At 53.1% G+C, this 227,516-nt stretch overlaps 19 protein-coding genes across 26 annotated transcripts; 10 read left to right on the top strand and 9 right to left on the bottom strand.

Moving 5' to 3' along the window:
- Positions 1–7,785: 7,785 nt before the first annotated feature.
- PLEKHO1 (pleckstrin homology domain containing O1) lies at positions 7,786–18,292 on the bottom strand. Its single transcript, XM_030965491.1, has 6 exons — positions 17,997–18,292; positions 17,092–17,238; positions 10,608–10,748; positions 10,264–10,368; positions 9,406–9,507; positions 7,786–8,764 (listed from the first exon to the last, which is right to left on the bottom strand). Exons 1-6 carry the CDS (start codon positions 18,024–18,026, stop codon positions 7,994–7,996), a joined length of 1,296 nt encoding a protein of 431 aa, XP_030821351.1. The 5' UTR covers positions 18,027–18,292; the 3' UTR covers positions 7,786–7,993.
- Positions 18,293–20,459: 2,167 nt separating this feature from the next.
- Positions 20,460–35,898, bottom strand: VPS45 (vacuolar protein sorting 45 homolog). The gene is made up of 15 exons (XM_030965468.1): positions 35,683–35,898; positions 35,453–35,587; positions 34,836–34,896; positions 34,305–34,384; positions 33,599–33,667; positions 32,615–32,752; positions 31,696–31,806; positions 30,385–30,519; positions 29,986–30,099; positions 29,590–29,757; positions 27,169–27,327; positions 25,011–25,118; positions 24,679–24,800; positions 23,306–23,437; positions 20,460–20,943 (listed from the first exon to the last, which is right to left on the bottom strand). Exons 1-15 carry the CDS (start codon positions 35,773–35,775, stop codon positions 20,859–20,861), a joined length of 1,710 nt encoding a protein of 569 aa, XP_030821328.1. The 5' UTR covers positions 35,776–35,898; the 3' UTR covers positions 20,460–20,858.
- Positions 35,899–39,573: 3,675 nt separating this feature from the next.
- OTUD7B (OTU deubiquitinase 7B) lies at positions 39,574–58,986 on the top strand. The gene is made up of 12 exons (XM_030965441.1): positions 39,574–39,680; positions 45,503–45,625; positions 46,460–46,630; positions 47,373–47,591; positions 52,071–52,172; positions 52,557–52,684; positions 53,461–53,573; positions 54,829–54,956; positions 55,580–55,729; positions 56,155–56,269; positions 56,890–56,974; positions 57,537–58,986. The coding sequence occupies exons 2-12, from the start codon at positions 45,553–45,555 to the stop codon at positions 58,827–58,829; spliced, it is 2,577 nt and encodes an 858-aa protein (XP_030821301.1). The 5' UTR covers positions 39,574–39,680; positions 45,503–45,552; the 3' UTR covers positions 58,830–58,986.
- A 3,721-nt stretch (positions 58,987–62,707) lies between these two features.
- MTMR11 (myotubularin related protein 11) lies at positions 62,708–68,413 on the top strand. Its single transcript, XM_030965442.1, has 15 exons — positions 62,708–62,786; positions 62,867–62,982; positions 63,448–63,520; positions 63,619–63,761; positions 63,872–64,125; positions 64,210–64,297; positions 64,373–64,461; positions 64,710–64,831; positions 64,923–64,986; positions 65,186–65,256; positions 65,324–65,499; positions 65,722–65,918; positions 66,391–66,572; positions 66,891–67,144; positions 68,169–68,413. Exons 1-15 carry the CDS (start codon positions 62,738–62,740, stop codon positions 68,262–68,264), a joined length of 1,974 nt encoding a protein of 657 aa, XP_030821302.1. The 5' UTR covers positions 62,708–62,737; the 3' UTR covers positions 68,265–68,413.
- A 310-nt stretch (positions 68,414–68,723) lies between these two features.
- On the top strand, positions 68,724–76,052 carry SF3B4 (splicing factor 3b subunit 4). The gene is made up of 6 exons (XM_030965320.1): positions 68,724–68,826; positions 69,214–69,342; positions 70,306–70,842; positions 72,898–73,092; positions 74,552–74,722; positions 75,599–76,052. Exons 1-6 carry the CDS (start codon positions 68,793–68,795, stop codon positions 75,781–75,783), a joined length of 1,251 nt encoding a protein of 416 aa, XP_030821180.1. The 5' UTR covers positions 68,724–68,792; the 3' UTR covers positions 75,784–76,052.
- A 1,921-nt stretch (positions 76,053–77,973) lies between these two features.
- Positions 77,974–88,265, top strand: SV2A (synaptic vesicle glycoprotein 2A). The gene is made up of 13 exons (XM_030965321.1): positions 77,974–78,371; positions 80,654–81,388; positions 82,027–82,207; positions 83,064–83,215; positions 83,294–83,427; positions 83,844–83,933; positions 84,248–84,358; positions 84,438–84,526; positions 85,066–85,230; positions 85,325–85,458; positions 86,104–86,307; positions 86,727–86,886; positions 87,913–88,265. The coding sequence occupies exons 2-13, from the start codon at positions 80,809–80,811 to the stop codon at positions 88,094–88,096; spliced, it is 2,184 nt and encodes a 727-aa protein (XP_030821181.1). The 5' UTR covers positions 77,974–78,371; positions 80,654–80,808; the 3' UTR covers positions 88,097–88,265.
- Positions 88,266–89,747: 1,482 nt separating this feature from the next.
- BOLA1 (bolA family member 1) lies at positions 89,748–91,282 on the bottom strand. Its single transcript, XM_030965370.1, has 2 exons — positions 91,238–91,282; positions 89,748–90,303 (listed from the first exon to the last, which is right to left on the bottom strand). The coding sequence occupies exon 2, from the start codon at positions 90,291–90,293 to the stop codon at positions 89,883–89,885; it is 411 nt and encodes a 136-aa protein (XP_030821230.1). The 5' UTR covers positions 90,294–90,303; positions 91,238–91,282; the 3' UTR covers positions 89,748–89,882.
- A 4,697-nt stretch (positions 91,283–95,979) lies between these two features.
- Positions 95,980–98,757, top strand: HJV (hemojuvelin BMP co-receptor). Its single transcript, XM_030965141.1, has 3 exons — positions 95,980–96,130; positions 97,222–97,727; positions 98,131–98,757. Exons 1-3 carry the CDS (start codon positions 96,031–96,033, stop codon positions 98,755–98,757), a joined length of 1,233 nt encoding a protein of 410 aa, XP_030821001.1. The 5' UTR covers positions 95,980–96,030.
- A 9,699-nt stretch (positions 98,758–108,456) lies between these two features.
- On the top strand, positions 108,457–111,604 carry TXNIP (thioredoxin interacting protein). Of its 2 annotated transcripts, XM_030965490.1 has the most exons (8): positions 108,457–108,880; positions 109,440–109,512; positions 109,614–109,761; positions 110,033–110,135; positions 110,225–110,481; positions 110,581–110,737; positions 110,842–110,990; positions 111,075–111,604. In XM_030965490.1, exons 1-8 carry the CDS (start codon positions 108,631–108,633, stop codon positions 111,120–111,122), a joined length of 1,185 nt encoding a protein of 394 aa, XP_030821350.1. In that variant the 5' UTR covers positions 108,457–108,630; the 3' UTR covers positions 111,123–111,604. The 2 variants fall into 2 exon arrangements, with proteins under 2 accessions (XP_030821350.1, XP_030821349.1); XM_030965489.1 differs by having other exon boundaries at positions 110,842–111,604.
- A 3,463-nt stretch (positions 111,605–115,067) lies between these two features.
- On the bottom strand, positions 115,068–120,212 carry POLR3GL (RNA polymerase III subunit G like). 2 transcript variants are annotated; one of them, XM_030965387.1, is made up of 8 exons: positions 120,112–120,212; positions 119,339–119,473; positions 118,194–118,323; positions 117,230–117,298; positions 117,077–117,133; positions 116,928–116,998; positions 115,797–115,910; positions 115,071–115,717 (listed from the first exon to the last, which is right to left on the bottom strand). In XM_030965387.1, exons 2-8 carry the CDS (start codon positions 119,456–119,458, stop codon positions 115,631–115,633), a joined length of 648 nt encoding a protein of 215 aa, XP_030821247.1. In that variant the 5' UTR covers positions 119,459–119,473; positions 120,112–120,212; the 3' UTR covers positions 115,071–115,630. The 2 variants fall into 2 exon arrangements, with proteins under 2 accessions (XP_030821248.1, XP_030821247.1); XM_030965388.1 differs by lacking the exon at positions 117,077–117,133 and having other exon boundaries at positions 115,068–115,717.
- A 601-nt stretch (positions 120,213–120,813) lies between these two features.
- On the top strand, positions 120,814–123,118 carry ANKRD34A (ankyrin repeat domain 34A). Its single transcript, XM_030965139.1, has 3 exons — positions 120,814–121,005; positions 121,543–122,822; positions 123,078–123,118. The coding sequence occupies exons 2-3, from the start codon at positions 121,580–121,582 to the stop codon at positions 123,116–123,118; spliced, it is 1,284 nt and encodes a 427-aa protein (XP_030820999.1). The 5' UTR covers positions 120,814–121,005; positions 121,543–121,579.
- A 199-nt stretch (positions 123,119–123,317) lies between these two features.
- RBM8A (RNA binding motif protein 8A) lies at positions 123,318–128,467 on the bottom strand. The gene is made up of 6 exons (XM_030965429.1): positions 128,358–128,467; positions 127,302–127,361; positions 127,128–127,205; positions 125,484–125,674; positions 124,533–124,615; positions 123,318–123,719 (listed from the first exon to the last, which is right to left on the bottom strand). Exons 1-6 carry the CDS (start codon positions 128,422–128,424, stop codon positions 123,674–123,676), a joined length of 525 nt encoding a protein of 174 aa, XP_030821289.1. The 5' UTR covers positions 128,425–128,467; the 3' UTR covers positions 123,318–123,673.
- Positions 128,468–128,858: 391 nt separating this feature from the next.
- On the bottom strand, positions 128,859–137,243 carry LIX1L (limb and CNS expressed 1 like). 3 transcript variants are annotated; one of them, XR_004061385.1, is made up of 7 exons: positions 136,949–137,243; positions 136,657–136,820; positions 135,119–135,259; positions 134,279–134,374; positions 132,761–132,838; positions 130,885–131,498; positions 128,859–130,512 (listed from the first exon to the last, which is right to left on the bottom strand). XR_004061385.1 is itself a non-coding variant. In XM_030965428.1 (6 exons), exons 1-6 carry the CDS (start codon positions 137,235–137,237, stop codon positions 131,256–131,258), a joined length of 1,011 nt encoding a protein of 336 aa, XP_030821288.1. In that variant the 5' UTR covers positions 137,238–137,243; the 3' UTR covers positions 130,788–131,255. The 3 variants fall into 3 exon arrangements, 1 of the variants encoding a protein (XP_030821288.1); XR_004061386.1 differs by lacking the exon at positions 128,859–130,512 and adding an exon at positions 130,789–130,884 and having other exon boundaries at positions 131,077–131,498; XM_030965428.1 differs by lacking the exon at positions 128,859–130,512 and having other exon boundaries at positions 130,788–131,498.
- A 337-nt stretch (positions 137,244–137,580) lies between these two features.
- Positions 137,581–142,944, top strand: PEX11B (peroxisomal biogenesis factor 11 beta). Its single transcript, XM_030965303.1, is given in 5 exon segments — positions 137,581–137,829; positions 137,962–138,101; positions 138,842–139,043; positions 140,127–140,192; positions 140,194–142,944. Coding segments are annotated over 5 exon segments (753 nt in total). The 5' UTR covers positions 137,581–137,773; the 3' UTR covers positions 140,483–142,944.
- Positions 142,945–145,302: 2,358 nt separating this feature from the next.
- On the top strand, positions 145,303–168,358 carry ITGA10 (integrin subunit alpha 10). Its single transcript, XM_030965297.1, has 30 exons — positions 145,303–145,432; positions 146,586–146,697; positions 148,257–148,354; positions 148,839–148,918; positions 149,580–149,694; positions 149,766–149,893; positions 150,870–151,018; positions 152,186–152,336; positions 152,409–152,574; positions 152,655–152,728; positions 153,782–153,926; positions 154,441–154,589; positions 154,703–154,846; positions 155,400–155,600; positions 156,586–156,716; positions 157,293–157,462; positions 157,935–158,077; positions 158,161–158,268; positions 159,020–159,105; positions 159,184–159,325; positions 160,248–160,340; positions 161,208–161,284; positions 161,396–161,479; positions 161,591–161,669; positions 162,503–162,616; positions 162,699–162,782; positions 163,977–164,090; positions 165,154–165,246; positions 166,921–167,034; positions 168,167–168,358. Exons 1-30 carry the CDS (start codon positions 145,390–145,392, stop codon positions 168,242–168,244), a joined length of 3,465 nt encoding a protein of 1,154 aa, XP_030821157.1. The 5' UTR covers positions 145,303–145,389; the 3' UTR covers positions 168,245–168,358.
- Positions 168,359–169,770: 1,412 nt separating this feature from the next.
- Positions 169,771–180,148, bottom strand: RNF115 (ring finger protein 115). The gene is given in 11 exon segments (XM_030965302.1): positions 169,771–170,032; positions 171,050–171,165; positions 172,719–172,812; positions 173,550–173,622; positions 173,705–173,776; positions 175,366–175,571; positions 176,874–176,925; positions 177,824–177,882; positions 179,810–179,898; positions 179,901–180,088; positions 180,090–180,148. Coding segments are annotated over 11 exon segments (1,119 nt in total). The 3' UTR covers positions 169,771–169,921.
- Positions 180,131–192,956, top strand: POLR3C (RNA polymerase III subunit C). Of its 2 annotated transcripts, XM_030965301.1 has the most exons (15): positions 180,131–180,183; positions 180,355–180,555; positions 181,445–181,700; positions 182,756–182,935; positions 183,559–183,647; positions 184,379–184,483; positions 185,549–185,641; positions 186,898–186,978; positions 187,848–187,899; positions 188,971–189,031; positions 189,119–189,269; positions 190,415–190,516; positions 191,406–191,455; positions 191,531–191,680; positions 192,792–192,956. In XM_030965301.1, the coding sequence occupies exons 2-15, from the start codon at positions 180,409–180,411 to the stop codon at positions 192,871–192,873; spliced, it is 1,599 nt and encodes a 532-aa protein (XP_030821161.1). In that variant the 5' UTR covers positions 180,131–180,183; positions 180,355–180,408; the 3' UTR covers positions 192,874–192,956. The 2 variants fall into 2 exon arrangements, with proteins under 2 accessions (XP_030821161.1, XP_030821160.1); XM_030965300.1 differs by having other exon boundaries at positions 180,137–180,555.
- A 3,833-nt stretch (positions 192,957–196,789) lies between these two features.
- Positions 196,790–199,778, bottom strand: LOC115913397 (MAGE-like protein 2). Of its 3 annotated transcripts, XM_030965414.1 has the most exons (3): positions 199,269–199,778; positions 199,084–199,226; positions 196,790–199,012 (listed from the first exon to the last, which is right to left on the bottom strand). In XM_030965414.1, the coding sequence occupies exons 1-3, from the start codon at positions 199,386–199,388 to the stop codon at positions 198,169–198,171; spliced, it is 1,107 nt and encodes a 368-aa protein (XP_030821274.1). In that variant the 5' UTR covers positions 199,389–199,778; the 3' UTR covers positions 196,790–198,168. The 3 variants fall into 3 exon arrangements, with proteins under 3 accessions (XP_030821274.1, XP_030821273.1, XP_030821272.1); XM_030965413.1 differs by having other exon boundaries at positions 196,790–199,009; positions 199,081–199,778; XM_030965412.1 differs by having other exon boundaries at positions 199,084–199,778.
- A 16-nt stretch (positions 199,779–199,794) lies between these two features.
- GATAD2B (GATA zinc finger domain containing 2B) lies at positions 199,795–218,101 on the bottom strand. The gene is made up of 12 exons (XM_030965138.1): positions 217,917–218,101; positions 211,476–211,805; positions 209,489–209,618; positions 208,618–208,749; positions 208,367–208,498; positions 207,280–207,450; positions 204,878–204,970; positions 202,951–203,196; positions 202,051–202,077; positions 201,538–201,621; positions 201,023–201,140; positions 199,795–200,287 (listed from the first exon to the last, which is right to left on the bottom strand). The coding sequence occupies exons 2-12, from the start codon at positions 211,802–211,804 to the stop codon at positions 200,154–200,156; spliced, it is 1,596 nt and encodes a 531-aa protein (XP_030820998.1). The 5' UTR covers position 211,805; positions 217,917–218,101; the 3' UTR covers positions 199,795–200,153.
- Positions 218,102–227,516: the final 9,415 nt, after the last annotated feature.

Genomic DNA, 227,516 nt, shown 5'->3' with positions numbered 1-227,516 from the left:
GCTGTGGTGTTTCTTCTATGCCCCGTGTGTTTTGAGTGAGCTCCCATGTCACAGCAAAACCCAGTTGGAGTGAATGGGGTAATTTGTGTTCCTGGAAACCAAGAACATCTTCAGTCTGTTCTTTCATCAGCATCACTGTCGGGGGATCCACACCAAAAGCTGGAGGATCAGCCTTGGGAATTCAAGTCTTGCCCTGTTTTGTGTAAGTCAGAAATGTATTTAAGGATGTAATTGAGTGCTGACTTTTTAATGCCAAACACTGGCTGTGCTCACACCCACCCCGTACTCCTGCTGCAGTCGTGCAGCTCCAAAAGCTTCTGCTGTTCAGTTCTGGGTTTGAGGTGTGCTTTGAAGCACAGACTTGTGGAGATGAAAATGTTTTCTCTGATGATCTGCTGAGGGCTATTTCCATCTCAGTCATGCAGAGCTGGGGGGGTGGAAGGCTGCTTGTTGATGGAATCTCTTCCATTAACATACTACACAAATTAATGAGGTTATTCCTGAGAGAGCCCTTTATTTCCCACAATCATCCAGAGTTCCTCCTCATTCACATCCCTGCACAGACCACATCACTCTGCAAGCAACAGGAGGAATGGAAAGAGGAAGAATATTCACCTCTCTCTGCTCTGAGCTTCTGGAAGCTTCAATTGCTGCAGAATTTTTATATGGATATTAAGTATTCTCACTACAAAGAAAACTCCCAGATCAAAAAGTATTTCCTAGAACAAAGTGAGGAATCCCAGAGAAAACAGGAACAATCAAATGCCCACAAACTAGTTAAATTTGGGAATTCTCATGTGCATCCCAATGCAAGTTTTTGAAGTGCTTTAGTAAACTTCCCAAATCACTCTTTCTCCAACACACGTGGATTTCTAAAAATGTGCTTCCAGTGTGAATCAAACAGGTCTGGACCAAAGTTAGGGCTGCCTGGTTGGGGTGGCACTCGGGTTTGCTGTTCTTGGATGTGTTTTCCTGTCAATCCGTGCTCCTCCTTCCCACGAGAGAAGGGAAACACTTCAATAATTGCAGTTCCACGGTTGGCTGCTCCGTAGGAACACATTCCCGGATCCTCCCGGTGAGCTCGGGATTGCAGGAGCCCTGGAGCGGGAGAACGAGCACTAGAGGGCACAGCGCGACCAGCAACGAGGGGGAGGCAGAGCGCGGCTGTCTCTGAGCTGCCTTCCACCCCTGAGAGCCCGAGTGACTCCTTAAAATGGCATCTTTGAGAAGGTGCTGGGAGGCAAAGCCCTGCAGAAGTTGTGGTGCACTGGGATTATCAAGAACATGCAGGTAGAAGAGTGAAAAGAATTTTGTTAAGCACAGGAAGGAGTCAAAGACAGAAAATACAGAAAATCCGTGGTTGGAATTGACTGAACTTGGTGGGTTTGTGCTGTTCTTTGCACTGGGTACCGTGGAAGTTTGGTGATGACAAACTTTCGTGATTCATATCTGATCCCTCTTGCTGCCTCCCAAGAAACCAAGATTTCCTGATATGATTTGATTTCTAGAAACCTGGAAGGAAAAATGCCAGGAGGAGTAGCTCTTCCATTTCCTTCTGATTTCATTTCCCTACATCTCCAGTAACAGAAATAATTTTATAAGTGATATAAAACATTTCCAGAAAGCATGAAGCCCTCAGGATTCTCTGCCCAAACAAACTCCTTCCTTCCCTCTCTGTGTTTCAGTGAGGCTGCTCAAGCAGCCTCATTGTTTGGATAATTCAGGGTGCCAGATGGCTGTAAATATGTTCACAATCCTCCTTACCCTGCTCCCTCCTCCCTGGCACCCTCACTGCTCTACCCAGTACTGAGCACCTGGTCTGTTCCCATTTGGAGTCTCCCTTCTCCCCTCTGGAGCTAAATTGGCACTGCTGCTTTGTATTTTCCCTTGAAATGAAAATCTTAGGGAATGTTTTGTGCCAGGGAATATTGAATATTTCCTTCACTGTCACTTGCACCATCAGTTAATTGAAAAGGTGGCATCAACTTCCTTCCTGCAGGAATTCTGTCTCTGAGCTGAAGGTGCAGCTCACCTGCTGGGAACTGCAAGGGAGGAGCAGCTTCTTCCTATTTTGAGCACTTGCTCACCCTTGGCATGGGGTGAGGGCACACAGAACAGGGTGATTCATCCCAAATCATGCCCCAAGGACCTGGCAGAGCATTTGAGCAACCAGCCCTGTTCTTCCTGTCTCACAGGCTCTGGATTCATTGTTACACTCTGATCCTGTTATTCCATAACTCAGGAGGGCTCAAATCCTGGGGGCTGAGCCCCTGAGATAACTTTTCCGTGTAATGAAACATTCCCAAACTGCTGAGCAGTAACAAAATGACAGGAAAGTGTTTCAATGGCACTGTAAAAAGGGAAGGTGGTTTTAAACCATCTGAAAATGCAGGCAGTGACGTTTTGGGAAGTCAGGAACAACTGAGGTCACGAGCTGCCTGAGGAACGCTGCAGCAGCAGCACAGACTCAGGTCACGGGAAGGATGAGCTGTGCCCGTGAAGAAACAAAAATTCAGCCAGATTCGTCTGTGGTTTTGCTCTCACTGATGAGCTGGTGGGTAAACTCTTCCCTGGAAGGCAGGAGGGAGCAGATGGCAGCAAATATTTGACTTGAGCAAGGAGAGAGAAACGGATTTTCCAAAGGATCTATTTGACATACAGAGGACACATGTTATTTTTATGAGCCAGGCCTCTGATTTATTGAACTTTACCAGTTTGTGTCCTGCCAGCAGACCTAACTTGAGTGACCCTGTGACCTATAAAGGACAAGAGAGGCAGGAGGAATTCTGAGCAGGCTTTTCCAGGAGCTGTCAGTGTTCTGAATGCCACCTCACGATTTCTGGGAAGCATGACTCCCAGCTAGCTCTGCAGAAAGGTAGACAGTGCTCAGATTAAATATAGCAGCAAGTGGGCTGGGAGGAGAAACACTGGGCTGCACAGAGAGGGAGGCTGCTCTGGAGAAAGCCAGGAGTGTCTGATGGTGCAGCACAAACCACAGAGGCCCTGGCAAGTGGAGCTGGGCCTGGGGGCAGCTGGCAGGAGAGCCCTGGGCAGTGCCAGGGACAGGCTGGGTGCACACAGGTTGCTCTCAGCTTTTCTTCATCCTCTTCCATCCTCCCACCTCCCACAAGCCCCATCCAACCTGGCCTTGGGCACTTCCAGGGATCCAGGGGCAGCCACAGCTTCTCAGGACACCCTGTGCCAGGGCCTCCCCACCCTCCCAGGGCACAATTCCTTCCCAAAATCCCATCCAAACCTCCTCTCTTTCAGTTTAAAGTCATTCATGACTCAGCCCATTTGTTGAGAGTCCTTTAAATAATGATGTCCACATCTCCACTGGCTCATTGCAGTCCGTGCCAGACCTTTGCCTGCTGTCCAGTATCAGCCTGTGAGGCACAGATTCCTCCAGCCTCTGAATGGTTCCCTCTGTGCTTCTGTCCTACATGTATGGGCTCTTTATTCCAACCCTCAGCCCCAGGGCAGGGGTTTGGAAGGAGAAATCACCATTTCAGTGCAGAACTCCCAAACCACTGGTGTCAGGAGGGGGCTGAGCTCTGCCCTTTGAACTCTGGCTGGTCTGGCCTCTCCCAAGCATTTCCAAATGTTAAAAAGATTTTTAAAATCCTCTCTTGCCTCTGAGCTGTGTTGATTTGTATCAAAACAGAGCAATAAATTTTTTAACACATTACAAATTAAGGAAGTGGAAGAATCACTGTAGTTTTCAGTCCCTCAGGACACTTTATAGATTCAAACAAATCAACAGAGTGTGAAAGCAGAGATTTGATATTCCTGGGCCAGGCTCAGGAAACATTTCCAACAGGAAGGAATTCACCTTTTCTGTGGTGTCACTTTACCAGGTGTTGTGTCAAACCAGCCCCTCTGGGCACTCAGGGAGAGGAGTGTGGGGATCTCTGAGCCTGATGAGGAACTCTGACAGCTCAAATTAGATTTAGGGAAAAAAAATCCAAGGCACTGTACTGTGTATCTCAAAGAATTCCTTCCTAAAGAGAGGGAAGACACACAAATCTCCACATGTGCTTATTCCAGGGATCCATTTTGCACACAGGTATATCTGGCATACAAAACCACTGAATTTTCCCCTTTTCCTTCTTTTTTTTTAGGGAAGTGGGTCTGTTCTTGCTGAGCTTTAATTTGAAAACCCAGTTGGAACTTTTAAGTCAATAATTATTCTGGTAAATGTGGGTCAAACTATTTTATGTCTCTTCCTCTCTAGGGACTTGGAAGAAGATTTAATCCTGCAGCACTCCAAGGTAGGAAGCACCACATTTCCCATTTTATTTCAAAAGTCCAAACTGATTGTCCCATGGGGGTAAAAGCTGATGAGGGACAGGGTCAGGGTGTGAGTGAGTGACATTTCTGGAGCTCCAGGTGTTCACCTACAGCTGCTGACACAGATGTCTAGGAAAGAATGCCCCCAGCTCTGATAACATATCAGAGTGCCTTGGGATCCCAAAGAATTTTATTTATTTATTTATTTACTTATTTATTTATTTATTTATTTATTTATTTACATTTACTTATACTTATTTACTTACTTATTTATTTACTTATTTATTTATTATTATAAAGATATGCTGAATTATTATTCAGTTGGATATTGGAGGGTCTATGGCTTCCCACCTTCCACCTCTGGACACAAATCCTACTTTCACTTTTTAAAGCATTTGCCTTATTGCAGAATAACAAATTAAGCAACCATTTCTGCAGTTTTCTCCATCGGTAACTCCAAGAAATCCTTCTGCACAGCAGGATAAATTGTATTTATCCACCCCCTCCTCAGCCTGAGAGCCCTCTGCCATGAGTTCAGTGCTCCTGCTCCACTTGGGAAGTTAGGGGCTTTTTCCAACGTTGGAAACTGCTGGCAAAACTGGACTTTATGCACCCCAATTTTACTGCTGTGAACTGCTTTGTTAGGTGCAATTCCAGCCTGCAGAATAGCCCACTGCTACTGGAACAACATGAACCCATTTCTGCTTTACACCCGAGTTTTGCCACCCATCAGCAGCGTGAAAGTTTCCTCCAAGTGTAAATTCTATTTAAAGCCACCAAAAGCCTCTTAATCAGTTCCTCCTGCTTTCCAGAGGCCTCTCAGCACTGCAGAGACACTGCAGCTGCTCCTTTTGTCCCCAGAGCTGCACTGGGTGAAACTCAGGGCAGCCATGGGGCTGATCTGTGGGGCTGCACCCCAAAATGTTCTCCATGAGCAGGAATTCTCTGGGGTGGGGTCAGCTCTGTCTGAGCTTGTGGGGGTTTCTTGGATTTTCAGCCCTGTCCTCCCAGGGTGTTGGGTGCTTCATAGAATAATTTAAGTGTTTCATAGAATAATTTAATTACACAATGTTTGGGACTTGGGAGGGACTTTACATCTCATCCAGGTCCATCCCTGCCACGGGCAGGGACACCTTCACTATCCCAGACTGCTCCAGGCCCTGTCCAACCTGCCCTTGGACACTCAGAACTGCTCCAAGCCCTGTCCAACCTGCCCTTGGACATTCCCAGGGACAGAGCCACCCCAGCTTCTCTGTGCACGCTGTTCCAGGGCTTCCCCACCCTCCTAGGGAGGAATTCCTTCCCAAGAATTCCATCCTAAGGTGTCTCTCTGTTAATTCCCTTAGAAAGGCAGAGGATGGAGGAAGAGAGGGAGGGAGGGAGGAGGGGGTTTGCTTAAAGCTTGCGAAGCAGTGAGGGAGAAAATAATCCAAAAAAGGCGCTTTGGCTGGGAGGGTGGGTGGGCTCCTGAGCGCCGCGTGCAGCCGGGGATCCTCGGCCCGCGGTCCTTATTTGGCTGCGAGCGGGAGGACTCCGGGGATTGGCTGTGCTGGGAAGCCGGCAGGGAGTGCAGGAACCGAGTGCCAGCTGACGAGCGCAGCACACGTTTGCCCACTCCTCAGCATGTGTTGAGCAAATTGCAGCTATTTTTATAGGAGACGCTTTGCCTACATCTTAAGAATCCAGTCCCAATCCCGTCTCCCTGGAGTGTAATGGGAAATCCCCTTCCCAGCCCCCTTTTTTCCCCCGTTCGTGTTTTCAAGGCACAGTTGGGCAGAACCCAGAATTCTTGGCCATTATCAGGCTTCAGACTTGTCTGCTGTGCGCTGCCCGGCCAGGGCACTCTGTATTCCTGTAACGATCCAATGTTTTGTCTCCAGACCCTACATAATTGCCACGGTGGACAATTTCTGGGCACGGCAGACGGCTGCTGCGCTGCTGGGCCAGCGCGGCCCCTTTGTGCAGTGTTATTCCCGCATGGATAGAGCCACCGGCCAGGGGGCGATGCACAAAGCCACCTCTGTGCTGCCCTTGGCTTTGCAGCTCCCCGGGGCTCCCTGCACCGTGCCAGAGGCTTTGGGAGGGCAGGGGGCAGCAGGGGAATAGAGGGGGGAAAACTGAGGGGTGAGCAGAGAGGCAAGATCCCCAAAATTGCCTGTAAGAGCTTCAGGGTCTCCCTGGAGAGAGCAGGGCAGGGCTGCTCAGGTGTGCACCAGCTCCTTTCAGCCCTTCCCACAGTGTGTGCTGGCTTTTCCAGAGGTCTCTGCATGGCAATGAGCATTCCAAAAATCAAAGGAGAGTTGCTGGTGTGAGACTGGCACTACCTGGATTCAGGACACAAGGGAGGTTCAATGGTTCTCTGCAAAAAACTTTTTGAAGCAATCCAGTTCATCAACGTGAAAAGTTATCCCTGGAAGTATCATTGGAGTCTGGTTAACCCAAACTCATTGAGAAAAGTTTGGGGTTTGGTTTTATTTATTCTTTAATTTAGAAAAATCTTGTCATCACAGGCAGGAAAGAGAAAACACTAACTATGACCAGGAAGTAACTCTGTGGGTTTAATATTTTTGTGGACTATTTGCCATGTAGGTAAAAGAATTAGGTTTCCTTTTAAAAAACAAGGAACAGTTGGATGTTACCAGGAGTGAACTTGTGAGCCACAGCCATGTCCTGCTGGTGGGTGGGAAAGCTGAGCCAGCCTGTGAGGCGATGATCTGAGCTCTGCTCTGGGCTCAGCTTTCCTTCCAGCAGGGCTGATTCACATCTTGGGCAGCCCAAGCAGAGCCTGCTGCTGTCTGACTATGACACCTGAGAGAGCAAAGCAAACCTACCAAAACTGCCATTGGCTTGTGGTGTCTGGCTCCCACACACACCCCCTGACTTTTCAGCTCAAAGAAAAGGTAAAAAAAAAAGAGAAATTAGAATGGAAAAGCCTAAACCCCTCCCGGCTGCCTGTGTGGGCTGTCAAATCCAAGGCTTTGATCCTGTGGTTGCACAGAAGGGAAGACACATCACTGCTACCTCCCACTGCTCAGGGCCAAGGGGGTCTGTGAAGGGTGGATATGGATTGTGTCACTGCTGCCCTTCTGGAGGGCTCTGTGTGCACCCCAAAATAACAGCAGCCAGCCCCAGGTTTTCCAGGAGATTGTGCCAGGACAGAGCTCTGAGAGCTGCACCCAGCAAATGCCTTAGTGATCAGAAGTTCCCACATCTTCAGGAGAGTTCCTGGGTAATGGGGACTTCAAGCAGTGGTGGGGATGGACACCTTTTTTGACCTTTTAATGTCATTTATTTCTGAGAGGGAACAGGGCAAATGTCCTGGTGAAAGAGAGTTTGGGGCACAGCCCAGACATGAGAGCAGCAATTCCAGGGCTCATCCAGCTCTACCCCACAGGATGCTCCAGGCAGACATGGGCAGTTCCAGGAACCAGAACTTGCTCCTGTCCTTGGAGCGTGACAGGAGCTGCAGTGCAAAGGGAGCTCTTACAAAGGAGGTATAAACTGCAACTGATTTATTGGAACACTGGGTTGATTCATCAGGGGATGCGATGGAGGAAAGGAAGGGTCCAAGCTTTGAGAAGCAAATTTGGGTGAGAGCAGGCACCTTTTCACTCTTTTGAACACTGTAAATAATAGTAATAATTAAAAAAAAGACCAGATGGCCGCCCTTCCCAGTCCCTCCCTCCCATCCCAAGGCTTGCCTTCACATCATGCTCTTCCTAAACTGCGACTGTGAGCTCTGTTTGGGCTTCGAGTCTGACTGCTGCAGCTCAAACTGTTTGTACAGGTCCCTCAGCTCTTTGATCTCCTGCAGCACCCTCTTGGCTTGGCTCCAGGTGGAGGAAGCCTCCCCCAGCAGCCTCTCAGATTCCTGCAGGATCCTTTCAGAGTCCGACTTGGAAGAAGACGATGAGGAAGAAGAGGTGGTGGTGATGGTGGTGCTGGTGTTGGAGTCCTTGGTCTTTTTCTTGCCTTCCCCGTAGCCCTTCACCTCTGTCAGCAGTTCCTGAGTTTTTTCCAGTTTCAGTGCAACCAGTTCCTGTATCCGGGTCAGCTGCTCCGGCTCTGCCGAGGCAAACTGAGCCTCCAGCCCCTTCCTCAGCACCGCCCGATGTGTGGAAGAGTCCCGTCGGGACAGGATTTCTTCCATGGAGGCACATTTATTCTTTTCTGAGTGTGAGAGCTTTTTGGGGACCTGCGGTGTGTACATGGTCCCTCTGTCAAAGGAGTCATTGCGCTGCCCGGCTCTGTCCCACGGGGTCGCCTCCTGTCGGGGGAGGCTCCCTGTCCGCCCTTTCTCCGATGATTTGGTGTTCTCCGAGTCCGAGCGGCGCCGCCCCGCGGTCAGGTGTGCCACGGATTTGTCCAGATCCACCCGGAAACTCTCCTCGCAGGTGCCGTGATCCTCCGGAGAGGCGTCTTCCTCCTGGATCAGGTCGAGGGTCAGCATTCCGTCAGAGGTTGAGGTAGATGCCTGGAGGAGCAGAAAGCAGAGCTGAGTTGGCACCAGAATGGTTGTCCCTAATTCCAGGGGTGTCTGCACTGCAGGGAGGGAGGGGGAATGCTCCCTCACTCAGAGACAGAGCTCAGGGGTAGATTTACAGTGCAGTGGTCCACGAGAACAGAGGATGAGAGCTGACCCAGAGCTGTCCTTAGAGCAACTCTCAGCTTAGGATGGAGCCAACAACTCCACTTACAAATGGAACAATTTCAGGGGAATTTCACCCAAGCAGGAGTCTGGGATTGGTTGTACCTACCAACAACTCCACTTACAAATGGAACACTTCCAGGGGAATTTCACCCAACCTGATGACCCTGAGCTGTCCTTATGGCAACTCTCAGTTCAGGATGGAGCCAACAACTCCACTTAAAAATGGAACACTTCCAGGGGAATTTCACCCCAGTTGATGACCCTGAGCTGTCCTCATGGCAACTCTCAGTTCAGGATGGAGCCAACAACTCCACTTAAAAATGGAACACTTCCAGGGGAATTTCACCTGAGCTGTCCTCATGGCAACTCTCAGTTCAGGATGGAGCTCCAACAACTCCACTCACAAATGGAACGTTTCCAGGGGAATTTGACCTAAGCAGGTGTCTGGGATTGGTTGTACCTACCACAGCCATGAGGTGACCCCGCGTGGGAGGGCGCCGGGAGTGCTGGATCTTGGCTCTGTCACGTGTAGGGTGGGCAAGGAAACTGTCCTCTTCCACGGTGACCTGCAGGGTGACACAGGCTGTGAGCAGGGAACAGGAGCCATTCCCAGCTCCTGGGGCTGTAAGAGAAGAGGCTGGCAGGGAATGGGGTGTGCAGTCCAGCTCTGGAAGTGACCCAGTGTTTCTCCCCTCTGTGCCGTGATGGGATTACATCTGCTCGAGTCATTCCTGACAAGTGAACCTGTTTGCAAAGATTCTTGTGACAGGCTCTCCTGGAATCCATCTCTCTGGTGTTTGCTGTGCTGCCTCCTGCTCTAAAACCTCTCCCATAGCCTGACCTTGGTTTTCCTTCACTTCAGGCTCTGTGCTGCCATCCAGGAGAGCAAAGAGCCTCCTGGCAGTGCCATGGTGCTGTAGGAAGCTGAGTGTGAATGGGAGATCTGAAACAGGTCTGAGCTGAGGAAGAGTTGCCATGAAACATTAATGTGAGAGTCAGCCCTGGAGCGAGGGCTCAGCTTGTTCCAGGCAGATTCTCCTTCCCACTGAAGGAAACTGTGTGGGAATGCTCACCCTGACCTGCCTGTGCCAGCCCACCTGGGGCTCTGAGTACACCCCGAGTCCCCAGGAGGAGGCTGAACTGGAGCTGCCCTGTTATTTTCCCTGGCAGAAGCTGCTTTGTGTAACTGGGACTTTCACACTCCCCTTGAGAAGGGGGCTGAGCTCTGCTGGAGACATTTTGTGTGGATGTATCCCCAAGACAGGGCTGTTCCAGGAATCTCAGACCTTCACCCAGGCTGAGTCAGGGTCAATCCCACTCACCTCGTCCAAGATCCGGTTTTTAGCACGTGTGATTGCAGAGTTGAGGGCGTTAATCCAGGACTCTTTCTCTTCTGGACTCACAGCCAGGAAGATCAGATTTGGTGCCTACAAAAGAAGGAAGTCAGGTCAGTGCTGGAACACACACAGAGACGAGCCCTGGTCAGTGTGAAGCCTTCACAGAGAAGGCAAAGCAGAGCTGAGCCTCCAGCCCTGATTTTCCCACACAGCAAACCCCAGGACCACCCACATCCCTCCCTTCCCTGCATCCCCCAGGACCATCCACATCCCTGCCCACCCCTGGAGCCACCTCTTGGGCTGGCTGCATCTGGGCAAGCCCCACATACCGTGTTTCCAGGCTGCCTGGAGTGGGCAAGGGTAAATTTACTGTGGTTCTTTTTGCTTCTGCTTTTGGACTTCCTGAGCTCTTCACATTTCTCGTAGTCACTCAGATCAAACGTTTCCTGTATGTTTTTTTCATCTTTTACCTGCAAAACAGCAAGAAAATTAGAGCTTTGCAGATGTCAGACAGAGACTCTGCTGCTCCAGGCAGCAGGATTTCAACATGAGGGTTTTGACTTGTCTCTTCTGGAATGAGGGGCCATATTTAGAAGGATAGCAAGAAAATCACACTTTGCCAGGTTAATTCCTGCCTCTTCTACCCACAAAGGCAGGGGCTGCCAGGCTCAGTGTCCTTTAAAGAGTCCTTTTGAGTGACCACTTTACAAGATCTCCCATTTTCCAGGTCTGTTCCCCAACACACTCTGCACTGGCACAGTGTGACAGGGACATGGGGTGGATCAGTGTCACAGAGGCTCAGATGAAAGATGGAGCTTGCACAGGGTCACTGAGGCTGCAGCTCAGGGATCTAGGGGCACGTAGGGGTCTGGATGCTGACCCCTGACAGTGCCATCCCTCAGGGACACTTGGAGCAAAGGGGATGTGGCAAAGCTGTCTGTACCCTTCCTCTTCATTGTTCTCCCTCAATCCTACTCCTACAGCAGGGAAGCTCTGCTCTTCCATGGTAAACACAAGGAATTAGGGTTTGCATGTCCATTACAGGCACTGCAGCAGGCTCAAATCTACATCCATCTGCTTAATCCCACTCCAGCCAGTCATCCCAGGCTGCCTCAGTGGTGCAGGGTGTGTACCTTGGGTGCTGGGAAGGCAGATGGTGCTGAGGTCTGAGCCCTTGGATTTCCTGAAGGGACTCCACCCCATTTCATACATTTCCTCCACAGTTTTGGGAAGCACTGAAGGAACTCCCTATGATTCCTCCATAGAATTTAATCAAAGAGGGTGACTAAACCAGCTTCCTAACCAGGGGCATGGATAAACTGACCATCTGGCCCTGCCTGATGACAACAGCTCCCCTCTATCCTTCATCCTGACTGTGTCCCCAGGATCCACAGGACAATCACCGGCGCTGCCATCCCGGAGCTGGTTCCTGCTTGTGACACATCCCCTGTGTCTGGGTGTGATAACAGAGACTGTCTGGCTGCACATCCTCCCCATGCTGCTAATCTGCTTTGATCTCTTCCCACTCCCATCCTCCAATCCACCTCTTTCCAAGAATCTCGGCTGAATTCTGCCCGACTCATTTGCAGCAGGAAAAGCTGATCCCCCTCCCAGCCCCCAGCTGTGAGCAGAGCCTCCGCTCCAGATGTTTGCTCATGTGGGTCACTGGGGCTTCCCCAGCCCTGCCCTTCCTCCTCAGAGCTCACACAGCTGGAACTCAACCTCCTGCCTGCAGGAGCATCCCCGGGAGGCTGCAGGACAGAGCAGGTGGCTTTGGTTCAGACAAACACCCTGCAGGTGCAGCTCGTCCTTTGAATGACACCAGGGCTCTGACACTGCACTGGGACACGCTGAGGGGATCCTGCTCCTGTGTGTGACCCCTTATAAAATGCTTAAAATTGGGAATAAGCAACATCCACAGTGGGATTCCTGGGGGAAGAGGGTCAGCAGCAGCCTGGGCTGTGGTGGCACAGAAATCCCAGGGGGCACAGGAAGAACAGTGGGTGTCTCACTCATGTAACAGAGCATCCAGTGTGCAGAGAGAGAAACTGGACAAGGAAGGTGAAAGGCAACTCCAGAGGCACTTGGAAACCTGGACAAGGAAGGTGAAAGGCAACTCTAGATGCACTTGCCAGCCCTTTTGTCCTTTGTGGGAGGCTCCTGAGGCCAAAAGGAGGGAGGTGGTGGCATGAGAGGCAGCTCAGAGCAGCCTCAGAGGTAGGAGAGGCTGAGGACAGTCCTGCAGCCCATTCTCTGTGAGAACAGGACAAAAGCAGCCCCTGAGGAGCCATGTGGGCAACAAAGCTGAGATCCCAGTCACTGTGTCAGTCACAGGGGGGTGACAAACCTGCAGGGTGTCACCTCCTCTATGTTCTCAGTGAGATAGGGGCCATCCAAATCAAACCTTCCAGGCTCCTTCAAAGAGGATCTGGCTGGATGTGTCCCAGCACCCAGGCAGTGCCCAGGAGGAGGAAGCAGCCTCTGCTATTAGCTCTCAGTAGGAAGGGGTGAAGCAAGAGGTTGGTGGTTGATTTTGGCAAAACCATTCCCTGCTGGGAGGTTTCCAGCAGGTCTTTCTTTCCCCACAGCTGCCAAGGGTTTAAGAATTGAGGGATCTCAGAGCCTCACCAGCAGGTGGGTTCTGCTCTCTGTGCCCTGCGGGGAGCTCAGGATTGGAAGGATTAAGGTGAATCAATCCCAGCAGGTGCTGCCCTGGCTGTCTGAGCTGGCATTGCTGAGTTGTACCCATTTGAGGCAGGCAAAACCACCTTGCCCTGCAGTTCCACCTGCCTCCTACCTGTGGCCAGGTGAGGGAAGGGAAACTGAGGCATGGAAAAGGAATCAGAAGCATCTCTCATCCCTAGAGCAGGGAACATTTCTGTGCAGCCATGAGATCTCACACCCCTGGCAGCTGCCCCTGCCTGTGCCAAGGCTGACAGTGCTGACTCTGCTGGGATCCAAGGAGGGAGCTGCATTCCTTGCACTCCTTCCCCCGCAGCTGCTGCCTGCCCAGGCTGGCCCCAGGGGCACCCAGCACTCCCTGGGCCCTGAGATGTGGGCATGTAATGGGTCAGAACACCAACCATGGCACCCAAATCCCTTCTCCAGAGGGTCACAGCTGTTTGTGCTTCCAAAGGGCTGCTCCAGGCTCGTGGCAGTGCACTGGCAGCAGGAGGGTCTCTGGCCTGGGTTAATTAACCACCCTTGGGTCTCTCACTGATGAGAGTTTAGATTTCCTCATCAAGCCGTGACCTGCAGTCACTCCAAACCTCCTGGACCCAGCTCAGGGCTGTGTTTTGTGGCCAAACCATGCACAGGTGCTCAGTCACACCAGCCTGGGATGTTTGGTGAGGATTTGAGCAGTTTGAGCTGCAATGGGACACAGAAAAATGAGGAAGGTACAAAAAATCACAAGACACCCATGGGACACTTGTAGGGGGTGGGTCAAGTGTGGCTCAGGATGTAACCAGAAACCTCCAGACTCTCTGTACAGCCAAATACCCAAACATGGGCAGTTTTGGGACAGACAGTTCCCCTTGTAGCGTACAACCAAAGTTTCAGTTCCGCCAGCTGAGCGGCTCTACTTCAGCAGGGGATTGAGGCTCCTGCAGACCTGGCTGCAGCCAGGCTGTCACTGGGACAGGGGTGCACACAGGGACTGTCCAGTGCTTGTCACAGCCAGGACACTGCCCTTAGCTGATCAGGGGGTGGTGACAGCTTCAATCCCTTCTCCAAAGAGTCACCACCAAGGCTACCAGGGACACAGGTCCCCCAGAATCGCTGAATTATGGTTTTGGAGGGACAGGGACGCCTTCCACTAGCCCAGATTGCTCCAAGCCCCATCCAGCCTGGCTTTGGACACTTCCAGGGATGGAGCAGCCTGTGCCAGGGAGGAATTTATTCCCAAAATCCCTTTGTGCTGTGTTCAGCAGCACTCACTGAGGGCAAACACCCCACGGAGCATTAGAGAACCGAGTATGCAAACACACCCCCAGCCCCAGCGGCACCTCCTCGAGTGCTCTCGTGCTAATTGAGCCGATGCCTTTGGTAGCAAACAAACGAAAGCTCGAGAGAAGCGTTTCCTCACGCCCCTCGCAGCCGGGCTCGGCTGTCTGGCAGCCCGCGGCTTCCTGCGAGGAAATGCCGAGCCCGGCTGGGTCAGCTCGGCCGCTGCTCCCCGGCACAGGCAGCGACAAAGCTGGGCCAGGAACAGGGAACAATTCCCAGAAATGTGCCGGGGGGGAGGGAGCGAGGGGAAAGAATGCAAGAGTGAGTTAAGGAGGTGGTGGTGGTGTGCTCAGCAGAGCTCGGCTCGCTGCAGCTCATCTCTACAGAGCTGGGTTTGGCTGATGACCAAACGCTGAATAACCAAGGATTTTGGTGTGAGTTCACGGAGTTCAGCAGCCGTGGGGGAGCAGAGTGAGCACGGCCAGAGCCTCAAGCTCCACTTTCGGGAGGTGTCAGACAAGTCCCACAGCTTTCAAAGGGCAGCACTCAAACACCCCGTTAGCATTTTCCATCAGCTGGGCTGAAAAATTAAATTTCTTCTCCTTACACACTCGGCTCTGCCAGGGAGAAGCCCAGGCTCCTATCAGGCATTCCCAAATTCTCCTGACAAAATGGAATAATCAGGGCTGGTCTCTGACCTGCAAGCCCAGGTCTGTCCTAGACAGAGAACTGGAAAAGCACCCAGATTCCCAGGAGGAATCAGCGTGGATATTGATGGGATTTTTGAAGTCTGAATTTTGGAAATCTCCCCATTCCAGACCTCAGCCCGTGCTCAGCTCTGAGCAGTTCATCAACACCTGCCCCTAGCCAAGGGGGATCTACTTCCCAAGGGATCCTGGTGTGGAACACAATTCTCTGGGGAGATCGGATTCACTGTCCTGCTTCCCAGGTGGAGAAATTCAGGCAGAAGTAAATAAATGTCTGGTTTGAATTCATTTAACAGAGCCGGGGAGCTTCCAGGAGCCTTGGGATTTAACCCTTTCTGCTCTGAGATGGTGGGGAGGGCTGGGAATGTGGCTTCACCTGCAGAACCACCTCTGGAACAGGAGATGAGCTGCCAGGAAACAGCAGGTGCTGTGGGAGCAGAGCCTGGAGCCACATGTTGGCCTTCCCTGGGGCCCAGGAGGGCTCCTGGCTTTGCTGAGTTGGCATCAAACCCTGCAGCACCTTCTGAGACCCCCCAGGAACCCCTGGGGACTCCCCACAATGAGACCCCCAGGATGCCAGAGCCCCTGCCACAGGCACAGAGTGACCTCAGGGCACACCAGCAGCACGTTGTCACCTCCATGGCCAGCACAGAGTGACCTCAGGGCACACCAGCAGCACGTTGTCACCTCCATGCCACACAATACCTCAGCAACCCACAGCACGTTGTCACCTCCATGGCCAGCACAGAGTGACCTCAGGGCACACCAGCAGCAGATGTCACCTCCATGGCCAGCACAGAGTCACCTCAGGGCACACCAGCAGCACGTTGTCACCTCCATGGCCAGCACAGAGTCACCTCAGGGCACACCAGCAGCACGTTGTCACCTCCATGGCCAGCACAGAGTCACCTCAGCACACTCCAGCAGCAGATGTCATCTCTGCTGGCCACACATTCTTCCATATAAAGCCTCAGCAGAGGTTGCTGCAGGTTATTTATGGTCCCTCACACACATGGGGCTGCCTCAACCTCAAAACCTGTGAGGTTTTCCCTCTCTGAAACACAAACAAGAGCTTCTTGTTCAGAGCAGGCTCTGCATGGCCCCTCCAGCCTCATCCTGTCTTGGGCTCACAGCACACCTGGATTTGATCTGTAGCTACCTGGACATCTGTTGGCTTTTCTGTGTTTCCCTCTGGCTCTGGAGCAGCCAGGAGGTTGATGGGAGCAAGCTCAGCAAGCAGCTCAGCACCACCTGGGCATTCAATCCACTTTTTAAAGCCATTTCTCTGTTGTAAGTAGCCCTGGCCCTCTGCCTGTGCCACATCCTTCGCTCAACTAGCCCTAAATCAAATTATCCCTTCCTCTCTCCAGGTAGAGCCAGGCCAGGCATCCAACTACCAGGAAATTAGCTCCATGGAGGGGGGAAACCCAGAGAGACCAGGATTTTATCCCAAATTCCCTGAGTTGGAGCAACCCCCCAGCCTGCTGTGGGCACCACCATCCCAGTGCAGCCCTGGGATGTCAGAGATGATGGGAAGGAGGAAGGCTCTGGCCTGGGGAGTTCTCCCTGATGGATTTATGGAGACAAAAAGCACAGGGGGGGCGTGCAAGGACAGCCAGGTGCTGCCTCAGCCTGCCAGTCACATCCGATTACCTCCAATGTCAACAGCACGTTAAACCCCAAAGCCCAGCAAGGAGACCAGGGCCAGGGCACGTGTTACACCAGGATGTCGATCCGGGCTGAAATTTCATGAAAAACCCAAGAGATCGACCTGTAAATGGCTCGGTTCCAGTCGGGAGAGTGGAGTTATTTCCAAACAGAGAGCGAGCAGCTGGGAACAAGGCAGTGTTGGGCTCAAGGACAGGCACAGAAAGGAAGGAGCCGGCATTGCTGTAAAGAGGTTGGAGGGGTTTAACTCTCGCTAAGTGAATCCTTTCGTGTCTCCACGCTGGGAAAATGTCTCCCAGCAGAGCTGTCTGTGGAATCGCTGTCAGAGCCGACCCCGACCCCGACCCCGGCCGGCGCCAGCCCCGGGGAGAAGAAGAAGCCCCCTCGGAACCCCCTCGGCCCGGCTGGCGCTGGGAAGGGCCGGGGCTGCGCCTTTCATATGCAAAGAGAGGAAGGGGGGGATGGGAAAGGAAACTGAAACCGATCCTACCTCCTTCTCCGAGATGTAAAGCTGATCTCCCTTCAGAACCACATAACGGTTTTTCCAGATTTCCCTAAAAATGCCTTTCCCGCAAAATTTCCGCACCCAGCCGACCTTCTCCGGCTGCGCAGGTTGCTGGTTTCCATCCTGGTTCCCCTAACACAAAGGGGAGAGGGAAGAAAATGGGGGGAAAACCGCGATTATTCTTGGTTTTACACTCCTTTTCTCCCCCCACCCCACTTCCCTCTTTGCCCAACTTTTGTCTCCCCCTCCCTCCGGCCCCTCTCTCCGCCGACGCCGGGACCGAGTCCTTCCCCGGGGTCACTCCACGGGGATTTTTGTGCAGGAGCAGCATCGGGAGGACGCTGCGAGGAGCGGGCAGGGTTCTCTCCGTGGTTATATAAGCCAGGCCGGCTTCTCTATCGCCTCATCCAACGGGCATTTACCCGTGGAAAGGGGAACAGGAGGGGGATGGGCGGAATTTAAACCAGCTGGGGTTTTATATTGCGGTGAAAATGGCATTTTGGAGCTTTTTTTTATCAGCAATTAATCCAAGAGGTGAAATCTATGGGTGGTTTATATCAGAGGTATCTCCGTAGGCAGCGATGGGTGCAGCACACACACAACACGGCAAAGAGCGAGGGATTGATGGTGCCTCCGGATTTTATCGTTTCCTTGTGTTCCAAGATGAAAACTGCCTGCCTACATCACCCAGTGGCTGAGGCGGCTGCGGGAGGCAGGAGGGGCACAGCAGGGCCTGGAGCAGGGCTTGGGTCTCTTTGGGGGTCTGTGCGCTTTCCGCGGGGGGAGCAGAGGCGAAGCGAAGCGAAGATCCAACCCCCCCCTCCCCAAAACATCCAGGAGCCTCCCTCACCCTCCCTCCCCCCCCGGCCAAGAAGCGATTCTCTACTCACCCTTTTTGCAGAATTATTATTTTTTTTCATCGTTCCTCGGTGCGCTCCGAGGCGATTTTGGGGCGGGGGTCGCAGAGGGGTTCCCGCGACCTCCTGGCACGGGGGAATACCCGGGATCCGCGCTGCCTTCGCCGCGCGTGGCTCAGGGCCCCTCTCCCGTTACACGGAGCCCGGTCCGGTGCTCTGAGCCATCGCCGCCGCCGCGTCCCCCCCCGCCGCCACCATCCCGCAGCTCGGGGGGCTGCGCTGGGCTGCGCCGGGCTCCCGAGCTCCATCTATAGCCGCACGCCCGTGACGTCGGGGTTCGCGGCACGGGGCGAATCGCAGCCCACGAGGGTTTTGCTTCTTTGTCTCTGACTCAAGCGGGGACACGGGGCCGTGGGGAAGCGGGAGAGGGGCGGGCGGTGCCTCGGATGGTGTTCCCCATCGGGGCATAGCCGCGTTCCCGGCGGTGTCGTGGGTCACCGGGAAACTTTGTAGGAGAGGGAAAAGCAGCCGGGTGGTACTGGGAGGGTTTTGTGCCCTAAAGGTGTTTGGAAGTGGGAAAAAATCCCTCTGGGAGATTTCCTGGGGAGGGGTCGCTTCTAGCACGGAGGGTCTGACAGCCAGGATTTAGTTGGATTCACAGCGTGGCTTCCAAAAATGAGGAGACACTCAGTGTCCTAAAAAATGCCCTTATTTGGCTTATTTTGTCTGTCGCCTTCATGTCCTGCGAGGAACAGATTGATGCATCGTCCATCAGGGGATCAGCTTTCCAATGACAGCGTCCATCCCGTCCCTGGACATCCCCCACCCCTGATTTCAAGTTGTAGTTTCACCCCAGTACTCTGGAATTAATGCACCCAGAGTCCTAGGGATGTACTTGGAGCATTTCCAGAGCTCCTGTGAGTGTTTGTATCCCATTCTGAGCATTGGCATTTTTGCCACGAGCTGGGGACTCACTGCATACCTGACAATACCTGGGACAGAGACACAAATCACTCTCTGCACCAAATCCAGGGGTTGCCTTTTCCTCCTGTGCCTTTGCAATCCTGAACTCCACGGGGCCAGGGACCAGGATTTGCCACCTGTGTGCCTCAGTTTCCCCTTTTACCCCAAAGCTTGCTCCAGGCAGGGCTGGTGGCAGAGGGGCAGATGAACCATGCTGGCTGCCCAGAGCCCCCAGCGTATCCCCAGGACATCACACAACCTGCCAGTTGATTTAATGACATTTTCCCTTCCAACTGCACTTGTCCATCCTCACATCCTGTTTTTTGGTGGCCAGGGCCTGCAGAGCACCGGCTGGTGGCCAAGAGCAGATGGCACAGAGCTGGTGGCAGTGGGACAGCTCTGCTGTGCCCGTTGCATGCAGGGCCCACGCTCTTGCCAAATGTCCTCTGGTGCCAGGGAAGTTGCCCTGAAGCCACAGCAGGTAACAACACACCTGCACACATCCCTGGGAGCGGGAATTCAGCTGCACTTGGAATCCTCAGGCTGTTCTGCCAGTGAGTCACGCTGTGAAGGATGTGACCAATGATTCAGTGCTGGAAACATCAACAATCTACATGGAAGGAAGGAGATAGGAGGGAACCCATCTCCCATTTCTGTACCAGGAACAGGAGGCTGCACTTCCAGCAGCGAGGCTGCTCCCCAGTGGCACAGGTGACATGGGCAGTGCAGCTTTTCATCCCCAAAAGCCTCTCCAAGGTGTGTTTGTGTCTCTCCCTGTATCCACATGTCCCCTTTGCTACCCCTGGCAGCTGTAGCTGCTCCTTGTGCTGCTCCGTAACAAACAGTTGCCAAAATCGCCTCTTCTTGCAGAGCAGATCAGCAAACTCTTGGTTTATTTATGTATTTAACACCCCCCACACAGCATTTTGCCTCTGGATATCAAGTGTGAAGCTGCTGCCTGGAAGTTTAATTAGGACACATGCTTTTCTGTGGCTCTGACAACAGTTACATCACTGGTGTCTGGGGAAGGGGCTGGGGGCTGCCCAATATCCTCTGACAGCTCCCCTCTCTTGGGGTCTCAGGCTGTCAGACACCTGAGGCACCTGTAAGGGGCGATTCTTACAGCTCTGCCTGTCCCAACAACCCAAAATTCACTAAAAATTTGGTGCCCACCCAGTTCCACCCCTGGCTGTGGGCAGAGAACACCCCCAACACAGGCTGTGCCCCCTCCTCCCTTCCCAGAAGAGCTGCCCAGGTCCCCTCCTCCCTGCAGGGCTTTGCTCTCTCCCACATCAACAGGACTTAGTTGTGATGCCAAGATAATTCCCAGGGATTTAGGAGCTCATTTCATTTGATCTGGCTTGTTAATTCCCAATCAAGTGCTGATTAGAGGCCAGGGAGCAGAGCTGGAAACACACTTGCAGGTTCCTTGGTGTGGTCCTGGAGGGGAGCAAAAGCTCCTGTGGAGGCTCAGGCTGTAACTGCACCTTGTGGCCTTGGGAAAGGGAAAGTGGGAATCATCTAGCAGACAGATTTGGCCAAAGTGGGGGATTTAATAGGATTCAACATATACAGACAACAGCAAAGGGCTCCTGTGCCCACCAGCCACAACCCCACAGCTGCTCCCCCTGCCTGGGGCTCCTCATGGGACTCATCCAGTGTGTCCTGTGAAGAGCCAGGAGCTGCAGGGATTCAGGGGCTTTCCCAGGCTCTCCTCAAGGTGACCATGCCACTCCTGGAGCTGTTTGTGAGGGGACAATGAGGAGCTGCAATGGGGGCACATCCTGGGTGTTGGGTTAGCGCCAGTTCCAGCATTCGCTGCCATTCTGGGTGTGGAGGGGAAGCTCCAGCGGCAGGGCAGGAACATCCTGCTCTGCTCTGCTCTGGGAAAGCTCTGAATGTGCAAAAAAACACCCCTCATTTCTTCAGGATTCACCGTCTGCTGGACCTTGGTGGGACTTGGGAGCTCTCAGTGCTTCGACCGCGGAATCCTGCGGCTGTGACCTCCTCCAGGAAGCTGCTGGGAAAGCTTCAGGTCAGTGGAACAAGGGCCAGAGGGGCTCATGGCACCCTGACACTTGTCCCAGAGGTGTCCAAGGCCTGAGGGGCTGTGATTGTCCCCAGCACAAGGCTCAGACCTGCTGGCATCACCCACCCATGGCTGGGAGCAGCTCCCAAAGGCAGGAATGCTCCCAGCTGGAAGGATCCTGCCCGAGGATGGTTCCTCTGGCAATGAGACACCACGGCCATTCCCAGGCTGACTCATCCCTCAGTGTGCTGATCAGGTGATCTCAACAGCAATGCTTCAAAAAATACCCCAAAAGATAAAGAAATACAAACCAAGATATGCCACAAAAATCCTACAGAAATGAGATTCCCCTAAACTGGGGCTGGAGCAGCTCTTCCTGCTCAGGGTTGTGAATCTTGAGGGGTTTGAAAAATAGGAAAACCCTCAAATCTCCTGCAAAACCCTGCAGCAACACCCAGCTGTGAGTGCCATCAGACACAGCTGGGAGAGGGCACGGCCAGGGCACTGCCCACGGTGGCACCAGCTCTGGCACAGGCTCTGGCACCTGGCTTTGTGTTCCAGCCTGAGCTCTCCCTCCTCCAGGTTATTTTTAGGCACTAGAACCAGGCAGAACTGAGCTCTGGCAGGGAATGACTGGTGCTTTTAGGGTCTCTGGTTCTGTGCTGTCTGGAGCAGGTTGTGCCTGTGACCAGTGACACCTCGGGGTCCCTCAGCACGGCCTCTCTGAGCACATTCCCAGTCTGGAGTGACTGAAGGAACGAGCCAAACTCCCACCTACCCTCCAAAAATGAGCTGCACCACAGCACAACCCCCCACTGCTGAGGCTGCTGCTCCAAGGACCCTGCAGATCCTGCAGGAACAGCTGAGGACCCAGCACAGGCATCTGCAGGAGCCTCCACAGCTGCTCCACCCAAGCAGGGCCTGCAGATGGAAGTCCCAGGAGAAATGAGCCTTGTGCAGTCACAGGAGGGTCCCCAGGAGCATCCAGTGCCACCAGTGTGGCTCTAACTGGGTAACTGGGTCAGGCCCCACATCCTGGGATTAGTCCCAGCAGGTTTGTCTCAACCTGCCCAGGATGAGTCAGCCCCAGCACCAGATGTTCCTGGCAACTCTTCTGATCCGATTATCGATCCTTTGTAACCCTTTCTCCTCCAAACCCTGTGGAATTGCTCTGGAATCCCTGGGAGCAGAGCAGATTCTCCATCCTTTGGGCCACCCCTCTGGGCCCACAGATGTTGGTCCCAGTTCCAGCAGGGAGGAGGAACAATGGGAGCAGGATTTAGGTGCTTACACGGCTGCTCTGTGCATTAACACCCAAATCCCCTTGTTTCTGGTGACATATCTGCCCTAATCCCACAGGAATCAGCAAGGCCATGGATTATGTGAGGGGTTGGGACACACTAAAACCTGGCTTTCCTTGTATGGATGTGCTGAGATATCCCTGATCCTAGAGCACTGTGCTGGAATCGTGGATAACAGTGGACAGGAGACAGCTTTATTGTCCTTCCATGCTCAGGGAAACCTTACCCAAGAGAAAATGGATCATTTGGGACAGGGCTGTTTCAGAACAGGCCCCTTGCTGTCCTCCCCAGGCAGGACCAGGCCACATCCAGCCCTTCCTTTTATTTTCTTTTTTTTTCCCCCCACTTCATTCTTTGAAATGCAAATTTGGATACAGAATCCCAGCTTTTCTGTAAATAATTCAGGGACTGCACAGCAGCAGAGCCCAAACCAGCCAGGGTGGCTCCTAGCAGCACCAATCCAAGCAGATCCAATGATGGAGCTGCAGATCCTGAGCTTCAGCAGCAGCTCAGGATTTTCCCACCATCCCACACTGAGCATTGGGAATCTGGAAAGAATTCCTGCTCTCCTGCCTGGCCAGCAGCAAGCTGTGCTGATGGGAAGCAATTCTCACCTTGGCCTGAATTCTTTCCTGGGTCCAAAGTGAGTAATTTGGGTTCAGGAAAAGTTATTTGTATTTATAAACTAGGAAAAGTTATTTGTATTTATAAATCAGGTATTTCCCACTGGGAATTCCATACTTACAGGGATCTTTGCCCACCTTCAGCAAAGCAGCTGCAGGTTCATTCAGTGCTGAATTCCCATGTGCTGCCCTGGCTTCCCAGTGTTATAACCTAGAAAAACTCTGTGGAAAACTCTCCTTGCCTGCCCTTGAACTCATGGAAATTCAAATTAAACCTCCAGCTCAGCGATCTGTCCCTGAGCCACCACGAGCAGAGCTGGCTCCAGAGCACTGACACCCATTTGCACGTGGGGATCTCCCAGGTATCCCAAACTCCTGCTGTGCCAGCAGTTCCACGGGCAGGCTCTGCACAGGGGTGGATTTTACCTCCTGGTGTTGTGGATGGTGGTGCCCCCCAGGACGATGCGGACGCCGGGGTTGGAGCGGTTCAGGTTGAACACAGCCAGAGCCTCCTCGTAGGTGGCCCCTCCAATGAGGAACACAATGATGTCCTGAGGTCTGGGATAAAAGCACAAATCATGGGATGGTTTGGCTTGAAGGGACCTAAAAGCTCTCAGGGACACCCAGCAGAGCAGGTGGATCCAAGCCCTGACAAACCTGGCTTTGGACAATTTCTGGGATGGAGCAGCCACAAATATTGAGTTGGGATTAGACAAAGCCAAGGATAAATCCTGCACCTTGGAGGCAGAGATCCATGATCCTGAGGGTGCCTCCTCTAGACCCTCCCTCATCCCTGTGATGTGGAGCTGAAAACAACCCACTAAATTCCCCAAAACCTCTCCTGAGCTTTCACTCCAGCAGCACCACCCCGATCCCCGTGGATCCATGTGCCATGTTTAATGCATGATCTGCTGGGGCTGGGAAATCAGGATCGATTCTGGAGTCAGGCAAGGACACAGAGCTGCCTTGGAGCTCCCAGGCTGATGAGGAACTGCCAGGATTTGTGCCTCAGTTCACCTGAGGGGACATTTCCCAGCCAGCAGGGAGATGTGGGATGGTCGAGAGAAGCCAAGCAAGAGGAAGGAGGAAAGGATGGAGCCTTCCTCCATCCCAACACAAACTCAGTGTGCTGGGCACATTCTGCTTTCAAGTGAGAAGCTCCTTCCCTCTCCTGTAACCACCCTCCCAATCCCTTGGAAGGACCAACACCAGGGATTTCCTTCTTGGATCACTGCATGGACAGCACGACCTGGAGCAAAGCTGCTCCTGCCTGGCTGGGACACAGGCACAGAGGGACAATGTTGGCCACTAGATCTCCATGGATCCCCACACCACTTCCACCCTGCCCAGGGGGATGTGGGAAAGCAGGGAAAACTCTCAAAAAGGTGAGATCAGTCATTTCCCAATGTGATCTGTATCAGCACTAAGCACCCAAAGCCTGTCTCCTCAGAGTCTGGGTTAGGTCTGCATGGCCTTCTCCAGCAGGATCCCACTTCCAGTGGGAACAGTTCTGGCTCAGGCAGTCCCCAAACATCACAGAGCCACCTCTGCTGAGTGAGGGCTTCATCCTTCACCTGAGCCACCCATCAGGAATGGCACATCCGAGCCAGGATGAGACACACCCCAGTCCTGGGAACATTCCTGGGGATACAAGACCTCTACAATCAAGAGATTTCTGCACCAAGCCCCAGCTCTGTTCACCATCAGTCCCACCCTGCTGTGGGGACAGTGTTGGGGACAGCAGGGACGTCCCAGCTGCTGTGTCCCAGTGCAGGCTCTGCCCCAAAGGCCCCACGTACCTGTCCCGGAGTGTGTTGGGGCCCAGGTAGGGATATTGGCTGTCCTTGAGCTTCCCCTTGATGAGCTGGTCCAGGGTTTCCTGGAGCAGGGGCTGGTGCTGGGTGTACACATTCTCAATGCCCTGTGGCCAGAGAGAAGCTCCTTAGGAAGTGGCCCAGCTTAGGAAGGAGGATCAGCAGGTTCTACCCCTGAATTTAGGATTGAGGAGCTCACTCCTGTTGTTCTCAGTGCAATCAGGCCCTGAAGCCACTGAGTGCATTCCTGCTAGCCCTGCTCCTCCTCTGGGCTGCAGTTTTGAGTCTGTCCCCATTTCCTCAAGGAATTTTGGTACCTTCAGGCCTTTGAGGAACTGCTTGGTGATGGCCACGGCGTCCTTGGGGCTGAACAGGTCACTGCCTCGCACCCGCTTCCCTCCATACTCCACCACGGCAGACACCAGCTGTGCAGGGACAGGGCACAGCCCCATCAGCCTGGCACCCCCTCCAGGCTGTGGTGAGGTGCAGACACCTCATGGGGACAAGGAGCCATGGAGATGATCCCAATGGAACCACACATGGAGGTGAGGGGGCAGAGCAGCAGCACCCCCACGCCCCCCAGCCCACCCCGACCCTCCTGCTTGAGGAGAAGCTTCATCTCCATCTCCATCGCCTGCAGCAGCTCCTCCACACGAGGTGACATCATCCCTCTCCTCCACCTCCTCCCCAGCTGCTCCTGGCACTGCTGCCTGTTCCCTCCCTGCCAGCTCCTCTCCATCCCCAGCCCCTCACTGCAGCCACTGCCTGGTGCTGCAGGAGCTGGGGAAAGTGGGGGAGGAAAAGAAGAGAGGAAGCACAGCCCAGGCCCATGGAGGTGCCACATTCCCCTCCCAGCAGGCTCCTGCCATCCCTTCTTTATTAAATCCTTCATAATATCACAGAAATCACAGACTGGTCAGGAGTGGAAGGGACCCCTGGAGTCCAACCCCCACTCACTAATTCCTGGGCTGCAGGATTGGACTTCAACCCCAAACCAGCTGGAGTCATTCTGCCTCATTTGCACTGATTTAGGGAACGGAAATCGAGTCACTTACTTAAAACACCTTTTAAAGCCACCCCCACAGGTCCCAGGCGAGCTCAGAGCTCTGTGCAACAAGACAGCCCTGGGCTGACCTGGAGCAGGCAGGTTTCACCCCAAACAGCAGAGACTCCCCCATCCTGTGGGACATTTGGGGTACCTGCCCCACTCCGGGGTTACCTGGTGGTACCTGCCTCCCATCCTGTGGGACATTTGGGTACCTCCCCCCATCTTGCCCCACCCCAGGGTTACCTGGTGGTACCTGCCCCTGTCCTGCCCCACCCCAGGGTTACCTGGTGGTATCTGCCCCCGTCCTGCCCCACTCTGGGGTTACCTGGTGGTATCTGGCCCCGTCCTGCCCCACTCTGGGGTTACCTGGTGGTATCTGCCCCCGTCCTGCCCCACTCCGGGGTTACCCTGGTACCTGCCCTGCCCCGGGGTTATTTGTCCTGTCCTGCCCCGCCCCGGGGTTACCTGGTGGTACCTGCCCCTGTCCTGCCCCACCCCGGGGTTACCCCGGTACCTGCCCCACCCCAGGGTTACCCCGCGGTACCTGCCCCGCCCCAGGGTTACCCTCGTACCTGCCCTTGCCCCCCGGGGTTACCCTTGCGGTACCTGCCCCCCCGGGGTTACCTTGCGGTACCTTCCCCACCCCGGGGTTATTTGTCCCGTCCTGCCCCACCCCGGGGTTACCTTGCGGTACCTGCCCCGCCCCGGGGTTACCTTGCGGTACCTTCCCCACCCCGGGGTTATTTGTCCCATCCTGCCCCACCCCGGGGTTACCTTGCGGTACCTGCCCCGCCCCGGGGTTACCTTGCAGTACCTTCCCCACCCCGGGGTTATTTGTCCCGTCCTGCCCGCCCGGGGTTACCTTTGCGTACCTCCCACCCCGGGGTATTGTCCCCGCCCTGCCCCCCGGGGTTACTTGTCCGTACCTGCCCCGCCCGGGGTTACCTTGCGGTACCTTCCCCACCCGGGGTTATTTGTCCCATCCTGCCCCACCCCGGGGTTACCTTGCGGTACCTGCCCGCCCGGGGTTACCTTGCAGTACCTTCCCCACCCCGGGGTTATTTGTCCCGTCCTGCCCCGCCCCGGGGTTACCTTGCGGTACCTGCCCCGCCCCGGGGTTACCTTGCGGTACCTGCCCCGCCCCGGGGTTATGTCCGTCCTGCCCCACCCGGGGTTACCTTGCGGTACCTGCCCCGCCCCGGGGTTACCTTGCAGTACCTTCCCCACCCCGGGGTTATTTGTCCCGTCCTGCCCCGGCCCGGGGTTACCTTGCGGTACCTGCCCGCCCCGGGGTTACCCTGCGGTACCTGCCCCTGTCCTGCCCCAGCCCGGGGTTACCTTGCGGTACCTGCCCCGCCCCGGGGTTACCCTGCGGTACCTGCCCGCCCCGGGGTTATTTGTCCCGTCCTGCCCCGCCCCGGGGTTACCTTGCGGTACCTGTCGCTGCCGCCGCGGCCGCGCAGCTCCTCCAGCAGTGCCGGCAGGCCGCTGCTGGCGTGGCGCTCGAAGCGCAGCGCGTAGAGCATCACCAACCGCGCCGCGTCCAGCTCCGACAGCCGCGGGCTCTGCAGCAGCCGCCGCACACTCTGCGGGACACACGGCACTGCTCAGCCTGGGGGACGGGGTGACAGACACCTTCAGCGCCGTCACTGCCTTATCAGTCATTTATCGGTCACTTATCACTTCTCAGGCCGGTTTCACTGCCCAGCAACTGCCACGGGCAATGCAGGAGGATGCAGTTGTGGTACAAACCCCACAGCCTGGCTCCTCAGGTGTTTCACAGGAGGATTTACTGGAGTACAAGTTGGTTTTGGGTCTTTCCGTGGAACTGGGAATTCACAACCCACCTCTGATGGGTCCTGAGCCCCTTGTGGTGCTGCAGGAGGGGGAAGTTGTGCACAGGGACTTAGAGACACCTCCAAGCTCTACCTGGGTGTTTCCAGCTCCACCCCAAAGGTTCCACCACTATACTGGCTGCAAAAAAATACCCCAGGCAATCCCTCCAACTCCATTTCCTTTTTGGAAGGTGCAAGGCAGAGGCATCAAAGTCTCAGCAAACCTTTGGATGTGAGATGTGGAGGAATAAACTGCACATTTGGAAGAAAAGGAGGGAAGGAGTTAAAGCATGGAAAGAGAGATCTCAGCTACAGGAAAAAACAGGGATCTGTTATCACTCCTGATCTGCTGCTGGATTCACCACCCTGGCCCAGATGTTTGTTGGCATCTATTTAACTGATTCTGACTAAAAACAGCATAAAATCCTGGCTGTGAGGAGGATCAAGAGGAATTTCACCATTCAAGGTCAGGAATTCACCTGTGAAGGGAGAGCCAGAGCCCCAGGGAGGTTCCTGTGCTGGCAGTGCCAGGAGCAGCAGGAAGCAGAGAACAGAAAACCCATTGTCCATGGGAGGAGCTGGGATTCCAACCCTCCATTCATGCTCTGGGTCAGGGTTAATGAGAGCCCAGGGCAGGAAGAACCCAAATGTCCCAGACTGGGGAGGGGCTAAGGCCACCAGAGATCCAACAATCCCTGAAATGACATCAGGGGAGAACAATTCCACCCTTATTCCAGGCTCTGGCTGCTGCTTCTTGTGCCGTGGCCTTGCCCTTCTTGCTGCCATTGGGAGCTGCAGCAGGGAGAGCCCAGGGTGGCTGCAGGGACAAAGATCCCACCCACAGGGGTTTCCATTTACTTCCAAGCTGCTGCAAATCTCCCAGTGGCTCTTCAGGCACACGGCTGGAAGGAAACTGAGGCAGCATTTCTGCTCTAAAACTGCAGAAATGGTGTTTGTGTAGAGCAGGAGCAAGGTGACCCCAGAAACACCAGGATTCACCTGGCACCAGCTCTGTGCTGTGTATATTCCATCAAAAATCACAGCTCACAGCACAGGGAGGGAGCAGACTGGGAATATTTGACTTTTAAACCACAACAACCTGAGCTGGAGACAGTGATACAGCATGAGGACCTCAGAGGCTGCTTCCAGCAAACACATTCCTGGCTGCATTCCCAGTTCCATACTCAGCCATGTAAATCCTGCCAGACACCAGCTATGGAATCCCATCCCTACCCTCCCTGCTCCAGAGGGATGGGAGCACATTCCATCTCTGGGGACGGGCCAGCGTTACCCCCTCAGCCCCCACCTCTGCAGTTCAGAGCCACAGAGGAGGGCAAAAAACTGATCTCAAAGCTGCTGGAGACGCTTTTCCTCATTTCCCAGTCCCTCTGCTTCCCCAGTGCCATGCAAGGGTCTGTTACATGTTGGGAATCCCCCTCCACTACTGGAAATCAAGGAATCATTTCTCAGAAGTGAGAATTGAGACTCTCCAACCCTGCTCTGAGCTGCTGTTGAACACCAGCCCAAATCCATCACCACTGACTCTGCCAGACCCTGCTCTGCTCACAGCACAAGGGGCCACACTCAGCTGTCACAGAGCCTCCCTCCAGCTTTTCCAGGCCTCTCTGCCAAAAGAAATCTTGGATTTAGGGGTCTTTCTAGTGGCTTTTCTTAAAAAAAATAGGTAAAGGCAATTCCATGGATTCCAGCTCTTCTCCTGCCCAGCAAACACATCAGCTCCTGCAGAGCATCTGAGGTTGTTTTATCCTGGTGCCTGCCAGAAACCAACTGGCTGAATATAAAGAAAGGATGTTGGATTGTGGGATGCAAGGACAGGATTTGCAAAGATGCTTCTCAAGCCAGTTATTAACCATGACTCATTCCCATCTGAGCAGCAATTCCACACGCAGTGTCCCTCCCCACAGGGAGCTCCCACTGCCTCCCAGCATCAAATCCCCCCTCCCCAGGCAGAGATGGGATGAAATCCCCCTGATCCAGAGGCAGGATGGGTACCTGGAGGGCACTGGAGTGGTCACTCTGGCAGGCCAGCTCCTGCTCCACCTCGGACACCTCCAGCAGGTTCCGCTCGGCCACGAGCCGGGACAGCTCCCCCACCACTGTCACGTGCTTGGACACTGTGCCTGACATCTTCTTGAACTGAGGGTAGTTCTCCACAAAGGCCTGTGAGGGGAAACTGAGGCAGTGGGTGCTTCCAGGGAAAAGCAGGAGAAGGCAGAAGATGGGTGCAGCCAGCCATAAATTGTACAAATTCACAGCAATTCTCTGCAGGTGTGCAGAGGATCAGACCTTGATCCCAGGAGCCCACAGGAGATTTCTGGGAGGGATGTGCTTTTTATTTACTCCTAACATTAAAGGATGGGACACAGCTGGGATGGACTTTGTCTGTACCTTCATATCTGCTATGGACTCCAGCTTCTGCTGCTCCTTTGGCTTCCTCCTCTGGAAATCCTCCATCAGGTTCTTGATGTTGGTGCCAATCTCAGCGAAGTTCAGGTACATGTTCTGTGTGGAACAAGATGGGAAGCACAGGGAAACTCATTTGACCAAGGAAGAGCCTTGAGCAGCTCGGAGAAGGTGACTCCATCCCCCAAAATGCAGCAGGCTTTGAAACCAAATGACAAACACATTTTCTAGGACGTTATCTCGCATCAGATGACACTGCTGACAGTCACAAACGGCACATCCTCACCCTGAAGGGTGCCAAAATCCTCCAAAATCATGGGGAGGCTCCTTTCCTGTGGCAAACCCCCAGATGTGAGTGCTGGTGAAGCCCCCCTGGACACCTACATTGGCATAGAACTCATCGTTCTCAGCTGACAGGACGACCTCGCGCAGGTCCTTGCTGATCCCCGGCACGCGGGACAGGTCGATGCGGTTGTTGTTGATGCCCAGCAGCTCGTGGACCATGGCCTGGTACGTCCACTGCCAGGGGAAAGGGAGGCAAAGGGATGACCTTGGTGAGACACAGCACTGGGAAATCAATGGAGTTCAGCTGAAGCCAGCCAGAGCTGCTCCTGCTACCCCAGGACACGCAGCAGAGTTTGGGAGTGCGTCCCTCAGAGCAGCCAGGGCATTCTGATCAAAATAAACATTACTGGTAAATAATCAGATGGGGAGACACTGCCCCCCTCCAGGGCCATTCCAGAATCATGGGATGGTTTGGGTTGGAAGGGACACTAAACCCACGGCAGGGACACCTCCCACCAGATCAGGAATTCCTGCAGGAACCTTCAAAAGAGACTGAAGAGGGATGGGGATTAACATTCCTGTTCCATCACCTCTGTTGGCCACCAAACCCCCAACTTTCTGCCCAGGCAGGGAGAGGTCCCACAGTTCCACTGCAGAATTCCCTACATGCTCCACTGGCAGGAGCATTTCTGCACATCAGGAGTTTCTATTTTTATCCTGAGAAGTCTAAAAATAACCCAGAGAGAACAGAGACAGCTGATCAGAGCCCTGCCCTGGCCAACACTCCATTTACATCCCCGGGAATCTCTTTGGGATAGGAAATCCTGAAACAGCAGATAATGCCTGATGCTGAGCACAATCCTAAACACCACAAACCAGGTGTGGGCTGGGCTGTGACAGCCACACCCCTCTGTGACACAGATGTCACCTCCAGCTCCTGCAGAACTGGCGTTACAGCTGATCCCAGAGCTGCTGGGAACCCCACGGAAATGAAGGGAGACCAACAGATCCTGCCACAATCTGCAGCACAGCATGGAACAAATAAATCCAACAGCTCCCAGCAAATCCAGCAGCCATCAATAACAGAGGGAGACTCAGCAGGGCAGGGTCACTCAACAGCCCCACAAACAACCCTTGGGAAAGGCCCTGCCAAGCACTGGGGCTCCAGAAACCACATGGAAGTGCTGGTGGCCCCATTTCCCAGTGTGCTGGGTCCATCTGCCACTGAAGTCAGCACAAACAACCCCCACTCAGGTCTGGAAAACCTAGCCAGGGGATAAAAGAGGGATTTTGCAGCGATTGGAGGTGGGAAGCAACACTTTCCTCTACTACATCCAACCATGACCTGCCAGGGGTTGAAGTGCAGCTGCTGCAGGGCTCCCCAGCCTGGCACACCTGGGTGTGACTCACCTGGTTCAGCAGGGGGGTGATGGCATCGTCCGAGCGGTCCAGGATGACGAGCAGGGGAGGGACCTCGGTGCGCCGGAAATCAAACAGCTCGTACTCCTTCGTGATCACTTGCTGTGGAGAAATGGGGGAAAAAAATTGGGAAAAATCCCACTTGAACACCAGGAAAAGGCTCCATCTTAGAGTGGATTTAGGCACAGAGGGATGGGAGGGTGAAAGCCCAATTCTGCTGCTTGGTCTGCACTGCCAGGGAAGGAGCTGAAGGCTCCAGGAAACTGGGATACTGCTCCCAGGAATGTACAGGGAGCAGAGTGGGACATGACCAGTGCTGGAGTAACTGATGGAATTCACAGGAGTTGACTGAAAACAGGTGTGGGATTTTTGGGGTCCCCAGATGAGGTGAGGAATGAGGCATCTGACTCCATGTTCTTAGAAGGCTTATATTATATATTACATTATATATATTACATTGTATTATATATTTTATATTATATAATAGATAATATATAATATACTAAATATATTATATTATATATTGTATTATAGAATGCTGTAGTAAACTATACTAAAGAATAGAGAAAGGATACAGACAAAAGGCTACAAAAAATGATAATGAAAACTTGTGACCTCTTCCAGAGTCCTGACACAACCTGACTGTGATTGGTCATGAAGTTAAAACAATTCACATGAAACCAACCAAACAGCCACCTGTTGGATAAACAATCTCCATACCACATTCCAAAACACAAGAGAGGCAAATGAGATAATATTGTTTTCCTTTTTCTCTGAGGCTTCTCAGCTTCCCAGGAGAAGAGACTTTTCCAGAAAACATGACAGCGACAAACAGGTGTTTCCCTCCTCATGTAAAAAACTAAGCAAGACTGAATTCATCCTAAAGGGACAAGCTGTGGGTTGCTCTCACCTTCACACACTCGGCCAAGCGCTTTGCTGGCTCTGAGGAGAGCTGGTAGCGGATCATGGGGCACTTCTTCAGGGACAGGAGCAGAGCAGTGAGCCCCTGGGTTGTCCTGGTGAGCTGAGCCGGGTCCCAGCTGCGGCCCTGGAAGGAAAAGCTGCACCTCACATGGATGCACTGGTCCCAAACTTTCCCACATCCTTGTTTCTAAATCCTGAAGTCTCACAGGAAAGCACAGCTGTGCTGGAGCAGCAGGTACCCAGGGGCTGAACACAAAATCTCCTTGCCAAGGCCCATTCCTCTCTGGCAGCCCCCCCATCACCCCAGGTTATGAGAGCTACACATTGTCAGGTTTGTTGCTGAAATGGCTCCTGAGGTATTAAAAGTCTTTTTTCCCAGCCCCGTGCTCGAGGAAGTGGGGATTCCTTGGTTCTGCTTTTCAAGGTCGTTTATTTTCTCTTATCTATTCCATTCTTTCTCTGACCTGCTGAGGTCTGTCCAGCAGGTCAGTTTGTGGCACACTGACTGCCCTTGGGGCAGTGTTATCTTTTTATACTAAAAACTATGTGTACTTTATTTATTATTTTCCAATACCTATCACCTATGTTAGACAGTCTATCCTACACCAATCCAAAAGTGCCACCATCACAGCAGAAGATAGAGGCCAAGAAGAAGAAGAAGGAGAAAGACAGGACACACCCAGATTCCTCCATCCTGCCTCCTGAACCCCCATTCTGAAAACCCCAAAATTCTACTTTTTCACCCAGTGATAAATTCACTATCATTCTACCGAAACCCTTGTGGCTTGTAACTCCTCACACAAAGTTTTGTAATTGTTTCCATGGGTTAAAATGGAAGGCAAAGGTGTTTTTAACTCTGTGCCAAAGGTGTTTTTAACTCTGAGCCCCCTGCCAGGGTCTGGAGTCCTCCAGGGGAATGTCAGAGGAACAACATATTACCCAAAGCAAGAACAACTCGCCGTGTTCCTACCCGACAGCAGCCCAGCAGGTTCAGGGAGAAGACGTGTGGGTTTACTGCAATGTAGTCACCATAGAACTCCTGGAGAGAGGAACAGGACAATTCTGTGTCTCTGACCAAGCTCCCACCACCCCCTGGACACACTGAGCATCCTTCCTTCCTCCACCCCAAACCCTGCTGACAACTCCCCTCCACCACAGACCCCTGTCCCCAAGTGCCACGTCTGCATGGATCTGAACAATTCCGGCAACTGTGGTTCCACCACTGCCCTGTGCCAGGGCTGAACAACCCTTTCCATGAAGGAATTCTCCTGAATATCCAACCTAAACCTCCCCAGCATTGCTGCAGTGCCCAGCTCTTCATCAGCACCACAAACATGGAATTGCTGACTTTGGAAAAGCCCTTTGAGACCACCGAGTCCAACTGTCCCTCCAGCACTGCCAAGGCCACCACTAACCCATGTCCCCAGGTGCCACATCCACATGGATTTGAACCGGGCAGCACCTTGTGAGACCCCAAAAACAGCAGCAGCTGTGAGAGCCCAGGGCACAGAGAAATGGAAAAGACATTTTCTGTCTTTTACCTCTTCATCCCACATTTGTGTCCATCCCTCCTCCCAGCCAGGCCTGGCATGCACCAGTTGGGAACTGCTCCCAGTGTCTGGCAGCCTGGACCTTTCCCTTTGTTTTTGGATCTCCCTAAAACATCCAAACTTCACCTGGACTTCAGCCACGACCTCCTGCTCATCAGCCTCAGCCAAGGCCTTCACATCGCTCTTGCTGATGACGTTGCTGAAATCTGGGAGGAAACAGGGAAGGGACAGTGGGGCTCCGTGCAGACCCTGTGGGGTGGCAGTCTGACCCCCTCTGGAGCAGGAGAGATCCCACAGAGCCCCTCTAACCCTGCAGGTGTTGGAATCCTGAGCCACCTCTCAGGGATGCTCCCAGCTCCTTCCCTGCCCATCTCCCCAGCGTCCTGCAGAGCCACAATGACATCTAGAGGCCACTTCACCCAGCTCCTGCCATCCTAGGGACTCATTCCTGGCCTGCAGGACTGCACTCCAACCCCAAAGCAGCTGGAGTCATTCTGCCTCATTCCCAAACCCATGGAACATTCAGGACACGTGGGAAGCCCCTGCCTGATACAGCTGGCACAGGAAGGTGCGCTGAGGTGTGGAGCCTGTCCCATCCACACTGGGATTTCCAATTTTATGGAGCTCCAGGACCCCTCCAGGGCTCTTCATACTCACAGATGAAGTAGACGCTGTACTTGGGCCTTCTCAGCTCCTGCACCAGGAGCTCCACGTTCTCCTGGATGGAAACAGCACCAGGGAGAGCAGAGATAAGGAATACGGAATCATGGAATCCTTAGGGTTGGAAAAACCTCTGAGATCTTGGTGTCCAGCCATTCCCCCCAGCACTGCCAAGGCCACCATGGACCCATGTCCCCAAGTGCCATATCCACATGGATCTAAACAATTCCAGCGACTGCGGCTCCACCACTGCCCTGTGCCAGGGCTGAACAACCCTTTCCATGAAGGAATTCTCCTGAAAATCCAACCTAAACCTCCCCAGCATTGCTGCAGTGCCCAGCTCTTCATCAGCACCACAAACATGGAATTAGGGACTTTGGAAAAGCCCTTTGAGACCACTGAGTCCAACTGTCCCTCCAGCACTGCCAAGGCCACCACAGACTCCTGTCCCCAAGTGCCACATCCACATGGATTGGAACAGTTCCCGGGATGGTGGCTCCACCACTGCCCTCTGCCAGGGCTGAACAACCCTTTCCATGAAGGAAATTTTCTGAATATCATCTTAAACCTCCCCAGCACGATTTGAGGCCGCTTCCCCCTGCTCTGCTCCGTACCTTGGTGGGCCTCAGGAAGCAGATGGCCTTGAGGTGCTTCATGGGCTCCCTGTTGGGCGAGTCGAGGCGCTCGAAGAGATAAACCTCTCTCTGCAGGATCTCGGACTGGGTGTACACCACGCTCACGGCGCCGGTCTGCGGGCGGCACGGGGGCAGCGCCCGTCACGGCGGCGCTGGGCCCGGCTCCCGGCCCCGCCGCCCTCCGCGCTCCCGGCCCGGCCGCTCCTCACCGTCTCCCGGTCCATCAGCAACACCTTCATACCGGGACCGCTGTCCTCGATCATTTTGGACACGTACTGCCGGACCGCCAGCACCGCGTTCATCTTGGCGGGGATGCTCCTCTACCGGGCTGCCCCTCACCCGCTTCGGCCTCGCTTCGGCTCTCTCCGGCGCCTCTTCGGGAGTTTCCGGTCTCGCTTCGGCCAGCCTCGGCCCCGCTTCGGCTCCGCCCCGCCCGGCCCCGCTGCCTGCTGGGAGTTGTAGTCCGGCAGCGGGAGCGGTCCCGCAGCCCCCGGTCCTTTCCCTCCCGAGGGGACCCGAGCAGTTGAAGTGGCTCGGGAAGGCGGAGCAGTTTGATACTAAACCCAAACACACTTAAACTCACGCAAATTTACATTAAAACCACACAAACCCGCTCTAACCCGCGCTAAATCCACCCTAAACCAAACCAAATCCACCTAAACCCACCCCAAACACTCACAAACCCCCTCCAGGTCTACCCAAACCACCCCAAATCCTCGCAGACCCACCCAAGCCCCCAGGAGGGCTCGGCACACCGAGGGTCCCCTGGGGTCCCCAAGGACAAAGGACGTGACCCGGTTCCACCGAACCGGGGATGGATCAGAGCTCCGGGAGCAGCCCGGCCCCGCTAATCCCGGAGCAGGACGCTGGGATTAGGAGCTATTCCCGGCGGGACAGAGCTGACCCGGGCCGGGCACTCCCCCGCTGCCAAAGCCCTATTTATAGCAGGGATAACAATTAATTAATGAGTATGTCCTGCCTTTCACTTCCAATTAAGCGGCTCCCCCGTTCCTCTCAGAGTGAGGGACACTTTTGGCGTCTTTAATCCTTCAATTTCCTGCCGAGATTTTAGTTTTCACTTCCAAACGCTTCGAGTCTTCTTTTCTAGAGGCTGGAAATGTACAAACCCCAAAGATTTGAGTGTTTTAAATAGGGATTTACCTAAAAAAAATACAATTCCGGTATTTTCTTTCTTATATTTTTTTATTTCTTGCCAGATTTTGTTTCTCGTATCCAAACTGATGCCTTGAGTGTGTTGGTAGTCCTGGCCAAAGGATACACACAATAATAGTAAATGGTATAAAAAATTGGGATTTAATTGCATCTGATTGATTTCTGGCCTTATTGTTAAATGATTCAGTGTCTGGAAAGTGCTGGTTTAGTTATTGTCCAGTTTCCTTGGAAATGCTTTTGGATTTTATTTGTGAACTAACCAAAGCCAGGGTGTCATCTCTTCTTTAAATGCATCTTTGTCCTTGCTCTCAGGGAAGACAAACCCCTTCTTGTTCCATTTTAATGAAATGAATCACAAACCAAACCTCTGAGGCTTCCTGGCAGGATGTTTATCCCCGGTTTGCAGGTAAAACATTTTAAGCAACTTTTATTCTTCAGAAATTTTACACTTTTCATTCCCCACAGGCTGATTGGTGGGGTGGGAGTGGTTGGAATCATGGAATTGTTTAGGCTGGAAAAGACCTCTGCATTTGCTGTCATTTTTAATTTAAGCCTTATAATTATTTTAAACCTTAATAATTTTAATAACCTCTTTTTAACGTTAATAATTTCAACCTTCTAATTCTTGAATAAGAATCGATTCAAGTATAATTTGTGTAAATAACTCTGATTTAACCTCCCCAGTCACTGCCCCGGGCCTGTCACCACTGCCCAGGCACGAGGACAGACGTTGGTGCCTAAATTGAGGCAATAGGATTGTCTGGGATTATGGCACTGCTATTTTAAGGGGTTGAATTTGGTGTTGATTATTTCAAAAGGGTTCTGCACTCCTGATTCCAAGGAGAAACGGCCAGGGCAGGCTGTGTGGGGCATTGTCCCTGTCCCCATGGCCTTGTCCTGCGTGTGGCTCCGGAGGGAGCAGCAGCACCAAGGCCTCCCCCGGCTCCTCAGGGGTAAACTCACCACAAAATCCTTTAGCTCAGCCTGGGAATGTTTCTAACTGGAGCTGTCGGGAATGAGATGGGATTTTATGATTATTTAACATTGTGCTGACCCCTGGCCATGGCTCCTGCTGGAGCAGGTGGGGAACAGGGGGAGAGGGAATGGGCAGGGATCACTGAGGAGAGCAGGAACATTGCAGAGCACAGGGATCACTGTGGAGAGCAGGAACATTGCAGAGCACAGGGATCACTGGAGAGCAGGAACATTGCAGAGCACAGGGATCACTGAGGAGAGCAGGATCACTGAGGAGAGCAGGAACATTGCAGAGCACAGGGATCACTGAGGAGAGCTGGGATCACTGTGGAGAACTGGGATCATTGTGGGGCACAGGGACCACTCCAGAGCACAGGGAATCACTTTGGAGCACAGGGAACATTCCAGAGCACAGGGATCGCTGTGGAGAACTGGGATCACTGTGGAGAGCAGGGATCACTGAGGAAAACTAGGATCACTGTGGAGGACAAGGACATTCTGGGGCACAGGGACCATTCCAGAGCACAAGGAATCACTCTGGAGCACAGGGATCATTCCGGAGCACAGGGAACACTGTGGAGAACTGGGATCACTCTGGAGAAGAAGGATCACTGTGGAGCACAGGAACATTCCAGAGCACAGGAACACTCCAGAGCACAGGGATCACTGTGGAAAACAAGAATCACTCAGGAGCACAGGGATCATCCAGAGCACAGGGATCACTCAGGAGCACAGGGACCCTCCAGCCCCTTGCTGGCCACCAGAGACACGAGGCAGGATCCGCTGTGAGGACAAACTGTGCAGCCAGCAGGGACAAACCCCAGGCCTGTCCTTTCTGTGCTGGACATTTCCCTGCCCGGCCACACAAACAATCCCTTTGTGCAGGACACAAACAAGGGCAGGTTCCTGGCAGGACACAAAGAATGGATTCAGAATCGGGATCAGCTGAGCTGGGGGCATGACGTGGCCTGTTTGTCACCAGCCCCTGCAGCCCCCGGCCCCCGCTGCCCCAGAACAGGGCCTGGCCCACCTGTGGCACAGGGAATGGCACGGGGAATGTGGGGCCCGGGGAACAGGGAATGGCACAGGGAATGTCATAGGAAATGGCACAGGGAATGGCACAGGGAATGTCACAGGGAATGGCACGGGGAATGTGGGGCCCTGGGAACAGGGAATGTCCCAGGGAATGTGGGGCCCTTGGCACAGGGAGCGGATCCTGACCCCTCACTCTCCAGGCTCAGCATTCCAGCCCCGCTCTGGGGGTGCTCACCCCACAGAAGGGGACACCTCTCAAAGTCTCAGGCCCCATGGTGGCAGGGATTACCGACCCCTTAAATGGCGTCATGGGCCCCCCACAGAGGTCTCAGCCTCCTCATGGGGGTCTCAGACCCCTCACGGGGGTCCCAGGCCCCTCACAGGCGTCTCAGGCCACATACAGAGGCTCTCAGGCCCCTCACGGGGATCCTGGGCACCTCATGGGGGTCCTGGGCCCCTCACAGAAGTCACAGGCTTCTCCCGGGGGACACAGGCCCCTCTCGGGGGTCTCAGGCCCCTCATGGGGGTCTGAGGCCCCTCTCGGGGGTCTCAGGCCCCTCAGGGGGTCCTGAGGCCCCTCTCGGGGGTCTCAGGCCCCTCAGGGGGTCCTGAGGCCCCTCTCGGGGGTCTCAGGCCCCTCTCGGAGGTCTCAGGCCCCTCACGGGGGTCTCAGGCCCCTCCCGGTGGTCCCGGGCGGATCTCGGTGCCGCGCTCCCCGTCCCGCCGCCAGGGGTCGCTCTGCTCCCCCCCGCTCCCGAGGTGGGCGTGGCCTGGCCCTGCCCTGCGCCGCCATTGGCCTCTGCCGGCACGGCCGCGTGCGCCCGCCAAAGCGTTCCGGGCGGGAACGGGGGTGGCGACGCGTTCCGGGTGGCGCGTTCCGTTCCGCCTTCCCCCCCCGGCCCCCCTCCCCGCTCTGCCCCCCCCGCCCCGGGAGCGGCCTCAGCGGCGGCGGCGACGACGGCGGGAGGGCCCGGGGGCCGCTCCGGGCCGGGCCGCTCCGGGCCACCCATGGAGCCTCTCGGAGGTAACGGCGGGGCCCCGCTCGGCCTCAGGAAAGTTTTGGCGGGGCCGGGCCTCGGGGCGGCGTCGGCGGCGCCCGCGGGGTCACGGCGCGGCCTGAGGGGGCGGCGGGGGCGGCTCCCGGGGTCGCTGCCGGGGTGCGGCTCCCGGGGCCGGTCGCGGAGGTTGTCCCGGGGTACCGGGGTGGGCGGCGGGGTGCGGGTGCCGGCTGCGGGTCCCTGCTCAGCCCGGGGGCCTGCGGGGCCGCTCCGGGGCCGCTCCGGGGCCGCTGCCGGTGCGGAGCCCCCCGGGCTTCACCCCCGCGCCTCGGGGCTCCTCGGGGAGGGACATTTTCCTGCTCCTGTGCCAAATAATTTTCCTCTTGGTAGTTGTTTTCTCCTCGGGAACACCGGCATTTCCGCGCGGCTGCCCGGTCCAGGCTGGGGTCGCTCCGTCGTGGAGCGAAAGAAGAGCTCCGAAACAAACCTGGAGTGAGGAGAGGGAGTTTGGGAGTTTCTTTCTCCCGGCCACAGCCCCGCACCATCCCCAGCTCCAGGGAACCTCACTCCCGGTAGGGGACGGAGCCTCCCGGGAGTTGTGTTGGATCCCGGTGCACCGGGAATGCTGCGGGGCTTTCCTGGCTGCTCAGTGGGCACTCGGGACCAGGCATCTCCCGCTTCCTAAAAGTCACAGAGCTGGAAAGTCCAAATTTCCAGCCGGGATTCTTTGCTCTGAATCGCTGACGCCGCTGGGTTTTATCTTCCTGATCCAGCACACATCCATGCTGAGTTGGTTGGTTGTTTTTTTTTTTGGGGGGGGGAAATGGGATTTTTAAGCTACTTAAAGATGCTTTTGTGCTAAAGGAACTTCTGGAGTGGCCACCTGTGGATGCAGTGTTGGATGTGGCTGGATCCAGGCATCTCCTGTGCCTGCTTCAGGTGGGAGAGCCTTGGCAGCCCCTGGTGTGGGCAGGAGCATCCAAATCCCACTGGGATGGAGCCCAGCTGGGGATGGGGAAAGGAGCTGTGTGCCCAAACTGCTTAAAAATTCAGGACTCGGTTTTCTGTCGGAATATATTTAATTTTCTGCTGGTGTTGGTGGTGAATCTGTGCCACTCCGTGCCAGGATGTGGCTCTGCTCTCTCTGGGAGATGCTCTGACCCTCAATTGCCACTTCAGCTCTCCCAGTGCTGAGTTCCACCCTAAACTCATCCCTGCCAAGGGCTGAAAATGGATTGTCCTGGCAGGAGCAGCACTGAGTTGAAACATTCTGGGGATAAAATGAGCAGAATTGGTGATGGAGCTGCTGTGGCCTCAATTGCAGAGGGGACACTTGGAGCATCCCCAGGGATCCAGGCAAGGACAGCGTGTGCCAGGCCCAGCTCAGGCTGGAAATAATCATGGCCTGGTTTGAGGAGAACTTGGCCCAAAGGGAATTTCTTTGGTGCAGACACTGAGAGAACTGAGTTTGTTGCCAGTCCTGTCATTAGGGATTAGAGAATCCTGTAATTTTGGGAGCAGTTGATAAGCAGGAGGATGATGATGGTGGGACAGAGCCTGGATTTGATGGAGCTGCTGCTGCTGCTGCTGGAGATTTATTGGGCTTTTATCTTGGAGATAAAAGTGGAAGCTTCTGGTGGCTTCTTCAGCCCAAGGTTCAGGATGAGCTGGGTGTTGGGAGGAGCCCAGCTGTGTCTGGAGCAGGGAAGCAGCTGGAAATCTGGAAAAAAACCCCAAAAAACAACAAGATAAAACTGTTCATTGAAGCACTGAAGCTTTATAAAAATAGGTTGATTTCCATAACTTTCATTTCACTCCTGCTCCAACTCCTGAGCACCAGCCAGAGGTTTTAGGAGCCCCTTTTAGCCCCCTTCAGGAGCCCTTTTTCCCTGCTGGAGCAGCTCATTTTTGAGGATTATGTGCTGTCCTTTTGGACTGTGCTAAAACTTTGTCAGAAGTTCCCAGAATGGTAAATCTTAGTGAGCTGATCCTACCGAGCATGAGGTGCAGCCACAGAGCCTCATCCACACCTGGAATGGGGAAAATGGGAATAATTCCAGGAAAAATGGGGAGAATTCCTCAGTCACTGCCACAGCTGCCTGTGCCATGTGTTCCCCAAAATCCCTGCTCTTCCCTGTCAGACTGGCTTCATTCTGCACTCACAGCTCCCCTCCTGTGGGCTGAGGGGCTCCAAGGGGGTCCTGCACCATCAGATTTATCAGGAATAACTGGATTTTTGTTGATGATGATGATGATCTGTGTTGATTCCCATCCTGGCAGAGGCAGGCACAGTGTGTGTCCCACCCAGCCCTTGCAGCTGGAGCTTAGTGACACAGCACAGGTGTCAGGTGAGGACGGGTGCTGCTAATCCTGGGGTTGTTAGATAACCTGCAGGGCCAGGACAGGGATGTGGGATGGGATGGGGGCAGCCCCCACTGCTCTGGGGAGCAGGAGGAAGCCAGAAACCTCCTTGAGGGGCATCAGGAAAGCTCCTTGAGGAACATCAGGAAACCTTCTTGAGGAGCATCAGGAAAGCTCCTTGAGGGGCATCAGGAAACCTCCTTGAGGAGCAATAGGAAACCTTCTTGAGGAGCATCAGGAAAGCTCCTTGAGGAACATCAGGAAACCTCCTTGAGAAGCATCAGGAAAGCTCCTTGAGGAGCATCAGGAAACCTTCTTGAGGAACATCAGGAAACCTCCTTGAGAAGCATCAGGAAAGCTCCTTGAGGAGCATCAGGAAAGCTCCTTGAGGAGCATCAGGAAAAGCTCATTTTTCTCATAGCCTCTGACTGGAGCTGCTCCCATGTCCCACCTGCAGGTCCCAGCGTGGCCTTTCCCTTAGGACCCCCTGCTTAGCCCTGAGTGCTGCCAAATTTCAGGATTTTGGAGGATTTGGGGTTTAGGGGTTGGATATGTGCTGGTTTTCCACTCTGCTGCAGCTCCCTGGTGGTGGGAGTGAAAACATCCGTGTGGGTCTGGCAGGATTAAATTTCCCATGGATTTGGGCACCTCCTGCCTCACCTGCAGCTCCCTGAGGGTCTGGCTTGGTGTTCCTCATGTCCCTGTGGGGAAGGGATGAGGAGCAGAGCCCTGGGAGTGGAGTTCTGGCTCCCAGCTCGGTTCCTGCCCTCTGCAAAACATCACGTGGCAGATCCAGGGGAGACACGTCAGAGTTTGCTGCTCCTAAAATATTTCTGGAAGTATTTTATAAACACAGTGGAGCCACAGGTCGTGGCTGACCTTGGGTCAGGATTTGGCCCTAACAAAGAGAATTATTTTCTCTTTCTGCGGCGTGTTCAGCAGGATTGAAATCCAACAAAATAGGGGAATTAAAACCCCATAAAGTCTGGAATTTTAAATGGATCCAGTTTTGCTGCTCCACGCTTGGTCCTGGTGAACTGTTTACATTCAGTGTTCCCAATGGTTGATTTCCCACCAGGATGGAGCTGAGAGACATTGAGCTTTTGCACCTTTTGTCTTGAATTCCTCCCTCAGTTTCCTGATTTTATTGGGTGGTGTTGGGGCAGGGGTGCAGCCCTGCCTGAGGAGGGCCAGGATGCTCCACATGCTCCTGCTGAGTTGATGGAGTTGGAGTTGCCCTGGGAGAGGCTGTGAGCAGCAAGAGAGAGGAGGCTCTGGGGGGGTTTTATGACTTTCCCCTTATTTTGGATGGACATTTGGTGTGAAAGGTCTGAATTCCTGTTAAGAAGGATTTGCAGGCTGCCAGGAAGGACTAAACCCAGCTTTGCCCCATTCCCAAGGGTGGAACTGGGCAGATTGCTCTGCCTGGAAGGCTCAGGGTTGGTGTCAGCGTTGGGTGGATCTGTTGGCACTTTGCAGTGGGGTTTTCACTGGGTTCCCATGGGTGTGTGACCGTGGAATTCTGTTTGCATGAAGCTCCAGCTCCTCCTGCTCCCAGTGAGGTGTGACTGCAGCACAGAGATCGCTCCTCACTCCCATCAGGAACATTCCTGTGCTCAGACCCTGTGCAGATGTGGGGGAATATTTGTTAAACATTTGCTGAAAAGCCTGCAAAGAGCTGTTGGGATCACAGCAACAGCTGGGTTTAGTCCTAAATACAGGTTTTCCACACATTTCTGGTTGGAATGTGCCAGGAACACTCACCTTGGATCACCCCCATGCCCTCCTGGGGGGTTTGGGGTGTGCTCAGTGCCTGCTCCATGGCTGGGGGATGGATTTGTGGATCTCCTGAGGCTTGGATTTCCTCCCTGGGCTCATATTTCCCACCTGTTCTGGAAGGAGGGAAGAGCAGAGAGCGTTTCCCTTCCACAGGGAAAGGAAATAATCAATAAATCTGGGGTGGGGACATCTCTCTGTCCAATCCCTCAATAAATCCCTAACAATCCTTCACCACCTCGTTGGACCCAGAGTTTTCCATCTGTGTTTTCCCTGGCATTTTTGTGCACGAGGGAGTTTGGAATGCAGTGGAAGAGGGGGTGGGATGTGCTGCTTGTTCCCTCCCCAAAGCTCTGCTGAGTTTTCATTTGCATTGGAATCCCACACCCACCTGGAGGAAGCTTCACCCGTTATCTCATCCTGGAGCTGCTCCTTGCAACTCCAGGGATTAGAGGATCCAAAAGTGCAGCTCCTAATTAGGGATGTTCCCTAAATTAGTGGAGTAAGAGCAGGAATTGCTGCCAAATCCTGCTCCAGGAATGTGCTGGGCTTTGGCATCACTTCTTCTGGGAGGAGGAATTTAACAACTCCATTGTGGGAAAGGTGTTTCTCCAGCAAAACAAGAAATTCCAGGTTAAATTCTGGATGCTTGTGGGGAGTTGTGCTGTTAGGGAATTCCATCCACCCTTAAGGATAATCTTGGAAAAAAATATTTCAAGGTACCAGGGGTGGGGTTTGCCTGTCTGTGGGGATAATCCTGAAAAAGAGACTTTATTTTTCAAGCACCAAGAAAACAACCAGGTTTGTTCGTATTCCGCACAATCCTGAAATTTGCTCTTATACCTCATACACCAGCACCACCCTCTCCCAGCCTTACCAGATTCTCAGCCCAGCATAAATTCTCTTCCCATTCTTTCCTGTTCCTCGATGGCAGAGTTTTTCTCCCAGCCTTTAACAAGTGCAAATTCCATTGAGCACTTTGCCCATCTGGACTCCCACGGATGAGGCTGCTCTTCCTTTCCCTCTCTGCCCTGAGGAATGCAGAAAATCAGGATTTGAAGGCATGGCAGGAGCACACGCCTTCAGAACCCAACAAAATCCAGATTTACAGAATAAATCTGTGGTTTTGGTCCCCTCTGGGAGGGAGCTGTGGAGTCAAAGGAGCTCTGGAGTGGAAAGGAGCTCTGTCTGGACATTGATTTGTCTGCCAGAGCAATTGGGATTATTTAGTTTGGATTTTTGTCTGAAAGGGGCTTTTTAAAATGTATTTTCCTTAGGACACATCTCCTAATTCCAGCATTTTATCCTTAATTCCCTTTCCCTGCCTTGCAGCTGGGCTGCTTGGAGTGGGATGGGGCAGGGATTTGCTCCCTGTAAATGCACAAGAGAAACTTCCTGCTTTCTCATTGCTCCCAAATATTCATTTATTATATGAATATATAAGAAATAATAATTATATATAATATGAACATATAATAAATTATATTTATTCCTAATTTGGAAAGAAAATCCCCCACCTTTGATAGATGAGAATTGGTTTCGCTCATGAATTTTCCCGATTTTTCCGTTGTTGGTTACAGCAGAGTGTTGTGCTCCCAAGGAATGAACCTGGAGCACATTTAATTTTTGGGAGAAGGTTCATTAATTCCTCAGCTGATTCCCAGCTGGGGATGTGCAATCCAGGGGTGCTCTTGGTGCTCTCCATCCCCAGGTTGATGCCCAGGAGCCGATCGGGTGCCGCTGACCCCTCTGGCCTTGGCTATGGACATCGTCCTGTCCGACTTTGTTCGCTCAACGGGGGCAGAGCCAGGGCTGGCCAGAGACCTCCTTGAAGGTATGGAAAACTGGGAATCATCATGGAAATGCCCAGGGTGGCAGGAAAAAGCTGAGGGAGATGGGGGCTGGAATAGTTTCCAGCAAAGATATTTAGGAATTACCTCAGTTTCTGTGGTGGGTGAGGGTGAGTGGTGCTGCTCCACCTGGAATGGGGGAAATGGGAATAATTCTGGGAAAAAATGGGGAAAATTCCTCAGCTTCCACCACCTGGAATGGGGAAAATGGGGAATAATTCCAGGAAAAATGGGGAAAATGGGAATAATTTCTGGTGTGTGGGAACGTGGCGTTCTCCTCAGCTTTAACCACCTGGAATGGGGAAAAATGGGAAAAATGGGGAAAATTCTGCAGCTTCCACACGTGGAATGGGGGAAATGGGGAGAATTCCTCAGCTTCCACACCTGGAATGGGGAAAATGGGGAAAATTCCTCAGCTTCCACCAGCTGGAATGGGGAAAATGGGGAATATTCCTCAGCTTCCACACCTGGAATGGGGGAAATGGGGAGAATTCCTCAGCATCCACACCTGGAATGGAGAAAAATGGGGAAAAATGGGGGAAATTCCTCAGCTTCTGCACCTGGAATAGGGAATATGGGGATAATTCTGGGAAAAATAGGAATAATTCTGGGAAAAATGGGAATAATTCTGGGAAAAATGGGAATAATTCACGGTGCATGGGAACACGGGGTTCCCCTTCTGCACCAGCTCCTCAGCTTCCACCTCCTGGAATGGGGAAAAATGGGAATAATTCCAGGAAAAAATGGGGAAAATTCCTCAGCTCCCACAACTGGAATGTGGAAAATGGGAAAAATGGAGTCTCCACCTCCCCGTGCAGGCAAGAACTGGGACCTGAGCGCGGCGCTGAGCGACTTCGAGCAGCTGCGGCAGGTGCACGCCGGGAACCTCCCGCACTCCTTCAACGAGGGCCGGGGCTCGCGGCCCCCCGAGAGGGAGCTGGCACGGCCAGGGAGGCCCCCCCTGCAGCGGCAGGATGACCTCGTGCAAGGTCAGTGTCCTGGAGCAGTGTCCTGGAGCGGGCAGGGTCCTGTCAGAGCGCAGAATCACACAGCGGTGAGGGTGGGATGGGACAGTGGTCGCTGGGGTTTTCAGATGAGGGAAGAGACCAGAATGTTGACTCCGTGTTCAGAAGGCTTGATTTATTATTTTATGGTATATATATTACATTATAACTGTACTGAAAAGAAATGAAGGAAAGGTTTCATCAGAAGGCTAAGCTAAGAATAGAAAAGAATGAATAACAAAGGCAGCTGGCTCAGACAGAGAGTGAGAGCCAGCTCTGCCGTGACTGGTCAGTAAATCCAAACATCCACAGGAGACCAATTACGGATCCACCTGTTGCATTCCACAGCAGCAGATAACCACTGTTTACATCTTGTTGCTGAAACTTCTCAGCTTCAGCAGGAAAAATCCTAAGAAAGGATTTTCACAAAAGGGATGTCTGTGACAATGGGAGAGACTTCTGAGATCATCCTCCAACCTGTGCCCTCACACCTCAACCAGACTATAGCACCATGTCCAATGTTTTTTTAAACAAATCCAGAGATGGTGATTCTACACCTCTCTGGGAAGAGCATTCCAGTGCTTTATTATTCTTTCAGTAAATTTTTTTTTTCCTAATATCCAACTGGGAAGACAATTCCAGTTACTTTATTATTCTTTGGGTGAAAATGGTTTTGTCACACGGCTCCTGCCCCACTTTGCTGGTTGTTCTTCCTCCTTTCCCCCAGAGAAGCGCCTGTCCCGGGGCATCTCCCATGCCAGCTCCACCATCGTGTCCCTGGCCCGTTCGCACGTCTCCAGCAATGGCAGCAGCAGCGAGCACCTGCTGGAGATGCCCATCTGCACCTTCCAGCTGCCCGACCTCACCGTGTACTCCGAGGATTTCCGCAGCTTCATCGAGCGGGATCTCATCGAGCAGTCCATGCTGGTGGCACTGGAGCAGGCTGGTGAGTGCTGGGGACGTGGGCAGTGCCACCCACAGGGGCATCCTGGGGTGTGGCATTGTCTGGGGACCACCCTGTAAATCAGGGAATGAGGGGACATCCAGGGATTTGAGAATGAGGGAATGAGGGGACATCCAGGGATTTGAGAATGAGGGAATGAGGGGACATCCAGGGATTTGTAAATGAGGGAATGAGGGGACATCCAGGGATTTGTAAATGAGGGAATGAGGGGAACATCCAGGGATTTGTAAATGAAGGAATGAGGGGACATCCAGGGGTTTGTAAATCAGGGAATGAGGGGACATCCAGGAATTTGTAAATGAGGGAACGAGGGGACATCCAGGAATTCAGGAATGAGGGGATGAGGGGAACATCCAGGGGTTGTAAATGAGGGAATGAGGGGACATCCAGGAGTTTGTAAATGAGGGAATGAGGGGACATCCAGGGGTTTGTAAATCAGGGAATGAGGGGACATCCAGGGATTTGTAAATGAGGGAATGAGGGGAATCCAGGAATTCGGGAATGAGGGGATGAGGGGACATCCAGGAATTCAGGAATGAGGGGACATCCAGGGGTCTGTAAATGACGGAATGAGGGGACATCCAGGAATTTGTAAATGAGGGGATGAGGGGAACATCCAGGGGTCTGTAAATCAGGGAATGAGGGAACATCCAGGGGATTTGTAAATGAGGGAATGAGGGGACATCCAGGAATTCAGGAATGAGGGAATGAGGGGAACATCCAGGAGTTTGTAAATGAGGGAATGAGGGTGACATCTGTGCTGGCAGGGAAAGACCTCATCCCTGGCACCAGGAAGGTTCCCGTGAGGGATCTCAGGAGGGTTTACATTTACACTCCTGCTGTTTCTGTGCTGCTGCACATACCACAAAACACATTATCCTTAGGGATAACAGACACTCTGAGGGCCCAACTTCCCCCTGTGCTGCTCAGGAGTCGCTGTAAGAAATATTCTCATGTTTTGGGAATGAGCACTTGATCCCAGCGATCCCATTACACGGTGATGCTGGGAGGTGACAGCAGAGCTGCTGGTGCAGATCAACCCCAGATCTCATCCCAGCAGAGCAGGGCTTGGCTTCCTCTGTCCCAGCACAAATCTAATCTGGGGCTGGGGGTTGCTGGGTGCTTCATCTGTAGGCTGGGGGCACTTCCAGGTGTGCTGAGATGCTGTTAAAGGGAAGGAATTTAGAAATTCTGAGTTTTAGAAAATGCCTTTTGGGGGTTTGAGTGTCTGTGGGTTGTTATAAATGAGTGTTTTGTCTAACAAAGGGCTGTAGTGCAGCTATGAAATATTCCAAGTAGGGTTTCGAGCATGGTGCTGTGATCTACAGGGACTCAGGTTATTAATTTAGCACACACCATCCTGAGGGGATTAAGGAAATGCAATTTACAGCCCAATAAATGTTCAGATCCTCTTCCCCACGTATTCAGAGCTCCTGTTACACCATTGTGGCAGAGTTAGCACTTTCAAAGTGTCTGAAAACTTCAATGAGATCCTCTGGGAATGCTTTGAATAGGCTTGGAGTGGTATGGAAAGGTCTCTGCCCTCAGTGGAGCCTTGGTTTGACACAAACCCCTGTGGATCAGCAATCAGGCTTTGCTCTGAGCTGGGAATTCGCAGACTGGGTTTGTTTGTGTCACACAGGGAGGAGCAATCCGTGGTGCCTCACCTGAGGATATTTGGGGAGAAAAATCATGAAGAAATTAAAGATCCTGATCCCTTGGAGCAATCCCTGGGACACTCCCTGTGTCAGGAAGCCTCAGTGGGTTCCTGGTAGCCTTGGGGGAGCCATTTATGGTTTGGATGAGGCAAATCCTCATTTATGGTTTGGATGAGGCAATCCTCCCTTCAGGCTGGGTGGAGCCATCAGTTCCTTCCCATTGCTGTGACCTGTTCAGGTGGCTCCTGCTGGAAAATGCAATGGGATTTCCCCAAAGCCCCTGTGGGATGAAACAGGCTCGTGGTGCTGCGTGCAGAGGGATCCTCTGGATGCCACTGGACTTTTCCTCTGTGCAGAAAATCTGTTGCTGCCACAACCATTCTAAAAAGATCCCTCAGGCTCCTAAATCCAGTTGATTTCCCTGCAGAGCTCTCAGGGCTGGCTCTCAGGAGCTACACACACAAAAATGTGTTGTTTTCAACACTTCTGGGAAGCTCTTGGATCGAGATGACCCCACGGTGATGAAAAATCTCTTTTTCCCAGCCCTGTAATCAAAGAAGGAGTCAGGATCTCTCAGCTGTGGTTCCCAAGGTTGTTTATTTTTATTTTATTTCATTCTTTTCCTGACCTGCTGAGATCTGTCCAGCACACTGACTGCCTTGGGGTGGTGTTATCTTTTTGTACTAAAAACTACATGTACTTTAATTACAATAATATCCCAATACCTATCACCTATGTTAGACAGTTTGTCTCTTCTCTAAACCAATCCAAAAGTGCCACCATCACCCAGAAGATGGAGGACAAGAAGAAGAAAGAGGAAGGACAAGGCACACCCAAATCCCTCCATCCTGCCTCCTGAACCCCCACTCTAAAAACCCCAAAATTCTATTTTTCCACCTTGTGAATAACTAACTGTCATTCTACTTAAACTCTTGTGGCTTGTAAATCTTCACATAAAGTTGGTAATTGTTTTTTTCCATGGGTTAAAATGGAAGGCAGAGGTGTTTTTGACTCTGTGCCAATTTCTCTGAGCCCCTTCCCAGGGTCTGGAGTCCTCCAGGGCAGTCAGAGGAATTTCCACCCAAATCCCATTCTAAAACCCCAAAATTCTACTTTTTCACCCTGTGATAAATCCCCTAACATTCTACTCAGACTCTTGTGGCTCACACAAAGTTGGGAATTGTTTTTTTCCATGGGATAAATCAAAGGTGCAGGTGTTTTTGACTGTGCCAAGGTCTCTGAGCCCCTTCCCAGGGTCTGGAGTCCTCCAGGGCAGTCAGAGGAATTTCCACCCAAATCCCTCCATCCTGCCTCCTGAACCCCCACTCTAAAACCCCAAAATTCTACATTTTCACCCTGTGGTAAATTCACTGTCATTCTATTCAAACCCTTGTGGCTTGTAACTCCTCTCACAAAGTTGGGAATTGTTTTTTTCCATGGGTTAAAATCGAAGGCTCAGGTGTTTTTGACTGTGCCAAGGTCTCTGAGCCCCTTCCCAGGGTCTGGAGTCCTGCAGGGCAGCCAGAGGGAAATTTCCTGGCTTCTCACATTGTTTTCAACACTTCTGGGCAGGCTCTTGGCCTTTCCAACAGGAGCCAGACCCTGGCAGGAGGGTTGGGTTGGGCGTGTGGTTCCTTTGGAGCCGATTTCTCTTGCGTAAGCGGAGTCAGTGCAAACACTTGGGCACAGAAATACCTCTGCAAGGTGTGTCCCCTCAGCCCCGACTGGGACAGGGCTTGCACAACCTCCCAGGCACCAGCCAGACACACAAAGAGCATTTCTGGTGTTTGGGGATGTTTTAACCCCTGTTTTCTGCCTTTAGTTCCTCTCCAGCTGTTCTCCCTGAGGTTGTACAAAGCATTCCCAGCAATCCCATGTCTCTGTACTGGGATCCCCAGCAGGGATCCTGCTCCAGAAGAAGGAGAGGCTCTGAAAACGAAAGGAAAAGGGCTGGTTTCCTGCAGGAGCAATTTAAATACAGCTTGGAAGCCTAAACAGCTTCATCCAGCCAAAAACCTGCCTGTTGCACAGGATCCAAAAAGCCCTGGAAAATACGGCAGCCAAGGAGGGATGTTGAGGGCAGGGCAAGACACAGACACGGGGGGTTCAAAGTCCTGATCCAGCCCAACTTCCCTCCCTGGGGAAGGGCTGAATCTCTGGGCTCACTGGGCATTTCTTCCAACCTTCTATTTTTAGCTGCTTTTGACTTGAATCACCACCATGACCCAAAACTCCCAGTCTGAAGCACTGTCAGTTTGCATTTGCAGCAGGAAAGCTGCTGGGATCAGCAGAAATCCTGGAATATTCTGCCTAAAAAGCAGTGAGCAGCGAAATGTGGCCACGAGAGACTTGAAACTGGAGGGATTTGGTTCCAAGAAGCAGCAAAAGGCTGATTTTCCCTGGAGAAATTGTTTGTGCTGGGTGCTCCTGGTGGCATTTTCAGCCTGTGGGGAGGGAAATAAGGCGTGTGGGGGGAAAAACAGATAGAGGAGAGCTGCTCTGGGTGGAATTCCTGGCTCCTACTTGTGTGTAATTCTGCCCCAAATTCAGCCCAGTCTTTTCCTGGCATCCTCAGGGAGTTTTGCAGCTCCAATCTCCTCTTTTTGTTGCTTTGTCCTGACTCTTCCCCACCCAGTCCTGGCTTGGGTCTGTACCTTCCCCCCTGCCCAGGTGCTCCTTCCACCCTGTCTAAACTGCTCATTCAGCTGTTTTTTTATTCAGAAGGGCTGAAATCCCATCCTGCAGTGCCCCCAGAGCCCCCCAGTCCCTTGCCATGGTTTCACACTCTCCCAATTGTCCCCAGGACGTCTCAACTGGTGGGTGACGGTGGATCCGAGCTGCCAGCGCCTGCTGCCCCTGGCCACCACTGGTGATGGGAATTGCCTGCTCCACGCTGCCTCCCTGGGTAAGATTTGCCTCAATCCACGAGAAAACAGCCACCAAATCCCTGGGGAAGATCCCACCATCCTCCTTTGGGGGCAGGAGCCCCTCGTTCTGGATGCTGCTGCTCCTGGCAGGGGCTTCAAGGGAAGGGGCTGCCAGCAGCTTCTCAAATCCTTCTCCCCCTCTGATGGGCTGTGAGGAGGGAAATAAAGGACGTGGGGGGAAAATAAATAGAGGAGAAGTGCTCTGGGTGCAAATCCTGGCTGTTATTTGTGTGTAATTCTGATTTGTGCGAGTTTCCCTGGATGCCTGAGGGAAATGTGGGATAATGCAGCAGCCCCTTCCCTTCAGTGGCTCAGGGAGTCACAGCAGCTCCTCCTGACCTTCCTGCTCCTTCTCCCTGCAGGAATGTGGGGCTTCCATGACCGGGATCTGATGCTCAGGAAATCCCTGCACACCCTGATGGACAAGGGAGCGGAGCGGGAGGCGCTGAGGCGCAGATGGCGCTGGCAGCAGACCCAGCAGAACAAGGAGGTTTGGGAGCTCAGGGCTGCTTCGGGCCCTTTTTGCCATCCTGGGCAAACATCCTGTGCCTTTGGGAATTTTGGGCTGGAATTTTGGGCTGTGCTGTGGTCAGGGGTGTCCTGCAGTCAGAGCTGCAGCAAAATGCAGGGGCTGATGCGTTGGTCTCCTCGAGCCAGGCCTTGTAAGCTCTGGGAGATTTATATCACACCCAAGATAGCTCAGCTACCTTATAAAATTAACAGAATGGCTTCTGTGATAGTGCTGGGAACAGAAAAGTTTTAATAAAAGGCAAAATAACAAAACTCTTTACAGAGAAAAACTGAGCCAGGGGCAAGAGGCTCTTGCTCCTGGTAAAACACCTCACAAAAGTGATGAATTTCTTTGTTCACTTCTTTTTCTAGTGAATTGCTTAGGCAAGACTTTTTTGCTTCTGTCCAATTAGCCATCCTTGAGTCCCCCAAGTCCTGTGAGGTGTCTTTTTACCTAATCGAGGAGAGAAACTTCTGGACTTTTTTCCTTTTTAAAGACACAAAAGATAGTTTTGTCATTCCATAACAGAGAGCACATTCCTACATGGGACAAGTGACAGGAACAAGGGGAATGGATTGAAATTGAGAGGGGAAATTTGGATGAATATTGGGAAGCGCTTTTGAGGACATGGTGCAGAATGTGTTGATTTTTTTTTTTTTGCATAGAGAAAAGTTGTGCTGTGGGTACAAACCCGTGCTGGAGCAGCTGGGAGTGCTTTGCCTGGATGATTTTGGATTCTTTTTGCCCTTTTCCAGTCTGGCCTGGTTTACACGGAGGAGGAGTGGCAGAAGGAGTGGAACGAGCTGATCAAGCTGGCATCGAGCGAGCCCCGCGTGCACTACGGCACCAACGGCGGCGGCTGCGGCGGGTACGGGCAGGGAGCACAGCCCGGGCTGCAACGGGGAGTAAAGCTGCACCCAGGGCTGCAACGGGGAGTAAAGCTGCACCCAGGGCTGGAACAGGGAGTAAAGCTGCACCCTGGGGTACTACAGGGAGTAAATCTGCACCCAGGGCTGCAACGGGGAGTAAATCTGCACCCAGGGCTACAACGGGGAGTAAAGCTGCACCCTGGGGTACTACAGGGAGTAAATCTGCACCCTGGGGTACTACAGGGAGTAAATCTGCACCCAGGGCTGCAACGGGGAGTAAAGCTGCACCCAGGGCTGCAACGGGGAGTAAAGCTGCACCCAGGGCTGCAACAGGGAGTAAATCTGCACCCAGGGCTGGAACAGGGAGTAAATCTGCACCCTGGGGTACTACAGGGAGTAAATCTGCACCCAGGGCTGCAACGGGGAGTAAATCTGCACCCTGGGGTACTACAGGGAGTAAATCCTCACCCAGGGCTGCAACAGGGAGTGAATCCCCTCAGGGCACAGCTCTCGTGGTGCTCCAGGGCAGGGCAGCAGCTCTGGGTTGCTCTGGTTGGGGTTTCAGGGGAAGGACGAAGATCCTGAGGAAGCACCAGGCACACGGAGCATCCCAGGAAAGGATTTTGGGGCTTCTTCTGTGGGGTGGCACATGGATTGGGCAGGCAATAAATATTTTCCTTGTGTTTCCTTATCTTTCCTTGTGCTCCTTTGTGCCTCCTTGTGTTTCCTTGTGGTTTCCTTGTGTTTCCTTGTGTTTCCTTGTGTTTCCTTGTGTTTCCTTGTGTTTTCCTTGTGTTTTCCTTGTGTTTCCTTGTGTTTTCCTTGTGCTTCTTGTGCTTCCTCGTGTTTGTTTCCTTTGCTTCCTCGTGCTCCCTTTTCTCCCTTCTGCTCCCTTGTGTTTGTGTTTCCTTGTGCTCCCTTTTGTTTCCTTGTGCTTCTCACTCTGAAATGAGAGAATAAACCCAGAGCTGAGAGTTTTTGCCATCTCCCTTCTGTTTCAAGGACACTTCCCAGCCACAGCTGTCCTTATCTTTAGATAAGGGACTCCCAGCAGTGCCAGGCAGCAGCTGGCCATTCCTTGGGCACAAACCTTTTGTTTTGGAGCCGGACATTTCGGGAATCCACACCTAAACCCTCAGATTAGTGCTGAGCTCAGCCTCTGCTGACTGTGAAACCTCCTCCTGGTGTTCCAAAGCAAATGTTTGAATATCCAGATTATCCAAAGGATGACATTCAGCTTTTCCTTTGCCCAAGGGTGGAGAGCTCAGAGGAGCCAGTGTACGAGAGCCTGGAGGAGTTCCACGTCTTTGTCCTGGCCCACGTGCTGAAGAGACCCATCGTGGTGGTGGCAGACACGATGCTGAGGGACTCAGGTGGTGAAGGTGAGACCTTCCTCTCTTCCCAAAGCCTCTCTGAGCTCTCCACATTTCCTTTCCACCCTTTCTGGGGCCTCTTTGCTGTCAAAGCTGCACCTGCAGTTGGGAATGGTGCAGAGGGGAAAATCGACCTGCTGCAGGTGAGTCCATGGAGGGGCCAGGTCAGATTTGGCTCCCAGCCCAATTTCTGCTGCTTTCAGAGCATCCACACGAGGTTTTTTTCTCTTTTTTTACCTCTACACACACATCTAGAGATGAGAAATTCCATTCCCTGAGTGGTGGATTTTCCTCCATTCCCTGGGTGTTGGGTTTTCCACCATCACCTTCAGTTCCCTGTCAGAGAAGGTTAATCAATTTCCATCCTTCTGTGGGCAAAGTTTGTCTTGTGGAGGAGTGAAGAGGAAGGCTTTTTATAGAAAATCCCAGCTCATTCTACATTTTAAATCCTCCTGATGTAAAATAAACATCTATTTTGGGTTGTGGTTTTGTTTCATGTCCCCTGGGATGACAGATAATTGCAGGTGAGCCCTCAGTTGAGGCAAAGGGCTCATTCTGGAGCAGCTACAGCACAAACAACTCTGAACTCTTGAACCTGTGATCAGAGCTAACCACTCTCCAATTGTTCCCAGCATTTGCCCCAATTCCCTTTGGAGGGATCTATCTGCCCCTGGAAGTCCCAGCCACCAAATGCCACCGGTCTCCACTGGTCCTGGCTTATGACCAAGCTCATTTTTCTGCCCTGGTCTCCATGGAGCAGAAGGAAAACACAAAAGATCAAGGTGAGTGGTGAGATTCAGGTGAGAAACTGAGGAGGAGGAAGATTTGGGAGTGCTGGGGAGGAAGAGCTGGCCAGGTCCCATCAAGGTCAGCCCAAAAAACCAACAGTGTCCTGACCTTGGAGCCCTTGCAGTGCCCAGAGGGGCTCCAGGAGCTGCAGGGAGACTTGGGACAAGGGTGACAAGACAGGGGGAGTGGATTCCCGCTGACACAGGGCAGAGTTGGATGGGATATTGTGGAGAAACTCTTCCCTGGGAGGGTCCTGAGGAATTCCATGGTGCTGTGACAATTCCATGATCCCAAGGCACTGGGATTTGCCACCAGAGGTGACAAAAATGCTCCTGCTGGGTGCTCAGGCTTGGCTCCAGGTGTGGAATGTTTGTCCTCCTGGGCTGTAAATGTGACATTTCTGTCCCATTTCTGGCAGCTGTGATCCCCCTGACAGACTCTGAGCACAAACTGCTCCCCGTGCACTTCGCCGTGGACCCCGGCAAGGAGTGGCAGTGGGGGAAGGATGACAGTGACAATGTCAAGCTGGCCAGGTTGGTGATCTGCAGAGCAGAGAGGTCACAGATGAAGGGGTCAGTCCTGGCCCCAGCTGGGTTTTCTTGTGCTGGATGAAAGCTGTGCCCAGGGAATGGCACTGTTCAGCTTTTCCTTCATTTTCCTTCATTTTGGTGTGATTTGGGTGGGGCTGTGATATCTCACAAGCTTTGTTCCCACATCTAAGTGATGATGCTCCAGGTCCTGGAGCTCTGGGCTGGGTATAGCTCAAGGCACCAGCAGCAGGGGAGGATCTCCTGTGACAGCAGCACAAAAAATGTGCACAAATTTTTCCATTTGCCACCAAATCCTTGTGTTGTGGGTCCCTGGAGCAGGGAGGGTGGTGGCCACCAGCCCATGCCTGGTCTGGGTGAGGCTTTGGCCAGATCTCACCATGGTTTGGTCCCAGCACTTCCAATGGCTGAGGCAAGAAACATTTTGAGGAATTTGATTTCTCCCTTTGGGTTTTCATTGAAAGGAAAGCTGCATAATTATCCCTTTGTACCCTTGGGAAACAGCCGTTTAAATACATAACACAGGGAATAATGTAAATATGGGGGGAGATATTTCCAGGTGGGAAATGGCTCTAACTTGTGGCTTTCCCCCCCTCCAATGCCAGCGTGACCCTGTCACTGGAAGCCAAACTGCACCTGCTGCACAGCTACATGAATGTCAGATGGATCACGTTGCCTTGTGACATGCAGGTAAAGGGACCAGGGGGATCTTCTTTACCTATGAATTATTCAACCCCTCCTCTCTACAGGGAAGCTGTTGTAGGGCCTTACCTGGGGGCTCTGCCTCATGAGGGGTTCTGTGCCCACAGGAATTGTGGCTGATTCTGCTCAGAGAGCAGGGAAATAACTCAGTTTTGTATGTGGGCACCTTTTCCCCAGAACTTTTGACATCCATTTTCAGTTTTCACATGACCCAGAAGCCCCTCAGGGACGCCCCATGCTCCAAAGAAATGGGAGCTGTTGGTTTATGGCCACCTCGAGACTGGGACATCCTCTTCCCTGGCTTTGCACCTGAAATTTCCCTGGATTTGCAAGTGGAGGTATCAGAGAATCACAGAATAGAATCATAAGATCCTGGACTATCTCAGGTTGCAAAGCTGCCACGGGGATATTTAGGGATGTGCAGGACACGCCTTTCTCGGTGTCCCCTCCGTGTTCCAAGCAAAACCACCTCCTTTGCTTCACCTTCCACCTGAAAATCTTTACCTGAGGAGTTTCTAGACTCTGGTATTTGTCTTTCCTCCCTCCCCAGGCGCCCCTGGCTCAGCCAGAATCCCCCACGGCCTCGGCGGGCGACGACGCTCGCTCGGCAGTGGAGTCGGGCGAGTCGGACAAGGAGTCGGTGTGCAGCAGCTCTGCCAGCAACGGGGGCACCAGGGCAGCCAAGGACAGGGAGAAACCAAAGAAAGAGAGGGAAAAGGAGAAGGAAAAGGATAAAAAAAGAGCAGACTCGGTAGCCAACAAGCTGGGGAGCTTCGGGAAGACTCTGGGCAGCAAACTAAAAAAGAACATGGGGGGGCTGATGCACAGCAAAGGCGTCAAGGGCGGCGTGAGCAATGGGCAGGGAGACACCCTGGAGAAGAAGAAGAAAGGATCCCTGAAGGCACGGAAAGACAGCAAAGAGGAATGTTCCCCTGGAGATTTGGCTCCTGCAGAGAAGCCTTGTGCAGGTAAAGCAGCCCTGGAGAAGCCCTCGGATCCCTCCAAGTACAGCAGCGACGTGCGGCTGAGCCTGAGCATCCTGCGCGCCGCCATGCAGGGCGAGCGCAAGTTCATCTTCGCCAGCCACCTCAAAACCAGCACCCGGCACCAGTTCCAGGAGGAGATGATCCAGAGGTACCTCCTGGACGCTGAGGAGCGGTTCCTGGCAGAGCAGAGGCAGAAGGAGGCCGAGAAGAAGGCGCTGGGCAGCGCTGCCCCGGCCAAGAGGCCGGAAGGGGAGGTGGGCGCCCAGCGGAGCGAGGAGGCGATGCCGAGCCCCGTGTTCTGCCAGCCACCCCCCAGCTACCCCCCCCAGCCCCTGGAGCCGGCCGTGGGTGCTAAAATCGCTGCTTTTCCAGCCGGCTATTCCGGCGTTTTCACCTTCCCCAGGCCCTCTATGGGCAGCGCCGAGGGGCTGCACCCACCCGCGTGCCCCGAGGGCCGGCGGCAGCTGGCGGGGGGGCCCTGTGGGAGCCTCCCCCCCTATGCCACCCTGCCCCGGCACCACCAGGGCCGGCTCGGCCCCTGCCCCCCCGGCCCTGCCCACCTGGGCCGCTTCTCCCCCACGGACATGGAGACCCAGGCTCCCTTCCCCTCGGAGTGCCAGGGCTCCGGCTGCCTCCTCCCGCCGCACAGCAACGGCTGCCGGGAGCTCCTGGAGCAGGACAAGGGAGGAACAGTGGATAAAATGAGAAGCCAAGGCCTCTACAACATCCAGCAGACCAAGTGCAAACAGCCCAACTGCAGCTTTTATGGACACCCAGAGACTGGGAATTTCTGTTCCTGCTGTTACAAGGAGGAGCTGCGGCGCAGGGAGAGGGAGGCGCTGGTGCACAGGTTCTGAGGCTCCCCCTGTGCAGATCCGGACCCCTGGCACGTGGGGAATGCAATAACAGAGATCCAGTTTGGTTTTTACACCCACCCACGCTCCTCTCCCACTCTGCAGGAGGTGGGAGCAGGCGTTGGGCCTGCTGGGGTGGGCTGGGAGTGTGGCAAGGGGCTGGTGGGATTGATGGGGTGCAGGAGGGAGAGAGGGGGGAAAGCAGCCCCGGCCTTCCTGGAGCCCCTGCAGGGGAGGAGAAGGATTCCCAGGGGGGCTGCTCGGGTCGGAGCACAGGGTGATGAGGGGGGAGAATTCCTCAAAAACTCAAGAAACCAGACCAAAGCTTTGGGAGTGGGCAGGGGGAGCAGCTCCCACCAGGTCCTTCCCGCTTCCTGACCACCTGGGACGGAGCAAAAATGCCCCATTTTGAGAGTCACAAAACCTTTTAATGGAGTTTTTTAACACTGGTTTTATTCTGTATTTCTTCTTGCTGGTACTGAGCGACACCGTGTTGGAGTTGGACTTTGATGAGGTGAGGTGGGTTGGACGCCCCCCACCCAGTCCTGGATGATTCCGAGCACCAGGACAGGCTCAGGGCTCTGTCCCTTCCTCTCCTCCCCATGAGCTGAACTCTGGTTTTAAAATGTAATTTTTAAACTCTTGCTGAGGCGGAAGGGACTCCCAGAGCTCAAGGGATTGGAGGTTTCTCTTCCTGTGCAGAACCCCCAGCCCACAGGAGACCCTGGCTCAGCATCTCCTGCCAGGAATTCCCAGTGAGCCTGGGGCAAATCCCCCAGGAAAACCCACTGGAAAGGGGTCCCAGAGCACCCCCAGCCCCATGTAACTCCTACTTGAGCACAGCTACTCTGTACTACCTCTGATCCTGATTAACTCGGCTCCGTTGTGCTGAGCCACCAACTGACCTTTAGGCTGCGGAATTAATGCATATTTTTTGATAACAGGGCTAAAAAAGCAGAACAAGAAGGTAAAATCCTCCCACGTGTTGTTCCTGACCCCATCCCGGCCCCCTGGCTCCCAGGGTGGGATTCACTTTAGCACTGCGATGTTTGCACAGAATTCCTTGGGGTTTTTTTTTTTTTGGTAACTGCAGCTCCCAAACCAGGCCTGATCCTGCACGGAGTGAGGTGCAGCATTTCCTATCACATGGAAATAAAACAGGAGTTCTATCCTTCAGCCAGAGCTTTACAACATTCCCTCCTTTCTATTTTTGGGTTGATTTTCCAGAAGGAATCAAACTATGCAACCCCTTCCTGCCCATGGCCATTGCCAGGAGAAGGGATGAGGAAGAGGAGCTGGAAGTGAGCTGAGTGGGGGGATCACCCACGCCTTACACTTGGCCCTAAAAATGTTAATTTGGACCTAAAACCCCCAGAGTTAAGGCCTTTCCTGGTGGGATCCCAACACTTCGAGTCCAGCCAGCAATGCTCCTTGTCTGCAGATTTTCAAATCCAAATTTCAGACACCCCAGGGATGGTTTTTTGACTCCAGTGTTGTTTTCCCTGGTTTTATAAAAACCCCCGAGCGTCGCTGAAGCTGTGGGAAGGGGAGGGTGTGACACCCACTCCAGCTGGCTCCTCTTACCTGGGAACAAATTCCACGTTTCTCCCTCAAACTGCAGGAATTCCAATGGACTTCAACCCCAGACAGGGCCATGCAGTGCTGCTTAAGCAGCACAAGCTCTGCCCCTATTTGGTTCACCCCAAATTTGAAGCTGAGATGGTTGAAACCCAACCCAAACCCTTCACTATTTACGGGCTCTTGGTTCAAATTCCACTTTCTGATGTTTATTTTTCCCCAAATTGGAGCAGCAGCTTTGTTTTGGTGTTGGGAATGCCCCAGGGCACGGGAGGGCAGGGGGTGGTGATGCTTCAGCACTCAGGTTTTGGGGGAATTTCTCTCCTTTTTGGGTAGCTCCATCCCAGTGGAGGCTGGGCTTGGGAGGGGAGAGGGAGAAGGCAGAAAATCTGTAGGAAAAGCAGCAGTGCTGGAGGGAAAAACTCCAAACCTGGAGGAGAAGCACCAAACCTGCCCCCAGGAGGGATTTTTCCACGGGGAGACTGTGGTGTGACCCCAAGGTCAAACTAAGTGCACTTACTGGTGTGGTTGGAATTCAAATTGATCCTGGTGGAGGAAAACTTTGTCTTTCAGCGTGTGTAAAACCCGTTAACGAGATTTGATTTGATTTGATTTGATTAAATGAGATTCACCCTCGCCATCCCCCGGCCCCTCAGCAGAGGAGGCCAGGGCAGCTTTGGGTCTCACTAACGCGACACCGAGTGACCTGAATTAATTCTGCAGTGGTTTATTCACCAAAAAAACTCCTTTTTTTTTTTAATTCATTCCAGATTAATTGGTGATATTTGGCCTCCTGGTGAACAGGGCCAGAGCGTTGCACTTGGGCTGTACCTGTGGCCTCGTTGTGGCACCACAGACTCATTGACAATAAAAACCTTCAGCTGATGCACCTGAGGCTCCTTCATCCCCTCACCCTGAGGGCTCCGGGCATCCCCAATTCCCTCCTGGGGCAGCTCCTCATCCCTTTCTCCATCCAATTATTTTGGGATTTTGAGGTTATTATTTATATTATTTATTGTGTGATTCCATTTTGGTACTAATTCTTGGCTTTCATTTAAAAAAGAACACCCTCAAACACCCCTCCCTCCCTGTTTCTGTCTGTCCTTGCTGCTCTTTTCCCCAGCTGCATCCCAAGGCTCCCTTTGGTACCTGAGTCTCAGGACAAAATTAGGGATAAAACCAGCACAAGCCATATGGATGCTGAAGCTTTCAATGAAAAAGAGGTTTGGGGGTGGTTGGAGATGGATGGTGGAAGGTGGGACCCCAGGAGCAGTTTCCCAAGGGATTTCTGGCACTGGGATTTTCTCTCCCAGCTCCCTGGTTTCCCTTCTTCCCGGCATTGTGGGCGGACACTCCGTGCCCAGCTCCATCTCTGATGATTTTCCTCCAGGATCTTCCCTCCTGCCATGGCCCCGACTGACCCCGTCTGGGCTCAAAGCCTCCAGGAAATTCCTCTCATCTGCCAGGTGCCCGAGCCAAAAGCTTTTCCCAGCGCCTGGGAACCTCTGCCAGGTGATCCTGCTGCAGGGGGAAAATTGGGGTGCACGAGGTGCAGCCTCCAAAGCTGCGACTGCCCCAAAAATCTGGGGAGAAATACAGCAGGAATCAGAGCTGGAACTGGAGTTTCTGTGCGCCTGGGTTGTGTCAGGATTTATCCTGCCAGGTGCTGGCACTGCCACCTCGGCTGCCTCGGGCTTTGGGGTGCCCGGAGCTCTCGTGGCACCGAGGGGTGGCACAGGTGGCACCGAGGGGTGGCACAGGTGGCCCCGGGGCCGCCATCCACCTGCTGCCCGCTGTGGGGTGGGGCCCTCGGCGAGGCAGGGACGGGGCCAGCTTGGCTTGGGAGGAGAAGGCTCCGTGCTTCTGCCGTGAGTCACCGAGCAGCTTCTCCCGCCGTGTGCCCGGGAGGGGCCCCGCGCCCCGCTGCTGCTGTTGCGGTTTGGGGGTTCCCCCGCACTGGGCAGCACTTGCGGGACCCCAGAACCGCCCGTCCCTGAGGGGTCGCCGTGGGGTCTGTACCCCCACCCCAACGCTGAACTTCTGGGGTGCCTCAGGCCGCCCCCCCGTCCCCGTCCGCCTGCGGAGCTCCCGGGCTCCCCCCCTTCCCCACCGGCGGGACCGGGACGGCGCGGGGCGGAATGCCGGGATCCGCGGGGCCGGGATGAGCGGAACCCCGGGCCCCGAGGGGCGGGATGCCGGGGCAGGGATGCCAGGGGAGGGCGGGATGCCGGAGTGGAGGGCGGGATGCCGGAGCCGGGCCGGGCGCTCGGGGCTCTTTCCCGGGCCGCTCCGGCCCCGGCGCTCCGGGCCCGCCCGGCCAAAGTCCCTGCGCCATGAGCGGGGCCCCGGGCGGCCGCCGCCCGACCTTCCCCGGGCTCCCAGGTAGGGCCGGGGCCGGGCACCGGGGGTTCTGGGGAGGCTCGGGGCGCTCGGAGCCCCGCACCCAATGTCGGTCCCCGCAGGGGAGCGGGTGCTCGAGGAGGCGGCGGGCGCCCGGCGGCGCCGCGGGAACGGCGGCGGCTCCGTCCCGGGGACGCTGCTCTGCACCAACCGCCGCCTCGCCTTCCTGCCCGGCCAGGTGCGACGGGAACACCGGGAACAGCGGGAATACCGGGAACGGGAGCGCGGGGCCCCGCGCCGCCTGCCCGGGGGGATCCCTGCCCCGGCGCGACCCCATCCCGGCACATCCCGACCCATCCCACGCATCCCGACCCCATCCCGGCACATCCCGAACCCATCCCGACCCCATCCCGGCACATCCCGACCCCATCCCGGCACGTCCCGACCCCATCCCGACCCCACCCCACCGCACCCCGACCCTCGGCTCAGCCCCACCGCACCCCTGCCTCCCATCCCAGCTCTATCCCAGCCCTCCTGGCTCCTTGACTGCAGAACCTTCACCCTGGGAACTCCTCACTGCAGGACATAGCGGGGGACAAGGGACATAGGTGCAGATGTGCCACCCCCAGATCCATCCCCACCGCCCCTCCTGGGATGGGGGGACACTCCGGGGCATGCTCCAGCCCTCCCCACTCTCCCGCAGGCTCCTGGCTCCCGTGGCCGCCTCCGCTCTGAGGACGAGGTGGCCCTGCCCTGCATCCACAAGCTGGTGGCAGGTACTGGGGACACCTGGGGACACCTGGGGACACGCGGGATGAGCTGGGCGGGTCTCGGGGCTCCGCTGGCCCTGACAGCCTCATCCCCCCGACCCCAGCCAGCAGCTTCTCCAAGCCCAAGGTGCTCACGGCCGCCTCCACCCTCAAATTCATCCCGGAGGAGCTCGCCGTGTTCTGCCGGGATTTCCGCCTGCTCCGCTTCTCCTTCCCCGAGAACGGTTTGGCTCCGCAGGCGTTCCGGGTACGCCAGGAGGGGCAGAAGCGCTGCACCCCCACTCTGGGGTACCCCGCGGTTCCGGGGAAGCCCGGGGCGCTCCCAACCTCACAGCGCGCCCCTGGCTGCCCTCGCAGGTGGCCAACGCCATCGCACAGGCACGGGAGGCGGCTGCGAGGCTGGGGGACGCTGCTGATGGCTGGGCCGGCCCTGGAGAAGCCATCCCAGAGGAGGATGAGGATGAAGATGATGAGGATGAGGATGGGGAGGATGGCTCGTCCACCACGCTGCTCTTCGAGAGCCTGCGGGACTGGGAGGAGGAGCTGCAGCGTCTCGGCGCTGCGGGCTGGAGGGTGAGCGCCGTCAATGAGCGCTTCGACATGGCCCCGAGGTACAGCCCCCAGCGCTGTCTGAGCCCCCCCAAACGGCACCTGAGATTTGGGGGGACCCCACCCCGTGTCCCACCTTCCCACAGCCTCCCCCAGTACCTCTGGGTGCCCAGTGGGCTTCTGGACCACGACCTCAAGCGAACCTTTGCGCACTTCCAGGAGCGTCGGGTGCCTGTGAGTGCCTGGGCGGGTCCTGGCAGGGTGGGGGGCACTGGGGGGTGTGGGGGTGTCACCCCCCTTCTCTTGCAGCGCCTGTGCTGGCACCACCCGGGAGGGGGGCACCTGCTGAGAGCTGCCAGCTTCCACCCAGCCTCAGAGCCGGGCAGCGAGGACGTGAGGTGGGTGCCAGGGGGGCTGGGGTGGGGGGCTGAGGGTGGGGGGGCTGGCACCACCTGGGGCTCCCTGTGCCCCCGGGCTGGCACCACCTGGGGCTCCCTGTGTCCCCCCACCTGGGGCTCCCTGTGTCCCCCCACCTGGGGCTCCCTGTGCCCCCGGGCTGGCACCACCTGGGGCTCCCTGTGTCCCCCCACCTGGGGCTCCCTGTGCCCCCGGGCTGGCACCACCGGGGGCTCCCTGTGCCCCCCAGGTGCCTGGAGGAGCTGCTGCTGGGGGGCCGTGGCCCCTGCGTGTTGGCTGACACGGCCGAGCTGCCCACGCTGGCTGACATCCAGCTCGCCCACCTGAGGCTGAGGGCGCTCTGCCTGCCAGGTGAGGGGCACCGCGGGGACACTGGGGACCCCCTAACCCCCCGGGGGGGCTGGGATTCCCCCTCTCTGAAAGGCCATCCCGTGGGATGCAGGTGCAGTGGCAGAGGAGAAGTGGCTCTCGGCCCTGGAGGGGACGCGCTGGCTGGATCATGTGCGGTGAGCAGGGGACAAGGGGGACTTTGGGGTGCAGGGAGGTATTTAGGGGAAAATTCACCCTAAATCCCATGGTGGAATGTCCCCCCTCAGCCCACCTGGCACCGTGGGGTGATGGGGGCATTGTGGTGGGTGCATGAGCCACCCAAATGGGCGACTGTGACATTTGGGGGTGCCCTGAACCCCTGTTTTTGCCCCCCAGCTCCTGCCTGAGAAAAGCAGCGGAGGTGGCGTCGCTGCTGGCGGGGAAGCGCTGCTCCGTGGTCCTGCAAGGTGGGGGCTGCAAAAAGATGGGAGGGGGCTGCAAAGGGAACCCCCCCCCACCACTTTGTCCCCCCAGAACCCTCAGACCGGGACCTGAACTGCCTGCTGGCCTCCCTGGTGCAGCTCCTGGGGGACCCCCATGCCCGCTCCCTGCCCGGCTTCCAGAGCCTGGTGCAGAGGGAGTGGGTGGCGGCCGGGCACCCCTTCCCACGGCGCCTGGGGCTGCTGTGCCAGGACAGCCCCCGGGAGGAGGTGAGACCCCCACTCCTGTCCCATCCCTACCCCTGGCAGGAGGTGAGACCCCCACTCCTGTCCCATCCCTACCCCGGCAGGAGGTGAGACCCCCACTCCTGTCCCATCCCTACCCCTGGCAGGAGGTGAGACTCCCATCCCATCCAGTAGGTATTCAACCCTGTCCCTCCTAACCTCCAGTGGAATAACCTTCTTCTAGCTTCCCTTCTCTTCCCCGAGGAGGTGAGACCCCCTGGTCCCGTGTTCCTGCTCTTCCTGGACTGCACGTGGCAGCTGCTGTGGCAATTCCCAGCCGATTTTGGCTTCACCGAGGCTTTTCTGCTGGCGCTGCACGACAGCAGCTTCAGCCCCTACTTCAGCACCTTCCGCTTCAGCTGCCAGCGCCAGCGGGGCCGCAGCAGCCTGGTGAGGGCAGGGGAGCAAAGCTGCACCCCCAAATCTCCCATTTCACCCCTTTTCCCCCTCAATTTCAGTTTCTCCACCCCCATTCCAAACTGGGAACGGGCACCCCCAGATCTCCCATTTCACTCCTTCTTCTCTTCACTCTGTTTCTCCGTCTCCATTCCAAACTGAGCATGGGCACCCCCAAACCCTCCCATTTCACCCCTTTTTCCCCTCAATTTCAGTTTCTCCACCCCCATTCCAAACTGGGCACCCCTAAACCCTCCCATTTCACTTCTTCTCCTTGCTCTGTTTCAGCTTCTCCATCCCCATTCCAAACCGGGCACCGGGCACCCCCAGATCTCCCATTTCACCCCTTCTTTCCTTTCCCGTGCCTCATTTTTTTCCCATTTCCATCCCAACCAGCGGACCTGATTTCCCATACCCCTTCCCCCCACCCCGTGCCTCAGTTTCCCCATCCCAACCATGAATTTAAGCCAGACTCCCCAGCCAGACCTACCGGCCCATGGGGGGCTGGCAGGACCCCGGGGGGCACAGGGGAGACCCCTGGCCCTGCAGCTTTCCCCCGGTGTGGGCCTGGGGCCGCCGCTACAGCCGGCAGCAGCGGGAGCAGTTCCTGAACCCCGCGGGACCCCCGGGCCCTGCTGGGCCCCTGACCCCGAGCACGGTGAGTGGGGCTGCCCTGGAGAGGCTGCACCCTCTTTTTGTTCCTTAATCCCTATTATTTCTCCCCATTTCCTCTTTCTTTCAGCCCCTTTTATTCTTATTTTTCCACCCCATTTTTCCTCCCGTTTTCCCCTCAAAGGAAAATCCCAAAATGGGATTTTTCCCCCTTTTTGTTTGCCCCTAATTTTTCCTAATTTTTCACCCCATTTTTCCTCCCCCGTTTTCCCTTCAAAGGGAAATCCCAAAATGGGATTTTTTTCCCCCCTTTTTTGTTGCCCCCTAATTTTTCCTGATCTCAGTTTTGCTCCTTCCCCAGCCCGCAGAGCCCTGCCCGTGGGGGGGGCCCAGGCTGGTGCTGGCTCTGGCCAAGGGCTCCTTGTGCCCCCACCCCCTGCCCTGGTGGAGCCGCCCCCCCCCGCGCCCCCCACCCCGGGGGTCCCCCTCAGGCAGCCAGGGGACACTGGGGGGGCTCTTGGGGACGTGCCAGCCCCCCCCGGGGCTGCTGCTGCCCTGCACCGCCGGGCCCTGCGTGCGGCTCTGGCACCGCTGCTACCTCAGGGGGCTGCCCCAGGAACAGGTATGGGGAAACTGAGGCACGGGGGGTTGGGGGGTGGGGGTCCTGGTTTGGGGGGTCCTGGTTTGGGGGGGTCCCAGCCCTGTCCTGATGTTTGGGCTGGGGGTGAGGATGGATTTGTGTCTGTCCAGCAAATGTCTGTGTGTCCATCAGGGGATGGGTGGATGGATGGATGGATGGATGGATGGATGGATGGATGGATGGATGGATGGATGGATGGGTGGATGGATGGATGGATGGATGATGGATGGATGGATGGATGGATGGATGGATGGAGGGATGGATGGATGGGTGGATGGACGGATGGATGGATGGATGGATGGATGGATGATGGATGGATGGATGGATGGATGGATGGATGGATGGATGGATGGATGGATGGATGGATGGGTGGATGGATGGATGGATGGATGATGGATGGATGGATGGATGGGTGGATGGACGGATGGATGGATGGATGGATGGATGGATGGATGGATGGATGGATGGATGGATGGATGATGGATGGATGGACGGACGGACTTCATGTCATGATAGATGGATGGATGGATGGATGGATGATGGATGGATGATGGATGGATGGATGGGTGGATGGATGGATGGATGGATGGATGATGGATGGATGGACGGACGGACTCCATGTCCATCCATGGATGGATGGATGGATGGATGGATGATGGATGGATGGATGGATGGATGGATGATGGATGTGATGGATGGATGGATGATGGATGGATGGATGGATGGATGGATGGATGGATGGATGGATGGATGGATGATGGATGGATGGATGGATGGATGGATGATGGATGGATGGATGGATGGATGGATGATGGATGGATGGACGGACGGACTCCATGTCCATCCATGGATGGATGATGCACAGACAGACCCCATGTCCATCCATCCTACCCTGTCCATGTCCCTGTCCTGCACTGACCATTCTGCCCCATGTTCCCACCCCATGTTCCTGTCCCTGTCCCGTGTCCTGTGTCCCCACACTATGCTGGACGTGCTCTGCCTGCAGCATGGCCGCTTGGCCCCATCCCTGGCCGGGCTGGCTGAAGAGCTGCAGCTGCTCCAGGAGCGGCTCCGTGCCTGGAACCTGCGGAGACCCCACTGAGAGCCCGAGGACACCTGAGCCCACCCCAGGATCGCTCGGGCCTCGGGGGCTTTGAACACCCCGGTGCCTCCGGCTGCTCCCCACAGCCGCCCCCGGCTACCTCTGGGTGCTTGGCACTGCCGGCAAGGGCGGAGCGGCGGCTCCCGAGGTGTCCCCGATGCCGGACGGACGCTGCGGGGTCTCAGTTTTCCATTAAATTTGTGCTGCCTCCATGAGGCTCCAGGAGCTCAGGGATGGGGACTGGAATGGGGATGGGGACGCTGCGGGAGCCCAGACCTGGGACCTCCGGCAGTGAGGGCCCTCCTGGCCGCGAGGGCCGTGTCCCGACAGAAAGGCGATGTCGCGACAGAAGGTCCATGTCGCGACAGAAGGAAGGGCAGGGGACCCCCGCCCACACTCAAGATGGCGACCGCGCCTTCCCCTCACGACACCACTTCCGGCCCGTCCCGCTGACGCCGTGCTCGCGCGCTGACGTCACGCGCCTGCGTGCGTGCGTGCGGCGGCGCCGCGCGCGCGGAGCGGGACAAGATGGCGGCGGGGCCGATCTCGGAGAGGAACCAGGGTGGGAGCGGCGGGACCGGCCCGGCGGCACCGGGGGCACGGCGGGACTGGGGCAGCGCTGGGGGCGCTCACGGGGACACCGCGGGGGCGCTGGGGAGGCCTTGGGCGCGCCAGAGGCGTGCGGGGTGCATGAGGACCGCGGGGGTGCTGTGGAGACCTTGGGTACATTCTGAGGGGATGAGGGGTCCTTGGTGCATCCTGGAAGTGGCTGGAGGGGATTTTGGGCTCCTTGGGACACGGAGGGAGGTGATGGGGGAGCTCCGGGATGGTGGTGGGCTGTGGTTTATTAGCGAAGGAAAAGAGGGGTTGGGGGCCGCATCCTGACGGGGGCTGACCGGGGGCGGTTCGGGTTCGTGGGGATCCCGGTTCTGATCTCGGTTCCTCGCAGATGCCACGGTGTACGTGGGGGGCCTGGACGAGAAGGTCAGCGAGCCGCTGCTCTGGGAGCTGTTCCTGCAGGCAGGGCCGGTGGTCAACACGCACATGCCCAAGGACCGGGTCACGGGCCAGCACCAGGGTGAGGGAGCCCCAAAAGCACCGAGCCGGGCGTGGGATTGGCGTGTGGAAAAGGGGCGATCATCCTCTGTCCCTCGGAGAGATGTCCCTCTCTTCGAGCTAGGTTTTATGAGCTCCCAGAATCTGTCACACCTGAGATAGCTCTGCTGCATAAAATTAACGGGATGGGTTTTGAGGTCGCGTTGGAAACAGAAAAAAGGTTTAAAAAAGGCAAAATAACAAAGCTCTTACAGAGGAAAAGCTGAACTAAGGGTAAGAGGTTCTTCCTCTTGCTAAACACTCCACAAAAGTGATTATTTCCGTTGTTCTCTTCTTTTTTTAGTTAATTACTTAGGCAGGACTTTTTTGGCCTCTGTCTAATTGGCAGCCCTAAGTCTGAGCTGAAATTTTAAAAGTCTGATGAGGTGTCTTTTTACTAAATTGAGGAGAGAAACCTCTGGGCTTTTTTTCCTTTTTTAACAGACAAAGAATAATTTAGCCACTCCATCAATGGGATGGGCACATTCCTACATGAGCGTGCCATGGTTTCAATGAAGTGGGGATTAAATCGAGTATTAGGTGGTATTAAATAAAATCAGGGGAGTTTCAGTGAGCTGGAGTTTTAAATCAGGTGGGGGGTGTGGGGGGATTCTGTCCTGAAATCCTTTTGGGGTCCAGGATTTCTGTCCTGAAATCTTTTGGATTTCTGTCCAGGATTTCTGTCCTGAAATCTTTTGGATTTCTGTCCAGGATTTCTGTCCTGAAATCCTTTTGGGATCCAAGATTTCTGTCCTGAAATCTTTTAGATTTCTGCCCAAGATTTCTGTCCAAGATTTCTGTCCTGAAATACCTTTGGGGTCCAGGATTTCTGTCCAGGATTTCTGTCCTGAAATACCTTTGGGGTCCAGGATTTCTGTCCCGAACTCCTTTCGGGGTCCCCCTGAAATGCCTTGGAGGCGCGTTGAGCCCTTTTGGGGTCCCCCAAGCTACGGCTTCGTGGAGTTCCTGAGCGAGGAGGACGCCGACTACGCCATCAAGATCATGAACATGATCAAGCTCTACGGCAAACCCATCCGGGTCAACAAGGCCTCGGCCCACAACAAGAACCTGGACGTGGGCGCCAACATCTTCATCGGCAACCTGGACCCCGAGATCGATGAGAAGCTGCTCTACGACACCTTCAGCGCCTTCGGCGTCATCCTGCAGACCCCCAAGATCATGAGGGACCCCGACACGGGCAACTCCAAGGGTTACGCCTTCATCAACTTCGCCAGCTTCGACGCGTCGGACGCGGCCATCGAGGCCATGAACGGGCAGTACCTGTGCAACCGGCCCATCACCGTGTCCTACGCCTTCAAGAAGGACTCCAAGGGCGAGCGGCACGGCTCGGCGGCCGAGCGGCTGCTGGCGGCGCAGAACCCCCTGTCCCAGGCCGACCGGCCGCACCACTTCGCCGACGCGCCCGCCGCCGCCCACGCCCGCGCCCGTGGTCACCGCGCTGGGGCGGGGGTGACGCCGCCAGGTGGGTGACAGGGCGGCGAGGTGCTGGCGCTGCCCCGGTGCTGGAATTGTGGTGGTGTTTGCAGGGCTGCCCTGGTGGAGGGAGGAGTGATGTGTCTGACTCGGGGTTCTCAGAAGGCTGATATGACGTGATATATCATATTATATTGTATTGTATTGTATTGTATTATATTATATTATATTATATTATATTATATTATATTATATTATATTATATTATATTATATTATATTATATTATATTATATTATATTATATTATATTATATTATATCATAGTATATCATAGTATATTATATCATATCATAGTATATTATATCATAGTATAATATAGTTAATATATTTTATTATATAATAGTATATTATATGATAGTATAATATAGTTAATATATTATATTATATTATGTTATATTAATTACATTACATTGCATTACATTACATTATATCATGGTATAATATAATCTGGTTAATATAGTATAATATGTAATGTCATACTATATTATATTATGTTATATTACATTACATTATATTGTAATATAGTTAATATAATATAATATATACAATATATCATATCATGTATATTATATTATATTATATTGTATTGTATTACATTACATTGCATTACATTATTATAGTATAATATACTTAATATAATATATAATATAATGTCATATATATTATATTATATTATGTTATATTATATTACATTACATTACATTATATTATATGTCACATTATACCATGTTATATTATATTATATTATATTATATTATATTATATTATATTATATTATATTATATTATATTATATTATATTATATTATATTATATTATATTATATTACATTATATTATATTATATTATATTATATTACATTATATTATATTACATTATATTACATTATATTATATTATATTACATCACATTATATTATATTACATTATATTACATTATATTATATTATATTACATCACATTATATTATATTACATTATATTACATTATATTATATTATATTACATCACATTATATTATATTATATTACATTATATTATATTATATTATATTATATTATATTATATTATATTATATTATATTACATCACATTATATTATATTATATTATATTATATTATATTATATTACATTATATTACATTATATTACATTATATTACATTATATTACATTATATTATATTATATCATATAGTATATTATATCATAGTATATTATATCATATCATAGTATATTATATCATAGTATAATATAGTTAATATATTTTATTATATAATAGTATATTATATCATAGTATAATATAGTTAATATATTTTATTATATAATAGTATATTATATGATAGTATAATATAGTTAATATATTATATTATATGATAGTATAATATAGTTAATATATTATATTATATTATGTTATATTAATTACATTACATTGCATTACATTACATTATATCATGGTATAATATAATCTGGTTAATATAGTATAATATGTAATGTCATACTATATTATATTATGTTATATTACATTACATTATATCGTGTAATATAGTTAATATAATATAATATGATACAATATATCATATCATGTCATATTATATTATATTATATTGTATTGTATTACATTACATTGCATTACATTATTATAGTATAATATACTTAATATAATATATAATATAATGTCATACTATATTATATTATGTTATATTATATTACATTACATTACATTATATTATATGTCACATTATACCATGTTATATTATATTATATTATATTATATTATATTATATCATATCATACTATGTAATATTAATCATATTATAACATATTATACTATATTATGCTATATTATATTATACTATACTAAAGAATATACTTGAATATATTCTATATAAAATTTAGATATTCTGTATAGAATATATATCCTACATTCTGGTGAATAAAGTGAGGGATTCATGGCTTTTTCGCTTCCTCTGGAAAGCAGGAAGCTATCACAGCCTAACTGCGTATTTTTGGGGTTACTTGACTAGAAATTTCCTTGTTGTGTTGCAGGCCTGCCTCCCCCGGGCTCCTTCCCGCCGCCGGTGCCGCCGCCCGGGGCGCTGCCCCCCGGGATGCCCCCGGCCATGCCCCCCCCGCCCATGCCCCCGGGCGCCGGAGCCCCCGGGCCGCCCTCGGGAGCTGCCCCTGCTGGGGGACACCCCCCTCACCCACACCCCTTCCCGCCAGGAGGGATGCACCACCCAGGTACGGGGCTGGGAGGGGTGGGCAGCCTCCTCTTTGTGTCTCTCCTCTTCTTTCTCCTCTCCTCTCCTCTCCTCTCCTCTCCTCTCCTCTCCTCTCCTCTCCTCTCCTCTCCTCTCCTCTCCTCTCCTCTCCTCTCCTCTCCTCTCCCTCTTCCCTTTCTTTCCTACTTTTCCTTTTTCTCCTTTCCTTCTCCCTTTCCCTTTCCGTCTCCTTTCTTTCTCTTCCTTTTTTCCTTTTCCTTTCCCTTTCCTCTCCTTTCTGTTCTTCCTTCCCTTCCCTTCCCTTCCCTTCCCTTCCCTTCCCTTCCCTTCCCTTCCCTTCCCTTCCCTTCCCTTCCCTTCCCTTCCCTTCCCTTCCCTTCCCTTCCCTTCCCTTCCCTTCCCTCTTTTCCATACATTTCCCTTCCCTCTACACAGTGACACTTCAAACATAAATTATTTCATTTCTAAATTAGAACTAATTAACTGACTGGTCCATTTAAGGAATTAAGCACGTGGCATCCTGTAATTTTTTTATAATTATCAAAAGAGTGAAATATAGTCTGAGTGGGGGTTGTGACTGCTGAAGGACCTGGGGAATTCAGGAAGTTGTTGCTGTCTGGGAGGCACCTGGGCAGGCAGAGGTGGTTTTGCCTTGAGCTGGGACATGGGAAGGGAGAAATGCAGGAGCTGATTTGGCCTTAATAATTGAGTGAAACCAGTTATTTCCCTGATTCCCCACATTTTGGCCCTGTGGTGCTGGGAAGGAGCTGTGTCTGCATCTCAGCTCTGTGCTCAAAAGCACAGATTTTGTGAAATGTGCAGTTTAATGATTCTCTGGGATTTGTTTGATCCTGTGGCTCCAGAGCCACCCTAATTAGGGAGCTTTGTGTGATCCTACTCTGGCCATGCCAGGAACAGATGCTGCAGGGCCTGAGCAGAGCCAATTACACCTGAAAGGGAAAACCAGCCTCAGGAGGAAATAATCATTTATTTGTGGGGTTTTTTTTAATGGGATAATTGGCAGAAAGGAAGTCTGGGGGAACCCTGGCTGCCCCAGTCAGAGCAGGGCAGCCTCCAGCTTTGGATTGCTTTGGGAGCTTGCCCAAATTCTCCAGGGATGAGGATTCCTCGCTGTGCCAGGGCTGCACACACTCTCTATCCCATCTCTTTTCTCACCCACTTGCATCCAAACCCTTTCCTCTTGCTGTAAACTTTGTGCTCCCTTCTCTTTAACCCTTTTTTGGCAGCAGAAACCCCCTCTGCACTCACAATTTCCAGACCCAGCTGGAATTACAGATCCAGTTGGGATTTCAGACCCAGCTGGAATGTTGGTTCCTGGAGGTGCCCAGAGCTGCTTTTCTTCTCTTTAACCCCTTCTTGGCAGCAGAAGCCCCCTCTGCACCCACGATTTCCAAACCCAGCTGGAATTTTAATTCCTGGGGGGCTCCCTGACACCCCTAACTCCATCCTCCCCCCAGGAATGCCACCCATGCAGGTGCACCACGGCCCCCCTGGCATGGGGCAGCACCACCCGGGACCACCAGGCTCAGGAGGGCAGCCACCCCCCCGGCCCCCCCCAGGAATGCCACACCCCGGACCCCCCCCAATGGGGCTCCCCCCTCGGGGGCCACATTTTGGATCTCCAATGGGTGAGTGGGGTCTGCTCTGGGGGAGGAGGAGGAGGAGGGGTGTGAAGTAAAACCTGGGGGATCTGGCGCCCCCCCCACTTTGGGGTGTTCACAGAGCTTCCTCATTGGGACCCTGCAACCCCCCCATGGGGATATCCACAGGTTTGGGGTGGTTCTGGAAGCCCATGGGGCTCCTGGGAGCAGTTCCTGATTTTGGGGAGCATTTGCCAAGCTGAGGGGGGGCACCCCTGGGTGTGGGTGGGCACCTCCAGGGAATTTTGGGAGGTGGGTTTGGGTTTGGATCATGTTCCTCCAGGGGGTTTGGGGGGCTCTGTCCTCTCCCCATCACTGACCCCCGTTTTTGGAGCAATTTCTGATTTTGGGGAGTGTCTGCCAAGCTGGGAGGGGGGCACCAGGCTGGATGTGGGTGGGGTGGGCACGTCCAGGGAAGTTTGGGAAATGGGTTTGGGCTGGTGGTTCGTGTTCCTCCAGGGGCTTTGGGGGCTCTGTCCCCTCCTCCTGGCACTGACTCCCCCTGTTTTTGGAGCAATTCCTGATTCTGGGGAGTGTTTGCCAAGCTGAGCGGGGGGCACCTGCTGCATGTGGCACCTCTGGGTGTGGGTGGGGTGGGGTGGGCACTACCAGGGAATTTTGGGAGGTGGGTTTGGATCATGTTCCTCCAGGGGGTTTGGGGGGCTCTGTCCCCTTCCCCTGTCACTGACTCCCCCTGTTTTTGGAGCAATTCCTGATTCTGGGGAGTGTTTGGCAGGCTGGGTGTGGGTGGGGTGGGCACCTCCAGGGAATTTTGGGAAATGGGTTTGGGCTGGTGGTTCATGTTCCTCCAGGGGCTTTGGGGGCTCTGTCCCCTGCCCCTGGCACTGACCCCTGTCCCCACAGGTCACCCCGGGCCGCTGCCGCACCACGGGCTCCGCGGGCCCCCCCCGCTGATGCCACCCCACGGCTACAATGGACCCCCCAGGCCCCCCCCCTACGGCTACCAGAGGGTCCCTCTGCCCCCTCGACCAGCTCAGAGACCCCCTGGAGTCCCCCCCCGCGGGCCCCTGCGGGGACCCCTGCCCTGAGAGCGGGGGGACCCTCTGCTCCCCATCCTTCCCCAGCCCTTGGTATCCACATTCCCACTCCTGCAAAGCGCTGGGGGCCATCCCCTGCTCCTCCCTTCCCTCCCCATTTCTTCCCCCCATTTGTTTTTATAGTGTTAATTTTCCTCCCTCTCTCCATCTCCTCCCGTTTCTCTTCCCCTGGAAGCTTTTCCAAGCTCCTTTTTACTGGGTTTTTGTTGGTTTTGTATGGAAAGCAGTGGCCAACCACTTGCAAATAAAGGATTTAGGAACCAAAAGGGTTTCTGGATTGGGACTGAGATCTCTTCCCTGCTTGGGCCATTGGGGAGAGCCAGGCTGGATGGATTTGGGGCAGAGCTGAGCCATGGTCTGATCCCTGCTCCACCTGTAAGCCTGGAAGTGTGTTCTGCTCCAAGGAATGTCTGGATTCCCATTCTTGAGCTGCCCAAATCCAGGGAGCTGAGGTTGGACTGTGGAATATTTTGGTGCCAAGGTTTAGCCAAAGCCAAACATTCCCCTGGGATATTTTCAAACCCCTCCTGCTCCTGGGCAATGCCAGAGCTCCCAAGAGCTGGGAGTTTGTGGGGGGGACATGGAAGTGGGAATTTGCTGCTTCCTTCCTTCTTCATCCCTTCTTCATCTTCTTACAGCCAGGTGGGAGCCCTGAGGTCTGGATGGGATAGAAGGGAAGGTTGGAACCCTTTCCTGATCCTTCACATCCAGAAATGGGGGGAGAACCCCACGTGGATTGGTGGAGTGAGTGGATTTAGGTGTCAGGGGTGGGAATGGGACCCCCCATTCCCCGTGCTGCTGAGCCAAGGGGCTGAAGAATCTCCAGGATCCAAAGATTCCTGTTTGGATGCAGGGAGCCCCAGGGTGACATTTCCCTGCTCCTCAGTCCTGGAAGCCACCAGGATCCCCCCCCCCCCGGGGCAGCCAATCTCCCTGCATGGACACATCATCATCATCATCATCATCATCATCATCATCATCATCATCATCATCATCATTCCCTTCCCCCCTGGAGGCACCCACTGTCACCCATTTTATCCCCTCATCCCTGGTGTTCTGTCATTCCCAGTTCCATCCTCTCTTCCCCATGACTGCAATCCCTTGTCAGCCCTGATTTTCTCCCCTTTTCTCCCATTTTTATCCCAGTTTTTACCCCATTCCCTTCATCTCTTTCCCAGTTACATCCTCTCTTCCCCATCCTGTGTCAACCCTGATTTTCTCCTCTTTCCTCCCATTTTCTCCCAGTTTTTATCCCATTCCCCTCATCTCTTCCCCACATTTTGGGCTGCATGGGGCTCTCAGGACAAGAGGAGCCATTCTCTATCCTCCTGCCCAGCCTGTTCCCTCTGATGATCCACAAAGCCGCCCTGGGGGCTCTGTGGTGGCGGTGGCACGTGAGTCACAGGGTGCCTGAGGATGTGGCACTCCCTGGAGGGCACAGCCTGGATCCTGCTGCTGCCCATTCCCTCCACTGCCAGCCTTGTCCTGCACTTCCACCCTTCTTTTAGGATTTTTTTTTTCCCCAACTATCAATGTCACAATTTGCTTCTCAGCTCGTGGGTTTTTCTAAATCCTTCCCAATCCTTCCCAGACTGGTCCCCATCCCTGTTTTTCCAGTCTGAGGGGTCAAATGCTGATCTTGGTGGATCCCGACAGAGTGTGAGGCTTTGGGGTTGGTGCCCTGGAATTTGGGGAGGGATGCAGGAGGAGGGGGGTTCAGGGAAGGTTGGGGCTCTGGGAGCATTGGAAAACCAGTGAAGGGAGTCAAGGAGGATTTTGCTTGTGGGGTCACCCCAAACTCCCCCCACTCTGAGGAGCACCCAGCACCCCACAGCCTTTTTGGGGGTTTTTTTTTTTTTTTTTTTTGCAGCTCCCAATTTCCCACCCTCAGGAATCCATCCATGGGAAACGAGGGTGGCTTTGGACATCCCGTGCTGCAACGTGCATCTCCAGCCCTAAAAAATTCCCTAAAAAAAAAAAAAAAAATCCATCGGGGTGGGAGGGGGGTGCTTTTTGTGTCGCGTTGTAGCCTCGGGGCCGTGTCTGACCAGCCCAGGCGGGGACGATTTGATCCCAAAAAATCCCAATCCAGCCCCGCGGAGGCCGTGACTCAGCCGTGACGGGGGCGGGGGGCGGCAGCGCGGGGTGGGGGCGGGCTGAGCATCACCGAGAGCTCCGGGGGGAGCTCCCGCTTGGTGCCCCCCACCCCTCCCGCATCTCCCCTCCGCCGTCATCCTCCGGAGCGGCTCCATCGCGGCAGCTCCAGCGCGGGAACCCCGATCGCCGGGAGCTCCGCTCGCGCATCCCGGGAGCTCCAGCGCTGCCCCCCGCCCCCGGTGGGCCGAGCCCCCCCCCCGGTTCTCCGCGTGCCGTGGTTGATCCCTCCCTTCCCGGGGCTGCGCCGATGGACTCTCCCAGCGCTCCGTGTGTGCGGCGGAGGCTGCGGCGTTAGCGCTGGTACCCGGGAGCTGCCGGCGCTGCCGGAGCATCCTCTTTCATCTCCGCATCCCTTCCCGAGCATCTTTCCTCACCGGAGCATCCCCCGGGAAGGAGCTGGAGCGGGGCGAGGGCTGAGCCAGGTAAGGAGGAACAAAAAATGGGTTTATAGCCCGCATCCCCCCCCTCCCCGCGGCGTTAATCGGAGCAGCTGATGGATTCGGGGTTCGGCTTCTCCTTCCCCACTTGCTGTGGCCATTTTGTCCTGGAAAACCTTCCCGGCAGCCGGGCTCTGCCTTTGGATGTGCGTTTTTGGGGGGCTCCTCTCATCCCCGCCCCGCAGAGCAGCCGGAGGGGATCGGGAATTCACCGCAGGGATGGGAGGGGGAAACCGGGGGGTTTTTGGGGAAGGGGTAACGGGGGGCAGATGTTTTGGGGTGACCTTGGACACGAGCGGTTCCCAACTGTTCCCCCTTGTCGCCATGTTCCTGGCGTTCCGCAGGGAGGCTGGGGGCTGCGGGGGGGGTGGGGGGGGATGCAGCCCCCCCATCTTGGGGGTTTTGGGGTGCACGGTTCCATCCATCCTCGGCTCCTCTTGGAGGAGGCAGATCCAGAGCCGATAACCTTGTGCAGAGCTGTCCAACGCCACGGCGGGGCTGCAGGGCCGGCAGCGTGTTCAGCCCCCAAAATGGGCATTTTTAGGGGATCTCCCTGGCTCCCACATTTCAGGGATTGTGGTCTGGGGGGTTTCTGGCTCTCCTGTGGGATCAAACCCCCCGATCTCAGCCCGCTCTGGCTCCTGCCGTCGGCTCGGCCGCTCGAGGCTGCCTGGTTTGTGCGGCCGCTCTCTGTGACAGAGCCAGCCGTGACCTTGCTCCCCCAGCCCATCCTCTTCCTCACCGTGCTCCCAGCCTCTCCCCGCTCCCCCCTTCCTCCTCCCGACCCCAAACACCTCCCGGGCTGTGCAATGCCGGCCCCACACGGGGAGATTCCAAAGGGAACCTCGAGCCTGGCTGGAGCAAAATGACCTTGGTCACGGATCCAGGAGCCCCGGGGAGGGAACTGGGTTCTCCCTGCAGCCGGGGGTTGGGAGAATTTGCCATTTTATCCTATAAAACCACCTGCCTGCCTGTGCTCGGGAGTGGGGGCCCGTGCTGTGCCGCAGCCCCCCTCCCTGCAGGCTTCCCAAAGAGCTCCAGTCTAAATTTAGCGTCCCTGCGTGCCCTGTCCCCTCTCCTGGCCAGGGGGGGACACGTCGCCGGCTGCGTCCCTCCGCTCTCAGCTCCTTCCCGCCTGGCCAGAGATAAAAATAGCGCTTGGGGGTCGGTCACGACAGCCCCCGAGGGTGGAGGAGCAGCAGCATCGGGGGCTGGGGGGCTGCGGGTCCGTCCCTGTCACGAGCTGAGCCGGGCTCTGTGCGGTGGGTGTGGGGAAGAGGGGGTGGCATGCTGGGATGTGAGGGGACAAGGAGATGCTGCCACCCCCAGGGATTTGGATGTCCCTGTCCTCCCCACCCTGAGGGACTCGTGGTACCCCCCCCCAGCCCCCTTTGGCCGGGTCAGCACGTGCCAGGGCTGGCGTCTCCCGCAGTCAATCCTGCCTGGCAGCTCCTGCAGCGAGCGTGGCCTGGCACACTCGGGTCATTGGCACTCGAGGGACCCCCCCGGGGATCCTCTGAGGGGCTCCCGTACCCTGAGCCACCCAGCCAGGGCCATGCTGGGAGGGTTTGGGGCCCTCCTGAGCCCCTCGTCCTCCCTGTGGTGCCCAGGGAAATGGGGAGCTTTGGTCCAGACCTTGTTTTTTGGGGTGACTCTCGGTCCTGGGCATGCTCAGGGGCAGCTGTGTCCCTGATGTCCCCCTGTGCTTTGGGATGAGGCAGGAGGGATGGATCCAGGGGGACTGGGGGGTCCCAGGGAGCTGTGGCAGCTGGAGCTCCCCAGTGAGGGGAAGGGGCTGGAACCGGCCTCTCTCAGCCTATCCCCACCCCAGCCCCCACCTGCTGCTTCACCAGGGGGTCCCCAAATCCCAGAATCCCAGAATGATGAGGTTGGGAGAGACCTCCAAGATCATCGAGTCCAACCTGTGCCCTCACACCTCAACCAGACTATAGCACCATGTCCAATGTTTTTTAAACAAATCCAGAGATGATGATTCTACACCTCCCTGGGAAGAGCATTCCAGTGCTTTATTATTCTTTCAGTGAATTTTTTTTCCTAATATCCAACTGGGAAGACAATTCCAGTTACTTTATTATTCTTTGGGTGAAACATTTTTTTTCCCTAATATCCCACCTATACCTCTCCTGACGCAGCTTGAGACTGTGTCCTCTAATCCTCCTGTTTCCATCTGAGACGGAGGAAAAGCACCAAGCGACGCTCAGGGCCACCACCACCCAACTCAGCCTGGTTTTGTCTGGGCTTCCCAGGTCCAGGCTGGCATCCAGGGTCCTCCCAGCCCCCATTCCATGGATGGGTAGCTCCAGCACCCCTCTCCCCTCACCCCGGGCCTGAGGGCGCAGCCCCCGAAGCAGAGACCCCCCCCCAGCAGCCGCAGCAGCCCCGCGCCAGCCCCCAGGGCACCATGGAGGAGTCGTTCCGGGACCGGACCGCCTTCATCCGCGGCGCCAAGGACATCGCCAAGGAGGTGAAGAAACACGCGGCCAAGAAGGTGAGCAGGGGCATGGACCGAGTGCAGGACGAGTACACCCGCCGCTCCTACTCGCGCTTCGAGGAGGAGGAGGACGATGAAGACTACGCGCCCCAGGACGGCTACTACAGAGGGGGCGAAGGTGCCAACGAGGAGGAGGGGGTGTCCAGCGACGCCACGGAAGGCCACGATGAGGAGGATGAGATCTACGAGGGCGAATACCAAGGGATCCCGCGGCAGGAGTCGCTGAAGGGCGGGGAGCGCCTGGGGGCCGCGGCGGCCGCCGGAGCTTTCGACGACAGCGAGGGGCAGCGCAGGAAGGACCGGGAGGAGCTGGCGCAGCAGTACGAGCTCATCCTGCAGGAATGCGGCCACGGCCGCTTCCAGTGGACCCTCTACTTTGTCCTGGGCCTGGCCCTGATGGCTGACGGCGTGGAGATCTTTGTGGTGGGCTTCGTCCTGCCCAGCGCCGAGAAGGACATGTGCCTGTCCGACTCCAACAAGGGCATGCTGGGTGAGGAGAGGGGCTCGGGGGGCGTGGATGGAGGGGACAGGAGGGTCAGGGGGAGATGTGGAATGTAGGGGGACATGAGGATGTGTTGGGGGGCAGAGGAGCACAGAAGGATGGGGATGGGGAAGGACATAGGGGGTCATAGGAGCTATGGAAGAACACAGGAAGAATTGGGAGGCCATGGGGTCCAGGAAGGGATGTGGGGACCAGGACCCCTTGGTGAGGGCTCCTACCATCCTCCTCCCAGTCCCACACTGCTCCCCACATGAGCAACGGCTGAAATTTGGGCTGACCAGTGGATGCTGAGGCTGGGTTTGGGGGAGGGGGGCATGGGGGGCTTTGTTCCATTGCTTCCCCCTTCTCTGGGATGCCTGCTGGAGCCTGACATCCCCCCCAAACCCCAGGGGACACCAGTGCCCCCCATCCCTGAGATGGGACAGAGGGCAGGGCTGGATGAGGGGGTCCTGGGGTCCCACAGTCCCTGAGCAGAGCAGGGGACAACAGGGAATTCTGTCCTCTCTCCAATATTTCGGGGAGAGGGTCCCAAGACCCGAGGACGCTCCCCCTCCTCCAGCTGACTCGGGGTGCAGGTCCCCGTGTCCCCCAGCCCTGACCTCGCTGTGTGTCCCCCCCCTCGCCAGGGCTCATCGTGTACCTGGGCATGATGGTGGGCGCGTTCGTGTGGGGCGGGCTGGCCGACCGGCTGGGCCGAAGGCAGTGCCTCCTCATCTCCCTCTCCGTCAACAGCGTCTTCGCCTTCTTCTCCTCCTTCGTCCAGGGCTACGGCACCTTCCTCTTCTGCCGCCTGCTCTCGGGCGTGGGGTAAGGGGGCTGCGGCTGTTGGGTTTGCTTCCTTCGTCCCCCAGGCCAAGGAAGGAATGATCACTCTGATTCCGTGTTCTCATAAAGCTAATTTGTTATTTTATGGTGCTATATTATGTTAAAGAATGCTAAATTATACCGTACTAAAGAATATAGAAAGGATACTTCCGGGGGGGGGAAGTTGTTGTATTTTTGTTCTCCCCAGATGAAGGAAGGAAGGATGAATCTGATTCTGTGTTCTCATAAAGCTAATTTATTATTTTATGATACTGTATTATTTTATGATATTATATATCATATTATTAACTATACTATATTATTAACTATACAGAAAGGATATTGCAGGGGGGGCAGCTGTTGTATTTTTGTTCTCCCCAGACAAAGGAAGGAAGGATGAATCTGATTCCATGTTCTCATAAAGCTAATTTATTATCATACTATATTGTATTATGATGGTATATTATATTAATATTAACTATACTATACTAAAGAATACAGAAAGGATACTTACAGAAGTCTAAAAAGATAATAATGAAAAACTCGCGGCTCTCCCCAGAGTCCTGACACAGCTTGGCCCTGATTGGCCAAAGAGCCAAAACAACTCACAGCAGAAACCAATGAAACAACCACCTGTGGGTAAACAACCTCCAAAAAGCAGCAAAACGCAGGAGAAGCAAATCAGATAATTCTTGTTTTCCTTTTCCTCTGAGGCTTCTCAGCTTCCCAGGAGAAAAATCCTGGGCGAAGGGATTTTCCCAGGAAATGTGAACCACGCAGGGACCCCCAGAGCAGGGGCTGATCCCCGCTGTGTGTGGCGGGGCGGGGGCTGACGCTGCTCCCTCCCCTCCATCCCCAGCATCGGCGGCTCCATCCCCATCGTCTTCTCCTACTTCTCGGAGTTCCTGGCGCAGGAGAAGCGCGGGGAGCACCTGAGCTGGCTCTGCATGTTCTGGATGATCGGGGGCATCTACGCGTCGGCCATGGCCTGGGCCATCATCCCGCACTACGGTAGGAGCCCTGGGCCGGTGGCACACGGGGGGTGAGCCGGGGCTCGGCCCCACCACCGTGTCCTGTCCCCCTGTCCAGGCTGGAGCTTCCAGATGGGCTCTGCGTACCAATTCCACAGCTGGAGGGTTTTCGTCCTCGTCTGCGCCTTCCCCTCGGTCTTCGCCATCGGGGCGCTCACCACCATGCCGGAGAGCCCACGCTTCTACCTTGAGGTGGGCTCGGGGGGGGAATTTGGGGTGCATCAGGGACCTGGAGTGGGGGGTGGCTTGGGGGTCCTCAGGAAGGGACGCCCAGGTGGGGGTGCAGATGGGGCAACCCAGACAGGGGGTGGTGAGGCCGGGTCAGGAAGCCCCAGATGGGTTTTGGAGAGGGGTGGAATGGGGCAGGAACCCCCCAGGTGGATGATGGGACCCAGAGGGATGTGGGGACACTGAGGAGATATTATGGGTGGGTGGTGGGACCCAGGTGGATGATGGCACCCAGAGGGATGGGGAGACCCTGAGGAGCTGAAGATGAAGATGGTGGAGGGATCCCTGGGTGGGTGGTGGGACCCCAGGCAGGGAGCACTGATGGGGGGCCAGGGTCCAGATTTGGGGTGTCCCAGGGTGACCTGTCCCTGCCCTCACAGAACGGGAAGCACGACGAGGCCTGGATGGTGCTGAAGCAGGTCCATGACACCAACATGAGGGCCAAGGGCCACCCCGAGAGGGTCTTCTCGGTAAGGACCCCCAGAGCTGAGCCCCATGGGGTCCCCAGCACCCCAAGTGAGGGTGGGGTGTCCTCCAGGAGCAGGGGTGCAATTCCCACCTCTGGGAAAAGCACCACCTGGGGAATGCTGCTGTAACAGGTGGGGAAACTGAGGCACAACTGGGTGCTGGGTGGAGGATTTGGGTGCAAGGAGTGAGGTTCTGGGTGCTAGGTAGAGGTTTTGGGTGAAAAGAATGAGGTTTTGGGTGCAAGGAGTGAGGTTTTGGGTGCAAGGAGTGAAGTTTTTGGGGTCTTCCCGGTGTCCCCAATCTGTCCCACCCACAGGTCACCCACATCAAGACCATCAAGCGGGAGGACGAGCTCATCGAGATCCAGTCGGACACCGGGACGTGGTACCGGCGCTGGCTGGTCCGATGCCTCAACCTGTCCCAGCAGGTGAGGCTGGGGCCACCCAGGGCTCCCTGTGCCCCCCGTCACCTCCCGTGTCCTTGTCACCTCCCGTGTCCCTGCGCAGGTCTGGAGCAACTTCCAGCAGTGCTTCGTGCCCGAGTACCGGCGGGTGACACTGATGATGATGGCGGTGTGGTTCACCATGTCCTTCAGGTGCTGCGGGGTGGGGTGGAGTGGGGTGGGATCCGTGGGATCAGTGGGATGGGATCACAGGATGAGATGGGATGGGATGGGATCAATGGGACCAATAGGATGGGATCGGTGGGATGGGATCAATGGGATGGCATCAAAGGGATGGGATGGGATTGATGGGATGGGATGGGATAGGATGGGATCAATAGGATGGGATCAATGGGATGGGATGGGTTGGGACCCATGGGATGGGATGGGATCAATGGAATGGGATGAGATGGGATCAATGGGATTGATGGGATGGGACCAATGGGATCAATGGGATGGGATCGATGGGATGGGATCAGTGGGATCCATGGGATGGGATTGGATGGGATGGGATGAGATCAATGGAACGGGATGAGATGCGATCCATGGGATGGGATGGCGCAGCACCGAGTGGGATGTGATGGAACAAGCATCCCTGGGACAGCCCCGGGAGCTCAGGGTTGGCTCTGGGAGCCCCGGGCCAGCCCTGGCAAGCCCAGGTGTGTGGTGCCCGCTCACCCCTGTCCCCGCAGCTACTACGGGCTCACCGTGTGGTTCCCGGACATGATCAAGCACCTGCAGAGCATCGAGTACGCGTCGCGCACCAAGCTCTTCACGCGCGAGAAGGTTCGGCACTTCACCTTCAACTTCACCCTGGAGAACCAAGTGCACCGTGGTGGGGAGTACTTCAACGACAAGTGAGCGCGGGGAGGCCGAGCCTGGCCTTGCTGAGCTTGGGGCTGAGCTTGGGGGGCATCTGGGCTCTCCCTCCTGTCCCCCCGCCCCGTGCAGGTTCATCGGGCTGAAGATGAAGTCGGTGACGTTTGAGGATTCGCTCTTTGAGGAGTGTTACTTCGAGGACATCACTTCCAGCAACACCTTCTTCAAGAACTGCACCTTCATCTCCACCGTCTTCTACAACACAGGTGGGCCAATGGGATCCCTGGGAGGGGGTGACCCACCAGGGTGGGCCCCAGGGCTTTGGTGGAGATGGATGTGGGCCACCAGTGTGGAGGAAGGTCAGGGAAGCCCTCAGTGCCATGATGGAGTTGGGGTGGCAGAGATAACCTGACACACCAGGGTGGCCCCAGGGTTTTGGTGGAGATGGATGTGGGCCACCAGTGTAGAGGAAGGTCAGGAAAGCCTTCAGTGACACCATGGAGTTTGAATGCTAGAGATAACCTGACCCACCAGGGTTTTGATGGAGATGGATGTGGGCCACCAGCTCGGAGGAAGGTCAGGAAAGTCCTCAGTGGCATGATGGAGTTGGGGTGGCAGAGACAATGTGACCCATCAGGTTGGAGGAAGATCAGGAAGGTCCCCAATGGCATGATGGAGTTGGGGTGGTAGAGATAAAAAACGTGACCCACCAGGGTTTTGGTGAAGATGAGGATGAGCCACCAGCTTGGAGGAAGGTCCCCATTGGCATGACGGAGTTGGGGTGGCAGAGATAAGGACCAGAGCGGTCCCCAGGGGGTGGTGGAGGTGTGGCTGACCCACCAGGTGGGGTGGGAGGGGCCAGCAGCTCTGCACGGAGATGGGGTGACCCCGTGGCCCCGCTGCCCCCCCAGATCTGTTCGAGTACAAGTTCATCAACAGCCGGGTGGTGAACAGCACGTTCCTGCACAACAAGGAGGGCTGCCAGCTGGACTTCAGCGACGACAACAACGCCTACATGATCTACTTTGTCAGCTTCCTGGGCACCCTGGCTGTGCTGCCCGGGAACATCGTCTCGGCCCTGCTCATGGACAAGATCGGCCGCCTGCGCATGCTGGGTGGGCAACGGGGCGGGCTCGGGGCAGCCTTGGTGGGGCTGAGGGGTCCTGGAGGTGCCTCTTGATCTTCTTGAGGCACCACCATCACCTTTACCCTGGTGGGTCACCCCACCTCCATCATCCTTTGAGGATTTTCTTCATCCTCCTTCCACCCATTGGTCACCTCCATCTCTGGTGACCTCTTGGGCAGTCACCCCCATCTCTGGACCCATCACCATCACCTTTACCCTGGTGGATCACCCCGTCTTCATCCATCACCACTTTGGGGACTTTCGTCATCCTCCTCCCACCCATTGGTCACCTCCATCTCTTGGGGACCTCCTGGTGTGTCACCCCCACCTCCCTCTCCCTTTTGGGACTGTCAGTGCCACCTCGTGCCTCAGTTTCCCCGCGCTCTGACGCGTCCGCGTGTCCCCCAGCTGGCTCCAGTGTCATGTCCTGCATCAGCTGCTTCTTCCTGTCCTTCGGGAACAGCGAGTCTGCCATGATCGCCCTGCTCTGCCTCTTTGGGGGCGTCAGCATCGCCTCCTGGAACGCGCTCGACGTGCTCACCGTGGAGCTCTACCCCTCTGACAAGAGGTGGGGGCACGGGATGGAGATTTCGGGCGCAAGGAGCGAGGTTTTGGGCGCAAAAAGTGGAGTTTTGTGTTCAAGGAGTGAAGTTTTGGGTGCTGGGTGCCAGCTGTGGGCTCCCACCTGTTTCTGGGCACTGCCTGCCAGCCCTGGTACTCATTTTGGGGTGCTGGGTGCCCATTTAAGGGTTTGGAATTCCCATTTTGGGGTTTGGAGCTCCCATTTTGGGGAGCTGGGTGTCCATTTAAGGGTTTTGAATTCCCATTTTGGGGTGCTGGGTGCCAGTGTAAGGATTTTGAGTTCCCATTTTGGGATGTTGGGTGCCGATTTAAGGGTTTTGAATTCCCATTTTGGGGTTTGGAGTTCCCATTTTGGGGTTTGGAGCTCCCATTTTGGGGTGCCAGGTGCCCATTTAAGGGTTTGGAATTCCCATTTTGGGGTTTGGAGCTCCCATTTTGGAGTTCCCATTTTGGGGTGCCAGGTGCCCATTTAAGGGTTTGGAGCTCCCATTTTGGGGTGCTGGGTGCCATTGTAAGGATTTTGAGTTCCCATTTAAGGGTTTTGGATTCCCATTTTGGGGTTTGGAGTTCCCATTTTGGGGAGCTGGGTGCCAATGTAAGGATTTTGAGTTCCCATTTTGGGGTTTGGAGCTCCCATTTTGGGGTGCTGGGTGTCCATTTTGGGGTTTGGATTTCCCATTTTGGGGTTTGGATTCCCTTTTTGGGGTTTGGATTTCCCATTTTGGGGTGCTGGGTGCCCATTTAAGGATTCTGTGTTCCCATTTTGGGGTTTGGAGTTCCCATTTTGGGGTTTGGATTCCCATTTTGGGGTTTGGAGTTCCCATTTTGGGGTGCTGCGTGCCCATTTAAGGATTCAGAGTTCTCCCTTTGGAGTGCCAGGTGCCCATTTCAACCCTCCCGGTGCCAGTTTCGTGGCACCACCTGCCCTCTGCAGGTACCCCCTGCGACTGAGCACCCACCCCTACCCCCGGTGGGCGCCCTCACCAACCCCAACCCTCCTCATCCTCCCCAGGACGACGGCCTTTGGCTTCCTGAACGCCCTGTGCAAGCTGGCGGCCGTGCTGGGCATCAGCATCTTCACCTCCTTCGTGGGCATCACCAAGGCCGTGCCCATCCTCTTTGCCTCAGCTGCTCTGGCCCTCGGCAGCTCGCTGGCCCTCAAACTGCCCGAGACGAGGGGGCAGGTCCTGCAGTGATGGGGGGGTACCCCCTTTCCCTGGGGTACCCCCCAAAACCCAGCATTTCCATCCCCAACTCCATCTCCTCGTGCCCCCGGGGTTAGTTCTGCGTTAGACACTGTGAAACGTCTTCTTGGAGCATTCGGGATCTTTTTCATTTGCACTTGGACCCCCCCACCCACCACCATCCCCCCAAAAAAAATCCCTCTGTACCCCCAAAACCTCCCTGACACCCCCCCCCCAAAATTCCCTCCTGACCCCCAATTCTCCCCCCTCAGAGCCCCCCCCCAGTTTCTTTTCTTGGTGTCACCCCCTGTGTGAGTTGCTGCTCATTCCTGGGGGGCTTTAGGGGACAGGATTTAGGGGGGGGGGCCCCCGACCCTCTGTGCACCCCCCCAAATCCCTGCTGAGCCAAGGAGGATGAAGCAGGGGGAGCCCCCTGTGCCTCAGTTTCCCCACCCAGCAGGGTCCCCCCAAACCCCCACGGGAGGGGGGGGGGGGCAAGAGCCCTTGGGGTGCAGAAAATATTGGGGTGCAGCTCCCTTTGGGGGGGCGCAGCTCCCTTTGGGGGGGTGCAGAACCCCCTTGACAATTTTAGGGTGCCCCCCTTTAAAGCACATGCCCCCCAGGATGCCTCTATTTTTGGGTGCCCCCCCAATTTTCAGGGTGCAAAGCACAGCCCCCCCCGCCCTCATGCCCCCCCATGGTCTCATTTGGGGTGCAGCAGCGGGGGACCCCCAAAACTGCCAGTTAGGGATTTTTAACGGATTTTTAAAGGATTTTCCCCTATTTGAGGGAGGTCGGGGGGGGGTTCGGGGGGGGCCCCCTGCACCCCCATTTCCTCCTCCCTGCACCCCAAGTCCCCCCCACACCCCCTATTAACAACCCCCTATCTCCCCCCCTTTTTTCCTCCCCTCACCCCAAAACCACCAGCGGTTTGCAAAGCACAAACAGCCCCTAAACCCCCCCACAAAAAAAATCGGGGTACAAGGGGTCCCCAGTGCTCAAATCGGGGTTCGGGGGGGGGTCCCAGTGCTGTGCCCCCTCAAAATTTGGGGTTTGGGGGGGGGTTCCCCATGCTCTGCCCCCTTCCCGCAGGGTTGGGCAGAGCTGGGGGGCCCCCCCAGCCCCAGGGCAGCCCCTCCCCCCATTCCAAGCAGCCCCCCCCGTGTGCTTTGTCCCCTCCTTGGTGTAGCTGGTCCTTGGGGGGGCCCCCCCCGGCCCCCCCCCGTAGCTCTGTCGTGCCGTGCTGTAGTTTCAGGTGTTTGTAAATTAATTAAAATGGAAAAAAACATCCAAAAAAAACCCATTCCCCCAAAAAAACCCCACAAAATAGTCACCAACCCCCCAAAAAAAAAAGGATTCTCCACTGCCCACAGAACACTTTTATTTTAATTAATTAATTAATTAATTCTGTTTAAACGGGAGGGACACCCCAAAAATCCCCCACAAGGTGGGAGCAGGGAGGGGGGGTGGTGGTGTGGGGCGCTGGATTGGGGCGGAGCATCACGGGGGGGTGGAGGGGGTCACCCCATCAACGAAGGGGGAGGCACCCCAATGGTGTTTGGGGGCCCCCCTCCCAACGTTGAAACCAAGGTGGGGGTCCCAGGAGCTCCACGTTGTTCCTGGGGGGTCCTGGCAGTCCCATGTTGTTCCTGGGGGTCCTGGTGTTCCTGGGGGGTCCCGTTGTTCCTGACGGGGGTCCCGTTGTTCCTGGGGGGATCCTGTTGTTCCTGGGGGGGTCCCGTTGTTCCTGGGGGGGTCCCAGCAGCCCCACGCCGCTCCCGGGGCTCTCCCAGAGCCTTCACTGCTTCCTCGCCTCCTCCTCCTCGTCCCCGCCCCCGCGGCGTTTCTCCCTCTTGGACCCCCCCAGGCAAGGGGGCGCGGGGGGGTTTTGGGGGTCGCTGTGCCACTGCTCGGGGGTGCGGGCGGTGACCTGCAGGGCGTGCAGGGGCCCGGCCAGCTCGGCCCGCAGCGCCTCGTGCACCAGGCGGTGCCGCTGCAGCGGCGAGAGCCCCGCGAAGAGCCCGCTCACCACCAGCACCCCGAAATGAGTCTCGGCTCCGGGGGGGCCCCCGTGGCGGGGGGAGTCATCGCGAACCTCCAGGTGCGTGGGTTGGAGGGCTGCGGTCAGCTTGGCGCGGATGGTGCGGGCCAGGGGACCTCCCGCGCCGCCCATGGCAGCGCCCGCGGCCGCCAGGAGGGGACCCCGCATCGGGGAAGGGCTGGAAGAGAGAGAGAGCGGGGGGAAATGGGGGGTGCAGGGGGAGAAACCCCCCCCGACCCCCAGGACAGGACCCCGCATCGGGGAAGGGCTGGAAGAGAGAGAGAAGGGGGAATTGGGGGTGCAGGGGGAGAAATCCCACCCCCGACCCCCAGGAGAGCAGAAGGGGGTTTGGGGGATTTGGAGGAGATCCCCAGGTGGGGACCCCACATTAAAAAACGGCTGAAAGAAAGACGGGATTTGGGGGTGCAGGGGGAGAAACCTCCCCCGACCCCCAGCATTGGAGAAGGGCTGCAAAAGAAAGGGGGGAATTTGGGGGTGCTAGGAGAGAAAGTCCCCCCGACCCCCAGGAGAGGACCCCACATTGGAGAAGGGCTGGATGTGAGAGGGGGAATTGGGGGGTACAGGGAGAGACCCCCAGGAGGGGACCCCACATTAAAAAGCGGCTGAAAGAGAGAGGGGGGAATTTGGGGGGTGCAAGCAGAGAAACTCCCCCCGACCCCCAGGAGAGGACCCCACATTAGACAAGGGCTGAAAGAGAGAGGAAAGATTTTGGGGGTGCAGAAGGAAACGCCCCCCCCAGGTCCCCACTTGGCACCGGAGGGGTTTGAGGATTTTTGGGGGGGCGGCTGAGAGGGAGAAGAGGCTGGAGCAGAGGGTAGTGGCGGTGGTGGGGGCACGGACAGAGATGGGGACTGAGGGTCTCAGGAGGGGAGAACACGCACCGGGGTGTCCCGGGGACCTTTCAGGCCCGGAGCTCTCGGGAAGGGCCTGATGCCCTTCAGAGCCCCCCTGTCCCCCGCGGGTATCCCCCGATCCTCCCGCAGGGCACCCCCCGGCACCAGCAAATGCTGCCGGGGTCCCCAAAGCCCTCGGGGCCCTCCCGGTTCCCTCACGGCGCCCCCGATCCCCCCCGGTCCCCTCACGGCCCTCACCGCTCCCGCCGTCACGTGACACCGGCTCGGCTGCGCCACGTGACCCAACCCCAAAGCCCCGCCCACATACCCAAAAGCCACACCCTTTTATCCTTATATGGTTAAGTGGGCGGAACCAGCCATGCGGGGGCGTGGCCAGGCGCGCTTAGGGGACACAGGGGAACGTTTTATTTCTCTTTTTTTTCCTTATTCTTTTCCTAATTTCATCCTGATTTTTCCCAGATCATCCTGATTTTTCCCCGTTTATCCTTGATTTTCTTACTTTTATCCTGATTTTTCCATACTCACCCCTATTTTTCCATATTCGCACCTATTTTTCCAGCACCGCCCTCATGTTTTCCAGATGCACTCTCATTTTTTATTTCTCCTCATTTTTTTCCTTATTTTCATCCTGATTTTTCCCAGATCATCCTGATTTTTTCCCGTTTATCCTTAATTTTCTTACTTTTATCCTGATTTTTCCATATTCACCCCTATTTTTCCAGCACTGCCCTCATATTTTCCAGATTCGCTCTCATTTTTTTATTTCTCCTCATTTTTTTTTCCTTATTCTTTTCCTACTTTCATCCTGGTTTTTCATCCTTAATTTTCCAGGTTCACCCTTACGAGATTCCCTAAAAACTAAAAGAAGGGGATTCTTTTGGTCTGTTTTTTGTTTTAACTTTTTTTTTTACTTTTTTGGGGTTCCTGCCAATCCTGCTGCCGCCTCGTGGCATGGATCCTCTTCTCAAACTTCTCTCTGGCTCAAGAAGTCTCTGTAAAACCTCTCCACAGATCCCCAAATCCCCAAAAAATCGCTGTCGTAGTTGAGATGGAGACAACGCCAAGCAACACTTCATTTTCAGAAGGCTTCAAAGTGTTTATTGGAATAGACATTCTCTTCTTTCTCTTCTTTCTCTTCTTTCTCTTCTTTCTCTTCTTTCTCTTCTTTCTCTTCTTTCTCTTCTTTCTCTCCTTTCTCTCCTTTCTCTTCTTTCTCTCCTTTCTCTTCTTTCTCTCATTTATTTCTCTTATTTCTCCTTCTTTCTTTCTTGGTTTCTATGTCCAGGACCTCGACAGGAAATCCTTTCAGGGTTGAACATGGATCTCAGACTTCTCTGTGGCTCACAGGAATCCCTGTAAAACCTCTCCCACACCTGGAGAACCCCCAGGATGGGCAGCTCCGAGGGATTCCATGCCCACCTCACCCTCTTCTCCGTGTGTGCGCTCGGGAAATCTTGGCTCTCCCTTCCCCTCCCCACTGGAATTTGCCTTTTGGGATCCAAAATCCCCCCCTGGCTATTTTTAAAGCGCTCTCGGAGCCCGCTCAGCTCCTGCTCCCCTGTCAGAATCTTCAGCTGTTTTTTCCCTCCCTCTGCTCCCAGCCTGGGTGGCAACAGCCGGGATTCCCTCCTCATCCCCACCCCAGGCAGGGACCAGGATTTTCCTCTGGATTTGGGGGGATTTGGTGCCGTTTTCTGGGGTAAGGGCAGTGCTGGGATCCTTGGACGAGGTGTGGGGATGAAGGGATGGGATTTGTGCTTGGGATGGGATTTTTAATATTTTAATTTCCTTGATTTATGCTTGGGATGGGATTTCTTTCCTTTATTTCTGGAGGGATGGGATTATTTCCCTTATTTATTATGGAAAGAGGGAGTTTATTTCCTTTATTTCTGGAGGGATGGGATTATTTCCTTTATTTATTATGGAAAGAGGGAGTTTATTTCCTTTATTTCGGGATTCCCTCCTCATCCCCACCTCAGGCAGGGACCAGGATTTTCCTCTGGATTCGGGGGGATTTGGTGCCGTTTTCTGGGGTAAGGGCAGTGCTGGGATCCTTGGACGAGGTGTGGGGATGGAAGGATGGGATTTGTGCTTGGGATGGGGTTTATTTCCTTTATTTCTGGAGGGATGGGATTTATTTCCTCATTTTATGCTTGGAATGGGGTTTATTTCCTTTATTTCTGGAGGGATGGGATTTATTTCCTTCCAAGCATGGCATTTATTTCCTTTTTGTTTCCTTTATTTCCTTTATTTCTGGAGGGATGGGATTTATTTCCTTCCAAGCATGGCATTTATTTCCTTTTTTATTTCCTTTCTTTCTGGAGGGATGGGATTATTTCCTTTATTTTCTGGAGGGATGGGGTTGATTTCCTTGATTTCTGGAAGGATGGGATTTATTTCCTTTATTTATTATGGAATGAGGGTGTTTACTTCCTTGATTTCTGGAGGGATGGAGTTTATTTCCTTGATTTCTGGAGGGATTTATTTCCATTATTTCTCTGAGGAGTGGGATTTATTTCCTTCCAAGCACGGCATGGAAGGAGGAGCGCATCCTTTGGGAGTGATTGTGCATCCTGGAAAGAGGAGGGATCCACTCTTCCAGCTCTCTGGCACAAAACTGATTTCCCCAAAGATTTCTCTTCCCACCCCAACCCCAGAGCTCTCCCTGGCTCAGGCGGGCACCAGGATTTGCTCCCTGCAGGTGGAAAACAGCAGGAACTCGCTTTAGGAGCCAGAAGGATTTCCTGAATTGTGTTCCCAAAGGGATTTGTGAGTGCTGGAGTGCTGAGGGACCCAACTTCCCACCCCTGCCCTCCTCCATGGCCTCGGAATGGACCTGAAAAATCCCAGTTTGGACATTCCTGACCATTCCTGACCATTCCTGACCATTCCTTCTCCTTGCAGGGGTTGGTGCAGCTGCTCTCTGCAGATGTAGGTGGGATTTGACCTGAAAAATCCCAGTTTGGACATTCCTGACCATTCCTGACCATTCCTGACCATTCCTTCTCCTTGCAGGGAGCAAGGGTTGATGCAGCTGCTTCCTGCACATTTGTGGGTGGGATTTCAGGTGGGAATGGACCTAAAAAATCCCAGTTTAGACATTCCTGACCATTCTTGACCATTCCTGACCATTCCATCTCCTTGTAGGGGTCAGGAGTTGGTGCAGGTATTTCCTGCAGATGTAGGTGGGATTTCAGGTGGGAATGGAGCTGAAAAATCCCAGTTTAGACATTCCTGACCATTCCTTACCATTCCTGACCATTCCTTCTCCTTGCAGGGGCTGGTGCAGCTGGTGTGAGGTGGGATTCCATTTGGAGTGCAGCCACCATGGCCTGACCAGTCCTGACCACCCTTGGGGGGGTACAGCTGGCCAGGTGCGATTTCAGGGGGCCACACTGGCGTCATCGACCCCTGGGGACATTGGCCATCGACCCCTGGGGACATTGGCCAGTTTTGCCTTCAGGACTTGGCTGCGCCCCAGGAGACAAAATGCTGGAGAAGTGTTCCCTGGCAGGGAACATCCCCATTCCCTGCTGGACACATCCCACAGGGAAAAGCTTTTCCCACAAGGATTCACCCCTGGGTGGTGCCCACGGGAGTTTCCAAGGTGGAAAGCCCAGGGGAGCTCCCACGTTCCGCAGGGTTTGGGGGCTCCCCGAACCTGGAGCTGCCGTGCTCCACCTTCTCCACGCTCTGGCTGTTGTTCCAGGCTGGAGCAGGGCCCAGCTAAATTTAGAAGGATCGATTTCAACCCCCGCCTCTGCCCCTGCGGGGGGAAAGGACAGAGCAAAGGTGGCCGGGGACGAGGAGCCACGGGGGGCTCCCTCCTCTGTCCCCTGGAAGGGCTCCTGGGACCCCAAATTTATCCAGGAGCATGGAGGAGCCCAGGGGGGCCGGAATTCTCCTGGGTTATTCCACCATTCTCTGTGGCCGTCACTTGGGGCAGAGCTTGTGACAAGGACGCGGGGACGGAGCCCCCTGAGGAGGCTGATCCAGGTGAGGGGGCAGTGGGAGAGCAGGAATGAGGGCCCAAGGGTGTGGTTGGCGCCCAGGGACGGCTCCGATGCCGCTTTGGGTGTCCCCAAAGTGAGGGTGCAGTGAAATGCTGAACGCCCACGCCCGTGAGGAAACAGCTCAAGCAGCACCGGGGGCGGGGGGGTTTGGGTTGGATATCAGGGTGATAAAATGTCAGGGCGATAAAATAATGTCAGGGTGATGAAATTTCCTCATGGAAAGGGTGGTCAAGGCGTGGCACGGGCTGCCCAGGTGGTGTCACATCCCCGGAGGTGCTCAAAACCACCTGGGGACAAGTGGTGGGGCCTTGGAAGTGCGGGGTTGGACTTGCTCCTGTGGTCCGTGGGGTACCTGAAGGAATTTTGGGGTACCTGGAGGAATTTTGGGGTGCCTGGAGGAATCTTGGGGTACCTGGAGGAATCCTGGGGTGCCTGGAGCAATCCTGGGATATCTGAAGGAATCTTGTGGTCTAAGGGGTACCTGAAGGAATCTTGGGGTGCCTGAAGGAATTTTGGGGTGCCTGGAGGAATCTTGTGGTCCAAGGGGTGCCTGAAGGAATTTTGGGGTACCTGGAGGAATCTTGGGGTACCTGGAGGAATCCTGAGGTACCTGAAGGAATCTTGTGGTCCATGGGGTACCTGGAGGAATCTTGGGGTACCTGGAGAAATCTTGTGGTCCATGGGGTGCCTGAAGGAATTTTGGGGTACCTGGAGGAATCTTGGGTTGACTGGAGGAATCCTGGGGTACCTGAAGGAATCTTGTGGTCCATGGGGTACCTGAAGGAATTTTGGGTTGCCTGGAGGAATCCTGAGGTACCTGAAGGAATCTTGTGGTCCAAGGGGTACCTGGAGGAATCTTGCTGGGTTTGGCTCCGCCTGAGTTCTCCGTTGCTCAAATGGTGTTTAAAAGGGCCCCTCTCAGTCCCATCTCTCCAATGCCACCTCTGCTTCCAGGGGAGCTGCTGAATGAAGCCGGGAGCTGCTGGTGGGTGAGAGACCCCCCCAAGCTCTGCATGGATGGGAATGGGGAGAGCTGCCCACAGTAGGAGCCCAGGGCAGCTGGAAAACCCCGGCTTCTTCCTCCGAGCATTCCTGCTCCTCTTCCTCTGCAGGCATGGTAAGGATCCACGCGGGCAGGGCTGTTCTCTGCAAAAATCAGGAGAAAAATGCTTCCAGGAGGAATCTCCATGAGAATCTCGAGCTGGATGGTGGGGGGAATGTTGTGGTTTAGGTTTAGTTTGGTGGGTTGTAGGTGTGAGATGCTGGTGGGTTTTTTGGGTGTTTAGAGTAGGTTTAAATAGGTCTAAAGAAAAGGGAAAAAACCCCTATAGTTTAGGGAATTTTTTTGTTTTAATATAGCATTTTATTTTAATATATATATATATCTCATAAAATAATAAATCAGCCTTCTGAAACATGGAGTCAAGATTCTTATCTCTTCCCATCTCGGGGTTGCCTGCAAATTCAACACTTGGTGAGCCCTGAGTGAGGAACAGGACCACAGTTGTGGAAGAGATAAGGTGTGGGGGTGTTCTCAGGGGTCTGAGGATGAGGGAAGGCTGATTTATTATTTTATGATATATATATTTATTATTTTATGATATATCCATGTTTCAGAAGGCTGATTTATTATTTTATTATACATATTCTATTAAAACTATACTAAAAGAACAGAAGAAAGGATTTCATCAGAAGGCTTGAAAAGGAAAGGAATGGATCCCATCCCATTGATCTGATCCCATGGATCCCATCCCATTGATCCCATCCCATTCCATCCCATCACATTGATCCCATCCCACTGATCCCATCCTATCCCATCCCATCTATTCCATTGATCAGAATGCTTGAAAAGGAAAGGAATGGAATGATAATAAAATCTTGTGGCTCTCAGAGAGTCCGAGACAGCCGGACTGTGACTGGCCATTAATTAGAAACAACCACATGAGACCAATAAAAGATGCACCCGTTGCATTCCACAGCAGCAGATAATTATTGTTTACATTTCATTTCTGAAGCTTCTCAGCTTCTCGGGAGAAAAAGATGTTAACAAAAGGATTTTTCATAAAATATGTCCGTGACAATAAGGAAAACCGCCCACTTGACAAAAGCCAACAGCCACTCAGATGGTAACAGAACACACCTTGCCTCGAAATCTGCAACAGGGGGAGGACAGGCTGCCCTTTCGCCACCCCATCCCTTCTCTCTCAGTCTCTTCCCAGTGCAAGATCCTCCGCTGCAACTCGGAGTACGTGGCGGCCACGCTGCACCTGCGCGGGCCCGAGCGCGGCGCCGCCTTCTGCACCGCGCTGCGCTCCTACTCGCTGTGCACCCGCCGCACCGCCCGCACCTGCCGCGGCGACCTGGCCTTCCACTCTGCCGTGCACGGCATCGAGGACCTCATGATCCAGAACAACTGCTCCAAGGAAGGCCCCACGGCCCCGCCGCGGCCCCGGCCCGCGGCGCCCAACGCCGCGCATGGCTTCGAGTCGCTTGACATCTGCGATTACGAGAGGAGTTTCCTCTACAAGCACGGCCGGCCCCCCGGCTTCCAGCACTGCGCTGCTTTTGGGGACCCCCACATCCGAACCTTTCGTGACGATTTCCACACGTGCCGGGTGGAGGGCTCCTGGCCGCTCTTGGACAATGATTATCTGTTTGTGCAAGCCACCAGTTCGCCGGTGGCCAAGGGGTCCAACGCGACGGTCACCAGCAAGGTGAGGTTAGCGCACAGGATGGGCGGCAAATCCAGGGTCAGGGCACCTCCTGTGCTTCCCAAAACCCTTGGAACCCATTCAGACCCGGGGGAGATGAGGAAGGAGGGACAATAGTGGTGAAGGAATCTTGGGGTACCTGGAGGAATCTTGTGGTCCATGGGGTACCTGGAGGAATCTTGGGGTACCTGGAGGAATCTTGCTGGGTTTGGCTCCACCTGAGTTTTCCATTGCTCAAATGATGTTAAAAAAGGAAGGAAAGATTGTAGTTATCCCCAAAGGACTGTAGCAGGGATGGTTTGAGGATGGATAGGTGAGGTGGGACCTCCATCCTGAGATACCCCCAACCACTCGCGATGGAACCACACCCACCAAACTCACCCCCCTCCCACCCCGCTCCCCACAGCTCACCATCATCTTCAAAAACATGAAGGAATGCATCGACCAGAAGGTCTACCAGGCCGAGCTGGACAATCTCCCCGCGGCCTTCCAGGACGGCTCCACCGACGGCGGCGCGCGTCCCGGCGGGAGCAGTTTGTCCATCCGCGAGCGCAGCCCCGGCCGGCACGTGGAGATCCGCGCCGGCTACATCGGCACCACCATCGCCGTGCGCCAGGCCGGCCGCCAGCTCTCCTTCTCCATCCGCGCCGCCGAGGAGGTGGCCGGGGCCTTCACGGAGGAGCAGGACCTGCAGCTCTGCGTGGGCGGCTGTCCCCACAGCCAGCGCATGTCCCGCAGCCCCCGCGGGCGCGGCCGCGTCCCCGCGGAGACGGCGCGGGCGCTGTGCCGGGAGATGCTGCCCGTGGAGGATGTCTACTTCCAGTCGTGCGTCTTCGATGTGGTCACCTCTGGGGACGCCAACTTCACCATGGCGGCGCACGGGGCGCTGGAGGACGCCCGGCTCTTCCTGCCCGATGCTGAGAAGCTCCACATCTTCCAGGCTGGGGGAGGCTGCCAGCTCAGCTCTCCATCGTTTCTCCTCCTCCTCTTCCTCCTCCCGTGTGGACTTTGGGCTGTTTTGTTGCACTTTTAAGGCCTGCCTGCTCTGTAGGGAACTTGGGAGAGCTGCTGGCTCCACCGTGAAGGTTCCTCACCTTGAAGGAGGTGTCTCAGAGACCCAAGAGAGGGAAGGGGTGAAGCCCTGGTTCAGCGCCGCTGGTCTCACACGGATGGTACAGCTGCTCCCAGCTCCTCTCCTGAAGGCAGTTCCAAATTTTTCTGGCATATTCCTTTTCCCCTAAGGATGTGCCATTGCGGTGCATCAAAGAAAAATAAACCCCCTGGGTTAGAAACCCCCTCTGTCCCTCAGAGCCTTTCCATAACTCACTTCCCACCCTTCTCTCCATGTTAATCCAGCAGAATTCCACTCAGGAACCCTACAGATCCGGAAATAACAGACTCAGAGCCCAAAGCCCAATATTTGGGCAGTAAAAAATATTTTTTTTATGGATTTGGGACCCTTCACTCAGCTGCTCCCAAAGCAGACCAAGGCCACAAATAATTCTGGGGAACGTGGTGACCAAGAGGGAGACTTTTGAGTAGAAATCAGCTGGTTTTGTCCATGTGCTCCTCTTCCAGGATAAATAACAAGAGAATCTCCAGCAGTGGGAGCTGTGGAGCTTGAGATCTCCTATATCCCAGGCCGCTGTTGCTATTTTTCCTTGTTTTCTTGGCACCTGTTGTGGACTCAATTTAGCCGGCTCTGGACTTGGGGACCGGTGTCAGGTTTTAGGGAGGACAAAACAGCCCTTGGGAATTCTCACCCTTGGGCCCAGATTCTCTGTTGCTGCTCAAATCCAACCCAAACTGGAGCTTTTGCTTGGGAAAACCAGAATTCCTGATGGCAAAGAGCCAGCTGGGCACACAGCGGGGCAGAGTATTGCCCCGTGCAGAGGGGAGGGCGAATTTCACACATTTCAGAGGATTTCAGTAAAGCAGACGGAGCTCTACAGGAGGAATAATTTCCTTAGGGAAGACTTTATTTTTAATAAAGTGTTAAAAACTTGGCCACCCCTGTCCCACAGAATTGCAGGAAGGGCTTGTGGACGTGAGGGAAAAGGGAATTTCCGCCGCTCCAGGCACGGAGGCTCCATCGAGGGAGGTTCTACAATTCAAGTTTCAATACACCCACAGGATTTTCTCTCTCTTTGGTCTTTTGTGCCAAGAGCACAAAGAACGCACGGGAAATAATTTCATGGACATCACGGTGAGTTCCCCCTCAGATGGGTGCTCAGAGCACGCAGTGATGAGCAGGAGACCTGCTCCACGTTTTTTTATTCTGCTCCTGGTAATCCCTGGTGGGTTTGACATTAAAGAGTCTATTTTTGAGTCCCCATTTCCTGTCATCTGTCTCTTCATGTCTTTGGGCAGCAGTGGCAGATGAGGATAAGAATATCTCCTTCCTGCCCTGCTCCTGTGACTCCAGAGCTTTGGGTGGACGGAGAGGAAAGCAAGCTGCTTCCTGATGTGCTCCACGTGTCCCTTGGGAAGAAAATCACCTGGGGAGGGATAAAACCCTCTTGGGGGGAGATAAAATCCTCTGTGGGGAGAATGTTCTCCATAGGGATGAAACCCCCCTTGTAGGGATGAAATCCTCAGGAGCAGCGTTGGTGGCGCTGGAGCTCCTGGTGGAAACGGGATGGGTTTGATGATGCAGAACATAATTTCCCTTTAGTTGTTGGCCTGTGGAACCATCCAACAAGAATTCCATGGGGAAAGGAGGGTTCCCAGTGGAACCAGGCCTTCCCTCCTCCTGAACAGCCAGGAACCTGCGCCACCAGGACTGGGCCTGGAGCTTTCCTTACCAACCCTCTCTCAGGAGCCACCTCTGAAATTTAGAGAGCAGCCCCCAAAACTGAAAATGTCCAGGAATTGTGATTTGGAGAGCTCTGGTTCCGGCTTTGAGGCTCGGCAGCTCCACCCAACCCAGGGTTACACCAGGAGCGGCCCAGCGTGGACAATCCTGACCACTGGATTACAACGTGGAGAAGCTGATGAATTATGGACTCATTAAGGTTGGAGAAACTTCTGAGATCATTAATCATTAACTCTCCCGCAGCACTGCCAAGGCCACTCCTGACCCATGACCACAGGCACCACATCCACCTGGTTTTGAACACATCCAGGACGGTTCCAAGGTCAGACCTCCCTTCCCACGAGCACAGTTCCCAAAATATCCAACCCAAACCTTCTCCTGAGGCCTCTTCCTCATGGGAGACCGCCCTGAACCCCCTCAGCTCCAACTGGGTGGTGAATTCCCCCAGGTGGGCTCTGCTGGAGCTGGATGGAGAGGCTGAGATGTTTTTCAGCAGGTGACATCAGCCAGGGAGGGGAAGGGTCGATCCAAAGTCCGCTGACGTCAATGGAAACAACTTTGTTGACATCAACAACTCGGGTTGGTGCCGACGTTCTGCTCCTGGGTTTGGGGTGGGGGAAGAAGCCCGTGCCTGCCCCAGGGTGGCTCTGAGGAGGAGCAGGGTGGAATAATCTGGGAATGGGCCAGGACCACCCCGGCCCTGGCCTTTTCCCAAACCCGTGCTTTGAGCCCTTGGTTTCTTACGTGATTTAGATGAACCCCTGCATTGGGTTTGAGCCCCGAATGGTGATGCAGAGGAGGGTGGTGGGCTTGTGATAGGATGTGGTGATGGATTAATGGATGGAGGGGGAGGGGGAGAGGAGGAGTTGGAGGAGGAGGAGGAGGATGGAGGATGGAGGAGGATGGAGGAGGAGGGGAGGATGGAGGGGATGGATGGATGGATGGATGGATGGGGGATGGATGGATGGATGGATGAGGGATGGATGGATGGATGGATGGATGGATGGATGGATGGATGGATGGATGATGGATGGATGGATGGATGGATGGTGAATGGATGGATGGATAGATGGATGATGGATGGATGATGGATGGATGGATGGATGGATGGATGGATGGATGGATGGATGGATGGATGATGGATGATGGATGTACAGATGGATGGATGAAGAATCCTCTGCCATTCCTGGGAAAGCCCCTAGATGTCCACAGAACCCAGCACTGCAGCACAGTCAGAGCTCCAGAGTTTCAGGATTTCCATCCTCACCCCCATCCACACGGAATCACAGAATTCCAGAATTCCTCCCTTCCAGGTTGGTTCTGGCTGGAAAAGACCTTCAAGATCATTTTGCTCGAGGCAGGGACACCTTCCAGACACCAGATGGCTCCAAGTCACACTTTTCTTCCCCGAGCTTGACGCTCCCAGCTCGGAGCAGTTTCTGCTGCTGAAAAGGAGGAAAAATTCCCCATTTCTTTGCTGTCTGAGGGGCTCCAGGAGCTCTGCCCCTCTCCGATGTCGCTGCCTCCTCCTTCCAGAGGGAATGACAAACATGGGACTTTGCATTCCCAAGATCCCAATTCCTCCTTGTTTATGGGCGGCTGGGCTCTTCTGGAACCTTCTCTCCCCGTCCCTGCTCCAAAAAAATCACCCTCAGGGCAGAGGACAGGGGAGGAAATCCCACCTGGATGGAGAATTTCCACATCCCAGTCTCCAGTGGGAGCTGGAAAAACGGGATTTCGCAGGGAAAAAATCCTCCCCTGCAAACGCTGAGGGAAAGGGAAAAGGAGATCCAGATCCCTGACCCTGCAGAATCTCAAACATGGGGGACAAAAGCCTCTGCTGGGGACAAAACAGCAAAAAAAAAAAGGGAATCTTTGGGATTTTATTTTTTTTTTAATGTAGAGTTTGGGGCAACTGAGAGGTGTTTTAAAAATTTTGATTTTATTTTTGCTTTTATGAGAAGGGTGAGACAATAGAGATGTTATGTTTAGATGTTAAAAAGAAATGGTATAGAAGTAGACAAATGTTATAAATAATAAATGGAATAGAAAGAAATGTTATAAAAATAGACAGAAATGCTATAAAAATATCAAGAAATGTTATAAAATAATAAAAATAAATCTTACCAAAATAGATGTTAAAATTTATGTTATTACAATTAGAAGTCAACTATTTTTTAATTACAATATATTATAAGTGGGGTTTGGTTTATTAGTTGCAGTTACACTATGTTGTAAATACTTTAAAGCTAATTACTTTAAAATAGTCTTTGTGAGGTTTTATTATAATGTATTTTTATAGTTCTATTTTTCTCAAGTATTATAATGCATTTTTATAGTTCTATATTTTAAGTATTTCGTTTTATTTTTTTAAACACTTTCTTAGTTCAATTTTTTTCCTTAACAACGTTAATTTTATTTTATGGTATTTCTAAATCAGTATTTCTCATTTTCAGGTTTCTACATGCGAGTTTTCTCGCAAGGCTTTGGGTTTCCTCTTCGGCTATAAATTTATTTCCCACTATATATATATATATATATATATATATATATATATATATATATATATATAAAATATATTTATATACATATAAGATGTATTTTCTACATAATATACATATATTTATAATATATAAATAGGATATATTTTATATATAATAAATATATTATAATGAACAGAATACATTATAATATATATAAATAGAATATATATATAATATATTTATATACATATAAGATATATTTTCTACATAATAGACATATATTTATAATATATAAATAGGATATATTTTATATATAATAAATATATTATCATAAATAGAGTACATTATAATATATGTAAATAGAATATAGAAAAATAATATATATAATATATTAAACTGTATAAATATATATTAAAATATAAAATACATAATGTTATATATAAAATATTAAAAAGAAAAATTAAAAAGAACAATTAAAAAGAACAATTTTAAAATTTTTATTTTTATATATATATATTTTTTTTTATAATGAATATAATATATTTATTATTGTAGGACAAGCAGCTGCTTTCCAGGAGCCAACCCAGCTCCAGAGTCCTTTTTTTTCCCCAGCTGGGCTCAATTCCCAGTGTTCCCCGTGCACAAACAAGCAGAGGAAACGCTTTTTCCACCCCAGCTCCCAAGTGCACACTCTGTCCCCTGCTCCAAAACCGCTGCGGATCCCTCCCTGCCCCTTTCTCCCTCCCTTTCCCAGCCTGGAATATGCTGGAAGGGACCATATAAGGTGAGAGAAAAAAAAAATGGAATAAACATCCCAGAGAAGCCGCAGGGCTGCAAGAATCCTCCTTCTCCCCAGCAATCCCTGACTAAATTCTGCTTTTTTTAATTTTTTATATAGCAAGGACAAAGGCCAGGCTGCCCCGGGAGCAGCGTGGCTTCTCCTGGCAACCAAGCCTGATAACGCGGAGCAGAAAAAGGCACGGATCTTATCAGCACCAGAAAAAAAAATTAAAAAAACCCAACAAAACCACGGATCTTATCAGCACCAGAGGGCTGTGCTGGCAAAAACAAGTCTGAGCCATGCCCAATTCCTTCCCCTGAGTGAGTCACCTCAGGGTTCATTTTCTGCCCCTGTGGCTTTGGAAGTGGGTTATTCCCAGGCTAAGTGAGTCACAGTGGCCTGGAATTCTCTTTTCCCTGTTTAGGAGCTCCAGTAAAAACCTGTGGATCGTGTCGTTGTGCCCATCCATCCGCCTGGATCCAACCTCCTGCCAGCACGAAAATTTTATTTATCACTTTAACATCCCCTCCCACGGGTGTTAAAGCGTTAAATAAAATTTTAGTGCTGCCAGGAGGTCGTGCCTGCCCAGAACTCCTGGTGATTCCTCTCCTGATTTCCTTGGTTTTGAAGGAGATTTGATATTGGGAAAATTGGCTTTTCCCAAGTGAAAATCCTGACACCCCACCCCAAATCCATCAAAATTTCTGAGAGCAATCCTGACCCTCAAGTAAATTCCAGATTGCCATGGGATGGAGGGCAAAGTGACTCACAGTGGCCTGGAATTCTCTTTTCCCTGTTTAGGAGCTCCAGGAAAAATTGTGGATCCTGTCATTCTGCCCATGCATCCACCTGGGGAACCTCTGAGCCCATGGGATGGGTGGTAAAGTTTTAAATAAAATTTTAGTGCTGGCAGGAGGTTGTCCCTGCCCTGGTGATTCTCCTCCTGATTTTCTTGGGTTTTGAAGGAGATTTGACACTGGGAAAATTGGCTTTTTACAAGTAACAGCTTGGAGGGGAATGAATGCCTTAAATAAAATTTTAGTGTTGGCAGGAGGTTGTCCCTGCCCTGGTGATTATTCTCCTGATTTTCTTGGGTTTGACATTGGGAAAATCGCCTTTTTCCAAGTGAAAATCCTGACACCCCACCCCAGATCCATTCAGATTTCCTGGAAATTTCTTTTCCCTGTTTAGGAGCTCCAGGAAAAATTATGGATCCTGTCATTCTGCCCATGCATCCACCTGGGGAACCCCTGAGCCCGTGCGATGGGTGTTAAAGTGTTAAATAAAATTTTAGTGTTGGCAGGAGGTTGTCCCTGCCCTGGTGATTCTTCTCCTGATTTTCTTGGGTTTGACATTGGGAAAATCGCCTTTTTCCAAGCGAAAATCCCAATCCATTAGAGAAATCCTGACCCTCGAGGGATGCAGGGCAGCGGGGGAAAGGGCAGCACTGACGGACGAGTCTGGAGGGATCCGGGGAGGATTTTTGGGATGCGGAACGTGCTTGGGATCATATCCCCGATGAGCTCACTGACGTGGAGCTGCAGGGCCCTTTGGCTTCGCTGGAATGCATCTGAGGGGATGGGAACTGGAGAGGGAGACGGTAAACAGGGCTCTGACAGGGGTCAAATATCCCCTGGCAGGGGAGGCTGGAAAAAGCTCCCCAACTTTCACCAAATTATCGTTAGAAATTTCTCCATATTTATATTTTAATTATAAAACTGTATATTTGTATTTATATTTGTATTTGTATTTATATTTATATTATAAGTTATTATTACTATAATATAGAAATATACATTATATAAATATATATATTATATATATTTATATATAATATATTATATATATTATATTATATTATATAAGTATAATATAATAAATAAATCCATATTATATATAATTAATACATATTAATATATTAAATGTATTCTATCAATATATTAAATATATTATATATAATTAATACATATTAATATATTAAATGTATTCTATCAATATATTAAATATATTATATTAATACATCTATATATATATAATGTATTAAATATATTATATAATATATCAATATATTGATATAGTATATTAAATATATTATATTAATATATAAATATATTAATATAATGTATTAATTATATTATATCAATATATCAATATATTAATATATTCTATCAATATAGTAATATATATTAAATATATGAATAGTGTTATATAAATATATAAATATAAATAGATCATATAAATATATTATCTATTTATATTTAAAATATAAATGAATAGAAATATATGCTATATAAACATAATATAGAAATAAATACATACACGTATGATATAAATATATACTTTGTATTTATAGAAATATATAAATATTTATTTTATATTATATTCATATTATAATTACATATTATATAAAATTCATATTATAATTATATGTTATATAAAATTTCTATTATAATTATAGTTGTATAATAATAATAATAATAATAATATTATTATTATTATTATTATTATTATTATTATTATTATTATTATTATTATTATTATTATTATTATTATTATTCCCTATTTCTCCATTAACCCATCATTTTTTTTCCTAGTGGGAGACAACAGGGCCTAGAGAAATAAAGGTAAAAGTTCCTGCATTCTGCACCAACCCAGGGAATAATTCCCTGTCAAGGTGGAATTCTGTCCTGCGGCTTGGCAGGAGGGCAGTTTATGCCCCGGGGTTTATCCGGAGCTTTATCGGTTTATACGATCAGGTGTGAATTAACTCCGGGGGGAAGAAGGGCAGGAAAAGCGCCAGGAACAGCGGGACAAACAAACAACCCCTGAAGGGCAACTCCCAGCAAACCCAACAAAAATCCAAAAGCAACAAAAGCTCCCTGGCAATGGCAGCCACTCCTATTTCCACCGCTGGCTCGCCCCATGGACATTGTTCTGCTTCCTCTGCTTCTCCTGAGCTGGGAAAGGACCAGATCTGGGGGAAAAAATAAAGAGGAAAAGAGGAAATTCTTGTCGTGGACTAATGCTGAAACTGAAATTCTGTTTCTCTGCTCGAGTCCCAGCTGGAAAACAGGGCCGGGGCTCCCTGGGCATTGTTCTCCTCTTTCCTCTGCATTTTCCTGAGGTGGGAAAGCACCAAAACTGGGGGGAAAAAAGAGGAAAAAAGCAAATTCTTGTCCTGGAGTGAGCAATGCTGATGTAGGGAGAGAAATCTGATCGTTTCTCAGAAATGAGTCTCCTTTGGAGGGGTTGGGGAGGAGGAGAAATTCTGTTTTACTGCCCAAATCCCTGGAAAACAGGGCCAGGGCTCCCTGGGCATTGTTCTCCTCCTTTATCTGTGTTTTCCTGAGGTGGGAAAGCACCAAAAACCGGGGGAAAAAAAGAGGAAAAAAGCAAATTCTTGTTCTGGAGAAATCCTGATGCAGGGAGGGAAATCTGATGGTTTCTTGGAAGTCAAAGTCTCTTTTGGAGGGGTTGGAAGGGAGGAGAAATTCTGTTTTACTGCTCAAATCCCCTGCTGGAAAACAGGGCCAGGGGTTGTGGAATGGATTTGTGTGTTTGCTGCAGCTCGGGTGGGGGTTTGGGAGGGATATTTCGGGGGAAAAGCGTCCCCAAGCTGAGTGGGAAGCAAAAAACTGCCAAAAATACACCAGAAAGAGGGAGAGAATCGCCAAAATCATCCCTCTTTGCCCGAAATATTGGGAGGGAGTGTCAGAAACACATCCGGAGCAAGGAGGGAACCCCCAAATTCAGGTTTTGGTGGTGAACCCCCCCCAAACTCAGCCTTGTTTACCCCAAATAACAGAGGGCAGTGTGTGCAGGGGGGGTGAAAATAAATACCACTGAGGCGGTGGGAACAGTCCCACAAACACACCGGGAACAGGGAGGGAACCCCAAATTCAGGTTTAAAGCCCCAAATTCACCCTTATTTACCCCAAATAATGAGGAGGAATGTGGGCGGGGGGGTGTGTGAAAATACCACCCAGGGGGGGTGAGGGAACCCCTGAGAACCAGCTGAAGGATTCCAGGGGATGGAAGCAGCAGAAAAGGGAAAATCCTGCCCAGCCACCCCAGTTCCATCCGTACCCCAAACCCGCCCTAATTGACCCAAATTAGTAGGGGAGAGTTCACGGGGGGGGGCTGAAGGAGGGCAATGGAGGCGCCCCCAGGCTGCCCTGGGTGGGGAGGAGGATTCTGAGGAAGGAGGTGAAGCCTCCCCACCCCTCAGGGCCGCTCCCAGCGCTCCCAGTACAACGCGGCCTGTCCCAAACTGGGAACAACACCCCCGCCCCCCCCCCCCACCCTGGGAACATGACATCGTGTTCCGCGCTCGCCATTGGCCAGAGCCACCGCCCGTCCTCGCTCCCCATTGGCCCCCCGAGCTGTCACTCCGCCCCCGTCCGTCCCGCCCCCACTGAACACGCGCGGCTTTCCTTCACACGCTGTCCACGCTCCCCGGCCGCTGCTCTGATTGGTCAGTGCTGCCGTAAACAAGGCAGCGGCAGCCAATGAGCGCGCTGATCACGCGAGCAGCACGCCCGGCCACGCGCCCTCAGCGTGGCGGCCCCGGGAGCAACAGGCGCGGGCGGGGGTGGGCGGGGCCCCCGAGCCTATAAAAGGCAGAGACAGCAGCGGCTCCCTCAGAGCGCTGAGGTCCCGGGGCAGCAGGTCCTGTGGGAACTTCGCAGCGTCTCTCTAAACAAAGCCCTCGCTCGCTTTTTTTTTTTTTTTTTTATTTTTGCTTCGGGCGGATTTTTGTTGCCCTACGGGGATAAAACCCTGCAGCCTTTACTTGATCAAACCGTTCATCCTCGTCCTACCCCAGCCATGGTGATGTTCAAGAAGGTGAAGAACTTCGCTGTGGCCTTCAGCGAGCCCGACAAGGTTTACTTCAGCGGGGACAAGGTGGCCGGGCGAGTGCTGGTGGAGGTGGCCGAGGTGACCCGTGTCACCGCCGTCAAGGTGTTGGCGTGTGGCGTGGCCAGGGTGACCTGGGCCAAGGGCCCGGCGCAGTGCCGGCAGGAGATGGAGTACCTGCGCTTCGAGGACGTGCTGGCCCTCGAGGAGCAGCCCACAGGTGAGGCCATGGGGCTGGAAAAAGGGGCGAGGGTGGCCTTAAATATTGGTTTATAAACCCAGCCGAGCTCAGGGGTTGGTCACAGAAGGGGTGTGGTGAGGCTGGATTGGGGTAGGGGGTTTGGGAGCAGCGCCCCTAAATCCCAGTGGAGCCCCTTGATCACCAGCGCAGCGTTAATGCTGTGTCTGGAACTTGGGGGAAAAAATGACCAAATCTAGGAAAACTTAACAACTTGGCCAAGCCAAGTCGAAGTTTGGGAGCTAAAGGACAAAATCAGAGCCCGGGGAGCTGCTGTGGTGTGTTTTGACTCCACAGGGGTTGGGAACATTGGTGGCACGGTCAGGGCCAGGAACAGGATCACACCCTGGGGCTGGAGCTGGGAGATAAAGGGGAAACTGGAGCTGGGGTGGAGCCGCCGAGACGCTCTGTTCTGCCCCGGGGTGTTGGCGAGGTGAAGGGACAGAACACGGGGTTCCCGGGGTGTGGACAGGTGTTGGCCAACACCCTTGGAGCTCAGGATCACCACCCTGATGTTTTCCCTCCCCTTTTCCTCCTCCAGACGAGGACGGCTCAGTCATCCTGAGACCCGGCAACAAGTACGAGTACAAATTCGGCTTCGAGCTGCCCCAGGGGTGAGTATGAGGCAGCAGCTGCCACTGGGGGTGGAATTAAACGGGAATTAAACTGGAAAATGGCTGTTTTGGCTCTGGAGTGACCCCGTGTGTGTCTCCAGGCCGCTGGGCACCACGTTCAAGGGCAAGTATGGCTCTGTGGATTACTGGGTGCAGGCGTCGCTGGAGCGCCCGGCCTGCCCCACTCAGCAGATCAAGAAACGCTTCGAGGTGATGGATCCTGTGGATGTGAACACCCCAGAATTGCTGGTGAGCCCCCCTTTTCTCTCCCCAAGCTGGTGAGAAAAGCCCTTGGGGAGGGTCAGCCCAAGCCAGTGGTGGCTTTAATCAGATCTGAGTGGGATTAAGGGTGGGATTAAGGAGTTGTGGATAATTCCAGAAACTGACACTGGGTGGGGCGTGTTGGGTACTCCAGGGGAGTTTGAGGGTTGGTTTGCAAAAAGGGGAAGGAAAAAAAGGAGGAAGGAAGGGTTGGAAGGACACGATGGGGCCGGTGTTTGACTGTTCCCTCTCCCCACAGTCTCCAGTTGCAGCCAAAAAGGAGAAGAAAGTGTCGTGCATGTTCATCCCAGACGGACGCGTGTCTGTCAGCGCCCAGATCGACAGGAAGGGCTTCTGTGAAGGTGAGGATTGCTGGGAGCAGGGAGCTGGAGTGGGGGAACCAGCGAGGAAACCCCCAACACCTTTAACAAGTGGGTCATTGCCTTGGCAGGTGACGAGATCTGCATCAACGCCGACTTTGAGAACACCTGCTCGCGCATCGTGGTGCCCAAGGCAGCCATCGTGGCCAAGCACACCTACCTGGCCAACGGGCAGACCAAGGTGTTCTCCCAAAAACTCTCCTGCGTTCGTGGCAACCACATCATCTCTGGCACCTCCGAGTCGTGGCGTGGCAAAACCATCCGTGTGAGGAAGCTCAAACCTTCCATCCTGGGCTGCAACATCCTGAGAGTGGAGTATTTCCTGCAGGTGAGCCTTCATCTTCCTCCTCATCTTGGGCATCTTTCTCATCCTGGGGTTTTGTCCTACAGACCTCTAAATTTTGGCTTTTATTTTTTATTTTTGCAGATTTATGTCAGCGTGCCAGGCTCCAAGAAAATCATCCTGGAGCTGCCTCTGGTCATCGGGAGCCGCTCTGGCATCGGCAGCCGCAGCTCCAGCATGGCCAGTCAGACCAGTTCTGAGATGAGCTGGGTGGACCTGAACCTCCCAGATGCTCCCGAGGGTGAGCGGGGTGGGCTGCACAGGGTGGGATCCCCTCCGTGGTGGGCTCAGAGCCCCTTTGTGTCCTCCCAGCTGAGCTCACCGGTCCCTCCTGCCTCCCCACAGCTCCCCCGTGCTACCTGGACATCGTTCCCGAGGATCACCGGCTGGAAAGCCCCACCACGCCCCTGCTGGACGATCCCGATGGCTTTGACAGCCCCATCTTCATGTACGCGCCCGAGTTCAAGTTCATGCCTCCCCCCACCTACACGGAGGTGAGCACGGCAGCGGCGCCAGGGGAGGGACCAGGTGGAGCCGGGCTCACCTGCCCGCGTTCCTCACCCTCCTCCTGCTCCCAGGTGGATCCCTGCGTGTCCAACAACACCAACAACAACAACATCCAGTGAGCTCCACGCTCGCGGGGATCTGGACTCGTAACCTGGAGAGAGGGGGAAAAAGAAATGCCACATTCCTGAGGAGCTGCTGCGTTCCCGAGGAATTCCTGCATCCCCAGGAACTGCTGCACCGCCGAGGAATCGCTGCAGCCTCAGGAATCGCTGCATCGCCGAGGAATTCCTGCATTCCTCACCTCAAACCTCGAGGGGGAAAAAAAAACCCAAAAAATCCCTCAAGGACTGTGGGGAAAAACAAAGCAGATCCAGCTGGGAAACCTCGGCTGGCGTGGTGCTTGCCCTGTCGCGACACGGGACAGGCAGGGAGTTGTGGGTTTTAATTAATTCCATCTTAATTTCGTGACTCTGGGCGCTCCCGCCGAGGGAGAGAAGGGGGCGCTGTGACATTGTGACATCGGCCATCCGTCCTGTCGCGACACCAAGTTGGTGTCACGACCTTTTGTACTCTGGTTTTTTGTACATAGCGTTCCGGGGGGGGGGGGGGGAAGCACAAAAATGCAAATTTTGTACTTTTATGTGGCCCCCGAGGGGCGAAATTTGTAATAAAAGTTGTAATAAATAAATGAAATTATTCTTTTGTCTGGTGTCTGTCTCGGGGCTGGGAGGGTGGCGGGAACCCCCTTGGAATCAGGATGGAAATTAATTATTTTCCCAATTTTTGGGTTTTTTTCTGGGAGGGGCTTCTGGGTTTTTTTTCTGGGAGCAGCACTGGAGGGGTTTCTTGTTTTTTCCAGGGAAAAAAAAAGCAGAAAATTTGAGCAGAAAAACAATAAAAAGAGGGGAAACTGAGGCACGGAGAGATGAAAACCGAGCGGGGAAACTGAGGCAGGAACTGCTTTTGCTGCCTTTTTGCTGGGAGGTTTTCCTGGTTTTTCCAGGGGAAAAAAAAAGCAAAAAAGCTGAGCAGAAAAACAGTGCAAGGAGGGGAAACTGAGGCACGGAGAGATGAAAACAGACTGAGAGGTGCAGAGTGGGGAAACTGAGGCAGGAACTGCTTCTGCTGCCTTTTTGCTGGGAGGTGTTCCTGGTTTTTCCAGGGGAAAAAAAAAGCAAAAAAGCGGAGCAGAAAAACAATACAAAGAGGGGAAACTGAGGCACGGAGAGACGAAAACAGAGCGGGGAAACTGAGGCAGGCAGCGGAGCGTTCCTGTTTTTCCTGCCTTTTTTTGGCCCTGCTCTGGGAGCACCCCCAGGCTCCGTTTTGGGATGTGGGCGAAAGGTTCTGGCGTCCAAAAAACAAGGCCACGACCTCGGCTTTGCTTCTCGCCCTCTCTCCCACTTGGAGCCCCCCCAAAAAATCCCTGGCCTGGCCCCCCAGCTTTATTCCGGGTTTTTTTTTTTTTTTTTTTTTTGGAATTTGAGCCGTTCTGGATTCTGGCCAAGGAGGGAAAAGGTCGCCCTGCTCTGGGCCAGGATGGGCTGGGCTGGGCTCAGAGAAAGGGGAGGAACGGACAGCCCCAAAAAAATGAGAGAGACAATCCCAGAGCCCCCAAAAATCAGAGAGACAATCCCAGAGCCCCCAAAAATCAGAGACACTCCCAGAGCCCCCAAAAATCGGAGAGACAATCCCAGAGCCCCCCAAAAATCAGAGAGACACTCCCAGAGTCCCCCAAAAATCAGAGACACTCCCAGAGCCCCCCAAAAATTCGGGAGATAATCCCAGAGCCCCCAAAAATCAGAGAGACAATCCCAGAGCCCCCCAAAAAATTAGAGAGACACTTCCAGAGCCCCACAAAAATTCGGGACACACTTCCAGAGTCGCCCAAAAAATTAGGGAGACAATCCCAGTCCCCTACTGGTTACTCCACCCCCTGAAACTTCATTTTTCCCCCTGGAATTGTTGATTTTTCCCCCTAAAATTGTTGATTTTCCCCCTGGAATTGTTCATTTTCCCCCACTGAAATTGTAGATTTCCCCCACTAAAACTGTTGATTTTTCCCCCTGAAATTGTTGATTTTCCCCTGAAATTGTTCATTTTCCCCCACTGAAATTGTAGATTTCCCCCACTAAAACTGTTGATTTTTCCCCCTGAAATTGTTGATTTTCCCCTGAAACTGTTCATTTTCCCCCACTGAAATTGTAGATTTCCCCCACTAAAACTGTTGATTTTTCCCCCTGAAATTGTTGATTTTTTTCCCCCTAAAATTGTTGATTTTCTCCCCCTGGAATTGTTGATTTTTCCCCCTAAAACTGTTGATTTTCCACCCTGAAACTGTTCTTTTTCCCCCCTGAAATTGTTGATTCCCTTTTTTTCCCCCTAAAATTTTTTTTTTTTTTCCCCTACACTCTCCCCCCACCCCCACCCCAGGGGCTGAACTCTGCCCCCCCCCTCCCCATTTTACAGCCCTAATTAATCTAATTAAGGCCATAAACCTCCCTCATTATCGCCGCGGGTGCCGGGGCAGCTCTGGGCGTTCAGCCTGACCCTCCCTGGTTGGTTTTTGTTTTTGGGGTCCCCCCCTTGGTTTGGGGAACCCCAGAACTCCCACCTGGGTTAAACTGGGAGCAGAATTTGGGGTGGGAAACGGGGAAACTGAGGCACGCAGCTGGGGGGGACAACACCCAAAGGGATTTGGGCACTTTGCCCAACCCCAAATCCTTTTCCAGGCTTGGGGGCACAAATCCCACCCCCAAAAATCAGATTTTTCACTGGAAAAGAGGAGAAAAAAAAATGGATAAAAATGGTTTTGGAGCAGCTGGAAGTTCAGAATTGCTGGAATGTTCCGTGGCCACAAACAGGAACTGGAGTGGGGGGGGGAAAGGGGACAGCATGTGACAATGGTGTGAGCAGCCCTGAGGCACAAACAAACCCCAGAGCGAGAGAAAAACAGCTCCTCCCTCCCCCCCAAAAAACCCCACAATGAACTTCCCCAAAACTCCTCACCCCCCGCCCCAAAATCTTCATCCCCGTAAAAAACTCCCCCCCCTCCCCAAAAAAGCTCTGTGCCCACCAAAAAATGTTTCAACCCCCCCCCGAAAAATCCGCATTTTCTCACTCTGAAAAGTCAGCCCTGAAAAAAAAAATTGTTTTTTCCTCCCCCCAAAAATCCACCTTATCACCTAAAACCCCTGAAATGTTATTTTAAAAATACACCTTGCCCCTCCAAAGGACACGTCCCCCCGCAAGAAACCAAAGTTTCCTCCCTCAAAAATGCACATTCTACCCAAAACGTATTTTTCCCTCCCCCAAAATACATTTTTCCCCCCAAAAAGACATCTTGCCCCACAATGTTACCTTTCCCTCCCCAAAACTTCACCTTTACTCCCCAAAAATCCACCTTGTCACCCCAAAAAATAGCCCCTAAAAAACTTTATGTCCCAAAACCAACTTTTTCCACCCCCCAAAAAAAAATACCACTTTCCCCTCCCCATAAAACTTTTCCTCCCCAAATATCTTTTCCTTTATAAAAACACATTTTCCACCCAAAAAAACCCCACATTTCATCCCCCCAAAACCCCTTTCCCCATTTTAATCCCTTTTAGCCTCTGCTAACCTCCTTATCCAAACCCCCCGCGCAAAAAACACCAAAAGCTGAGCCAGAAATGCCAAAAATATTTTTAATTCACACAAAATCCACCCAAAAAAAAGCCCCCAAAATTCGGGGGGGGGGTCCCGCCCCCACCCAAACCGGGCCTGGAGCGCCGGCGCCACCTGGTGGTGACAAAGGGAATGACAGGACAAGGGGCACCCCAATGTCCCCAAGGAGGGACAGGGACCCCAATGTCCCCAAGGGATAACAGGGACCCCAATGTCACCCCAATGTCCCCAAGGGGGGAACAGGGACCCCAATGTCCCCAAGGGATAACAGGGACCCCAATGTCACCCCAATGTCCCCAAGGGGGGGACAGGGACCCCAATGTCACCCCAATGTCCCAAAGGGGATAACAGGGACCCCAATGTCACCCCAATGTCCCCAGGGGATAACAGGGACCCCAATGTCACCCCAATGTCCCCAAGGGGAAGACAGGGACCCCAATGTCACCCCAATGTCCCCAGGGGATAATAGGGAACCCAATGTCACCCCAATGTACCCAAGGGGGGGACAGGGACCCCAATGTCACCCCAATGTCCCCAAGGGAGGGACAGGGACCCCAATGTCACCCCAATGTCCCCAAGGGATAACAGGGACCCCAATGTCACCCCACTGTCCCCAAGGGGGGGAACAGGGACCCCAATGTGACCCCAATGTCCCCAAGGGTGTAACAGGGACCCCAATGTCACCCCAATGTTCCCAGGGGGACCCCAAGGTCCCCAAGGAAAGGACAGGGACCCCAGTGTCACCCCAATGTCCCCAAGGGATATGAGGGTGTCCCCTGGGGAGGTGAGGGCACCCCTGCTGTGCCAGGGCTGTGGGGCAGTGCCCGTTTTTGGGGTCAGTGCCCGTTTGGGGTCAGTGCCCGTTTTGGGGTCAGTGCCCGTTTTGGGGTCAGTGCCCATTTTGGGGTGCCCATTTTTGGGGTCAGTGCCCATTGTTTTGGGGTCAGTGCCCGCTGTTTTGGGGTCAGTACACGGCCTCGTCGCCGTTGTCGTCGCTGTCGGGCCCGAAGCTCTCCCCGTTGTCGAAGTAGGACAGGACGTAGTCGGTCTCCTGGGGGGACACAGGGGGCGCAGGTGGCACCTGGAGACCCCTGAGCACCCCCAACCCCCCCAGGTCCCCCCTTTTCCACCTCTTCGTGCTCCTCCTCATCGTACTCCTCCTCCTCCTCCTCCTTCCCTTCTTCTTCCTCCTCCTTCTCCTCTTCCTCCTCTGACGTCACCTCCTCCTCCTTCTTCTCCAGGCTCTGGGGGGGCTCAGGGGGCGTCACCGGGGGGACAAAAAACCCCAAATCCCCAAATCCACCCACTGGGGCCACCCCCTGCGGGATTCACATTTTCTGGAAAAATCCCTTCGGTTTTCTCTGAAAAAATCCCAGGATTTTGCTCCTGGGAAGCTGAGAAACCTCAGGAGAAATGAAACCAACTGTGGTCTCATTTGCTTCTCCTGTGTTTTGCTGCTTTGGAATGCGTTTGGGGATTGTTTGGTTGGATTCTGCTTAATTGGTTTTTTTACTAATTGGCCAATCAGAGCCAAACTGTGTCAAGATTCTGGAAAGAGTCACGAATTTTCATCATTATCTTTTTCATTATTATCTTTTATCTTTTTTGCATTATTATCTTTTTATATTTTCATTATTATCTTTTTTTAACTTACCTTTCAGTAAGTGTCTTTTCTGTATTCTTTAGTATAGTATTTTTAAATAGAACATAGCATTCTAAATTAATAAATAGTATTTTAAAATAGAATATAGTACAATAAATAATAAATAGTATTTTTCAATATAATATAGGGTTATAAAGGAATAAATAGTATTTTTCAATATAATATAGTATAATAAAGGAATAAATAGTATTTTAAAATAGAATATAGTGTAATAAATAATTGTGTGATTGGAAAAATAGTATTCTTCAATATCATATAATATAATAAAGTAAGAAATAGTCTTTTTAAACAGAATATAGTATTATAAAGTAATAGGTAGTATTTTAAAATATAAAATTTTAAATAATATTTTAAAATGATAGTATTTTTAAATATAAGGTAGCATTATAAAATAATAAATTCGCCTCCTGAGAACATACTATAGTATAGTGTTTTTAAATACAACATAGTATGATAAATTCATATAGTATTATAAAGTACCAGAAATGAAATTGTACTATGAAGTATTATAAATTTATTGTAAAATGAATTAAGGAGAGCACCGAGTCAGCTTCACCATCCCCGCAAACCCAACAGCCGCTGCCCTTCACCCCCGTACCTCCAGCTTCTTGATGGCCTCCTCCTTGTCCAGGGCCACCTGCTGCTGCTTGGGGACAGGGCCGGGGGTCCCTGGGGGGGCACAGGGCACTGTCACCCCCCCAGGGGACAATGGGGACACGAGGGGGGGGGCAGGGTGGGGTCACTCACGGCCCCTGCGTGGGCGCCGCACGCGGATCCTCAACTCCCGCGGGAGCCGCCGCCAGTCTGGGGGGGGGACACAAACCCGGGCATTGGGGGGACCCCAAAAAACTCCGTGTGCCCCCCCAGGACCCCCCCCGGGTCCCCAGCAGGTGCCCTCACCTGGGCTCCAGTCGATGGCGTTGTCCACGGGGCTGGAGAGCTGGTACTTGTCCGAGTAGCGCTCGATGTCTGCGGGGGCATTTCAGGGGATTTGGGGGCGTTTCGGGGCATTTGGGGACACTCTGGGGGGATCTGGGGACATTTCGGGGGATTTGGGGACACTCTGCAGGGATTTGGGACATTTTGGTGGGATTTAGGGAGACTCTGAGGGGTTTGGGGACACTCAGAGGGGATTTGGGGGCGGCCACCCCCGGGGATGGATGGATGGATGATGGCACGAGGTGGCACAGCTGGAGGGAATAAAATGAGAATAAAATGGGGGGGAAAAAATGGGGGGGGAATAAATAGTGGGGATAAAAAGGGGGGAATAAAATGGGGGGGGGGTAAATAATGGGAATAAAATGGGAATGAAATGGGGTGAATATAATGGGGGGATAAAACAGGGGAAAATAAATAAAATGGGAATGAAATGGGAATGAAATGGGGGGAATGAAATGGGGGGGATAAAATGGGGGAAAATAAATAAAATGGGAATGAAATGGGGGGAATAAAATGGGGGAATGAAATGGGGAGAATATAATGGGGGGATACAACGGGGGAAAATAAATAATGGGAATGAAACGGGAATGAAATGGGGGGGATATAATGGGAAGAATATAATGTGGGGATAAAATGGGGGAGAAGAAATAAAAGGGGAATGAAATGGGAATGAAATGGGGGGAATAAAATGGGGAGAATCTAATGGGGGAAATTAAATGGGGGGATAAAACGGGGGAAAAGAAATAAAATGGGAATGAAATGGGAATGAAATGGGGGGAATCTAATGGGGGAAATGAAACAGGAGGATAAAACGGGAGGGCTGGTGCTGCAGGTGAGCTCTGGAGCCGCAGACCGGGACGAGCTGCCTCCCTCCCTCCCTCCCTGCCCCGGGGCACAGCGGAGGCAGCCCCGGTGCCGCCGGTACCTCTGCGGGGCGCCCCCGGTTTGACGAAGTACGGGAGCCCCTTCATGGCGCGGCGCAGCTCCTGCTTCAGCGCCAGCATGTACTCGCCCTCCTCGCCGCCGGGCAGGGGCGCGGCGCGGCGCTCCAGCGCCTGCGCAGGGACGGGGAAAAATGAATCAAATGAATATTTTATCATTTGTTGTCATTGGGTTTGGTAAATATTGCAATGAGGGCGATGTGTGTTAGGGTAGAAAGTGATGCGGTGTTGATTTTCTTAAGAAGTGTGCTTTACGATATATATACATATATATATGTATATATATTAAAATGTGTGCATATATATATGTATACATATATGTGTGTATATATATATGTATATATAAAAATGTGTGTATATATATGTATAATATATGTATATATATAAAAATGTGTGTATATATATATATATATATGTATATATATAAATAATATAATAAATATATAGAATAAAAAATATAATACATATATATATAATAATATATATTATTAATATATATTTATATACTTAAAATAATACATACTATAATAATATAATAATATGTAATTTATAGATAATATTTTATATAATAGATAGTTATATTATTATATAATATATAATATATATTATATATCTTTTATATATGATATTATTATAACAATACTATATAATATATATTTTTTATATATATGTATAAGTGATGCCATGTTAATTTTCTTAAGTAGTGTGTTTTAGGATATATACATATTAAAAAAAAGATAATATATATTATAATAATATAATATATATAATATAATATATATTATAATGCTATAATATATTATATGTTTTATTGTATTATTATATCATTATATTATTATGTAACTTATTAATATTATTTAATAGTAGTATTTATTATTACGATATTATTTAATATATTGCATTGTTATTAATTTTATTTATTAATATTTATTAGTATTATATTATTATTATATTATCATACCATTATACTATTATATAACTTATTAACATTTTTTATTAGTATTAGTAGTATTTATTATTACTATACTATTTAATTTTTTTTTTTCATTCCTATTAAACTTTTACAAGTTTAAACCCACCTGATCGGCGTTTCCCCCACCCCACCTCCCGGAATTCCCGGAGGACTCACCGGGAAGAGCGGCGAGGGCTGCAGGGTGGGCGGCGGCAGCGCGTCCCCCTTGCCGATGCCCACGGCTTCCACGTTAAACGTCATCTGCCCCCGGCCCCGGCCGCGGCCCCGGCCCGCCATGCCGAGCCCGGCACGCTGGGGACAGCGGGGACACGGTGCCGTTCTGCCCCCGGGGCCGGTGATGCCCCGAGCGCCCCTCGGGCCGCTGCCGGCGCCTCTCTCTCTCACCGGGCCCCGGTTATCCCCCGGCCCGGTTCCACCCGCTGCTCCTCGGTGTCGTTTCTTTCCCGTCCCCCGAAAGCTGCTGCCGGTGCTGATCCCAGTCCCGGTGGCCCTCCCGGTGCCGGTGTCCCCTCGTACCCCGGTCTCGAAATCCCCTCGTACCCCGGTCCCGATATCCCCTCATACCCCGATCCCGGTGTCCCCTCATACCCCGGTCCCGGTGTCCCCTCATACCCCGATCCCGGTGTCCCCTCATACCCCGATCCCGGTGTCCCCTCGTACCCCCCGATCCCGGTACCGATATCCCCTCATACCCCAGTCCCGGTGTCCCCTCGTACCCCCAGTCCCGGTCTCCCCCGGTACCGATGCGATCCCCTCATACCCCGGTCCCGGTGTCCCCTCATACCCCGATCCCGGTGTCCCCTCGTACCCCGACCGGTGTCCCCTCGTACCCCCGATCCCGATATCCCCTCGTACCCCCAGTCCCGGTCCCGGTACCGACATCCCCTCGTACCCCCAGTCCCGGTCCCGGTACCGATATCCCCTCGTACCCCAGTCCCGGAGTCCCCTCGTGCTCCCGGTGTCGCTCCCGGTGTCGCTCCCGGTACCGGTCCCGCTCTGCGCAAGCGCACTCGCTCCCCACGTGCGCGCGGCCGCCGTGGCCCCGCCCCGCGCAGAGGGGGCGGAGCTTGTGCGCAAGCCCCGCGTTGATTGGCGGGTCAGAGCGAGGGGGCGGAGCCTAAAGAGGCATCACCGGAGGGGGCGGGGCCGGGGGCGCGGGGTGGGAATGGGGGGGGATCCAAAAAGGGGGATGGAAAATCGATGCAAAATGGGTGAAAAACGGATGAAAACGGGATCAAAAAAGAATAAAAAGGGGATTAAAAGGGAATGAAAATGTCCCTCGGCCCCTCACGCCCGGACCCTCCCAGCTCCTCTGCCCTGGGGTAGCTCAGCCCCCGGTACCGGTGCCAGCGCAGCCCTGCCATGCTGTGCCCCCCAGTCCCTCTGCCCACTGCCCTCAGCCCCACTGTAGGAACCCCCAGGCCCGCTGCCCCCTTGGCCTCCCCCAGTTTCCGATGCTCCAGAGCCCTCAGCCCCCCCAGCCCCGCTGCCCCACGGTCCTGCCGGGCTGTGCCCCCCGGTCCCGCTGCCCCCCGGGCCCCCGAGAGCCCCCGGTGCCCCCCAGCCCCCGATCCCCCCCCGTCACTCCCACGCAGGGCCGGGCTCTGGATGCGCCGCGGGTGATTCATCCGGCTCCAGCCCCCCCCGCGCCGGCAGCTGCCAAAAATAGCGCTGCGGGAGGGGGGGACCCTCCCCATCACCTCCCGCTCCCCCCGCCGCACCGGCGGCAGGCCGGGATGGCGGCCACGGGCCGCTGCCCCCGACAGCCCCATCCCCGGGGCCGCGGGAACCGCGACGAGGGAGCCCACGCTCCGGTTGGCACGGTAAAACGGGGATGGAGAGGGGCGGGATGGGGGGGTCTCCGCTGTGAGGGGGGGTGAGGGGACAGCCCCCCAGGCCCTGGGTTCGGGGGTGTCTCACGGAGGGGACCGGGAGGGTTCTCCCCCGTTTTCCCGGCTGGTCGGAGCGGGATGAGCGGCTGTCGCCATGGGAACCGGGCGGGCAGGGATGGAGTACCGGGAACATGGGGGTACCGGGAATGATGGGGGTACCGGGAATGATGGGGGTACCGGGAATGATGGGATGTGAACAGGGACGGGGGTACCGGGAATGATGGGGGTACCGGGAAGGATGGGGTGTGAGCAGGGGAAGCAGGTGGGGCAAAGGGAGGAGAGAGAGGAGGATGAGGAGGGGGTGCAGGAAGGCATTTGAGGAACGGGGTTTGGGAGTGCGGGCAGAGGGAGGACACAGCCTGGCGAGCTCTGGAACCCTCTCTTTCCAACTGGGGAAACTGAGGCAAGGAGAGGGGACACCCCATCCTGGGGCACTTGGGGGTCTCACTGCAGCCTCCCCCCTCGCAGTGAGCGAGTGCCGCCCCCGTCCCCCGTGCGCCCGGCCATGCCCAGCGCCGCGGTACCACCGGGGGCGCTCCCCATGATCCCGGCCGAGGGCTCGGCGCTGCTCCGCGCCGTCTCCCAAGGGAAATTCCGCCTGACCCGCCTGCTGCTCGAAGGGGGAGCCTACATCAACGAGGGCAACGCGGCGGGCACCACGCCGCTGATGGCAGCGTGCCGGGCCGGCTACGCCGAACCTCCCGAGCAGCCGCGGATGGTTCAGTACCTGCTGGAGAACGGCGCCGACCCCAACATCCCCGACAAAGCCGGCAAAACCGCGCTGATGCACGCCTGTGCCGAGCGAGCCGGCCCCGCCGTGGTGGCCACTTTGCTGGCGCACGGTGCCGACCCCAGCGCCCGCGATTACGGCGGGGGCTCGGCGCTGGTTTACGCCTTGGAGCGAGGGGACCGGGAGACGCTGCAGGTGCTGCTGGACGCGTGTCGGGAGCGAGGGCGCGATGTCATCATCATCACCTCGGCCACGTCGCCCCGGGGCACCAAGACCACCCGGCAGTACCTGAACTCGCCGCCCTCGCCCGCTCTGTGCGCGTCCCCGTCGCAGGTGCAGGTGCGGGCGGCGGCGGCGGCGTCGCCCGGGGCCGGCGGGAGGGATGAGGAGCGCGATGTGTTCCGCTTCCCTCCCGCCGCTCCCGCAGCTCCAGAACCATCCCGGGCCGGGCCCAAGCGGCAGCTGAAGAGGCTGAACTCGGAGCCGTGGGGGTTGGCGGTGGAGGGGATGCGGGGGGGACACTCGGAGGGAAGCGGGGAGGGGACGCAGGGACCCCCAGAGGGAGCGCGGAGAGCTTTAGATGAGATATGGGGACCCCCGGAGGGGACACGGGGACCCTCGGAAGGGTCGTGGGGTTCTCCTGAGGGGTCCTTAGAAGGGACATCAGCCCCCCCGGAGCAGCTGGCAGCAGGGCTGGAGGGGCTGCGGCTGCGCCCTCGCCGGCACAGCGTGGAGGGCCGCGAGGTCTCGGGGCTGCCAGGAGCCACCTGGGCAGAACGGGTGCCCCCCGTGCCCACCCCGGCGCGTTGGGTTCCCCCCGATCCTCCACGGGGCAAACCCCTACGGCGCGATCTCCCCAGCGCCGAGCTCGGCACCGCTGCCGGGCCGCTGCGGAACCCGGCGGGGCTGCTGGAGCGCCGCGGCTCGAACGTTCCCCGCGGAGCCTCCGGGCAGGGCGGGGCTGCTGCCGCCGCTGCCGCCCCGAGCGCTGCTCCGCCGCCACTCCATGCAGCCCGAGGCGCTGCGGCACCTCGGCGCCTTCTGCGGGGGGCTGGGAGCCGAGCCCGGCTCGTAGGGACCCCCCCCTCAAGGCCAGGAGCCCTTGGGGAAAGCCTCGCCCTGCTCCGGACCCTGCTGAGGGTCAATCCTTCCATCCCTCTGTCTGCACGAGCCCGAATTTGGGGAGCTGGTGGGAGCACCCCAACTGCCAGGGCCCCCCCCAGTATCCCCCTCCTGCTCCTGCCTCATCCTCCCAGCAGCTTTTTCCCCCCAGGGTCTGGCATTAAAGGCCCCAGCGTAGCTCAGTGGCTGTGAGTGGGCACATCTGTGGGCTTGGGGGCACAGCTGTTGCATCCCAGGGGAAAAAAAAAGAGGTTTTTTTTTGAGACCTGAGTTGTTGTACTGCCAGGCTGGGAGGGATCTCCAGGATCCTTGGGGATGCAGCAGCTTGGATGGAGAAGGATTTTAGGGAAAGGGGTTTGGGAGCTTTAATGAAGGACAAAGAACAAGAAGACAAACTTAGACAAAATCTTGTTATTTGACACAAAACAAGGAATGCCCAGTGGGGTAAATAGCACGGGAGATTTAGGAACCATTTGCCTGGAGCATGGAAAAAAAAAAACCTCCCAGGATATTCTGGGATGGGGAGCTGGGAGGGATCCCCCCAAACCCAAGGGAAATCCCCCCCAACCCTCCGAAACTGCTGCTTCCCTCATAGCTGTCCTTTGAAAACAATAAAATTCCATAAAACCCACATTTCCCCAGGGGGATGGAGCTGGTTTGGCTCCTCCAGGCTGTGTACAGAGCCCGGTTTTCCCAGTTTGCCACCAGTCTGGAGGTGGAAGATCAATGGGAGGAGGTTTGGATCCATCATCGGCGGCGCCGGTCCGGACTGCGGCTCCGCCGGCGCCCGCCCCTGGAAAACAGGGAAAAGGTGGGGAGGGGAAAAGGGAAAAAAAGGGGAAAAAGGGGAAAAGAAATAAGGGAGAAAAGGGTAAGGGAGTGAGGAATGTAAAGAGAGAAAGGAGAAAAGGGAAGGAAAGGGGAGGGAGGGGAAAAGGGAAAAGAGGATAAGGGAATGGGGAATGTAAAGAGAGAAAAGGGGAAAGGGGAGGAAAGAGGAAAAAAGGGAGAGAAAAGAGGAAATGAGAGGGAAAAGGGTACAGGAAATGGGGGAAAGGAAAAGGGGAATAGGAAATGGGGAAAAAAAGGGGAATAGGAAATGGGGGAAAGGAAAAGGGGAATAGGAAATGGGGGAAAGGAAAAGGGGAATAGGAAATGGGGGAAAGGAAAAGGGGAATAGGAAATGGGGGAAAGGAAAAGGGGAATAGGAAATGGGGAAAGGAAAAGAAAGGGAATAGGAAATGGGGGAAAGGGAAAGAAAAGGGGAATAGGAAATGGGGGAAAGGGAGGGAAAAGAGAGGGAAAAAGGTACAAGAAATACGGGAAAAGGGAGGGAAAGGGGTACAGGAAATGGGGGAAAAGGAGGAAAAAGGGTACAGGAAATGGGGGAAAGGAGAGGGAAGGAAGAAGTCCAGGAGAAGAACATTTTGGGGTGTTTATCTCCATTTTAACCCCGCCACCCCCATAACGGTGCGCGGAATTCCCCCATTCCCCTCGCCCACAAGTCCCTCCCATTGCCAGCTCCCGGAATTCCCAGGAATTCCCAGGAGTTCCCGGAACTCCCTCACTTCCCAGGAATTCCCAGGAGTTCCCGGAGCTCCCTCACCTCCTCTTGCCCTTGGGGGGGCCCCTGACGAAGCACCAGTCCACGCTGACCGGCTGCCCCATGAGCTCCTGCCCGTTGAGCCCCTCCGTGGGGCCGGGGCCCCGTGTGCGGCGCGTACATACACCAGCGGGAACCCAGCTTTGGGGTGGGCAGGCCCCTGGCACCCGGGTTGGGGATTGGGAAAGAGACCAGGGACCAGCTTTGGGGTGCACAGGCCCCCTGGCACCCCGGGTTTAGGATTGGGAATGAGCCAGACACCAGGAGGACTCAAATTTGGGGTGCACAGACCCCCTGACATCCCCAATTTAGGACTGGGAATGAGACAGACACCAGGGGAACTCCCAGCTCAGCTTTGGGGTGCACAGACCCCTGACACCCCCAATTTAGGATTGGGAATGAGCCCAGCTCAGCTTTGGGGTGCACAAATCCTCTGTAACCTCAGGTTTAGGATTGGGAATGACCCCAGAAACCAGGGGAACTCCCAGCTCAGCTTTGGGGTGCACAGACCCCACAACACCTCGGGTTTAGGATTGGGAATGAGCCCAGCTCAGCTTTGGGGTGCACAGACCCTCAACAGCCCAGGTTTAGGGTGAGAATGAGCCCAGCTCAGCTTTGGGGTGCACAGACCCACTGACATCCCCAATTTAGGATTGGGAATGAGCCCAGACACCAGGGGATCTCCCAGCTCAGGTTTGGGGTGCACAGACCCACTGAGACCCCAGGTTTAGGATTGGGAATGACACAGACACCAGGAGAACTCATATTTGGGGTGCACAGAGCCCCTGACACCCCGAGTTTCGGACTGGGAATGCCCCCAGGCATTGGGGGAATCCAGCTCCCAGCTCAGTTTTGGGGTGCAGGAACCTCCCAATGAATCAATGCTGAGCTGCAGGTACCCCCAAAACCCCCAGAACTGGCTCAGTTTTGGGGTGCACCCCTGGCACCTCCCACCCTGGAGGCTGAGATGGAGCTTGGGGGGGGTCCCCAAAAGTGCCCCCTCCTCACCTTGAGGTACCCAGTGCGCCGGTCCAGGTTCAGGTGGATGTTTTTGATCTCCCCAAATTCAGCAAACCTGTCGTGCACGTCCTCCTCCGTGGCCTCCTCGTGCACCCCTGTCACAAAGAGGATCCAGCCCTCCACGGCTGGGCAGGAAAAATTGGGGGGTCACAGGGCTGGGAATGCAGATTTGACCCCCCCAAAATCCTTGTGAGATTTGGGGGGTGATGCTGGCAAGGATCATCCCAGCATCGCCTCAATTCTTCTTGCTTGCTGTGGTGGGTCCCCCCAAAAAAAGGGTTTGTCACCCCAAAATCGCTCGTTTTTCAGCTAGGAAAGGGAGAGGGAGGCCCAGAGCCCCCCAGATCCTGGGTGAGGTGGGGAAAAGCTGATCCCAGGAGGGCAGAACCCAAACCCAGATCCCATTTCCCACGGGGAAAGTGCTCCTGGGGACGTTTGGGATTCCATGGGGCTCTCAGGAAGGAGAATCTGCCCCCAAATTCCCCCACTGCCACCTTGGGAAGGGGATGTGGAGCTGGGGTTTGCCCTAAATGAATCCTGGGAGTGAGGGAAGGGATTGTGCCAGCCTAAAATAAATCCTGGGAATGAGAGATGAGATTATCCCAGCCTAAAATAAATCCTGGGAATGAGGGATGAGATTATCCCAGCCTAAAATAAATCCTGGGAATGAGAGATGAGATTATCCCAGCCTAAAATAAATCCTGGGAATGAGGAATGAGATTATCCCAGCCTAAAATAAATCCTGGGAATGAAGGAAGGAAGGGATTGTCCCAATATAAATTAAATCCTAGGAATAATGGAAGGGATTGTCCCAGTCTAAATTAAATCCTGGGAATGAGAAAAGGGATTATCCCAGCCTAAAATAAATTCTGGGAATGAGGGAAGGGAAAGGATTGTCCCAACATAAATTAAATCCTGGGAATGAGGGAAAGGAAGGGATTGTCCCAGACTGGGAATGAGGGAAGGGATTGTCCCAACCTAAAATAAATCCTGGGAATGAGAAAAGGGAAGGGATTGTCTCAGTCTAAATTAAATCCTGGAATAAGGGAAGGGATTGTCCCAACCTAAATTAAAACCTGGGAATGAGGGAAGGGAAAGGATTGTCCCACCTAAATAAATCTTGGGAAAAACGGAAGGGAAGGGAACAAGGGAAGAGATTATGCCAGCCTAAATTAAATCTTAGGAATGATGGAAGGGATTGTCCCAGCCTAAAATAAATCCTGGGAATAAGAGAAGGGAAAGGATTGTCCCAACATAAATTAAATCCTGGGAATGAGGGAAGGGATTATCCCAACCTAAAATAAATTCTGGGAATAAGAGAAGGGAAAGGATTGTCCCAACATAAATTAAATCCTGGGAATGAGGGAAGAAATTGTCCCAGCCTAAAATAAATCCTGGCAATGAGGGAAAGGAAGAGATTGTCCCAGTCTGGGAATGAGGGAAGGGATTATCCCAACCTAAAACAAATCCTGGGAATGAGAAAAGGGCAGGGACTGTCCCAGCCTAAATTCAATCCCGGAATGAGGGCAGGGCCTGTCCCAGCCCCTCCCAGCCCTGCAGGTGCCCGTGTCCCCTCACATCTCTGCGGCCCCGGCTCGTCCCCGTCCTGCTCCACGCTGTCGTAATCTTCGCGCACCCGAGCGCGGGATCCTTCCTCTGGGAAAACAGAAACGGGGGAACAACGGGACCCCCAAACCTCAGGGGTCACCCCGAGGGCCAGGGAAGGGCTCTGCGGGTGTTTTGGGGTCTCACCTGAGCCGAAGCCGCGGCCCTTCCGCTTCTTGGCCTTCTCCTTCAGCTTGTGGATGCTCTCTGGTGGGGACTGGGGGTTACGGGGGCAGCAGGAGCAGGGAGCCCCCCCGAGGGACAGGGACCCCTCAACCTGGCTGGGGGGGCTGGCAATGACCCCTGGGGATGACCACCCTGGCAATGACCAGTGGGGTGGGAATGACCCCTGGGGATGACCCTGGGGTGGGAATGACCACTGGCATGGGAATGACCACTGGGAATGACCCCTGGGGTGGGAGTGACCACTGGGAGTGGAATGACCACTGGGATGGGAGTGACCACCCTGGCAATGACCAGTGGGGTGGGAATGACCCCTGGGAATGACCACTGGGATGGGAATGACCACTGGGAATGACCCTGGGATTGGAATGACCACTGGGATTGGGAATGACCACTGGTGGGAATGACCCTGGGGTGGGAATGACCCCTGGAATGGGAATGACCACTGGGCTGGGAATGACCACCCTGGGAATGACCACTGGGATGGGAGTGACCCCCTGGGACGGGAATGAATGACCCTCCGGAATGACCCTAGGGATACCCTGGGAATGACCATTGGGATGGGAGTGACCCCTAGGATGGGAGTGACCCTGGGATGGGAATGACCCTAGGACGGGAGTGACCCCTGGCTCAGGAATGACGCCCCTGGCTCAGGAAAACCCCCCGCAGCGGGCAGGATCCCCCGGTGCAGGCAGAGCCACCCCCGGGCAAGCCGGGACGCTCTCCCCATGATGGGAATGACCCCCCCAGGCCGGACAGGACCCCCCGAGCCCCGCCGGGCCAGGAAAGGACAGCGGGACCCATCTCCCACACCGGGAATGACCCCCGAGCCAGGAGCGACCCCTCAGCACCGAGCAGGAGCCTCCCGGCACCGACAGCAACCCCCGCACCGGGCCCGGGCTCTCCCTGAGGCCGGCGCGGCCAGAGGCGGCGGGAGCGGCTCCGCTGAGGCGGGACCCGGCCGGATCGCTCGGCGGGGCCGCTCTGGGCCGGGCGGTATCGCCCCAACCCCGCGCTCACCGTCCCCGTCCTCGTCCATAGCGAAATCCTCTCCGCCCGCCTCATGAAGATCCAGCACGTCCGCCATCTTGCCGGCAGTAGCGGGGCACGCCGGGAGCGCGCCGGAAGTGGGAGGGAACGGGGCGGAAGTACCGGCGCGGCCATATTGGGAAGGGGGTGTGACGGCAACAACGGCGCGGCCATATTGGGGAGTGTGGCGGAAGTATGAGGGCGGCCATATTGGGAAGGCGTCTGGGCGGAAGTGGCCGTTCCGCCATTTTGAGAAGGTCGCGACGTCTTGCCGCCATTTTGAGAAGGTCGGGCTGGTTCTTTTTGCCCCGGGAATTTTGAATCCCCAGAATTTCAAACCCCAGGAATTTCAAGCCCCAGGAATTTCGAATCACGGGAATTTTGAACCGAAAGAATTTCGAACCCCACACCGCCGCAGCTCAAAGCGGTTTTTAGACACGACCGGCCCACCAAAAAATGAGCAAGAGCACCAAAGTTAACCAAAATCGCTGGGTTTATTGTAGAAAATCCACAGCAGTGTTTATCCCGTAATTCCACTGCCTCAACAAGGAGCACGACTTTCTCCATACTGAGGAAATTTGAATTTTGTTCATTTTACAGAGATCCGGAGCCTCCAAACGGGCGCCTCAATCCCACAAGCAACGGAATTTCCTGGCTTTTTTTCCCTTTTATTTTTTTAAAATTCCACAGCAATGGAATTCCCAAAGTCCTCCCAGATTTGTTTATTTCGAGCAGAAAGAAAGGGAGGAGGTTCTGTGATTCCCTTAAGTGCGGAATAAATTGCAGGATTAACTCCACGTTATTCCTAAATCAAATTTTTCCAACATTCCAGGAAAATTACACCCCCCACCCCCCCATCCCTTTTAAAATCCAATTTCCAGCGATATCAAACGTTAATAGTGTTTGTAGAAAGTATAAAAAATATATATAAACCCCCCAAAATAAGCTCGCTAGGATGTGGATATAAAAATGGGGTGCCTACAGGTAATGGAATTATTCCAATTTTATCCTAAAACGACGATTATTGCTGGAATATCCTGTGGTCAGGCAGGGGGAAGGAGGAGAGTGGCAATTGTGGGAACTGCAGGGTTTAAGGGGATAAGAAAAGCTCTAAGCTGGGGTGAAAAAAGGGAATTCTGGCTTGGAATTCAGTTTGTACTCCCATTCTGCTGGGGAAAAGGGGAGAGAGATGGAAATTTCCACGGAAAAATCGACATTTTCTTGGTGATCTCGGAGCTGTTTGAACAATTCCATGCCGTGAAAGGGGTTTTAAGGCTAAATACGGGCGAAATTCCTTATGGATACAAAGGATGACTAATTAAAATGAAATCTGGATATTGCACGCGTTGGCATCCACTCATTTAATTAAGGAGCTCATCAAGGAGCTCTAATTGATCCCTTCCTGCTGCAGGAGGGAGGGGATCCAATGGGGTTTTTCCAGAGGAAACGCTGGATTCCCTGGAATCCCAAGTGCTCCAGCAGCGGTGGAGCGAGGGGAGGACAAAACCTGGGGTCTGAACCCCGAAAATAAAGGGACAGGGAAAACCAGAATCTGTAGGGATTGTGAGGGAATCAAAAGTTCCCTAGGGAATGAGGAGCTCTGAAGGGAGGAATGAGAGAATGAGGAGAATGAGAAGCAACCAGGATGAAACTTGTTAAAATCCATTCAGGAGCTTTTCCCTAAATTTCTTCTAAATGTGCAAACGGGCTGGGATCAGGGAAAAGGTTTTGGGTGGGATTTTGGGGTTCAGCAACCAGAGGAGAGTAAAAGGTTCCCTAGGGAATGAGGAGAATGAGAAATAGCTCTAAAAACCAGGATGAAACTTGCTGAAATCCATTCAGGAGCTTTTCCCAAAATTTCTTCTAAATGTGCAAACGGGCTGGGATTTGGGGATGGGGTTTTGGGCTCACCAGGGGTGGGATTTTGGGGCTCAGGAGCCAGAGGAGAATAAAACCTTCCCTAGGGAATAAGGAGCTCTGAAGGGAGGAATGAGAATGAGAAATAGCTCTAAAAACCAGGATAAAACTTGCTAAAATCCATTCAGGAGCTTTTCCCAAAATTTCTTCTAAAAGTGCAAACGGGCTGGGATCAGGGAAAAGGTTTTGGGTGGGATTTTGGGGTTCAGCAACCAGAAGAGTGTAAAACCTTCCCTAGGGAATGAGGAGCTCTGAAGGGAGGAATGAGAATGAGAAATAGCTCTAAAAACCAGGATAAATTCGCTAAAATCCATTCAGGAGCTTTTTCCCTAAATTTCTTCTAAATGTGCAAACGGGCTGGGATCAGGGAAAAGGTTTTGGGTGGGATTTTGGGGTTCAGCAACCAGATGAGAGTAAAACGTTCCCTAGGGAATGAGGAGAATGGAAATAGCTCTAAAACCAGGATGAAACTTGCTGAAATCCATTCAGGAGCTTTCCCAAAATTTCTTCTAAATGTGCAAACGGGCTGGGATTTGGGGATGGGGTTTTGGGCTCACCAAGGGTGGGATTTTGGGGCTCAGCAACCAGATGAGTGTAAAACCTTCCCTAGGGAATGAGGAGCTCTGAAGGGAGGAATGAGAATGAGAAATAGCTCTAAAAACCAGGATAAAACTTGCTAAAATCCATTCAGGAGCTTTTTCCCAAAATTTCTTCTAAATGTGCAAACGGGCTGGGATCAGGGAAAAGGTTTTGGGTGGGATTTTGGGGTTCAGCAACCAGAAGAGTGTAAAACCTTCCCTAGGGAATGAGGAGCTCTGAAGGGAGGAATGAGAATGAGAAATAGCTCTAAAAACCAGGATAAATTCGCTAAAATCCATTCAGGAGCTTTTTCCCTAAATTTCTTCTAAATGTGCAAACGGGCTGGGATTTGGGGATGGGGTTTTGGGCTCACCAGGGGTGGGATTTTGGGGCTCAGCAGCCAGAGGAGTGTGCTGAGCCCAGCTGGCCGGCCGCCAGCAGCAGGATGTCCTTCTTCTCCTTGTGGAACCTGAGCTCCTTGCCGGCCAGCCGCGCCTCGTCCAGCTCGCGCTCGGTGGCCGCCAGCTCCCGGGAAAGGGCCCCTGGAATGTTCTGCTCCCGGTTCACCCAGTCCAGGGCCATCTGGTTTCGGATGTCGTCGTCCAGAGCGCGGTGGGAGTAGTGAGCCAGGACCTCCTGGTGGGAATGGGAGGCAGGGAGTTGTTAGGATTGGTTAAAAAAAAAAAATAAAATAAATAAGGGGTGTGATAGGATTGATAGAATTGGGAGAAATCTTAAGGGAATGATGGTTTGTGAAGGTTGAGGTAGGAGAGAGGCTGGGCAGAGTTAATGAATAAAGTTGGGATTTATGAAAAGGATGTTGTCAGTGGATGCACCTTGGGCAGTGTGAGAGCACAGGCAGGGTTACACCCATGATGAGCCAAAATGGTCACAAAGTGAACCCAAAATGGACCAAAAATGGTCATAAAATGAACCCAAAATGGACCAAAAATGGTCACAAAATGGTCACAAAATGAACTCAAAACCAGACCCAAAATGGTCACAAAATGAAGCCAAAATGGTCACAAAATGAACTCAAAATGGACCAAAAATGGTTACAAAATGAACCCAAAAACAGACCCAAAATGGTCACAAAATGGACCCAAAATGGACCAAAAATGGTCACAAAATGAACACAAAATGGTCACAAAATGAACTCAAAACCAGACCCAAAATGGTCACAAAATGAAGCCAAAATGGTCACAAAATGAACTCAAAATGGACCAAAAATGGTCACAAAATGAACCCAAGATGGTCACAAAATGAACTCAAAATGGACCAAAAATGGTTACAAAATGAACCCAAAAACAGACCCAAAATGGTCACAAAATGGACCCAAAATGGTCACAAAATGGACCCAAAATGGTCACAAAATGGACCCAAAAACAGACCCAAAATGGTTCACAAAATGGACCCAAAATGGTCACAAAATGAACCCAAAACCAGACCCAAAATGGTCACAAAATGGACCCAAAATGGTCACAAAATGAACCCAAAACCAGACCCAAAATGGTCACAAAATGGACCCAAAATGGACCAAAAATGGACCAAAATGGTCACAAAATGAACCCAAAACCAGACCCAAAATGGCCACAAAATGGACCCAAAATGGACCAAAATGGTCATAAAATAAACCCAAAACCAGACCCAAAATGGTCACAAAATGAACTCAAAATGGTCACAAAATGGACACTTGGTCACAGGGCCTCTCACTTTTATAAGTGCTGGTCTATTTGCACATTGGAGTTAATTGTCCAATTACAGCCCCACCCCATGAAGCCCCATTTTTCTCGTTGCCTCTCTTCGCTCCACGCCGTGTGTGCTCTCGGGCCTGGGATTTGGATGGTTTGTCCTTCCCCAGGCGCCGGGGGAGGCTCCGGAGCGGAGCCGGGCCTCACCTGGCGCGAGCACTGCCGCTCCCTCATGGCCTTCAGGCTCCCGTTCCAGTGCAGCAGCTGGAAAACCGTCATCAGCTCCTGGCACGGCAACAGGGAGGGTTGAAAACACAAAATACAAACCACCGCGCGTGCTGGGATTGCTCGGAGCTGGGTGACTTCCACTGCTGTGCTTTGGAAGGTCGGTGCTATAAAATATTCTTTAATGCACGTGAATAAACTCTTATAAATGCTGGTGGTGCACAGAGCAGCAAAGTGATAGAATATAGTGATTTAGGCACCTGATTAAGGAATTTTCTACATTTAAAATGAAATGCAGTGGCTGTCTAAAGTTGGGGGGGTCACTAAGAGAATGTTCCCTGTGAATGTTTGCTTTGCAAATACACGTACATATCTACATTTATAACATATATCTATAATTCTACATATGTGTTTGCATGGGAGCAGATTCTCCACTCCCAGCTGCTCTCCTAATCCTGATCCACGTTCCAGAACCTTCCCTTGGCAGCTCAGACTTCCCAGGATGGGAAGCAGCAAAGTGATAGAATATGGTGATTTAGGCACCTGATTACGGAATTTTCTACATTTAAAATGAAATGCAGTGGCTGTCTGAAGTTGGGGGGTCACTAAGAGAATGTTCCCTGTGAATGTTTGCTTTGCAAATACATGTACATATATTTATATTTATAACATATATCTATAATTCTATACAGCAAAGTGATAGAATATGGTGATTTAGGCACCTGATTAAGGAATTTTCTACATTTAAAATGAAATGCAGTGGCTGTCTGAAGTTGGGGGGTCACTAAGAGAATGTTCCCTGTGAATATTTGCTTTGCAAATACAGGTAAATATATTTATATCTACATTTATAACATATATCTATAATTCTATATATGTGTTTGCATGAGAGCAGATTCTCCACTCCCAGCTCTTCTCCTAATCCTGAATTTGCAAATACAGGCACATATATTTATATTTATAACATATATCTATAATTCTACATATGCGTTTGCATGGGAGCAGATTCTCCACTCCCAGCTGTTCTCCTAATCCTGATCCACGTTCCAGAACCTTCCCTTGGCAGCTCGGACTTCCCGTTCTCCAGATGTTCTTCCCACATTCCAGTGGGATCCAAGGTTGGGGTTTGGGGTCACGACACCACTGAGCCCCAATCCCACCACCAGCCTTTGGGGGAAATACCCTCCCATCTTGTGGGAGCTCTTGCTCCCCTGTTTTCAGCGATGAATCCCACTAATTAACTGGACTACTGCAATTAGGACATTTGGGAAATATCACAGTGGCAGCGAGAAAAACAATTCCAAGGGGGTAACACTGGAATTACCCCAAATCCGATCAGAATCAGAGGGAAACCCTGAGCTCATTCCCCACGGAAAAAACCAAAAATACACCTGGGAGACCAACCCAAACACCCCTGAAGCAAACCAGGAGTGGGAGCTGGCTAGAAGAGGAGCAGGGTCTGCACAAACTGCAATTCTTGGAACTGGAAACTTGCAGCACCTGGAATTCCAGCATGGATTTTCCCTTGTTGGACTCCAGCATGAAGCGGAAGGCGCCGATGCCAGTGTTGGGGTTATCAGCCTCTTCTCGGTTGCCCTGCAGAGAAATTCCAGAAATTATTGGCTTCTGATTGTGATGGTGTGAATTATAACATTTGTGTGTATTGCCTCACCCTACAGGAGACTGAAAATGAAATTAGAAATAAATGTAGAAATTGAAATTTAAATAAGTACTTCTGATTGTGGGTCACAGAGAGAAAAGGTAGAAAATAAATGTAAAAGCTTTAGATTGTGATGGTGTGAATTATAACATTTGTGTGTATTGCCTCACCCTACAGGTGAGACTGAAAATGGAATTAGAAATAAATGTAGAAATTAAAAATAAATTCAGAAATTGGAAATAAGTAGCTTTAGATTGTGATGGTGTGAATTATAACATTTGTGTGTATTGCCTCACCCTACACATGAGACTGAAAATGAAACTAGAAATAAATGTAGAAATTAGAAATAAGTTTAGAAATTAGAAATAATTAGCTTCAGATTGTGATGGTGTGAATTATAACACCTGTATTGCCTCACCCTACACATGAGACTGAAAATGGAATTAGAAATAAATGCAGAAATTAGAAATAAATTTAGGAACTAGAAATAAGTTTAGAAATTAGAAATAAGTCACTTCAGATTGTGATGGTGTGAATTATAACATTTGTCCATTGCCTCACCCTACGCACGAGACCAAAAGCGGAATAACATTTTTCAAACCGCCTCTAAATTACCCCACCTCAGGGTCAGAGAATGGCTCAATCTGACCCAAAAACTCAGAGCAGCCCCCCAGGCTCACGTTGAAGGACGCCAGGGCCTCGGAGACGCTCTTCTCGATGAAGTCGTCGGTGATGCGGCGGGAGGGGTGCTCGTTGAACACGGAGTTCATCAGCGCGATCTTGGCCGCGCTCCGGCGCGCCTCGGCCTTGGTGGGACAGAACTGGGGACACACGGACACGCTGGGGGCACCCCGGGACCCCCAGAGCACCAGCAACGGGGGCTGAGCGGGGGGAGTCAGGAAATGGCACCCCCAGAATCAGAATTGCCCGTAGCGCTGGTGATTAATTTGATTTAATTCATTTTTTCAGACCCAAATTCCCCCCTGAGATCAGGATTTGGGGACAGAACCAAAAGAGGTTCAGAACCTCCCAGTGTCTTTCAATTAATTAATTCAATTTAATTATTTTTTTCAGACCCAAAGTGTTGCCAAATTCCCTCCTGAGATCAGGATTTGGGGACAGAACCAAAAGAGGTTCAAAACCTCCCAGTGTCTTCTCAATTAATTAATTCAATTTAATTATTTTTTTCAGACCCAAAGTGTTCCTAAATTCTCCCCAAATCCCAGGATTTGGGGACAGAACCAAAAGAGGTTCAGAACCTCCCAGTGTCTTCTCAATTAATTAATCCAATTTAATTTAATGATTTTTTGCAGACACAAAGTGTTCCCAAATTCCCCTGAGATCAGGATTTTGGGGACAGAACCAAAACAGTTTCAGAACCTCCCACTGCATTATTAATCAACTTAATTGAAATAATTTTTTCAGATCCAAACTGGTCCTAAATTCTCCCCAAATCCCAGGATTTGGGGACAGCAACAAAAGAGATCCAGAACCTCAGCTTAATCTAATTAATTTTTTCAGACCCAAAGTGTTCCCAAATTCGCCCCAAAGACCAGGATTTTGGGGACAGAACCAAAAGAGGTTCAAAACCTCACAGTGTCTTCTCAATTAATTAATTCAATTTAATTTAATCCTGGGAAGGAAAAGGAAGGATCAAATCCTGGGAAGGCGAAGGAAGATCAGATCCAGCCAACCCAATCTGTAAGTGACCAGAACAGGGAATAAAGGACACCAAAACCCTCACAATCCACAGCCAAATCTCCCCAGATTGGGACCTGATGGGGATTTACAGACCAGGAACAACTTGCAATTAAATCTCTTTGCAACTAAAGAGGTTTAGAGGCAGATGCTGGGAGTTCTTCTCTTTAGGGAGAAGCACTCCTAGCAGGGAGGAGATCTTTGGGAAATGATGCTCGTGGGGTCCTGGAGGAGCATTCCCTGGGAATTTCCTTGAAATTAAAGAGGTTGCACAATCCAAATCTTCCCAGATTGGGACCTGATGGGGATTTACAGACCAGGAACAACTTGCAACTAACGAGGTTTAGAGGCAGATATTTGGCAGGAGATATTTGGGAAACGATGCTGATGAGGTCCTGGAGGACATTCCCCGGGAATTTCCTTGCAAAGAAAGAGGTTTAGAGGCAGATGCAGGGAGGAGATATTTGGGAAACGATGCCGGCGGGGTCCCGGCGGGGCACTCCCGGGGTGGGGTCGGTACCTGGAAGCTGCCGAAGCAGCTGCCCCCGGGCAGGGTGACATAGCACACGTACGGGGGGCTGGCGGCCGGCACCATCTCGTAGAGAACCAGGGCTCCGTTGCGCAGCTCGGCGCCGCGGGATTGCTTCATCTGCCAGAACTCCTGCAGCGCCTCCACCACGTTCACTGCCCGGGCAAGCCGCGGGGAGAGGGAATGGGGAATAAGGAAAAGTGAAAAAATGGAATAAGGGACAATCGCCCCCCCCTCCCAGCCCGGGCTGTGGGCATCCCCGGCTCCCCCCGGCCCCGCTCACCGCGGCCGTAGCCCTGCGTGTGCTTGGCGAAGCTCCGCACCACGGCCTCCACCGCCTCCCGCAGCACCGCGGGCGGCCCGGGCACGGCCCCGGCTCCCGGCCCGGGGGCGCGGGGGCCCTGCAGGCCCAGCGGGGGCGGCGGCGGCGGCAGCCCCAGCCCCGGGCCCAGCCCCGACCCCGCTGCCGGTGTCGGGCCGAGCCCCGCGGGGGCCCCGGTGAGGCCGGGCCGAGCCCCGCGGGGCCCCGTGCCCACCCCGGGCTGCAGCCGCTGGGCCCGCACCGCCTCCATAGCTGCGCTCCCTCCTCAGCGCCGCGCTGTCAATCAGCGCCGCTCCGCGCTCAGCAGACCAATAGAAGCGCCGAATCGGGGAGGGGGAGGCGGGGAAAGCGCTAGCAGGCCAATCAGAACGCGGTGCGCGGCTGGAGGGGCGGGGTCAGGGCGCGGCGCACTCACCCGCTAACACAAATAGCGGTGTGTGGTCGTGGGGCGGTAACGGGGCGGGGTTTGGTGTCCGTCGACCAATCGCATTGCGGGATTTGTTAGATTGGCAAGGGAATAAACGAATCAAAATGCAGGAAGCACAAACCAGAAGAGATGACGGTACGGGATGACAGCCCCGCTCTTCTTGATCAGGAGAAACAATTAATGGCAAAATGACCCAATCAAACCCTCGGACACAGATTTAGAGGCGGAGATTACGCTGCCGCCCGTTCACGGGCTCTGTTTTGGTCAAAGTGGGCGGCTCCGCGCTCTGCCAATGGGCAGGCACCGCGGCCGCACCGGAAGTGACGCCGCCGTCCCGGGCTCGGTACCGGGCCCGCGCCATGGAGGCCTGGGTGCGCTTCAGCGCCCAGAGCCAGGCCCGGGAGCGCCTCCTCAGGTGCAGCCGCGGCTCCCCGGGCCCCGCGGGCGGGGGAGGATCGGCGGGGATTACCGAGAGCCCGGCGAGGGCGATCACGGGGGTCCCGCGGCGGAGTCCCCGGTGCCCTCCTGACTCCCTCGTTGTCCCCAGGGCCGCCCAGTACGCCTGTGTGTTGGCGGGGGCCGCGCTGACGCCCGGGGCTCCGGGCGCCGGGCGCCTGAGGCGGCTGCAGCCGGGGAGCCTGAGGCGGCTGCAGCAGCTGGAGGCGCACCTGAGCCTGGGCCGCAAGCGTGAGTGGGGCTGGCGAGGGGGACAGCGAGGGTTTGAGGGGGGATTTGGGGGTTTCAGAGCCCGGGGATTTGCGGCTTTCAGCGCTGCCTTTGGGGGGGTCCGCCCGGGGGGGGATCAGCGAGGGTTTGAGGGGGCATTTGCGGTGTCCCCCCCCCCCCCCCCCCCCGCTGCCTTTGGGGGGCTCTGAGGGTGATCAGGGCATTTTTGAGGGGACATTTTGGGATCTGTACACCCCCGGTATCCCCCCCCTCTGCAGTGCTGCCTTTGGGGAGGATCAGGGTGATTTTTAGGGGGGATTTTGGGCTCTCACACCCCCAGTGACCCCTCTGACATCCCCCCCTGTGCAGTGCTGCCTTTGGGGAGGATCAGGGCGGTTTTTAGGGTGGATTTTGGGCTCTCACACCCCCGGTGTCCCCCTGTGCAGTGGCATGTTTGGGGAGGATCAGGGCGGTTTTGAGGGGACATTTTGGGCTCTCACACCCCCGGTGTCCCCCCCTGTGCAGTGGCATGTTTGGGGAGGATCAGGGCGGTTTTTAGGGTGGATTTTGGGCTCTCACACCCCCGGTACCCCCTGTGCAGTGGCATGTTTGGGGAGGATCAGGGCGGTTTTTAGGGTGGATTTTGGGCTCTCACACCCCTGGTGTCCCCCCCTGTGCAGTGGCATGTTTGGGGAGGATCAGGGCGGTTTTTAGGGTGGATTTTGGGCTCTCACACCCCCGGTGTCCCCCTCCTCCCGCAGTGCTGCGTTTGGGGGGCTCAGCCGAGGCTCTGGGCGGCGCCCAGCGCTCGCTGCACCTCCCTGACCCCGTGCTGCGTTTCTGCCTCACCCTGTCCCACCTGAACCGGGCTCTGTTCCTGGCCTGTGACAACGTCCTGTGGGCCGGCAAAACCGGGGTCCTGCCCGGCCTGGCCATGGAGAAGTGGAGCCAGAGGTCCTTCAGGTGAGAGAGGGGTCGGGGGGTGCTGGGGGAGGCTGGGGAATGGAATTACCCCGGGGAGAGTGAGGAGTGGCATTTCCCAGGGAGAAGAGGGAACGAGGATTGCTGAGGCAGAGCAGGGAATGGGGTTGCCCCCGGGGGGAAGAAAAGGAAAAATGGGATTCCTGAAGGAGAGCAGGGAATGGGGTTCCTGAGGAATAAGGAATGGAGTTCCCTTGGGAAAAAGGAAAAATGGAATTCCCGAGGGAGAGCAGGGAATGGGGTTCCCCTGGGGAAAAAAAGGAAAAATGGGATTTTCCAAGGGAAAGCAGGGATTGGGGTTGCCCTGGGGAAGAAAAGGAAAAATGGGATTCCTGAGGGAGAGCAGGGAATGGGGTTCCCCTGGGGAAAAAGGAAAAAATGGAATTTTCAAGGGAGAGCAGGGATTGGGATTCCTGAGGGAGAGCATGGAATGGAGCAGGGAAAAGAAAGAATGGAATTCCTGAGGGGAGAGCAGGGATTGGGGTTCCTGAGGAATAAGGAATGGAGTTCCCTTGGGAAAAAGGAAAAATGGAATTCCCAAGGGAGAGCAGGGAATGGGATTCCCCTGGGGAAAAAGGAAAAAATGGGATTTTCCAAGGGAGAGCAAGGAATGGGGTTCCCCTGGGGAAGAAAAGGAAAAATGGGATTCTTGAAGGAGAGCAGGGAATGGGGTTCCCCTGGGGAAAAGAAAGAATGGAATTTTCAAGGGAGAGCAGGGATTGGGGTTCCTGAGGGAGAGCAGGGAAAAGAAAGAATGGAATTCCAAAGGGAGAGCAGGGAATGGGATTTCTGAGGAAGAGCAGGGAGTGGGGGTTCCCCTGGGGAAAATAAATAATGGAATTCCTGAGGGAGAGCAGGGAATGGGGTTCCCCTGGGGAAAATAAATAATGGAATTCCTGAGGGAGAGCATGGGGATTCCCTGTGAAGAGCAAGGAACACAATCCCACGGCAGAGCTGAGACTTTCCCCCGTCCCCAGGCATTTCTGTGGCTGCTGGGAGCACCCAGAACCTTCTGCTGCCCCTCCTCCTGTCCCTCTCTGTCCCTCTCTCCCCTTTCCCGAGCAGGTATTACCTCTTTGCCCTGCTGGTGAGCCTCAGCAGGGACGCCTACGAGATCCGGCTGCTGCTGGAAGCGGCCGGCGGCGGGCGGAGTCGGGGGGGGCGCCGAGAGCAGAGCCCGGCCCGGCGCCGAGGGCAGCGCGCAGCACCTGCGGCTGCGGCTGCAGCTCCTGCTGCAGGTGCTGCGGGACAACCCGCCCGTGCTGCTGGACCTGCTGAGGAACGCCTGCGACCTGGTGATCCCGCTGGAGAGGCTGGGGCTGTGCAGGAGCAGCCCCGCACTCGTGGGCTTCTGCGGGCTCGCCTCGTCCCTGCTCTCCATCGTCACCATCCTCCACCCCTGGCTCAAGCTGAAGCCATAGTTATCCTTGAGAATTTGGGGGATTTTGGGGGGTTTTGGCACCTCTGGAAGTGACTGGTTGCTGCCATTCCCATCATTCCTGACTCCTTGGAGCGACATGGTTTTCAGAATTGGATCCCACAGGGACATCAGCTCCCAAAAATGTGGTTTTTTCCCATTGACTTTTAGGGAAAAAATAGGGATTCAACGTTCCCCCTTTCTTTTTGGGAAGAGCCTTTCACGTGGAGCCAGCTAATGGGAATATTTGGGGCTGGAAAATGTGGATTTTGGGGCTGGAAAATGTGGATTTTGGGGCTGGAAAATGTGGATTTTGGGGTGGAAAATGTGGAATTTGGGGTGGAAAATGTGGGGTTCTGTGGGCTCGCCTCGTCCCTGCTCTCCATCGTCACCATCCTCCACCCCTGGCTCAAGCTGAAGCCATAGTTATCCTTGAGAATTTGGGGGATTTTGGGGGGTTTTGGCACCTCTGGAAGTGACTGGTTGCTGCCATTCCCATCATTCCTGACTCCTTGGAGCCATGAGGTTCCAGAATTGGATCCCACAGGGACATCAGCTCCCAAAAATGTGGTTTTTTCCCATTGACTTTTAGGGAAAAAATAGGGATTCAACGTTCCCCCTTTCTTTTTGGGAAGAGCCTTTCACGTGGAGCCAGCTAATGGGAATATTTGGGGCTGGAAAATGTGTGGATTTTGGGGCTGGAAAATGTGGAATTTGGGCTGGAAAATGTGGGGTTCTGCGGGCTCGCCTCGTCCCTGCTCTCCATCGTCACCATCCTCCACCCCTGGCTCAAGCTGAAGCCGTGATTTTCTTGGGATATTGGGAATTTTGGGGGGTTTATCCCAAAATTGTGGTTGTGACACCTCTGGAAGTGACTGGCTGGTGCCATTCCCATCATTCCTGACTCCTTGGAGCCATGAGGTTCCAGAATTGGATCCCACAGGGACATCAGCTCCCCAATATATGTTTTTCCCATTGAGATTTCCAGCAATTTTAGGGGAAAATATAGGGCTTCAATGTTCCCCCTTTCTTTTTGGGAAGAGCCTTTCACGTGGAGCCAGCTAATGGGAATATTTGGGGCTGGAAAATGTGGATTTTGGGGCTGGAAAATGTGGATTTGGGGCTGGAAAATGTGTGGATTTTGGGGGCTGGAAAATGTGTGGATTTGGGGCTGGAAAATGTGGATTTCGGGCTGGAAAATGTGGATTTCTGGGGATCTCTCCTGGTTTTCTGTGCAGGGTGAAGCCATGGGGTTGGGGTGATTCTGGTGCCAGATAACGTATCCAGCCCCAAATTGTTTGGATGTTTTTTTCCTGCCTTATTAAAAAAGAAAAAAAATCAGAGTGCAGGGAGAGGAGAAAGTGTGTCAGGGCTAAATCCACGGCTTTGGGGGCTCCAAATTCTTAAATTCCAGAGGCGGATTTTCCTTGGATCTGTCCCTGGGAAATCAGGAATTTTTGGGATATTCTTAAATTCCAGAGGTGGATTTTTCCCTTGGGAAATCAGGAATATATTGAAGGTTTTTTTGGGAGCCCTAAATTATCAAATTCCAGATTGTCCCTGGGAAATCAGGAATATCTTGAAGGATTTTTTGGGAGCCCCAAATTAAATTCCAGAGGTGGATTTTCCTTGGATCTGTCCCTGGGAAATCAGGAATTTTTGGGATATTCTTAAATTCCAGAGGCGGATTTTTCCCTTGGGAAATCAGGAATAGGTTTGAAGGTTTTTTTGGGAGCTCCAAATTAAATTCCAGAGGTGGATTTTTCCCTTGGGAAATCAGGAATATATTGAAGGTTTTTTTTGGGAGCTCCAAATTATTAAATTCCAGATAGTCCTGGGAAATCAGGAATATCTTGAAGGATTTTTTGGGAGCTCCAAATTAAATTCCAGAGGCAGATTGTCCCTTGGGAAATCAGGAATAAGTTTGAAGTTTTTTTTGGGAGCCCCAAATTAAATTCCAGAGGTGGATTTTCCTTGGATCTGTCCCTGGGAAAGCAGGAATGGGTTTGAAGTTTTTTTTTGGGAGCCCCAAATTATCAAATTCCAGATTGTCCTGGGGAATCAGGAATATCTTGAAGGTTTTTTGGGAGCCCTAAATTAAATTCCAGAGGCGGATTTTCCTTGGATCTGTCCCTGGGAAATCAGGAATTTTTGGGATATTCTTAAATTCCAGAGGCAGATTTTTTTTCCTAGGGAAATCAGGAATATATTGAAGGTTTTTTTGGGAGCCCTAAATTATCAAATTCCAGATTGTCCCTGGGAAATCAGGAATATCTTGAAGGATTTTTGGGAGCCCCATGCTGAACTCCCGGGCCCGCCTGGGTTGTGCCCAAGGTTTTTCAGGTGCTGGGGGCTCTGGGGCAGAGTGGGGATCCCGCGTGTCCGTGTGATTAATTAATTAATGAATTAATGACTAATTGAGTGATTAAAGTGCAGCAAACACTGCCTCAGACACTCGTGGAGCTCTTGGGGCCGTGCCCGTTCCTGGAAAAAAAAAAGATAAACCTGGTTCAGTGCCCTGATAAACCTGGTTCTGATAAACCTGGTTCTGATAAACCTGGTTCTGATCCTAAACCTGGTTCTGATAAACCTGGTTCTGATCCTAAACCTGGTTCTGATCCTAAACCTGGTTCTGATAAACCTGGTTCTGATCCTAAACCTGGTTCTGATCCTAAACCTGGTTCTGATAAACCTGGTTCTGGTTAAACCTGGTTCTGATAAACCTGGTTCTGATAAACCTGGTTCTGATAAACCTGGTTCTGGTTAAACCTGGTTCTGATAAACCTGGTTCTGATATTAAACCTGGTTCTGATATTAAACCTGGTTCTGGTTAAACCTGGTTCTGATATTAAACCTGGTTCTGATAAACCTGGTTCTGATCCTAAACCTGGTTCTGATAAACCTGGTTCTGATAAACCTGGTTCTGATAAACCTGGGTCTGATAAACCTGGTTCTGATTAAACCTGGTTCTGATGCCCACCTAAATCTGCCCCTGAACTGGGGGCACTGGGCTGGACTGGGGGGGAGGTCCCCGTGCCTCAGTTTCCCCGGTGCCTCAGTTTCCCCGTGCCTCAGTTTCCCCGGTTCCTCAGTTTCCCCCGTGCCTCAGTTTCCCCCGTGCCTCAGTTTCCCCGGTTCCTCAGTTTCCCCCGTGCCTCAGTTTCCCCGTGCCTCAGTTTCCCCGTGCCTCAGTTTCCCCGGTGCCTCAGTTTCCCGGTGCCTCAGTTTCCCCGTGCCTCAGTTTCCCTGCCTGGGCGGGGCCGTGTTTGGCCGCACAGTCGCCGTTTGTCTGTTTTTCTCCTCATTCCTTGAAGGGTTTTTTTTTTTTTTTTTTTTTCCTTTGAATTCCCCCTGAAAAATTCCAGCCCGTCCCACACAACCTCCGGCCGCACAATTTTCCCTCTGTCCTAAAATCGCGGAGTTTGGATTTTTTTTGCCTTTTTTTTTTTTTTGAAACTCTGGGTGGTGCCAGTGTCACCCGGAGGACGTGGCAACAACCCCCAAAATCCACCCAAAATCCACCCCAAATCCACCCCAAATCCACCCCAAATCCACCCCAAATCCACCCAAAATCCACCCAAAATCCACCCCAAATCCCCCCAAACCCCCAAAATCCACCCTAAATCCACCCAAATCGACCCCAAATCCACCCCAAAATCCACCCAAAATCCACCCCAAATCCCCCCAAACCCCCCAAAATCCACCCCAAAATCCACCTAAATCCCCCCAAAATCCACCCAAATCGACCCCAAATCCACCCCAAAATCCACCCCAAATCCACCCCAAATCCACCCAAACCCCAAACCCCCTAAATCCACCCCAAAATCCACCCCAAATCGACCCCAAATCCACCCCAAAATCCACCCCAAATCCACCCCAAATCCACCCTAAATCCACCCTAAATCGACCCAAAATCCACCCCAAATCGACCCCCAAATCCACCCCAAAATCCACCCCAAAACCCCAAAACCCCAATCCCCCAAAATACCCAAAATCACCCCAAACCCCCAAAATCCACCAAATCACCTAAACCCCAAATCACCCCAAATCACCCCAAAACACCCCAAATCCACCCAAACCCCCAAAATCACCTAAACACCTAAATACCCCAAATCCACCAAAATCACCTAAACCCCAAAACACCCACCCAAACCAAAAACCCCAAAATACCTAAATCAAAAACCCAAATCACCCCAAATCCCACCCCCAAAATCCACCCCAAACACCCCCCAAATCCACCCTAAATCCACCCTAAATCCACCCAAAATCCACCCCAAATCCCCCAAACCCCCCAAAATCCACCCCAAATCCACCCCCAAATCCCCCCCAAATCACCCAAAACCCACCCAACCCCCCAAAATCACCTAAAAAATCCCAAACCCCAAAATCACCCCAAAAACCAAACCCCCAATACCTAAATACCCCCCAAATCCACCAAAACACCTAAATCCACCCCCCCCAAAAACCCAAAACACCCCAAATACCCAAATACTAACACCCCCAAACCCACCCCAAAATCCACCCCAAATCCACCCCAAAATCCACCCAAAACCCACTCAGACCTCCCAAATATCCAAATTCTCTTTGGTTCAATCCTTGGCATAAAATTCCCATTTTTCCCACCTCATTTTCCCGGGGAAAAAAATAAAAAAGGAAAAATTCACTTTAAACCCCCAGAACCCCCCCAAAAAACCCCGCACCCACCTCCTCCCTTCTTCTCTCTCCTTTTTTTCCCACTTTGCCTGCTTTTTTCCCCGAAATTCTGCCTCCCCTCCCATCCAAAACCACATTTATTTTTAGCAGCCAATTGAGGATGAAGGAGGAGGGAAAAATAAACTGAAAAAAAATGAAAAAAAAACCTCAAACTCGGCGATTTTTGTCCTGTTTGGAGTCAGAACTGCAGCTGGAGCCATGCGGGGTGTGAGGATGATCCTGGCGCTGATCCTGCTCCCAGGTAACCCCAAAAATTCCATTTTTTTGGGGCAATTTTGGGGTTGTTTTTTTGGCTAAAATCGGAGCCAGAACTGGGATTAAAGTCTGGGATGGGATTGGGGGTTTGAATAACCCGAGCGCAGCCACGTGTGCTTCCCGCTGTTCCCTCGCTCGCTGAATTTCCAGCAGGGATTTTGGGGTAAAATCGACCGATTTTGGTCATTTCCCCTCCTAATTTATTTTTGAGATTTTTTTCAGGGACAAAACACCAAAATCCCTTTAAAACTGAGCAGTTTTGGTCATTTCCCCCAATATAATTTATTTTTCAGGGAGAAAACACCAAAATCCCTTTAAAATTGACCAGTTTTGGTCATTTCCCCCCATTTAATTTATTTTTGAGGGAGAAAACACCAAAATCCCTTTAAAACCAATCAATTTTGGTAATTTTCCCCCCATTTAATTTATTTTTGAGGGAGAAAACACCAAAATCCCTTTAAAATTGACCAGTTTTGGTCATTTCCCCCCATTTAATTTATTTTTGAGATTTTTTGGAGGGAGAAAACACCAAAATCCCTTTAAAACCAATCAGTTTTGGTCATTTCCCCCAATTTAATTTATTTTTGAGATTTTTTTCAGGGACAAAACACCAAAATCCCTTTAAAACTGACCAGTTTTGGTCATTTCCCCCAATACAATTTATTTTTCAGGGAGAAAACACCAAAATCCCTTTAAAATTTACCAGTTTTGGTCATTTCCCTCAATTTAATTTATTTTTGAGATTTTTTGGCGGGAGAAAACACCAAAATCCTTTTAAAACCAATCAGTTTTGGTAATTTTCCCCCATTTAATTTATTTTTCAGGGAGAAAACACCAAAATCTCTTTAAATTTAGGGCGGGCTCAAGGTGGGAAGGGGAATTCCTAAGAGGAACTAAATCCCGGAATTTGTAATGGGAAAAAAAAAAATCTTATTTTTAATGAAAAAAATCATATTTTAATGGAAAAAAATTTTATTTTTAATGGGAAAAATTTTATTTTTAATGGAAAAAAAATCGTATTTTTAATGGGAAAAAAATCTTATTTTTAATGGAAAAAATTTTCTTTTTAATGGGGTTTTTTGGGGAAAAAAAAAAAAAGACAAAAAAAGGGAATTTCCACCCGTCCTTCGCCTCCGCAGGGGTCGCTGAGGGGTTCAGCATGGACCCGGGCAGTGCCAGGGTGTTCCAGGGGCCACCGGAGTCCCAGTTTGGCTACCGGGTGCTGCAGTGGGGCAGTGACGGGGACAAGTGGTGAGTGAGCCCTGGGGGACGGGGGAAACTGAGGCAGGAGCGGGGAAACTGAGGCAGGAGCGGGAAACTGAGGCAGGAGTGGGGAAACTGAGGCAGGAGTGGGGGAAACTGAGGCAGGAGTGGGGAAACTGAGGGAGGAAAGGGGAAACTGAGGCAGGAGCGGGGAAACTGAGGCAGGAGTGGGGAAACTGAGGCAGGAGTGGGGAAACTGAGGCAGGAGTGGGGAAACTGAGGCAGGAGTGGGGGAAACTGAGGCAGGAGTGGGGAAACTGAGGCAGGAGTGGGGAAACTGAGGCAGGAGCGGGGAAACTGAGGCAGGAGTGGGGAAACTGAGGGAAGGGGAAACTGAGGCAGGGGGGGGGAAACTGAGGCAGGAGCGGGGAAACTGAGGGAGGAAAGGGGAAACTGAGGCAGGACGGGGAAACTGAGGCAGGAGTGGGGAAACTGAGGCAGGAGTGGGGAAACTGAGGCAGGAGTGGGGGGCGAGTGGGAAACTGAGGCAGGAGGGGAAACTGAGGCAGGAGTGGGGAAACTGAGGCAGGAGGAGGAGGGAAACTGAGGCAGGAGTGGGAAACTGAGGGAGGAAAGGGGAAACGAGGCAGGAGCGGGGAAACTGAGGCAGGAGTGGGGAAACTGAGGGAGGAAAGGGAAACTGAGGCAGGGGGGGGAAACTGAGGCAGGAGCGGGGAAACTGAGGCAGGAGCGGGGAAACTGAGGCAGGAGCGGGGAAACTGAGGGAGGAAAGGGGAAACTGAGGCAGGAGTGGGGAAATGGGGAAACTGAGGCAGGAGTGGGGAAACTGAGGGACGAAAGGGGAAACTGAGGCAGGAGTGGGGAAACTGAGGCAGGAGCGGGGAAACTGAGGCGGGAAAGGGGAAACTGAGGCAGGAGCGGGGGAAACTGAGGCAGGGGGAAACGAGGCAGGAGCGGGAGAGGGAGGAAAGGGGAAACTGAGGCAGGAGCGGGGAAACTGAGGCAGGAGTGGGGAAACTGAGGCAGGACTGGGGAAACTGAGGCAGGAGCGGGGAAACTGAGGCGGGAGCGGGGAAACTGAGGCGGGAGCGGGAAACTGAAGGCGGGAAACTGAGGCAGGAGTGGGGAAACTGAGGCAGGAAAGGTGGGGAGGGGGTGGGAAAGGGGAAACTGAGGCAGGAGCGGGGAAACTGAGGGGAAGGGAAGAAGGAGACTGAGGATGGGGTGGGGGTGGGGAAACTGAGGCAGGGAAGGGGAAGCACGGGAGGAGCAGGAGGCTGCGGCCTGGACGGACGGACGGACAGACAGACAGACAGAGACAGACGGACAGACAGACGGACGGGCGTGGGCGGCTCAGCCCGGCGCGGTGCCCACCCCTCCCCAAAAAAAAAAAAGTCCAAAAACCGCCAAAAAAACATCAAAAAAAAAAAGGTCAAAAAAAAACTTCAAAAAACATTTAAAAAAAAATTAAAAAAACAAAAAAACAAAACAAACCGCGGCCGGGCTGTGTTGGGGGAGGGGAGGGGGCGGTGACATCCTCGCTGTCCCCTCTGTCACACCCCTGCACCCCAATTCTGTCCCCCCAGGCTGCTGGTGGGGGCCCCGTGGGACGGCGACGGCCGAGGGGACATCTACAGGTGCCCCGTGGGAGCCCCGAACGCCTCCTGTGCCAAGGGCAACCTCGGTACCCGCGGGACAAATCTGGGGGTCCCCGGGGTTTGGGGGTCCCCGGGGTTTGGGGTTTGGGGTTCCCTGTGGGGTTTTGGGGTTCCCTGGGGGTTTGGGGGTTTGGGGGGTTCCCTGTGGGTTTGGGGTTCCCTGGGGGTTTGGGGTTCCCTGGGGGTTTGGGGATTTCCTGGGGGGTTTGGGGGTTCGGGGGTTTGGGGTTCCCTGTGGGTTTGGGGGTTCCCTGTGGGTTTGGGGGTCCCTATGGACTTTAGGATTTCTGGGAATTTGGGGTTCCCTGTGGGTTTTGGTGATTTCCCTGTGGGTTTGGGTGATTTCCCTGTGGGTTTGGGGAAGTTCTGGGGCTCCCTGTGGCTCTGACCCTCCCCACTCAATGTTGGGGCGCTGCATTGCGGGGAGCCCCCCGCATCCCAGAGCCCTGCCGAGGTTTTGGGGTGCCCCCCCGAGGCGCTCACCCCGTTTGTGTCCCCGTTGTCCCCAAGGAGCCGCGGTTCCGTGGCTCAGCAGCAGCGCCGGGCGCCTGGGCATGACCCTGGGGGAGGCCAAGGACGGGGGACTGGTGGTGAGCACGGGGAAACTGAGGCACGGGCGGGGAAACTGAGGCAGGAGTGGGGAAACTGAGGCACGGGCGGGGAAACTGAGGGAGGAGCGGGGAAACTGAGGCAGGAGTGGGGAAACTGAGGCACGGGCGGGCGAGGGGAAGGGGGCAGTGAGGCAGGAAAGGGGAAACTGAGGGAGGAGCGGGGAAACTGAGGCAGGAGTGGGGAAACTGAGGCAGGAAGGGGGGCAGTGAGGTGGGAAAGGGGAAACTGACGCCGGAAAGGGGAAACTGAGGCAGGAATGGGGAAACTGAGGCAGGAAAGATGGGGAAGGGGTGGGAAAGGGGAAACTGAGGCAAGAGTGGGGAAAATTGATGTTGGAAAGGGAAACTGAGGCAGGAATGGAGAAACTGAGGCAAGAAAGGTGGGGAGGAAGGAACGGGGTGGAGAAAAGGAAACTGAAGCAGGGAGTGGGGAAACTGAGGCAGGGAGGGGAAACTGAGGCAGGGAGGGGGGAAATGAGGTGGGAAAGGGGAAACTGAGGAGGGGAAGAAGGAGACTGAGGGTGGGTGGGGAAACCTGAGGCAGAAAAGGGGAGAAAGGAGGGGGAAACTGAGGCAGGGGGAAACTGAGGCAGGCCGGGGGGTGGCGGTGTCCCTGCTGTGACCTCGCGTCACCCCCCAGGCCTGTGCCCCGCTCTGGTCCCAGCAGTGCGGCACCTCCGTGTTCAGCTCCGGCCGCTGCGTCCGCCTCGACCGGCAGCTGCAGCCGGTGGCCACCGTGGCCCCCACGGCCCAGCGTGAGTGGGGGGGCACCTCCCGGGACCTCCCGGGGCGTGCCACCCCCCGGTGCCACCGTGTCCCCTGCCAGGCTGTCCTACCTTCATGGACATCGTGGTGCTCCTGGACGGCTCCAACAGCATCTACCCCTGGGAGGAGGTGCAGGCCTTCCTCGGCAACGTCCTGGCGCGCTTCTTCATCGGGCCGGGCCAGACCCAGGTCGGCACCACGGTGTCCCCAGGGCTCGGCGGGGGTCCCTGGGGTGGTGGCATTGTCCCTTGGGGTGATGGCATTGTCCTTGGGGTGATGGCACTGTCCCTGGGGTCATGGCATTGTCCCTGGGGTGGTGGCACTGTCCCTGGGGTGATGGCATTGTCCCTGGGGTGGTGGCATTGTCCCTGGGGTGGTGGCACTGTCCCTGGGGTGATGGCATTGTCCCTTGGGGTGATGGCATTGTCCCTGGGGTGGTGTCCCTGGGGTGGTGGCATTGTCCCTGGGGTGGTGGCATTGTCCCTGGGGTCATGGCATTGTCCCTGGGGTGATGGCATTGTCCCTGGGGTGGTGTCCCTGGGGTGATGGCATTGTCCCTTGGGGTGGTGGCATTGTCCCTTGGGGTGATGGCGCTGTCCCTTGGGGTGGTGGCATCGTCCTTGGGGTGATGGCATTGTCCTTGGGGTGGTGGCACCTAGTGTGGCACCTTGGCCACCACGGTGTCCCCAGGGCTGGAGGTGTCCCTGGGGTGATGGCACTGTCCCTGGGGTGGTGGCATTGTCCTTGGGGTGGTGGCATTGTCCCTTGGGGTGGTGGCACTGTCCCTTGGGGTGGTGGCACTGTCCCTGGGGTGGTGGCATTGTCCCTGGGGTGGTGGCACTGTCCCTGGGGTGCTGTCCCTGGGGTGGTGGCATTGTCCTTGGGGTGGTGGCACTGTCCCTGGGGTGCTGTCCCTGGGGTGGTGGCATTGTCCCTGGGGTGCTGTCCCTGGGGTGGTGGCATTGTCCCTTGGGGTGATGCCATTTTCCTTGGGGTGATGTCCCTGGGGTGATGGCGTTGTCCTCCTGGGGGTTTGAGGTGTCCCCGTTGGTTTGGGGGTTCCCTGTGAGTTTGAGGGACGTCCCTGTGGGTTTGGGGGTTCCCTGGGGTTTGGGGGATGTTTTGGGGTTCCCCTCTGGGTTGGGGATGTTTTCGGCGGTTGCAGGTGGGGGTGCTGCAGTACGGGGAGCACGTGGTGCAGGAGTGGGCGCTGGGGCAGCACCCCACAGCCCAGAGCCTGCTGGAGGCCGCACGGAACCTGACCCGGCAGGAGGGCAGGGAGACCAGGACGGCCATGGCCATCCGGGAGGCATGGTGGGATTGGGGTGGGATTGGGGATGGGATTGGGGTGGGATTGGGGGTGGGATTGGGGGTGGGATTGGGGGTGGGATTGGGGTGGGATTGGGGTGGGATTGGGGATGGGATTGGGGATGGGATTGGGGATGGGATTGGGGATGGGATTGGGGATGGGATTGGGGGTGGGATTGGGGATGGGATTGGGGGGGGATTGGGGATGGGATTGGGGATGGGATTGGGGATGGGATTGGGGATGGGATTGGGGTGGGATTGGGGATGGGATTGGGGATGGGATTGGGGTGGGATCGGGGGTGGGATCGGGGGTGGGATGGGGGTGGGATTGGGGTGGGATTGGGGATGGGATTGGGGATGGGATTGGGGGGATGGGGATGGGATTGGGGATGGGATTGGGGGGATTGGGGGATTGGGGCGGGATTGGGGGGATTGGGGCGGGATCGGGGCGGGACTGGGGCGGGATCGGGGCGGGATCGGGGGATGGGATTGGGGTGGGATTGGGGGGATTTGGGGCGGGATTGGGGGTGGATGGGGTTGGGGATGGGATTGGAGGCAGGATTGGGGGCGGTGTCGGAGTGGGATTGGGGCTGGGATTGGGATGGGATTGGAGGCAGGATGGGGTGGGATTGGGGGCAGAGCTGGGTTTAGGGTCTAGGTTGGGATGGGGATTGGAATTGGTGTCAGGTTTGGGATCAAGTCAAGATTTGGATTGGGATTGGGGTTGGGACTGGGGTCAGGGTTGGTACTGGGATCAGGATCAGGGTTGGGATCAGGATCAGGGCTGGAGTCAGGATCAGGGCTGGAGTCAGGATCAGGGCTGGGATCAGGATCAGGGTTGGGAGCAGTCTCAGGATCAGGGCTGGGATCAGGATCAGGGTTGGGAGCAGTCTCAGGATCAGGGCTGGGATCAGGGTCAGGATCAGGGTTGGGACTGGGATCAGGGTTGGGATCAGGATCAGGGCTGGGGTCAGGATCAGGGCTGGGATCAGGATCAGGGTTGGGAGCAGTCTCAGGATCAGGGTTGGGATCAGGATCAGGGCTGGGATCAGGATCAGGGTTGGGATCAGGATCAGGGTTGGGATCAGGATCAGGGTTGGGAGCAGTGTCAGCCCCGGGGCAGGGTTCACCGTGGGCTGCCCCGGGGCTCACTGTCCGTGCCCCCTCCCGCAGCACCGAGTCCTTCAGCCCGGCGCGGGGCGGGCGCCCGGGGGCCGCGCGGCTGCTGCTGGTGCTGACGGACGGGGAGTCCCACGACGGGGACGAGCTGCCCGCGGCGCTGGCCGAGTGCGACCGCCGCAACGTCACCCGCTACGCCATCGCCGTGAGGCCCTGACGCCCGCCCTGCGTCCCCCCGAGCCCCCGGGGCTCCCGCTGAGCCCTGTCCCCCCCTCAGGTGCTGGGGCATTACCTGAGGAGGCAGCAGGATCCCGAGGATTTCATCCGCGAGATCAAGTTCATCGCCAGCGACCCCGACGAGAAGTATTTCTTCAACGTCACGGATGAGGCTGCCCTCAACGACATCGTGGATGCTCTGGGAGATCGGATCTTCAGCCTGGAAGGTGCTGGTTTGGGGCTGGGGTGATGGCAAGGGCTGGGGACTCCAGCTGCACGAGCTGAGTCTCCTTCCTGCCCTGCTCAGGTACCCACGGGGTCAACGAGAGCGCCTTCGAGCTGGAGATGTCCCAGATCGGCTTTTCCATCCACCACCTCGAGGTGATCCTGTCCCTGCCGAGTCAGAAATGCCGCAGAAGGTTAAATCCACTTTATCAGGACACCCATTCCTTTTTATATTCCGGTTGGCTACACCAGCACCTGATTGGTCCTTTAATCAAAACATTGGCTAATTAAGAAGCCCGCCTTTGGTAATCAACACACACTAACGCGTTCACAAACACCAGGCGCAGCGAGTTAAGATAAGAATTGTTTATAATTCTTTTCTCTGAGCTTCTCGCAGCCTTGGGGAAGTTGTGACCACAGTGATCCCACTGGTGGAAAACAACCCTGAGCCCATCTCACCCCTGGCATGGCAGGGTGGCATTGTGGAAGGAATGATGAATCTGACTCCACGTTCTCAGAAGGCTAATTTATTATTTTATGCCACTCTATTATATAAAAGAATACTAAACTAAGCTACACTAAAGAATACAGAAAGGATGCAGACAGAAGGCTGGAAAGATACTCATGAAACCCAATTCCAAACACATCCCAAAACAAAACACAGAAAGAAAGAAAATTAGTGACTCTTTTCCAGAGCCTCTCCCGGAAAAACCTGGGCAAATTTCAGAAAATGTGAGGAGCCAGCACGGCTTGGCTGTGATTGGTCATGAAGTAAAAACAATTCTCATGAAACCAATGAATCACAATGTCCAAACACATCCCAAAGCAGCAAAACACAGGAGAAGCGAATCAGACAATTATTGCTTTCATTTTTCTCTGAGCCTTCTCAAGGAGAAAATCCTGGGCAAGGAGATTTTTTCCAGAAAATGTGAGGAGCCAGTGGGGCTTGGGGACACAGCTTGGCTGTGATTGGTCATTAAGTAAAAACAATTCTCATGAAACCAATGAAACAATGTCCAAACACATCCCAAAGCAGCAAAACACAGGAGAAGCGAATCAGACAATTATTGCTTTCATTTTTCTCTGAGGATTCCCAACTTCCCAGGAGAAAATCCTGGGCAAGGAGATTTTTTCCAGAAAATGCGACGGAGCCAGCGGGGCTTGGGGACACCGAGGCATTGCGGTGACGAGTCCCACCCATCCCAGCAGGACGGGATCCTCTTTGGAATGGTCGGAGCCCACGACTGGGAGGGTGGAGTGCTGGAGGAGAGGCAGCGTGGGCGCGTCGTCCCAGCCCGGGGGGCGTTCCGGGAGGAATTCCCGCTGCAGCTGAGGAACCACGCGGCCTATCTGGGTATGGGGCAGCCCTCTGGGGTGAGCCGGGCTTTGGTTCCAAATCCCTCCAGATTTGGGGTGAATCAGGGGTGTTCCACGGCCTGGAGATCAAGGGGTGAAGTGACGGCTGCTCTGTGGAGTGGGTATTTTTTGGGGGGGCAGAAATGTCCTGGAAATTTGGGGTGCGCTGGGGATGGTCCAGGGTGCCCCAGGGACGCTCCATACTCCAGGGATGCTCCAAACCTGGATATTTGGGGTGCCCTGGGGATGCTCCATGTAATGGATATTTGGGATCCTTGGTGATACAGAAATGTCCTGTCAATTTGGGGTGCCCTGGGGTTGCTCCAAACCCGGTTATTTGGGGTGCCCTGGGGATGCTCCATGTCCTGTCAATTTGGGGTGCCCTGGGGATGCTCCAAACCCGGTTATTTGGGGTGCCCTGGGGATGCTCCAAACCCGGATATTTGGGGTTCCCCAGGACCCCCCTGTCTCCCCGGGGCCGTCCCCCCGCTCTGACCCCGCTGTCCCCCCAGGGTACTCGGTGTCCTCGCTGCAGCTGCCGGGGGGGCAGCGCCTCTTGGTGGCCGGTGCCCCCCGGTTCCAGCACAAGGGCAAAGTCGTCCTCTTCCAGCTGGACCCCGCGGGCGCCGTGACGGTGGCCCAGGCGCTCCTGGGGGACCAGGTGAGGGGTGCTGGGGTGGGGGACCAGCTGAGGGGTGCTGGGGGGTCCTGAGGGCTTGGGGGAGGGAGTTTGGCCCCCCTCCACCTCGGCCTCACAGCCCCTCGCACCCCCAGATCGGCTCCTACTTCGGCAGCGAGGTGCTGGCGCTGGACCTGGAGGGAGATGGGGACAGCGAGCTGCTGCTGGTGGCCGCGCCCTCCTACCTGGGCGGGCAGAGCTGGGAGACCGGGAGGGTCTACGTGTACCGGGTGGGGCAGGTGAGGGGACAGGGGCAGGGTCTGGGGGTGTGGGGCAGGTGAGGGGACAGGGGCAGGGTCTGTGTGTACCTGTGGGGCAGGTCAGAGGGGCAGGATCTGTGTGTACTGGATGGGGTAGGTGAGACAGGGAGGGTCTGTGTTTATCGTGTGGGGCAGATGTGGGTCTGGGGGTGTGGGGCAGGTCAGAGGGACGGACACTGGGTCGAACTGGGGCAAACTGGGTCGAACTGGGGCGAACTGGGTCGAACTGGGTTGAACTGGGGCAAACTGGGTTGAACTGGGTTGAACTGGGGCGAACTGGGTTGAACTGGGCCGAACTGGGTCATACGGGGGTGAACTGGGGCGAACTGGGTTGAACTGGGTCGAACTGGGGCAAACTGGGGCGAACTGGGTTGAACTGGGGCAAACTGGGGCAAACCGGGGCCGGGGACGGGCGGCCCAGCGGCACGCAGAGGGACCGGGAGGCAATTTGAGGCGGTGGTCGGGGGAACGCGGCGGCGTTGAGGGGCTGCCTGTCCCTTGCGGGTACCGAGGGCCCCCCCGCACCCCCCAGGAGCGCCTGAGCCCCGCGGGCTCGCTGCTCCCCGAGCCGAGGCCGCAGGATTCGCGCTTCGGCTCCGCGCTGGGCGCCGTGCCCAACCTGAGCCAGGACGGGCGCGCCGGGGCCGTGGTGGGGGCGCCGCTGGAGGGGCACCGAGGGGCGCTCTACGTGTTCCACGTGGCCCCGGGCACCCTCGAGCCCCGCTGCAAACAGGTGAGATGGGGCTGGGAGGGGCAGCTGTGCCAGCGCTTGGGGGGACACCCCGGGAATGGGGACTTGGAGAAAAAAGGACAGGGATACCCCGGGAATGGGGACATGGAGAAAAACAGGGACACCCCGGGAATGGGGACATGGAGAAAAAAGGACAGGGACACCCCGAATGGGGACATGGAAAACAGGGGCACCCGGGAATGGGGACATGGAAGAAGGGGACACCCGAATGGGACAGGAGAAACTTGGGGGCACCCCGGGAATGGGGACTTGGAGAAAAAAGGACAGGGACACCCCGGGAATGGGGACATGGAGAAAAAAGGACAGGGACACCCCGGGAATGGGGACATGGAGAAAAACGGGGGCACCCCGGGAATGGGGACATGGAGAAAAACAGGGACACCCCGGGAATGGGGACATGGAGAAGGGACAGGGACACCCCGGGAATGGGGACATGGAGAAAAAAGGACAGGGACGCCCCAAAATCAGGGACATGGAGAAAATAGGACAGGGACACCCCAGGAATGGGGACATGGAGAAAGGAGAGGGACATGGAGAAGGGACACCCTGGGAATGGGGACATGCAGAGGGAACAGGGACACCCCAAAATCAGGGACACGGAGAGGGGACAGGGACACCCCAGGAATGGGGACATGGAGAAAGGACACTCCTATAGTATATTGTAATTAAGAAATAATTCGCTTCTGATTGTGATGGTGTGAATTATAACACCTGTGTTGTCTCACCCTTCACACGGGACTAAAAATAGAAGTTTTAAAAACTTTTAAAATAAAAGTTTATTTTTACTTGATTTTATTTTTACTTGATTTTATTTTTACTTGATTTCATATTTTACTTAACTTTATTTTAAGAGTTTACATTTAAAACTGTTTATTCTATTTTATAAAACCAACTGAGCCTCTCAGTCGCCCCATCCCTGGGCCAGAAAAGGGCTGAAAAATGAAAAATGAAAAATTCTCGTTGCCAGCGCATCGAGGCGGCGGCGCTGGGCTGGAGCCTCCGGTACTTTGGGATCAGCGTGGACGGACGGACGGACATGGACGGGGACGGACTGGTGGACGTGGCCGTGGGGGCGCAGGGGGCGGCCGTGGTGCTGCGGTGAGCAGGGAACGGGGGAAGGGGACACCGGGGAATGGGGACAGGGACAAGGGACGGGGACATGGAGAGGGCACAGGGAATGGGGACAGGGACAAGGGACGGGGACATGGAGAGGGGACAGGGACACCCTGGGAATAGGGACAGGGACATTCCAGGAATGGGGACAGGGACAAGGGACAGGGACATAGAGAGGGGGCAGGGACAGCTCAGGAATGGGGACAGGGAGAGGGGACAGGGACATGGAGAAAGATGGGGACACCTTGGGAATGGGGACATGGAGAAGGGACAGGGACATGGACAAGGGACAGGAACATGGAGAAAGACAGGAACACCCCAGGAATGGGGACAGGGACACTTGGGATCAGGGACATGGAGAAAGGACAGGGACACCCCAGTGACAGTGACATGTGGGCCGTGGGGACATTCAGTGGAAAAGGCACTCCGTGCCTCAGTTTCCCCTCGTGAGAGCGCAGGATGCTCCTGGGACCGTCCCAGCGCTGTGCACGCCTCAGCGCGGACGCAGGGCGGGCTGTCCCTGTCCCCAGGCTGAGGTGCCCGGCGTGGCCGTGCCCCCAGGTCCCGCTGGATCCTGCGGGTGGCCGCGGCCGTGTCGGTGGAGCCGGCGGCCGTCAGCGTCACCCGGCGGAACTGCCGGCGCGGCGGCTCCGGCGCCGTCTGCCTGCGCGCCCGCCTCTGCTTCCGCGCCCAGAGCCGCGCCCCCGGCGCCCCCCCGGGCATGGATGTGGGTGAGTGCGGGACCTGGGGGGCTGCAGGGTCCTGGGGGTGGGCCTGGAGCAGCCCAGGAACATCCCAGAGCACCCCAAAGGGTCCCAGAGCATCCCAAAGGGTCCCAAAGGGTCCCAGAGCATCCCAAAGGGTCCTGGAACATCCCAAAGGGTCCTGGAGCATCCCAGAGCATCCCAAAGGGTCCCAGAGGGTCCCAGAGCATCCCAAAGGTCCTGGAGCAACCCAGAGCATCCCAAAGGGTCCTGGGAGTGTCCTTGGAGCATCCCTAGCTGGGTCTGGAGCATCCCAGAGCATCCTTGGAGCACCCCAAAGGGTCCCAGAGCATCCCAGAGCATCCTTGGAGCATCCCAAAGGCTCCTGGAGCATCCCAGCGCATCCCAAAGGTTCCCGGGGGTGTCCCTGGAGCATCCCCGGCTTTCCTGGGCTCCCTGCCGCGGCTCTCGCGGCGCTGAGCCGCCCGCTGTCCCGCAGCTCTCCGCTACAACGCGTCGCTGGAGGAGCGGAGCCCGGCATCCCGAGCCGCCTTCGACTCCGGTGCCCGCCGGCTGCTGCAGCGCCGCGTGGAGCTGCCGCTGGGCCGGCAGAGCTGCACCCGCCTGCCCTTCCACGTCCTGGTCAGCCCATGGGGGGCTCCCCCCGGCCCCGTTCCCGGGGTCCCGCCCGGTGAAGCTGACGGGACCCCCCCCCGGTTGTGCAGGACACCTCGGATTACCTGCGGCCCCTGAGCCTCAGCCTCACCTGGGCGCTGGATGCGGCCGCGAGCTCCGTGCTGGATGAGGCGTCTCCCACCTCCCTCCGCAAACTGGTGTGTACTGGGAGGGTGTGCGGGGGCACCGGATCGCCCTGGGCACTGGGATCAGCACTGGGAACTGGGATCACCCCTGGGCACTGGGATCGCACTGGGATCACCCCTGGGCACTGGGATTGCACTGGGATCACCCCTAGACCCTGGGGTCAGCACTGGGATCACCCCCGGGCACCGGGATTAGCACTGGGATCACCCCTGGGCACTGGGATCGACCCCGGGCACTGGGATTGCACTGGGATCACCCCTGGGCACTGGGATCACCCCTGGGCACTGGGATCGCACTGGGATCACCCCTGGGCACTGGGATCGCCCCCGGGCACTGGGATTGCACTGGGATCACCCCTGGGCACTGGGATCGCACTGGGATCACCCCCGGGCACTGGGATTGCACTGGGATCACTCCCAGATATTGGGATCACACCTGGGCACTGGGATCACCCCCAGACACTGGATCACCTGTAGACATTTGGATCACCCTTGGGCACTGGGATTGCCCCTAGACCTTGGGATCAGCACTGGGATCGCACTGGGATCACTCCCAGATATTGGGATCACCCCTGAGCACTGGGATCACCCCTGGGATCAACTCCTGGGCACCGGAATCACCCCCAGACATTGGGGTCACCCCCGGACATTGGGGTCGCACTGGGATCACCCCTGGGGCACTGGGATCACCCCCGGGGCACGGGGATCCCCCCTGAACCCCAGGATCACCCCCAGACACCGGGATCCCCCCGGCTCCTTCCAGATCCCGTTTTTCAAGGATTGCGGCGACGACGACGAGTGCGTCACCGACCTGGTGCTCAAGGCCACCACGGACATCGTGGGCTCCAGGTACCCCCGGTGTCCCCCCAGTGTCCCCACGGTGTGCCTGGGATGCCGGGAGCGCCCTGTGACCCCCCCGGCCTCCAGGCAGAGCCCCCACATCCTGCGGAAGGGCCGGAGGAGGATGCTGGTGCAGGTGGAGCTGGAGAACCGCGGGGAGAACGCCTACAATGCCAGCCTGTGGCTGCAGCTGCCTGGGAACCTCCACTTCTCCAGCCTCGTGCTCCAGGTACAGCCTGGGGGGACCCCAAATCCCCGAGGAGCCCCACCAAGTCCCTGAGGAACCCCTTCAAAATGTCCCACCAAATCCCTGAGGAGCCCCTCCAAAATGTCCCACCAAATCCCTGAGGAGCCCCTCCAAAATGTCCCACCAAGTCCATGAGGAGCATCTCCAAAATGTCCCACCAAGTCCATGAGGAGCATCTCCAAACTCTCCCACCAAGTCCTTGAGGAGCATCTCCAAAATGTCCCACCAAATCCCTGAGGAGCTCCCCCAAACTCTCCCACCAAGTCCATGAGGAGCATCTCCAAAATGTCCCACCAAGTCCATGAGGAATCCCTCCAAACTCTCCCACCAAGTCCATGAGGAGCATCTCCAAAATGTCCCACCAGGGTAAAGATGGAGACTCAGGTCTTTGGAGAACCTCTGGCTCATTCTTGTCCCAACCCGTTGCAGGTGGGATGGGTTGGAGTCCGTTGGGTCCCCAAACCCATGTCAAGGGGGACGTAGGAGTCCATGATGTCCCCAACTAATCCCAAGTGGCATTTGGGGCTCCATGGTGTCCTCAACCTATTCCATGTGTCATGTGGGGGTCCATGGTGTCCCCAGCTCCTCCCAGGTGGGACATGGGGCTCCATGGGTGTCCCCAACTCCTTCCAGGCGGCACCTGAGGGTCCATGGTGTCCCCAACTAATCCCAGGTGGCATTTGGGGCTCCATGGTGTCCTCAACCTATTGCAGGTGGCAGTTGGGGGTCCATGGTGTCCCCAGCCTGTTCCATGTGGGACATGGGGCTCCATGGCGTCCCCAGCCCCTCCCAGGTGGCAGATCATGTTCTCCTGGTCCCCCGTGGCCCCCCAGGGGTGCATTGCTGCCACCTCCCGGTGTCCCAAGCCCCCCAGCTCCGTGTCCCCGTGGTGTCCCCCCGGCAGGAGCCCAGCTCGGTGAAGTTGGAGTGCTCAACCCTGGGGGGGCAGCGCCGGCGCTGCAGCGTGGGGTACCCCGTGTTCCGCTCGCAGGCCAAGGTAGGACCCCAAGGGACCCCGGGGAACCCCCGGGGAACCCCCACTGCCCCAGCCTCGTGCTCCAGGTACAGCCTGGGGGGAGCCCAAATCCCTGAGAAACCCCTCCAAACTGTCCCACCAAATCCCTGGGGAGCTCCTCCAAACTCTCCCACCAAATCATTGAGGAACGCCTCCAAACTGTCCCACCAAATCCCTGTGGAGCTCCTCCAAATTGTCCCACCAAATCCCTCCAAACTGTCCCATCAAGTCCCTGAGGAGCTCCTCCAAATTGTCCCCTCAAATCCTTGAGGAGCATCTCCAAACTCTCCACCAAATTCCCTCCCAACTGTCCCACCAAATCATTGAGGAACCCTTCCAAACTGTCCCACCAAATCATTGAGGAACCCTTCCAAATTGTCCCACCAAATCCCTCCAAAACATCCCACTAAATCCCTGGGGAGCTCCTCCAAACTGTCCCACCAAATCCCTCCAAACCCTCCGCCAAATTCCTGGTGAGCTCCTCCAAACTCCACCAAATTCCTGAGGAACCCCTCCAAACTCTTCACCAAATTCCTTGAGGAACCCCTCCAAACTCTCCACCAAATCCTTGAGGAACCCCTCCAAACTCTCCACCAAATCCTTGAGGAACCCCTCCAAACTCTCCACCAAATTCCTGAGGAACCCCTCCAAACTTCACCAAATCCTCGAGGCGCTTCTCCAAAACGTCGCACCAAATCCCTCCAAGTTCTCCACCAAATCCTTGAGGAACCCCTCCAAACTTTTCACCAAATCCTTGAGGATCTCCTCCGAACTCTCCCACCCAATCCCCGAGGAGGATCCCTGCCCTCCAACCCCCCTCGGTGCCCCCCAAGCCCCCTCGCCCCCCAGGTGTCCTTCACCCTGGAGCTGGAGTTCAGCTGCTCCGTGCTGCTGGACCGCGCCGAGCTCACGCTCAGGGCCACCAGGTATGGGCGGGGCTGAGCCCTGGGGGGGGAGGAGCCACAGCTCAGGGGGCGTGGCTGGAATTTGGGGACACTCCCGAGTGTCCCCCCCACCACCCCACGCCCCCCATTTAGTGACAGCAGCGAGGTGACACCGCAGGACAACGTGGTGGAGCTGTCGGTGCCCGTCCGCTATGAGGCCAACGTGTTCCTGTCCAGGTGGGGCTGGGGGGACACAGTGACCCCTCCCCAAAAATACCGACCTGCAAATTGGGGGGGGTCACTGATGGGGACCCCACCATGGATGTGACCCCCCCTGTGCCCCCCCAGTGCCACCAACCTGCCCCGCTACGAGCTGCACCCCCGGGGCACCTTCAGCCCCGGCCCCGAGTTCAGCACCACGCTCAAGGTGAGGAGATGACGAGGAGGAGGAGGAGGATTGGGGTGGGGGGTCTGGGGGGTCCTGAGGGGCTTTGGTGGACAGGGATCCTCCTCAGGGGTTTGGTGGGACAGTTTGGAGCAGCTCCTCAAGGATTTGGTGGGAGATTTTGGAGATGCTCCTCAAGGATTTGGTGGGACAGTTTGAAGGGATTTGGTGGAAAGTTTGGAGGAACTCTTCAAGGACTTGGTGGGACATTTTGGAGATCCTCCTCAGGGTTTTGGTGGGAGAGTTTGGAGGAGCTTCTCAAGGTTTTGGTGGGACGTTTTGGAGATGCTCCTCATGGATTTGGTGGGAGATTTTGGAGATGCTCCTCATGGTTTTGGTGGAGCTCCTCAAGGATTTGGTGGTGAGTTTGAAGGGATTTGTTGGAAAGTTTGGAGAAACTCCTCAGGGACTTGGTGGGATGTTTTGGAGATGCTCCTCAGGGATTTGGTGGGACATTTTGGAGATGGTCATCTGGGTTTTGGTGGGACACTTCGAAGGAGCTCCTCATGGATTTGGTGGAGCTCCTCATGGATTTGGTGGGACATTTTGGAGGAGCTCCTCAGGGATTTGGAGGAGCTCCTCAGGGATTTGGTGGGACATTTTGGAGGAGCTCCTCAGGGATTTGGTGGGACACTTTGGAGATGCTCCTCATGGATTTGGTGGGACATTTTGGAGGAGCTCCTCATGGATTTGGAGGAGCTCCTCATGGATTTGGTGGGACATTTTGGAGGAGCTCCTCAGGGATTTGGTGGGACACTTTGGAGATGCTCCTCATGGATTTGGTGGAGCTCACCGTGCCGCCCTGCCCAACCCAGGTGCAGAATTTGGGGTGCTTCCCCCTGCAGAACCTCACCCTGCACATGGCCCTGCCCGCTCTGGGCCACCGCGGGGCCCCCATCCTGTCTGTCACCAAGGTCCTGGCTGACAATGTGAGTCTGGGGGACACCGGGGGGGTCCCCCCTGTGCCGCTGCCCCCTGAGCCCCCCCTGAGCCCCCCCTGTGCCCCCCCAGGCCTCCTGCAGGCTGCACCCCCCCCACGAGGGCCCCCCGGTGGTCCCGGTGCCCCCCGAGGAGCTGCAGCACATGGAGAGGCTGGTAGGGCTGGCTGGGGGCTTGGGGGGTCCCCAGAACACCACGGGGGTCCCCAAAACACCACGAGGGTCCCCAAAACTCCCAAGGGGGTCCCTAAAACTCCACTGGGGTCCCCAAAACACCACGGGGGTCCCCAAAACTCCACTGGGGTCCCCAAAACACCACGGGGGTCCCCAAAACTCCCAAGGGGGTCCCCAAAACACCACAAGGGTCCCCAAAGCTCCACGGGGGTCCCCAAAACTCCCAAGGGTGTCCCCAAAACACCACGAGGGTCCCTAAAACACCACGGGGGTCCCCAAAACACCACGAGGGTCCCCAAAACACCACGGGGGTCCCCAAAACTCCAGGGGGTCCCCAAAACTCCCAGGGGATTTCAAGGGAATCCCCAAACTCCAGACGGGTTCAGGTGGGTTCAGAGGGGTCCCCGAAACTTCGGGAGGGTCCCCAAAACTCCCAGGGGTGTTTAAGGGGGGTCCCCAAAGAGATCCAGGGGGGGATCCCCAAAACTCCTGGTGGGTTCAGGGGGGATCCCCACCCCGGAGCTTTGGGGGGGTTCAGGGGGTTCCCCACCATTTCCAGCTGGGATTTGGGGGCTCAAGGGGGGTCCCCACCCCACCCTGGGTATTTGGGGGGTTCAAGGGGGGTTCCTCACTCTACCCCTGGGTATTTGGGGGTTCAAGGGGGGGTCCCCACCCTACCCTGGGTATTTGGGGGGTTCAAGGGGGGTCCTCACCCCACCCTGGGTATTTGGGGGGTTCAAGGGGGGTCCCCACTCTCCCCTGGGTATTTGGGGGGTTCAGGGGTTTCCCCACCATTTCCAGCTGGGATTTGGGGGGTTCAAGGGGGGTTCCTCACTCTACCCCTGGGTATTTGGGGGTTCAAGGGGGGGTCCCCACTCTCCCCTGGGTATTTGGGGGTTCAAGGGGGGTTCCCCACCCTCCCCTGGGTATTTGGGGGTTCAGGGGGTCCCCACCCTACCCTGGGTATTTGGGGTTCAAGCCTCACTGGTATTTGGGGGTCTTCCCCTGGGTATTTGGGGGGGGGGTCCCCACTCTCCCCTGGGTATTTGGGGGTTCAGGGGGGGGTCCCCACTCTCCCCTGGGTATTTGGGGGTTCAAGGGGGTCCCCACCCTACCCTGGGTATTTGGGGGTTCCGGGGGTCCCCAGCCCTGCCCTGCCCCCCCGTTTGTGCCCCAGGACTGCTCCAGCAGCCGCTGCCGGGAGCTGAGCTGCGGCCTGGGCCGGCTGGGGCGGGGCGAGGGCGCCACCGTGCGGCTGCTGCAGGGCCTGCACCCGAGCTCCCTCCGCACCGTGAGCATCCCGGGCGTGCCTGGAATAATTGAAATTAAAAAAAAATAATTAAAAAGAAGGGAAAAAAAAAATTGGGGTTTATTTTTATTTCTCGATTTTTATTAGAATTATACTTTAAAAAAATTATTTTATTTTATTATTTACTTCTATTATATTTTATTGTTTTATTTAATGATTGTATTTTTATTTTATTTAATGATTGTGTTTTTCGATTTTTATTAGAATTATACTTTAAAAATTATTTTATTTTATTATTTACTTCTATTATATTATATTGTTTTATTTAATGATTGTATTTTCTTTTTATTTTATTTAATTATTGTGTTTTTTGATTTTTATTAGAATTATACTTTAAAAAAATTATTTTATTATTTACTTCTATTATATTTTATTGTTTTATTTAATGATTGTGTTTTCTTTTTATTTAATTTAATGATTGTATTTTCTTTTTATTTTATTTAATTATTGTATTTTCTTTTTATTTTATTGAATTACTGTATTTTTTAAAATTTAATTTATTATATTTTACTTTTAATTTAATTTAATGATTGTATTTAATTTTATTGCTTTATTTAATTTTCTAGTTTTATTTAATTTGATTATTTAATTTTATTACTGTTTTATTCTATTTTTGTTTTATTCAATTTTATTATTTTATTTCACGTTGTTATTTTTCTATTTAATTTTGTTATTTTATTGAATTTTGCTATTATTTTATTTCATGTCATTATTATTGTATTTAAATTTATTAGTTTATTGAATTTTGGTATTATTTCATGTTGGTATTATTGTGTTTAATTCTGTTATTTTACTGAATTTTGGTATTATTTCATTTTATTACTCTTTTAATTTTCCTATTCATTTATTTCATGTTGTTATTATTGCATTTAACTTTATTCCTGTTTTAATTTTATTATTAGTTTATTTCCTTTCAATCATTATTTTATTTTATTTAACTTTATTAGGATTGTGCTTAATTTCGTTACTATTCGATTTCATTTTATTATTGTTTATTTCCTTTTACTATTATTTTATTTAATTTGACGGTGTTTGTTATTCACAGGTGAAATTCAGGAGCCTGAGCATCGTCAGCAGCGTCTGGCTGGGGGTCCAGGGGGGGCTCTTGGTGCTGGAGGAGGGGGCGCAGCGCAGGGAGGTGGGACCCCCAAAATCCCCATTTCCCCCCAAAATCCCCATTTCCCCCCCAAATTCCCATTCCCCCCCAAATTCCCCATTTCCCCCCAAATTCCCCATTTCCCCCAAATTCCCCATTTCCCCCCAAATTTCCCATTTCCCCCCAATTCCCATTTCCCCCCAAAATCCCCATTTCCCCCCAAAATCCCCATTTCCCCCCAAATTCCCCATTTCCCCCCCAAATTCCCATTTCCCCCCAAAATTCCCATTTCCCCAAAATTCCCCATTTCCCCCCCTCAATCCCATTTTCCCTCCCAATTCCCCATTCCCCCCCCAAAATTCCCATTTCCCCTAAAATTCCCCATTTCCCCCAAAATTCCCATTTCCCCCCAAAATTCCCCATTTCCCCCCCTCAATCCCATTTTCTCTCCCAAATTCCCCATTTCCCTCCCAAAATCCCCATTTCCCCCCAAAATTCCCATTTCCCCAAAATCCCCATTTCCCCCAAAATTCCCATTTTTTCCCCAAAATTCCCCATTTCCCCCCCAAATTCCCATTTCCCCCAAAATTCCCATTTCCCCCCAAATTCCCCATTTCCCCCCAAATCCCATTTTCTCCCCCAAATTCCCCATTTCCCCCCAAATTCCCATTTCCCCCAAAATCCCCATTTCCCCCCAAAAATTTCCCCCCCCTCATTTTTCTCTCCCAAATTCCCCATTTCCCTCCCAAATTCCCCATTTTCCCCCAAATTTCCCATTTCTACCCCTCAATTCCCCATTTTTCCCCCCCAAATTCCCCATTCACCCCAAAATTCCCCATTTTCCCCCAAATTTCCCATTTCTACCCCTCAATTCCCCATTTTCCCCCAAAATTCCCCATTTCCCCCCCAAATTTCCCCATTTCCCCTCAAATTCTCCATTTGCCCCCCCAAATTCCCCGTTTTCCCCCTGAATCCCATTTTCCCCCCAAATTCCCCATTTGCCCCCCAAATTCCCCTTTTTCCTCCCTGAATCCCATTTTTCCCCCCAAATTCCCCATTTTTCTCCCCAAATTCCCCGTTTTCCCCCCCAAATTCCCCGTTTTCCTCCCTGAATCCCATTTTTCCCCCAAAATTCCCCCATTCCCCCAAATCCCCATTTCCCCTCCCAAATTCCCCCATTTTTCCCCCCCCAAATTCCCCATTTCCCCCCAAATTCCCATCTCCCCCCCCAAATCCCCCATTTTTCTCCCAAAATTCCCCATTTCCCACCAAATCCCCATTTCCCCCAAATTCCCCATTTCCCCCCAAATCCCCATTTCCCCCCAAATTCCCCATTTCCCCTAAATCCCCCATTTCCCCCCAAATCCCCATTTCCCCCAAATCCCCATTTCCCCCCAATCCCCCATTTCCCCCCAAATCCCCATTTTCCCCCCAATCCCCCATTTCCCCCAAATCCCCATTTCCCCCCAATCCCCCCATTTCCCCCCCAATTCCCCCATTTCCCCCCAAATCCCCCATTTCCCCAAATCCCCCATTTCCCCCCAAATCCCCATTTCCCCCCAATCCCCCATTTCCCCCAAATCCCCATTTCCCCCCAAATCCCCATTTCCCCCCCAATTCCCCATTTCCCCAATTCCCCCATTTCCCCCAATTCCCCATTTCCCCCAATCCCCCATTTCCCCCAATCCCCCATTTCCCCCCCTCTCTCGTCCCCAGCTGGTGCTGCAGCTGCTGCGGCCCCGGCGGCCCCCGGTGTCCCTGTGGCTGCTGGGGGGCAGCGCCCTGGGGGGGCTCCTGCTGCTGGCGCTGCTCAGCCTGGGCCTCTGGAGGGTGAGGGGACAACGGGGACACCGCGGGGGGGGACACGGGGGGGTGACACCCAGGGGAGGGGACACGGTGGCACCGAGGGGGGGCACAATGACACCGAGGGGAGGGAGGGACACGGTGGCACCGAGGGGAGGGGACACGGTGGCACCGACAGGGTGGCATGGTGGCACCTTGGGGTGACAACAAAGGGGGCACCAACGGGTGACACCAAGGGGGACACGGGGGGACAACGGGTGACACGGAGGGGGGGGACACGTGACACTGAGGGGGGGCATGGTGGCACCTAGGGGTGACAACAAAGGGGGCACCAACGGGTGACACCGAGGGGAGGGGGCACGGTGGCACCTTGGGGTGACACTGAGGTATCGGGGGAGACATGGTGGCACTGAGGGGTGACATCAAGGTGGGGCACGGTGGCACCTTGGGGTGACACCAAGGTGGGGGCATAGAGGGGTGACACTGAGGGAGGGCACAATGGCACCAAGGGGTGACATCAGGGGGGCACCTTGGGGTGGCACTGAGGGGAGGAGACACAGTGGCACCGAGGGGGAAAATGGTGCCACCGAGGGGTGACAATCAGGGGGACATTGAGGGGTGACACCGAGGGGAGGGGACACGGTGGCACCAACGGGGGGGACACCAAGGTGGGGGCATAGAGGGGTGACACTGAGGGAGGGCACGGTGGCACCAAGGGGGCATGGGGGCACCTTGGGGTGACATTGAGGTGAGGGCATGGTGTCACCTTGGGAGGGTGACAATGTCAGTGTCACCTGGAGAGGGTCATGATGTCACCTTGGGGGAGAGTGGCAATGTCACCTGGAGAGGGCCATCATATCACCTTGACAGGGCCATGATGTCACCCTGGGGTGGTCACGGTGTCACCTTGGGAGGGCTGAGATGCCACCTGAGTGGTGGGAGGTCACCTTGGGGCAGGGTGACGATGTCACCTGGAAAAGGGTCAAGATGTCACCTGGGGGTGGTCATGGTGTCACCTTGGGAGGGTCATGGTGTCACCTGGGGGTGCTCATGGTGTCACCTTGGGAGGGTCATGGTGTCACCTTGGGAGGGTCCCAATGTCCCCCCAGGGTGAGGGACGTGTCCGTCCCCCATTCCCCATCCCCTCCTCTCCCCCCAGCTGGGATTCTTCTCCCACCCGAAGCCCTCGCAGCAGGAGGAGGAGGAGGAGCAGCAGGATGAGGATGAAGAGCGCTGAGGTGACAGCTCTGCTGGTGGCACGAGGACACCCAGCAATGTCCCCACGCGGGGTTGGGGCTTGGTGGAGGGAGCAGGAGCGGCCGCGGGGATGGAGCAGCTGCAGCAATAAAGCTCCGGCCTGTGGAACTGCTGTGGCCTGGGAGCAGGAATTCTTCATCCAGGGGGGGAAAAACCCTGGAATGATCCCAAATGTAACACGGAGGGGTGGGGGAGATCCAAATCCCAGCCCCCCGAATCCAGGATTTTGGGGATCGGGAATTTCCCATCCCGATTTCCAGCAGGATGTGGAAGAGGGGAGAAGTGGAAGCAGGAATTGCACCCGGAATTCCCCGTTATCAGGGGAGCTGGACAAGAGAGAAAAGCACTGGGATAAATTTACAAACCCAGCTGGATTTTCCCCCCCCCAAAAAAATTCTCCTCCTGCCCCAGGACTGGGGTGTCCCTGTGTCCCTCAGCAGGGACAAAGCGTTTGCATCTCCTCCCTCGGGGACAAATTCAGCAAATCAGGGTTTTTTTTCCTTCCCAAAAAAAGCTTTTTCTGAGCTCATTTCTGCCCCACTCACCCAGCCCCAGCCAAGCTCCCTCCTCCCTCTCCCAGCTCCAAGGATGACTTGGGGATTCATTGAGAAAGGCTTTTATTGGACGGAAGAGCAAAGAAAATCAGGAATTAAATCCACGTGGACGCCGAGCCGCCGAGCCCAAGGGGTTTAGGAACGTCCCCAACACGAGGGATGGGGGTCACAATGTCCCCCCCCAACCCAGGACAGCCAGTGGATACCACGAGGATGAGGAAAAACTCCCCAGGATTCAGACCTGGAAAAAAAGTCACAGGAAATGGAGGAAAAAAACAAAACAAAAAAAAAAACAACAACAACAAAAAAAAACCAAACCAAACTCTCAAAACAACCAAATAATCAGGAAAAATAAAGAGTTTTCCTTAAGTTATGGGGGAGGGTGGGGGATCCCCAAGGGAATGGTCCATAATTCCACAATTCCTGCCTGGAATGACTCGTGGGGAGGGCACGGGGAGGTTTGGACGCGCCTGGGGCCACAGGGTCAGGAAAAAACCCCAAAAATCGTCCAGGATGAGGCCAAATCCTGCTCAGAGCGCTCCTGACACCGCAGAGTTCCCAGAGCCTTGCCGGGACCACGGGGGCTCCTCAGGGTCCAACCCCCCCCACCCAGGAAGGGTTCCAGAACCTTCCTCCTTCCACCTGCCATGATTTTACAGACCCCAAGGCTCCCAGCCCAAACCGGGGCAATAAAATCTCTCGTGGCTGCAATTCCAACCTCCTGGAGTGCAGGAAGATCCCAAAAAATCCCCTTTTTATCCCAACCTTTTTTCCAGAGAAGGCTACGAGGGACTTGGAACCCTCTCTCTTCAGACCGGGCCCCTACTGGAAAAAAAAAAAACAAAAAAAAAAAACCTTTTCTGATACAAAAACGAAATGAAATCACCCCCAAAAACTTCCCAATTTAGGGCTAACGAGGCAATTCCATGGAGCAGAAGGAAAAATTCCTGGGAGAAGAGCGCTTGGTGCTGTAATCCCACAGGGTGGGCCCCCCAATTCCTGCTGCTCGGGGGGAGGTTCTGTTGGAATTCTCAGGCAATGAACACCTCGAGCTGGGATGCCCCTGGAACCTTCTGGAAGCGCTGCAGAACTTTTCAGAAGGGTCAGAAAGTCCATCTCTCCTGCACTGGGCTGTCGGAAGCATCGGGATTTGGGATTTGCCTGGTGGAATCTTCCCCCTTGAGGCTCTTCCTGCACACCGGACACGTGTCGTGCTGTGGGGGGAACACACAGGATTTATGATAATGCTAAAAATTTCAAACTTTCTGTGCTGAAAACCACAAGAAAATGTTATATTTAACCTGAATGTGTGGAGGAAAAAAATCCCAAATTTTTTATATAGAAGTGGTTTGAATCATCACCGGTTTGAATAGAAGTGTGGAAAATCACAGGGTAGAAAAATGTGAGTTTAAGGTTTTAGAATGCAGCAATATTTATAAGGCAAAATAGAAATTTTAGGAGAGTTTGTTGAGTTTAGTTTTAGCAAGTTTTTCTTGTTCATGAGTTTGTGTAGTATTATAGAATTACAGAATTAAAGAATTGTAGAATTCCCCCTTTAGGCTCCTCCTGCACACCGGACACGTGTCGTGCTGTGGGGGGAACACACAGGATTTATCCGAAATGCTAAAAATTTCAAACTTTCTGTGCTGAAAACCACAAGAAAATGTTATGTTTGACCTGAAGCTGCGGAGAAAAAAAATCCAAATTTTTTTGATATTCCAAAATTTTTTTCACCAGTTTGCGGTTTGAAGTGTGGAAAATCACAGGGTAGAAAAATGTGATTTTAAGGTTTTAGGATGCAGTAATATTTATAAGGCAAAACAGAAATTTTAGGAGAGTTTGTTGAGTGTAGTTTTAGCAAGTTTTTCACTTTCTTCTTCATGAGTTTGAGTAGTTAGAAATAATAATTAGTAAGAAATAATTAGTTAGAAAAGCCCGCATTGCGGGCTTGGCGTGATTAGTTATTGGGTTGAAAATGAAAATAATTTAAGTGTCAATTCTTAACTGGATGGTTTATCCTTAAAAAACCTTAGAGAGAAAATCAGGGTTATTTTGTAGCTCGTTAGGTGAATCCTGCAGAACTCAACATACACCAAATGCAATATATTGCATATACGTGCTAGAGATAAGAATTAACGACATTTGAGCCCAAACCTAAAATTCCATCTCCTGGACATTCTAACAAAGAAAAGATAAGAAGGTGATAATAGCTGGGGTTTTTGGGATCTTACCAGCTCCAGCCAGGGCACGATGCAGCTGCTGTGGAAGACGTGGTTGCAGGGGAGCTGCCGGACCTGCTCGGCCACGGTGTAATCCTCCTTGCACACGGGGCACTCCAGCCCTGTGTCTGTGCAAAACACGAGCGGCGCGGCATGGAGCGAGCGCCGGGCTGCGGGAGCCGCTGCTGGGCTCTGCTCGGAGCGGGGGCAGCGCGGCGGGGATAACGGGAGTGCCGGGGATAACGGGAGTGCCGGGGATAACGGGAGTGCCGGGGATAACGGGAGCGCCGGGGATAACGGGAGTGCCCGGGATAACGGGAGTGCCGGGGATAATGGGAGCGCCGGGGATAACGGGAGTGCCGGGATAACGGGAGTGCCCGGGATAACGGGATGGCAGCGGGAAAGGGAGTGCAGCGGGAACGGGGGGTTTGTGCGGGATGGGGATGGAGCGGGCAGGGCGCCAGGGATTCCTGCAAGGATGGATCCATCCATCTGTCTGTCCATCTGTCTGTCCATCATCCATCCATCCATCATCCATCCATCATCCATCCATCCATCATCCATCCATCCATCCATCCATCCATCCACCATCCATTATCCATCCATCCATCCATCATCCATCCATCCATCCATCCATCCATCCATCCATCCATCCATCCATCATCCATCCATCCATCCATCCATCCATCCAAAATCCTCTGGAGATGGAGAATCCAGGGATCAAGGAATTCCTGCCAGGATCCACCCACAAAACCCTCGGAGGATGGAGCATCCAGAGAACAAAGAACTCCCGAGCTCCTTTGGTGACCCCAGGCATCCTTGGATATTCCAAAATTTCCTCATTTCTGGCCCGCTCTGTGGGCTCAGCCATGTGGAATTCCAGCCGGTGCTTGGCTTCCCAGAAAAGAGGAGGACAGAAGGGTGTGGAAAACCACAGGATAAAAATATCCTGGCTAGAAATGTCTGGTTTAACCATAACGGAGGAGCAGGGCTCTGGGAGGGATCCTCGGGGTGAAAAATTCACGGGATTTTTTTATTGCAAAGCCAGGATTGTGCTGAGACGGCCCCCAGGTCCCTGCTGGGGTGAAAAAATTAACGGGATTTTTAATTGCAAAACTGGGATTGTGCTGAGACACCCCCGAGGTCCCTGCTGGGGTGAAAAATTAACGGGATTTTTAATTGCAAAACCGGGATTGTGCTGAGACACCCCCCAGGTCCCTGCTGGCAGATTTCCATGGCATTTCCAGAGCAGGGTGTGTCTTGAAAGGGAAGAAGGGATTGAGAGCACAAACTCAGGGGATTTGGGAAAATCATGATGGGGATGGGAAAATCATGATGGGAGGGGAAAACAATCATGAGGAGGGGAAAAAAAAACATCATGGGGATGGCAAAATTATCATGGGGAGGGGATAAAAACCATCATGGGGATGGGAAAATCATCATGGGGATGGGGAAATCATTATGGGGAGGGGAAGGGTCAGTATGGCACATTCTAGGAGTCCCCAAACACTCTGGAGAATGCTGGAGCTCCAAGATTCCTGGGAGAGCTGAACCCCAGAGCCGGCAGCAGCAGCAAAGCTGGGGAGCTGACAGCTTCCAGCCCAGCTCCAGGGGGCACAAAGTGGAAATTGGGGAGCTGAGGGTGTCAAACAGCAGGATGTGTGGGGATGGAGGCACGCACCGACTTGTTCCTGCGTCACCGGCACCGTGGGGAGCGAGGAGATCTTCTCCTTGTCTGCTGGTGGTGGTCCCGTGTTCTCCAGCTGCCCCAGGAGCTGTGCAGAGGGAGAAATCCCATGCTCAGGAGCAGGGATGTGCCACTGGAGCTGCCCCCCCGGCACAGGTGGCCCTCACCTGTTGGATTTGCAGGCAACCCCAACGAGGGGAGAGGTGAGCGAGTCTGACCCCGTGCTCTAATTCGTTATTTTATGATATTATATTGTATTAAAGAATGCTACACTAAGCTAAAGAATAGAGAAAGGATGCAGACAGAAGGCTACAAAGAATGATCATGAAATCTTGTGACTCTCTCTTCGTTGGCCATTAAGTTAAAACAATTCACACGAAACCAATCAAACAACAACCATAATGATTTTCCCATCCCCATGATTTTTTTTTCCCATCCCCATCATGGTTTTTTTCCTATCCCCACAATGATTTTCCCATCCCCATCATGGTTTTTTTCCCATCCCCACATTGATGTTTGTTTTTCCCATCCCCATGATGGTTTTTTTCCCATCCCCACAATGATTTTCCCATCCCCACAATGATTTTCCCATCCCCATGATGGTTTTTTTTCCATCCCCACCATGGTTTTTTTTCCCCATCCCAAATCCCCTGAGTTTGTGCTCTCAAATCCCTGCTGGGGATCTCCAGGGCACATTCCAAAGCAGCGAAACGCAGGAGAAGCAAATCACACCAACATTGCTTTCGTTTCTCTCTGAGGCTTCTCAGCTTCCCCACGCTGGGCAAAGGAAGGGATTTTTGCAGAAGATGTGACAGTGACACTCACCTGGGTGACGATGGCGTCGAGGCCGCTCTGTCCCCACGCGTAGTCGCCGGGGCTGGAGTGCAGCATCCCGCTCCTGCCAACGGGACAGGCCAGGAATTGCCAAGAATTCCCAAATTCCCAAAGCTCACTGGGGCATTTACTGGTGGCATACTCACCAGGAGAAGGGATGCTGGGAGCCAGGAACGGCTGAGTTGGCAAAAAAGCCGGCGAAGATCTGCTGGATTATCCTGAGGAAGAAGGAGAAAGAGGGGGAAGGGTGAGTTAAGTGAGGAAATAAATGGTGGAAGGGAAAAAAAAAAAAGGCAGGAAAAGCAGGAATTCCTGCTCTACTGATGCCTGGCTCATGGCTGTGAAAATCCCCGGATAAAGCTCCAAAATAGAGAGAGACAGCAGGTGTTGGGCAACACCCTTTGTCACTCCACATTTGGTAGCTACACCCACTTTCTCCTTCTCCCTCTCTTTCCCCCAGTTCCTTTAACACGTTTACTGTGGTCATTCAATAAAGGTGCATTTGTTTTGGTTGATAATGCAATCCCCTTTCCACGCTGGTTTTTTGCACTCTAGATCAGTCAATGAACCATCCCCATTCTTGATTTTGCCGATGCTGCTCACCCCTTCCCGCGTTTCACCATCCAATGAACCACCCCAGCCTTTCTGATGGTGACACCCAGAGAGCTTTCCTTTCCATGCTGGTTTTTGCACTCTGAGATCAGAGTTGTAACAATTGCAACTCTAGATCACTCATCCCTTCCATTTGGCTTTAGCACTCTAGATCAGTCAATTGCGCTCTAGATCAGTCAATGAACCATCATGACTCCCATTCTTATTTTGCACTCTAGATCACGCCCTTCCCATGCGTTTTGAACCATCGACAGCACTGTTTGTAGAACAGATTGTGACACCCAGCAGAGCTCACTCACCCCTTTCCACGCTGGCTTTTTACACTCTAGATCAGTCAATGAACCATCCCCAGCCCTGTTTTTGATGGTGACACCCAGCAGAGCTCATTCACCCCTTTCCACGCTGGTTTTTTGCACTCTAGATCAGTCAATTGCACTCTAGATCAGTCAATTGCACTCTAGATCAGTCAATGAACCATCCCCAGCCCTGTTTTTGATGGTGCCACCAGCAGAGCTCATTCACCCCTTTCCACGCTGTTTTTTTGCACTCTAGATCAGTCAATTGCACTCTAGATCAGTCAATTGCGCTCTAGATCAGTCAATTGCGCTCTAGATCAGTCAATTGCACTCTAGATCAGTCATTGAACCATCCCCAGCCCTGTTTCTGACGGTGCCGCCAGCAGAGCGCACTCACCCCTTTCCACGCTGTTTTTTTGCGCTCTAGATCAGTCAATTGCACTCTAGATCAGTCAACTGCACTCTAGATCAGTCAACTGCACTCTAGATCAGTCAATTGCACTCTAGATCAGTCAATTGCACTCTAGATCAGTCAATTGCCCTCTAGATCAGTCAATTGCACTCTAGATCAGTCAATTGCACTCTAGATCAGTCAATTGCGCTCTAGATCAGTCAATTGCACTCTAGATCAGTCAATTGCGCTCTAGATCAGTCAATTGCACTCTAGATCAGTCAATTGCGCTCTAGATCAGTCAATTGCACTCTAGATCAATCATTGAACCATCCCCAGCCGTGTTTCTGACGGTGCCGCCAGCAGAGCCCACTCACCCCTTTCCACGCTGTTTTTTTGCGCTCTAGATCAGTCAATTGCACTCTAGATCAGTCAATTGCACTCTAGATCAGTCATTGAACCATCCCCAGCCCTGTTTCTGACGGTGCCGCCAGCAGAGCGCACTCACCCCTCGATGGCCGGCGAGCGATCCGGGCGGGAGCTGCCCCGGGCCCGGTACCTGCGGGGCATGGGCAGCCGAGGGGGGCGGCTGGGACCCCAAAGCTCGGCCGGGGCGCCCCTCTCCACGTCCCTGGGCTCTGCATCCAGGGAGCTGCTGCTCAGGAAGGGCCGGAAATCCGGGAAGAACATCGTGTGGTCCAGGTGGTCCCAAAGCTGTGGAGAGCGGGGGTTTAGGCTGGGGGGGTGCGGATGTGATCGGGATGTTAGAGGTGGGGCAGGTGTCTGATGGTAACGGTGAAAATTCTGCAATTTCTGGGATATCAGGATCTCTCCTGAAATTCAGGAATTTCTGGGATATCAGGATCTCCTGAAATTCAGGAATTTCTGGGATATCAGGATCTCCTGAAATTCAGGAATTTTTGGGATATCAGGATCTCTGAAACTCAGAAATTTCTGGGATATTAGGATGGATCCCCCTGAAATTCAGGAATTTCTGGGATATCAGGATCTCCTGAAATTCAGCATTTTTTGGGATATCAGGATCTCTGAAATTCTGCAATTTTTGGGATATCAGGATCTCTCTGAAACTCAGAAATTTTTGGGATATCAGGATGGATCCCCCTGAAATTCAGGAATTTCTGGGATATCAGGATCTCTCTGAAATTCTGCAATTTTTGGGATATCAGGATGGATCCTCCTGAAATTCAGCAATTTTTGGGATATCAGGATCTCCTGAAATTCAGGAATTTCTGGGATATCAGGATCTCTCTGAAACTCAGAAATTTCTGGGATATTAGGATGGATCCCCCTGAAATTCAGCATTTTTTGGGATATCAGGATCTCTGAAATTCTGCAATTTTTGGGATATCAAGATCTCTCTGAAACTCAGAAATTTCTGGGATATCAGGATGGATCCCCCTGAAATTCAGCATTTTTTGGGATATCAGGATCTCCTGAAATTCAGGAATTTTTGGGATATCAGGATCTCTCTGAAACTCAGGAATTTCTGGGATATCAGGATGGATCCCCCTGAAATTCAGGAATTTCTGACAAATCAGGATCTCCCTGAAACTCAGAAATTGCTGGGATATCAGGGTCTCCCCGAAATTCAGGAATTTCTGACAAATCAGGATCTCCCTGAAACTCAGGAATTTCTGGGATACCAACTGCTATCCAAGGAATATTTTGGATAAATGCATCCAGATGAAGAGGGGGATGCCCGGAGCACGGAAGGAAGGATCCACATTGAAATTCTGATTATTTGGTGACCCCATTTCTGACCCAGCATTGAGTGAATTTCCTCCAAATTTGGACTTTTAAAAGGAAAGATTCTGGAAAATGTGGGAGCAAGGAGAGACCTCGCCTGGCTGAGCATCCCCAGACAAATCCCAGGATCTGCCCTCAATCCTCCTCTTCCTCTCGTGCACAAAAATGCCAATTTTCAGTCTCCTAAAAATCCTTCCAAATCCTGGAAATTGTCAGGAAAAAGAGGGGAAAAAAAGCAGGAAAACTCACCTCTGAGAACTGAGAGGAGGGGCTGTCATCCAGGGAATTGCTGTCAAAAAAACTGGGAAAAAGAAGAAAAGTTAGGGAAGGGTTTATTCCTAAAATTTCCCCCCACTGTGTTTGCTGAAATATCCCCAGGAAGGGTGAAAATAAAGAGAAAAATAAGTAAAAAATTTAAAAAAAAATAATAAAAGGGTTTTTACTTTCAAAATATTAAAATATTTTAGAATATTAAAAAATTAAGAAAAAAAAATCAAAAAGGGGAGAAGAAGAAAAAAGAACAAAAAAAGGTAAAAATAAAGGACAAATGTAGAAAATAGTAAAAAGGTGTTTGGGTTTTTTTCCTAAATATGATAAAGGGGTAAGAAAAAATCAAAAAGGGAAAAAAAAAAGTTTCAAAAGTAAAAGGGCAAACACAAAAAATAAAGAGAAGATTTTTTTTCCTAAATAGAAAAAAAGAAAAAATCGAAAAGGGGGGAAAAAAGACCAAAAAAGAAAAAAACCCCCACAAAAAAAATGGATTTTTTTTTCCTAAATGCTAAAATACTATTACTTTTATTTTCTTTTTCTTTTACTTTTATTTTTATTTTACTTTTATTTTACTTTACTTTTTTACTTTTATTTATCTTTCATTTTACTTTTATTTCACTTTTATTTTCTTTCATTTTACTTTTATTTATCTTTATTTTACTTTTATTTTACTTTTATTTTCTTTGAGGGGAAAAAAAAAAGCTTTTTTCTTCCTAAACACTAAAAAAGGGTAAGAAAAAATTCAAAAAATGAGAAAAAAAAAAAAGACCAAAAAGTGTAAAAAATATCAAGAAGACAAAAAAAAATTTTTTTTAAATTTTTGTAAATTAAAAAAGGGGAAAAATACATCCAAAAAAAGAGCAAAAAATGGCATTTTTTACACTGAGTCTCCCTGTTATAAATTGAATTTTCCTGGATTTTTTTGGTACCTGGAATCATCAGTGACTTCCTCGATGAAGCCAGACTCACAGCGAGGGCAGGTGTATTCCTGGCGAGGCAAAAGGAGTGGAAATTAAACCCCCAAATCTTTGAAATTCCAAAGAAAAATCTGCTCAAAACAGCAGAAAAGCTGAAAAAAAAAAATCAATCAGAAAATCCCCTGGAATTTGGGCAGCAGAGAGGAGAACACAATTGGAGAGGCAAGGAGCAAAATACCTCCCAAGAAGAAAAATTTTCCTTGTTCCCATTCGCAGAGTTTTATCCCAGATTGAAGAAAAAAACCCAAAAAAAACCCCCAAAAAACCCCCAAACCCCCCAAAAAAACCCCAAAAAACCCCAAAAACCCCAAAACCCCAAAAAAACAAGAAAAACCAAAAAACCTCCAAAAAAACCCCAAAAAAACCCAAGAAAAACCCCCAAAAAACCCCCAAAAAACCCAAAAAAAAAAGATTCTCATGGATTTTCCTTCTCCACATCCCAGGAACTGGGAGCATCTCAGATTTTTACTGGAATATTCCAAATTTTTCAGCGTGGATTTTGTGGGATCCCAGATTTTTTTAATTGGAATATTCCAATTTTTTCAGCGTGGATTTTGTGGGATCCCAGATTTTTTAATTGCAACATTCCAAATTTTTTCATTGTGGATTTTGTGGGATCCCAGATTTTTTTTTAATTGGAATATTCCAAATTTTTCAGCGTGGATTTTATGGGAATTCCTCCCAAATCCAAATCTAAATCTGAGTTTTGAATCAGAATTTTTTTTTTGGAGGGGGGTTGGATCAAATTTTCCCATCACCAGCAGCAGGTGGGACGCTGCTGCATCCCTGGGAGCTTTGGGATATTTTTATTTTTGGAATATTTTTATTTTTGCGCTATTTTTGCTCTTGGAGTCCATCTGGAAAGTCTCAGCTTGCCGCCCCAGGAGCTGGAGAGAGATAAAAACGGCATTTGGGAGGAAGAGGAAAGGGGAACGATGGGTGGCCTGCGGCCGGATTGCCGGATTGGGAAAGGGTTATTACAGAATTTTTGGATATTTGTGGGATGGTATCCTGGATTTTCCTGGGATAATTCCCGGATTTGCCTTGGGATATTTCCAGGGATTATTCCCTGCATTTTCCTTGGGATAATTCCCTGCATTTTCCTTGGGATATTTCCTAGAACTGGGATGGTTTCCTGGATTTTCCCTGGGATAATTCCCTGGATTTTTCTGGGATAATTCCCTGCATTTTCCTTGGGATATTTCCCTGGATTTTCCTTGGGATATTTCCTAGAACTGGGATAATTCCCTGCATTTTCCCTGGGATAATTCCAAGGATTATTCCTAGAACTGGGATAATTCCCTGCATTTTCCCTGGGATAATTCCCTGCATTTTCCCTGGGATATTTCCAAGGATTATTCCCTGGAACTGGGATAATTCCCTGGATTTTCCCTGGGATAATTCCCTGGATTTTCCTTGGGATAATTCCAAGGATTATTCCCAGGAACTGGGATAGTTTCCTGGATTTTCCCTGGAATATTTCCAGGGATTATTCCCTGGAACTGGGATAATTCCCTGCATTTTCCCTGGGATAATTTCCTGCATTTTCCCTGGGATATTTCAGGAATTATTCCCAGGGACTGGGATAATTCCCCGATTTTCCTTGGGATTTTCTCTGGGATCATTCAGCAGTAATGGACAATCCCCACTCCGCCGGACGCTGCTCAGGGGAGCAGCATGAGAATGGAACGAGGGTTATGGAATGATCCATTCCCATCAGGAACGGGACATTCCTCCGGTCCCTTTCCACATTTTGGGGGATCTCCTGTTCCATGTGGGAACAACCTCGGGGGCTGGAGGTCACCCCTCCCTCAGGGGCCCGGGGAGCCATTGGGGGATCACCCCTGCCCCTACACCCGCCCGGGCAGCTCGGGGCTTTCCCCCCGGCCCTCCCCGCTCGGGGCTCCCCCTCTCCGACCCTCCCTTCCCGGGGCTCACCGGCAGCTTGGGGCTGACCTCGCCCTTGCAGCTGTGGCAAAAGAACCGGTGCTGCTGCACCGCCGCCGCCGCCTCCGCCATCTTCCCTCACAGCCGCCGCTGCCGTCACTCCTCCCAGAGCAGCGAGCGCGGGCCAGAGCGGCACCGCACTTCCGGTCAGCTCGTCTGCTCCGCGCCCAGCCTGCAAAGCGCGGCCGAGCGGGATAGAGCGGCCCCACGGGGCCGGGCAGCGGAATGGCGCCCCCTGGTGGGAGCCGCCCATTGGGAGCCTGGCAATGCCGGGTGGCGGCAGCGGAAGTGACGTAGCAGGAAGTGGAGGCAGGACGGCGCCGTTGTCATGGCGGCGGTGATGGCGGCCTAGGCCGGGCCTGGTGGTGAGCGGGCGGGACACCGGGACACCGGGACACCGGGACACCGGGACGGGGAAAATCCCAGCTGGGGGGACACGGGGACCGCTGGGACAGCGCTGATCCTCCCCCGGGAGGGGATCTGCAGCAGGGTCAGCCTCTGTCCCTCTCCATCCATCCATCCATCCATCCATCCAGCTGTTCCTTCTTCCCTTCCTCCCGCTCCGTTCCCGCGATTCCGGAGCCGCCGGGATGACCCAGGCCGAGCTCCGGCTCTGCTCCCTCCTGCTGAGGGAGCATTTCGGGGAAATCGTGGAAAAAGTCGGCAATTCCCTGCTCCGGACGGGCCCGCGGCCGCTGCGGCTGCTGGTGGGGGACACGGGGCTGCTCCCGGATCAGGTACGGGCTGCGAGGGAAACCTGCGGGAGGCGGTTGGAATATGGAAATGATCTCGTGTTGCTGGGAACGAACAGGAAATTATACGAAATTAATATGAAATGATTTGAAATTAATATGAATTTAAAAATGGCTTGAAATTGTTATGGGTTTATTCCCATTAAAAAGGACAGGGCTATTCCTATTAAAAGGCACGGCGTAATTCCCATTGAAAGGGACAGAATAATTCCCATTATTCCCACTAAAAGGAATGGGGTAATTCCCATTATTCCCATTAACAGGGATGGGTTTATTCCCATTAAAATGGGATGGGTTTATTCTCATTATTCCCATTAAAAAGCACGGGGTAATTCCCATTGAAAGGGACAGAATAATTCCCATTGTTCCCATTAACAGGCACAGGGTAATTCCCATTAACAGACACAGGATAATTCCCAATAAAAGGAATGGGGTAATTCCCATTATTCCCATTAAAAGGAATGGGGTAATTCCCATTATTCCCATTAAAATGGGATGGGTTTATTCTCATTATTCCCATTAAAAATCACGGGGTAATTCCTATTATTCCCATTAACAGATATGGGATAATTCCCACTAAAAGCAATGGGGTAATTCCCATTATTCCCATTAAAAGGGACAGAATAATTCCCATTATTCCCATTAAAAGAGCTGGGGTAATTCCCATTATTCCCATTAACAGACGTGGGATAATTCCCATTAAAAGCAATGGGGTAATTCCCATTATTCCCATTAACAGGCACAGGGTAATTCCCATTATTCCCATTAACAGACCCGGGATAATTCCCACCAAAAGCGCCCGGTTGATTTTATCATTTTATTATTATTATTATTATTTTTAAATGATTCCCACTGACAGCTGCATCCCCCGCAGGTGAAGAAGGCGCTGTGCGTGCTGATCCAGCACCACCTGGCGCGCTTCGCGGCGGCGCCGCGGGGCTGCGTGGAGTACGAGGCGCGGCGCGAGCGCGTCCTGCGCATCCTGCGCTACCCGCGCTACATCTACACGGCCAAGGCGCTCTACGGCGACCCGGGGGAGCTGCTGGTGGAGGAGCTGCTGCTCCACGGGCAGCTGCCCATGAGCTGCGCCGTGGCCAGGGTGGCCGATCGCCTCACCGAGACCATGGAAGGTGGGAAGGAACGTCAAAAAAATGGGATCTGGGAGTTGTGAGTGGTCAGTGGGATCAGAGGGAGCTCTTGATGGTCCATGGGCACCTTCCCATGAGCTCCGCCGTGGCCAGGGTAGCCAATTGCCTCACCGAGACCATGGAAGGTGGGAAGGAGGCACCTTGATCCCAAATAAATTGGGATCTGAGTGTGGGGTTGGTGAGCGGGATCAGAGGGACCGTAGGGTGTTCTATGGGGAGCTGCTGGTAGAGGAGCTGCTGCTGCTCCATGGGCACCTTCCCATGAGCTCTGCTGTGGCCAGGGTGGCCGATCGCCTCACCGAGACCATGGAAGGTGGGAAGGAACTCAGAAAAATGGGATTTGGGAGTGGTGAGTGGTGAGTGGGATCAGAGGCACTGTAGGGTGTTCTTTGAGGGACCCAGAGCAGCTTCTGCTCCACGGGCAGCTGCCCATGAGCTCTGCCGTGGCCAGGGTGGCCGATCGCCTCACAGAGGCCATGGAAGGTGGGAAGGAGGCACCTTCATCCCAAAAAATTGGGATTTGGGACTGGGTTTAGTTGGTGAATGGGACCAGAATAGGATTTGGGAGTGGTGAGTGGTCAGTGGGATCAGAGGCACTGTAGGGTGTTCCTTGATGGACCCAGAGGAGCTTCTGCTGCTCCATGGGCTCCTTCCCATGAGCTCCACTGTGGCCAGGATGGCCGATCGCCTCACCGAGACCACGGGAGGTGGGAAGGAACTCAGAAAAATGGGATTTGGGGTTGGGCTGAGTTGGTGAGTGGGATCAGAGTTACCTGAGGATGTTCTCAGCCAGGCTGTAGTGGTGGCCGTGGTGTCACCGCGTTCTCCTGAGCCTCAGGAACATCCAGGATCAGCTCTTGGACAGCCTCATGGAGAGCTGGAGGGCAGGAAGCTCCTTAAAAACCGGGGCTTGGTTCGGGTTTGTGGATGTCCCAAAGGCCCTGGGCGTGCTCGTGGCAGTGAGGACACCACGGCCACGTTCTCCAAAGCCTCAGGACCGTCCCAGCTGCACCCAGCACGTCTCTCCTCCCTCCTAGATGGCAAAACCATGGATTACACGGAGGTGTCCAACACCTTTGTGCGCCTGGCGGACACTCACTTCATCCAGAGGTGCCCCACGGCCCCAGAAACGCCCCAAAGTGCCCAAGTGCCAGCAGCCCCTGCCCTGGCCAGCGCCGACAAGGACATGTACGCGGTGCCGCGCCTCAGCCTCGTCGGTGAGACCCCAAAACCCTGGGATTTTTGGGGTGGGAAATCTGGATTTTTGGGTGTTGGCTGCTGTGGATGAAGTAGAAGTTGTTTGTTTATGTTCTGTATAAATGAAATGTTAAAACGTCCAAAAAAAAGTTTAAAATTAGAATTTAATTCTTAAAAAATTATTTAAAAATTAGAATTTAATTTTAAAAATTATTTTGAAATCATAGTTTAAATTTTTAAATTTAAATTTTTAAATTTAAATTTCATTTAAATTATATATTCTATTAAATAATATTATAATTTTATTTATATTTTATATTTCTATTATTTCTATTTTTAATTTTTTATTATATTTTTAATTTTAAATTTTTAATAACTATTCCATAATCATTCAGAAACCATCATTTAATTTTAAAAATGATTTAAAACTATTTTAAAATTATGATCGAATTTTTGAACATGATTTAGGAATTATTTCAATTTTTAATTTGAAATGCTTTAAAAAATTATTGACAAATTATTTGTAAATTATTGCTTAATTTTGAAATATTTTAAAATTATTTAAAATTTATTATTTAAATTTTAACAATTATTTTAAAATTATTTTTCTATATAATTGATATAATTTTTGGGGGGTTGACAGGGAAAGGGAAGAGGAGACGCTCATGTGACGAGGAAGAGGAGGGAGAGCACAAAGCTAAAAGGCACAAGCAGGAGGGAGGAAGCTCAGAGGTCCTGGCAATGCTGAGATCCATATTCATCTCCTGGGGAAATCAGGAAATTTTTGGTGGCTCTTCTTCCTCATTTTTTATGGCTCTTCTTCCTCATTTTTTATGGCTCTTTTTCATCATTTTTGTGGCTTTTTCTTCATTTTTTGAGGTTCTTTTGCCTCGTTTTCCTGGCTCCCATCCCTCAGTTTTGTGGCTGCTGTTCCTTAGCTTCCTGCCTCATTCTCCTCTCTTTTCCTGCCCCATTTCCCTCTCTTTTCCTGCCCCATTCTCCTCTATTTTCCTGCCCCATTTCCCTCTCTTTTCCTGCCCCATTCTCCTCTATTTTCCTGCCCCATTTTCCCCTCTTTTCCTGCCCCATTTCCCCTCTTTTCCTGCCCCATTTTCCCCTCTTTTCCTGCCCCATTTCCCCCTCTTTTCCTGCCCCATTTCCCCCTCTTTTCCTGCCCCATTCTCCTCTATTTTCCTGCCCCATTTTCCCCTCTTTTCCTGCCCCATTTCCCCTCTTTTCCTGCCCCATTTTCCCCTCTTTTCCTGCCCCATTTCCCCCTCTTTTCCTGCCCATTTCCCCCTATTTTCCTGCCCCATTTCCCCCTCTTTTCCTGCCCCATTCTCCTCTATTTTCCTGCCCATTTCCCCCTCTTTTCCTGCCCCATTTCCCCCTCTTTTCCTGCCCCATTTCCCCCTCTTTTCCTGCCCCATTTCCCCTCATTTTTTGTCCTTTTTCTCCCCCAGGCTCCCCCAGATGATGGCATTTACTGGCAGGTCAACCTGGAGCGTTTCCATCAGCACTTCCGTGACCAGGCTCTGGTCAGTGCCGTGGCCAGCCGGATGGACCAGGTCTGTGCTCCCACCCTGGAACTGTTCCAGCTCCAATTCCTGCTTTTCCCCCTCTAATTCCAGCTTTTTCCACTCTAATTCCTGCTTTTCCCACTCCAATTCCTGCTTTTTCCACTCCAATTCCTGCTTTTCCCCCTCTAATTCCCACTTTTCCCGCTCTAACTCCATCTTTTCCCCCTCTAATTCTTGCTTTTTCTACTCTAATTCCAGCTTTTCCCCCTCTAATTTCAGCTTTTCCCACTCCAATTCCTGCTTTCCCCCCTCTAATTCCTGCTATTCCCCCTCCAATTGCTGCTTTTCCCACTTCTTTTCCCTCCCTAATTTCAGCTTTCCCCCCTCTAATTCCTACTTTTCCCGCTCTAATTGCCACTTCTTCTTTTCCTGCTCTAACTCCAGCTTTTCCCACTTTAATTCCAGCTTTCCCCACTCTAATCCCAACTTTTCCCTCCCTAATTCCAGCTTTCCCCCCTCTAACTCCTGGTTTTCCTGCTCTAATTCTCACTTTTTTTCCTGCTCTAACTCCAGCTTTTCCCACTCTTAATTCCAGCCTTTCCCACTGCTTTTCCCTCCCCAATTCCCACTTTCCCCCTGTAACTCCCCCTTTTCTCAGCACAGACCAGCAGCGAGGTGGTGAGCAATTTCCCACTCTAATTCCCATTTCCCCTCCCCAATTCCCATTTCCCCTCCCCAATTCCCCCTTTCCCCCTGTAATTCCCATTTCCCCTCCCCAGTTCCCATTTCCCCTCCCCAATTCCCATTTCCCCTCCCCAATTCCCATTTCCCCAATTCCCATTTCCCTCCTTACCCTTTCCCCATCCCCATCTTCCCCATCCCAATTTTCCCAATTCCCATTCCCCTGTAATTCCCATTTCCCCATCCCCCAATTCCCATTTCCCCTCCCAATTCCCATTTCCCCATCCCAATTCCCATTTCCCTCCCCAATTCCCATTTCCCCATCCCATTCCCATTTCCCTCCCCAATTCCCTTTCCCTCCCATCGTAATTCCCATTTCCCCCCCATCCCATTTCCCCCCAATTCTCCCCATAACTCCCCTGTCCCTCGCAGACCAGCAGCGAGGTGGTGCGGACGATGCTGCGCATGAGCGAGGTCACCACGGCCTCGGGGGCGCCCCACACGCAGCCCCTCTCCTCCAACGAGGTGGGTCCTGCCGGGGGGGTCCTCTCGGAACCCCAAATTCCGAGAATTCCGCCTTTTCCTGTGTCGGAAGGCGCGTTGCTTGGCTTTTCAGAACAGTATGAATGTGTTTATTGAGAGAAATATATGTGATATATGTATGTGATATAATATGGGATATAATTATATGTAATATATAATACAATACATTATATTATATATGACATATTACATATTACGTATTATGTATGATATTTTCTATATTATATTTTATATATTACATATTATATATTACTTATTATGTATTACATATTATATATTGTATATAATATTACATATTATATTACATATTGTATATTGTATGTTATATATTATATATTTTATATTCTATATTATATATTATATATTTTATATTCTATATTATATATTATATGTTATATATTATATATTATATATTATGCATTATATATTATATATTATATATCTATTATCTATTACATATTATCTATTATGTATAACAATTACATAATAATATATGCTTATATGTAATATATAGGCATAATATATTTAATTATATAAATAATATATAAGCATATATATAATAAATATATGCTTATATATTATATATAATTACCTATATTATGCTTATATATATATAATAATACATATGATATTTATATATAAAATAATATATATGGTAAATAATTTTTATAGCTAATATTTATATAATATATAATATATAATATATATTATATACTATATACTATATACTATATATTATATACTATATGTAATTTTCTATATATATAATATATTTTTATAGTATATTATATATGTTCTTTGTTTTCTTAAGTAATATATAATATTAAAATATATTATTTGCCATATATTAATATGTTAAATATATTAATGTCTTATGCTATAATAATATCTTATTACATTTTATTATATAATATATAATTTCAGGTATTATTATAGGATTCTATTATATGCTATAATGTGTTATATATTATAATATATAATAACATATATTTATATAAACATATCAAGATATACTCTATATAATTCTAATATATTTACATATATGATATATTTTATAAAATCTTTGTGTATTACATAATATATTATGTATAAAATTTAATAAACATCTATCATCTCTACACATTTAATCCCAATCCTAACCAAAACAGGAAAAAAACCCCGATAAAATGAAATAGTAACCCTTGGAATCCCTGGATTTTTTTCTGACATTCCCTGGTTTTTTTTCTGATATTTTTTAGATTTTCAGGTCTCTTCCCGCTGGGTACAACATTGGGAAGCAGGTGCTGGACCAGTACCTGGCGCTCCTGGCTGATGATCCGGTGAGCTTGGCGCTTTAATTCCATTTTTCCTCCTTTGTTCCTCTGTCTGGGGCTAAAACATTTTTTTTTCTGAGAGGTCAAGGAAGGTTTTTAACAGATACTTAAATATTTTTAAAGTTACTGGACAGATCTCAAAGATATTGTAATTATTTATCAGGTGTTAAATAAAATTCTGTATTCTGTTTTACTGACATTGAAGGTATTTAACAGGTGCTGAAGATTTTTAAATTAATAAAATTTATTATTTATTTATATTATATATGTATTAATTGTTTGTATATAATATATTATATATATATAATATATATAAAATATATTTTATATGTTGTTTATTTATATTATATAATATATAGAGTATATAATGTATATTAATTATATAATATATAAATATATTTATTATTTATCAGATATTAAATAACATTCTGTATTCTGTTTTACTGACATTGAAGGTATTTAACAGGTGCTGAAGATTTTTAAATTAATAAAATTTATTATTTATTTATATTATATGTGTATTAATTAGTTATATAATAGATATTATATATGTCAATTATTTATATTATATAATATATAGAATATATAATGTACATTAATTATTTACATTATATACTATATAAATATATTATATTTATTTATTATTTATCAGATATTCAATAAAATTCTGCATTCTATTTTACTGACATTGAAGATATTTAACAAGTGCTGAAATTATTTCAGAATACTTGAGTTATTTAACTTATATAAAGTTATAATTTTAAGTTAAAAGTTATAAAGTTGTAATTATAAGTTAAAGATATTTTTTTCCCTGAAATCTTCTTACTCTTCCCACTCCAAATTTGAAGTAAAAATTCCAAATTTTCTCCCTGCAGTTGGAGTTTGTGGGGAAGTCGGGGGACAGTGGAGGGGGCACCTACACTGTCAGTATCCTTTGGGGTGATTTGGGGGATTTTGGGCAGATTTGGGGTGATATTGGGGATTTTGGGGTGATTTTTAGGGGATTTTTTTGTGATTTGGGGGGATTTTGGGGATTTTTGTCAGTGATTTTCAGGGGATTTTGGGAGTGATTTTTAGGGGATTTTTGTGAGTGATTTTTAGGGGATCTTTTGGTGATTTGGGGGGATTTTCGGGGATTTTGGGGTGATTATTAGGGGATTTTTTTGTGATTTGTGGGCATTTGGGGGATTTTTGTCAATGATTTTCAGGGGATTTTTGTGAGTGAATTTTGGGGCATTTTGGGAGTGATTTTCAGGGGATTTTTGTGAGTGATTTTTAGGGGATCTTTTGGTGATTTGGGGGGGATTTTTGGGGATTTTGGGAGTGATTTTCAGGGGATTTTTGTGAGTGATTTTAGGGGATTTTTGTGAGTGATTTTAGGGGATCTTTTGGTGATTTGGGGGGATTTTGGGAGTGATTTTCAGGGGATTTTGGGAGTGATTTTGGGCTGATTTGGGGGGATATTTTTGTGGGGAATTTGGGATGATTTGAGGGGAATTTTGGAGCAAGGATTTTGGGCAGATTTGTGATGACTTTGGGTGATTTTTGGGGTGATTTTTTGGGGCATTCTCCTTGACCTCAGCCCCTCCAGACCTGCACAAGGCCCTGGTGTCCCTGGCCGTGCCAGATTTGGGCAGCTTTGAGGGATTTTTGGGGTGATTTTCAGGGGATTTTTGTGAGTGATTTTTAGGGGATCTTTTGGTGATTTTTGGGGGGATTTTTGGGGATTTTGGGAGTGATTTTCAGGGGATTTTTGTGAGTGATTTTAGAGGATTTTTGTGAGTGATTTTAGGGGATTTTTGGTGAGGTGATTTTGGGGGATTTTGGTGATTTTGGGGATTTTAGGGTGATTTGGGGGATTTGGGGGGATATTTTTGTGGGGAATTTGGGATGATTTGAGGGGAATTTTGGAGCAAGGATTTCGGGCAGGTTTGTGATGACTTTGGGTGATTTTTGGGGTGATTTTTGCACAATTCTCCTTGACCTCAGCCCCTCCAGACCTGCACAAGGCCCTGGTGTCCCTGGCCACGGCCACGCTGGAGTCCATCGTGGAGGAGAGGTGACCAAGGGCACCTGGAGCCCCATCCTGGGCTGCCCCCAGCCCCTTCCCCACGTCCCTCCCTCTCATCCCACCCCTCCCGGGCAGGTTTGGCTCCCGCTGTGCCCGGATTTTCCGGCTGCTCCTGCGCAAGAAGCACCTGGAGCAGAAGCAGGTGGAGGATTTTGCCATGATCCCGGCCAAGGAAGCCAAGGACATGCTCTACAGGATGCTCTCAGAGAACCTGGTGGCCTTGCAGGTGAGGGGTTTGCCCAGGTGTGGCAGCTGGACGGGTTTTGGGCGCTTCTGAGTGATCCCACCTGGAATCTGGGCACAGGGATCACAGGGATACCCTTGGGGAAAGGGGATATCTCCATTTGGTTTCCACCATCCCTCTGCCCTTCCACAGGAGGAAATTTCCAGCTCTGGGATCCCAGAGATTGCCCAGGTGTGACATCTGGCCAGGTTTTGGGCACTTTTGGGCACTTCTGAGTGATCCCACCTGGAATTTGGGCACAGGGAACCACCTGGGAAGGGAGCACAGGTTCCTCCATGGAGGAGGGGACACTTCCATTTGGTTCCCACTGCCCTTCCACAGGAGGAAATTTCCAGCTCTGGGATCCCAGAGATTGCCCAGGTGTGACATCTGGCCAGGTTTTGGGCACTTCTGAGTGATCCCACCTGGAATTTGGGTCCTGGTCGCTGAGAATTTGAGATTTTTCTGCGCTGCCAGGCACTGACCCTCAGGAGAACACTGCAGTGACCTGAGGCCGTGGAGAAATGTCCCAGAATTGGGTGACAGAACTGGGATTGTGGGTGTGGAGTTTGAATAGAAGCGTGAAATATCACAGGGTGGAAAACTTGGGAGTTTGGGGTTTAAAATGTAGAAAAACATATAAAACAAGATGGAGATTTTAGGTGGAGGCTGGTCGTTCTTCTTCACTTCTCCATCTTCTTCTTCTCCACCTTCTCCTTCTTCTTCTCCACCTTCTTCTTCTCCTTCTTCTCCTCCTCGGGTTTGGGTGGTTTTTGTGTAATTGGATAAAAACGTCCACGTTGCTGGCCATGGGTGGTTGCTTATTGGGTTAAAAGCAAAAATAATTCAGGTGTCATTTCTTAATTGGGCAGTTTATCCTTGAAAGGCCTCGTAGAGAGAGACAGATCTCCATTTTTAGTTTGTTAAAAGTGCTGTAGGACTCAGGCTTTGTGAGACTGTAACAGAGATAAAAATGAATTATTTGAGTCCGAGGAAGGAATTCCATCTCACACATTCAATCCCAGCCCTGGCACAAAGAAGCGAAGACTCCTCAGGGAATCAATCCCAAGGGGGAGGGAACACAGGGGCACCTCCAGGGAAGGGGATCCCCCCGACTTTGTTCCCACCATCCCTCTGCCCTTCCCCAGGAGATTCCCAAGACTCCGGACCACGCTCCGTCCCGCACCTTTTACCTGTACACGGTGAACGTGATGGCCGCCGCGCGCATGCTGCTGCACAGGTGCTACAAGGTGAGTGAGCCCCAGGAGCTGCTGCACAGGTGCTACAAGGTGAGTGAGCCCCAGGAGCTGCTGCACAGGTGCTACAAGGTGCTGTCCCCCTGTCCCCTGTTGGGTTTTTGGGAGTGTAGGGCCCCTTGGGAAATAATTTTTATGTATTATCTATATTATAGAGTTTTCTATATATTATACAAGATACGTTATATAATATATATTATACATTATATATTATAATTATATAATATACATTATACATTATATATTATAAGTATACATTATACATTATGTATTATAATTATATATTATATATAATACATTATATATGATATATTATATATAATATATATAATATATTATTATATATATATTATTATATATTATATATTATACATTATATATTATAATTATACATTACATATGATATATTATACATTATACTCTATACATTATATTTTATACATTATACGTTATATATTATACATTATATATTATATGTGATACATTATATATTATACATTATATATTATATATTACATATGTTCTTTGTTTTCCTAAATAATCTATAATAGAAAAATATATTATTTATAATATATTAATATATCAATATATATTATTAGTACACCTGGTTCTGTCCCTCTGGAGCTCCTTCCTCCTGCAGGTGTCACCGCCCCCTCCACCCTCTGTGTCCCCGGTGGGGTTTTTGGGGAGTGGGGCAGCACACCTGGGCTGGGGGCTCACCTGGTTCTCCCTGGAGCTGCTTCCTTGCTCCGAGGTGCGGGTGGCACAGCCCTGTCCCTCGCGGTGCCACAGGCGCGGCCGTGACTGTCCCCGTGTCCCCCCGTGGGGTTCTCCGGTGCTCCCCAGCGCCTCCACGCTGTGTTCTCGCCCGTTCCTTCCGCAGAGCGTGGCCAACCTGATGGAGCGGCGGCAGCACGAGATGCGGGAGAACAAGTGAGCTCCGTGCCTGGGGGGGCGGCCTGGCCCGGCGCCGCCGCCGCCACCCCCGCGTGTCCCTGTCCCCGCCAGGCGGCTCCTGGAGAAGTCGCAGCGGGTCGAGGCCATCCTGGCCTCCATGCAGGCCACGGGCGCCGCGGCGGCGCAGCTGCACGAGGTCGAGGAGATGATCACGGGGCCCGAGAGGCAGCAGCTGGAGAACCTCAAACGCAACGTCAACAAGTGAGAGCGGCTGGGAGCGTGGGTGCGCGCAGGGGCCTGAGCGTGGGGGAGGAGATGAGGATCTGACTCCGCGTTTCAGAAGGCTTGATTGATTATATATTTATCATATATTATATATATATTTATATATATATAATATAAAATATACATTATATATATAATATAGTATTTTAAATTTATATATAAAAATATTCTCTATTTCATTATATATTTATCATATATTATATATATAATATAATATATAAAATATATATATTTTAAATTTATATAGAAAATATTATCTATTTATTTTATTATATATATTATATTTACTCTATATATTTATTATTTTATTAAATAATATATAAACATTTCTATATAAGCATATAAAGATTTCTATATAAGTATATAAACATTTTATAAATATATAAATATTTATATATAAATATATATTTATATATCAATAAATATATAAATATAATATTATAAAGTATACCAATATTCTATTAGAATAATAGATTATTATTATATTTATTTAATAAATATATATAATATATAAAATAATATAATTAATAAATGAAAATATATTCATGTATAAATATATAGATAAAGACATAATATATAATAACATGTAATAATGAATATAAATATATATTTATATTTTTATATAAATTTATACTTATGTATATTATTTATATAGATTTATATTTATGTATATTATATAATATAACACATAATATATTACATGTTATATTAAAACGATACTAAAAGAATAGAAGAAAGGATTTCATCAGAAGGCCAGCTAAGAATAGAAAAAAAAAGGAATGAAAAACAAAGGCTTATATATATTTATATATCAGACAGAGAGTCCGAGCCAGCCGGACTGTGATTGGCCATTAATTAGAAACAACCACATGAGGCCAATCACAGATGCACCTGTTGCATCCCCCAGCAGCAGAGAATCATTGTTCACATTTTGTTCCTGAGGCTTCTCAGGAGAAACAAATCTTAAGGAAAGGATTAGATAAAAGAGAAAAAATCTTAAGGAGAGGAAAAGATAGATGTCTGTGCCAAGGGGGGGTGGGCACAGGGGTGGGCCCTGGGGACCCTGCCCATCGCTGTGTGTCCCCAGGATCGACGCCAGCGAGAACCAGGTGGACGAGACCATCTTCGTGCTGGAGTCGTTCATCGAGAGCACCACGAGGAGGCCGTGAGGGAGCAGGGCAGGAACGAGGCCATGGACAGCGATGGGGACAGTGACGGGGACAGCGATGGGGACAGCGATGGGGGCAGCGATGGGGACAGTGATGGGGACAGCGACGGGGACAGCGATGGGGGCAGCGATGGGGACAGCGACGGGGACAGCGATGGGGACAGTGACGGGGACAGCGACGGGGACAGCGATGGGGGCAGTGACGGGGACAGCGATGGGGACAGCGATGGGGACAGCGATGGGGACAGTGATGGGGACAGCGATGGGGGCAGCGATGGGGACAGCGATGGGGCAGCGATGGGGGCAGCGATGGGGACAGCGATGGGGGCAGCGATGGGGACAGCGATGGGGGCAGTGATGGGGACAGCGATGGGGACAGCGATGGGGACAGGGAGCAGATGCCTCTGCCCGCCGTGCTTTTGCTGCTGAGGAGAATAAAGAGCGCTTGCCAACGCCGCTGTGTGCCAGGCTGCTGCTGCTGGCAGATTGCAGGGCACGCTTGGCGCTGTGGAACCAGCCCGAGCTGGCGCCGGTGCCAGGCCGGGTCTGGGGCATCCCGAGCATCGCGGAGTTTCAGCGGCGTCAGAGCCCTGAGCACCAGCGGCAGCCCCTTCCCTGGGAAACCAAGGGTTCTGCTTGGAAGAGAGGGGCCCAAAATCCATCCCAGGGTCCCAAAATCCATCCCAGGGTCCCAAAATCCATCCCAGGGTCCTAAAATTCATCCCAGGGTCCTAAAATTCATCCCAAGGGTCCCAAAATCCATCCCAGGGTCCCAAAATTCATCTTGAGAGTCCCAAAATCCATCCCAGGGGCCCAAAATTCATCCCAGGGTCCCAAAATTCATCCCAGGGTCCTAAAATCCATCCCAAGGGTCCCAAAATCCATCCCAGGGTCCCAAAATTCATCCCGGGGGCTCTTTGTACACAGAAATTTCCCCATTTTGGGATCATTTTTAGCAAATAAAACTCCTTTTGTAGCAAATCTGGTCCCTGTCACCCCCAGATCGGGGACAGAGACACCAAAATTTGTGTCCCCGTGTCCTGGAGGATTTTTGGGGGGGCCCCACTTGGATTTGGGGTCTCCCCCCCCCTAATTTGCCACCCCAGCAAACGATTCTTAATTAAATAATTGTTACAAAAGGCTGAAATTTTAATTAATTTTATTTTTAAGCCTTTCTCCAAAAATTGGGGGATCCTCACCCTCACCCCCTCCCCACTTTGCCACCAGCCCCGAGCTCAAACCCGACGGAAAAAAAGAGGGAAAAATGGGGAAAATCCCTTAAATTTGTGCAAAAAAACCCCCCATTTCCACCCACCCCACCCCAAGCCAGAAATTGGGGTAAAAAATCCTCAAACTGGGGCTGAAATCGTCCAAATTTGGACCAAACCCGACAGATCGGGGGCCAAAATCCCCAAAATTGTGCCTGAGAGATGGAAATGGGAATGAAGTCCTGCGGGCGGGGCTGAAAGCCCAAAAATTGGGATAAAATTCACCAATTTTGGGGCTGGATCCGGGAACTGGGCACTGAAATTCGGCAAATTTGGAGCAGAATTCCAAACACAGAAATTGGGCCTGAAATCCTGGAAATTGGGACCGAAATCCCACAATTCTGGACTGAAATTGGGCCTAAAATCTTGAAATTTTTTTCCTGGAATTTTGGGCTAAAAAGCTGGAATTTCAAGCTGAAATAATGGATTTTTTCTTCTGAAACCCTGGAATTTTTGGGGCTGAAATCCTGGAATTTTTTTTTTTTTTTTTGCTAAAAGGCTGGAATTTTGGGCTGAATTCCTGGAACTTTTGGGGCTCAAATCCTGGATTTTTGGGGCTGAAATGTGGGAATTTTTGGGTGACATCCACAAAATTTCAGGCTGAAATGTGGGAATTTTGGAGCTGACATGCTGGAATTTTTGGGGCTGAAATCCTGGAACTTTTGGGGCTAAAATGCTGGAATTTCGGGTTGACATACTGGAATTTTGGAATAAAATAATGGATTTTTAGGCTGAAATAATGGAATTTTGGACTAAAATCATAGACTTTTGGCCTGAAACCTTGGAATTTTTGAGGCTAAAATCCTGGAATTCCAGGCTGAAATCCTGGAATTTTGGGCTGAAATCCTGGAATTTTGGGCTAAAATAATGGATTTTTGAGCTGAAATAATGGAATTTTGGGCTGAAACACTGGATTATTGGGCTGAAATAGTGGATTTTTGGACCAAAAATGATGGATTTTCAGGCTAAAATAATGGAATTTTGGGCTAAACCCATGGATGGAACCAATTTTGGGGCTGAAATCCTGCAATTTTTGAGGCTAAAATCCTGGAATTCCGGGCTGAAATACTGGATTTTTAGGCTGAAATACTGGAATTTTGGGCTGAAATAATGGATTTTTAGGCTGAAACAATGGATTTTTGGGCTGAAATACTGGATTTTTGGGCTGAAATAGTGAAATTTTTGACTAAAATAATGGATTTTTAGGCTGAAACATGGATTTTGGGCTAAAATAGTGGAATTTTGGGCTGAAATAATAGAATTTTAGGCTAAAATGCTGGATTTTTGGGCTGAAATACTGGATTTTTAGGCTGAAATCCTGGAATTTCGGGCTGAAATACTGGAATTTTGGACTAAAATAATGGAATTTTAGATTAAAGAATGGATTTTTGGGCTGAAATACTGGAATTTTTGGGGCTGAAATCCTGCAATTTTTGAGGCTAAAATCCTGGAATTCCGGGCTGAAATAGTGGAATTTTGGACTAAAATCATGGACTTTTGGCCTGAAACCTTGGAATTTTTGGGGCTGAAATCCTGGAATTTTGGACTAAAACAATGGATTTTTAGGCTGAAACACTGAATTTTTGAGACTAAAATCCTGGAATTCCGGGCTGAAATCCTGGATTTTTGGGCTGAAACACTGGAATTTTGGGCTGAAATAATAGAATTTTAGGCTAAAATGCTGGAATTTTGGGTTGAAATCCCGGAATTTTGGGGCTGAAATCCTGGAATTTTGGGCTGAAATGCTGGAATTTCGGGCTGAAATCCTGGAATTTTGGACTAAAACAATGGATTTTTAGGCTGAAACACTGAATTTTTGAGACTAAAATCCTGGAATTCTGGGCTGAAATCCTGGAATTTTGGGCTGAAATCCTGGATTTTTGGGCTGAAACACTGGAATTTTGGGCTGAAATCCTGGAATTTTGGGCTGAAATCCTGGAATTTTGGGGCTGAAATCCTGGAATTTTGGGCTGAAATCCTGGAATTTTGGGCTGAAATGCTGGAATTTTGGGCTGAAATCCTGGAATTTTGGGCTGAAATCGTGGAATTTTGGGGCTGAAATCCTGGAATTTTGGACTAAAACAATGGATTTTTGGGCTGAAATGCTGGAATTTTGGGCTGAAATCCTGGAATTTTGGGCTGAAACACTGAATTTTGGGCTGAAATCCTGGAATTTTGGACTAAAACAATGGATTTTTGGGCTGAAATGCCGGAATTTGGGTCCGCCCCCCCCGTCTCCCCCCTCCCCAAGCCCGTCCCCGTTTCCCTGCCCGCGGGTCGGGCACAGCAAGAGGCGCAGCCGGGTCCTTGGAGCCGTGTATTGTGGGGAAGCCAATCCAGAATAAAAACAGTGCAAATACAGAGCAGGGTCCCGGCGCCGCCCCGTGTGAAAGGCACAGAATCGGGGGGAGCCCCCGGCCCCCCCTCCTTGCACGGTTCATGTCACACACACGAGGTCACACGACACGGACGCGGCACTTCCACAACACCGGGCGGGTCCCTCCCGCGACGCTTTTGTTTTGCCGGGTTTTCCGTTATTTTTTTTTTCTTTCTTTTTTTTTTTTTCCTTTTTTTTTTTTTTTTCTACACAATGTACAGTTTTTTGTTTTTTTTTTTTTTTTTTTTTTTGTTGGATTTTTAACTTTTTTCGACCTTTTTTCTTTTTTTTTAATGTGTCAAGAAACAGCTCAAGTTTTTTTTTTTATATACACGGATGAGTCCTGGTTATATCGGCAGCGAGAGCGGAAGCAAAACGGGGACTGGGGGGGATCGGGGGAATTCGGGGTTGGGAATTTGGGGATGGGAAATGGGAAATGCCTTTGGAGGAACCAAAAAAAAAAAAATTAAAAATAAAACCCTCCCCCAAAACTGAAACCCCCCCCAAAAAAAAGCGTTTTCACAAGCGGATCTACCCCTAGGCGGGAAACAAAAAAAAAAAGCAGGAAAAATCCTCAAAGTTTGGAGCTGGGAATAAAAAAAGGGAATTTTCGGGGATATCAACAGCCCAGGAGGGGGTGGACAAGGGGGGGGGGCAAGCCAAAAATAATAATAATTATAATAATAATAATAATAAAAATAGGGATAAACCGATGCTGGGGGTTGGACACGGATCCAAATTCCCCCCTGGAATTCCGGGATTGGGGGGGGGGAACTGCCTGGGATCCCAGGAAGGGTTTGGGGGGCAGGTTTGGGACTGGGGGGGTCCATTTTTGGGGGTGGGGGTTGGGTTGGAACTGCTCAGGAGCCCCGGGAAGGGATTTGGGGTCATTTTGGGGTTGGGAATATCCCCCCCCTTCCCCCCAATCCTGGGAATCAATTTTGGGGTTTGGGGTGGATTTTTGGGGGGTGGGAATTGCCCAGGATCATTTTCATTTATAGCACCAAGAGTTCCCCCCCCCCCCACTATTGCACTTGGGTTTGGGATTTTTTTCCAGGTTTTCACCATTTGCGTGGGTGAAAATCCCTTTTTTTTTTTTTTGTTTTTTTTGTTTTAGGGTTTTTAAAATTTTGTTTTTTTCAATGAAAAACTCAGCCCTGGGGCAGTGGCACTTGGGGGGGGGGTGGAGAGGGAATGACTCCCCCCCAGAAAAAAGTAAAAAACAAAACAACCCTAAAATAACCCAAAAATTCAGGTTTTAGCCCCAAAAACCCGATTTGTCAAAGTGCTCCCGGGGTGAGGAGGATTTTGGGGAAGGAAAAGGGAAAAATGGGAAAAGAGGAAAATTGGGGAGGGGGGCGGGGGAAGGGGGGAGCAGCTGGAAATGATCAAAGCCAAGGAAAACACCCCAAAATTCTGAATAGAAAACCCCATTAACCCCCCCACCCCAAAACATCAGAATTCACCCCATTTGTCCTTTGCCTCTGGGGAGGGGTCCCGGGGGGGATTTTGGGGGGTCCAACCCCCCCCGGGGTAAGTGCTCATTGAATTTGGGGAGGGGGCTGGAGAGGGGGGACCCCTCCTCCAATGCAGGGTGGGTTGGGGTCCCCCCCATTACAATTTATGGGTTGGGGTCCCCCCCCCTTGGAATTCAGGGGTTGGGTCCCCCCTGGTTTGGGGTCGGGGTCTCCCCCTGGTTTGGGGGAATTTGGGGGGATTTGGGGGATTTGGGGGATTTGGGACCCCCCCAATCGGGGGAATTGCACGAGAGGAGCGGGAAAGGCTCAGAGTTGGGGAAAAAGGGGAATTGTGACCAAAATTCACCAAAACCACGAAAAATCGGGGAGGGGGGGTCGGGGAGGCTGAAGTGCAAACTCGAGATTATTTCTTTTTCTCGCGGCTCATTTCCTCGCTTTGGGTTTTGTCCCCGACGCCCCCGGGGGACACGAGAGCCCCCCCAGGGCCACCCCCGGGGACAGGGGGACAAAGGGACCCCCCGGCCAAAGGTGCCACCGCTGTCACCCAAGGGTGGCACAGAGAGACCCAAGGGTGGCACATGGGGACCCAGAGTGGCACATGGGGACCCCAAGGGTGGCACAGAGGGACCCAAGGGTGGCACAGGGGGACCCAGAGTGGCACATGGGGACCCCAAGGGTGGCACAGGGGACCCAGGGTGGCACATGGGGACCCCAGGGTGGCACAGAGGATCCCAAGGGTGGCACAGAGGATCCCAAGGGTGGCACATGGGGACCCAGGGTGGCACAGAGGACCCCAAGGTGGCATATGGGGACCTAAGGGTGGCACATGGGGACCCAAGGGTGGCACAGAGGATCCCAAGGGTGGCACAGGGGGACCCAGGGTGGCACATGGGGACCCCAAGGGTGGCACAGGGGGACCCAAGGGTGGCACAGGGGGACCCAGAGTGGCACATGGGGACCCAAGGGTGGCACAGAGGATCCCAAGGGTGGCACAGGGGACCCAAGGGTGGCACAGGGGCCAAGTCACAGGGGACCCAAGGGTGCGGGGGACCCAAGGGGGCACAGAGGATCCCAATGGTGGCACAGGGTGACCCAGAGTGGCACATGGGGACCCAAGGGTGGCACAAGGGGGACCCAAGGGTGGCACAGAGGATCCCAATGGTGGCACAGGGTGACCCAGAGTGGCACATGGGGACCCAAGGGTGGCACAAGGGGACCCAAGGGTGGCACAGAGGATCCCAAGGGTGGCACATGGGGACCTAAGGGTGGCACAAGGGGACCCAAGGGTGGCACAGGGGACCCCTCGCTGTCCCTGGGGTGACACGTTGGTGACCCCGGTGCCACCCCCGAGTGACAGAGGGGACAGGGAGGGCTGAGAGCGGCTCTGGAGCATGCAGGGGTTGGGGACAGACGTGGGGACAGCTCAGGGGACACTCACCCGCCCTGGCTCCGCCGTCCGCTCCAGAGCCGCCGCGTCCCCAAGGCGGGGACAGAGGGGACATCCCCGGGGGGGGCACCCGGGGGTCCGGGCACCTCGAGGGGACACCGAGGGACCCCCGAGGGGTTCCTGGGGGGGTCTGGCACCCCTGGGGACATCGGGATCGGGGCTGGGGGACCGGGGAGGTGACAGCCCGGGATTGGGGACAGGGGGAGGTGACACCCCGGGATTGGGGACAAGGGGAGGTGACACCCCCGGGATTGGGGACAGGGGAGGTGACACCCCCGGATCAGATCCAACAGGGATTTGTCCCCCTCTGGGATCAGAGCATCCCCCCCAAATCCCCCCAGGCTGCCCCCAAAATCTCCCCCCTTGGGGAAAGGGGAAGGTGCCCTTGCCAAAGTCTCTGGAAAAAGGGAGAAAAAAGCTTTAACCATCCATGGAGCGAAGGGAGGGCGGCAAAAATAAGGAAAAAAGGGGCAAAAAACAACCCACAACACAAGGGGGAAGCGGCGGCGTTACAAAACGAGCGGCGGGGCCGGAGCCACTCCCGGCCTGGCGAACCCAGGGAGTTTCGGGCTGGGCTGGGGGCGGCTCGCCCTTTGAAATGTTTGTTTTGTCTGTTTCGCTGTTCTGTTGTTTGTTGTTGGTTTCGTTGGTTTCCCCGCGGTTTCTCGGTTTGTTCCTCGCGGTCGGCAGGGGCAGCGGGGCAGGCCCGGGCTATTTCTGCCCGCTGATGGACTGCGCTATGGAGCGCGGCGGGATCATATCCAGCAGGTACTCCCGCTGCCGGTCCGCCAGGCTCGACGCTTTGTGGCCCCCGATGCCGGCGTTCAGGTAGGCGATGTTCACCCCTGGGGACGGCACGGAGCTGCCACAGGGCCCGGGGACCCCACAGGGCCCGGGGACCCCACAGGGCCCGGGGATCCCACAGACCCCATAGATCCTACAGGGCCCAGGGATCCCACAGGGCCCGGGGACCCCACAGACCCCATAGATCCCACAGGGCCCGGGGATCCCACAGGGCCCACAGACCCCATAGATCCTACAGGGCCCGGCGACCCCACAGGGCCCAGGGACCCTACAGACCCCATAGATCCTACAGGGCCCGGCGACCCCACAGGGCCCAGGGACCCCACAGACCCCATAGATCCTACAGGGCCCAGGGATCCCACAGGGCCCGGGGACCCCACAGGGCCCATAGATCCCACAGGGCCCAGGGATCCCACAGAGCCCACGGATCCCACAGAGCCCACGGATCCCACAGTTCCCATGGACCCCACAGACCCCCTGGATCCTGTGGATCACACAGATCCCACAGCCAGCCCAAATCCCCCACAAGGCAGGAAGGGCCAGGACAGGGCAGGCACAGGGTGAGAATTCCCAAATTCTGCCCCGAAACCCAGTGGGCGTGGTCTGAGCTGTCCCACGCTGCTGATCCCACCCCATCAATCCCATCCCACCCATCCCATCCCATCCCATCCCATCCCATCCCATCCCATCCCATCAATCCCATCCCATCCCACCCCACCCATCCCATCAATCCCATCAATCCCATCCCATTGATCCCATCCCACCCCACCCCGTACCTGGCATTCCCAGGAGCCCCCCGGCCACGGAGAGCTGCGGGGCCTGGGCGAAGTTGGAGAGCATGGAGCGGGCGGAGGTGGGGATGCCGCGCTGGAGGCTGCTCTGGGGCTGCGGGGCCTGCGGGACACGGACACGGGGCTGGCATCGTGGGCACGGGGGGAACGGGCGGCCACTGCGCCCATCCCCATGGGCACGTCCTGTCCCATCCCAATGGTCCCATCCCCATAAACCCATCCCATCCCCATGACCATATCATCCATCCCCATATTATCCCACAATCCCATCCTATGATCCCACAATCCCATCCCATCATCCCACCCCATTACCCCATGGTCCCATCCCATTATCCCATTATCCCATGATCCCATAACTCCATGATCCCATTATCCCATCCCACCATCCCACCCCCCATTACCCCATGCCATCCCTGATCCCACAATCCCATCCCACCCCACGATGCCATCCCCTGATCCCACGACCCCACAGCCCCCGTGTCCCCGTTCCCGGTCCCCACCTGCCGGAGCGTGTGGTGCCGCAGGATCCCGTCCTGTTTGCCCACGCTGGGCACGGCGGGCGCGGCCGTGGGGGACAGGGCAGCCTGCTGCTGCACGCTGCTCGATTCCTGCGCAGACAGCAGACGTGGGACACCATGGGAGTGACAGACACCCCTGGGGACAGGGCAGCCTGCTCTGCAGCCGCTGCTCGATCTCCCTGGACAGACAGACAGACAGCATGGAGTAAGACATCTACAGGGACAGGGCACCTGCTTGCAGCCGCTGCTTCGGACAGACAGACAGACATGGGAGTGACAGACATCCCTACAGGGACAGGGCAGCCTGCTGCTGCAGCCGCTGCTCGATCTCCTGCGGACAGACAGACAGACATGGGACAGACAACATGGGAGTGACAGACACCCCCACGGGGACAGGGCAGCCTGCTGCTGCAGCCGCTGCTCCCCCCCCAAAGCGACAGATCATGGGACAGACAGACATGGGAGTGACAGACACCCCTACAGGGACAGGGCAGCCTGCTGCTGCAGCCGCTGCTCGATCTCCTGGGGACAGACAGACAGACAGACACCCATAGGAATGACAGACAGCCATGGGAATGACACCCCTGGGAATGCCAGATATCCCATCCAAATCCCATGGGAATGACACATTTGGGAATGACATCCATGGGAATGCCACCCCATCCAATCTCCACGGGAATGCCATCCCGCTCAATTCTTCAGGAATGCCAACCTGGCTGGGATGGGATGAGTGGGACGGGATCAGTGGGGTGGGATGAATGGGATGGGATCAACGGGATCAGTGGGAGCAACGGGATGAAATCAATGGGATCACTGGGATGGGATCAGTGGGATCGATGGGATGGGATCAATGGATCATGGGTGGGATCATGATCACTGGGATGGATCAATGGGATCATGGGATAACATGGGACATGGTGGATCATGGGACAATGGGTGGATCATGGGATCATGGGATAGGATCAATGGGATCATGGGATGGGTATTGGATCACTGGGATGGGATCAATGGGAACATGGGATGGGATCAATGGGAACAATGGGATGGAATCAATGGGATCAATGGGATGGAATCAATGGGATCAATGGGATAGGATCAATGGGATCACTGGGATGGGATCAATTGGATCACTGGGATGGGATCAATTGGATCACTGGGATGGGATCAATGGGAACAATGGGATGGGATCAATAGGATCACTGGGATGGAATCAATGGGAACAATGGGATGGGATCAATGGGATCAACGGGATGGGATCACTGGGGTGGAATAAATGGACTGGAAGGGGATGGGGACAACGGGATGGAACAGGGTGGTTTGGGGCGGTTTGGGGCGGTTTGGGGCGGTTTGGGATGGGATGAGCCACCGGGAAGGGGCGTTCCCAGCCATGCCCACCTGCTCCTGCTGCAGGGCCTTGACGAAGGCGTTCTTGAGGCGATTCGTGTGCTCGGCCTTGAGCGCCTTCTTCTGGTTGGAGGTCTGGCACTGCTCGCACAGGATCCGCCCGCCCTTCTCCTGCTTCCAGTGCGGCGTGAAGTCCGTGCGGCACTGCGCGCACACGAACGGCTCCACGCGCGGCACCGCCGGCGCGCTCTTCCCTGAAACGCACCCCGACTCAGCGCCCGGCACGACATGACGGTTTGGGGGGGGAAAGATTTAAAATCCTGACTGAGATCGCGAAAAAAAACGGGCGGGAATAGTGAAAGTTTTGGCTGAAATCACGCGAATTGGGTGAAATCCTGAGAATCGGCAAAAAGTCCCGCAAATCGGCCAAAAATCCTGCACCCAGACAGAGCACAACGTTTTGGGGTGAAAGACTGAGAATCTCGACTGAAATCACCAAAAACTGGGCAGGAATATTGAGATTTTTGGCCAAAATACTGAAATTTTTGGCTGAAATCCTGAAAATCGGCCAAAATCCTGAAAATCAGCCAAAATCCTGCGAATCGGCCAAAAATCCTGCACCCAGACAGAACACAATGTTTCGGGCTAAAATCCTGAAAATCCCGACTGAAATCACCAAAAAACTGGGTGGGAATATTGAAATTTTTGGCCGAAATCCCGCGAATCGGGCAAAATCCTGATAATTTCATCTAAAACCCCACAAATTTAATCTGAAATGCTGCAAACCCCTTAAAAACCTTCAAACCCATCCCAAAATTTCAATTTCCTCCCAACCCCCACCACATCTCCTTCTCCAACCCTTCTAACCACCCCCAAGAGCCCTAAACCCCACGATTTCACCCCAAAATGCCCCAAACCTTGGTTTGAACCCCACAATTTCACCCTGAACCGTGGGCTGAACCCCACTATTTCACCCCAAACCTTGATTTGAACCCCACGATTTCACCCCAAACCATGGTTTGAACCCCACAATTCCACCCCAAACCTTGGTTTGAACCCCACAGTTCCACCCCAAACCTTGGTTTGAACCCCACCATCTCACCCCAAACCGTGGGTGGAACCCCACGATCTCACCGCAAACCATGGATCGAACCCCACGATTCCACCCCAAACCTTGGTTTGAACCCCACAATTCCACCCCAAACCTTGGTTTGAACCCCACGATTCCACCCCAAACCTTGGTTTGAACCCCACAATTCCACCCCAAACCGTGGTTTGAACCCCACCATCTCACCCTGAAACGCCCCAACCCGTGGGCCGAACCCCCAGAACCCCCTTTGGCACGTCCCCGGGCACCAAACCTTGGAACCTCTCAATGAGCCGCGCTGAACCACCTCCTCCACCCCAAACCATGTTAGAACTGAACTTCACCGCAAACGTGGGTGGAACTGCGCATCCCGACAGGCCCACAATCACCCCAAAGAAGCCCAACCCACAACGCCAATTGGTTAACCCACCACCAAGCAACTGAAACGCCTGGGGCGACCCGAGAACCCTTGGCACGCCCCGACCCTGGCTGCATGTGCACCACCTCCTCGAGCGTTCATGTAGATGAAGGCGGCGGCGCTGGCAGGACGGGGAGCCCGGCCTCAGCGCCCGTTTGGGGTCAGGTGGGGATGTTGGGGAGAGGGCGTGGGGATTGGGGATCATGGTGGGGATTTGGGGGTCAGGTGCGGGATTTGGGATCATGGTAGGGATTTTGGGTCAGGGTGAGGATTTGGGGTCAGGTGGGGGATTTGGGATCATGGTGGGGATTTCAGATCAGGTAGGGATTTGGGATCCTGGTAGGGATTTGGGATCACGGTGGGGATTTGGGATCGTGGTAGGGATTTGGGGTCATGGTGGGGATTTGGGATCCTGGTGGGGATTTGGGATCATGGTGGGGATTTGGGATCATGGTGGGGATTTGGGGTCAGGGTGAGGATTTGGGGTCAGGTGGGGATTTGGGACCGAGGTTCATGTAGATGGCGGAGGAGGACGAGCGCTGGCACGGCACCGAGGAGCCCGACTGCTGCAGGAGGAGGAGGTTTGGGGTCAGGTGGGGATGCGGGATTGCGGTGGGGATTTGGGATCATGGTGGGGATTTGGGATCAGGTGGGGATTTGGGATCAGGTAGGGATTTGGGATCCTGGTAGGAATTTGGGATCAGGTGGGGATTTGGGATCAGGGCAGGAATTTGGGATCATCAGTGGTAGGAATTTGGGATCATGGTAGGGATTTGGGATACAGTGGGGATTTGGGATTGGGAGCAGGAATTTGGGATCAGGGTAGGATTTGGGATACAGTGGGGATTTGGGATCATGGTAGGGAATTTGGGGATCAGGGGGGGATTTGGGATCATGGTGGGATTTTGGGATCAGGGGGGGATTTGATCATGGTGGGGATTTGGGATCTGGGGGATTTGGGATCATGGTGGGGATTGGGCAGTGAATTTGGGGATCAGGTGGGGATTTGGGGCGAGGTTCCTGTGGATCAGAGGAGGAATTTGGGACAGGGCCACTGCTGCGAGAGGAGGTTTGGGATCAGGTGGGGAGCGGGATTGTGGGGATTTGGGATCAGGTGGGGATTCAGGATCAGGTAGGGATTTGGGATCCTGGTAGGAATTTGGGATCAGGTGGGGATTTGGGATCAGGGCAGGAATTTGGGATCAGGGAGGAATTTGGGATCAGGTGGGGATTTGGGATCAGGGCAGGATTTGGGATCAGGAGGCGGATTTGGGATCAGGACGCGGATTTGGGATCAGGGCAGGAATTTGGGATCAGGGTGCGGATTTGGGATCAGGGCGGGATTTGGGATCGGAGCAGGAATTTGGGATCAGGGCAGGATTTGGGATCAGGACGCGGATTTGGGATCATGGTAGGGAATTTGAGATCAGGGCAGGATTTGGGATCAGGGCGGGATTTGGGATGGCCGGGAGTGCCAGGCTCACAGAGCCCCGGAGCAGCAGGAGCTGCCGGGGGGACACCAGGGCTGGGGAGCCCCGGGAATTGCACAGCCAGTGCGGCCTTGGGGTGGGGGTCGTGCAAACCGGCCCAGACCAGTGCAAACCAGTGCAAACCGGCCCAAACCACCCCAAACCAGTGCAAACCGGCCCGCAAACCGGCCCAAACCAGTGCAAATCAGCGCAAACCAGCGCAAACCGGACCGCGCAAACCAGTGCAAACCGGCCCAAACCACCGCAAACCAGTGCAAACCGGCCCAAACCACCCCAAACCAGTGCAAACCGGCCCAAACCAGTGCAAACCGGCCCAAACCAGTGCAAATCACCCCAAACCAGTGCAAACCGGCCCAGACCAGTGCAAACCAGTGCAAACCGGCCCAAACCACCCCAAACCAGTGCAAACCGGCCCAAACCACTGCAAACCGGCCCAAACCAGTGCAAATCACCCCAAACCAGTGCAAACCGGCCCAAACCGGCCCAAACCGGTGCAAATCACCCCAAACCAGTGCAAACCGGCCCAAACCAGTGCAAACTGGTACAAACCAGTGCAAACCAGCCCAAACCAGTGCAAACTGGTACAAACCAGTGCCCAAACCAGTGCTTGACCAGCCCCAACAGGCCCGAACCACTGCCCAAACCGGTACAAACTGGTAAAAACCGAGTGCAAACCGGTACCAAGCAGTGCCCAGGCAGCCCAAGGCAGTGAAAACCACCCCAAACCAGTGCCCAACCACCCCAAACCAGTACCCAACCAACCCAAACCAGTGCCAAAACCAACCCAAACCAGTGAAAACCAGCCCAAACCAGAGTCCAGGCACTACAAACCAGTGCAAACCAGTACCAAGCAGTGCCCAGGCAGCCCAAACCAATGAAAACCACCCCAAACCAGTGCCCCACCAGCCCAAACCAGTGCCCCACCAGCCCAAACCAGTGCAAACCAACCCAAACCAACCCCAACCAGTGCAAACCAACCCAAACCAACCCAAACCAGTGCAAACCAGCCCCAACCAGTGCAAACCAACCCAAACCAATCCAAACCAGGTCAAACCAGTCCAAATCAGTGCCCAAACCAGGGCCCAAACCAACCCAAACCAGTGCAAACCAGCCCAAACCAGTGCAAAGCCCAAGTAAAGCACCCCAAAAGTAACAGCCCAAACCAACCAAACCAGTCAAACCACCAAATCCAAACAACCCAAACCAGCCCCAACCAGTGCAAACCAACCCAAACCAACCCAAAGCAGTGCAAACCAGCCCAAACCAACCCAAACCAGTGCAAACCAGCCCAAATCAGTGCAAACCAACCCAAACCAGCCCCAACCAGTGCAAACCAACCCAAACCAACCCAAACCAGTGCAAACCAGCCCCAAGCAGTGTCCCACCGGCTGGTAGTTGATGGCAGGGCTCATGCCGGGCGTGGAGCTGCGGACCAGGCCGGGTTTCTGGGGCCCGCGCTGGCCCTGGAGCTGGGCGGGGCTGGGGGCGATGACGCGCTGGGACATCAGCATGTGGGGCAGGGCTGAGCTGGCGGCCGAGCGGATCACGCTGTGGCCCTGCGGGGAGCCCACGCGGGATCGGGGATCAGACCCCAGGAACCCGCTCAGGAGAAGCACGGGAACCCCCCCAGAGCTCAGGAACGAAACCGCAGAACAATGATGGGAACTTGGAGCACTGATTCTGTGACACGCTGAATTCCTGCTTATCCACAACCCCAGTTAATGCCCCAAATCCCTCGTTTTTCCCCAAATTCTCCTGGATTTTTTCCCCCACCCCCAGCCGGCAGATCCCCATTTCCTGCCAAATCCCTCACTTTTTCCCAAATTCTCCTGGATTTTGGCACAAGATGTGCCTCTCCCCAGCTCAAGCTGGCACATCCCCATTTCCCATGGGAGGCCCCAAATCCCTCACTTTTCCCCAAATTCTCCTGGATTTTACAAGATTGTGGCCCTCTCCCCAGCTCAAGCTGGCACATCCCCATTTCCCATGGGAGGCCCCAAATCCCTCTTTTCCCCTAATTCTCCTGGATTTTTGAGGATTGTGGCCCTTGCCCCCAGCTCAAGCTGGCACATCCCCAATTCCCGTGGGAGGCCCCAAATCCCTCACTTTTTCCCCAAATTCTCCTGGATTTTTGAGGATTGTGGCCCTTGCCCCCAGCTCAAGCTGGCACATCCCTAATTCCCGTGAGGCTGGAATTGCTCCATGGTCAAGGAGAGCAGCAGAAATCCATGGAGCAAACATGCAGGGAGGCTGCAGGCCTTGGAGAATTCCCACCATCCTCATCCCGCTCCAGCTGGGACATCAGACACTCAGAGGATCATGGAATATCCATCTCCACAAGCATCACTGACTCCTAATTCCTGACAAACCCAAATCCAACCCCAAGCACCAGGAATTGAAGGAGAAAACCCTTCCAGCTGTGTGTGCATCCATTAAAATCAGCATTTTCCAGAAAAAAACGGGAATTCTCACCTGTAATGTCCTTAAATTCTGCGGCTCCACGCCCTGAGCTCCGGGCCGGGAGGGGATCTTGGACAGGCCCTGCTGTCCCACGTGGGCAGGGGACGGCTGCACGATGGACGCGGCGTTCTGGACAACGGGGGTCTGGGGGGGCACCAAGGGCAGGATTTGTGTCCCCAGGAGGGGATTTAGGGAATCCCACAGGTGGAGCGGGGGCCGTGTGTGCGCCCCTTGCTGTTGTCCCACCCAACCCCGCCCCTCACCTTCTGCACCACGTTTTCCTTCTGGAGCTGGCTCTGCCGCAGCTTCTTGAGGAGCACCAGCCGGGCCTCCTCCAGCCGCAGCTCGTCCCGGAGCTGCTTGATCAGCTGCTGCCTCTCCTCCAGGCTCTTCCCCTGGAAAACCCCAGAAACCGAGCGGGACGTGAGCAAGGGAGGGGGGGAAAGCTGAATCCAGGTGGGAATTTGGACCACGGGTGCGAGAACAGGGGGGCTGCACCTGGAACTGGCTGAGAAATGCCCCAAATGCTTCATCCCTCCCCAAATCCTTCATCCCCAATGCCCCAAATGCTTCATCCCTCCCCAAATCCTTCATCCCCAATGCCTCAAATGCTTCATCCTTCCTCAATGCCCCAAACACTTCATCCCTCCCCAAATGCTTCATCCCCAATGCCCCAAACGCTTCATCCCTCCCCAAATGCTTCATCCCTCCCCAAATGCTTCATCCCTCCCCAAATCCTTCATCCCTCCCCAAATCCTTCATCCCTCCTCAACACCCCAAACGCTTCGTCCCTCCCCAACTCCCCAAATCCTTCATCCCTCCCCAACTCCCCAAATCCTTCATCCCTCCCCAAATCCTTCATCCCTCCCCAAATGCTTCATCCCCAATGCCCCAAATGCTTCATCCACCCCAATGCCCCAAATGCTTTGTCCCTCCCCAACTCCCCAAATCCTTCATCCCTCCCCAAATGCTTCATCCCTCCCCAAATGCTTCATCCCTCCTCAATGCCCCAAATGCTTCATCCCTCCCCAAATGCTTCATCCTCCCCCAGTGCCCCAAATCCTTCATCCCTCCCCAAACGCTTCATCCCCCCCATCCTGTGCCTTTCCCGGGATGGAATTCCCGCTCCCTCACCTTGAACATCTCCAGGTTGGCCGCCTTGAGCCGCTCCTCCATGCGGGAGCTGGAGCGGGGGCTGGAGGCCTCGTTGTCCGACAGGACGATGATGTCCGGGGACGGGGTCAACCTGCCCCGGTCCTGGTCACTGCAGGGGGAAAGGAGCCCCACTGAGGCAGGGATTTGGGATTTTGGGAGCCCCACTGAGGCAGGGATTTGGGATTTGGGGAGCCCCACTGAGGCAGGAATTTGGGATTTTGGGAGCCCCACTGAGGCAGGGATTTGGGATTTTGGGAGCCCCACTGAGGCAGGGATTTGGGGAGCCCCACTGAGGCAGGAATTTGGGATTTGGGGAGCCCCACTGAGGCAGGGATTTGGGATTTTGGGAGCCCCAGTGAGGCAGGGATTTGGGATTTTGGGAGCAGGATCCCCCTCAGTCCAGCACGGATCCAGAGCGGCGCCCATGGACACCAGGAGGGAAGGACTCCCTCAAATGCATTCCCTGAGCCCCCAGGTCCCTCTCCAGGGCTGCAAATCCCACCTGGGAGTGAGGTGGGAGCCAGGAGCGTGTCCTGGTGCTGGGATGGGAGGGAATGGCAGGGATACTCCAGCCTGGAATTGCTCGTCCTCACTGCGGTGGAGAAGGGGCTGAATTCCCTGCCATCATTAACAGCACCACTCCAAGCCTATCCCAACCCAAATCTATTGGAAAAGCTCATTCCATAAAGGAAAACCCGCATGAATATCCAACTGATCCATGATGGGATTGGGAAACCAAAGGAGCAGCAGGGAAAAGAAATAAACCAAAAATCAGTGGTGGAGTCCGGCAGGATCCAGGCAGGATCATCCCGGCAAGGAGAGTCCAAGAAAAGCTCTTTGAGAGCCTGGATTCCATTCCTGCTGCTGGAGAGCCTTGGAAAACCGTGGGATAATCCAGTGTGGGGGTAATTCCAGCTCCCTGGGACGTCCCTGCAGTGAGGGGACACCGTGGGATATCTCATCCCAAACTCTGAGCTCTGAACGCCCAGGAGGGACCCCAGAGGCAAATCCCAGCTCCCAGGTTTGGCTGCTCCGAGGCTGGGGAGACGCTCAGAGCTGGGATTGCCTCCCAAACGTTCCAGCTGTTTTTGTGGATATTCCAAAGCACCAGGGCACGGAGCTGTCCCTGCTCCAGCAGAGAAATTCCAGAGCATCCCGAGGAGAAGGAGGCAGAGGGAGCCCGTCCAGGCAAAGCAGGCTGAGTGCCAGGGGTTCCAGACTGGGCTGGCGCATCTGGGAGGGATTTTCCTGCATCAGTCCTGCAGCTCCTGGGGATCATTTTCCAGGAGCATCCCAATAAATCCAGGCTGGATTACTGACAATCCACCAGGGGAACAAGGCAGAGCCAGAGTCCAAATCCGAGAGGGAAAGTGGATCCATCCATGAGGAATCGCCAATTGCTGGATTTCCTTTGTTCAGGGAAGAGCAGAATTCCAACAGAATCACCGGAGGAGGAGCCAGGGCGAGGGAGGCAGGCAGAGGTGGAGCACATCCCCAAGGAAAATCCAGGAAAATGAGACATTCCCAGTGTCACTTCTCAACTCAGAGTGGAGTATTCCCAGCTCCTTCCAGGGCTGATTTCCTGATCCAAGTGTCCGTGTGCGATGCTGGTGTCCCACTGGGACCGCTCACATTACACAATATCCCGGGAATTCCGCTGAGGATGCAGCTCCACGCTCAGAGCAGGACCCTCCAGGGACACCTCCCACCATCCCAGGCTGCTCCAGGCCTCGTCCAGCCTGGCCTCAGACACTTCCAGGGATGAGAAATTCACAAATCTCCGGACAACCTGCGCCACCTTCACATCCCACCTGCCCTCTGTCCACGGGAAGCCATTCCCTCTCACCCCACCATTCCCAAGTCCCTCCCCAGCTCTCGGTGTCACCAGAACAGGCTCTCCAGGACCCCCCAAATCCCATGTCACTCCCAACCCAGCTCCTCCCACCCCGGAATTCCCAGCGCCCACCTCCTCCTGGCGCTCATGTCCACGGGCTCGTCGTTGATGTTCTCCTTGCCCGGCCGGGCCGCGCTCCGCCCGTCCCCGTGGGGCCTCAGGCTCCCGTTGAGCTTCTCCTCGTAGCCCTTGATCCCGTCCGGCTTCACCGGGAGCTCGTGGGGCACCTCCAGCCCCGCCAGGTCCTTGCGCTTGAGCAGCGCCAGCATCTTCAGCCTCTCCATGGCCTCGTGTCCCTCCATCTTCAGCCTCTTGGCCAGGACGTCCTCGCGCTCCTCCGCCGGCTCCAGGCTCCGCTTGAGCAGGTTCAGGCGCAGCGCGTCCTCCGTCATGCGGTCCATCCTGAGGGACAGGCACAGGTCAGTGACAGGGACCCCCGTGAACCCCCCCAGGATCCCCCCTGAGGTCAGCCTGGCTCCTCAGAGAGCTCTGATCTCCTCATGGAGCTCCGACCCCTTGGAGAGCTCTGATCTCCTCATGGAGCTCCAATCTCACAGAGCTCCAACCCCTTGGAGAGCTCTGATCTCCTCATGGAGCTCCGACCCCTTGGAGAGCTCTGATCTCCTCATGGAGCTCCAATCTCACAGAGCTCCAACCTCTTGGAGAGCTCTGATCTCCTCATGGAGCTCCAACCCCTTGGAGAGCTCTGATCCCCTCATGGAGCTCCGACCCCTTGGAGAGCTCTGATCTCCTCATGGAGCTCCAATGCCTCGGAGAGCTCCAATCTAACAGAGCTCCAACCTCTTGAAGAGCTCCAATCTCCTCACAGAGCTCTGACCTCATGGAGACCTCTGACCTCCTCACAGAGCTCCGACCCCTGGAGAGCTCCAATCTCACAGAGCTCTCATCTCCTCATGGAGCTCCAACCCCTTGGAGAGCTCCAATCTCGCAGAGCTCCAATCCCACAGAGCTCTGACCCCTTGGAGAGCTCCAATCTCCTCACAGAGCTCCGACCTCCGGGACAGCACCAATCCCACAGAGCTCCAAAGCCTTGGAGAGCTCCAATCCCACAGAGCTCCAATCTCCTCACAGAGCTCTGACCTCCTGGAGACCTTTGATCTCCCCAGAGAGCTCCGACCCCTTGGAGAGCTCCGATTTCCTCATGGAGCTCCAACCTCCCCAGCCCCCATCCAGGTCAGGAGCTTCCCCCTCTGAAAGGCCCTGAAGTCCCCGAGAACGGCAGCACCATCCCTCCTTTGGGATTAAACCCCACGGATGTGGCTCAGCAAGGAAGGGGAGCGGGGATGAACCCCCTGGAACGTCAGGAAATCCCCACCGTGCGCTTCTCCAGGCAGGAATGCTTGGCAGCTCCGGGATGGAGGCTCGGGCAGGTCCATCCCCGCCCTCCCACCTCTCCAGGTGCAGAAATGCCCTCTGGAAAACAGGCAGGAGCCCATCCCAACCCCATCCCAATCCCGCTCCCAGGCTGATAAGGAACCAGCTCCGACAACAAAGAGCCAGGGGAGCTCCACCTGCAAACCAGCTGGGCGAGGCCTTTCCCTGAGGAGCAGGGCTGGGGACCAGGACAAACACCTGGGGAATCAGGACAAACACCTGGGGAATCGCTGGGAATTCCACGTGGCTGGCTCGGGAACACGGGAATTCCTTGCTCTGCAGGGAACACAAAGTGTCCTGTGGAGCACCTGGAGCTGCTCCACACCTGCCAGGACCCGGCTCCGAGTCATTCCCGGGACAAACCCTCCCAGCTCCTGCCAGGAGGAGGCTCTGGCTCGGGTACAAATCCCTGGAACGACGCATCCGCACATCGGCACACGAGTTCAGTCCCACTGGAGACAGCAGGAGCAGGGGAGGGCAGCAGGAAAACCCACGGGAATCCCAAATATGACCCGAAAGAAACGCCGGACGGAGCCTCTGAGGAGCACCGAGGGCTCTTCCCTACCTGCTGATCCCGTCGCTCCGCACGTCTCCCAAATTTAGCCCGGCAAGCCGGGACAGGCCACGGGAGCTGCTCCCGCCCCCGTCCCGCAGCAGTGACCCCGGGGGGAGCGGGGATGTTCCAGACACCCCGGGAGCGCTCGGAGCCGCGCCCAGCGCTGCGGCTGGAGCCGCTGGGAGCGCGCCAGGAACGGGCCCGGCGCTGCTCCCGGCCAGGAGACAGCAGCAGCAGCACGAGGGAGAGGTCCACAGGAGCAACGTCCCACGGGATAGGAGCTGCCCACGGATAGCTGAAGTGAGCACAGAGATGGGATCCAGCAGGATCTCCTGCACCAACGTCCTGCTCGGCCTCTCCAGGATCCTGCAGGAATTCCAGAGATCCCTCCAGTCCCTGCTCCATCACCAAGGTGGTCTCCCAATGCCCTCCCCTCTGGCAAAATCCAAACAAATCCAAAGTGCTGTTACCAGGAATGGGGCCCACCGCTATTTAATCCGCTCCAGAGGTTCTCCAGGCTCAGCCTGATCCAATAAAAATGAAATTAGGCTTCAGATTCGGTATTGAATGGGGCCCTGTGGCTGGAGGGGGAAGGGGAGGATCCACTGGGAATTTCCAGAGCGCTGGGAAAGCCAGGGAAGAGCTCCTGACTCCATGCAGAAATCCACAGCACAGAGCAGGAAGGATTCCAACGCCGGGAATTGTCTGGAGGTCGGACAGGCTCCGGGAGGCTCCGCGCTGGCCCCGCTCCGGTCTCGGCACATCCCAAACCGGATCATCCGGCCCCGCCGGCCTCGGGCACAGCCCCGGGCGACCGGCACATCCCAGGGAACAGCCTCTCCCTTCAGCTTCCACCTAAAAAAATCCTCCTCGCTGCAACCAGATTCCCAAACGGCGGCAAAACTCACGGAAAGCAGTAGCTAAATCCACGGCGCGCCTCCGGTTACCCCCGAGAGCCGAGATCCCAGAGGCTGCAGGAGCAGGATGAGCAGGGTGGGCTGGACCCACCTGGGGAGGCTTTCCAGGAATGCCAGGGTGCTGGACACGTCCTGCTGGCGATTCCCAGCTCTCCGCGGGGACGCTGCTGCCGTCCCTGCTGCTCGGCACGTTCCTCCTGCTCCACGGGGCCCGGCAGGACGGGTTTGGTGCAGACAAAACAAAGCAGCACCCCCTTTTCCCATGGAGATTGGATGTGGTGGCCACAGGGGAAAATATCCAACAACAACAACAACAACAAAAAAATCCTCAGCGGGAGGATTTGAAAAGCTGGAACGAGCGAGTTGGGCCAAAAGAAGGAATATTCCAGGAAGAAGCGGGAATATCCAGGGAGAGATGAAAATATCCTGGGATTTACCCGATGGAATCCAGAACCAAGACTTGGCAGCGCCAGGAGTTAATTCCAGAGTTTATCCAGGGAGGTCCCAGCTCCTTCCCAGCCTCCTCGGAGGGTTTTCCGTTGGGTCAATCCCCATGTTGGTCTTCCAGCCCCAATTTCCAGCCTCGGACCCTCCGGAGCTCATGGAGGGGTTGTAATTCCTGATCCAGCATCAGGAATGGTCCCTGATCTGCCAGCAACAATCCTTGATCCCCCAGGAATGGTCCCTGATCTGCCAGGAACAATCCTTGATCCACCAGGAATGGTCCCTGATCCACCAGGAGTGATCCCTGATCCCCCATGAGGGATCCTTGATCCACCAGGAGTGATCCCTGATCCACCAGGAACGATCCTTGATCCATGAGGAGTGATCCCTGATCCGCCATGAGGGATCCCTGATCCCCCAGGAGTGATCCCTGATCTGCCAGGAACGATCCTTGATCCACCAGGAGTGATCCCTGATCCACCAGGAATGGTCCCTGATCCACCAGGAACGATCCCTGATCCGCCACGAGGGATCCCTGATCCGCCACGAGGGATCCCTGATCCACCACGAGGGATCCCTGATCCACCAGGAGTGATCCCTGATCCCCCATGAGGGACCCACGCGCCCCCAGGTCTCCCCAGTTTCCCAACCCCTTTCCACCAGTGCCAGAATTCCGTTGAGCGGAGCTGCTGACAGCCCGAGGTGGGAAACCAAGGATGGGAAATGAGGGATAAACCAGCCCAGCACCTGCTCTGCTCCTTGGGGAGCTCGGGTACTCCCAGGCTGAGGCAGCCTCGGGGACCCAGAGCTTCCATTTGGGGCTGGGATGCCAGAATTAATCCCAGGAGAGGCGCAGGATCCAAACCCATCCCCAGAGCCAAGGTGCTCCAGCGCCATCCTGGTCACTCCAAACCCAGACACCACTCAGATATGAGACTGATGGAATAAAACCTGTCCAAATCCCATTAAAGTCCAATTTTTGGATCAGGGATTGGTGAGATCCAACTCCTGCAGCTCACCTGGGCACGCTCCCACTGCCTGAACCCCCCAAATCCCGGGATCTGGAGTCAATCCCGTGGGAAATCCGCAGGGCTGGCTGCTCCTCCGGAGCCATCCGGCCACAATCCTGCTCCGGGGGCTTCCCGGGGCCCGGCACGAGGCGGCTCCGGTTCCATCTGGGCTCGGCACATCCCGACGTCGGCGTAAAAACAAAAAAAAAAAAAAAACAACAAAAAAAAAAACCCCCCGTTCCGGCACGGAACACAAAATGGCTGGCTCCCAGGGCCAGCATTCCCAAGGAACGCCAGGAAAAGGATAATCACCTAAAAAGGTAATTAGGATTTAACGGCTCGGCGGCCGGGAGCGGGATCCGGGAAGGGGAAAAGGCTCCTCCACGGCTGAACAAAACCCGTGTGCTGCTCCGGGAATTCCGAGGCAGGTACGGGAGGATGAGGGCGGCTCACGGAGGGTTTCTCCGGAGCAGGAGGAGCACCGGGATTAAAGCAACAGCAGAGAAGCCCCAAGAACGACGCCGGAGCCGTCCCAGAAGGGACACGGCTGCTCCCGGGAGGGAATGGGAATGGGAGGAAAGATTTGGGAAGGGATGGGATGGGAGCGGGCAGCGGGATGTGGCAGAGTGGGAATTCCTACGGAGCAAACTGCTCCGGGAGTTCTGCTGCTCCTGTTCCTGGATCCCAGCACGGGGACACCGGTCCCTGCCCCGACACACCGGTGCCAGACCCTGGATCCCCCTGATTCTGGATCTGACAGACCCTGGATCTCTCAGATTCCACATCTCCCAGACTCTGGATCTCTCGGATTCCAGATCTCTCAGACCCAGGATCCCTGATTCCAGATCTCCCAGACCGTGGATCCCCCCCAATTCCAGATCTCTCAGACCCTGGATCTCTCGGATTCCACATCTCCCAGACCCTGAATCCCCTCAATTCAGGATCTCTCAGACCCTGGATCTCTTGGATTCCAGATCTCCCATATTCTGGATCTCCCAGACCCTGGATCCCCCCAATTCCAGATCTCCCAGACCCTGAATCCTCTCAATTCAGATCTCCCAGACCCGGGATCTCTTGAATTCTGGGTCTCCCAGACCCGGGATCTCTCAGACCCTGGATTTCTCGGATTCTGGATCTCCCAGACCCGGGATCTCCTGGGTTCCACACCTCCCAAACCCTGGATCTTTTGGATTCTGGATCTCCTGGATTCCACACCTCCCAGACCCTGGATCTTTTGGATTCTGGATCTCCCGGGTTCCGGATCTCCCAGACCCCGGATCCCCCTGAATTCCAGATCAGCACCCCCAGCTTGGGATGTCCTCAGATTCTGCAGCTCCGGGTCAAGTACAAAACCAACAATGGGAAGGAGGAAAAGCAGGAAAGGAGGAGAATCCTCCCTCCCCAAAAGTGCTTCCCTTCCCTCCTAACTTTGTGTTCTTGTCCAGCTCCACTTCTCAGGATCAGGGGCTGGGTCCAGCACCACAGGCCTCACCCCTCATCCCACCCCAGGATTTTTGGGATGTGGGAGGAGAGCAGGAGCCCCAGAAACTCCTTTATGCCCTGAAATGGGGGGGCGGGGGGGAAAGACCCAAAAACTCCACGAAGTCTTAAAGCAAGCTAAAAATTCCATGGCATCTGGCTGGGACGGGCCCGCTTTGGGAAAAGCCAGCTAGGAAAAGAAAACCCAATAAAAAGTGATGGGATGGAAGGCGGGGCCCCCTCCCCATCCGGGATGACGCAGACTTCCCAGGCTCCCTTATATAACGCTTCCCCATTTCCTCGACTGCGGGCGCTGCCTTTGTGCGGCTCGGCGGGGCCATCGATCACCAATGAGCGAGCCAATCAATCGTTAAATCAATCGGCCCAGGCGAGGGGAGGGGCTGACACGGACACAGGCATTGTTAGCGCCGGTATTTCTGTCACCCCCCTGTCCAGCCGGCGGCGGGGAGGGTGGGATTGGAGAATTCCAGGGAATAGCGATGGTGGGGAATGGGGGGGAGGGAAAAGAGAAGGGAATCACGGATCCGCTCCCACAGCAAGCCCAGCACCGGCGCTCCTTTTCTCCCTCTCCAGACACAAAATAAAACCTCAATAAAAACCCAAAAAAAAAAAAAAAAAGCAGAAAAGCAGCTTCAGGAACCCTTTTGTGCGGTGCGAATTGCCCGGCGTGGTCGGTGTGACGGATACTTACAGGTCCAATATTCCCGCTGCTGCCTCGAGTTGCCGAGAAAGCGAGGGAGGAGCGGAGCGGGAAGGGGCAGGAGGCGGCCGGGGCCGGGCAGGGCCCCGCGCTCCATCGCCCGCGGAGCCGCAGCCGCAGCCGGAGCCGGAGCCGCGCTCCGAGCGGGCCCTTCCCTGCCAATCATGCGCGTTCTGTTTTATTAAACAAAAGAAAAGGGGGGATGCTGACTTTTTTTCCCATGATGCCTCGCGGGGCAGGGAAAAAAGAGAAGGGAGAGAAAAAAAAAAAAAAAAAAAGGGAATTAAAAAAAAAATTGAATGAAAAAAAAAAAAAAAAAAAAAATTCCGGTCGTGACCGGTTTGGCGCTTCCCGACATGGAATTGGCTCCGTTTTTTTTTTTGGAGAGGGGGTTTAATTTTTCCTGGGATTTCGGTGCTGGCGCTGCCGCCCCCTCCCCGCTCCCCCTCCCCCCGCTCCTGGCCCCCCGCCAAACTTTGTCTTCATTCATGGAAGCTCCTTCCCTCCCCTGGAATTTTAACCGTTTCCCTCCCAAAAAGGAGCCTCGGCGCCGCCGGGAGCCGCCCCTCCCGCTGCCAAAAATCCGCGGGCCGAGGTCGGAGCAGCCTCGGGATCGCCGAGCCCAGGGCGGGGAGAGGGTCCCGAGGGGTCCGGGAATGAGCCCAGGGATCCGGGAATGTGCCCAGGGATCCGGAATGAGCCCAGGGAATGTGCCCAGGGATCCCGGGAATGAGCTCAGGGAATGAGCCCAGGGATCCCAGGGAATGTGCCCAGGGATCCGGGAATGTGCCCAGGGATCCCAGGGAATGAGCCCAGGGATCCGGGAATGAGCTCAGGATTGTGCCCAGGGATCCCAGGGAATGAGCCCAGGGATCCGGGAATGAGCCCAGGGAATGAGCCCAGGGATCCCAGGGAATGAGCCCAGGGAATGTGCCCAGGGATCCAGGGAATGTGCCCAGGGAGATGTGGATGAAGATGCCAGAGGAGATGCCAAGGAACACGCCAGGAAGACCCCGAGGGATGTCAATGAAGACGCCAAAATCCCAAAACGGACCCCAAGGGAAGGAGGAGCTGCTGAGGAACAGGAGGAAAACGGCAAAGGGTCCCAGCAAAGATCCCTGAGGATTCCCTGGGAAGATTCCCTGAGGATGCCAAGGAATGCTGAGGAACCCCGGGTCAGGAGATGCCACCTGTGGGGTTGGCCCTGCAGAAGGAGCATCCAGAGGGATTTTGGCTGTCCCAAACCTCCTGATCCAGCTGAGCCCAATTCCAGAGGAGCCCAAATCCCACTCTGGATCCCCAGGGCTGAGGGTGCCCCAGCAGGAAGGGGATGGGGACAAATTTGGGGCCTTATTAAGGAATTAACGAGCATTCAGTACATGGAGAACCCAGGGATGGAGAACCCAGGGAATGGAGAACCCAGGGAATGGAGAACCCAGGGAATGGAGAACCCAGGGAATGGAGAACCCAGGGATGGAGAATCCCAGGGAATGGAGAATCCCAGGGATGGAGAACCCAGGGATGGAGAACCCAGGGATGGAGAATCCCAGGGAATGGAGAATCCCAGGAATGGAGCAAGGAATGGAAAAGAGCAGGAGATGGAGAATCCCAGGGATGGAGAACCCAGGAGATGGAGAATCCCAGGGAATGGAGAATCCCAGGGATGGAGAATCCCAGGGAATGGAGAATCCCAGGGATAGAGAACCCAGGGATGGAGAACCCAATGGAATGGAGAACCCAGGGATGGAGAACCCAGGAATGGAGAATCCCAGGGAATGGAGAACCCAGGAATCCCAGGGAATGGAGAATCCCAGGGATGGAGAATCCCGGATGGAGAACCCAAGGGAATGGAGAATCCCAGGGAATGGAAAACACAGTTTCACACCAAAACATGGGAGTTTAAAACACAGTTTCACACCAAAACACGGGAGACTGAGACTGGATATTTGGGATTGCTTAGCCAAAGGAATATCCTTATCCTCATTGCAGCCCTCCCTGCGAGGGCGGTGAGGCCCTGGCACCGATTATCCCGGGAATCTGGGGCTGCCCCATCCCTGGAAGTGCTCAAGGCCAGGCTGGACGGGGCTTGGAGCAGATGGGAGGCGTCAGATTCCCCCAAAACACCCCGAAAATCCCATAAATCCCCAACATGCAGGGCTTTGTTCCACCCCTGAGGTGTGGGAGTCTGGGAACTCCGGAGCGCCGGAACCCCCAGTTTGCCTTTATTGGATAAAATGGAACAATTTGGTTTCCAAAGGGGGAAAGGATTAATTAGCTTTAATTGCACGCTCGTTTCCATGGATTTATCAGCTAATGAGGGGGTGGGATGGGCCCGGGGATGATTTATGCCAGGCTGTGTCCATGGAAAACGCAGAGGGCACAGGAGAGCAGCACATTCCTTTATTTCTCCATTCCCTGGTTTTTCAGGAGCTGTTTCCATCCTCCCCCTCCTCCTCGGGCCCTTCCACCCCTGTTTTTGCTGGGTGGGGATTTGGGAAGGGGTGAAATGCCTCCCATCCCACTGCTCCGACCTTCCCAAGGGATCCTCCCAGCCAGGGTGGGCAAAGGAAGCACCAAAACATCATTTAATTGGATGTGGGGGTCTCTCCCTGTGGATCCATCCCCTGGGAGCTTCTGTTTCCTGAAAAGCTCTTTGAGGAAGTCTGACCAGAGCTCCTTTTATCCCAAATCCAAAAAATCCCTGGATCTTCCTCCCCACTGGCGCATCTCCCCCAAAACAGAGAATTCCTGGATCCAATTCCCTCCTCCTAAACCGACAGGATCTGTGATCCTCATCCGGCCTCAGGCCAACGCTGTGTGCTCAGGAAGAGATGCTGGGAGAACTGGAGGATGATAAAGCAGGGAAAGGATGATTTTTCCCCGATTTTGCCATCCAGTGGGAATCCCGATCTCCAGGGAAGGCCTCGCTCAAGGAGGTTCCACCACAAACTCAACACAACCAAAGGATGGCCGGGATACGACCACGGGAATGTGGGAATCCATGATCCCATTCCTATGGATTCATCCCAACCCCTCCAGAACACATCCTTGGCCTGATGGAATTCAGGATTCCCATCCCAAAGGACAGCAGAGCCATCCCCACCCACATCCAGCAGCTCCAACTTCCCAGTCCAGCACTTCCAGGTAAAACCAGAAAATTTTGGGTTCTGGGATTTCCTGAACCTTCTGTTGAGGCCATTCCTTGGAAAAGCAGGAATCCATGATCCCATTCCTATGTCCCCTTTTGCCTGATGGGAATTCAGGATCCCCACCCACATCCAGCAGCTCCAATTTCCCAGTCCAGCAATTCCAGGTAAAACCAGAAAATTTTGGGTTCTGGGATTTCCTCAACCTCCTGTTCAGGTCATTCCTTATGGATTCATCCCAACCCCAGTTGGATTAACCCTTTCAGAACGGGTCCTTTGTCTGCTGGGAATTCAGGATTCCCATCCCAATGCACACCAGAGCCATCCCCACACACATCCAGCAGCTCCAACTTCCCAGTCCAGCACTTCCAGGTAAAACCAGAAAATTTTGGGTTCTGGGATTTCCTCAACCTCCTGTTCAGGTCATTCCTTATGGATTCATCCCAACCCCAGCTGGATTCATCCCTCCAGAACGTTTCCTTGGCTTGATGGAATTTCAGGATTCCCATCCCAATGGACACCAGAGCCATCCCCACCCACACCCAGCAGCTCCAACTTCCCAGTCCAGCACTTCCAGTTAAAACCGGCAAATTTTGGGTTCTGGGATTCCCTGAACCTTCCACTGAGGCCATTCCTTGGAAAAGCAGGAATCCATGATCCCATCCCTATGTCCCCTTTTGCCTGATGGGAATTCAGGATCCCCACCCACATCCAGCAGCTCCAATTTCCCAGTCCAGCAATTCCAGGTAAAACCAGAAAATTTTGGGTTCTGGGATTTCCTCAACCTCCTGTTCAGGTCATTCCTTATGGATTCATCCCAACCCCAGTGGGATTAACCCTTTCAGAACGGGTCCTTTGTCTGCTGGGAATTCAGGATTCCCATCCCAATGCACACCAGAGCCATCCCCACACACATCCAGCAGCTCCAACTTCCCAGTCCAGCAATTCCAGATAAAACCAGAAAATTTTGGGTTCTGGGATTTCCTCAACCTCCTGTTCAGGTCATTCCTTATGGATTCATCCCAACCCCAGCTGGATTCATCCCTCCAGAACGTTTCCTTGGCTTGATGGAATTTCAGGATTCCCATCCCAATGCACACCAGAGCCATCCCCACCCACACCCAGCAGCTCCAACTTCCCAGTCCAGCACTTCCAGGTAAAACCGGCAAATTTTGGGTTCTGGGATTCCCTGAACCTTCCACTGAGGCCATTCCACGGAAGGAACAAACACCCAGCCATGGCAATGCCCCCACGGCACAAAGAGGTGTTGGAATTTCTCAAGGCTCCAAGATTTAATCGGAATCCAGGATTTAATAAAGAGGAAAATCCAAGTTTGGATTTTTTTTTTTTCCCCCAACACCAAGTTTGGAGTTACTCAAGGAGGAGCACGGGATCATTTTGGAATTCTCTGGAATTCTGTGTCCCTCTGATCGCTGCTTTTTTCCCCTCAGAATCCCTCAGCACAGGGATGGGTTTGAGGAGTTGGGAAATCCCTTATGGACACGGAGGAGCTCCTCCACCTGCACCCCTCATCCTGGAACTGGGAGCAAACTGGGAGCAAACTGGGAGCAGCTGAAATCCCCAACCCTTCCTTCAGCCAAGGACCAATCCCTGGAGCATCGACCTCAAAATGCCCCGGGGGCCGTGGATGCTGTGGGAAACAGCCCAGGCAGGTTTTCCAGCCAGGCCCTCCCGAAAATCCGGGATTTGGGGAGCACGCCTGGGGCTCTGCTCCTGGAGTTTGGGGGATTCCAGGTGGATTTTGAGGAATTTCTGACTGGGAAACCAAAAATGGATGTTGGGATGGATGACAAGGAGCAGGCTCCCCTTCCCACAGGCTTTGGCTCAGTGTCATCCCAAAAAAATCCCAGGATTCATGGATCCATCTTCTGGGACTGCATGAAAACGAAACCCAAATTGGATTGGGAGAAACACCCTGGGTATGGAAAACCCACCCAAATCCAACTCCTCCCGTCACCTCGGCCCCCAAGGGTTCCAAAATGGGACAATCCCAGCATTCAGCCCCAAAATCCCCACGGAGACCTCAGGGGATGGGATCTCTGGAGCAGGGATGGGCACCACGGATGTGAGGAAATCCCTGGAAATCAAAGCCGCCCTCCTCGGGGTTAATTTTAGGTTTGGGAGCGGCGCTGCCAGCACCCTGCGGATTCCAGAGGCTGGGGCTGCTCCTCGCAGGGATTTCAGGCACGTTCCAGATGCTTCCATCCCAAATTCCACCTCCAAGGGGCACAGAGGCAACGCTGGGATGGGGAGGGGGAGTGATTCCTTCCCCCAGCCCATCCTGAGCCTGCCAGCGCCGCATTCAGGGGAAAATCAGGGAATAAAATAGAAAAATTAAAAAATAAATTTAAAAAAAATTAAAATATAAAGAAAAAATTAAAATAAAACTAAAGAAAAAATTAAAAGCAAACGAAAGAAAAAAATTAAAACAAAACTAGAGAAAAAATTTAAAAAAGAAAAATCATAAAAGGAAAAAAAAATTGAAAAATGAAAAATAATAAAAGAGAAAAAAGAAAAAAGAAAAATCATAAAAAAGGAAAAAGAAAAAAAGAAAAATCATAAAAAAGGAAAAGGAAAAAAAGAAAAAGAAAAAAGAAAAAGAAAAAAGAAAAATGATAAGAAAAAGAAAAGAACTAATACAAAAGAAAAAGGGAAAAGAATAATAATAAAAAAAAGAAAAAGAAAAAGGAAAAATAATAAAAAAGGAAAATAAAAAAAAGAAAAATAATAAAAAAAGAAAAAGAAAAAAGAAAAAGAATAAAAAAAGAAAAAAGAAAAAGAATTTAAAAATAAAGAAAAAAATTAAAATTAAAATAAAGAAAAATTAAAAAAAAAAAAAGAAAAATAAAAAAAGAAAAATAATCCCATCCCAGCCATGGGAGAATCCCTAAATTCTACAAAATACAGAATTTCCCTAAAAACCTGGAAAAAACCCTAAAGCACCAACAAAACCCACGGCAAGCACAACCCCAGAATTCCCAGATCCCTGTGAAACCCAAACATTTCCACCAGGAACACTGATGGACCAAGGAGCATTTTGCCATTGGAGATGGAAGAGCCAAGCATGGAAAACTCTCAACAAAGTGGGAAATAATCAGGAAGAATCAGAAGATTGGAAGGAATCTGGGAAATTCCTCTCCTGAGCGCGGATCCCAACCCCTCCGGGAGGTGACACTGGAGGGGAAGGTGCCCCCAAGAACATCCTGAGCGGGATGGATCCATCCTGCCAGGCAGGAGCTGCTGCCCTCCCCTGCGCCAGCAGCGCCCGAGGGGAGCCCGGGAGCTGAGATGGATGGAGGCAGTGCCAGGAAAGGTGCCAGGGGAAGGTGGCACCCAGATCCCAAAGGATCAGAGCAGTGGAACCACCACGGAGCCCTGGGATGGATCCCAGCGACAAATCCCAGCCCAACCCTGGATTCCCAGCAGGGATTTCATATGGAAATCCCATTTCACCCAAAGAGCAACCTCAGCATGTCCCAAATCCTGGAAGAGGGATGGAGGCAGTGCCAGGAAAGGTGCCAGGGGAAGGTGGCACCAAGATCCCAAAGGATCAGAGCAGTGGAACCACCACAGAGACCTGGGATGGATCCCAGCAGCTCCAACACCACCAATTCCAGCCCAATCCTGGATTCCCAGCAGGAACTCCCTATGGAAACTCCATTGCACCCAAAGAGCAACCTCAGCATGAGCATCCCTGAGCTCTGCCCCCCCAAATCCCTGAGTGGATGTCCCAAATCCTGGCACGGGCTCTGAGCAGAGCAGGGAAGATGGATGGAGGCAGTGCCAACCCCGTGACCAGGAAAGGTGCCAGGGGAAGGTGGCACCGAGCTCCCAAAGGATCAGAGCACTGGAACCACCACGGAGACCTGGGATGGATCCCAGAAGCTCCAACACCACCAAGGTGACGAATTCCAGCCCAACCCTGGATTCCCAGCAGGAACTCCCTATGGAAATCCCATTTCACCCCAGCACCAACCTCAGCATGTCCCAAATCCTGGAAGATGGATGGAGGCAGTGCCAGGAAAGGTGCCAGGGGAAGGTGGCACCAAGATCCCAAAGGATCAGAGCACTGGAACCACCACAGAGACCTGGGATGGATCCCAGTGACAAATCCCAGCCCAACCCTGGATTCCCAGCAGAGACTCCATATGGAAACTCCATTTCACACAGATTTGGGGGATGTCCCCCAATCCTGGCCCGTGCCAGGGTCTCTCAGAGTGGGCACCCCCAGTCCTTAAAATGCCTGAAATTGCCCCAAAACCGCGGCTGCCTCATCAGCCCCAGCCCCCACCCGGGAGCACCGAGGAACAGGAGTCAAATCCTCCCACACTCCTGCCAGGAGCAGGCTGCTCCCATTCCCGTGCTCCCCCTTCCTCCTCCTCCTCCTCCTCCCGCCTGAGGAAGCTCCAAAAAAATCAAATGGATGTTAAAATGAAAAATTAAAAAAAAAAAAAAAATTAAAAAAAAAATCAGAAATGCTCGGGAAAAGCCAATGGATCCCGGCTCTTCCTCCCTGCTCCCAGATTCCCAAATCTCCTCCTCCTCCTCCTCCTCCTGTGTTCCCGGCAAACCACCCCCTCCCCCCGCCATCACAGATCCCTTCTCCAGGCTCCAACGGGAGGGGAAACGCGCCCCAAATGTGGGCAATCTGGGCAAGGATTCTCCTCGGGGAGCAGAAATCCTCAATGCCTGGCAGGAGAAACCCTCTGCGATCTGCGGCTGGGAGAGGATCCAGCTCCCCCAAAAGGGCGTGAGGAAGGGTCCGCGCCCCCTCCCAGCGCCCCAGCGCGGCGTTTTCGTCCCGATCCCCCCGAAGCGGGCAGGGCGAGGCGCCGGGGGCTCCTGCGGCGATGGCAAAGTTTCCCCGCTGCCTCCGAGCAGGGGAAGCGGCGCCGGGAAGCGACAGGAAAAGAGGGAGAATCCCGCGGGGAGGAAATCCGGGATGGGGCTGGGAAACGGCGCGGGAAGGAGCCGGGAACGGGGAGCGGCCCCCGGATCCCGCACGGAGCGCAGGAAACAAAGCGGGGCTCGAGGGGGGGCGGTCCGGGGGGTTCCCGGTATCCGCCCCCCTAAATCCCATCGGGGACATCCCGGATTTCCCGGGGCATTCCCCGGCGCGCCCCCAAACCGCCCGGGCTGAGCCCCAAAATCCCTGAACTCTGAGCCCCAAAATCCCTGAGCTCTGATCCCCCAAAATCCCTGAGCTCTGATCCTCAAAATCCCTGAGCTCTGCCCCCCAAATCCCTGAGCTTTGATCCCCAAAATCCCTGAGAGCTGCCCCCAAAATCCCTGAGGCTGCCCCCAGCTCTGATACCCCCAAAATCCCTGAGTGCTGCTCCCCAAAATCCCTGAGCGCTGCCCCCCAAAATCCCTGAGCTCTGACCCCAAAATCCCTGAGCTCTGATCCCCAAAATCCCTAGCACCCCAAAATCCCTGAGCTCATCCCCCAAAAAGAGCTCTCCCCAAACCTAGCTCTGATCCCCAAAACCCTGACTCTGATCCTCAAAATCTCTGCTCGCCCCCAAATCCCTGAGCTTTGATCCCCCAAATCCCTGAGCTGCCCCCAAATCCCGAGCATCCCCCAAAATCCCTGAGAGCTGCTCCCCAAATCCCTCAGCTCTGCCCCCCAAATCCCTGAGCTTTGATCCCCAAAATCCCTGAGAGCTGCTCCCCAATCCCCCTGAAAATCCCCTGACTCTGACCCCAAAATCCCTCAGCATTACCCCCAAAATCCCCCAGCTCTACCGCCCCGAACCTGAGCTTTGCTCCCCAAAATCCCTGAGCTCTGATCCCCACCCAAAACCTCCCCCAAAATCCCGGAGCTCTGAGCCCCAAAATCCCTCAGCTTTGCTCCCTAAAATCCTTTAGCTCTGCTCCCCAAAATCCCCGTGCTTTGCTCCCCCAAATCTGAGCTCTGCCCCAAATCCCTGTGCTCTGCCCCCCCCAAATCCATCTGCTTTGTGCCCCCCAAAACCTCTCGGGCTCTGCTCGCAAAAATCCGAGCTCTGCCCCTCCCCAAAATCCCCGAGCTCTGCCCCCACCAACCTGTCAGGCTGCGCCCCAAATCTGAGCTCTGCTCCCCAAAATCCCCGAGCTCTGCACTCCCAAATCTCTGAGCTCTGCTCCCCAAAATCCGAGCTCTTCCTCTCCCAGATCTGTCTGCTTTGTGACCCCAATCCTTCCGGCCCTGCTCCCCAAATCCCTGGGCTCGGTCCTCCCGAAATCTGAGCTCTGCTCCCCAAAATCCCTGAGAGCTGCTCCCCAAAATCCCGGTGCTTTGTTCCCCTAAATCCGAGCTCTGCCCCTCAGAATCCCTCAGCTCTGCTCCCCAAATCCGAGCTCTGCTCCCCAGAATCCCTCGGCTCTGCCCTAAATCCGAGCTCTACCCCCCAAATCTGAGCTCTGCCCCCAAACCCGAGCTCCG

The sequence above is a fragment of the Camarhynchus parvulus genome, chromosome 25 (assembly GCF_901933205.1).
Source record: "Camarhynchus parvulus chromosome 25, STF_HiC, whole genome shotgun sequence".
In the NCBI taxonomy this organism is placed as follows: Eukaryota; Metazoa; Chordata; class Aves; order Passeriformes; family Thraupidae; genus Camarhynchus; species Camarhynchus parvulus.
The sequence above is the reverse complement of the archived record's forward strand: the minus strand, read 5'-3'. Positions and strand labels throughout refer to the sequence as shown.

Coding starts and splice junctions, on each gene's coding strand:
- PLEKHO1 (XM_030965491.1), bottom strand. CDS start 18,026: ATGAAAAAAAATAATAATTCTGCAAAAAGG. Junction 10,749..17,091: donor TTTACATCTCGGAGAAGGAG/GTAGGATCGGTT, acceptor GCTGTTTTGCAG/GTAAAAGATGAAAAAAACAT. Junction 10,369..10,607: donor CCAGGCAGCCTGGAAACACG/GTATGTGGGGCT, acceptor CTTCTTTTGTAG/GCACCAAATCTGATCTTCCT.
- VPS45 (XM_030965468.1), bottom strand. CDS start 35,775: ATGAACGCGGTGCTGGCGGTCCGGCAGTACGTGTCCAAAATGATCGAG. Junction 31,807..32,614: donor GCTTGGCCGAGTGTGTGAAG/GTGAGAGCAACC, acceptor ATTTCTCCACAG/CAAGTGATCACGAAGGAGTA. Junction 29,758..29,985: donor AGTCCATAGCAGATATGAAG/GTACAGACAAAG, acceptor TTCCCCTCACAG/GCCTTTGTGGAGAACTACCC.
- OTUD7B (XM_030965441.1), top strand. CDS start 45,553: ATGGACATCGTCCTGTCCGACTTTGTTCGCTCAACGGGGGCAGAGCCA. Junction 45,626..46,459: donor GGCCAGAGACCTCCTTGAAG/GTATGGAAAACT, acceptor CTCCCCGTGCAG/GCAAGAACTGGGACCTGAGC. Junction 56,270..56,889: donor GACAATGTCAAGCTGGCCAG/GTTGGTGATCTG, acceptor CTCCAATGCCAG/CGTGACCCTGTCACTGGAAG.
- MTMR11 (XM_030965442.1), top strand. CDS start 62,738: ATGAGCGGGGCCCCGGGCGGCCGCCGCCCGACCTTCCCCGGGCTCCCA. Junction 62,787..62,866: donor GACCTTCCCCGGGCTCCCAG/GTAGGGCCGGGG, acceptor CGGTCCCCGCAG/GGGAGCGGGTGCTCGAGGAG. Junction 63,762..63,871: donor TGGCTCCGCAGGCGTTCCGG/GTACGCCAGGAG, acceptor CTGCCCTCGCAG/GTGGCCAACGCCATCGCACA.
- SF3B4 (XM_030965320.1), top strand. CDS start 68,793: ATGGCGGCGGGGCCGATCTCGGAGAGGAACCAGG. Junction 70,843..72,897: donor GGCGGGGGTGACGCCGCCAG/GTGGGTGACAGG, acceptor GTTGTGTTGCAG/GCCTGCCTCCCCCGGGCTCC. Junction 74,723..75,598: donor ACATTTTGGATCTCCAATGG/GTGAGTGGGGTC, acceptor CTGTCCCCACAG/GTCACCCCGGGCCGCTGCCG.
- SV2A (XM_030965321.1), top strand. CDS start 80,809: ATGGAGGAGTCGTTCCGGGACCGGACCGCCTTCATCCGCGGCGCCAAG. Junction 82,208..83,063: donor CGCCTGCTCTCGGGCGTGGG/GTAAGGGGGCTG, acceptor CTCCATCCCCAG/CATCGGCGGCTCCATCCCCA. Junction 86,887..87,912: donor CTCTACCCCTCTGACAAGAG/GTGGGGGCACGG, acceptor CATCCTCCCCAG/GACGACGGCCTTTGGCTTCC.
- BOLA1 (XM_030965370.1), bottom strand. CDS start 90,293: ATGCGGGGTCCCCTCCTGGCGGCCGCGGGCGCTGCCATGGGCGGCGCG.
- HJV (XM_030965141.1), top strand. CDS start 96,031: ATGGGAATGGGGAGAGCTGCCCACAGTAGGAGCCCAGGGCAGCTGGAA. Junction 96,131..97,221: donor CCTCTTCCTCTGCAGGCATG/GTAAGGATCCAC, acceptor CTTCTCTCTCAG/TCTCTTCCCAGTGCAAGATC. Junction 97,728..98,130: donor ACGCGACGGTCACCAGCAAG/GTGAGGTTAGCG, acceptor CGCTCCCCACAG/CTCACCATCATCTTCAAAAA.
- TXNIP (XM_030965489.1), top strand. CDS start 108,631: ATGGTGATGTTCAAGAAGGTGAAGAACTTCGCTGTGGCCTTCAGCGAG. Junction 109,762..110,032: donor TGAACACCCCAGAATTGCTG/GTGAGCCCCCCT, acceptor CTCTCCCCACAG/TCTCCAGTTGCAGCCAAAAA. Junction 110,482..110,580: donor GAGTGGAGTATTTCCTGCAG/GTGAGCCTTCAT, acceptor TTATTTTTGCAG/ATTTATGTCAGCGTGCCAGG.
- POLR3GL (XM_030965387.1), bottom strand. CDS start 119,458: ATGGCGGGCCGGGGCCGCGGCCGGGGCCGGGGGCAGATGACGTTTAAC. Junction 118,324..119,338: donor AGCCCTCGCCGCTCTTCCCG/GTGAGTCCTCCG, acceptor GTCCCTGCGCAG/GCGCTGGAGCGCCGCGCCGC. Junction 117,134..117,229: donor CGCCATCGACTGGAGCCCAG/GTGAGGGCACCT, acceptor TCCCCCCCCCAG/ACTGGCGGCGGCTCCCGCGG.
- ANKRD34A (XM_030965139.1), top strand. CDS start 121,580: ATGCCCAGCGCCGCGGTACCACCGGGGGCGCTCCCCATGATCCCGGCC. Junction 122,823..123,077: donor GCCACTCCATGCAGCCCGAG/GCGCTGCGGCAC, acceptor TTTTCCCCCCAG/GGTCTGGCATTAAAGGCCCC.
- RBM8A (XM_030965429.1), bottom strand. CDS start 128,424: ATGGCGGACGTGCTGGATCTTCATGAGGCGGGCGGAGAGGATTTCGCT. Junction 127,362..128,357: donor TATGGACGAGGACGGGGACG/GTGAGCGCGGGG, acceptor AGTCCCCACCAG/AGAGCATCCACAAGCTGAAG. Junction 125,675..127,127: donor CGAGCCGGGGCCGCAGAGAT/GTGAGGGGACAC, acceptor TTTCCTGCCCAG/CCGTGGAGGGCTGGATCCTC.
- LIX1L (XM_030965428.1), bottom strand. CDS start 137,237: ATGGAGGCGGTGCGGGCCCAGCGGCTGCAGCCCGGGGTGGGCACGGGG. Junction 132,839..134,278: donor AATCCATGCTGGAATTCCAG/GTGCTGCAAGTT, acceptor TTGCCGTGCCAG/GAGCTGATGACGGTTTTCCA. Junction 131,499..132,760: donor AGCGGCAGTGCTCGCGCCAG/GTGAGGCCCGGC, acceptor CATTCCCACCAG/GAGGTCCTGGCTCACTACTC.
- ITGA10 (XM_030965297.1), top strand. CDS start 145,390: ATGCGGGGTGTGAGGATGATCCTGGCGCTGATCCTGCTCCCAG. Junction 152,337..152,408: donor TCACCCGCTACGCCATCGCC/GTGAGGCCCTGA, acceptor TCCCCCCCTCAG/GTGCTGGGGCATTACCTGAG. Junction 159,326..160,247: donor TCTCCAGCCTCGTGCTCCAG/GTACAGCCTGGG, acceptor TCCCCCCGGCAG/GAGCCCAGCTCGGTGAAGTT.
- POLR3C (XM_030965301.1), top strand. CDS start 180,409: ATGACCCAGGCCGAGCTCCGGCTCTGCTCCCTCCTGCTGAGGGAGCAT. Junction 186,979..187,847: donor CGCTCCTGGCTGATGATCCG/GTGAGCTTGGCG, acceptor TTCTCCCTGCAG/TTGGAGTTTGTGGGGAAGTC. Junction 191,456..191,530: donor CACGAGATGCGGGAGAACAA/GTGAGCTCCGTG, acceptor TGTCCCCGCCAG/GCGGCTCCTGGAGAAGTCGC.
- LOC115913397 (XM_030965413.1), bottom strand. CDS start 199,388: ATGCTCCAGAGCCGCTCTCAGCCCTCCCTGTCCCCTCTGTCACTCGGG. Junction 199,010..199,080: donor TGTGCCACTCTGGGTCACCC/TGTGCCACCATT, acceptor TGACTTGGCCCC/TGTGCCACCCTTGGGTCCCC.
- GATAD2B (XM_030965138.1), bottom strand. CDS start 211,804: ATGGACCGCATGACGGAGGACGCGCTGCGCCTGAACCTGCTCAAGCGG. Junction 207,451..208,366: donor AGAATTTAAGGACATTACAG/GTGAGAATTCCC, acceptor GGCTCCCCGCAG/GGCCACAGCGTGATCCGCTC. Junction 202,078..202,950: donor AGGCCCTGCAGCAGGAGCAG/GTGGGCATGGCT, acceptor GTCTGTCCCCAG/GAGATCGAGCAGCGGCTGCA.